The following is a 288,358-nucleotide window of genomic DNA, read 5'->3' on the forward strand; positions in this document are numbered from 1 at the left end:
AGGCAAGTGCTCTACCATTGAGCTAAATCCCCAACCCCTCTGCCTCATGTTCTTGATGCCTTGGTCCTCAGGCTCTGTAGTAGAGCCGGCTGCCTTGCACTGACACCTCTGCCACTGTGCACCCCGCCCATCTCAGCTCTCTTCTGAGCCTTCATTATGGCAACATTTCTTTCTAGGGATAAAAAAGAAAAAAAAAAAAAACAACGAAAACAATAAACACCTTTGGTACCTTTTCCTTGGCCAGTGGGGATTGTGTGGATGTCTGGTTCATTTAGTTGGTGAGGACTGATGCCTCCCTACATATAATACACCTAGTAACAAGTGGTTGACCTGATCTTTTCTGGGATGCATTAATTTTAGCCTTTGAGAAAAGCTATAAAGGAAGTCCTGGGTGTAAGTGCAAAGGTATACAGCAAGTGAAGGAAGCGCAGAGCTGCTGTGTAAATTCGGGGCAATTTCCTGGCCTAGGACTCCAGTATTCCGTTTGGGTGTTATTCATCAATACCACTGGCTTTCCTCTGTGCAGCTGGCGGGCCTGCAAGGCGGCCTGGACAAGGCAGAGAGCAAGTCTCACGATGCAGTTTACCCAAATCTTCGTCTCAAGGCTTAGGTATGGAGGAGGAAGTTCTGAGGGGTCGAGAGACGCCACTGTCCTTGTGTACGGAGTGGTCGCTCTTACTGGAGCTTCTGTGCAGCTTGACCAGGCTACTTCCCAAACATTAGCAAGCGCAATATCAGATAACAAGAAAACACGAGTTAAGGCGGAGGAAGAAAGGAGAGTGGAATAGTAAAACGGTGGGATTTGAAATACATGCCTTTTATTGCACAAAAAAATGTTGCTGTAGCTGTTGGACTTGTTCTGTAGTGTTGGAGGTTAGACTAGCATCTCACATAGGCTCGGAAGCACTCTGCGCTTGGCGAGCCACACCTGAGCTCTGGAGAGGGCAGGCAATGGGAAGTGTGTGACCTGAGGTACAGCCTGAGCTGCAGGGTAAGAGCCTGCCCAGGCTGCTCACTGCTCCAAACCTCTTCTGGGACCACTCAAGGGTTTCACTACTCCTGCCTTTGATCCAGCGCCTGTGATTAAGGGACTAACTCACCGGCCTTAGAAACTGACTTGTAGTCAGAAAACAGTCTTATGAACAGTGAGTTCATTTATAAAGTCAGTTCCCACTATTTTCACTTAGCTTGTATGTGTGTGTGTGTGTGTGTGTGTGTGTGTGTGTGTGTGTGTGTGTGTGTTAGTAAATGTGTTTGCTCACATGTGTATATACATGTGGGAAACCCTGCTAGTTAAGATTGCAGTCTACCATGGCTCAATAGTTCCTCTGAGCTCAGTGCAAAGTGGGAGACTCCCTTTGCCTGCTGGAGCTCCCTCTTCTCTGACCTTGTCTGGGGAAGCCAGAAACCCCACACCCGATACCTGGTGCTGGAAGGACTTCTCCATGCAAATGAGGCATTCCGGAACTTTAAACATCACCCTGGGGCTGGGGATTTAGCTCAGTGGTAGAGCGCTTACCTAGGAAGCGCAAGGCCCTGGGTTCGGTCCCCAGCTCCAAAAAAGAACCAAAAAAAAAAAAAAAAATCACCCTAAGAAGAACCTTTCCCCACTCTCCAAGATTCCTTACGTGTGTGTGTGTGTGTGTGTGTGTGTGTGTGTATCTCGCTGGCTTGCCCCAATAAAGTCTGAGCTAAACTAAAGATTGCGTTGGAGTTTCCCCGAATGTCAGGTTAACAGAATGCCTGGTTAACAAAAGCCATGCTTACAGCTGATTGGCTTTTCTTTAGCTTCAGGATCTAAGTGGGTATCGGTTCTATGGGCCTTACTGAATCTTTCTAGAAACACTCTAGAACTCTCATCCTTGCCTTGGGTAACCTGGCTTGCCTTGGGCGGCCTCTCGGAGGCCCCCCATTAGAATCTGGTGGTAGGCCCGGAGTCTCTCCCTACCTCCATCGGGGTTGGAATTCCAGTCAAGTTGAATCATGGGAAAGACCGCATCAATATCGACCTGAACCTGGGTGGGCAACCCATTCGCCCCCAGAACCGAGGCAACCACCTCCTCCCCTCTTCCCAGTTGCTGACAGTCATCCCAGGCGGGCGGGCTGTGAATCAGCATGACGAAGCCTAGAGGAGCTCTAACACCCGACGGCCTTTCATCTTCCAGTTATACTGGCAAAAGGCAAGTAGGTCATAAACTGTCTCCCCAGAAGATCTGGGCGTCCCGTGGCCCTGAGGGGTAGGGTTGTGGTCAAATCAGCCCAGTGAAAAGCTGAGTCGGCTCTCTCGGTGGCTTGAGCCGGACTCCAGGTTGAGTCGGGTGTTTCCTTTTTCTGCCTGCGCCCGCTGGGCAGGGGCTGCAGCAACAACATACAGAGGGGGCAAAGACCCTCCTCGGGAGCTGAAGAAGGAAATAAGGCCGGCCCCGGGGCTTGCCCTGGAAAGCAGAGGGTGGTGCAGCCAGTGACAAAAAGGGTTTCATCAAAACGGGGGCTTTCCACTAAACACTGCCACTTGGTTATATAAGGAACCTGGTCCGGGTGACTGTCGCTTTTACCCAGTAAATGATGGGGAGATGGATAGTCCCCTCCTTGGGCCAGCTAACCTTAAAGCTGGGCCACTCATTCCTGCGAAGTCGATAAGTTTACTGGAACACACGATTTGCCCTGGACCCTCTGCAGTCTGGAGGAAGTCCCTAAAATGACCCAGAACCAGACTCAGAGGGGTGCTCTGGTTTTTGGTTTTTGGTTTTTTTTTTTAAAGTCAAGATGATATTGCCTAAAAACTGGTACAGAATGATCAGGAACAGAGCACACAGAGACAAACACGGAAGGACAGGTCCGGGAGAAGCAAAGCAAACCAGGAACAGCCTTTCAGACGGTCTCGCCCTCCGTGCACAAGAGGAGACTTACGGCTGGTTCAGAAGCCAGGTAGGAACTCCAGATTCTCCAGATTCAACCGGAATCTCAGAATCCCCAGAAACCAGGTGTGAACTCCGGGTTCTCAAGATTCCAGGTGAGCACACTGGGGGCGGGGGCGGGGGGCGGGACTCTCCAGGTGGGATTTTGGGGGAGTCCCCCTTAGTCCCTGGCCACTGTGTGGAAATACACATCTGCTTTGGCCCTCTGGGCCTCCAGGTTGGCAATAAGCAGAAAACAAAAGCAAACACAGACTGAGCACTCCCAAACTTACTCGGTGGGGAGAGGAGAAGCTCCCCCTAAACGCTTAGCTATTTCATTTGATTGGGGGTCTTCAGTGCCTTCTGGGCAACACACCAAATGTTAGGGTCCACGAATTGCTTGAAGAATAATACCCCAGACTCAATAGTGTGCAAAAGAACATTTATTGTACAAATTCCTGCATGCACCAGCCTGATTCGGTTGGGATGGAAGGACCCCTACTGAATTTGCAGGTTCAGTTTTAAAGCCAAAAGGAGGAACATTAGGGAGGGGTGGGTGATCTATATCTTGACTGGTGGGCCCTGTCTCTAGGGGTCTAGGTGATGCTATGATTCGGACTCATTTTGCTTCCTGTCAAGCTCTCCTCAGCCTCTTGGCTACAAGTCTGGCTAACTGTCCTTTTATAAGCTGGGGTACTTTTTACATAAGCCTGCGGTTGTTACAGTAACTGGCTTGCCCAGTTCTGGGGAGTAGAAGCCCAGGCCTGGTCTCCTGATCTGATAGTTTGCAGTCTGTCATGGAGTCAGCCTGCCTCAGGCCAATTCACTTCTTTCACTACTTCTGGATTAAGATGTAGAACTCTTGGCTCTCCAGCACCAGGTCTGCCTGCATAATGCCATTCTTCCCACCACGGTGAAAATGGACTGGACTTCTGAAACTGTAAGCCAGTCCCAAGTAAATGCTGACCTTTATACAAGTTGCCTTGGCCAAGATGTCTCTTCACAGCAATGGAAACCCTAAGACAGAAGTTGGTACCAGAAACTGAGCTATTGCTGTGATAAACGTGACTGTGTTTTTGTTTGGAGGAATGTGGATTTTGGGACTTTGGGTTTGGAAATCAATGGAATGCTTTAACTGGGGCATAATGGAGCATCCTAGTAGGAAAATGGAAGACATGGGCAATAAGGATGATTTAAATTGTTGGGACCTGGCTCGAGAAGTTTCAGAGGAGAATAATTTCGGTATGCTGCCTGGTGATCCTTCTTACGATGTTTTGGTGAAGCATGTGACTACTTTTTGCCCTTGTCTACCTGAGGCTAAAGTGGAGAGATTCAGACTAATTGCATTGACAAAGGAAGTTTCCAAAAAAAAAAAAAAAAAAAAAAAAAAGCTTATACTTTTTCCTCTGATTTACTCCCATGGAGAACATTTTGACCTAGCATAGCAAACTTAGAAAGGAAAAAAATACAAAATGCATGGTTCAAGAGGCAATGGAGCTAAATCCTGTGTTCAAGGACATTAAATGGAATTAAGGGATTGGTAACCTCAGGGCAAGATCCCACCCAGCTAGGCTTATTGTTTGTGTCTTTGAAGTTGAAGAAGGGATAGTTATATAATCTTATGCATCATTACCTAGTTATAGTTTTCATTTGTAAATTTAGTCTGGAGTGAACTGCAATCCAGAAATGGAGGGCACTCTTGTGACCAAGATCTTGAGGCTGGAAGTCACAGGCTTTTGATCTGAATCTTGAGGTATAGTGACCACGAAAAGCTTAGGTTCAGGTATGATGGTCCATACACAGGAGGCAGAGGCAAGCAGGTCTCTGAGTTCAAGTCCAGTCTATTACAGAGCAAGTTCCAAGTAGAGAAAAGCTTAGGTCTGGGTATGGTGCCTAATCTGAGTTAATCCCAGAACTCGGGGGACAGAGGCCTGCAGACCTCTGAGTTCAAGGTCGGTTTACAGAGCAAGTTCCAGGACAGCTAAGCTTAGGCGATGAAGGATGTAAGAGAACAAGGGGGTCATGTTCTAGCCCCAGAAAGCAGCAGAACTTGACAGCTTCAGCCATGTGGCTCTGGCTTTAGAGTCAATACTAGAAGTAGTTACCATAAAATTAATACTGGTCAGCTGGAGCTGAGAAATTAGCAGTGATTAAGAAGACCAGCATCCCTGAGGTGAAATCTAGGAAGTGTTTTCTGAGAGCACAAAGAAGCTGGGTTCTGGAGACAGCCAAGATTGTACCTCATGCTGCAGCTGTGTTTGGTAATGTGCAAGGATCACCCAGGTGGTACTGGTTTTGAAGGCATGAAGGGGTCATAAGGAGCAGCTGAGGCTTGGCACTGTGAGAGGCCATGGAAGGCCATTGGTGAAGGTGCAGCCTCAGTTGCAGCTGACAGCCCAGGACTGAAGGGCCATGCACAGAAGTTGGTTGATAAACGAAAGGAATGAGCTGTGTGATAAACTTGCCTGGCTCCAAAATGAACAATCTAAAGGTTTCTAGATGTGCCCTTGAAGAGAACCTTCTCTCCAGCAGTCATAGAGCTCAAGTTGCAGAAAATCAAACCGAAGCCCTCGTTTTGTAAGTTTTGCAGAATTACAGCAAAAGTTCAAGTCTTAGACTCGGAGGGTGTCAGCAGTTAAAGCGAGCGCATTGATTGGCCAAGAATGGGATCCTAAAACCCGGGATGGGGGTGTGTGGGAGGACCCGGTTGAAGCTGAGAACTTTGAAGAAGTTTGAGTACCTGAGGAAAAAGCACTTTTAGCCCTCGCCCTTGAAATGCCCTTTTCAGATGAGGAAATTAATCATTCATCGTCTGATAAACCAGCAGTGACTTTCTGAAGAAAATGTCAGGCAAGACAATACGGATGTCCCTCAAGGGCCCCCCAGTAGTTTCTTCTGGACCTATAACCAGACTCAAGGCAAAGCTGGCCCTTTCGAGGGGATATATAGGATCCCAGACATTGAAACAAGAAGCTGTGTAGTTGAAGTTGCCTTGGAGACCCCAAGATGTTAGAGACGCCAGAGCTGAGGGATACCTGCTGAGGAAAGCTGCCAACAGGGAGTAGAGCCAGCCCGAGAGAAAGAACTGTTTCAGTCAACAACACTGAAAGGAGATGGACAGCAGACACAGAGATGCAGAATTTGGAGTTTTCCCAGTCAGTTTTTGATCTTGTTTCTATCCAGGATCTCTTCACAATGATGTTTGGAATGGTAACATATCCTGTGATGTTGGAAGTGTGTGATCCGCTTTTTGATTTTGATTCTGTAAGGGAATTACAGGAAAGAGATTGCATGAATATCAGAAGAGACTTTGAATTTTGGACTTTTTCTTTTCTTTTTTCCAGAGCTGGGGCCCGAACCCAGGGCCTTGCGCTTGCTAAGCTAGCGCTCTACCACTGAGCTAAATCCCCAACCCGAACTTTGGACTTTTAAACACTGTTGAGACTCTAGGTACTTTGGAAGGTGGACTGAATATATTTTGTATTTTGCTATGGCTTTGAATTAGGTATGGCCCCATAGCTTTAACAAGCCAGGGAGTAGAATGTGGTGGTTTGAATATGCTTGGCCCACGGGAAATGGCACTATTAGGAGGTGTGGCCTTTGGAGTGGGTGTGGCCTTGTTGGAGGAAGTGCATCAGTGTGGGGGGGGGTGGGCTTTCAGGTTCTATGCTCAGGTGCTGCCCAGTGTTGAAGAGAGTCTTCTCCTGGCTCCCTTTGGATTAAGATGTATTGCTCTTGGCTCTCTAGAAGCAAGTTTGTCTGTATGCTTTCTGTCACTAAACCTCTGAAACTGTAAGCCAGCCCCAGTTAGATGTTGTGTGTAATAAGAGTTGCCTTGGTCATGTGTCTCTTCACAGCAATGAAACCCAAATTAAGGTTGCGTGTAATTTAAAAAAAAAAAAAAAACCCACAGCTTATCCCTGCTACGCCCTGGACCAGCAGCTGTCCACCCACTAGCCAATGCCTCTCCTACAAATGCTGGCTTTGCCTCTCCAGAACTCCGAGATCACTCTCCTGCCAGCCTCCCTCCACTGTGGAGGGCGATCACCTCTCCCCTGGAGCTTGGTCCTTAGCCCAACCTTCCTGTTCCAAAGCCTGGCTGAATTTGGCCCAGGCTGTGTTCTTTCTCTCCCGCCCACCTGAGTCACTGCAGAAAACACCAGACAATGCTAACACTTTAAAACCTGCCAGATAGCACAACGGCTGGGCAAAGAATATCCTGCCCCAGTAAGCCCGTGCAAAGAGCACACGATCAGTTATAATATTATGAGCTGTGCACTACTGTGTAAGGCTGGGCAGATCCATCTAACTGCTCTATTCCCACCCAGGAGATCCATGCTGCTTGCAGCTCCTCCAGACCATGTGCTTCTGCTCCATCTTCTATCTCCTCTCCTCCATCTTCCCTCTCTCCGTCTCTCCACCCCACTGTCCCCTTCTGCCCTCCTCTCTTTCTTTCTCTAAAACTTCCAGCCCCACCTTCCCTTCCACTGCCCAGTCACGGGCTCTAGCCTGTTAACCATTTAACCAGTTAAGATGGGGAGCGAGTTCACATGGACTCGCCTGAGTGTGTGATCTGCTCTTGGTCAGGGGCAGGAGTGGCATCAAAATACAAACAGCAGCCAGGAGACCCACAGCACCAAGTCTGAAAGAGAGCAGGTTGTAGGGAGCAGGTGGGCTATGAGCTAAGATTGCTTACTTTTCTTTCTCACTTAACTTATAACGATATTATGTACCTAGGTTTGGGTGAGAATGTCCTGTTTGCAATACTTCAATATGAAAATATCAAACATTTAGAAAAAGTAAGTGTACCACCGTACCCATAATCTGTCGTTTATTTACACCACGGATGCAGAGACTGCTCAGGCTGGAGAGATGGCTCAGCAGGTAAGAGCGCTGGCTGCTGTTGCAAAGGACCCAGGTTTGATTCTCGGCGCCTACGTGGCCATTCACAACCCTCTGTGACTCCAGTTGCTACAGATCTGGCCTCTGAGTGTCCTGCATGCACACAGTGCATGGAATGCAAGTTAAACACCCTATGCCCAAAACAATAGAAGGATCAAAATCCCTTAAAAGGAAACTCATATCCAAGACAATGTGTGGCCTTTGTATATTGGAAGTAATTTACTTCCGTTTCTATTTTGTTGAGTAGTTTAATTATGTACCAAAGCTGGATATTGTCAAGGGTGTCTCTCAAGTCTTTAACAATAGTACTTATGGGATCTCAGCTGACTTTTAAAATAAACAACAGAGGTTGGGGATTTAGTTCAGTGGTAGAGTGCTTGCCTAGGAAGCGCAAGGCCCTGGGTTCGGTCCCCAGCTCCGAAAAAAAGAACCAATAAATAAATAAATAAATAAATAAATAAATAAATAAACAACAAAAGGTATACATGGCCATCTACAGGGCAGTAACCACTTAACAGTAACCCAAACCAAAATTCCACCAGCTCTGGCCAGCTCTCAAAGTCTAGGAAATTAGTAAGTAGAGCCACTTGTCCAGGATTGAACATAACTTTCCAGAAAACACTCAAAATGAGAAGCAAGAAAAACCATAATAGAACAATGACGTAATTACATTATCTTCTCCAAATGGACCCCAAGGGTCAGACTCACATAAGTGAATCCATGGCCACCAACTGTTGAAATCGCCCTCATGGAACAGATTAGGATGAGATTTATTTTTATTAAAAGCGTGTATTGTGTGTGTTCTGTGGAACGCCTGTGTGAGTGTACAGGAAAGTATGAGCAACTATGTTCACACGCATGGAAACACACATCTATTGCCGAGATTAGTACAGGCAGATTGATTGGTTAAAAAAAGGAAGAAAGAAAAAAGGATTTCTTTTTTAGCAAGGACCAAGGTTAATTTTCAAAAACACATGCTCTCAAGGGAGAAAGTAAACCTCTAACCTGAGAGAAAAGCATGAACACGACACAATGGTAGACATTAGGACAAGGAGTAACTCACAGGAGTGCATATACTGTGGTACGTTGGAATGCCTGAGTGAATGGTTAGGAAATAAGAACTGTGTTCCCGGCCTCAGACAAAAGACTTTGACAATATCCCTGTAGGTGCTAACTAGTGAGCTGGACAGAGGCGGGGGTTGAGAGCACAGGGTTGGAGTCCCAGCACCCGCACTGGAGGCTCACAACCATCCAGTTACAGTAGATCCTGTGTGTCCTCCATTGGCACAAGAAACAAATACATGGTACACAGACATACATGCGGGCAAAACAACCATACACATACAATTAAATAAGTCAAATGAAGAATTAATTAGATTTGTTTCTTCCAAAATTTAACAAATTATTGCCCAATGAGACATTGGCCCATCCTTCCGACTGTAAAACATGACGCCCTACGCTGGGTGGTACTATTTTAATTTTGTTTTATATCTGTGGTCCTTGCCCGTAGCTTCAAATGATGCTTACTAAGGGATACCAGCCCTTGACCTTCTTTCTATTCAGGGCTTCTGGATCGCCTGAAGTTCCTGCCTCTGGAAACTACATAAACCCCAGCGAGGGACACTTCTGACATACATGTCAGTTCATCTGGAAAGAGCTGTGCTGGTAATTGCCCCGGGACCCAACACATTGGATCTGAAAACCTTTGAATGTGAGTGATGTTATGATAGAAACGAATGTGAGTTTAACTGTTAGAATGCCAGGGTTAAGGCAGATCAAATACGCTTAAGGGGGATTGGGGGGTCTTGTAGCTGATACACGGCAGCCTGGCTAACCAGAGAGGAGAAGATGGAACAACAGCAAAGCCACCACAGAAAACTCACTTTTGGTTTAATTAACCCACCCTTTGTGTTTATACTAATTGTAGGTCTGGAGGTCTGGAGGGGTGGCTCAGCAGTCAGAGCCCTTGCTGCTCTTCCAGAGGAACCAGGGTCAGCTCCCAGCACTCCTATCACAAGGCCCTCAACCATCTCTGACCCCGGTTTCAGGGAATCTGGTGCCCTCTTCTGGCCTCTGTGAGTACTGCATGCATGTGATGCAGGCAAACACATACATAAATGCAAAACACACGCATAAAATTAAAAGGGGCTGGAGAGACTCACCGGGCAGTTAAGAGTATCTGTTGCTCTTACAGAAGAGCACAGAACGCTAGAGTTTAATTCTTCCCACCTATGGCTCATAGCCACCTTAACTCCAAATCCAGGGGACCCAACTCTTCTGGCCTCCACAGGGAAACCTGCACACGTGTGTGTGTGTGTGTGTGTGTGTGTGTGTGTGTGTGTTCATGTGCATTCAGGAGAGTGTGGACGTGCACCCAGGACGGCAGGGGCCTGGAGCAAAACTGAGACTGACACCTATCCAAACCCTAGAAATCCTCCCCTGAGCCCAGCAGGGGTTAGGACCCCTCTCTCCCTGCTCTGGGCCTGCGTGCTCCCCTCATGTGGGCCTACACAACCTCGACCTCCCCCACCTCTGAGGACAGTCGTGTGATCTATGGCCAGATTACAGATTCAACTCTGCCCCTCCCAGTAAGAACATGATTGGCAAGAACCTGGAATTCCTCTGTCCTAGTTGGGGTTTTATTGCTGTGAACAGACACCATGAACCAAGGCAGGTCTTATAAAGGACAACGTTTAACTGGGGATGACTTACAGGTTCAGTCCAGGCAGGCATGGCATGGGAGGAGTTGACAGTTCTATATCTTCATCCAAAGGAAGCCAAGGGCGGGCTGAATCTCTCTCTCCCCACTGGGGAGAGCTTAAATTTAGGAGCCTCAAAGCCCACTCTCACAGTGACAGGCATCCTCTAACAAGGCTGCGCCTCCTCCAATAAGACCACACCTCCTAATAGTGCCACCTCTCATGGGCAAAGCATATTCAAACCACCACAATCCCTTTTATATAAATGAAGCATTTCGAGCACCTCGGGCTCAGCCAGTGTTGTACACCCATCCTGAAAACCTTACCCACTCCCCAAGGACTATCTAGCCCAGTTCACCCCAAATGAAGCTGAGGTGTCTCACTGAAGGTAATCCTGGAAGTCAATTCATCATACTCACAGCTGTCTAGACCCTATACCCCTCCCCACACCTCTGCTCCCCTTACCCTTGTGGGCTGGGTGGCCGATCACCTTCAGGGAAGGTGAAACCCACAGAAGCAGCAATGGATTCCCTGGAACTGGAGTTATAGGTGAGTGGGAGCTGCCTGGCACAGGTGTGAGTTGCCTGGCACAGGTGGGATCTGCCTGGCACAGGTGGGAGCTGCCTGGCACAGGTGGGATCTGCCTGGCACAGGTGGGAGCTGCCTGGCACAGGTGGGAGCTGCCTGGCACAGGTGGGAGCTGCCTGGCACAGGTGGGAGCTGCCTGGCACAGGTGGGAGCTGCCTGGCACATCTTGATGGGTGCTGGAAACTGAATCCCGGTTCTCTGAAAAGAGCGGCTAGTGCTCTCAACAATGAGCATCTCTCCAGCCTTGTCTACGGTTACAGTTCTTGGTGCTCCTGCTGAACTGACTGTACCATCCTGCCTTGAATGAGTTTTGAAGCAGGCATATATAAGGTTAAGCTCTAGAAAGCCATCTTCAAGTGATCCTGACAGCCTCCTGAGCTTAACAGTCTGATGCCTTTGAATATAATGTAAAAACCAAAGTGGGTATCTTTCCGGTTCCCAGAATTAAAGTAACAATACATAGAAACTTACGGTATCTATCACCACATCACATTCAGTGAGGGCCCAGGGGACAGGCTTACCTGCACTCAGGATGTACCCTGTCTGTCTGTACTGTCAATCTTGGAAACAGGAGCAGCTCACAGAAGTACACCCCCTCCAGCGTTGCTGTCCGCCTCATATCACACTAATGCCTGAAGGTGGCTTGTTTCCTGTCACACTGAGGCATGGTGTCCACCCAGATGACAGAGTAGACTGGGTTTGCATATGTGTCTACTTGCACAGCCATTAGTAGATCAAAGCAAATCACCTCTGTCTTCTCAGAAGCAGCCTTGATGTATAGAACAGAATAGATTCCAGGTCTCACAGCCACAGGAGCAGGGAGTCTGGGAGAAGCTGTGTGCGCTCATCTAGGAGCCTCGGGCTGGAGGAGTCCTCCAGGAAGTGTCCTGACTCTGCCAGGAGTGGCGCCAGTGTCCTCAGCTTGTACACAAATTGACCTCCAGTCCCCCACTTCCACCCCACTCCACACTACAAACTATTCAGGGATGGAGAGCCTTTCTGGATGAGATGCTCTTGCTCCGGCCCAGCCAAAGACCCCTTCTGTGGTATGAAGATCTCTCTCTCCAAAATTCCCCTTTCATAGTCTGTCCCCAGAGCAGCAGGGTTGGGGCCTTTGGGTGCTGTTTGGCAGAGCCCTTGTGAACGAGGTCTGGAGGGGAGAGTGTGCTCGGCCATGAGGCTGTGGAGCGCACAGTGTGGAGCACTCCTTTCTTAGGGAGGACAGTGCAAGGCAACGGCTGAAGGGAGCCCAGACCTAGCCTAAAGGCTCCTTGATCTCAGGCTCTACCTTCCAGAGGTGTGAGGAATAAATTTCTGTCCAGTACAAAGTATCCATCTGCAGCCCTCTGAAGTACAAAGTATCCATCCGCGGTCCTCTGAAGTACAAAAGTATCCATCCGCGGTCCTCTGAAGTACAAAGTATCCATCCGCGGTCCTCTGAAGTACAAAGTATCCATCCGCGGTCCTCTGAAGTAACAGCACAGAGTGGACCAGCGCCCTGACCGGTTTCATCTTGGATGCTTTCCAGTTGGCAGAAGCTGCCTTGTTTTGTTTTGCCTTTGTTTTGAAGCAGGGTTTTGATAAGTGATGTTTTAAAGCATCCTCCTGCCTGAGTCCGCATCACTGTGCCACCACGCCTGGCATTGTTGCACGTTTTCTTAAGTTGCTTTCACCTAGGAAGACGCAGCTCTGCCCTTCCTGCTGTGGATTTACTCTCTTACCTGCTTAGGTCAGACCTGCGTTCACCTTCTGACTTATCGTCTTGTTTTATTCCTGCTTCCTTGGGCTGCGGCCTTCGCAGCATCCGGTTGGGAGTCTAGAAAGCCAGTGCAGTAGAACAGGAAAAGAGCATAGGCCGTTCCTCCTGGAGAGAAGTCCTTAAGAGACCCTGATCCAGGCGTTCCCGGTGGGTTTCAAAAGGGAGTGCACCAGTTAGTCAGGCCTGTGAGAAGAATGGTTGGTGAGACTCGAGTCAGGAGAAGAAAGCTACGATCTGGAAAATCCTTTTCTAAAAAAACCAGCCAAGACCATGCCACATGCCCTCCACCCCACACCGCGGAGAGCAGCTATAGTCCACAGCTCCCAGAGAGGTTGGTGGCCTTCCTGCCCTCAGGTCGTGGCCTGGAGCTCAACAGTTCCATGGTTCTGTGAGGTCACTGAGAGAGAAGAATCAGGACTTGGGTCTGTCTCCAGCTGTTCCAAGTCCTCACTCCTTTGGGTTTTGGCAATTTTGGGATGAGGGGAGGTCAGCTGAGTGAGCAGTGGGTCCAAGTTCAGTCTCCCCTCTGGCCCCCGCAGTCTCTTACCGCCTTTATGAAGAGAAATTAGGCAGCGTGAGTCACTTCCACCAAAGCAAGCCGAGACTCCTCCGTGAAGCCCCACAGAGTGGGAGAACAACACCGAAAACAGCCTTTTGCTCTTCTGTTTCTAGACCTAGAAGAACAAACTAGGCTGAACAAGAATGTTTGCACAAAGCAAGTCTGAGAAATCAGAGGACATTTTAACATTGAGCACTGTGGCCTTCGAGACCAAGGCGATCACGTTCTTCATCATCCTGCTCATCTGCTTCTTTTGTATCCTCCTCCTCCTGGTGATGTTCCTGTACAAATGGTACAAGCCCCCGCTGATGGTCAGAGTAGGCCACAAGCACATCTAGAAATAACGTGAAATAGTTTCAAATAGCTGGTGGCACACACTGGTGAACACCTATAATCCTAGAGTTCTGGAGGGAGAAGGCAGGAGGGTTAGGAATTCAAGGTCCTTCTTTATGCCACAGAGATGGCAAGGTCAACCTAGGCTATGGGAGACCCTGTCTCAAACCCCAATTGAAATAGAATTAGTAATGTAGTAAGTACCCACTTCGGGGGGTTAAAAGTGCCAGTTTCCTGTTCAAAGGCCAAAGTCCTGGACCATGCCATAGAGCCAGAGCCTTCCCTGTTGAAGCTTCTTTGTTATTTTAGTTACAGAAGTCAGAGCTTTGAAGAGGCAATGAGGCCCCTCTGTACAGGTGAAAACGACGGTGAAAATTGCTTAGCTGTTAACACACAGATGAGCAGACCTGAAGTTAATGACAAGTAAGTCCAGAGACTGGGGAGCGGGCTTGCCGCTGAGGTATGACACCCCAAGTTTGGCTCCCAGCACCCACGTAAAATGCAAGTATGATAGCAACATCTTTAACCCCAACTGGAGGCAAAGACAAACAGATCCCAGCCCAGGGGAGCTGTGCACTTCAGATTCACTGACTGATCTTACCCCCACCCCTGCACCCCAAAAAAGCAAGGTGACGAAATGACATCTAGATGGCCACAAACATACCCAGTCTCACACACACACACACACACACAGTCACATACATGTACACATACACAGTATACATACACACAGTCACACACAGATATACACATACACAGAATTACATAGTCATACACAATACACTCTTAGACATACACACACAGACACACAGTCTCACACAGTCATGCACACATATACGCACACACAGACATACATACAGAGTTACACACACAGTCACACACACAATTATACACACAGTCGTGTACCCAGAGTTACACACAAACACATACCAACATAAAGTGATGTGGAAGTCCTGGCCGTTTGTATGTGCGGTAATGTTGACTAAGACATATGATCTTTTGTTTTTTTAAAACTCTTGATGCCTTTCCAGGGTCCTACTGCACTTCGTAAACATGAACATGCCAGTGAGACCTGGCATTCTTGTACAAAGGCAGAATAAGAAAGAGATGGCCACATCCTTAGGAGACATCAAGACAGAAGATTACAGAAACAGACAGACATATGAGCCTGCGATTTCTAGAGAAACCAAGCATGAGGTGACACATTCTCTCTCAGGGGTTGCTTGGGTTTGGTCGTGAGGAGGAGAGTCACCATGTGGGTGGAGTTAGTCATGATTAGAAAAGGCATTGTCCAGCTACAGGCTTCCACAGTTAGCTTTCACTCGTCTTAATATTTCTCCTTTGTTTGTCTTATACTCCTGGGATCTTAGAGTTATAAAAGTCCCTGCACCTTACGTAGGATCTAAACTTCTGTCATGTGGAAACCTGAAGTGAGTTGCAACTTTCCTATGGCTGTAAACGTGCTGTGCTCCTACTGCAGTCCCAGGAGCCTTCCACATCCGCACACAAGCACTTGTAGACTTCATGAGCTCCCCCAATGCCTCCGTAGCCTAAGGCAGGATACTAGGCCATGTTGCTGTCAGCTTTGACTACATTCCTCAGATAACATTAGTCTGAATCAATGTACCCCTGTACGACAGGGGAATATCACTGCTGTCTGTACCATTGGGAAATTCTTGTTCTATTTCTCGTTCTCAATGTGCATATGAACAGTGCTTTAAAACATGGGGCTCCTCGCTGTTCCTGGGTTGGTCATTTGTCTGTCCCCTTCTCTCTTCAGGGTGAGTTTGCTGAGAAAATACCCATACATGTCCACAGAACTCCTACAGATAGAAGCCCAAAAAGACCTATCAAAGGAGTGACGTTTTCTAAGGAGGTGATCGTTGTGGATCTTGGCAACGAAGATGCTACACCTCGAAGCTATGCTCGAGAGCACAAGGAGAGGAAGTGAGGTGCAGGGAAAAGCTGTTCGACAAGCGCAACCTTTGACCAGCTGGACTCGGCTGAGGTACTGGGTCATGCCAAGACAGCAGGAGGATGAGTAGTGAGCAAACGCAGATGGTATCCTACCTTTGCGGGAGGAGAGAACTGTGCAAAACTCTGTACGTAAAATACTGAGCCCCAGTATAGTTTTAAACAAACAAATCTGAGTTTGGTAAGTTGACTATAATAAATCTCCTTAAATGTCCGTCTGACACGGTGGTGAGCTTCCGGTGCTAGACTTGGATGTTAAGATCCTTTGCATTCTTTGATCAGAGGCACTCTGTGAGCACGCTGCCACGTGATCATGGGAGTCCTGAAATCTATGTCTGGGGTCCTCTGTGTATTGCATACAGTCCAGAACCTTCCCTGTCCTGACTATTACTTTATAAGATTGGCAAATTACTGCCAGCAAAACCTACTGCTAAATTTGGCAAACTTTAGGATTAAACAATTCTTGGTTTCTGTCCTTTAAAATTACTGCCAGAGGCAGGAACAGCGATACACAGCTGCGGTATCAGCTGCTTGGGAGATGACTCGAGTTTATGTGAGACTAGGCTGGGCAATACACCAAAACTTCATCTCTAGTAAAATGTGCTGTTCAGACGCGGGATATTCAGCATAGAGCAGAATGGCCACCTTCAGAGGACTGCGGGAAACATGAGCAATGTGCTGGGGGGAAACATGTCTGTGTGGAAAGTCTGCTGGTTACAGCTGAGGAGGCTTGACCGACCGGTCACTTGGATAAACTGAGCAGCTGACAGGGTCCCACATGAGGTAGAAGCATGGTGGGAGAATGCATTAAATTGGTCTGGGCTGAGAGAGGTGGGCAGAGATACTGAGCCTCTGTGTTCTCAGAAAGCATTTTAATATTTTACCAGCATTACAATTTTTTTTTTTTTTTTGGTTCTTTTTTTCCGGAGCTGGGGACCGAACCCAGGGCCTTGCGCTTCCTAGGTAAGCGCTCTACCACTGAGCTAAATCCCCAGCCCCCAGCATTACAATTTTGACTTTACATTACAATGTAAGGTAAAACGCACACACACCTGATGCTCAGTGGTGGAAAATTCATTCCTGTTGGTATACGGCCACATTTCCAGCCATTTGCAGAAAACATCTCCTAGAACTGCAACACTGAGCCCCCAGTGTTAGCTCCCAGTCCCTCCTCCTGTCCCTGTTGCCAGGACTTTGTCCCCGTGAATCTGACTACACGTGTTTCCTTCCGAGGCTGGCTTGTGTCGTCTAGCAGTGTCCTCACACCCTTCATCCCTGTACAGAGGAGTGACACCATGCTGAGCTCAACCTCCAAGTGTTGGTGGACAGTTCTGTTGCCTGCCTTTGGACCACCGTAGTGAATATCATTTAAGGAAAAGATCACTTACCCACATCTCTCTATTGCTGTGTGTTCTGGCATAAGCTTGTGGTTTCAATGTCCAAGCCAACCTCCGCATTTATGAAACCAAGTTATCTCATCCCAAACTGATGAGTGCAGGCGAGATTAATACTTAAACATATGTCGGATCAGTATTTCCTGTACTCATCAAGGCTTGGTGAAGCTCTATCAGTAGCTGTCATGGTCCAGACACACAGGCTCCCAGAAGTCCACAGGCCTCAGGACCGGAACACAGCAGCAGTGCACTTAGGAATAGCCTGTTGTGTTTTATTGTTAATTTGAATTTTATTGGTTCTGTGGTGCTGTTTGCATTTACTTGGTTCTGTTTTTATCTTGGAGTCAATACCCAGGTTCTCATTTCTTTATACTGAGGTATGGACAATTGATGGCACTAATGGGTGGGGCAGGGACCCCTGAATGGTTAAGATATGGAGATGGCTCTGGTGCCAGTTCAGGTGAGAAGGGTACAGATGTGACATTGGGAGGTGATCGTGCAAGCAGACAGGGGTGTGGTGGCTCCTGAGTTTGGAGGTGTGAGAGACTCCCGAGTGGGATTCCTAGGGGAATGATTGGTGGTATCTTTAAAGTGGATTTTAGCTCTGTTGGTTTGTAATGTTGGTCAGAGGGTCAACTAGAGATGTCAGATGAGGGCTGGGTGTGGTGGTCTATGCTTGCAATCCAGGCTGGAGCAGAAGGGATGTGAATTTGAGGCCAGCCTGAACTACATAATGAGATCCTATCTCAAATAAAATAAAAATACAGATGGGTATTTAAACAAACGGCCCACTGAGGGGAACGAGCAGTAGATTTCTGAGTTTGAGGGTAGCCTGGTCTACATAAGATCGTGTTTCAGACTAGTTGGAGTTATATAATGAAACCCTGTTGACTTAGTTACTTTTCTGCTGCTGAGATAAAACACCATGACCAAGGCAACTTGTAGAAGAAACATTTGTGTGTGGCTTACGGTTTCAAAGGGCGAGCCCACGAGCCTCACGGTAGAGTATGGAAGCAGATAGGTGTGGTGCTGGAACAGTAGCCAAGAGCTTACCTCCTGAACCCTAACCAAGAGGCAGAGAGACTGGCTTTTGGTGTCTCAAAGCTCACCCCACAGCGACACACAACAAGGACGACACACATCCCAATCCTTCTCAGATGACTCTAGCCTGTGTCAAGTTGATACACAGCAGCCAGCACACCCACCATTACAAAGTAAACCCAAAATGTGTTAGTCGATGTTCTATTGCTGTAAGAGACTCCATGACCACAGTAACTCTTATAAAGGACAACGTTTAACTGGGCTGGCTTACCGCTCCAGAGGTTCAGTCCAGTATCAAGGCTGGAGCACGGCAGCATGCATGGCTGTGGAGCGGAAGCTAAGACCTGATCCACAGGTAGGGGGGGAGAGAGAGGGAGGGAGGGGGAGGAAGAGAGGGAGAGAGAGGGAGGGAGGGAGGAGGGAGGGAGGGAGGGAGGGAAGGATGGGGATTGACTGGGACTAGCTGGGGCTTTTGAAAACATCAGGGCCCACCTCCAGAGACTAGATTCCTCCAACCTAATCCTTCTCTAAAAGAGTTCCACTCCCCTAAAGACTAAGCATCCAATTATCTGAGCCTATGGGCTATTCTCACTCCTACCAACCCGCCAAACAGCCCTATAGAGACACTTGGTAGAGTGCAGCAGCCGCCTTGCCTGGTGAGATCCCATCTCCAAACAAAACATCCGAGCAAAGGGAGGGAGGGAGGAAGGCTTAAATGCTCGTTTTGGCATTTCTAAACCAATCCAAAACCAAGATATGATTTTTTTTTATCTGTGAAATCCTGGAAAATGGGTGGTATTGATAAAGGGATAAATGTGTAAGTCAAAGGCTCCTTCATGATTGAGCAGGACTGATTGGCAAAGTTTCTGGAGGATAACTAGGCAGTTTGGCTTTTCTTGAGACAGTGCCTCTCTGTGTAGTCCTGGCTGTCCTGGAATTCACTGTGTAGACCAGGCTAGCCTTGGACTCATAAAGATCAGTGGGCCTTGGTTTCCTGATTGTTGTACCATGTCTGGCTTAGTTTTTTAGAAAGTGTATGTTCTTCTCGAGCCAGGAATCCCTCTGTCTGGATTTTATCCTGTAAATATTAATAAAACAGTATTAATGTGTAAACTGTTTGCTTCTTCCATAGCCAGGGCTAGGGGAGGGAGGAGTGTGGGCAGGAAGATGGACAGCCCAGTCTTCACATGCAGCTCCTGAAGTCAGCCCATTGCTGTTGACCTGTTCTCGCATCGGAAGCAAGTCGTGGATCACCCCACACTCGGGAGGGTTTGCCCTCTGTTCCAAGAAGCAGAGAGGGGTAAGGCTGCCCACTATAGCCCCAGAGACTGAGAGGAGCCAGCATAAATCTCTGGGGACATTGGGGCTCGGGGAAGGTCAGCAGAGCGTATAAGACACTGTACTTTCAATATTTCCTCTGATTCTAGAGAGTGTGGAATGGGGTGGGGTATTGGCCCAGGGCCATTTCTCAGAGCTATTTCACCTCATCTCTTGAAACAGGGAACTGGGGCTAACTGACTAGGGCAAGCTGTGTGTAGAGCTCCCAAGAGATCTGCCTCTCTGCCCACAGCATAGAGGTTACAGGCATAGCCTTGTACATAGGTGCTAGGATCAGACTGAGGTCCTCATCTTTGGCAGAGCAAGCCATTTTCCCAATCCCAATTCCAGAGGTTTTAAAGTACCTTATGCTATTGCCTGCTTGATGCTGGCAGGGAGTGGGGGGCCTTTGAGAGATAAAAGGGAAACCTAGGATGTTTTCCAGGAAAAAAAAATGTTTTTAATGTTACTCCTTTTATGACGATGAGTGTTTTGCTTGAACGTATGTCTATAACATGTATGTGCCCGTTGTCTGTTGTGACCAGAAGACAACTGGACTTACAGATGGCTGTGAGTTGTCAAGTGATTGCTGGGAATCAAAACTCAGTCCTCTGGAAGAGCGCCTGGTCCTCTTAACTACAGAGCCATCTCTCCAGCCCCAAGGAGGAAGAAATATTTGAGTAAAGTGTGGCTGGCAGAAGCAAGGGTGAAAAGTGCCCACTAGGGAGAGGCTTCTGTAAGTGGAAGAAACTGGCACCAGAGTCCATGTAGGAAAACAACCACCATAGAAAGTGAAAAAAAAAAGAAGAAAAAGCTATGGTCGGTGAGGAACTCGCCATCATAAAGATAGAAGCTGGAGCAATACTTTTCTTTAAAAATATCTTGTTTTGTTGTATGTGGGTGTTTTGCATGTGGCCTGCTACCTCCTGGAGCTAGAAGGCCGTGTTGGAGCCCCTGGGAAGCACAGCCAGGGCTCTTAATCACTGATCCGGCTCTCCAGCCCAGAGCAAGCTCTTTTTTCTTTTGGGCAACGTGAGACAGTGTTTCTCTGTGTAGCCTAGAACTCTCTGTCCTGGAACTCACTCTGTAGACCAGACTGGCCTGGAATTCACATTGATCTGCCTGCCTCTGCCTCCGGAGTGCTGGGATTAAAGGCATGCATCACCACTGGTCTCCCTTTTAGTTTTAAAACTTAATTATTTTGAAGCAGAGTTTCAACTCTGTCGTTTGGGCTGACCAAGACCTTACAGTCACTGTGCCTAAGCCTCCCCAGCGCTGGGATTACACGCATGCACCTGTAATTTTAAAATTATTTACATTCTAAGGAGTAAACAAGTATTTGCTAATCACAGTTATTTACAAAAAAGGGAAACAATGTATAGTTGACTAACATTCTGATGCCACCGGCAATTTTTTTGGCTGCTTCTTTAGCCCAAGTACTGCAAAGTCTGGACAAGCAATGAAGCAGGGTGGCATGCAGGCTGATAATTTATATCATGACATTTGTAAGCTCAATTGTGTCAGCACGTGCTAACCTGCCAGCATCTCTAACCACGTGGTGTCAAGCGTCCCAGCCACCTTAGATGTTCCCAGATCATAACCTGCCAGGGTAGGAACTCCAGGTCTCTGTAGAGAGGAGTGCTGCATTTCAGTCTTGCATAGCTTATTAAACAAACCACACTTGGGCTGGAGAGATGGTTCAGTGGTTAAGAGCACTGGCTACTTTTCCAGAGTTCAACTCCCAGCACCCACATGGCAGCTCTGAGACTGGAGTTAGAGACAGTTGTGAGCTGCTATGTGGACGTAGGAATCTAGGTCCCCTAGAAGAGCATCTAGGGGGCTGGAGAGATGGCTCAGCGGTTAAGAGCACTGGCTGCTCTTGCTCTTCCAGAGGTCCTGAGTTCAAATCCCAGCAACCACATGGTGGCTCACAACCATCTATAATGAGATCTGATGCCTTCTTCTGGTGTGTCTGAAGACAGCGACTTATATATAATTAATAAATAAATAAATCTTTAAAAAAAAAAAGAAGAGCATCTAGTTAACCACGGAGCCATCTTTCAGCCCCAGTAAATCTCTTTGTGAAGGGGGAATGCAAGAGAAGGTGCCTGGTACTCTGCTCTGCTCGCTGCATTTGTACGTGCAGGCATTTCTTGGCCCTGCACGCCTAGCTGCACACACATAAACACACAGACACATGCAGATTGTCATTACTTTCAAAACAACTTATCTGTAGGCTTAGATTTCTTTGAAGCCTACTTTAATAAGGGTTCTCAAATGCCTCCACCCTCTTCTAGCCCACCGTCCAACGGCAGGGGAGAAAAGGTGGTAAATAGGACGAGGGGATGTGGACCTGTTTAGGACTTCTTTGGAGCGATGCCAATCTTTGTCAGGATGCCAGCAGTCCAGTCCAGTAGCGTCAGGATACCGAACACCACCCAGCAGAAACTGCCAGGCCTCCACTGAATTGTCAGAGTCAGCAGGGGCAGCTGGGGATGCCTGGAGAAGATGCCTGTCACGTCTCCTCTCACCGCTAGCTATGCAAGCACCCTGTCCACGGAGTCCTATTTCTACTCTCTCCAAACATCAAGTCCTCTCAGGCGTCTTCCCTCAGCAATAGGACACCTGAGTCTGCATCACATGACAACTTCCCCCTTACATATCAAACTTGCTTTTTCATTGGAATGTAGTTATTTTCCCCCACAAGATCCAGGGTGTACGTATAAGTCATTTTATTCAATCCCTGGGGTCCACATGGAGGCAGAGAGCTCACTCTGGGAAGTTACCCTCTGACCTCTGACCTCCGACCTGAGCTGTGGACTATGGATAAATGTGAGCAAACAAACTAACAAACAGAACAAAAGAGTCTAAAGGGACAAACAATTATCCAGTCCATGCTCTAGAGAACAGCACAAATTCAGTTTGTTTACACCAAACAACCTCCCACCAGCACCCAGTGGGCCTCATCTGACTCCACTTTTGACGTCCTGGAAATATGGCTTCCCAATGCAGTCGGTTGCCCAGGCCGTACCTCTGACCACTGTGGTTGCACCTCTTTGGTCCAGAGTCTTCAGCCTCACTGCCACACAAGGGTTTTCTTTTTGCACTCTTTTATCGTTTCTTGAAAATTAAAGAAAGCTTCAATCAACTCTGGACAATCTGAAATTTCTTAAATGTCTCAAGTCTTGTCACAGTCTATAAATGCCCCCCCAGGAGGGACGGGGACTCCCCCGTTTTGTTCACTAGCTATTGATCCAGTACTTTTCCTACTACAATTTCCTTAGGGTCTGCCTTTCCCACTGTTTTACTTTTTCTGTTGTGTTTCTTTCCCATTGTCCCGATCCCCCCCTCCCCCCAGCTGAGGACAGAGCCAAGGGCCTTGAGCTTGCTAGGTAAGCGCTCTACCACTGAGCTAAATCCCCAACCCCTCTTTCCCATTTTTCCCATGTCTTATCAGAGGCCTTTTTTTTTTTTTTTTTTTTTTTTTTAAATCGCAGATCTGAAGACTTGCCTCAGGGTCCATTGGTCTGTGTACCTCCAGCTAGAGTCACAATCGAGTTACATTCCAGCGAATGTCTTGTACAATTTTGGTATTTACACATTTTAGTGATCATACCTAAATCTTATCATGTAATGTTTTTATCAGGAACAAACAGAACTGGATAAAAAGCAGGCCAAGTGTCTGGCAGTCATCCTTGGAGTCTTGCCTTCTGTCAGCTGTGCTTTTGCTATGATAGATGAACTTCCGATGCCGTTTGATTTGAGGGGTCACAGCATTGCTTCAGCGGTTTGAATGTTGCTCCAGTAACACAATAGCCAATAAACACCATGGTCCTTTCAGCTCATTTTGCAAATAAGCAGACCGCTGGCTGGCGTGGGCACAGAGCAGCCAGGTCCTTCCCCACCTCCCGTTAAACTACGTATTTTATTTGCTAAATAAATCTCCATAGAAACACTTTCCAGACGGTTGTTTCCGGTTTTGTTTTTTTTTTTGTTTGTTTGGGTTTTTTTTGTTTTTTTTTTTTTTTGCTAGAAGGTGAAAAACGGTGAAAAGAATTAATAAACCCTTGTTGTAACTGTATCCACAATCCCGGGCTCTTGCAAGCACAATCTTTGACGGTTGCTAGAGGAGCACTGCCTGAATAAAGTGCTCCTTCAGTAACTCCTCGCCCAGCTCTGCTGAGGAACCTGCGCAGCTCACTAGCTCGCGGCCCAGGGACCTCAGAAAAGGGACAGCGGGCTCCCGTAGGAGCCCTGGGCGAAGTCTCGGTCGTTCGTAGGCCAGAAGGCCCGCCGGTCGACAGGAATCAGCAGCAGGGACCAGGCGGCTCAGGGGATACAAAGCCGAGGATGGAGCCAGGGCGGAGTCTTAAGGCCTGGGGACCGGGCGAAGTCGGGGGAGGAGCCTAGCAGAAGACGCCGCCGGGAGGTGCGGCATAGGGCGGGGTCTTAGGGCCGAGAGGCGGGGCGAAGTCCGGGTGGGGGAGGAGCCCGGCAGAGGGCGGTGCCCGGAGGTGTGGCATATTGGGGGCGTGACGGGGTCCGCAGCAGAGTGGATGTGGGGCGGAGCGGGCTGCGGGGAGCCGGCAGCGGGGCGGGGCAGGCTGCGGCCCGGCCGGCCCGGGGCGGGGACTTCTGGCACTTTCTGAGAGCTGCGGGCGTGAGGCTCACAGACCTTCTGGCCGGAAACCCGCGCGCTCCCGCTACTAGGGCCCTCGTCGTCAGCGCCGCCATGGCCAAGTGGGGCCAGGGGGACCCGCGCTGGATCGTGGAGGAGAGGGAGGACGGGACCAACGTGAACAACTGGCATTGGTGCGGTGGGCCCGGGGCGCGAGCAGGCGGGCGGGCTCCTGGGAGGGCCGCGCGGCGCCGCAGCACGGCTACCCGTGGCGGGAGACGGTTCCTAACTGCCCTGGTCCTCCGGCTTCAGGCTCCTCCGGAAAGTTGGGCCGAGCCCCGCGAGGGACCTTCTGCCTCACTCCGCCGACAGCTGTGCCTCGGTCGCCCCTCACCCGGCCCTCCTCGGCCTTGAGCTGCGTAGTGCGCGTGCGTGTGCCGACGGTGCTGTGTCCGTGTGCAATAGGAAGGGCAGGGACTTGGATCTCACTTTCTTTGCTTTGTCTCAGTTTGCACTGTTATCTGCCCCCTTTGTGTCTCAGGAATACTGGGAGATGTCTGCCTCTCTGGCGGGCGTTGGAGAAAGCTCAGGGAAGCAGTTCCCAGAGCAGAGCCCAGTCCACACCTTAAGATGACTTGGCTGCCCTGAAAGAATGATCTCGTGCTCCCGGCTGTGTTCCGTAGCTAGGACACTGACTTCTCAAGCTGCTCTTTGTCCCCTTAGATGGGAACAGTAGAGAGAGTGCTTAAGATAAATCAAATATGGAAATGCCTTATAACTGATATTGTGGTTAAGGCTATTTAAATGACTCCCACCATTACAGATGGCCTCATCTTAGCCCGCCCATGTCCTGGGGGGGGTGTTGGGGGGAGATTGCCGGACCCTTCTCCCCGGGACTATTGTTTTTAAGGTTACCCATTCTTATATGGTGAATAAGAGTGTCTTAAGAAACTCATCAATAGGCTTAGAAGATACCTAGTAGAGACCTCATCAGAGAAGCACATTTGCGAGTTGGAGGCTGCTTGAGTACCAGGGCTCACCTGGTCTGGGTTTGGATGGCATCTTGGCTGGGCAGATGGAGACCAGCTGGGCCATTCACCCGCGTCTTTCTGTTCTCTGGCAGGACAGAGCGGGATGCCACCGTTTGGTCCAAGGGGAAGCTCCGAGAGCTCCTGGTTGGCCTTGCTATGGAGAATGAGGCTGGCCGATGTGAGATCAGTGAGTTGAAGCAGGTGGAGGGTGAGGCTTCTTGTAACAGCCGAAAAGGGAAGCTTATTTTCTTCTATGAATGGAACATCAAGCTGGCCTGGAAAGGTAATGGGGTCCTGGCAGGAGGCAGGTTGGGGACACCCTGTGTACAGTCCGGTGTTCGGATGTGCTTGGTGTTGCTGGGTTCTGAAAGCTGCACTTCTCCACCACTCGACGCTTGAGGGGCAGTATTGGGGGGGGGGGGCTTTTTACCAGCATCTGTGACTAGGGCCTCCTTCCCTCAAAAATGTTTATTTCAAAACTTAAAAATTATTTACGTGTTTGTGCACACACTTGGGTGTCATAGCACGTGTAAAAGGCAAAGACAGCTTGCAGAAGTCAGTTCTACCATGTGGTCTCCCAGGATTGAACTGGGGTTAGCAGGGTTGGTTCATAGCAAGCACTTTTACACTCTGCTTTTACACCTTGCTAGCTTACTCTTGTTATCTTAAAAAATTATATGTATGCGTTTGGTATATGTGTGTGAGCATGTGTGCCATAGTGGGTATGTGAGGGCCAAGGACACAGGAATTTAATTCAAGTCGCTAGGCTCCAGCAGTAAGCGCCTTATCCATTGAGCCATCTTGCCAGCCCTCCCTTGGGGACTTTATCCTGTTTGGTTTCTGTGGCTTTGCCTCAGGACAGTCCACATAGATAGACTCCTGTCATATATAAAGCTCCCTGACTGCTTTCATTGCACACTTCCATTCCATGTTGTACCATGTTTTCGTACTTCATGCTTTTTTTGTGCACTGTATGGACAGACCTTATTTTGTCTACCTGTTTACCTGTTGATGGACATTTTTGTTTGTAATTTCCTTGTCTTTGCCAAGTTCTCCTGTGGTAACTTGACCCAGTACTTGTTGACATGACCAAGGACCAGATACAGGGACAGGGAGAGAACAGGAAGGAGCTGGGTGAGGAAGACTGGACTGTGTTAAGAACATGGGTCTCTGCCTTGAGTTGGCTGCTTTCCATGTAGTTTGTTAAGAAGAAGCTCGCTAAGCTGGCCTTAGTCTCTTGAGTCAGGGAGGTAGGTGTTCAAACATCAAGTAGTCCCACAAAATTCCCTACAAGTAAGGCTAGCCTGAGCCACAATAGAAAGATGCACTTCACAAAAAAGCCAAGAGCTTGGGTTGTAGCACAGCATCAGCGTGCTTGCCTGGTTCGCAGAAGACTCCAGACCAGTGCACATGCACTGAGGCAGTCTCACCTGGACTGTGAACAGACCCCTCTGCTTGGGCGCTGGCCTCACTGTCTTTGTGGTTGTTGCTGGCTGGATTGTAGCAGGACTCTGGATAACTTCATGGCCTATATCTTTTCCCTTGGCCTAAACAACCACTTTTTTTTTTGCATGACAAGAAGCATGCTTTTCCAGAAAATAGACCTCAGACCTAGGAGGAAAAAAAATACCTGCTCTCTGCTGCTGTCATGGAAACAGTCTCTGAGGCAGCATCAAGTATCTGCAAGGTCCCTCTGAAGCTCCCATCCATCATGGAGATGAATCTGTTGGCTGGCATTCCTGTTGTCTGCCTGTGGGACTAAACCTGGAAGCCCTTAGGAGATGGGGCTGGGGGTGGGGTCAGAGACCAAAGTGGGCATAAAGCCATGAACCCTGTGGCTGCTAAGGACAAGGGTAAGAAGTAGCGGCAACTAGGTTGTCCTGATGACCCCATCAGCTCATTTCGCTCTTTGACATCTCAGGTGGCAGAGGTGAAGGGGATCCAGAGCTGACTGATCTTTGCACTTTAGCACAAGTGTTTCCTACAACCCTCCCCTTCAGAGAATGTAGTCAGAGCAGCACTTCTGGAGCCTGGCTCTCTGTCCAAGCCACTGGAGGACTCTTCTGCTCTTAGGTTTTGCCACTGTCTACTTGCTGACACTGAAGAGGATTGCCAGAGTCTGTAGTACTCCAAGCTCTTCTGCACTCAGGCCCATGCCTTGGGGCTTTATGCTCAGTGGATGCTAAGTATAGTCTGTGTGGTGCTTTGAAAATAAACAGGTATTCCAGACCCTGGAAGATAAGGATTCTGGATTAAATTTCGTTTACCAACCAACAAAATAAACAAAATCTCAAGACATTTGAAGTTGTTCCATGTATGGTTTGGCCCTCAGAAAAATCAGTCATTCCCAGTGCCCCATGCAGCATAAACTTGACTAATGAGGCTGAGGTCATGAGTGGGTGGTGGAACCCTTTCTCACCTTGTCTTGTGGCAATGAGATAGATGCCCTTAGATCATGCCAAAGTATCTCACTGTGTGTGTTTCTGAATGTTGTTCCAGTTGCATGGCCTGCCTATGCACTCGGTACTCGTTTTAGTCAAAACTATGTTCAATACTCCCCCTGGCCCCAGATGAGTATACTGAGAGAGTGATATACGTGCTGTTTGTCATTATTAATATTGACCATGTTGGCTGGTCAAAGTCTTGGTTGGTCTCTGATGTGGTCACAACCCTGCAAGGGGAGTGGAGCCACATAAGGGCTATTCATTCAGGCAGTGGTCTTTTGAATAAACCAGCTATTAATTGGGTCCATTTTGCTTATTTTAGGTACAGTTAAAGAATCTGGTGCAAAACACAAGGGATTGATTGAAATACCCAGCCTTTCTGAAGAAAATGAAGTCAATGACACCGAGGTATCTGCGGTGCTCTTCTGTTCTCTGGCTAAGCTTCAGCTCTAGATGCTGGGCATTTGCAAACTGCTTATTAGACTGTTTGGTCATACTGTGGTAGTTGTGAATTGTGGGGTTGTCTACCACTGTATGAGATGTGGAGCAGAGGAGTGGGGAAAGGAGGAAGTCCTAGGAAGCTTCAGACTTCCAGGACCAAGTGTGGTACCTGGGCAGGAGACTGACAGCAGTCAGCCTAGCACTCTTATCAGTGCAGTTAGTTTAATCCTTAAGAAATGCTTTCAGGTTAAAAGTGACCAGTCATGTGCTGGGAAGTGCTTGCTTGGGCCATGTGCATCTTACTGAATGTGACTGTTTCCCTTTAATAGGGACAGTTCTCGGCCTTTAGCCATCTTCTTGGATTCATCTCATTGCTTCTTTTTTGATGAACCTGTTGCTTTAGACTGGCTGGCTTTCCTAGTTCCCCTAAGAGGAGCCTGCTTACTCCTGTGCCCGCCTTGCCTCTTTGCATTGCCTGTGGGGTTCAAGACCATTGTACAGCATCTGTAATTTCCAATCTAGACACTCTGGCAAAGTCTAACATAGATGGAGCCGTGTTTTCAGGTCTTGTCTTTACTGAAGGTCTCTGAGGCCATGTCTCCGACTTGCCTTCAGACTTAGCTTGCTGTACTCTGTGCTGGCTGCAGTTCCCTATAGACCTCATCAGCAGTGCAGCTTTCTGGCAGCATATTAAACAGATCTAAAGTATGCTGCAGCGGGATCCAGCAGAGCAGATGCCAGCCAGACTTAGGTGCAGCCCAGCCCTGAGTTACTGGGCCCTGCAGTAGTTTGAGACCAGCACCTTCTCCAGAACAGCAGACCGCTTGATCCGTCCTTGTCTCTCCCTCTCTGTTGCTCTCATCTGTGTTTCCTCTCCCTTAGCTGCTTCTCCTCTCTACCAAGAGTAGATGGCTCAAGTTCAGGTTAGATGGGAACTTCTTGGTTAGTGGCTTCAGGTTTGTAGACTGGCATTATTCAGTATAAATGCTACATAATGCAATTTAAATTTCTCTAGTATCCACATTAAAAGCCAGGTAAGATAATTTTAAAAATGTAATCCATGGGAGAGTAAGTATAAATTTAGCATGAAATTAATAAATTATTGATAGAGTACTTGACTTTTTTCTTTGATATTAAGTCGTTGGGAGTCTTACAGCATAGTTCAGATCACATACCTCATAAATACTTCACCAAAGTATTTATATGGATACTGGCTGCCCCACCAGACCGTCTCTAGATAAAGCCACAAGCAGTTTAACTCCTGTGCTTACACATACAACTTCAAAGGTAAATGAAATGGTTAATCTAAATGCCATTCATTCACAGTGTGGCTGCCAGCACTGGCCTCAAAACTGTTTAGATTCTGTCAACTGTGAAGAAGTCTACGTCTCTGGACCACTCCCTCCGTCTGTCATCCACAGTTCAATTATCATTAGGATCCAGCGTTCTAAGAATACATTCAACCAGTTTTTCTTAGGTTTTTATTTTTCTGGTTTGTAGGTGAACGTGAGTAAAAAGAAAGGAGATGGGGAAATACTGAAGGATCTCATGAGAACGACAGGCACCGCCAAGGTCAGGGAGGCCCTTGGAGAGTACCTGAAGGCACTCAAGACGGGTAAAGAAGGCATCCCTTGTGAACCACAGGGCCCCTTGCTATTTACCCAAGTTACGCTCTACACAAGGGCTGGATTCCCAAGTCAGACTCCTGAAACAGCTTTAATTGCAGAATAAGTTGTAGTCTGGGTGTTAAAAGCTAGTCGTGGGTAAGACAATATTAATTGATTACCAGTTTGCCAATTGTCAGTAGTTTCCTGGGCTGGGCATGGTCCCAGCACTTGGGAAGCTGAGTTAGGAAGACTGTTGCTAGCCTGGGTTATATAGTAAGATCTTGTTCAAAACAAAAAAGCCCCATACACCCCAACCCTTGGAATGGAATAGTTTTTGTGTAATTACTTGTTTAATGTCTGTCTTCCCTGCTAGACTGTATGCTCCATGAGGGCATGGAAGGTGTCTGTCTTGTTCACTGCTGTATCTCCAGCATCTAGCACAATGCCTGACACATAGTAGGTGCTTAATAAATCTTTGCCAAGTGAATGAATGTGTGGATGAGAGGTATTGATAATACTAGATAACCCAGTATGTATGGAAGTGACTATGAAAAGCTATCGTCACTTCCCTAAATTAGAGGTAATAGCTGGGTAGAGTGGCCAGCAGGGCTTTTTCTGCAACTCATCCTTAAAGCTTGCTAATTGAGTGTCCAGGTATTGGCATTCATAGGCTTGGGGCCACCACTCTTCCTGCAAGCTGTCTTTCTTGGCTGTGAAGACTGAGTGAGGTTAAGCTTTGTGAGAGGGAAGAGAGTTCTGACAGTTGGTGAGGACCGTAAGCTATTAGTAGTTAATCATGCACAACCTAGCTATTTAGAAATGAACTTGTGGAAAGTATGCATTTTAGAGGAGTGTGGTAAAGCAAGTCATCGATAGGAACAGAATCAAAGGCCTTTGTTAACAATCAGCAATGTATGTCAAGGCCTCAGAATGTTTTTATAGATGCCAGTTAGACAGAAGGAAATAGGTTAATAAAGTTTGTTTCCTTACAGAATTTACAACGGGAATGATCTTACCAACAAAAGCCGGAGCAACCCAGGCCCTGACTCTTGAGAGGACACTGACTGAAAACGCATTGCAGGTATGAACCTGTGGCTGCACGGGGGGTGGGACAAACACACACACACACACACACACACACACACACACACCCTTAGTGAGTTCCCCACAGCCTTTTCATGAACTTGGGTTGCAGATGAGGAACGGTGTTGATCCACACATTTCCTCTTAAGATGCTGGTGTCTTTTTGTGGAAATGACAAAGTGCAGCTTTTTTGGTATTGTGCCGGGTGGGTAGGTGTGGTGCCGAGTGTGCAGGCTGGTACGTGCTGGGCAGGATCTGATCACCTTTAGCCCACGGTTCCAGTTCTTGATGAGAGCACTAAACGGGCCTTGCAGAAATACCTGCATTTCATCCAAACTATTAATAGCCTAACCTTAGATTCATGATGATCCTCCTGCTTCAGTTAAGCTGGCGCCTCTGAAGGTCAGATATTGTGATGAAGGAATGTTCTGCCTGGCATTAGGAGAGTGTGTCCCTTTTTAGAATTGGGGGATGGGAATGTATACATGCAGTTAACACCCTGTTGTGTCTTACTTGGGTTTAGTAGTCTCTCTTCCCGTGGTCATGTTCTGGGCCCCTATGAACAGGGCAGAGTATTGAGCCATAGCCTAGGAATGGAGCAGAGGTAGAGTGCTCATGGGAACAAGTGTGGGTGAGCAGATGCCTTTCATGCTGTTCTCCTGCCATTCTCTTTGGATCTGCTCACCATCTTGAATGCCTTTCTAATCTGAGATGCAGGCTTCTCCAGTGGCACTGGGTGTGAGGATTCCCACAGTAGCTTTGCACTTGACAGAGCTGTTTGACACGACAGTGGAACAGCTGTACAGTATCTTCACTGTAAAAGAAGTAAGTAACATCTTAAACTGCTCTACAACATGAAGATACATCATAAAGCACACAGGCTGTTTTTGATGGAACAGGGACACTGGCGATAGAGAGCCAGGGATGCCTTCCGAGTAACTTACGGGGACAATGATGGGCACACGTGGTGTTATCGGCACTTGGTGGTTAATACGGCTTTCTCTCCTCTATAAAGAAGAAAGCTTTGCATTTTATTTGTTAGCAAAAGCTCTGTGTCCAACAGAAGTCAAACCAAGCTCAACTACATCACTGGTCAAGTGCTGCTCATCGGTCACGGAAGACCCTGATGTTCTCGCCATGTGCACAGGGTGACAGCATAGACTGCAATAATGTGTCTGTTTTGTTGCTAGTTGGTGCAAGGATTCTCCAAATCTCCGGCTGTATTAGAAGCTGAAAAGGGAGGGAAGTTCCAGATGTTTGACGGGAACATCACTGGAGAATACGTGGAACTGGTAAGCAACTACAAGGTCACACAGTGAGCTGGGGTAATGTTGTTCAACTCATGTTATTCTTAATGTGTTTTAGAGGTTTTGGTGAGCGCAGTCTCAAATGCTTTTAGTAAGGTTCCCTGTAGAACAAAAGAAAAATGTTACATGCTCTGCTCTATCCATGGTATTAACGCTGCCCCAGACACCGAGAGCCTTGGCCTGTGAGCTGGAAGACAGGGTTATGATGCTTTGTAGGATGCCTCGATCGTACTGCACACACTTCAGTGTTTTCAGCTCTGTCTGTTTTCTGTCTCCTCTGTTTTCAGGTAACAAATAGGAAAATCATCATGAAGTGGAGATGTAGGAACTGGCCAGAAGGTACGTTCTATGCAGTTCTATGGAAGCCAGCAACTGAAGCTGCCATAGACAGCTTCTTCCTGGTGTCATAATAAAGCTCCTGGTTTTTTCCCCAGAACACTATGCAACAGTCGAACTGAATTTTGTGCCTGCTCCAGGGCAAACGGAATTACAATTGGACTGTAAAGGAGTTCCTGTCTGTAAAGAGGAGCATATGAAATTCTGTTGGCAGAAGCAGCACTTTGAAGAAATAAAAGGTTTACTTCAGCTCACCACCCAGAATGCTTGAATTAGTTAGGTTTTTAAGGACATCCTTTTTAAAGCAGAAACCTGTCCTGTTTACTTACCTCTTCTTTCTCCCTTAAAAAGTCCCTCCCCTCAAGGCCCTTAATTTATTTTGTATTGGATGAAATTCATGAAACTATACAATCTAAAAGCATTGTTTGTCCATTTTTGACTCTGCATTGAGTGAAATCACCTTCCATGAGTGTTCCCATGGGAAAAGTAGGTGGGGAGGCTGGGCGCCCAGGCTAGGGATGGCAGGTGATCTGTACTGCAGGCGACTGAAGCTTCAGACAAGTGAATGGCGAGTTACACTATTCCTTTATTCTAAGCCGGTTTCCAAGGTGTAGTTCTTCCGAGTGTCGCTGTGAGGGCTGCAGTGTAGGCTGCACGCTGTTACACTTCTCTGGCTCTCCTTGCTGTCTTCCAAGCAGTCACACACTTGGGGACAGAGGGAGGAGACATCTGCATGGTAAATTAACTGTTCTGGGCTGAGGAGGACTTCTCAAATAGCAGAATGGCCACATGGTTCCTTTCAGTCTCCTTATTGCTGTCATTTGAAGAAATTGAAACAAGTTACGTAACAAAGGAAAAGTTATCACAGTCAGTTTATAAGTACACAGAACAGCAGTCATGTCAATAAAAATAAAACAATTATTTTACATCAAGTGTGCTTTATTTCCCCCACAGGTATTCTGTTAAATAAAGCACCATTTATATACTGCCAGGCCACAGCTAAAGAGGATTCTTTACAGAATCAAATTTCTTGTGGTTGTTCCGTATACAAGTAAACTTAATTTTGATAATAAGAACCACAGCGATCAGAGGCAATCTGCCTCTCTTATTTTAAGGTACAAAACTGGCACAGAGGACACCATATTATTATACACAGTAAAAATGCTGTAAGTTTAAATTACATCATACAGGGTCAGAGCCCTGTTTCTCCCAGAAAGCCATATTAAATGAAAGCCACTACAGTGAACTCTTAATTACATAAAACATCCATTATCTGATTGATTGCCCTTTAGAAAGTATACAGAAGATGCACATTTTTTCATCTGGAATTCTGCCTGACCAAGAATTGAAGCCTATAAATCTATCTTGCCATTCAAGCAGAGAGCACTGGACAAACTGAAGCACAAAACAAAGGAGCAAACTTGACACAGGGCAGAGGGGAGGGCACGTGAGCGCAGACATTGCCACATCTGACGTCAAGAAGCAGCCTGGTTTCCTTTGCCAGATATCCTTGTGACCACATGGATTGTTGATTCAATGGTCCTACACAGGGTATCTAAAATGTCGTGCTGCTGCATGTGACTAATGAGGCCTCTGGAATGGCCACAACTGAGTGATACAGCAGCTTCAGGGTCCTGGGAGGACAAAGCTTGACCATCACAGCTTCTCAGATCAGCTAAGTCAGACAGAACTGCAGAGATGGACGTGGAAGGGAACTCGGATTCATCGTCGGCTAGCGTAGCATCCTTGGAACTATGGTCTTTACAGCTGTCGAACCTGCCACTGTTAGACTGTTCCTCTGCATGCTGTGACCGGGTATGTGACCCGTCTTCCGAAAACGAAGATGGGCCTTCCATCCGAAACTCTTTGACAGAGCCATTTTCAGGGGATGGCAGATCTTGCTCTGTCCCTGGATCAATAATCGATGAGTCTCTCGTCTCATTGTCTGAGGTGCTAGTGGGGGTCAGGACGTCCCTGGCATCTGTCTTTATGTCTCCAATGCAGCTGTCTACAGTGTGCTCCTCATCACTGCTCACTCGCCGCCTCTTAACAGGGGTTGCCCCTTCATCATCTGTGGGGGCAAAAGGACATTAAAGCAACCGTCTTCAAAAGGGGGCATTTAAACCCTATGGGGGGGGGTGATTCTTGTTAGCCTTTTCTTTTTTGGCAGTGCTGGAGGTCAAAGCTAAGGACTTGCAGCACTAGGCAAGAGCAATCACTGAGCCACACCTCCAGCTTGTCTTCTCCGTCCCAGCCACAGCCCTCAGCCCCAACCCCAGGCAAGACTTAGTTGACACAGCTAACCTTTCGTTTTCCTTTCTTTGGCTTCTTGCTCTTGGAGTGAGTTTCTCTGCTGCAGACAAGTCCTGCACTTGTTTAAAAGCTCTTGCAGAGTCGGGATCAGAGCTGGGTTTAACTGTTTGGGAGTGTGTACTGACAGGAGCAAAGCAAGTGCCCTCAGGTCCTACAAAAACCCAGACAGGAAGAGTTCAAATCCTGAAGGCAACATGTGGACAAAACTTCACAGTTAAATGAAGATGTTTATTTCCCAGGAATCTGTTTGGTTTCTCTGGTAATGTGTAAACTGCTAAAACCAGCATTAAGACATAGTCAGCTGAGTGGGTCAGCTGGCTCACAGCATCTTGTTTGTTAGGGGACTGCTGCTGGTGACAGTGGGTGTTCCCAGCACTGGTGTGTGCTTACTGGTGTAGGCCACATTTACTCTTAAATCAGAAACCAGTAATTCCAAAAGTCAAATCTCACTTGGCACACCAGAAATGTGCGTTTTATTTCATAGAAGTCAGTTTCTCAAACTCAGTTATGATGGACGTCTCAGTAAGGAGCTCCCTGCTTAGCTTGGTTTGGCTGTCGTTAGCCAAGTTTGGCTGGTAAGAGTCTTGTTGGTAAGATGTTCCAATCTACGGCTGAATGTATGCAAACCAACAGTCTCTGGTGGTAACTGCCTTTAGAATCGTTAAGTGAGACTGTTGTGATTACTTAGCCATAGAAAACAATACACTGGCCAGTTTAAAACATGTATTCTGTGTTTGATAGACTCAGATATCTAGCCCTGCCAGGCTTGGAACTCGTGTACCAAGCTAGTCTCAAGTCGCCACCAACCTTCCTGCCTCTGCCTCTCAAGTGCTAGGGTTACAGGTGTGCCGCCATCTCAGGTCTTACTGGTCTCATTCCCCTATTATGGAATGTCCTTGGGTCTTATGTTCTCAATACTGGAAAGTGTGTGCTTTAAGTGTGAACACTTAATTAAAGCAATGCTTCTCATCATACATGACCCTTAAAACAATAATTTAAACTCATGACAGCAAAGTTATACAAAGGCCAAATAAGAGCTGAATTAAGGTGAGTTTTGAGCTTTTTGACACAGTTCTTACCCCATTTAAAGAAGCACTTGCTTTTGAAATTTCAACTCGGTTGGTGAAATCAGATTGTAGGTTTTGATACTGATTTATCAGGTTTGTAATAAGGGTACTGATCAAACTGGCACAGTTTGCTTCTGAAAATACTTGACTTTGAACCTGGAAAAGAACTCACGTCCATGAATGTGTACAAATACTAAAATCAAGACCAGCAATAACAGCCACACATAATTACACAGAAATGACATTTCAGAAGAACTACATACATACCTTTAGAAGGAAATGTGTCATGAACGTGTAGACAATATTGTTGTTTAGAAAAGTTCTTTCATCCATTAGGATACATTTAATGTACTCTGCAAAAACAGGATCCTCACACAGAAGCTTGACGCAGTTTCTCGACATAGCTGACTGCAGTGAGGAGAAGAAGCACTGCGGTTAGCAGCTGGGGACCTCAGTTTAGCAGGTAGAGCTAGAGGAAGGCAATGGCAAAGCCCAGCACATGTGTTCATCTGTGTACATATGTGTCTATCCCATGTCCACAGAGGTCAGAAGAGGGTGTTAGATACCCCACTGACTAGACTGCAGACTGTTAGCAGCCATGTGGGTGCTGGGAATCAAACCTGGGTCCTTTGGAAGAGCAGCCAGTGCCCTACAGCCCTGTCAACACATACTTTAAAAGAAGTGTACCCTTATTACCCAGCACTGAGTTAACAAGGATTGGAAGCAAGCCTTACAGCACAGGATATGATTGTTGTAAGGGGACAATCAATGGGTAAACTAATAGATAGCCGACCTCATACAGACCAAGAAAAGACAAATTCTAAGAAGAAATAAAATACGTCTGCTAGGAAGTTAACTTAAGTTTACTATTGGATCTCATTTTGTCATTTGTCTCACATAGATTTTTGGGATCTCAATGTTTGGAAGTTCTACTAAAATCTGACTTTTCTGTTTTGCTGTAAGTTAAACACAAGTAGTATGTCTTTCAACAGACATTCCATCTACATTACATATATGGATGTATGTATCACATGAGTAAACAAGGATTTAGACATATGCATTTATTAACATGTTTTGGTGAGTAAGTTCAAGGCCATTCTAGAATTTAGGAATAGAATAAGGCGGGCTCTTTTTAGACCCGTAATGCTGGAGGTTGGGGAAGATGGCTTGGCAGTTAAAAGCTGCTTTGCCAGAGGATTTTGGTTTAATTCTGGGCACCAGCATGGCAGCCTACAACCATCTGTAACTGTCCAGTCTCAGAGGATACAGTGCTCTCTTCTACTCTTGAGGGTGAGGGCACTGTATGCACACGGTATGGTATGTAGACAAGACGCCCAATTATATAATTTAAAAAATTCAGACCACTGGTGATACCTTTATCAATGAAAAGATCAATAGTAGTGACAGAAAGGGGAAAGCAGAAATCTGCTCCAATTTATTGAACAGATGACTCAGTTCCAAGTCAACCAGTGCACCCTTAATCCTAGCATTCCTGAGACAGAGGCTGGAGTCCTAGCATCTCCGAGTTCGAGGCCACCCTGGTCAATACAGTGAGTTCTAGACAGCGAGAAGTACAAAGAGACCGTGCCTCAAAAATAAAGTAAACCAGTAAGTTATTTGTTGTGTGCCCATCACATCAGCTGATTAGGATCAATGCCTTCTGAAGACTCATAGCATTCTTCCCTGTAACATTTGTTGTAGTAATAGTTCAGCCTTTTACTTAGTAGTTACAATAAACGCTACTGTAGAAACTAACACTCTTCAGGGTACAGGTGATGCCATAGTCTTAGAGTTTAGGGCATGTAATAACTACTACAGCGGCACAACATGCTCAACATGTAAGGAGATGTGCCCACCGCTGCCCTATAGGACAATGGGCACTGTATTGAGTTTTACCTAGGGAAGGGTCAGTCTTTCCTCTGGCAGAGGGAAGACACAACTAGGAGAAATCAAACAGTTGTGTTTGTGGAGATCCTTTGGTTCAAATCCAAAGAATGAGACACACCTTACATTAGACTAACCGGGCTTCTGGATCCTTCACAACTCTCCAGCACCTTACATACATTACTTATTTACTATGGGCCAGCTTTAAGAACTTGACTTTTTCTTTCCTGAGGCAGGGTCCTGTTATGTAGCCCAGGTTAATCTTGTATCTGTGACTATCTTCCTGCTCCAGCATGGGCTGGGATTGCAGTTATAAGGATGCATACCATACCTGGCTAGGAGCTGACTCTTTGAAGTGTAAAGTGAGTAAGGTAGCCTTTTCTGCTGTTTGGTTTTAGCTAGAGACAGGTAGAGCTAAAGGCCAAGCAACACTGTTTCTGTTGGAGGTTTCAGTGGTGAGAGGAAGAGACACTTGGGTGGGGGGAGCACTGGGAAGGCTCTGAGCTTGCTTTCTCCAGTACTTCTGCAGCTTAGACTTGCTGCTTCTGAGCTACACATGAGAAGTCACAGACTATCATCTAAAGAATCATTTACTTTACCTGAGTCTGGCATAGCTCAGTCCAAAGTTTGGGGAACAGTGCAAGATGAAGTGGCAAGCCTTCATAGGCAACCAGGACACCTGATATTTGAAAAGAACAAAACATCGTAATAGGTTATATGTCATACTGCTGACTTACTGAACGGCAGACATACTGTTAACTATCTCTGTATCTCTGGTTTGAATTGCATCCTGCTGGCATTGCATAGAAAATACACAACGATACTTACAGGAGAACTCATTTCAATGTTTTAAGCAGTGCAACAATTTAAAGTGTGGAGTTGTGGTTTTATTCATACAACCTTGAACCTCATTCCCAGAGGGGTCTAAGACAACTTCAACCAGCTGTTTGCATCTGAGTACTGGTCTGTATCAGGGAGATTAAAGTAACTGCAGTGGTTTTCAGAGCTTCTTGGAAAGGAGACGCTGCATATTAGAGACTCTGCAGAGTTGTTGGGCTTCAGAAGGGCCGGAGAGAAGGAAGGAGAACTACAGTCCAGGGCACTCCACTTCCTCCTCTTTGGTTCTCTGTGTACTTAAGTAAATACTGCTGTGAACCTACTACTGCCTCTTGCCTCGTCCTCAGGATGTCTGGAGAGATCAGACAGGACTGTCAGTGACTGCTGCCTAGGACCGTCCTCTGCTTGTGTGTGCTTCTGATTGTATGTATGTGTGTGTCTTCCTGGGGTTTGAAACCAGGGGCTCAGGCACATAAGCTACAATAAGTACTTTACCACTGAGCTACAGTCCAAGTTCTGGACCCCCAATTTTGTCTTCTAGATGTTACACAGATGTTCACTCTGTTCCTCTATCCCTCCACCTTCTTGCCTCTCTCACAAAAAGCTGCAATGTCGGCTCCCTTCATAAAAGTCCTATTGACCCTCTTTTACATCTCTTTACCTTCCAGTTAAAGAGTATGGGTTGGATTGGGAGTGGCGAGCAGACAGTAAGTCTGGGCCTTGTGGCCACAGGATGCCTACTGCAGAGCCTGAAGTCTTTGAAGGCAGCACCCAATGGCAAAGAGGGCAGCAAATGACCAGGGATGGCTGGCTCCAATCACAACTTCACACATACTAAAATCTGAATCACAATTTTCATGTGTCACAAAACAGTCTATTCTAACTTTAATGTACAAATAGGAACCCTACTCTTAGCAGGCTGCTGCTAGCTTTTTAAGAACTCCTAGTAGGTAGATTGTGGTGTGCCAGTTCTTGGCCAAGACCAAGGCTTTGAGATCTTTCAATAGCAGATCACACACTTAGTGATATCTTTTAGAATTAAGCTTATTAATTAGTCCTCTGTAAAGACATTTGTTATCATTTATTCCAACCTAGTCTGGATTACGCTGGACGCATTTATCCACAATAACACGTGTAAACGAACCATCAAACTAGTGACTACAGGAAATGGTTTCAATAGTCACATTTTCTTTAGTTGTAACTGACCATGAAATAAGGGTTGAGAAAATATGGCCGTGGGGTCAAGCCTATGCTACCTGTTTTATGACTAGGTGAGTTACGAATAGCCTTTACTTTGTATTTAACTATGACTCCATGGTTTCTTGATACAAAGCCCAAGCTGGTCTTGAAACCCACAATTCTTGTCTCTGCCTCAAAGGTGTGGGATTATAAGTGTTGAACTCCTAGACCTGGGAGTTGTTATATTTTCAAGGATCAATAAAGACAAAAACATTAAAATAAACAACGATGGCAACAAGCCAAAGAACAAGTGACCTGTTACTAGTAACCAGGTTTCCGTTCTGCCAGTCAGTCTCCGACTGCTGACTGGATATAAACTCTCGTGGAAAGTCTGCATCAGCACTGATGTTGTTAACTTTTTCTTTCCTCAACAATTCTCCCTCAAAGTAGAGCAGTCCCTTATGCTTAGCTTTCAACAGCTCCAGAGAATCAGCATCAAGTGCCACAGCAAACATCCTGTACGTGTCTTTATGATCTAAAGCCCGCCTTTTAAAACATCCTCTACGTGTCTTTGTGATCTAAAACCCGCCTTTTAAAACATGGAGAAAAAGAAACGTTTACTGGCACCTACTTTATTAGGCATGAAAAATAAATTCATTAAAATTTCACAGGTTTGGGGAGTATTATTCAGTCCTCATTTACTTCCTGAGACAGGTTCCAGTAAAACCACGCCTGGTCTGAGTTACATGAGTCCCAGCTATCTAACCTCAATGCCCGTGTCTTTCCAATAATCTACTTGCTCCCGTCCTCCGAGCCATTGTTTTCTTAGTGTCTTGCCCACCACACTTTGTACAGGGATCAGCCCGGGGCCTTGGGCAAGCTGAATGGAATGCTCTTCCGTGGAGCTCCTCAGGCATGACAGCTCAGTCATCAGTGAACTCTGGACATTATGCCAGCCAGTGTTGGGACATGAAGCCACCTTCCAGCCCTTCCAACTCCCTCTCAAGCTGCTTCCTCTGGAAAGAAGGTTGCTCCTTCAAAGCAACAGCGTTTCTGAAACTTCTCAAAGCCAACACTGTCTTAACTCTATCTCCGTCTCACTGACCGGGTACAACCCACATGGAGAAACAGTCACCACACACCTGAGACTGTAGAAGCCGCTATGTGGTCTGTCAGGAAAACCCTTCAAGTTGCTTTTGTAGGGAAAATGGTATGATTGTTGTGAGGTTAAAATATTTCATAGTCACAATTTCTTCTATAGCAGTGTCATTCCCACCCATGGTCATCTAGGGAAGCAGTGGCATCAATAGAAGCCACAATCAAGACACCTTAGGCAAAGAATACCAGTTCTCTGACAGAGCTCCTGTTCTCACTCCACACCCACTAAGTAACCTCCTGCAGCTCTCCTGCCGGCTACTGAGCTGGAGTCGCCAGCCAGCCACATGGGTCCTCTGGAGATGAGCAGGCTGGCACGCAGTTAGGCTGTCTCCTACGTCATCACTGTGTGCAGCTCATGTGGATTTCCTCCTACTTGGCTGGAAAAGCCGTGTCTGCATTAACTGTCAGGGTCTGCAGTGTCTGAAATACACTCACCCAATAACTCACTAAACCTTCAAGAGAAGCAGGCGTCGGAGTGTGCTTTCTGTATCTGCATGTCATGAAATCCTATGTTTATTAAGGAAAATTCATTTTAGGGGAGAGACGGCTTAGCAGTTCAGAGCACTTTGCTCGTACAGAGGACTAGGGTTTAACTCTCAGTACAAACAGAGGCTCACAAGCTCCTGTAACTCTAGTCCCAGGCTGTCCTCTGGCTCCTCCAGACAGCAGAAACACATGGTGTACAGAAACATATGCAGGCCAACACTCACGCACATCAATAAAATAAACCATCTTTAAACAGTGTATAGCAGCACGCCTGGCCTTTAAACCAACCAGTCTGAGCTGGGTGTGGTGGCACTCCTGGAACTGCAGCAAGTACGCCTCTGCGGAGAAGCCAGCCTGGTCTACTCTGAAGTCCTGGATAGCCAGAGCTGTACAGTGAGACCCTGTCTTAAAACTACTTTTGTTTTATGGGTATATGATACTTGTAAAAACATCTTTTCTTAACACATTCAGACAAATTTCATAAATAATGTTAAATGCTGAAGGCACAAGACTCTGGTTTCGTCATTAAAAATGAAAATGTTAATGATCTAAAAGAAATGCAGGAACAAAAATGAAGCAGAGACTGAAGGAAAGGCTGTCTAGTGACGGATCCACCCCATGGGCAGGCACCAAACCCTGACACTTATTACTGATGTCACTATTACTGATGTCATGAGGCTCTACCAGCAGCTGACTGAGATGGATGCAGACAGGTAAGGGACCCCTATGGGAGAGTTGGGGAAAAGACGGAAGGAACTGAAGGGGATGGCCACCCCACAGGAAGACCAACAGTGTCAACTAACCTGGACCCCAGGGAGTTCCCAGAGACTAAGCCACCAACCAATGAGCACACATGGGCTGGTCCACAGGCCTCAGTACAGATGTAGCCAAGGACCGACTGCCTTGTCTGGCCTCAGTGGAAGAGGATGTGCCTAATCCTGTAGACATGATGCCCCAGAGAAGGGACATGCTTGGGGGTTGGGGTTGGGGAGTACCCTCTCAGAGGTGAGGTGAAAGAAAGGGGGAATAGGGTACAGAACTCTGGGAGCAGGGTGTGTGTGCGAACATTTGGTATGTAAATAAATTAAATAATCAATTTTTAAAAGTAAAAAAATAAAATCCGAAAAAATAAAATGTAAATAAAGTTGAAATTTAAGGATTTAACCTGTACCTGACCATTCTACTATTCATTTTGGGGAGGGGAGGTGGGGAGAGTAATTATAACTTGCAATACCATTTTCTATATTCCTCTAAGAATTCTAATCACAAGCTGGACATGGCCAAGGATTACCCCTGTAGTAAGGAAGCAATGAAAAGCAGATCTCTTAGGTTAAGCCAGTCCAGTCTCCAGTGGTAAGGCGGGCAGGGCTACATAGAAATACCCTGTCTCAAAAAGCAAACGGCCGGGGTTGGGGATTTAGCTCAGTGGTAGAGCACTTGCCTAGGAAGCGCAAGGCCCTGGGTTCGGTCCCCAGCTCCGGAAAAAAAAGAACCAAAAAAAAAAAAAAAAAGCAAACGGCCAACCACAGGATTTCACTACAAATAATTTCCCCTGTACAGGTATGCATATAAAAGCACTCCGTGATCTTACCTCACATAATGACAGCATTATTCTCTTGGCTTTTTGTTTGTTCATCTTGATAGTGTCTCACTGTGTAGCCCTGGCTATCCTGGAACTCACTATGTGGACCAGGCTGCCTGTGGACTCAGAGGCCAGCTGGTCTGTTTCTCTAGTGCTGGTATTAAAGGTGTGCACAACCACAGGGGCCTTATACTGGTTACTGTGGTAGTACTTGCCCTCTGTGTGGCTGGGGTAGTAATCTTTGTGCTGCTCCCTCACCTGCTGGAGGACGGCGCTGCACACTGTCAACTCCATCTTCGGGGAGTTTTTCTTCCCCATGTAACTCATGAGATGTTACCATGTTTGTTTTGAGGGCTATATAATACCAATGAAATGTCTTACTGGGTGGATATTTTTTATTTCAATTCATATACACTATGAATAAAGTGAAAATGAACATCCTGTGTGTTGTCTTCCATTTTTATGAGAACAGAGCAAATCTCTGTATCCACTCTGCTCAGCACAAGGAAAGTACACACTAAGTTTTAACGGACAGTGCCAAACTGCCTCCCAAAATCGACAGTGTTCCATTCATTGGCTCTTTTCTCTTCATATCTGAAGAATGGGCACAGCCAAAGTGTGTTCTTCCCCTAATCCACTCTCTCAGGTTAAGCCATCGTTTGTTTTTCTATTAACGAGGCCACTCCTTACACGGTTAATGAACACTGTGTGTGGGGATGACAAAACTATTCTTGCAGGGACTTTGTTTAGTTTTCATTTAATCAGAGCCCAAAAACATCTTGTGTATTGGAAGCTACTTATCTGCTTAGTCTGCCAACAATTTCCCATTAGTGCTCTGTGATCTCTGGTTTTGATTTGGTTTTGGTTTTGACAGGGCTTTACCAGGCAGTGCCGGTTCACCTTCAACTCGTAGATCTGCTGTGCCGCCACAACGCCCCTCCACAACGACCCACCAGCACATGCTTTATGATGTCTTCACAATTTAATAATTTCAATTTTTGTGTAACCAAAGTTATCTTAAGCTAAATATGGCCAGGTTTGTATTTGCACACATGTGTGGTGAGGGTGCACGTGCTTGTGTGGAGGCTGCTAGGCACCCTTTTCTATTGATTGCTCTCTCTTGCTATCCCTGGAATAGGGGCAAAGTGTCAAGCAGCCCAGGCTAGCCTCAAACTCATTATATAGTCAACAACTATCTTGATTGACTTCTTGATCTTTTTTCATTACCCCTCAGTGTATGGCCCACCATGGTGATATAATACCACCTCTACTCTATTAATTGGATATTATCTTTAATTGTCACTAAATATGTGTGTTTGGTCTTTTTTCCCATGGTTTGAACCATTCTAGTTTACAAAATGAAAGAAAAAAAAAAAAAAGGACAAAGACATGAAATTATGGAGCTATTCAGGAGTGTGAGGGATAACTTTGTTTTTTGTTGAAACAATCCAAGCAGGCAGGGAACGCCTAATTCTCTTGCCTTAGCAAGAGTTCTAGCATGAGCACAGGCACAAGCAACCCCATGTTTTGTTCAGTTGCCCATATAAAAACAACAAAGACTTTTCTTCAACTCTGGCAACCCAAGGCACATTTTAAGACAACCTGCCCCATGGTAATCTATGGACTATCTAAATTCAAGACTCAAAGGAGTAAGATATCAGTTTAAACTTACTCCTCAAACCTTGGCATTACTAATGCTCCTCACCATGGCTGTCATCAGCCTAAGTTTTGTTTTCGTAAGCCCTTGCTCAGGTGCCTTTCTTTGGAAACAGTTGTGAAAACTGTCACACTCTGGGCTATCCTATTCCCACACACGGTAGGCTGCCCTTGTCCTAAAGTCTCTATCTAACTGCTAAGTGGATGTCCAGCTTTGCACATTAGCCAAGAATGGACAGAGGAACTTTCCGGTTTTTAATCTACGGTTTGGGTTTAGATCTAGTGGTCTCCTAGCAGCCAGTCAGTGGCTATGTAAATTTAGTCTCACTGGGATTTGGTCACATCTCAAAAGTTCAAGCTAGTGTGGCTGGTGACTGTCACCCTGTGGTAACACAGAGCAGAGCAGCCGACGAGATGTGCATCGCTGTAGACCCCTCCAGGATACAGTGCGGATGGATACAAAGAGCCAACCAATGCAGAATCAACAGTGCTGCATGGTCACTTAGAGGAGTGACGGTGGGTACAGAAAGGTCATGGACGGTGACTTGGTGCGTGACTGTCAAGTGCTAACCTTCTCTCTCACTTTTACTTAGTTATGCTCGTCTTCAGAGGCTGCTTCCCTATGTAGCCCAGACAGATCTTAAATCCATGGCCATCTTCCTGCCACAGCCTCCCGGGGACTGAGAATTCAGACATAAGGGACCACATCAAGTTACCCAGGTCCATTTCTAATTTCCATGCAAGTATATATTTGTGTTGACGGAAGAGACAGTCGAAAGTGGTAGGTCACTCCCTACTTGGTCAAAGCTGTCCCGAGTGTCCAGAGTTATAAATTACATAAGCACAGTTACCTGTGAGTTGCCCAAAGGTCAGCATCTTTGCAAACACCTCCGATCTGAGCATAAAGGCTCCTGAGGATTCTCTTACACCTGATCATTGCTATTGCTAAAGCTTCAGGCTTTTACCAAGTGCTACAACCCAGATGCGTACTTCTGAAACAGACAGTCTGCAGATATCCTTACCGCCCATATCTTGGCATGAGCCACAGATACGTAGGTATAATCATCTAATGGAATAGGAACAGCCTTCGAAATTGAGGATGCTCTCCTCGCTTACCAATAAGGTGACTTTTCTTAAGAGGAGCTATCCCTGACAGCTGTAACCATTTCCTTCTTCCTGGATAATGAAATCTATGACTGGATCCCATCTTTTGCCCTACCTAGAATGGCCAAAACCTTTTCCATAGCCTATTCTTGATCTAAGCGGGTAATTTCCTAGGTATCACTCCCCATGCTCTGAAATGAAATTATAGAGACCAGAGAGAATCCTGCCCCATCCTTGATAAAATTAGAAGGCAGGACATACAGAACTTGAAGAGAGACATCAGACGCTCTCTGAAGTTGTTTCCCCCTATGGGACTCACTGAAGGACTTGTTTTCTCGTGATTGCCTGGCTCCTTTGTTCTTTGTCTTCTCACTTTGAGACTTACCTCCTAGTCACTCCCATGTGCACCTCTGCTTCACTGCCAGGCCCGCTCGGCTTTGCTCGCACCAGCTGCACTGGCACTAACGAGCTCCACTCACCCTGAGATAAGGGCCAGGGAAGTCTGTCTCTAGGCTTTCCCCCAAGCAAGTCAGGCTATTTTGGAATTCTGCTGTGAAGATGGTGGACTTAGGCTCCTAAGTACAAAGTGCTGACCAGCCCTGCTCCACACTCCTTTATAGACCAGAGGAAACTTGGGGCAGAACTATTCAATGGAAACCAGTAAGTTGGTATTTTCTTAATAAAAGTTAAAATATTCCCAAGAATTCTAATTAATATTTTTAAACATTCACTTTAAAAAAGAAAAAATAATAAAGGGATTGTCATGTATTTCCCCTTCCTGAATGGCTAGGGGCTTAAGGAATCCAGCGGCGTTTACTGCTCATCTGTCATACTTACTCAGCTTAACTAACGTCTCAGTAAATTTTTCACAGTTGATTGCAACTCGGCATACTAGGTGGATGAGCTGATGGTAAGAAAAGAAGAAGTCTAGCAGCGTACGATCATAACCGTCATCTTTGCCCTGAAGGTTAAAGATGATAAAACGGTTGCACTTAAATTGTAGAATAAAGAGCATATTTTGTGCAAATGTAATAAGATTAAGTAAAAAGCTAATTAAATCTTTAACTTCTATAAGAATCTAGTTTTAAATTCCAATTTTCTCGGGTGTTAAGATCATAACTGCCCTAGGTTTGATTCCGTGAGCAGGTGCTACCTACCAGCTGTGATTACCCATCATTCCATGACTCCATAGAGGGACAGCACTGAGACGTTAGCATGGCTACGGACATGGCATCAAGGAGACTGACTTACATGTGATTTTGAATGATCTGAAGGTATTTCTATACGGGTAACTATAATATTAATTTTTAATATTTTATCATAGGAGAATTGCTCAAATATACTTAAGATCCAAAAATAGTAGGCAAAAGACAGTGTGAAGGAAGGTGTGGATAAAGAAAGCTAAAGGGGAAAAATATTTTTAAAAAAATGTTAAAGCTAGGGTAAATTATCCTATGTTAACATAGCTTACCGCTATAATTTAGAATTGGCACTATTTTAGAGTAAGTGTTAGAGAGCAGAAGCCAGATGATGACTCTGTCAGTGGCCTGGGCAGTTAAGAAGACTGTGACTACAGGGATGGTAACCGAGGTCTTAATTATGTGGCCAAATTAAAAACATCTCAAGTGCCTAGCTGAACGTTGTAGATTTAAATGCAGGACGTGGCTACGATTTAGCCTGGTGTCACACTAAGGCTTACTGTTAAGCTCTCTTCTTAGCAGAAGGAAGATCTTAAGGACCAGTGCTTGCTGTTGATTTTGCAAATGCCAATCAACACGTAAGAGCGCGTGAAGCGAGACGTCCAAAGGAATCTGATTATTGATCTGATTATTAGCCTTCATGAAACGTTCACATAAACCTAACGGATCCAACCGCCAGGGGGAGCTCAGATTACCTTGTTCTATAGAAATACGATTTTCCTGGCATCCCAACATACCTTACTGGTTTCCACCATTGTGGGCAAGAGGCACATATTGAGTTCAGGGCGCGGAGGCCGAATATTGCTTTTCCCTCCTATTAGCTTGATATTTTCTCGACAAGGGAAATAAGGTCCAAGAGACACTAAGACATTAAAAGTGTACAATAAGAATAAATGGAAAACATAAATCTCCAAGCTTCAGTGTGCAGAATGATACATGTCAACCACATTCAGGGATTATGTTAAATAAATACGTACTTGGTATATTACTGTGATGGTAAGTACAATGGTTGTGCTGTAGGAAGGGAACCAGAGTATGGAGAAAATCATGGGGGCTCAAAAGGACAAGTTCCTTGAGGACATCTGAAAAGTAAAACAGTTTGAGCATTAAACACTGGGGGGGGTTAGATGTACCCACTGCTTCTGAACTCCTAAGTCCTGACGAGGTTCTGGTGTGGTGAGCACCACAAACTGGCGGAGCTCCTAACACAGGGAGAGATGCTCTGATGCCCAACTCAGGATCAAGAGCTATGACAAGCACAGCGGAGGGCCCTTACTTAAGACAAAACATTTAAAACACTATCCTTAGTCCCCCGTTCCCCCTGCTTCCATGTAGACACAGTCCAGTCAAATAGCAATGTTCCATATCATTTATTGCTATAAAGTCCATCACAACAGCTTGGGTCCGAGAAACAGCTGGTAACCTGCAGTCTACTATTCAAAGCTTTGTGATATTGGCTGGACTGATTCTCATCCATTAACCACACAAGAGTCAGTCTCATGATGGGCAATTAGTTGCTTTTGCTATTTTGAGAAATTACGAACAGTTAATAGTCTAATGCTCGCTACTTCAAGCAGTTCCTAAGGTAGTAAAAAACTTCACTCTGTATTTAAAACGAAGATTCTTTTAATAGTTACACATTATCATTTTATAAATGAGTGTTCGCACACAAGTGGGTCTATAGTTACTGAGAAAAAGTTATGAACAGATGAAGTACTTAAAATTTTCAATTAGAAAAATTCAGCAAGACAAAAACAAGCAATCCCTGCTTCCCCCAGCCCCCACCCTGCTCTAGCTCCTGTCTATAGAGCAAGTCACCGTCTGACTTTTGTTTCTTCTTTCCTGGCATCCGCCTCTAAGCAGCACACTCTCATTCTTGTTTTCACGAACTGAGAAGTGTTTTTAAGGCCAACAACCCACAGTGAAAGAACTAACCTTACCCTTACAGGTGACCTCCACTTTGTGGGATCAGAAGATCAGAACTGCAAGAAGCCTACGGACAACTGAAAGAGACCCCAATACTCAACACACGAGTGTGTCAACACTAGCATATTAACAACACACGAGTGTGTCAACACTAGCATATTAACAAAGAAGTTGCCTTTCTTGGGTCCTGCTTGTTTGGGTGAGTTACACAAACAAGTTTCATTGTCTTCCAAACACTGTAAATCTAATATCACAACCTATATAAACAAGACAAAAAGCTAAACAAACCAAAAATTTCAGAAATATTGGTCTACAGTTTTTATTTTTCAAGTAACTTACCAATGCAAGCATTTCGTAATTCTGGAGGGCTGTAGGAGTTAAGAAGGGTTAGAAGTTTATGGGCGAATTCAATTCTCTCCTGCCACTGGATTAGTGCCTGCTTCACATCTGCAAATATAAAAGCAGATATAAATGGGCTTTTGAATAATCACAGGCCCTCATAGTTTTTCTTCTTTCTGTTGTGATACATCAAGAGTTTTGAATTAATTACATAAAACACGTTTTGGTGAAAGCTAAGTGATTAATTTCATGAGATTATCAGATTATTACATTAAACCTACTCTTCTTTTTGGCAGGAGCAGGGTAAGGGTGGAGAGAGACTGGCTCTGCTATATATAGCCCAGGCTGGCCTGGGACTTTATTGCTCTCCTGGGTGACCCTCCTGAGGGTGAGGATTGTGGGTGTATGCTAAACATGTTACATCTTTTCTATTGTAAAAAAAATTACTATTATTTATGCGTGTGTACACTGAGGGTGGAAGAGGACTGAAGACATGTGTCACAGTGCACGTGTAAAAGTAAAGGACCATCTGTGACCCTCCATCTCCCCTCCCACGTTTTGGTGGGTTTCAGAAATCAGACTTAACTCATCATGAATGGGTAGAAAGCACCTTTATCCATTAATCCATGTCAATGACGTGAAACACACTAGATTTCCTAAAGTACTTGGTTTTGTGACAATTATATTCCACTTTTTTGTTGAGATGAGGTCATGAGATCTGCTCTAGGTCTGTCTTAAATTCTAAAGCTCTAGGGCTCTTCCGTCTCAGCTTTTCAAGTCACCAACACTGCAGGTGTTATATAAGGCACTGATACATTTCATTTTCTAGATCATGATGTTCAGGGCTAGTAATAAATATTTTTACACTTACTTCTACTAACACTAAAAATGACCTAATTTGAGCCATGAATGTTAAAACAAACAAACAAACAAACCCAATTTACTATTGTGTGTGGAAGTTTTTCCAATCTCCTAAATCTTGACTCTCATACTATGCTTGCCTACTGGTTTTTTTTTTTTTTTTTTTTTTTTTTGGTTCTTTTTTTTTGAGCTGGGGACCAACCCAGGGCCTTGCACTTCCTAGGCAAGTGCTCACCACTGAGCCAAATCGCCAACCCCTTGCCTATTGTTTTTAAGTAGGTATGAATAAAATCTATAAGAACATTCCACTCCCTCTTTATATTGTGAGATCATGATAAACACTGTACAACACTAACTAGTTCAGGAACCACTTTTGTGAGGCCTTTCATTTGTAAAATAAGTCCCTTAAATGGCAGCAAAATGGTAAAAAGATAAAAACTACATATGACCAAACCTTTTCTCTGGAGATATGGGCGTGTAGACTTCAAAACCGAAAGGAATATTGACAGAAGCTCTGCTAAGTCTCCAGTCACGTGGCAGGCTGTCGCTTCGTGGTACATCATGTGCAGTGTGTTGAAGGACTACAAGGGATTGAGGAAGCAACATTTAAACCTTCAACTTCATGTCTACTTTAGACAAAAAGGAAACTCTTATCTTCTAAAAGGCATTTCCAGACTCAGATTACATGTGCATATACGTATACCAAACAAATGTTCTTGTTTTCTATGTTAGGTTTCCTGTTTAGCTACTTTGTATGTGTGGTGTATGGTAAGTGCATGTATGTGTGTGCATGCATCTGTGTGTGTGCATGTGTCTGTGTGCATTAAAGATGTTTGTCTTGAAAAGATGTGTGTGTGTGTGTGTGTGTGTGTGTGTGCGTGCGTGTGCGCGCGCGCGCGTGCTCACCGGTGTGCCTAGGAAGGGTAGAGGACAATTGGCAGAGCAGGGCTCTCTCCAACCCCTGTGCTGAGGCTTGTGGCTTATTTGTGTGGTCTTGGACAGAGTGGCTTACAGACCCTGGAGCTCGCTCACCTTCCCAGTGCTGTGGTGAGGGCCGGCCCACTGCCTGGCTTTATGTGGGTGCTAGGAGTCAGGTCCTCACGCTTGCAGAGCAGAACTTTATTGACTGGACCACTTCTTTAGACTCCAGTCTTTTTAAAATAAAACAACCTTTATTTTAAAGGTCCTTTACCTTCAGAGCTGTATTTTATGTAAACATTTTAGTGTAAAAAATAATTTAATAATATTTTTTAAAAAATTCCAATTATTGCACTATTTAACCTGTAAACTGGCAGACCAGGAATTACATGATTTGTTAACTGCCACATTCTTTTGCCCAGCACAGTACTTAGCAAAGAGTAGATATTTCAATCAGAGACAAACATTCCTTGTCTTTCAGCTCAGGAAGTAATCTATTTGAATGTTCCCCATGAACCACTGCAAAAGTTCGAAGTCTTCAAAATGTAGTTTCTTATTCTGTTCCTTCTCTATAATACCATTAATGAAACAAAACAAAACCAACAGTATATCTTAAATCATATAGCGCTCTCTGAGTGTTCAATTTTATCTTATCTCCAGCACACATCTAAAGAGTATGATGTATTTCTGGTAGCTTTAAGCCATCTTGCCCTTGTGAACTAGGAATCATGGGAAGAACTGACTGCAGGCATCAGTCTTGTACAACCTCCTCAATGCCTTCTCTTCTGTCTTTATTCCACCAAATAAGAAACTCTTGGGAAATAATGTGCACCCTTGACTACAAAACACATGTATTTCATTTTTATTTACTAAGTAAAATAAATAAAACTAGTTAAATAAACCTAAATATAAAGTGAGGACTAACCTATCTACAACCCTGCACAGACAGTTCAGCTTACACGCCCTATACACATGCAGTAGGAACTCTCGGAAATGAGATGCATTCACAGTAAAAGGCAATCAGGATTTACCTCAGTCATCAGGATTAACCCTCGATTAAATACTACAAGAAGTCTGTCTTCATCAGATTCTAAGAGTATTCTGAAGGCACTAGAAGAAGAAGAGAGTCCAGTCTGAATACAACAGAACAGTCTGGTGACGACAAAGACACAGAAGTCAAATTGGCTTAAGCTCCTGGCTTTCCACCACTATAAAATAAACTGGCTACATCTGTTGTTTCTTAATTTTCAAGAGATTTTATTATGTAGCCTGTATTTTGTGGCAATCCTCCTGGATTAACGTCATAACCTGGAATTACAGCCATGTACACTATTTTCGCGTCTCAAGTCTAGACCACTCTGAATCTCAGACTAACCCAGCAGGTGGCACTCAGGTATGGGACATCTTACTTTTCCACTAGTACCAGTTTGCAAATTTGCCAAAGTTTAAAAAAAAAAAAAATCCTCTGAAAACACAAACATTTCTACTTCTACGTACTCTGGGTTAAGTTCTGTGAAACAGTAAATTATACTATAGTCCAAAAGCACTTCTCAGTTTTGGGAAGAAAGGGTAACATGAAGTGGGGCATGGGAGCCTCACAGGAACAACCCTGAAAACCTTAAGACTAAGTCCTGGTCGCACTGTGACGCACTGCTGTGCTCAGGCTCATCCTGTGAGGTAACGAAGTGCTGCCTGAGAGAGCTGCACACAGACACTTTGACTTCCACTGGGTACTTCTTTCCTTTACTTAACAAGCAGCAAAACTTAAACGGAAAAGCTGCAAACAGTAAACCACGCTGAACTGAATGCCAAACATTTAAGGGAGTTCCTTTAAATGGAATTGGCAAAAAAAAAAAAAAAAAAAAAGCTCATTTCATTTTGTAGACCACTGAAGAGGAAACTCCAAAGCCTTCTGAAAGAGATCGCCTAATCTTTTCTTGGGCTCACTAGTTTAGTATTTAGTGAGTGCATAAAACTGTGCCCACTGTTTTTACGTCCTCTCAGCACTACACATGTTGTGCAAAATTTAATTTCCTTAGGTAAAGAAAGTAAAATAACTGGAAGCAGTTATTGTCTGAGTCCTCAGCCAGTTCTGCAGCTGAGAACAGTTTAGTGCACAGATGCTTCTATTACTTTTGCTAATTCCAAAAAGTCCAATAGCTCTGAGGAAAAATGGAAGAGATATTAATAACATCAGACTCATCTTAAGATGCAAAAGCTGTTTCCCAAGACCTCTAGACTGGAACTACCCAAACGTGGGTCTGAATGAACTGCCACAGACAGAGCCTTCAGACTTCATACATTAAGGTCCCTTTAAATACTGAGAGGACAATACACAAATATAAGCCAACCAAACCAAACCAAAAAATGCACAAACAAACAAGTAACTAGGTAAAGCTGTTCCTTGGTATAGAAGTGTCTGGTGATGACCTTGAGAACTCTGTAAACGAGGAGAGCCAAGCATGCAGCTCAGCTGGCACGGTGCCTGCTGACAGTCGGGAGCCCTGGCTTTGACCCCAACACTACACAAATAGGGCACAGTGGCGTGCAGCTGCAACCCCAGGACACACAATGTTGAGGCAGCACAAGGACCAGAAGGTCAAGGTCACCCTTAGGTCACAGTGCACAGTAAAAGGCCAACCAAAAGGCTACAAAAGACTGTATTTCAAATAATAGTAAAAAAACTTAAAAGAACAAAGTTTTAGTTGTAATAATTTAATAAATTTCTCCTTTAGTGTCAAAAGGAGAGGTCCCATGCTCTTACTTGGAAAACCCACCCAGAAGCCGGTCAGAGAGCCCCCCTCTCACCTTATTAAAGTGGTCCAACAAGAGCGGCCGTCTAAGCAACGCAAGTAACAGCTTATGGTTGTTTTCTTAAACTGTTTAATATCTTCTAACTCTTCTTCTCGCATGTCTGGTCTCTGCGCTATAAACAGCTGCATCAAATTAAACAGTTCTTCCACAGCCTAAGAGAGGCGGAGATAAAGCGGAGATCTTAGCCTCCCCACTCTCAGTGAATGTTCACTAGCCAACTACTCAAGTCATGAATCAATCTACTACTGCAGGAAGCAGGGGCATAGGTCAGTAATCAAATGAACTTACACTTAAATACATTATATACTACCACAAGTGTCTGACCTTTAGTATTACTGCATGACATTGTCACCAATAAAGCTCTTCTCAGAACAGCCACGTAATCAGATTAACCAAATAAAACACTGTATTTCAACTTGTTCATAACTTCGTGCTGGGCAGTACCAGACGATGCCGGAGTGAATGCGAGCTGCACGTGGCTCCTGAGCCCCATGCTGGACGTGCCTGTGTGATCATTACAACTGAAATTCACCAAAACTCTAAATAGACACAAGTCTTAATGCTGCTTACAACACTAGCATTTTAAATTTAAAGGTGCAACTAGTGACAGGCTATACTTACTCTGTTCCCATCCTTTAATAGGTGAGAAACCATTTGTTTGTTTTAAAAACATTTTTATTGAGGGAGAGGGAGCAAGGTACACGTGCATGGAAGTCAGAGGACAGCTTTCAAAAGTCGCTTCTTTCCTTCCACTCTGTGGGTCCCAGGGATAAAGATCAGGTCCTTCATCAATTTGGGCAAATGGCTTTACCCTTGAAAGCATCTCACTTCTCTTAAGGATTTTCAACACTTAAATGAAGCCTGAATGAATTAAAGCTGTTTCTGAGATACACCTTGTACCAACATTTAAAACATTATTCTAAATTAATGGTTAGTGATAAAATATGGGAAATAATATTTAATAAAATCCTTATTGTAGTTTTATAAATTAGTTTACTTACATAAATATGAAGCAACAGTTGAGTTTTAACATAGCTACTAATAAATTAAAATGTGCAACTATAAATTTTTACACCACAATTTTCATGAACGTTCCTAATAGTTAAGTTCTACCACAAAGAAAGAAAGAAAGAGAGAAAGAGAGAGGGGGGGGGCCGAGGGAGGGAGGGAGGGAGGGAGGGAGGGAGTGAGTGGAGAGGGGAGGGGAGGGGAGGTCAGAGAAGAGAAGAAGGAAAAGCCCCTCTCCATCTGACTGAAGAACCAGCTCACAGAGACAGGCAACTCACACCTGGTTTACATGACTCCAGGCACCATGGTGACTGAGCTAAATGTCACTCATGTGAGCTGTGATGAAAACTACTAGAAATGATGCTATCACGAACCCTTCAGCCTCTGACAGACACTCATAATCTCTCTTCTCCATTTTCCAGCCTTAGCTTTGAAATCTCTGGTACTGAATGATGTTTCCTTTTTCCATTACGAGTACTCTAATTTTCTGAATTGAAAATTATGCTATTCTGTCTGGGTAAGAAAATCTAAACGTACTATACAGCAAATAAGAACAGTTTAACCTAATGAAGGACAGTCCACTTTGAAATTATACTCCATAAAGCTGCCGTGATCTCTTCAGTAGGTACACACTGCAGATGCAATTTACAAAGCATGAATCCGGGTCGGCAGTATCTGCACGCATGGCCGAGCCCCTGGTCTGTTCCCCAACAGTGACAAACCAAAGTTAAAGCAGGAAAACTATGTGGTATGTGCCACAGGTAACAGAACTTTAATATTAGCATAAGAAAATATAATCACTTATTTTATAGATTATATGAGGGTATCTAAGAAAGCAAACCTTTTACATCCTTACACATGGCTGAGATGGGTCTGGAGAGATGGTACAGAGGTTAAGGCACTAGGTTTGATTCCCCAGCATCCACACGGCAGCTTGGGATCATCTACAACTCCAGGACCAGGAAATTCTACCCCTCAGAAATTGGCCTCAGTGGGCATCAGAACTACATGTGTAGCACAGACAAAACTCCCATACACATAAAATACAGTTTTAAAGAAAAATATTTAGAGAAAGAAACAAGGTTGGGAGGGAGTGCCTGTCGTGAACAGGGGCCTGGGTACAGACCCAGCGCTGAAAGCTAGGTAGGGAGTGGGTAACCAGACCACTCTACAGCTTGCCATTTCTTAAAAGAAAGGAAACGTACTGCTAACCATGTACAGGAAACAGATACTAAAAGTATGAACTGTACTTACTCCAGGGTACTGGCTGGCGTGCGGTGTGAGGTTCTTAAAGGCCCACTGGATGTTCTGATGAGAAGCTAGCTGTCTAGTAAATGCAGGTGACTGCTCACAGCAGAGCCTCAGAATGCCATAGTAGGCAGGCAGCATCCCACGGTTAAAAAGCACCACATCCTGATCGTCATGGTCAGCAAGGATGTAATTGAAGGCAATGTTCTTGGTTACCACTGGGTTCTGAACAATAAGGCGGATATTCTCTGGACAGTCAGCACACACATTGTACCAGAACGAAAGCAAAGCCTGCTTATTGTGATTTGTAGCTATTGCTGGCTCAGACAGTTTAGGCTGGAAAAGGTTCCACAAATCCATGAAATATGTGGAAAACATCAGCTTCTCAGTTTTGGAAATTAAACAGTAAGTCATAAAGCTAAGATAGGGCACTAGCTTTGTAGTGCCGTGAACAGCAGCATCAACATAAAGTTTGGCTCTTGAGAGCAAACCAAGGAGCACGTTGTAGACCTGATGTAGGACTACTGTTGTGTCAGGACTGAGTGGAAGGTCACGGGTTGGGATGTGCAAAGACCTTGTTGACCGGAACATCTGGCGGAATGAATTGCTTGGTATAAGGGACACCAGAAGATAAGCTGCAGCTATAAAATGTAAAACAGAACTGTCAGATCCTGGAGCGACTTCCGTAAACTGAAGAGCACTTATTACACACAAAACCACTCTTCCCTTGATTAATAGAAATGATTAAGAATTAAGGGACATGACATCTTTCGGATATCCTTCCGATTACCTGTTGTCCAGAAGAAGGGTTCCCAAAGGACCATAGGGAAACTCTCCACTCTCCACTGCCGTGTCTAAGTGGCAACAACAACCACCAGACTCTCCTGACACTCAAGCTCGCCTTCAACTCCTAACCTCTCCTCCCAAGCACTGGCATCAAAACTAGTTTTCAAGCCTATTATGTTCAGTTTTTCCACAATGTAGAATTTTCCCACCTCAGAATTTATTTTTTCTGAAGAAATAGTATGATTTAGCAAAGAGAAAAAAAATTAGAATAAAACGGCTTACAAAAAGCACTTGAAACCATTGAATCATTTAATATTTTTGCAATGATTTAAAGATAATGCCATATAACATACGTAAGTTATAAATATATAAGAATACATATATACCACCGACACAGTATGTAACTTTTGAGGGTCCCATCCCTTTTTGGAGGGAGATGTGTTACCATGTGTACCGGCCCAGGCTGTTTCCAATCTCCCCATGGTGTGTCAAGTGCTAGGAATAAAGATACTACTAGCTTGAAGCCTTTCAAAAGCCTAAGGCAACTCTCTCAGGAGGGAAACTGCTTCTCAATAAAGCTGTTTGCCCGTCTATCTTACAAAAAAAAAAAAAAAAATCTGCTAAAGGCTATTCTAAGGGTCAAAGAGATGGCCCAGAGGTTAAGAGCACTGACTGCTCTTCCAGAGGTTCTGAGTCCAATTCCCAGCAGCTACATGGTAGCTCACAACCATCTGTAATGGGGTCGATGCCCTTTTCTAGTGTGCCTGAAGACAGCTACAGTTTACTTATTTATGATAAATAAATAAATCTTAAAAAAAAGAAAGATATTCGAAGAGAATCCCGCCTTTTGCATGCCATTAAGCTTATGATTACTACCGCTCTGCTGCTGTGACTTATGAGATGAGTCCATTTGCATAAGCTAAAACCTGAGCTGGACACCAGGTCTTTTTTCATACTAGGAAACTTGGAATAAATTTACTTCAAATAAGTCTTTGATTTGGGGGGAGGGGGAAAGGTGGGGTGGCTGTGCATTTCAGGACTAGGTTTCTTCATGTATCCCTGGCTGTCCTGGAACTCACTGTATAGAGACCAGGCTGGCTTCAAACTCAGAGACTCGCCTGCCTCTGCCTGCCGAGTGGGGGGATGAGTGGTGGGGTTAAAGGCGTGCACTACCACACCTGGCTACAATAGATCTAAAAATGTCTTAAACTTTGTTTATTTATATATTTTATGTGTGAGTGCTCTGTGTGCACGTAGGCCTGCATGCCAGAAGAGGTGATCAGACACCCTTTTAGAGGGTAGTGAGCTGCATGTGGCTGCTGGGACCTGAACTCAGAACCTCTGGAAGAGCACGGCTGAGCCTTTTGCCAGTCTCTTTCGTGGTGTTTTGTTCTGAGACAGGATCTCACTATGAGGCTCTGGCTGGCCTGAAACCATGATGTAGATCAGGCTGGACGTGAATTTAGACCTGTGCCTGCCTCTGATTCCCAAGGGCTGATACTCCAAGCCCTAACCAAGGTTTACCTATTTTAGGGTTTTTATAAGTCCTTTAGCTTTTCATTTATGTTATTTGAATTATCTTAAAATATATTCAAACTTTTCAAGTATTTAGACCCTAATATTAAAAATACTTTCTTTTTCTAGTTTTTAGTGATTAAAAATTTTAAACTGGTAACTAACAATTTGTTTCCTAACTAAAGGATTTTTGCTATTGTTAAGAGCCCTGGTATTTGCTAAGCAACTCAACTGGTATTTTAAGAGTACGTCCTCTGCCCCCCTCACTGAGATTGCAGGAGTACAGGGCATCTACCCATGTCAGAATCCTCACCGAGCAGATTAAAAAGTGAGGTCACTGGACATTCTGGATGAAAGACTTCTATGCAAGTACTGAAATGGGGCATTATAAACGTTAGAGGAAGGGAATGTACTTTTTAAAGGATCGTGGGACAAACAGCTGTGGCCCATTGTAAGAGTGACATTACAGTGTCACTACAATGTCAAAGAATTTATTTCCACAGCACCATCATGAACATCAGTGTAACATCTGGCTAAAATCCTCCAACAGGATTGTGGGGGTAAATAAAATGTGTCTGGAGACTAAAGCCAGCGCACGGGGAACCTCCACTGAAAGGTCCTCCTTACATACGAACCTTTGACCTCAGACAGGTACAACACAACGCCCATAAACCCTCCAAGTTCCTACCACGGTTAACATCTACTATTATTATGAATAAGGAAAAAAGGCAAATTAAAAATTAGAGTTTGGGGGTTGGGGATTTAGCTCAGTGGTAGAGCGCTTGTCTAGCAAGCGCAAGGCCCTAGGTTCGGTCCCCAGCTCCGAAAAAAAGAAAAAGAAAAAAAAAAAAAAAACACAAAAAAGACAAAACAAAACAAAACAAAAATGAGAGTGTGCCCCACCCTTTTCACTGGTTGACCCGTGGTGCTTTTGCATGCTTCCAGGATCCGGCCTGGACACACGGTATTCCACTGTCACACGGCTCTTCTTGTGCCTTTTTCTCAGAACCCCTGTGATCAACCACTCTGGCAGTTGTGAGGAGTACTGTCAGGCAGTTCAAAGAATGTCTCAAACTGAGGTTATTTGAGGCTTTTGATGGTTTGGCTCAGAAATTAGGAGTTTAGAAGAACAGAGCCTGTAACTTGTCAGGGGTACACTCCTCACGTGGGCTTCCTGATGTGAGCCTTGACACTTGCCTGGTGGCCATGTTTCCTCACTGCCAAGTTACCTCTGACATTTCCTCACTCTCCTCTTCCACTGTCACTAAGCTCCTATCAAGGAGGAGTTGGGGTCCACCCCTTGGGGAGGATGCAAAAATAACTCAGTAGTCTCCTTCATGAACCTGTTTACCTCATTATTTAAACTGTGTGTTGTGGGCATTTATGTCTGTGTACCAACTGGTACCGCGTGCTAGCCTAGGCCACAAGAGTGCAGAGTGGAGTCACTCGGGTGTTTGTTGTGAGTACTGAGGGTCTGGGAATCAGTGTGAACTTGTTTTTGTTTTTGTTTTTGTTCTTTCCTTTTTTCGGAGCTGGGGACTGAACCCAGGACCTTGCGCTTGTTAGGCAAGCGCTCTGCCGCTGAGCTAAATCGCCAACCCCCAGTATGAACTTGTAAATAGCACTTTATACTCTGGATTAAAACAGAGTATCATATTACTTGTTACTGAAATTGCATAGGCTTTCACAACTGTGTGCCTCTGACACAGCCAAATCTTTTAGCAAACTGGGCATCTCTACACGGCACTACACTGACCCTTAAAGCACCAGTTCATTCTGACTACTGCCTGTCCTTAAAATCTGTCTTTTCTCACAGAACCGTGAATCTGTATTTTACTGGAAAATGGTGTTCAGAAAGCATATGGATATTAGCTGTGTTTCTCACTGAGGTAAAGTCCTCTCAGCTGAGAAACAGCATGTCATTGACTGGAGACATTCTAAAAATTAATTTTGATTTTCATTTGTTTGAACTATAAAAAAGAAAGTACATTATGTTTACTAACAAACAATTTCCTATCTCACCCATTGTCCTTTTTCTATATGTCCAATTATCGTCTAAGAATGTATCTGTTCATTCTCCGCTGGCTTACTTACAAAAAATATTATATAACTCTCAAAATTACAGCTATGATTTCTGCCGCAATTACTATTTTAGTCTTAACATCGTCAAGAGTTAATTTTATTGTTTGTTTTTCAAGACAAGGCCTTACTATGTAGCTCTGACTGTCCTGAAATCAAGAGTTACTTTTAAAAAAGAAGTTTCTCATCTTTTTCTTTCTTCAATAACACTTAAAAACAAAACACAAAATACCATAGCTGCTCATAGTGTCAAGAATTTCAAATATTAACACACACACACACACACACACACACACACACACACACACACACACCCTACCTGGTCTTTTATGACACCTCTCAGAGCATTGCATAATAATGGGCATTATCATTGGGTTACCCCCCCGACCCCCAAAACCCTAAAAGTTGAACTCTAAACAGTAAAAGAAACCTAAAATTTTGAACAATGAATAATTAGCTAAATTTTAAACATTTGACTTACAAGTCCTGACTCTAGGATAATTGTGAGCCAAAAGAAAGCGCTCGACCCAGTTTTCCATATTCTGGAGCACCCAGCTGTGTGCCAGCTTATTCCGGGGTGTCTGCACTGCCAACCAGTCCAGACACTGAGAAGGATTGTATTCAATAACCTATAAATGAAATGAAAAAATATGATATACAATAAACTGAATGAGAATTTGATTTTCACTTTCTTTTGGTATATGCCATTATGTATTTATTTACTTAACTCTTTCTTCATTGATTTTGTGTATTTTGCTACAAGCATAAATGTGCACCCCGTGTGTGCCTGCTCCTGAGAAACGTAGAAGAGAGTGTTGGCTCCCCTGAACTGGAGTTTTATGAGTGGCTGTAAGCTGCCATGTGGGTCTATGAGTGCTGGGATTTGAACCTGGGTCCTCTCCAAAAGCAACAAATGCTCTAAACTACTGGGCTATTTCTCCAGCCCATATTTTTTCTTTTCCTTTAGAGTTTTCACAAAAGTTTTACCCATGTTTTCCTACTATACTGAATAGATTTACTTATAAGTAGCAAGAAAAGCTCAGAAAATTTTGTTTCTAGTTTACAAATTTTAAGATAATGTAGGATGAACATGAGATTCCATGGGCTTGGTAAGTTGGTTCACTTACTTAAATTTAAATCTATCTTGGCTGGTGACATGGCTCAGTGATAGAACTAAATCCTCAATGTTATCCCCGGCACTTAGAAAAGTGAAACCCCTTTAATTTTCTAGAGTTTGTTATCTGTCATTTCCTTACTCAATGGTCAAACGAACACTGCATGAGACGGTGCAAGGATTGCTGTGAAGACTCTTCTCATGGGAGAAGAGTGGTTGGCAGTCCTGGGACTGTAGGCCAACCCGTCACTTGATTTGAACAAGCTTATTATTCATTGCTACGTGAATGGCCTTTAGGTTACAGCAGCACAGTTGAATTGCTTCAACAGGAATGTGTGATGGCATTTGGCCCTTTGGAAATTTACCCGGGCTTTGAGCTTTTCCAATCATCACAAGAAATCTGTTAGCATAGCAATGACCCCACAGCAAGGGGTCTTGGTCTTCCTTCCACTAACTCTGTCAACTGCTAACAACACCTGGTTTACATTTCTAAGGATTCTAGATGCTTTATGGAACTTTCCTTCTGAGGAAAATTGTTTTTTATGACAACCTGCCACTGTCTGAAGCCACTGATTAAGTAAGAAGAGAATGTACAAGGGTAAAAGCAGTGTAGAGAGTGAACTCCATGAGGGAGTAGGGCTGGTGAGAGGTAGCTGAACCTTCCACTCAACTTGGTTATATTTTGTTTTTCTGTAAGTAAAATTACCCTTAATTTAAAAAAAGAAAAAGAACAAATTGAAAGAGAAAAGAAACAAACAAACAAAGGTGAATCCGAGGAAGGCTGGAAACATGGACTTACTTCCCAAATCCTCTGCAGAATGTAAGATGCAAAGGGGGGCGTTCCTGGGGGCCCACCAGCAAACTCCATTAGCATGGTCAGCAGTTTAAAGAAAGGATTGGCTGCCTGTAAAACACACGTCTTTACTGAGACACACCTATGAACCTCATTTACATCTGCTCTGATTTCTATCTGAGCTGGCAGGGCTCAAATGGCTGGCACTCCTACCTATGGACTTGAATGACCATAAAATGTCGAGCAGTTAGAACATATGACCAATTACACAGAAGCAACATTGAACATTTATCTCTGGATGTCAAATGTACTTAGCAAAGAAGTCATTCAGGGCTGTTATTTGTTTATAAATTGACAAGTAAATGTTCATTATACTTCGAAACTGTCTCTGTGCATCATGGCTAAATAGAGCTAATTAACACGTGTTATATATTTATCTTGTTTTGTAATAAAAATACTTAAATCTATTGCCATAGCATTTTTCAAGTACACAAGTATGTTTTTTGTTACAGTTCAATGCTATAAAAGCAATCTCTGGAATTCATTTTTCCTGTCTAATAGAAAGAAATTTCAGTAAATTTCGGCAATGAAACAAGTATGCTTTATTGAAAACCTTGTATTATTTCTTTTGCAATTTCTGATCCTCAGGAAATCAATTACTTTGATGTTTTTTTAACATGTACTAAAAAACTTAAACGCTTCTCTTTTTGGGAAAATGACTTTTTCTTTCTTTGGGATGGAAGATGAAATAGTGTCTCTCTACGTAGCCCAAGCTGTCCTGAAACTCACTATGAAGACCAGACTGGCCTTGGTCTGCCTCCTGAGTCCTGGGATTGCTAGATGGTTTCTATCTAATACAGACGCTCAGGACACTGTTCTCCATCTTCCATTTACTCTCTACATACACCAAGTTCTGGATAGTTTGTGAAATTGGCTTCAACCAAACAACCTTGAAGTTTGGCATAGAAGCAGCACTCTGGTATATAGAATTTACATGTATATATTCACATCTAGTTGGAAAACTGTATTTGCAATAAAAGGGGAATTAACTGTTAGTTCAAATTTATACCCATTACCAAACCCTTACATACCTCAGGTGTCAACTTTGCTATTGAAGTGAAAAGCATAGATACAATCTGAAACAGGAAAAGTTGGATTTTAGAATATTATTTTTAAAATTATCAAAAAAGTTGACGATTCCTTTCAGTACTTACATGTTCTGCAAGTCGATTGTTGTACCGACACAGGCTAAAAATGAGATTACAAGTTTGTCTTATATTGATGCCGTCACGGATATGTTGAAATAAGAAGGGAAATCCCTGTTAAAAACACAAGTTGTTCGTTTAAAAACTACTATATTGTTTTTAAAATGGTTGAATTGTTTACTACTAGTAAAGGGGTTACCTTTCCTCCTGTTAGTGCAGCCATGTCAGTCTGTGACAATGTCAAATGCCTAAAAGAAAATATTAGTGGAAATAAATCTTTTCCATGTGTACTAGCTTTTAGCTATTAACAGCATGACATGCATGAAACCTGTCAAGTCTATTATACCCATATCAACTGCCACCATAAAATCTGGGGAGAGGGGATGGCTAGATTTGCTTGTTAAGCATCTCAGGCAATTTTGCAAGATCGGAACATGGAACATCCAAGACTACTGCCGTATTTCCATTTCATTAAATCAATAAAAATATTAAAATGTTAAAATGGGTCTAATTTTATTTTGACAGCTATTTTTCTGAAATATTAAGAAATATTGGTTTTACTGTATAATTTAAAGAAAATGTTTAACTTCTATAAAAGTTTAGGTTTTTAAAAAACAGGAGAGTGTCGAGAAGCCATCATTCAAGTTCAAATTTACCCGAAGCACAGCCAATCCTGCTCCACGTTTACCACCAGTCATTCAATATGCAATTCTGAGGCAAGTTCCACATGTCTGGGTTTTTTTTATCATTTAATCCATAAATCTCAGTACATTATCTCAGGAAAATGTCAAAATCAAAACCACAGTACCACTATTCACACCTAAAGTAAGGCAGCCGGCCTTTCTCTCTTATGTCACCAGTGAACTCATTTCCTAAAGTGTCTAAAAACTTTATACTTGTTTTGTTCCCATCTGGATCTGAATGAAAGTCTTTGGCTACAATGGCCTTCCTTCGATGTCTTTAAAATGTTTCATCTACGGTCTCCCCTGGAGCCTCCTGCAATCTACCCTGTGAAGAAAGCAGTGTGTTTGTCCTGTAGCAATCCCGTATTGTGTCTTGCTAAATGAGTCAGTCCTGATGGTGGTATCTAAGCACACTGCTCAGTTCCTGTAAAACAGTAGGCATATCTAAAGACTTGATGAGATCTAGGCTTCACTTTTTAATCAAGGATATTTGTAGGCTGTGATGTAGACTTTCCTCGGGGAGACACATAAAGAAGGGGTTCCACCAGAGATGACCTTGGAAGCATTATTTCACTTAGGGTCACAAAATAGTGGTTTTCTAATTCCAACACTCCTTGCTCATGTGTTAAGTTGAAACATCTGTATCGATGAACTTCCCCTCATTCGCCACTCAGTTGACATGGACGTTTATTTCTTGCAGTAAGATAAACATATACTTTACACCATTTCCAAACAAAGGTTTCATTTCTCAGTATATTTCAAACGTTGCCAACAAGTTTTTCAAGTTGTCTTTTCTGGTACCATTCTGAGATTATCAATGTAAGCATCTTGATGTGTTTACATTCCAGCACAGTTATTCTTACTTTTGATGTGTACCTTGTTCAACATAAAAGCAACAGAAACTCCTAAAGTATATTGTTGAGTCCTTTAAACATCAACCCCAGATAGTCTGTTTAGTCTCCGTGCTTCTCATAAATAAATAGATAAATAGATAGATAGATAAATAAATAAATAAATGCATTCCAAGAATCTCACTCACTTGTTGCCCACTGCCTGGACACAGAATACTTCCAGAATAATTCTAATTATATTAGTAACAACACGATTATCAAGACAGCTTAAAATAACTTTGCAATTCCTTCTTGTCCTCTACGTACATCCTGTTGGGAACTGACAGTGTCTGCAGGGGCTATATCACCCCGACTTTGACCTCCAAACACTGCTTCTGATGTGCTTACTTATAATTATACAAAACATTTACACGATTCAAAAACTAAAGCCACAAAACAAAAACATTTGGTTTTGTCAAGCTTCCATTTCTATGTCTTCGACCGTGTTTTCTCTCAAAACCATATTATTAACTGATGATTTGATTTATAGCTAATTCTTGATAATTGAGTAGTCATGTTCTATAAAATGGTACAATGAATTACCAAAAACCAAATCATCATGCTATGGAAACAAAACACAGACCTAGGTCCCTGTGGACATGTTCACACATATTTATCAGCTGAGTAATAATACATTACCATATTTTACAGGTGTTTCTGTTTAATGACACCTCAGTTAATATGTATGATTAATTAGGTGAAATTGAACTTACAGCCAAACAGCATTGGAGCTCATGCCTGAATGAAACGTGTCTACTACACTCATTCCCACCGAGGCACAGCACAGCCTTTGTTAAGCTCAGGACACTAAACAACACTTCAGCACTATTCTTAGGAACCATTTAAACAGTGACATAACCAAAGGAAAAGCACAAGTATTTTTTAAATGTGGCATACATCATAAAAGGTACATTTGTTTACAACATGAAAAGCAACACAAGACAGCAGGTCACTGCCTTGTTTGACCTTAGCCGTTAGCTGGGAAAGCGTGTGCCAGGAAACTTCAATTTTTCACACTCTGAATACATACGTGTCTGTGGATCACACTGAAAGCTCCTTGGTATTGAATTTTTAGCTTTACAGATAAACTGAGCAAGTCTGTGACTGTTAAACAGGAAATGCAGGAACAAGGACTGCTATATACACATACATTCTCTTTCTTAATTTTCCTTTTCCTAAAATTAGCAAATATATACAATCTTCTCTACTTGTCTTTTGAAAGGAAGAGAGGAAAAGAGAGGATGTGTGTGTATAATAAAGATTTCTGTATGTAACACAGATGAATTACACATTTCATTAAAAAAAACCCAAACAAACAAACAGGCAGACAGACAACTACTGGGGACTGAATGGATTCCTTAATTTGTCAATGACTAGGTCCCCTTCTGAAGAGCACTTGGCTGTCTCTGACTTTTGCATACTAGAAATGGTATTTTAATAATTACCTCTCCAAAAATATCTTTCTGTCTTGGGGCAGATCCCTGGAAGCATAATTGCTGGGGTAAATAATGAATGTCCATTTAATTTTGTCAGACACTTTACTTAGACTTCTTCAATAACCACTTCTAGCACAACTCAGACGGGTTAGATAGAAAGGACTGAAATTCGTGAGCCACAAGAGTTGAAGTGATATTATTATTTTAAAAGATTTATGTAATAAAAACTGAATAGTGATAGAACAATTATGTATAAAAAATAAAGCCAAGCACGCTGTAAGCATTTTGAATGTTGAAACATTTCACCTTTCTGAGCGAGACTGTTCAACCAAAAGAGCAACTAAAGCTATCATCTTTTCAAGGGCAGCGGGTCTGTACTTTTCTTCTGCCAGAGAGAGGATGTCTTCTTCTTCCTCCTCTTCTTCCCCTTCTTCCTCTGACAAGACTTCAACTTGAGGCTAAGCAGAACAAAATTGAATTTTAATATGTGATTAGTTTTAATAGCATATTGAAAACAGCTGACTTGTTTTAGTATAACTATTGGAAAAGCACAGCAGGAGCATGTACTAGGTAAAATCATTCAAAGGTCAGACCCTACCCTGATACAGCATGAATGACAACTGGACAGTTAAATTTAGGTAAGCTGAAGGAACTACACAAAGCAACAGTTCTCAAAAGTATTCATCTTAGACAGACGCTGGGATGGGCTATATATGCTTAGCCCAGGCAGTGGCACTATTTGGAGGTGTGGGCTTGCTGGAGTGGCTATGTTACTATGGGTGTGGGCGTTAAGACCTTTGTCCTAACTGCCTGGGACCAGTCTTCTCCTAGTATCCTAAAGATGAAGATATAGAACTCTCTGTTCATCCAGCACCATGCCTGCCTGGATGCTGCCATGTTCCTGCCTTGATAATGGACTGAACCTCTGAACCTGTAAGTCAGCCCCAATGAAATGTCCTTATCAGAGTTGTCTTGGTCATAGTGTCTGTTCGCAGCAGGAAAACCATAACTAAGACAGACCCTTTAATAACTTTTGTTTTATTGGAATCAAGCTCTATGGATAATTAATTGGGATAAAAAATTATGATAAAATAGTATTTCCTGGGAGTAAAAATGTCAGTCACATTACAAAACACATCTTAATTTGTAGTTTCTAGATAATCTAAGTAGTAGTTCTTTCAAGAGATACTCATATGGGTTCTTGTTAGGAATGGTGGCATTCAGTTGGTCAAAGCAGGAGGTTATTAAGTCTGAGTTTAGTCTAGGCTACATAACGAGATTCTGTCTCCATCAAAGAAAGAGAAAAGCAGCCACAGCTGCCCCTGCTGTCAACGCCACAGCCACAAAGGCTGGACTTAAGGCTAAACCAACTGCTGTCCTTTAGGAGACAGCATCGTGGTTCTGAAAGAGACTTTGCAATCAGCAATCTGACTTACCGTAATCTAAGACAAGAGAGCTTCTCTAAGTTTCAGCTGCCTCATTCTATGTCTGTGTTACAGACATAAAAACTGTGCTTCTCTAAGGATGTGAGCAGGCTTGAATGAGATGCTGCACACGGGTCATGAAATCCAATGTAGTTGTCACAGACAATACAAAATTCATCTATAAATTACTATATTATTAAATTTACCAGCTATATACACTTTCAGAAGACTCTAAAAAACCAAACAGTAAGAACTTAAAAATATGACAATCAAAACCACAAATCAAAACAACACATTTCTTCAAAGACTCTGTGGTTAAGCTGTGGCGACTAGGATGAAAGCAGTCTGCTTTGTTTCAGACGTACAATGAAAAAACTTAACAGTCAACTTGTTTACTACTCCGTACATGCACTATAAAAGGAGTAGCAAGGCCAATAAATCTAGGACCCTTACTGCTTCCAAATACAAAAAGACAAAGACTTTAAAGGTTCCCGGGATTGGTCAGGATCCGACATGATGTGAACTATAAAAAGCAAGGCTGCTGAATGATACGTAACAAAAGTGAACTTACATTTTCAGGTCCTTTGGTTCCCATATAGAAATGGACCATTGTAGATATGGCTTGCAATGAAAGTAGAAACTGGCTCTAAAAACAAGCAATTTAAAATTTTACATAAAAAACAAACTGAAAATGTTAAAAGAGTATATAATTCAAAACAAAAACCAATCAAACAAGAACTAGCTTTACCTCTTCTTCACCCATTTTGGCAAACTCATAAAGGAAAGCGAAATACTCGGTGAGATGTTTGCTGTGAGGTTTCACACCGTGCTCCATAATTAGCAACAGAGTTCTGACAAATCGAGTGACACATGAGCGACCTCCAATGTCTTCTACTGAGGCATCCATATCATCTGACCTGGAAATGAAAACAAACAGACCTCAGAGAACACAACACATCTGCAGACAGATACTGTCTAGGATGAAAACTACTTTTCTGGTCTTTGTTTGTTTTGTTTTGTTTTGTTTGTTGAGACAAGGTTGGCTGTGTGGGCCTGGACGGCCTGAGATCAAAGGTGTGTGCCAGCTACTAGGGGAACAATTGTTAAAACTCCAATCCTTTAATTTTTTGAAGCAAATACCAACTTAAATAATGCACATAGTTATTCTCTCATTACAGGAACTAAATCAATACAAACAAAAAGTTGTTTAGTTGGTTCAAAATCTTAAAGATGCATTTAGTTAAAATTTCAATACTAGTCTTCCTTTCTTGAGACAAATTTTTATATTCCAGTATCTCCTGAAGTCCCCTCAAAAGCCTTGGTTGTGCGGGCCTCTTACCCATCCTCCATCCCTGGCTGTAGATAGAGATGCGCATGCACGGGTCTCAGCCTCTGGATCACATGGATGCATAAGCGCTGGAACATCTTTAAAGGAGAAGCTCACATTAGGGAGCAGACATAGCTGGCCCACACCCACAGGACAGTGCACAGAAGGGGAGCATGAGCGCCACCTGCTTGAGGCACCTCTGTGATGTCTTCAAGTACAGGGAGACCCAACAGAAAAGTCAGTCAGGGACACAGCTTGATAGTGCCATGGACTTCAGAATGCACCAAAGTCCCAAGTATAATCCCCAGCCCAGAAAATTATTTTTAGGAATTCAGTTTTACGGATGCTAAGAGGGGACACTCAGACTACTGGACTCAGGAACATAGATTCAGACTCTTTCGGACCCTCCTCTGCTGGTGCATGTGTGTTGGAAAAGATGCAGTGAAACTGAAGCCCACACATATCCATTTGAGAAATGTGGTGCTGTAGACTCTTACAGGATGAAAAATGTTAATTAAATACAAGAATGACTATGTATAACCTGTTTGAAGTATATACCAAATTCCACTTTTAAATATATACCAAAACAAAATCAAAATAAACAGATCAAAATAAAATCTTACAGGCAGATGGCTTTATCTGCTTTCAAAGCAGCCAGAAAGTAGGAATACTGTTGTATGGAGGGCCACACCCTCCAACACTGATGTTCTGTATTCTGAGACAGGAGGACTGGTGCAAGTTCCAAACGAGGCTGGTTATCTACCTAGTGAGTTCCAGGACAGGTAGTTATACAGTCAGACTCTGCTTCAACAAAATAAGTGAAAAGCAGAAATCTCAAATGTTCAACTAATGAACAGATAAAATATTTTAACCCTTCAATGGGAAATGAGGCTGGGGGTGGGGGGGTGAAGTACGGATAGGGTTTTTTTTACTTTTTCCTGTTTGTTAAGAACAGGTCTCACTGTTTTAGCCCAAGCGGCTCTCAAACACATGGTGATCTTCCTAAACCCTCCTGAATGTTGGGATTATAGGCATAAGCCACCATACCCAATTCCAGAGACACATTTTAACATGGACAAATCTTAAAAGGATTAAGTCAAAGCAGCCACTCACGGAAGAGATCACCATGACCCTGTAAGAATGCAGAGCGCAGAGCAACCACAGAGATGAGGAGCAGAGGAGCAGCTGAGAGGCACTTAGAGAAGCTACTAGGGATTCCCTGGGAGGGAACGCATGTCCTAAGGTTACACAGTGGCTACTGATATTCTGAATGTACTATAAAAAAAGATATCAAAGTTTACACTTAGATTTGGGTAACTTTTAAATAAGACTTCTCTTAGGACTATGTGCTATAGGTCATTTAGAAAAGTGTATCTATGTAAATAATGATAATGTCCCCAACAAAAAATTGTCCATCAATAACAATTGGTAAGTGGCAAAATGCAGATAAAGGTTTTTTATAAAGATCTGTTTTATTTGTATGAGTACACTGTCACTGTACTCACACACACCAGAAGAGGGCATCAGATCCCTTTACAGATGGTTGTGAGCCACCATGTGGTTGCTAGGAATTGAAGTCAGGTCCTCTGGAAGAATAGTCAGTGCTCTTAACCACTGAGCCATCTCTCTACCTCAGATTAAGTTTTTGATATATGAAACACGACTTTAAAACAATGCTTGAACATTCACTGGTAACTCTTCTAATGATTTAAGAGAAACAAGTGGATCCATTTGGCACAAGAATGAATTTTCCCTATACATGTAGTGTTCTACCACAATACTCAGGGCAGACTCTGTAAGGACAGGAAAGGGACTGGCATTAAAGGCTGGACCTATCATACAAAGGGAAGAGCTCCTATCACTTCCTAGTGGCACTTGGTATTAAAGGAGCTGGGAAAAAAAAAAGCAAATGACTTTTATGATAGGAGACAGAGCTTTGCAAATTATTTTCAATGCCATGTATAGACCAATTTACAATGAACTGAAAGTTACTTCTCTTTTTAAAGATCCTTCCTTACCTGTCTCACAATTTGATTGGGACACTTAATTAGTATCTGCATTGGCCACCAGTCATCATCAGCCATGCGGTCTAAAAACCACTGTAAGAAAATAGAATGTGATTTAATACTCAAACAATACTTGTTAAGTTAAAGAAGACAAATCACAAATAAAGATATTTACTTGATGTTTCCATTAGTTTAGCTCCTTACTAAGATGACCTGTATAACTGTTATGAAGCGTTAAGCCTTTATCATAGGGCTCCAGAGACGTAACTCCATCACTGTATAGACACAGTGTGAGGTACTAGGCAGGACAGAGTGTCATGGGGACAGAAGGAGCTGTGACAATATAGAGAGACTTAAGAGAAATGCAAATGTAGACCTTGTCCAAACACTAATTCAACCCTAGTGAAAACCACTGCTGGCGGAGGACACCAGCCTCTGTGCTTGCTGAACGCACACAACTGCTTAACTTCACTTGTTACAGATTTGTAAAGTTCTCCTCTGTTCAACACACATACTGAGTATTTATTATTAAAAATATGAAGCTTACACCTTTAATCCCAGCACTTGAGATGCAGAGGCAGACAGATCTCTGAGCTCAAGACCACCCTGATCTACTGATAGATATAATTCAAAGATAGCCAGGATTACACAGAGAAACCTGTTTGGTCTGGAAAAACCAAAACCAAACCAAACCAAAATATATGCTATTTTTGAGAATGCTGTGTAAGCATATCCTCTGACAGAAGGTGTCAGAGAGAGCTTAGGTACTGAAATTACTCTCTGTGGAAGCTGTGTAGCAGGCAAAGCCAACATTTCACTTTGACTTTTCCCCATGTTACTTAAAAACTTAATGCAATTACTAAGGAACAGGTTTTTTAACAGTGCTACCTGCTAAAATTACAGGATATAAGGAAGAAAACTTTTCAACTTAATTTCATCTTTTAGCAGCTATGCCACCATTTTCCATGTGTGAAAGAGTCCACATTCCTGGGAAGAACTATGCTTCTGTCTGCGATCAGTGACTGCATTAGGACAGGACCAGAGTTGTCGCTATCTACAGTAAATTACCTAGGGACACACTTCCCCTCTAACGGGGAGGAGATAAAAGTGGGCAAGAATCCATCTACCAGGATATAGATGAGGCTTTTAAAAAATTTGGTGTGTATTACCATTCTGCATGTATATGTGTATGGCACATATGTGTGTGCATACATGTGGGAGTAGGATGGACTCAGGAGAAAACTCACTCCTCCCATCATTAAATGGTCTCCAGGGATTGAATTCAGGCCTTGAGGCTTGGGAACCAAGTGCTACTCGGCATCTTGCTAGGTTCTCGATGTATTACTTAATATGAAAGTAAAAATTAGTTAAGAGCTGGGTGTGGAGGTGCAGGCCTGTAACCCCATACTGAAGGACTGAGGGGCAGAGAAAGACACCTCTCTGTGAAAGGGGGGAGGAAGTCCGAGAATGATGTGGACTGTCACTGACCTTCATGCAAGGTCTTACTACATAACGCCGGCTAACCTTGAACTATAACTCTCACATTATCACTCTGTCTACACACACGCACGCACGCACGCACGCACGCACACCCCCCTCCATCCATGTCCATCCCACACTGGCCTTGGCTCATGATTATTCTGTTTCTCCCACCTGTGAGCAGGGATTACAGTTCTGCAGGATCACACTGAAACTGAATTTTTTTTTTTTTTTTTTTTTTTTGGAGCTGGGGGCCGAACCCAGGGCCTTGTGCTTGCTAGGCAAGCGCTCTACCACTAAGCTAAATCCCCAACCCCAAAACTGAAATTTTTATACTTGTATAACACTATGAAAGACTAAGAAAATGAACTGATTATAAACTTAATCTGTATAATAGATTTGAAGTATAACTGTCTAAGTGATCAAATATTAAGAACAACATACATGAGACTCTTAACAGATAAGAACAATTTTTTAAAAAGATTTTTTTTTTTAATGAGTACACTGTAGCTGTCTTCAGACACACCAGAAGAGGGCATCGGATCCCATTACAGATGGTTGTGAGCCACCATGTGGTTGCTGGAGATTGAACTCAGGACCTCTAGAAGAGCTCCTAACCACTGAGCCATCTCTCCAGCCCGAAAACAATTTTTTTTGCTTTATCTAATTAAAAACAAACAAACAACTTTCAAGTTAGAGAATTTTGAGCTGTGCAATGTTGGCTGTCATCTTACCTCACAGGCTGCTTGACTGTTGTTAAACTGTTTGGTCAGCAGCTCAATCCACTGAAGCATTGTTGGCTTAAAAAGGAAAAAAATAGTCAAGATACGGACTTTATGCCAATGATAACAAACACCAAAACATAATTAAAATGATGTTAATGATGGTGATGATGATGATGACGATGACAGGCACAAAAATCTGCTGGGGGGGTAGGGGGGAGGAGAACACATACCTTTTCTTTTGAATGAATGAATGTCTCTAAAACAAAGGAAGTGCTTAACTGTTAAGAAAAACAAATAAACAAACAGTTAAGCAATGAAAGACTCGATTATTGTATAGCAATAAATTTGACAAAGCTATCTGAGCTAATCATCACCTTCGCTGTCATCAGGGACACAGCTTTAGGATCTGGTAATGTGCTAGGAATACAACTACACAGCTGCCACATAAACCTGGAATTTAAAAAGAGTTAATTAAATTCTTACAGAAGTCTTTCTTTAGAGGAAAACAAAAAGAAGACTAAATTTACCCAAACTTACCCAAAATAAGTGTGTTCGAAAATGTTTTTGTCTTGTAAAAATTGCATGTTATCATGCCAAATCCACTGGAGAAAAAAATTGCATTTATCAGAATGCAGTTTAATATATTTTACCAATATTTTTATTTAACATGAAAAGGTGTATCCTAAAAACTTACAAATTTACCACACCAATAAATATGCATTAAAATTCAAGTTGACTTTTTCTTCCAAGTATAATTAATATAAAAGTAGTTCCTAGATTCTGAGACATGGCTCAACCATTAAGAGCACTTGTTATTTTTATGAGGAACTGGTTCAGTTCTCAACTCCCACGCAGTGGCTCATAACCATCCATAAACCCAGTTCCGGGAAGCCAATGCCACCTTCTGCCCTCCACAGGCACAAGACACATATATGGTACACACATACAAATGCAGGCAGAGTACACACATGAAATTTTTAAAAAATACATTAATCTTAGAAGAAAGGCGGTTACTGACTCTACCCTTTGTTTAAAGTTTTTATTTGATGTGTATGAGTATACCTGTGTACACATACGTTTAACAGTAGTGTACTTCCTGCTCTGGAGGAAAGAGGAAGGCTTGGAACTGTCAGAGCAAGAGTGACAGGGCTATGAGCTAACACAAGCTGGGAGCCAAACCTAGGTCCTCTGTAGGCACAGTAGTGCCTTAACCACTGAGCCACTGCTTCAGCCCCACAACGTGCCCTTCTACAATTTGTTATTTATCTGTCTATCTCAGTGGTCACAAGTATTTAACATTATTTATAAAGATTTTGAAGTATAAGCTCAGAAATCATGCCGAAAGAACAAATATGTAAGAAAATGTAAGGCATGCTATAATTTGATAAAGACAGAATTTAAAATTTGAAGATAAAAATTGTGTGGTAGATTTTAATTAGACGTTTAATTAGAACAAGGTTCTTGGATTAATAACTGTCCTGTCCTGCTGTCCTAGGAAACCCTCCATGCTTCCAGCCTTTGCCATACATTGTCTTTGGGTAGTGGGTGCCCTGAGTGTCCTAACCATGTGCCCAGGTTCATTACATTTTAACAGACTTCTGTCCGAAATATTGCCACTGCTATGTTCATTAGCTCTACATTTCCTTTTCTTTTTTATTTTTATTTTTGAAAGAGGACTGACATTGTAACTGGCTTTAAAATAACAGCAGTCCTCTACACAGACTTAGCCTTCCCAGCACACACCGCCATGGTTATTTCATTTAGTGAGCACCTTTATTCTCAACTGACAGTACCGCTTTAATTCTCCAGTAAAAGCATTCCACTACGTCTACTTGCTGTCCCAGCCTGTATCGGGGCTGTGCCTCAGGGTAGCTGGGAGATTACAGGCTCCGTCACTGAATGCCTAGTGCTGCACACTTTGAGTACTTCTAGACTGGATGTCTGCCATGCTAAGAAAGCTTACCTTATAAGAAAGCCCTTTCCCAAACATCTTACCTTCGGTCATGCTCTCATTTCTAGTTATGTAGTAAGAGCCAGGCTCTTAGCCTCTGCTTATGGACCTAAGCATAGTGTGTCTTGGAGAAGAGTCAATACTTGTAGTCTACTCCCTAAGTAGGCCAGCTTGGTTCTCTTCCAGTCCTTTTGGTAATGTATCAATATACTGTGTTTAAAGTTAACTGGATGTATGTTAAAGGGTTAAACTTCCATACTATACTTTTAAATCTTCTTGGTTTAACCTCTTGTTGTTCAGATTTTCCTCCTCTACTCACTCAACATTACAGCAATATATCTTCTTTTAATTACTAAATATACCAATAAGCAGAATTTGATGGGTGTGTGTGTGTGTGTGTGTGTGCACATGTACCTGCAAAAGTTAAATGTACATTTAAAAACAGGCATTTTGGGGTTGGGGATTTAGCGCAAGGGGAGAGGGCTTGCCCAGAAAGCGCAAGGCCCTGGGGTGGGTCCCCAGCTCCAAAAAAAAAAAAAAAAAAAAAAAACAGGCATTTTAGACTATAGAAGTGTCATTTTCTATGGCTCTGAGGCCACTGGTGGTTGTGAGCTCCCAGGTGAGGGTGGGTGCTGGGTGGGTGTAAGCCTCTGAAAGGGCAGCAAGCACTCTTCCCCCACTACCCTATACATACTCCACTCACCTACTGTGGCCCAGTATTGTTATACTGGTTTTTTTTTTTTTAACTTATTTATTCTTTTTTGTTATGAGTACACTGTAATTGTCTTCAGACACACCAGAAGAGGGCATCCGGATTCCATTACAGATGGTTGTGAGTCACTATGTGGTTGCTGGGATTTGAACTCAGGACCTCTGGAAGAACAGTCAGTGCTCTTAACCACTGAGCCATCTCTCCAGTCCCGTTATACTATTTTGTAATTATCCTAAACTCTAACTGGGGTTACAGATCTTAATGTTACACTGCTAGCTTTTATACTCAAGTATTTTTTGCACAAACACCTAATGTAATTAAAACTACTGCTAAAAATAAAAGCAATGTTTACCTCTAATAACTCTGATGAAACATCAAATTTGTATTCTCTGCCATTTTCTTCTTCTGGTTCCATGCGTTTGTAAAACAGCATGTATGCACTATGTGTCTTTATGAAGCAAAGAGAAAACATGATTTAATTTTTCACAAAGTATAAAATAAAATTAAAAACAATATAGGACATGTTAAATTATTAGATATGAAAAAAATGATCACCTTTTCAAAGGAGAAATCCATGAATTTATCTGTAACCGAATCATAGGTTTTTGTCTGCAGCAAAAAAAAAGTACAAACATAATTTCATAAACACCCATGTGAAACTTCAAAGTAACCTTGGAAACAACATCAAAATTGCAGTATGTTCATAGAAATCCTATATACATGTGCAGAGGGCTTACTTCAGTGGGAGGCCCATTTGAGACTCAGGAGCCCATGTGCGCACATGGACATTTTGAATAACCAGCACGTTTAATCATAATCATTCTACCTCTATAATTTGATTTCTATCTTACGATTTAATTTTTTCATCTGGCTTTCTTCATCTATCTATGTTTAAGGTAGAAATAACACTTTTAAACATTTCTTACTGCCTAGCATATACATCAAACACATAACAAATCTTGGATTGAATTAACAACAGATGTAAGTGAGTATGATGCTAAATCTTATAATTAACTACGAAGTCATAAACTACTTACATTTCTAAATCAAACTTACCGTCATCTCGCCACCAAAGCATTCAGAGGCAAGCTGAGCAGAATCAAAAGGCTTTACCTCAGCATCGTTAAAAAGGTACCTACAACAGAGCAGATGCACTGACAAATGTGTGTGTACTGGATAGCCATGTACATACGCAGACTGTATTATTTAAAAAGAAAGACTTAGGTTATCAGTCAAATTATTTGATGAGGTAGATTCCAATAGATTCTTGTTTTTATAACACTAACCTAGAAATTGGGAGTGTAATTTTTAAGAACCAAAATCACCTTAAAAATCTAACACGTCTCTGGATGGCCTTTCCTTCAGTCTCTGCTCCACACTTTGTCTCCAGATTTCCTTTAAACAGGAGCCATTCTGGGTTAAAAATTTGGAGATGAATGGGTGGCCCCCTCCCCCAACCAGGGCCTTGGCCTAACCCAGAGCTCCCAGGGACTAAATCACCAACCAAAGAGTACACAGGGATGAACCTATGGCTCCAGCCACGTAAGTAGCAGAGGATGGCATTTTCTGGCATCAATAGGAGGGAGAAGCCCTTGGTCCTGTGAAGGCTCGATTCCCCAGTGTAGAGATTCCCCAGGGTAGTGAAGTAGGAGTGGGTGGATGGGGGAGCTCCCTCATAGAAGCAAGTGGGGGGGGGGGTTCCAGAGTGAAAACCAGGAAAGGGGCTAACATTTGAAATATAAATACATAATATTCAATTTAAAAAAAAGAAAAAGAAAATCTAAGACGTCTGATTCGGAGACTTTTGCCTCACAGTGAGACAATGGAATCCATCCCTAGGGTACACACACTCATGCAATCTGACAGATTCAATAATCACTGGACATGACCAAAAATAAAGTGCTTAAATATCGAACATATAAAGTAACTAGGAAAGATTCAACAATGTGATCAGATATAGACATCATTTTAAAATATCTGAGCAGAGCAATTGAACCCTCTCACAAACATATCTAAGTAGATAAAAAGCATGGATGGGAGAGGCTGGAAGGAGAAGTGGGGAGGATGTGTTTCTGAAAAGGGACATTTTAGCAATGACTGAAAAAAAATCAGACCAAGAGCTGAATGCAATTATTCTGGAAATTTCGTGGAGATCACTGAGCAGCTGTGTGTTTTGTCCAAAGCAGCCTTTCCAACAATCAGACGAAGGCCTGATCACACACACAGATCTGTACACAGGGCACTTCCTAGAAACATCTAAAGACCAGAAAAGGTCAGTCATCAAGTGACTGATCCTTACTTGATTTAAAAAAAACAAAAACAAAAACAAAAAAGGGGTTGGGGATTTAGCTCAGTGGTAGAGCGCTTACCTAGCAGGCAAAAGGCCCTGGGTTCGGTCCCCAGCTCCGGAAAAAAACAAAAAACAACAACAAAAAAAACCAACAAAAAAAAAAAAATCCCAACAAAACAACATGTGGAAGGAGTAAGGTAAAGAGAACAAACAGAGGAGATGCAGGTAACTTTTACATAGCATACAGAACACTCTGTAACCACTAGATAGATGGCATTCAGTAAACAGTGTCTGAAAGAGTGAACAAGATTTGGAGGGTACAATTTTGCCTATGGATTTCCTAAGACTGTTAATAAAAGTTTAATAAAAGACTGTTATTTTTCAAAGGAAGACTTATATTACATTCTAAAAATTTTAGACCTATTTATCAACTTAAGAATTGATTTCTAAGGCTGGAGAGATGGCTCAGCGGTCAAGAGCACTGACTGCTCTTCCAGAGGTCCTGAGTTCAATTCCCAGCAACCACATGGTGGCTCACAACCGTCTGTAACGGGATCTGATGCCCTCTTCTGGTGTGTCTGAAGACAGCTACAGTGTACTTCTATATAATAAATAAATAAAGCTTTTTAAAAAAGATTTCTATTTGTTTGAGAGTTGCCTTGAACTGAAAAATATCTTTTCTAGACTACCAAGCCGGCTCAGCAAATATAGGTACTTACTGCCAAGCAGGACTACCTGACGTGGATCCCTGTGACCAGCACAAAGTCTGACTTCAATGCATCCACCAGTCTATCTGCCTACCCATATAGACAAAACAGACAGACAGACAGACACACACACACACACAGTATTTAATATTTTGCCTAATTTCATAGAAAGTTTCTATGAAACTAAAAATTCATCAGAAGGAAGAACTACCATAAACATATATCCTTAAAACTGGGATTTTATTAAAGAAGAACACTAAAAACTCACCATTTATTGTTCTTATAAGCATGAGGATTGACTATGTCTCTGATGAAGCTGTAATAGTGCCCACCATCTGCCGTTCCTGTGTGAACAGTCACTCCGATCAAGTCATACTCATAGCTCTCTGTGTCTTTTGAATGATCACCAACGTCTTTAAAACCTTTAAAATAATGTACATGACATAATAAATCATTTTGAAAACATGTAACAATGTCATTTTAAGATTATGTTTTATAAAGTATTTTAGGTACAGAAAAAGAAATAAAAGCTTTATATATAAAATATGTATAAGAACTATTTGTTAGGCCATAGCTTACTGATAGAAGGAACATACTATATAATTAACTGAGAAAAATTAACCATTTTTAGTTTATAATTATATACAGTCCCAACATGAACTGTGTTTAATCAGTAAACCCTTTAAAATAGTATCGCCTGCTTTTTCTTCCAAGTTTATTTTTCCCATCAGCAAGTACAAGACCTAAAAAGCCTTAGTCTTTTGTCTTATGCTAAGCGCTGTATTGATAGCATAATAGGAGTTTTATGTTTGTAAAAATAAAGGCATCATTCTAATTTGAAGCATTTTAAAACCAAAAAGTAACAGTGGACACTAAGCAAAGATATTAATTGATCTGACAAGTCTAAAAATGGCATAGGTTTGTGCAACACACACAAAGAGAAAACCTAAACGTAGGAGGAAGGCAGAGCAGACTGGCTCCAGTGTGCCGGCTACAAGACGGCACAAGGAAAAGTCGCAGCTTTAAAGCCGTGGGCAAGGAGCCTGAATATGCGCACGGAAGCCAATGCTAAGATCTGAACGTATAGCTAAAGGCCTAACAAACTCCTTAAGGCCTCCATGCGAGGAACAAAGCATCACATGAAAATACAATGGACGCCTAAGAGGGCGTCGCACCATGATACTCCAAATGGGCTGGAAAGGTCTAAGAGCAGGGTGTACAGAGTGGCCACTGCTCATCCCTACTTCCAAATTACTCATGGAGACCGCTTACTGCAATGCCATACAAATCCTAAGAAGACCTTTCTCCCTAACTTCATACTCCTTCACACTCTGACTGTATGCTTTCCTATCTTTGAAGATCAGTTAGTTCTCTTGAAGAAATCAGACTATAGCTCACTGATTACATTTCTCATTTCCCGTTCAGTGAGGCTACGTGCTTACTATATGTTAAAATGCTAGCACTGGAGTGAGGATTAAACTGGATGCTCTTTCCTACAGTTAGGATAGGATACTGGCTTCCTGATTCACTAAATTTTACACACAACATTGCCTTAGCCCTCACCATAGAACAAGGACTGTGGTGTTATGAAGAAATGCCCTTAAGGAGCCCTCTGCTGGGCTGGCTATGGTGGTGCAAGCCTTTAATCCCAGCAGCAGGGAGGCAGAGGCAGGAGAATGAATCTCCGGCTTAGGCCAACCTGGTATATATGGCAAGTACACCCAGGGCTACAGTGAGATCCTATCTTGAAAATTAAAAAAAGACTAAAAAAAACCCCAAAAGCAAATGAAGAACAAACCAAAACAAACCTCACAAAAGCACAACATACAAAAGCCCTGTGGTCCTTGAAATAGTTTGGTGGTCACTGTTACTTAGCTCTGTCACTTAAATCTGGCTTCCTGCTTTTTTTTTTTTTCTTTTTTGAAGCTGAGGACCGAACCCAGGGCCCTGTGCTTGCTAACCAAGCACTCTACCGCTGAGCTGAATCCCCAACTCTCCCACTTTTTTTTTAACTTTATTTCTTCCTTTTTCATTTTTCAAGACGGTTTTCTCTATGTCACCTGGCTATACCGGAACTCACTCCGTAGCCCTGGCCTCAAACTCAGAGCTCTACCTACTCTGCTTCTGCCTCCTGAGGGCTGAGATTAAAAGAGTGCACCCCATGCCTGGCTCCCACTTCTACTTTTAAATCAAACTGCTGTGATAAATACAACCAAGATCTTATGCCAATTACTTTAGATCTACTTTCCTGGGACTGTTCATTTTTGAAGACTTTAAAATACTGATTCAAACTCTCTTCACCATTGCGCTAATTAAAAATCAACCCTCATGGCTTCTCATCCTGTCTCTAGTAACTGAGTAAGCTCTGGTAAGCAAGCGAGCTGTGTGTGTGGGGAACCAAGAGCTGTGTGTGTGGGGAACCTAGAGCTGTGTGTGTGGGGAACCAAGAGGTGTGTGTGTGGGGAACCTAGAGCTGTGTGTGTGGGGAACCAAGAGCTGTGTGTGTGGGGAACCTAGAGCTGTGTGGTTCTGTCACTATTTTACTGCTGCTGCTTTAAGAACAGTCTACATTACAAAGGGACAATTCAATAGTTCATTTACTCATCCACTTAAGAATTCTAGGGTATGGGGATGTATTGGTACAATGCTAGCAGGCACAAAGGCCCATGTCCAAAACAGAAGAAAACTTATTAATTCTGCCTATTTAGTTGGTGCCTTCTCATCTAAAGCACCATCCTGTGGGTTGATGTCATTATGCAGGTGAAGGCAGGTACAGGACAGAATGAGGCCTGTGACGGAACGAGAAGGAAGGGGGTGGGAAAAGTTTTTAGAGAGGTAGAGGAGGCCGGAGCAAGAGGCTGCTGAGAGAACATGGCAACAGATGTTAAGATTTCTCTCTGCACATATTACAGGTTGTTGTTATGACTATTCTTAAGGAATGGATGAGTACAGGATTTTATGTTGTCTAGATGGGCAAACTATATCTTATCAACTGGTTGTAAGTTTATTGTGTGTATGTATTGTGGGTTGAGAATTTAACATATAATGATCGTTGGGCTACAGTTTGTTGAGTCTTGATTTACCGGGTAGCTGGGAGTTTATTCTTTAACTACCAGGGGGTGGTTGCTGGGAGTGTGGGCAGAGTTCATGGAGGCAGGGATCTGTGATAGGCCAGCCGCTGCTGGACTTCTAGAGCCCTGATTTTACTGGGAAGCTGGAACCAGAGAGTTCTTGGCTAGCAGAGAGCTACCAGGAGAGATACTGATCTGAGAAAAATTAGGGCTAGTTCCAACAGCCCGCTGGAGCCAGAACTAGCAACTGCCAGGGTACACACAGGAACCAGTTCTGCCGCCATTTTTATTTTTTATTTTTTGGAGCTGGGGACCGAACCCAGGGCCTTGCGCTTCCTAGGCAAGCACTCTACCACTGAGCTAAATCCCCAACCCCGCCATTTTTATTTTTACTGCAACACCATCCTCACTGTGGTTTGTAAGAATTGCACCCTTATACTCTTCACCTTTCTTCACCCCATCTGAAAGTAACCTTTCCTAACAGCCTGCTATTGTACAACTTCTCTGCTTAAAAATCTAATCTACACCTTTGATCCCAGCACTGAGGAGGCAGAGGCAGGCAGATCTCTGAGTTCAAAGACAGCCTACAGAGTGAGTTCCAGGACAGGCAGGGCTACACATAGAAACACGGCCTTAAAAAAACAAATGAAACAAACCAATCTAACGGTCATATAACAAATAATAAAAAAGGACAAAACTGTTAATATGGTCCAGGGCCATAACTACTGTGCTTTAGTTTGTCTCCATAGTCATTCTGCTACCCTTGTGCTCAAGAACGCATCCCTTCTCCTCAGGCTCTTAGTATTACTTTCTCACATCTCAGCTCTAGTATTACTTTCTCACAAATGCTGTGATTCCTCAAGACCCGTGACACTCACTGCATTTGGCAATAAATTACAATTTCAAGCTCAGTATAAGACTGACCATGACTTCAGTTTTCCGAGGGCACAAATAAACAGTCACTGGAAAAAAAAGATAGACCATGATCCTCGAAGAGTCTGAATATGAGCTCAGTGAGTAAATACACTACATGGTCTCTAAAGCAAGTGTTCTTTCTGGGATGGAGAGAAAGCTCAGTAGGTAACAACACTGCCGGCTTTTCCATAAGACCTGGGTGAATTCCCAACACCCAAAATCGTGGATCACAGCCATCTTTAACTCCAGCTGCAGGGAATCTGATGCCCTCTTCTGGCTTCTCTGGGCACTGTATGTATGTGCTACACATACATGCAGACAGCATGCACACAAAAATACTTTTAATAAGATTTTATTTAGTTTTTAGAACCATGTAGTTGAAAGGTAGCATAAGCCCTTTTCCGTTCAGAGTTTCCTTGTTAACAAAGACTTTCACTAACAGAGGCCTGAGAAGAAGAACTTACCTTCTTTCCTATCACTCTTCCCCATGAGGAAATCTTCTGTATAGGGTGTCATGTCCAAACGTAAGGGGAAGGAAAAGTGCGTATTCACTTTCTCTTTCATCATCGTGACCATATTAAATGTATATCTCATAGTATTGAAACTCAGAATACGAGGTAATTTCTTGAAACAAGCCCTGAGGGATGAGGAGGGAGACAAATTTATTAGATTTTCTATTTAAAAATACCTTAGTTCCATTTGTATTTGTGCTACATCTATTAATCTAATAATCAATGTAAAGCAGCAATACTACAAGTCATCTATTTTGACTGGGGTGCGGGGAGGAGTGTGCTCATCCACACAGCCATCTATGGGAGGCCAGGGGTTGACATTAGGAAACATCTATCATTCTCTGTTGTATTTCTTTAATAGCTAGAATATTTTATTCATTGGTTGGATTAGTGTGTCTGCACATATGTGCACACTCTTGTTGAAGTGTGTGGAGAGCATTTATCATACCATTGGTGTAGTATTCAGGGGATAATTTATAGAGCTGGACTTCAACGTCCACAATGTGCATCCCAACAATCAACCGTGGGTGTAGGTCTTAGGAACAGAGAGCCTTTACCTTTTTTGGTTTTGTTAACGAAAGGATCTCTTTTTACTGTTTACTGTTTGCATCTTTTTTTTTTTTTTTTTTTTGCATTTTTACTGTTGGCATCTTCCTACTTCAACTTTATAGCACTTGGGAAGCAGATGCATATTCCCATGCTGGTCTTTCACGGTGGGGGCTGGTGGTCTAAACTCAGGTGTACACTTGCTTACACAGCAAACAATTTGTGACCATTGAGCCATCTTCCCAGCTCAGTTTTTAAAATTTGTTTGTATGTGTGTGTATGTATACGTGTGTGAAAGTCAGACACAACTTTCAGGAGTCTTTCAGGAGTTTTCTCTTCTCTCCTTGTTGATGCAAGGCCTTGTTTCCGCTGCACTGTATGTTACAGACAGATGGACTGTAAGCTTCCAGGTGACTGGTCTGCATGTACTGTCTTGGGTTAGGAGTACTGAGAGGATGGATGCACATGCCACCACAGCCACTGTTCTACATGGGCAGGTTCTAGAGCTGAACTCAGGTCTTAAGGCTTGTACTGCAAATGATGCTTCTATCTGAGGCTCCATTTTACTGACTCCTCAAGCATTTAAGTAGTAAGGGAGAGACAAGAGGCTAGAAAGATGACACAGTTAGTAAGGCACAAAGCCCTGAGTTCATACCCCCAGGATTTATATAAAAGCCTGGTGCAGTAGCAGCACCAAAAAGAAAGAGAAAAGAAAAGCCTTGGGACTTTCTGACAGACTCCCTAAACAGCAGGCTCCGTGTTCGTTAAAACACTTTGTTTAAAAAAAAAAAAAAAAAAAAAAAAAAACCAAGATGGGGGCTGGAGAGATGGCTCAGAGGTTAAGAGCACTGACTGCTCTTCTAGAGGTCCTGAGTTCAATTCCCAGAAACCACATGGTGGCTCACAACCATCTGTAATGGGATCTGATGCCCTCTTCTGGTGTGTCTGAAGACAGCTACAGTGTACTTATATAATAAATAAATCTTAAAAAAAAAGAGAGAAAAGAAAGAAGGCTGGATGTGGTGGCACACAGCTTTACACACAGCACATGGGAGGCAGAAGCTGGCAGATCTCCATAAGTTAGAGGTCAAACTGGTCTACAAAGTTGAGTCCAGGACAGCCAGGGCTCAGTTACACAGAAAAAACCCTGAAGAGCCAAAAAAAAAAAAAAAAAAGCCACAAAACAACAACAAACCCCAACAGCAAGAATAGAAAAACCAAGACAGATATACAACATTGACCTGTGTTTTCTACACACACACACACACACACACACACACACACACACACACACACACACATGCCTATGTGTATCCCTGCACACATGTATGCTCACACACCATAAAATCCATATTCATGTCTTAATCGTGAAAGAATAGAAATATATGAAAGTGAAAGGGACTATAATCTGGTTCTATAACTTGGTGATGGCAATGCTTTCTCTTTCTACATGCTTTATCTATTTCTCATGGACACCAGTTACAAGCACAGTGACCCCACAAAGACTTAACCTGTTAATTCCATAATGTACTACTGCTGAGCCATCAAACGGCCCAACTGACTGAGAAACACCTGGCATCTCACGTAAAAAATTTTAAGAATGAATGTGTTATTATGGCACAGGATCAACCAATGTGCAGGAAATAATCATTTTTCCAATGAGACTACTTTATAAACACCTACCTGACTGAAGTAAAATGAGGGACTTTCTCTAGAAGTACTGTGTGGGCTGCTGCAGGTACTTGGTTTAGAGGGAGTGGGTGGACACACAGCTTTCCCAAAGGCAGACAATGCTTTTTTTTTTTTTTTTAAGGGTTTCACTCCCTCCTCCCCTCCTCCCCCTTTTGTCTCTCCCCAAGTTAGCCTGGGATGTCCTCGAACTCATTCTGTAGACCAGGCTAGCCTTGGATTTTTTTTTTCCCCCCGGAGCTGGGGACTGAACTCAGGATTATTATTTTTTTAAAGGTTCACTTTTACTTATATGTATTTCTGTGTGTCCGTATATATGCAAGCCATATGTGGGGGTTTCCATGGGACCAGAAGGGCCATGAATACCTGTAGCTGGAGTTAGGTTTCCAGTTGATGTTTGTTTGATTTTGGACACAGGACATGTAGTCCTGGCTGTCCTAAAACTTTCAAGAGCTCCATCTGCCTCTGCCTCTGCCTCTGCCTCCTGAGTGCTGGATTTAAAGACATGTGTCACCATACCAGCCCTCGAAGCTGGAGTTACAGGCAGTTATGAGCCACAGATGTAGGTGCTGAACTCAGACCCTCTGGATGATCAAAGTGTTCTTGTATACTGAGCGTCTCTTCAGCTCACACTTTTGCTACTCTTTTTTAATAGTTTGCTGGGGTGGGGGTGGGGTGTTTGCAGGGGTGCATGTATGAGTGTGTCCTTGAAGCTCCTTGGAGCTAGAGTTACAGACGGCTATGAGCAACCACGAAATGTCCTCAGCAGGAGCACTGTGAATGTTTACTAAGCTCGTTCCTGAGTCCCAGCTATGCTTCTTTTTTACATTTGAGGAATGTTAAACTATTATTTTCCAAAAATATCTATAAGAATTATAACCCAAGGAAGTGTTCATGATAAATGCATCCAAACACAAGTAATCCAAAAGAGAATCAGTATCTGTAGTGCAAGGACAAGAAGGACTTGGAAAGTCCTACAGGAACTTAGTACTTAGTAATGTATGAGGATCTGCACGTACACCTACAGGCCAGAAGAGGGCCCGAGACTTCACTATATTTCATGGCTGTGAGCCACCATGTGGTTGCTGGGAATTGAACTCAGGACCTCTGGAAGAGCAGTCAGTGCTCTTAACCACTGAGCCATCTCTCCAGCTTTAAACTTCTAAACTAAAATTTTAACCTCCAAATTTAGCTTCCGCTCAGATCTTTTTCAAAGATCCGGTCAGGAGGAGACTGCTTATAAGACAGTTCCGAGCAGAGAGAGCGCAGGTTCAGCAGACATAAACTGTTCCACTCATCTGAATCTGCTGCCCTAGAGACCAACATTCGAGAAGTAACCCTGATCTTTCTGTGAAACCACACCTTCAACTGTTAAATGAAAAACAATTTTGATATTAATAATAACGATGATAGTAATTTACCACAACATGATGTACTGACTAAATTTAATCATGTAAAAGTACTTCCAAACTAAAAAGTGCTTTATTATCTAGTAGAAACCAGTCACTAAAACTAGACACCTGAGTCAGTGCACACACACAAGTATGATCACTACCCTCATCTTTCATGTCTCTTCTAAGAAGACTCAGAGAGATGACAAGTTTAGAGATTCCCACTTCCCATCCTCCTGTATATGTTAAATTAAACTTCACTGAATGGTAACAGTTCCTTAGTGATACTGAGCTCAAACAGTAATATGCCTGCTTACACTGTACTGTCTGTCCATTACTGACATCACATTTACACGCAGTTGCTATCAAGGTCTACACGCTATCCTTAGTTTGTCTTTCTATTCCTGTGGGTAATTTATCAAAGTGAAATTACATTTCAGACAACATACCTTTTCTCCGCTCGGACTTTCTTCCCACAATGAGAACAAGTGTACATGTTGTCCCCTTCTAAGGTATCTTTAATAGTGACTTCATCAAGAGATTCCTATGTGTAAACCAACATTGGGAAGTTGACATGATTTGCAGCATGCAATTTGATGAGAATACACAAAAAAAAAAAAATCAATTTCCTTTTTGGTAAAAGGCAATTTCAAATTAAATTATTATTTTTTTTTTTGGCTCATATGAAATCTAACTTTTAAAAAATATTTACCCTTTTACTGGGAAATAAGCAATTAGATAGTCTAATACTTAAAGAGCAAAAAAAAGAAAAAATGCATGGAAACAGCAATTTCTTCTCATGACGAATCTGTTGTGTGAGTGTGAGTGTGTGTGTGAGTGTGAGTGTGTGTGTGAGTATGTGTGTGTGTGTGAGTGTGTGTGTGAGTATATGTGTGTGTGAGTGTGTGTGAGTGTGTGTGTGCAGAGTCACTCACGTAGATATTCTTCATGTCCGCCACCTGGCACCTCACGGTGTAGAACTCTTCAGCAGTTTGACTGACATGTTCACAGTCCTGGATGATCAACAAGCAAAAATTAGCAATTTATTACAAGTGTCCCTACCCAAAAAAACCTTAAAAAACAACAAACAGATATACTTACCAAAGAAACAACATTGTTTGTTATGACACCTCCAAACAGGCTTTTGACAGTATTTTTCTTTAATATAAAACAAATCAGAGTCAGTGATTGAAATTCAAATTTCAATAAATTTCAGACAAATTTTCAGTATTCTGGCACTAACCAGTTCTGGAGACATTTCTTCCACTTTGGTAATGAGGTCTGTGAAAAACTCTGTCATGTCCTTCTGCTCCCCGGTGTTCAGAGGCTGCTTATCCATCGTGTAAGTCTTACAGAAAGGCCTAGGGTTGTATGCTTTGCACTCACTCTCCTGCAGAGAAGGGGGGGAGAGACACAAGTGAGGAGCGAATGAGCACTAACAACAACAATCACACGGTGTGGGAAACGCCATGTCCTCAGCACTTAGAAGGTGTAAGGAGGAGGACCTGGAATCCAGGGCTAAAGAATCAGGACCTCCTGGATTTACGAGACTCTAGCTCAAAAATGTAAGAACAAAAGCCAAGCAATTAAGCACTGAAACAACAACAAAATCTCTGCCCCAACAGAAAATAAGACAAAATCCAAACTCAAAACAACAAAGCAAGTAAGAACATTTGTTCCCATCGCCACGCTCCCACCCCCCCTCACCCCCCCCACTCACGGTAGCCCGGGCAGACTTCAAAATATCCCGCTGCCTGTTTTAGACTCCTGCAAGCTAGGGCTGGAGGAATTCTCCACTACCGTCAGCTGAAGACAATTTTTCCAGATACGCCCTTCACTTCTCTTGTCTGAGTTGAATGGTATTTTTAGTTTAATGATCCAGATGTTGAGATTATAAATTTATCTTATGAAATTATTATTGGAACTCAAATTTTAATTATAAAGCATAAAATAAACTTTTGCAAGCCAAGCAAGTTTCCATACACTGAACTTTATGGAATTTTCTTTAAAGCAGCTCAGATCAGAGTTAGGAGTGAGGGCACAGTGTGGATCCCAGTGCTCAGAAAGCAGAGGCTGGGATACTGCTGAGTCTGAGGCCAGCCTGCTCTACGGCTGCTCCAGGACAGCCTGCTCTACGGCTGCTCCAGGACAGCCTGCTCTACAGCCTGCTCCAGGACAGCCTGCTCTACAGCCTGCTCCAGGACAGCCTGCTCTATGGCCTGCTCCAGGACAGCCTGCTCTATGGCCTGCTCCAGGACAGCCAGGCTAAACAGAGAAACCTTATTTGGCAGAGAGGGCTTGGTTTAAAGAGCAGTTTCTGATTCTGTCACTTCAAATGTGCTCAACCTCTCTTAAAAGAAAAGTTTAACAACCAGGGCACAGTGGTGCTGTGCCTGTGTTCCAAACATTCACATAGCTGGGACAGGATTTTAAGAAAAAGATCCACATACACAGCAATACCCTGCCCTAGAATGAGGCAACATCAAAAAGAATCAATACATTTTCTATTTTGCTTAGAAAAGCACATTTTTTTCAGTCTGAGATTACAGGACACTGATGACATAATCTGTACTGAAGATTCTAACAGGTAAAACTTAGTATCAGAAGGAGAAGAGAAACACGGAAACTAACAAATATTTTGTTGACTCTAAGACCTCTAGTTGATTAGACAACAGGAAGGAAATAGAGAAAAGTTCTGAAAAACCTTGTACAAATAACCATACAAATGGAAAAGCAGCTAGGTAATGGGCTTCAAGGGCTCAATGTGAAGCTGGTTAAGTAGCATGAATAAGACAATAAATACAATACATCCTGTAAAAAGAATGAAATGTTTTAAAAACTTCTCCTGTTATGAGATATGTGCTAAACTGTCAGCTCTGAAAACACAGATACAAGAAACAGTATATGTCCTGGATAGGCTATATTTAGGGATATATATGCATAGATACACACAGTAACAATTGGTGGGGGGAAAGACCAAGTGTTTGAAAGAGAGCAGGGAGGGATATAGGGAAAGTTTTAGCGGTAGAAAAGGGACAGGAGAATTGTAATTAAATTATAATTTCAAAAAAATAACTGAAAAGGCAGGCCGTAAAATTCGCTTTCTGTTTTAATCTATGTGTGCGTGCACGTACTGTCTGCATAACTAGGGAAGAAAGCTGGGTTTACAAGCAACTGTGACTGACTGATATTGTGGGAGGGCAAAACTCAACAAATACGGCGAGCTCTAAACAGCTTTAAGTGAGGTCCCAATACAGAAAAGATCTTGTTGTTTTCAAGTAACTTTTATTTACTTTTATTTTCTTTATATGGAGCTGTGTCTGCATGTCTGTCTGTGCACCAAGCACATGCAGTGCCTACTGTGGCCAGAAGAGACCATCAGATCCTGGGAACCTGGTTACAGAGGGTTGTGAGCTCCGGATGGATGCTGGGAACAGGACCAGATCCTCTAGGACACCGGCTAGATTCTTTTTCTCTTTTTAAAGATGTATTTATTATTTTGTGTATATGAATACACTATAGCTCATCTTTAGAATGTAGCTGTCTTCAGACACCCCAGAAGAGGGCATCGGATCCCATTACAGATGGTTGTGAGCCACCATGTGGTTGCTGGGAATTGAAATCAGGACCTCTGGAAGAGCAGTCAGTGCTCTTAACCACTGAGCCATCTCTCCAGCCCAATCTAGCTGCTTTTTTTTTTTTTTTAAATCCATTACTTTTGCTGATGTGAAGATAAGACTTAAAAGGGACAAAGAGACACCAGTTAGAAAGCTTGTATAAAAGAGTTAAATCAGTGCAGTCGCTGGTTTCACATCAACTTGACACAAGCTAGAAATCAGCAGAGAGGGAAAACCTTAACTAAGAAAACATCTCCATGAGATCTGGCTGTATGCAAGCCTGTAGGGCATTTTCTTAGTGATTGATGAGGGAAAACCCAGTCCATCATGAGTGGTGCAATTGCTAAACTTGTGGTCCTGGTTATATAAGAAGGCAGGCTGAGCAAGCCATGAGGAGCAAGCCAGTAAGCAGCACCCTCCATGGCCTCTGCATCAGCTCCTGCCTCCAGGATCTGCCCTGTTTTGGAGTTCTTGTCCTGACTTCCTTTGGTGACAAACAGTTTACTGTGCAAGTGTAACTTTCCTTCCCAAGTTGTTTTTGGTCATGGTGGTTTCCTTGAAAAGGCAACCAGTGACAGGAAAAATACAAGAAATAAAGGACAAATTAATAGAACATAAGTAACTCAGTTGTGATTACTAAGTCTTTATAACAAAGAAGAAAGATAACAAAAAACTTTGTTTGAAAACAGGAAGTCGGGGTTGGGGATTTAGCTCAGCGGTAGAGCGTTTGCCTAGCAAGCGCAAGGCCCTGGGTTCGGTCCCCAGCTCCAAAAAAAAAGGAAAAAGAAAACAGGAAGTCTAATCAACAAAGTCAGTATAATATTTATGGTCACTACCTTTACTTTTTGTTTAAAAAAAAATCTAAATAGTTAATTTTGCAAATTTTTCAAACATACCATTAAATATGTAAACATTTTCTGGAGTTCCAGAAGAGTAGTCTTGTGCTTCATATCTTCTGAATACTGAAAGTCAAGAGGAAACAGTGAGAACACGAAGGGTGGCAGCGGACATCCCAGAGACCTACAAGTGAACACTGCGCCTCTTCACCCTTTCAGCTGTGTGGAAGGAAACACCTCACGTTTCACTCTCTCTCTCTCTCAGAAAACTCAGGGTATCTCTCCACCACAGTAAATACAATGATGGCCACTATGATGGAAAATTGAATATACAGCAATCTTTTTAAAAACTGTTCTCTGGATCGCATACCTTATCGAATCACAAGAATAAAAAGCACTTCAAGAATGTAAATTCCTCTGTAGAGTTAACTCAATATTATAAATGACAACTCAGTATCAATTATTCATATCTGTTCTTTTTCCTGGAACAATAGACTTAAATCCTAAGACAGAATATTGTTCATGATTTTGTAAACAATCTAAACATTAAAATACTACAATCCAAGACTGGAGAATCTGCTATAATTAACACCCTGATTGCTTTTATCTGTATTTTCAGTTGGTTAATCTGTGTGTGCTGCACATATGCATGCACTGCAGAGGTCGACCTTCAGTGTGGACCACAGGAGCTGCCTTATTTCAGGATGCGTTGTCTCCCACTGGGACCTCCTGTTTTTTGGCTAAACTGATTGATCAGCAAACTTCGGGATTGCCTTATATCTGCCATCCCTACATCCGGATCACACAGTAGGCACCAAATACTTGGCTTTTTACATGGGTGCTAGGGGTCCAATTCAGAATCTTTTAGCTTCCACTGCAAGTGCTTTACCCAATCAGTCATCCTTCCCTTACAAAAAGAAAAAGAAAAAGGATACAGAAAAGACAAGTCCTCGGGTCCGGTGAGGTAGCCTGTGTAGTGCTTTGAGTAAGGATGCCCCATAGGTTTGGGTCTGAATGGGTAGGAGGTGGCACTACTGAGAAAGGACTGAGAGGTTGGGATTTGTTGGAGAAGTGTCATTAGGGTGGGCTTTAAGGTTTCACAAGCCAAAGGCAGGCCCAGTCAGTCTCTCCTCTATAATCCAGATGAACAACTCTCTCTCAGCTCTCAGGTCTGCCTGGGAGCCACCATGTCCCCTGCCTTAAGGATAGCAAACATAAAGCTCTGGGATTGTAAGCATGGCCCAATTAAATGCTTCCTTTTCTAAGAACTGACATGGCGTCTCTTTATAACAACACAACACTGATTACCACAGCCTGCAGCTTGCGGTCTTCCTACCATGACCTCTCACGTGCTATAGTCACAGTGTCCGCCACTGTGTCTGGTGGAGAGTTAGTTCTCTTTTAGGAGAGATCCCAATACAAGTCAAACACTGGATAGATAAGCCTAAGTTTCCATTCAAGTATTAAAATCACTGTGAAGGGTAGAGATGGCTGCCGCTGCCCGTCAGCCACTCCTTGTGAAGCTCCTGAGAGCGCCATGGCTCAGCGTCATACACCTGACCTGCTCTCTGTGCCAATCCGGGGAGAGAGGAGAGCAGCATGGCTTTGCCGTTTACCATTTTAAAGGATTAAGAAAAGAAAAACCTGTGCTGCGTGCGCGCGCGCACACACACACACACACACACATATATATCTATATATATATAAAATTGTAAAAGGTTTGAATAAAAGGGATTAACAAATTGGGAAAAATACTTAAGAGTATGTGTACTTTCAAAGATGGACCTAATATTTGAGCTTATGTTCTCATTTAAAATATAAATTTCCAAACTCAGTTTTCTTTTTTAAGACAGGCTCCCTCTTGGCAGCTTTGGCTGCCCTGTAACTCACCATGTAGTCTAGGCTAACCTCCCTGGTTTCTAAGCTAAAAATGCATACTTCCACACTCAACTAAATAAACAAATTTTAAAAATACGAAATGTTACATAGATTGAAATTCAATTTTAAAATGTATTTTATTTTTGATTCTGTTATATGTGAATGCATCTGGGAGCTCCAATCACAGATGGCTGTGAGAACCCTGACGAGGTTGATGGGAAGTGTCCCATTTGTCCTTTGAAGAGGGAGTGCTAACCGTCTCTAGTATTAGCTCGGGTTTAGGTCTAACTGAACACGTTACTTTTTGTTAATGCTAACTGCCGACAGTGCTGGAACTTTAAAGAGTTATTTAACATGAACAAAAACAAACACCAAAGCGATGACCACGCCATTATCTAGAGCGGAAGAAAAGCACTGAGAACATGACTCTTTGGTAGTGCTGGTTTTATAAAGCAGTCCACGCTGGGCAGTGGTGCTGCACAACTCTGATCCAATGCTCAGGAGGTGATGCAGGGGGATCTCTGAGTTCAAGGCCAGCCTGCTCTACAGAGTGAGTTCCAGGACTGCCAGGGCTATATGCAGAAAAAGCCTGTCTTTAAAAAAAAAAAAAAGTCAGGGGTTGGGGATTTAGCTCAGTGGTAGAGCGCTTGCCTAGCAAGCGCAAGGCCCTGGGTTCGGTCCCCAGCTCCAGAAAAAAAAAAAGGGAAAAAAAAAAAGTGAGAGAGCCCACCCCTGACTTTATTGATTACTCTGCTGTGCTTGCAGAGAGAAGCCTCAAATAACTGTCTCCTGAGAGGCTTCTCATCAGCAGGGGATGGGACAGCCGAACATCAGGCAGAGCTGGGGGAACCTGTGCAAGAGTAAGGGAAAGACTGAAGGAGACCTGCAAAGTCCACTAACCTGGGCCATGGGGGCTCACAGAGACGGAACCACCAACCACAGAGCATGCAGGGACTGAACCCAGGCCCCCACACATTTGCAGAAGATGTGAAGTTGGTCTTCAGTTGAAGCTGGGGCTGTCTCTGACTCTGCTGCCTGCCAATGGCCGCCCTTATCCTACCTGGGCTGTGGTGGGGAGGGGATGCAGTCTCACTGGACTCGACACCCAGGGTGGGGTGGGACCCAAAGGGGTCTTCCGTTCAGAGTACTGGGGCAGGGGACCTGTAAGGGTGCAACTAGGAGAAGGACGGGGAAGGAGGGTGGCAATGGGATGTAAAGTGAACTAACAAACTGACGAAGCTGAACAGAGATCTCACTCACATCACTGAAGCACTAACTACGCACGCTAAGCACACAAAGCCCACAGATCACTGTCCTTGGAGAATTCACACATGACAGTGGGAATAAAATCAAATACAGGAAAGAATCAGGACAACAAGAGTTTCCTTTCGCATATATTCTTGATATTAAGCAATATATTATTATATCGAATTAATTATGATTTATGCAAACTCTTTAAGCGTGGGTTTACAGTTCGGACCTCTACCTTAGCAGTGAAGACAGCCTGCCTTGCCTCTGGTATCATATAAAGCTGCTGAATGGTGGAAGCCAAGTAGCAAGTCGCCCCGAGGTTGGTCAGGCCGACAAAGCGGCACTCTGCACGCACGTCCTCGTGAGGCCAGTAGTCCCACTTGTAGGGCGCATGGGCTGCTGAGAGAAAGAGGGGGACGAGCCCCAGACAGACGTAAGCACACCTGGCTCTGATTGGCAGCTGCTGCCTCCACTGATTACCTAATTAACATATAGAGAACTGTAATTTAAAATATTAACTTTATAAAAAACATTTTAAATCTTAATTATGAAAATTCAGATAATAGAGCTTTATTTTACTTGGTATTATATTACTTTATACAAAAAAAGCACAAATATCTAGAATACATAAAGGTTTTCTACATTTTTCTAATAAAAACCAATGCTGACTATTTTATCAAATGTGTATAACAAAGTGTGTGGAAAGCTGATGCTTTAATCAATGTCCTTTCGCCTTTCCCTTCTGAGTTCAATGTACATTTGCAAGACAAAGAGGATGCTTACACTGCATATGCTGGGCCATGACCCAGTTGTGGACTAGCCTGTAGTTCTCCACAGACCCTTTGACCATCTCTACCAACAGGTCGTAGGCCGCAGCTCGAGAAGAATGGGACTTGCATTTTGGCTGCCGCCGGTCCTTTAGACTGGGCAGCAAAAACAGGAGATTGAAGACATCTCTTAAAAATTCCTAGGAGGTAAGAAAAAAGCAAGCACCAATTATATTCCAAACAAGCTGGACGACAGAACGCCTGACTCTGATTTACTAAGATGTCAGACATCATCATCTGACAGTCTGACCAGTGCTCTTTCTCTTGAAGATAACGAACTAGGACGGACCCATCCTTTAGTTACTCCCCAACGGAAAGTTCACATCTATCCCGACAGATTATTATTGCACAGTATTATTATTTAAAGCCTTGTTATTCCCTATTTGCCAAGTCCTACTAATGCTTCTCCATCTGGTAAACAGCAAGAACAGAAGCACCTCACGCACCCTGAGTGCCAGCCGTGCAGAAAAGCAGAAACATTATTAAGAACCTTGCTATCAGTCAAAACTGCAATGAGAACTCTGTCAGCCTCCCAAGTGTCACCAGTTAATTGCAGTCAGTTAATAGTAACCAGACGTTGAGCACATTCCAAGAGTTATAAACTGTTATAACTGTGGTAAAACAGTTAACTAAAGTCATAAACAGGGAATTAGCAACCTATAAGTGCTAGGACAGAAGATAAAATGTTCACTGGGTTTATCTATACAAAGTTTCACTAATCACTTAGTTATGGTTTTAAGCAGTCAGTGAAGCTGTGGGTTGTGCTGGCACATGATTCCAGTCCCTGAAAGTCTAGTACTCACACATTTAAAAGAAATGACCTGGGATATTAGTCATAAAACTGATCAGTGTTGTTTCTTAAATACTGTTATCAATCAATAAAAACTAGTACAAACATCAGTAACAAGTAAAAAAGGGGTTGTGGAGTTTGTTACAGAGAAGATGAAATAATACAAGTTTCACAGAACCAGTACTTTTGTGTATGTATGATGTGTATGTATGAGCACACACTTCACACATACACATATATACGTTACATACACATCATATGTATATATTACACTCATACATACACAACACACACATATACATCACACACACACGTCATGGTACCCTTTTGCTTACAGTGTATAATATAACATGATAAGTAACCTCGAGAAAACAGCTCTCAAAATGAGAAGTAATTTCTTCATTGCAGGAGATGAGAAAAGTACCAGTAACAGTCATAGGAGTGGTAAATATTCAAGACACATTTCAAGTAGGCCTTAAAAATATGAAAGCATGAGCAGGAGAGATGGCTGAGAGGTTAAGAGCATTGAGTGCTCTTCCAGAGGTCCTGAGTTCTACAGCAACCGCATGGGATCTGATGCCCTCTTCTGGTGTGTCTGAGGACAGCGACAGTGTACTCACATACATAAAATAAATAAATAAATCTTTAAAAAAAGCATAGGAAAGCAGGTGAAACCATTACATACAGAATGATTATTACCAATTGATTCTAATATGTGAGGACTCGAGAGCAAGAGAAAACATAGGTAAAAACGTTTTCACACAGGAAACGTGAAAGTAGATATTTCCCTAAGTAACAAATTAAAATTTGTTTTTACATTCTAAACATATATTCTAAGCATCTTATTTTCACTGTTAATTTATTCAGAGCCCATCACCAAGTTCTAGCAAACATGGCTTTGTAAAGCAAAAGAGAACACACATCCAATGTAAAAAAAGCTTCAATTATGATTCATAAATATATTTTAAAACATACCTGTCCCTCTCTTGAAAATTTGAAGGGTGGTTTGTGCTTAATAACACTGGTTGCAAGCCTCAGAAGCCCTGAAAGCCCATCGTCTTCGAGATTACCATCCAGGTGATCAAGGATCTCTCTACTATGAAAAGAATATGAGCAAAAGATAAAATAAACACATTCCTTTATCTTTGTTCAATAGCGTAATTGTTAACTCTGCATTAGATTTTTACCTTCGAATACAGTCAGCCAAATGTCTTGCCAAAGCATCTAAATCGAGGAGTGTTGTCTTAAGGCAAAAAGAAAATACAAAATTCAAATATAGATTTATATTTGATGTGTCACAAATTAGAAAAATACAACTTATTTCATTATATATAATAAAAGTCACATTAACTAGGTCATAAACTCGATGTACCTATTCATAGTATCAAAACCAAACAAACAAACAAGAAAAGCCCAAAAACCTAGGCTTTCAAGTGTATCGCTAACGGTCCACTAAAAAGAGCAGTGGTGTGTGACCTAACTCTTGGCATACAGGAGGCAAAAGAAAAAAGAGAGAAAAAACTCATGACAGATATCACAGCCACAGTAGTAATTATAGTAGAACAGTAAACTCCTGAGAAGACACTGGAAGTTTCCTCCTGACTTCGTTTAATAAGACACAATTTACACAATTTACTTGTAATGTGTACACAGTACACTATCCTCACTTCCTTTTTCCTATTGTCATTACCTCTGATTCACGCTTTAATGATAAACTAAATATTACAGTTAATTTCTACCAGTTTTAGTTTTAGATCTGAAAAAAATAAAATTAAACCAGACTTCATAGACTGAACATAATCCAAGTCAATGCTCAAAGAAACCAGAACTATAAGAGGGAAAATTATTTTGACAAAAATTCTACCTTCTTCATTAGCATAAGTAAATGGGTAATGTCAGATTTATAAGAAAATGTTTATCAGGTATAACTGGTTTAAAAAGTAGTAATTACATAAGTTAAAACTTGTTCAATGTTAAATTTGTAATTACTTCCCAAACAAAAAGGCTTTACCAAGTTACTTGTAAAACTGAAACCCAGACACTATAAATACCTCAGGCTATTTTTATGATGGCTATAGACTATTCTTCCATTTGTATTTTTATGTGTATGCAAAAGCTAAGATAAAATGGTTCCCAAGTATCAGAATCAATCCTCCTTAAGCTATCCTCACTTCTTTAGAATTAACACAGATGCATTTCTAGTTTAAGTAAATTTATATTAAGGAGGAAAATGTAAAGTCTATGTGGCAAGTTTATCTTGAAATTTTATTTTAAAAATTTATTTGTAGCTGGACGTGATAGGGCACACCTTTGATCCAAGCACTTATATGTTCAAAATAAAATGTTGTTTTAGATTAACTTAAAATAATTTCAATTAAAACTTTATTTTTTACTTATTTATTTTTACATACTTTAATGAACATTAACATTTATTTTATACATCCAGGGCTATATAAATCTACCTGCTATTATAAAAAAAATATATAACTTAAAAATCCAAATTTCAGGGGTGGAGAAATGGCTCAGGGGCGAATGCACTTGACGTTCTTCCAGAGGCCTGGCGTCTGGTGCACAGGCCAAGTGAGATGGGCATCACCACCGCCTGCAAGAAAGCCCCAGGCCCTGAGTGTGCTCAACCTTCCTGATGCTCTCACCCTTTACTACAACGCCTCATGTTCTCCTCACACCCAACCATAAAATTATCTCATTGCTACTTCATAACTGAAATTCAGATGTGGTTATGAATCAAAATCTAAATATCTGATATGAAAGACATTTGATATGTGACCCCCAAATGGGTCATGACCCACAGGCTGAGAACCACTGATGCAGGGAATGATACGTCCTCTCCTGGGCTTGGTGGGCCACGCCCGCATTTATGCCGCATGCATAATACATATGTCGCTTCTAAGGAAGGCCTTGTGGGTCTCAGACTGGTCAGAAGTCATATAAATGAAGACGGAAAGTCAAAATAGAAGTAAGAAAGGAACGAGAGCAGAACAGAAAGGAACAATGTAACAGGAAAGTTAGGGCAGCACTGGCTACTTAAGAGACTAATAAACGTACCGTCAGCTAAAAGGACAATTAAAACCATGTACAACCATGTGCATAACTTGGATATTTGTTGCATATTAACATTTACTAGGTACTTTTTTGAACATACCTGACTAGCGTCCTTTATATGTATGTTGTCCACTAATTTGCATAACAACCAAAAATATTCTTTACATCCAGGTTTTAACATTGGTTCTTCTTCATAATCATCTATCTATTAAAACAAATTTTATCTTGTAAAATCACTTTTAAAAATATTAATATATTTAAGCAGGTAAAGACTTTACAAAATTACATGTGCTTAAACAACTAAATTAAACACAAGCAAGAAGAGTGAACTCTCCTGGTGAACTCTAAAGATCATGAAAGCAAGAGATAAAGAAAACCAGAATATCAAGGTGCCCACAAGAGAAGACAAGTTTAGTTCAAATTCAATCTGGAGACAGAATAAAACAAAAAACCAACCAAACAAAACAAAACAAAAATAAGGAAAAAAACTCCAATTATTTGGAAAAGATATAATCATAGAAAAATACACAAACTCTACAGTGTATATTTTTGTAAATTATTATAAAATACTACTGAACATTTTATTATATAATAAAGATTATTATATTTATTATGTAATAAAAGCGTTTTATGTTTTATAAAGTGTCACACTAGGTAAAACGAGAGGAATTAAAATCTGAAAATTTCATGAGGAATTAAAAGAAACAAATGAACAAAGAAGGTACTCCATAATTTTTCAACTTTGTGGGAACAAACAGTATTTCCAAAATAGCATGCTCATGACAGATGATTCAAAGCTGAAACCCAATCATGCGGATGCCGTCAGGGGCTGGAAGGCTGATGCTGAGAATGGTGTGAGGCATCTGCTGTGTGCTCACAATCCCAGTCCTCCAGGGTGGAGAGGGGAGAATCAGGAATTTATGAGATAAGGATACAGTACACAGGAACAAATTTGCAATGAGGTAAAATCTCACCCTTAGAGGTTTGAGTGCTTGAGCATCGGGAAGGAATTTCAACAATGTTGAGGCAGCCAAAAGAAGGAAAGATCGATGGATTGAGTCTCCTCCATCTAGGCCTGACAGAGATAGCTTATAGAGACCATTGCAAGACTCGTGGCGAACTGCAGTCTACAGGAAAAATCAGAGGCAGTCTTGAGCACTAAAAGGATGTTCACAGGCTAGGTAAACAGCTCAGTTGTAAGAGTTTCCTTTGAGTTTGCGACCCACTTTTAATCCCCAGCATTTTATCAATCAGGTAATAGTAAAGCACACTGAAATCCCAGCACTGGAATGCTATGCTCAACTACTCAGTTAGTTGGAGGCCAGACTGTCTCAAGAAATTCAGTTTATCCTAAACTGCATTATCAAACTGGGTTACATGAGACCTGAGAGAGAGAGAGAGAGAGAGAGAGAGAGGGGGGGGGGTAAAGGGTAAAGCCTGAAATAAACACACACATATAATCCAGCACTAGAGCAGCTGACAGCATGAACAAGGCCTTGGGTTTGCATCCCAGCACTGAGAAGGGAGAGAAAGATACCATCAGGAAAGGGAGGAGCACTTTTCTGTGTATGTGTGCACGTGTTGGGTGGGGGAGAAGATAAAGGAGAGGAAAGGGGAATAATGTTAGGAGAAATAGAGATAGCTTTACTAAGTTCTTTGTTTGTTTGAAATAAAACTTCTATGTTGCCCAAGGTAACCCAAATAAGAGCCTAGCGTTGCCTGTCCTCTTGCCCATGCTTCCACATGCTGACAACACAGGTGAGTATGGTCATCTGTAACCAAGTGTTTTGTTTTGCTGAGGACTGAACACAGAGCCCTAGCACACGTAACACAAGCAAGTGCTGACCCACATCACCAGCCTAGCAATTATTTTATAGCATAATATTCTGACTACACACATATGCATGTAAACAACATATAATCATATAAAGTATTCACTAGTGCATGGCAGTACATGCTAACTTTATTTTAAAAGAAATGCTGGGCTTGGGGATTTGGCTCAGTGGTAGAGCGCTTGCCTAGCAAGCGCAAGGCCCTGGGTTTGGTCCCCAGCCCCGAAAAAAAAGAAAAAAAAAAAATGCTTAACTATGGTTATAAAGCAGAAACTAATATAAAATATACAGGTATAAAAATAAATAGATTAAAGGTTTTTCATAATTATGTTATTTACGTCATAAATTACAAGACAAAACACTTTAGAACCACAAGCAACTTTTAAAACTAAAAACTTATTTTAGTCACTTCACAGATTCCAAGTGAACCATCCAGATATGGCCACCTGGACATCCGGAACACAGCACAACTTAAAAGTGACAAATAGGAGTGTATGATATTTACACTCTTTAGTTTATCAGACCCTGTATCTAAATGGTAAATAATGAAAATGACTAATGGAATCATGACCATTCCTTCACCATTATTTGATCTTGCTAATTAGCAATGCTAATAATACAAAGGCTTGTAGAAGCAGCAGCTCGGATCTCTCCTTGTTATCTTACCTCAGGAATGAGGAGGGTCAGTTTTCTTAGCCAGTCTTGTAAATGATCACTGTCTGCAAGGCTGGACTTCACTAAAGAGCAGCAATGCGCCCAGCTCACCAAGAGCCACATTGAATAATGGGACACTGAAAGAAAATAAAGGTATTACATGGTTTGTGTTAGAAAGACAAAATGCTCATTATTAAATACAGAGTATTTAACCATGGCTCTTACACACTTAGAGATTAAAAGTAAAACACCTATAATACACTTTGTTGAGCTCTTACCTTCATGCCTAGACCTGTGATCAGACTGAGCTTTCAAAACCCTATAAAACAAAAACACGACATCACTCCTAATTAAATTTGGCAATGAAGTAAAATAATTAATATATATTCTTAAAGTTTATAATTTCACTCCAAATAAATCTTAAATCTAAGAAATTTACATAGCTAGACTGTAATCATCACTTAATTTTAAAACTACTAGTAAGTAAAAAATTCCTGGGAAAGCAACAAGATGGTTTTCAGGAGATAGGATAAAATAGGGGGTTATTGTTAAAAAGTAAGAAACGTCAGAGAAAAGGAATAAGTTTTAAGGTCTATTACAGAGCAAAGTAATTATATGTTAATAAAAACACACTGATTGGGCCGGGCGGTGGGGGCAGTGCCTGTCTCTGATCCCAGTGCTTGAGAGGCGGAGGCAAAGATCTCTGTGAGTTTGAGTCCAACCTGACCTACAGAATGAGTTCCAGGACAGCCTGGACTGTTTCACAACACCCAAAACAACAAAAACAAACAAACAAACAACCCAATAGTAAACACTCTGATCTGAGGTATGGCTCATTGGTAAACAAAAGTCCAAAACCATAAAAAACCAGATTAAAGCGCCATGCTACTACAATTGTTTCCCTAGCACATAGTGGCAAACTCCTGTTTCTCAGATAAAAGGCCCTGGGTTTGGTTCTTGATACAAAAGCAAACAAACAACAGTGTATTTCACAATAAAATAAAAATGTCCAGTAATTCCAGCCAGTCAAGAAGCTAAGGCAGGATAGTTTTGGCCTAGCTCAGCTGACTGCTGGGCTTTGCATCGGTGTAGGTTCTGAATGGCCGAGTTCCTTTATCTAAGTGGCCTAGTACTAGTACCTTTATCCTCCCTCAGCAATTTTGTTGGCACCCAAAATTAATTTCTAAACTCACTTACACATTAAAAAAGAGATACATTAATATATCAACCAAGAACTTGATATAATCACTGTGTGTATGCGTGTCCCTTCAATTGCTGGTGGCAAGCACCTTTACTACTCACTGGATCGTCCTGCTGACCTTTGTTTGTTTTGTAACATAGGATCCTCAAATGCAGCTCAGGCCTATGCTGAACTACAGTGCTTCAGTTTCCACAGTAGCTGCATTAAGGAAGAGCACCCACAGAACTGACCCTCATGTTTAGTTTTTATAAACTGATACTAGCTCAAGACATTTAACTCAGGAGCAATCCATATGTGTCTGCGTTAGAAAAATTTTAGTAACTGGTGAAAGGTTCATTCTAGTTCCTTGGGTGACAGCTTTAGAAAACATTAAAGCATAGAACTCAGACAAAATGAGATCAAGAGAAGCAGTGCTGCAAAGATTATAATAAGCCTTTTTATGTTTCTTTTAAGAATGTGTACAATAAGTTCAATCCAATAAAACATAGTATGAAATATTTAAAATTATCACTCTCTAATATAATTTATGACTATATGAGATATAAAACTAGGTCCCATATATTAACCAACCCATTCTTTTTGGCTCTTTCCTTTTTTTGGTGGTGATGGTCTTTACAAACAGGATAGCCTATGGAGCCCAAGCTGTCCTGAAACTCACAGAGAGCCACCTGTCTCTGCCTCCCAAGTGTGGGGATAAAAGGCGTGTGCCACCACCATCATCACCACATCTCAAGTGGCTTCTGTAAGACAGCTTGAATAATTTGAGAAAAAGAAATAATGACAATAAAGAATTTTACATAATATTTCAAACCCATGAATCAAAATTAATACTAAATTAGATGAATAGCACTAAAAAGTGTATCTCCTTCTATGATGGGTTATCCAATGACACTGAAGAAATACTCATAATTAGGAACATCGACATTTAGCAGAGATAATGTTAACATTTACTCAAGAAAAACATTTCTGATAAAAGCTCAAGTTACTTGAGGTTTTATGGGAAGCAGGAGGCTGACAACTTCAGAATGTCTTCACACTTACGGCTTATTAGAAAGGAAGTTTGGAGCAGAGAAACTAGGAATGAGCCAGATTAACTCTTAAAATTAGTATCATCAATAGCAAATGTACTATCAAAAACATGTCACTTCTGAAATATAACTACTAAAAATGTAAGAACCAAACTGAAAAATGTTCTAGAACAACCCCTTTTGTTATCTGGCCCAAGCTGGGCATAACAAACACAGGCCTGGATTCTCAGCATTCTACAGGCCAAGGCAGGAGAGCAACACTGAAGGAAGGCAGACCTGGCAGGATCATGTTTCCAAATTAAAAAAAAAAATGGGCCTGTACTACTAAAATGTCAGTATTATGAAAAGATTGGGAAAATATCTATATTGACAAAACAGGGAAGACATATGACAACTAATGGCATCACATGATGCTGAACCAAGAACGAATTATCAAAAGTATTAAAGGACCACGAAGATGGCCTAATAGTCACAGCTCTGCAGCATAAATATCTGAGTTCAAATACCAAGCACCCACGTTCAAACCCAAGGCACGGCTGCATTTCTCTGTAGTTCCACCACTGGAGTACAGGAAGAGGCAGAGCTCCAGATATCCTGTCTCAGAGAGTATGGTGGAGAGCAGTAAAGTAAGACACACACATCTGGCTCTAGGATCAGCATAAACTTACCCAATTCACAGGGGCTTTTGAATCTAACTTACTGTAAAATGCTTGTCTGGAGCCTATCGCTAATTTAAAAAAAATAAAAAAATCAATTTAATGAGACCATCTGGTAGGGACTATTAATTGAATATATAAAAACTGAGGATTTATCTTTGAGAGAGAGAGAGAGAGAGAGAGAGAGAGAGAGAGAGTGAGTGTGTGTGTGTGTGTGTGTGTGTACGTACGTACGTACATATGTACCCATGGAGGCCCGAATAGTTTACTATATACCCTGGACCTAGAGTTATAGGTAACTGTTGGCTTCCAGGAATGAATGTTGAAATCAAATTCCAGTCTTCCTAGTAAATACATTACAACCACCTGTATGTAATTTCAACTTCAAGAGACTAGAAATCCTCTTCAAATCTCTGCTGATAACAACAGTCATCACTAATACACATCCACACACATCCACAATATTAAGAAAAAGTCTAGTACAAAAAAAAAAAGTCCTGGATTTTAAGAGACAAATATCAAAATAGTCCTACATAGCCATAATGTCTAGAACTTCGTTCATGAAACTCCATAGAATGTATAAACACACACAGGAAGATACTCATGAACATATGTTGGACAAATGTTTACAAGATATGTAAGTCTAGGTGAAAAGTAGGGTACTACGTTATAAAATCCTATAACTTCTTATTAAGTGTTTTCAAAATGAAGTGGCTATTTATTGTTTTAATGTATATGATATGCATGCCACCATGGTCGGGGTGGACGTCAAGTATCCTCTCTTATTCTCCACCTTCTCTTTAACAAGGGTCTCTTTCTTACTACAACTGGGGAATGCCGAGTTGGGTGGATGGCTAGGCCTGGAGATGGTCCTTCCCGGCTCACCTCACCTCTAGCACTATGGGTACATCAGAGCTCAGCATCCGGCACTCATGTGGATGCTGGGAGTTGAACTCAGGTTCTCACACTTACAAAAGTAAGCATTTTGACTCAGTCACCTCTCAAATCCAAAAGTAAAGAATCTACCTGCCTCTGCCACCACAGGACTAAGACTAAAGGTGAGTCCCACCAGACCCAGTCCAAACTGAAGCTTAAGAACTGAATGTACACATACACACACACACGTACATACATACACACATACACACACACATATACACACGTACATACACACATACACACATACATACACACATATACACACATACATACACATGCATATGTACATACACACACTACATACACACGTACACATACATAAACATACACACGCATATGTACATACACACACTACATACACACATACACACACACATACATACATACACACACATACATATACACAGACATACATACATACATACACACACGCACGCACACACACACACACACACACACACACACACACACATACATACATACATACATACATACATACATAACACAAAAGTGCATACCTAGGAGCCAGATGATCATACGTATAAGCAACAGACATAAGTCGCTGAATCAAACTGGTTCCTTGGACGAGCACAAGAAACACCTTTAAAAACAAAAACATCGAGGGAGAAAAAAGAAACTTTGAATACAGCAAAATACCAAATGTACTTTCATTTCTACCACCTTCCCTAAAATCATGCAACAGTAAGTTTTATTTCTTATGTGCATACTAAGCTATAATTTGGTAAAATATAAATATGCGAGATCTCTGACCAAGTGAGTACATATTCTAAATGGCAGGCATGTCTGACTAGACGAAGGGTTCATTTAGAGAGATGGCTCAGCATTAGGAACACTTGCTAATTTTGAAGAGGACCCAGGTTTGGTTTCCAGAACCCAATGGAAGCTCATCACTGTATGCATTTCCATTTTCAGGTGATCCAATGCCTTTTTCTGGCCTCCTTGGTCACCTGGCACTTACCAGGTGCACATATATACGCACTAGCAAAACACTCAATACACATAAAAGTAACCAATTTTTAAAGGAAATTATTTCAAGAGTTAGTAAAAAAGAATCACATCAATTTGGTTATTTATATTACAATGTGGAAGATTTCTTCTGGTAAAAACATAATAGAAACAAAGAAATTACCAAGTACTATTCCCATTAGTTAATACAATGGAAAGCATCTCAAATCCACAGAAATTCTTATATTTATGAGATGTAAATAATTTCCAATACTAGGAGAGATGAATTTTCAAATGCAATCTCTTAACATTGCAAAAGTGAAACATACTTTACTTATGTTATACCAATAGTTCCTAAATCTTATGTCCACCACCAAATTCCTCTATCTGTACTCATTACTCTCGTGTTTTGGGGGCAGGTATTAGATAAAGTGTGTCTCTCAAGGAGTGACAGAATGAGGAAGAGATTTCAATAAGAACTCATTTTTCTTCTTCCCCTATCCAAAAAGGAGATGGTGAGGGGGATCCATTTGATTATCTGATCAAAAAACACATTGTCAAAAAGATCGATCTTGGGGCTGGAGAGATGGCTTAGTGGTTAAGAGCAGTGACTGCTCTTCCAGAGGTCCCGAGTTCAAATCCCAGCAACCACATGGTGGCTCACAACCATCTGTAATGAGATCTGATGCCCTCTTCTGGTGTGTCTGAAAACAGCAACAGTGTACTAATACATAAATAAATAAATCATAAAAAAAAAAAAAAAAAGATCGATCTCTGTCTCTGTTTCTCACTCTCAAGACAGAATCTTCCTATTAACTCTGGCTTGGCTGAACATTCAGCGATCTGCCTATCTTTGTTTCTGGAGTGCTAGGACCCTAGATATGTGTCACCACACCTGGCCCCTGAGCTCTGTTCATGCTGAAAGATGTGACCCTCCACATCTGGGTTCCTAATATAAGCTGTTATACTAGATAGTGGACGTCCTTGTTTTTGAATATTGCTCCAGAGGCTTTTGACCAGAAGAGATAGGCTTTACCTATTAAATTTAATTTTATATGCGAGTATGTATGTATACATGTATGCAGATACTCAAAGAGGCCAGAATAGAACATTAGCTCTCCCTGGAGCCAAAGTTATGAGCTATGTGGTGGAGTTACGAACCAAATTAAAGTCTGCTGGAAACGGAGTAAGTGCTCTTAACCTCTGAGCATCTCTGTAGTCCCAGTCTTCTGCTTTTTAAAGGACTCATTTTTCTAAATCTAGTTCAACAGGTTCTCTCCGATAAGCTCCTAACTCCTTAAAAACTCCAACAATGATCTTCATCCAGCTCTAGGAATCAATAGTTCATTGCCTGGCCTCCTTTAAGACCCCATTTTAGAATTTTAGCACTTCAACACACATATATGAAATCTATTTTCTGCCACGTATCCTCTGTTGAAATATGTACTTCTGAATGAATTGTGACATACTCAGACTGTACATCATAAAGTTCTAATAGTACATGTAACTGTAAAGTTAGATAACATATTAAAATGGTACACTGTGCATTTATATTAAATGAAAAACTGAAAACTATTGCTGAAACATCATTACAATGTCAAATCATGATGTTGCTGTGTTTGACGGGCGGTACTATAGCAATCACTTATGTGTTAGTGTATTTCTTCACTTTGTAAAAAGCACACCACACCTTTTCTCAAGACTTGAGTAGACTTCATTAGAATAATTTGACGTGACTTTCCAAACCATACCTCTGTTAGGCGTGGTACATGGAGACTCTTGGCGTGGTCACCAGCAGCCTTTCTTGATTTGCCAGGCCAGGCTCTTTTCCTATGGCTTTCGGCTATGCCAGACCAGGCAAAAACATCATGATAAGCTAAATCCAAGTCTGATGGGTCTACTGCAAACTGGCAGATTAACTTCAGCAAGCAAGCAAGACAATCTAGCTGCCACTGCGAATGAGAAAACAATGTCAGCTCTCTATTTCATTTATGATAGGTATGACCACTATACAACTTTGAAATTAAGAGACAAAAACCATTATGGGTAGACTCTCATCAATGTGCTACATGACTTCTTTAAATTATGTAACTTTACTTTAGGAAAGTGATCCACTACAAAGTTAAACTCTCAGGAAACTCTTTACCATGAGTTCATAAATACAGATGTTAAACAAAGCTTCCCTTTAAAGTGGTAATTTTAATACATTAAAGATAATTGTTGGGGTTGGGGATTTAGCTCAGTGGTAGGCGCTTGCCTAGTGAGCACAAGGCCCTGGGTTGGGTCCCCAGCTCCGGAAAAAAAAAAAAAAAAAAAAAAAAAAATAATTGTTCATAAGAATTATTTCGACCACCAAGAGGTTCCCTTCAACTGTCCCCTGATAGCCACAGCATCACAGTTTGGAGTGTTGCTTCTCCATCTAGAATGTATAACTCAGTGCCTCTGTTTAATTGAAAGGGACAGACTGTATGTGGCCCACTAGGGGAGAGAACGAGGCATCTGTAATACAGACAACACAATATCAGCAAACGGCCACTGACCTCAGGACTCACTGCTTCCTAAGTAAACGGAGCTCTTAGCCGAGCACACCCCATGGGTACACTTTAATTTCAATCCCACAAGAATAAAGGGTGACGCCAGGCGGTACAGTGTACACCTTTAATCTTAGCCCTCAGTAGGCAAAGGCAGGCATATTTCTGTGTTCAAGACCAGCCTGGTCTACAGATAGTTCTAGGACAGCTAAGGCTACACAGAGAAACCCTGTCTTAAGCCTCTCCCTACCCCCTAAAGAATAAAGAGTAAAAAAGAAACATAAATTATTCCAACAGGCTTCTCTTCACAGGCAGCTAGGTCCTACACACAATTCACAAGGCTGGAGCTGCTAATTCATAAAACTAAGGCCTCCTTTTCATTCTCATCTGCGGCCACTTCCACTGCAGGCTCCAGACTCAAGTTCTGCATTCGAAAGCTATTGCTATTATTATTTTTATTTTCATTTTCATTTTTAAATATAAATTGTAAGAGAGAGAGAAAGAAAATAAAATTAGAAATAACATATTTACTTCCCATGGAATTATTATAAAATGTTCTTAGTAAAAGCTAACAGGGAAAATATGCTCTAAAGAATGTAGTTTTCAAATTTATTAAAAATACTACTAGGGGACCAGGCACGGTCATGAACAATTTTAATCCATACACCTGGAAGGCAGAGGCAGGTGGGTCTCTGAGTTCAGTCAGCTTGATTTAGACAGTGAGTTCCAAGCCAAGGAAAGTCATTTTAAAACAATAACAATAACAAAAAACTAAAAGTCCCTCACCAGTAAGATGAACTGCAAAATAAATTATTACATATCGCTGCTCCTCTATGCTAGTGACTTGCTTTTCAGAAGACCCCGTGTCTCACTATGTAGATCTGACTGGCTTGAAGTGGCCCTGTAGATCAGGCTTGGGATTTAGGGACATACTAATACTCAAAAGGATGTTTTATCTAAAAATCTTACAAATGTAGTTAAGATAAATATTCAGTAAAATAAATAGTATGAAAAAAATAAAATTTACAATGAATTTTAAGCTCTGATAACAACTCGAAAAACTTTCTTTAAACGAGTAAATTGGATTATCACTTACACACAAGAGAAGATTTTTAGAAATTTCTTTACTACAATCCTTGGCCTCCTATTCTCCTGATTCCAGTGCTAAGTGGTACTTAGATCAATCTACCAGAAGAAAAGCATCCTTCCCTCAGTAATAGCAGTACCACGTTACTAAACTTCAATGCTCACCAAGACTATTGATGAGAATACAGAACAACTCCACGTACCGCAGCACGGTGTAGTAAACCCAGCTGGAGCAGGGCTGTGGGGCTGCGGGGCCCAGAAGGATGACTTCCAACCACCAGATCAAAGAGCAAGCAAAGGTGCACGGGTCAAGGCTAAGATGAGCAGCGACAGCCACCTCAAGTTAGCTCTGGCCTCCACATCAGGTGCATGAGAGCCTACCAGCAGACACACATGCATGTGACCCATACACATACATACATACATACATACATACATACATACATACATACATACATACATACATGCCTCCACCACACATAAGAAAAATCATTCTGACCCTGCAATAAATACATTAAACGAAATACAATTTTCAGTGAAATTAAAAACACCTCCTAGAAGATACTGTTGGCTGCTGGAATAGGCCCAGTGTGGCAAAGGCACTTGCCACCAACCCTAATGACCTGAATTCAATCCCGAAGACCCACAGAGTAGAAGGAGAGAATCAGCTCTTAAGTTATCCTCAGATCTCCATGAGCACGCCAAGGCACAGGCATGACCACGTAATATACACGAACTAAATCACTGAGGAGTAACTAGACGAGGGAAAAGGCTGTTTAGGACCCAGAATGTAGCTTAGTGAGTAGAACGCCTGATCCCGGAGGTCAATTCTCAATACAGCGTAACACAGACATGGTGGGGCACAACCACAGTCCCAGCACTAGAGAAGGACATACGAGAGTTTAAGAACACCTTCAGCTATGTCCAGATTTACATCTCCTGCCTCTAAAAAGACACTGTCAAGCCAGGCATGGAGGGTCCCAAAACATAGGAAGCTGAATCGGCAAAATGAAACATCAAGGTCATCCTGAACTACAAAACAAGACCATGTATGAAAGAAACAAACAATAAAATCCTTCAATATACACAACAAAAACATTCACCATATATATTTGCATATATAAGTATATATGTATATAGTACACACACACACACACACACACACACAGAGAGAGAGAGAGAGAGAGAGAGAGAGAGAGAGAAAGAGAGAGAGAGAGAGAGACCTGAAAAGGAAAAACGAAGTCTTAAAAGCTCTTGCAGATGAGGAGATGAACCCTGGGACTCACGCAGGATAAGGAAACACTCTATGAAGCCGTGAACAGTGCATACTCAGGCCTGGAAAGTCTCAAACACTAACTCTTGATCAAAAGCAACCAGTAGAAAGGATGCAGAGTAAGAAAATTCCTTTATGTTCTACAAAAGATATTCACTGAAAAACAGTTTGACAGCTTCAAATAAATTTAAATTTTCACTTACATTATTATGCAGTGATTTTATTTCCTGGAATTTACGGAAAAATATATGTGCCACAAAAACTTATGTCTGAGTATCCATAGCTTCTTCAGAGGTCCATTAACAAGTAGATAAGCAAATTCTGGTATGTCATATAAAATACACTATCAACTATAAAAACCCACTGACTACTAACACAATGTCAAAACGTTTTGAAACACAGACAAATGTAAAAGATTACTTAAGTACTTCTCCAAAAGTACATAAATGTATATTAACTGAAGCTTTAATTTATGATTCAGGTTTCCTAGAGCAGCTCTGTTGGAAGAGAAAGTGTTTAGGAAACAGACAGACCCTCGGGTAATGAGGTGCTCTGTGTATTTAGCATGCCTGAGCACTGCACAAGCAGAGAGGCTTCCAAAACTGCAGCGTTCTGAAAAATAACGGCAGCATTTGTATGAATAAAATCTCACTAACGGTAATGGAAGCATCAAGGACAAATTAAAACTAGAAAACTTAGATGAAAACAATCATAAATCTTCACAATAAAAGCACAAACCTCAAAAAGACAAGCAACTTAACCAAAATTAGAATATGTTTCATGTTACAAAGGAAAAGTTAACCATTTACTAACACAAAAGTATTTGAAACCCTATGCTTGCTAAGAAATCAGTATCCAAAACACATATTGGGCATTAAAACTCAACAATAAAAGCATTCAACAGACCAGAAATGACATGTATGCAAAGGAGATACAAGATGGCTGTGGTGGTTTATGTATGCTTGGCCAGGGAGTAGCACTATTAGAAGCTGTGACCCTGTTGGAGTAAGTGTGTCACTGTGGGTTTGAGCTTTAAGACCCTACTCCTAGGGCTGGAGAGATGGCTCAGCCGTTAAGAGCACCAACTGCTCTTCCAGAGGTCCTGAGTTCAATTCCCAGCACCCACATGGTGGCTCATCTATAATGGGATCTGGTGCCCTCTTCTGGTATGTCTGAAGACAGCAACAGTGCACTCATACATGAAATAAATTCTTTAAAAAAGAAAAAGATCCTCATCCTAGCTGCCTGGGAGCCAGTCTTCTGCTAGCAGCCCTCAGATGAAGATGTAGAACTCTCAGCTCCTCCTGCACCATGCCTGCCTGGATGCTGCCATGCTCCTGCCTTGACGATAATGGACTGAACCTCTGAACCTGTAAGCCAGCCCCAGTTAAATCTTGTCCTTAGAAGAGTTCCCTTGGTCATGATATCTGTTCACAGAAGTAAAACCCTAACTAAGACAATGACCAATATGCACACAGAAAGTTCTTTATCTTTCTGTGTTATCGGGAAAATATAAAACAAAACCATGGGAACATCTAACTTCACCGGCCCTAGACTGTTAAAATTTCAAAGATAGTAAATGACCTTGGTGTGGAAACTAGGATAAACAAAACTGGTTGGAATATAAATGGTAGACCTGTGTGGATGATTCTTAAAATATTAAACACAATAATTACTGAACTCAGCAATTAAAATTCCTAGGTATGCACACAGGTTGGCGATATTCACAGGAACTTCTTGATAACACCCACAAGTAGAAACACTACAAACACTCATCAACTCATCCTGCCTAACTCAATAGGTATTTGAAAAATTATAAAAATATGTATATACAATCAGAAACACACCAAGGACCAAACCACAGAAAAAGATGCTCAGCCTTTCATAGGAACATGGAGAGACCCTACTAAAAGACAGACAACACAATCCTAAAGAAAGCAAAACATTAAAACCACAGAAGTAACTAGAAGGCAAACAGGGCGTCAGGTGAGGTGGCACAGTGGGTAAAGGCACTTGCCATCAAAACAACGCAACCTAAATTTCTGAGTAGTCACCAGAACCTAAAATGGTGGAGAGAAAGAATCATAAAGTTGTGAATATTGCACTAGCAATCTCCTTTACCTAATATAATAGCATTGTTGTTAAATTTCATAATAGTAATATAGTAGGGTTTTTTTTTGAGAGAGTACAATATTTATGTGAAATATTACAAAAGGAATAGACCCAAAAGGACATGCATGGTATGTCCTCACTAATAAGTGGATATTAGCAAATAAAAAAAGTATAGAATACCCAGGATACTGTCGACAGACCTCAAAAAGGTTAACAAGCCAAAGGGCCCAAGTAAGAAAGCCTTAATCCCACTTGTGAGGGAAAAGAAAGCAATCATGGAAGGGGGAGGGAGGGAAGAACCTGGGCGGAAAGCAGGGGAGGGGGGGACGGACCCCCATCCAGTATTGGGTTCGAAAAAAGGACTGAAGCCTGAGGGCCAGCAGAAAGAATGGAAACAGGCAACCTCAGGAGGTAGGAAGTAGAATGTATCAGAGACCAGGAAGGCAAAGGGAGGGCAAAGGAAATGCCCTATAGTAGGGAGAGGGAACTTGTAGAGCCCACCTCCAGCAGAAAGGCAGGGCATCAAAATCTCTGACCCATAATTGTTCTTGTCTGAAAGAACTGCAGGGACAAAAATGGAGAAGGGCATGAGGAAAAGGAGGTCCAGAGACAGGCCCAAAGTGGGTTCCAGCTCAAGGGGAGGCCCCAAGGCCTGACACTACTACTGAGGCTATGGGGCACTCACAAAAAGGGACCTATTATGTCTGCCTCTGAAAGACCCAACAAGCAGCTGAAAGAGTCAGATGCAGATATGAGCACCCAACCAATGGACAGAAGCTGCTGACCCCTCTGGTTGAATCAGGGAAAAGCTGGAAAAACAGAGGAGGATGACCCTGTAGGAGGACCAGCAGTCTCAATTAACCGGGACCCCCAAGATCTCTCAGACACTGGATCACCAACCAGGCAGCACGCACCAGCTGAGATGAGGACCCGACACATGTACAGCAGAGGACTGGTGGGTCTTCAGTCAGAGAAGATGCACCTGACCCTCAAGAGACTTAAGGTCCCAGAGAATCGGGAGGTCTGGTTGGGAGTGGGGAGGGATGGGACCCATCCTTGTAAAGATTGGGGAGGGGGACAAGGGGAGAAGGTATGCGATATGGAATAGTCAGAGACTGGGAGGGGGATAAAGTCTGGAGTGTAAAAAAAATAAAAATAAAAAAATAAAAAGAAAATAAAATAAAATTCTAATTATTATAAAAACAAAAAGGTTAATTATCCTCAGTTTCTCGATGCCATGGCAGAGAAATCAGTGTGGTCTAGAAACACTTTTTGTGTACTGTTGCTATAAAAGCAGAACTAGTCAGAACAAAAGATACTCATTTGCGAAGATAGAAGGCACTGGTAAATGACTTCTTGGGCACATAAGAGGGCCTACATCTAATCACTGGTACTACATCCATCCAGGTAGCACATACATGTAAAGAAACCATTTTTATTGACTTTTTCTTAAACTTAGAAACAGGGTTTCATCATGTAGCTTTGGCTGTCCTGGAACTTTTTGCTATAGCCCAAGCTGGCTTTGAACTAAAAAGTTGGCCTGCCTCTGCCTCCTGAGTACTGGGATTAAAGGTGTGGGCTTCTCCTCCTAGCCTGAACCACTTTTAAAAAGCAAGTAACGGTTGGCATGGTAGCACAAGTGTAATCTCAGGAGGCCAAGACAGCCTTGGGTAGAGTTAGTTACAGCCTGGAAGACACAGGGAGACCCTGACAAAAAGATAAACAAGTCTCCCTGACAAAAAGACAAACAACACAACTCAAGAGAAAGTGAAAAAATTCTGAAACCATATAAATACTAATAAATGATTTAAACAACTGAGAAGTAATTGTTCATGAACTTGTAATATTTCTGAATAATTAAATTTAGCACTTATTCATGTCAAGTATGTTAAAAACGCTCTAGCAAGGCGGAAGTGGTGGTGTCTGCCTTTAATCCCAGCACTCTGGAGCCAAAGCAGGCAACCTCTGTGAGTCTGAGGACAGCCAGGGGCAGTGAAAGAAACCCCATCTCAAAAACCAAAGTAAGCAAAAGAACAGCAACGACAAGACCGAAATAGCTTATATCAAACTATATTATCACGTGCGTGTGTGTGTGTGCGCGCGTGCGTGTGTGTGCATGTGTGTGCATGTGTGTGCATGTGTGTGTGTGCATGTGTGTGTGCACGTGTGTGGGCTCGCACACAGGTAACAGAGGTGGGAAATCCTATGTAAGGTCAGAAGATAACCTGACCTTTGAAGCCTGTTCTTTCCTCAGGCTGGTACATGAGCTCCAGGGACTCAACCGGTCACCAGGTTTTCATGGCAAGTGCTTCAGCCACGGAGCCATCTGCACGCACCAAACCTAACCTCCCCCTTTGCTTCATTAAGTTACATTTCAATCTACATCAACTTACCAAAACTCTTCCTTTCTATCGTCTCAGTCAACTGAACCAAGGATGACTGAGATACGGTAACAACCGTGATCAGCCGACATGACAGTCCACTTACCACAGTCCATGACTCATGCTCTTTAGGTTCCAGCATCGCAGAGTTGAAAATCTCTAGTAACTGCTGAAGGCCGCCAGCAGCAACAAACTGTAAGCAATTTTGAGAGCAAAGGTGAAAGAAAATTAGTTATATGGAACAGTGACAATCTGTTTCGATGACTTAGTTAGCAAGCGTTTATAAAAAAATTGTTTTATTTAAAAATCACTGTCTATAAATAAAAAATTAATTTAGCAGGGGCAGTGAAAGGATTTCTCTGTGCAGCTTTGGCTGTCCTGGAAATCACTCTGAAGACGGTTTGGCCTTGAACTCAAAGATCCGCCTGCCTCTGCCTCCTACGTGCTGAGATTAAAGTCGTGAACCACCACCACCTCACTAAAAGTAACTCCTATATAAAATATTTTCAGAAATTATTTAAAAAGTCTTTAGTTAGAGTTTATAAACATGACTTCAAACTTTGGCTATTGAGCCTCAGATACTAAGAGGTCCTAATTTCAATGTGTGTTGGAGAACAAAAAAACAATGATGACAGTGACGTGGGATAAACACGGGTACTAAAATCAGGCTAAAACTTAGGAGAAACAAAGCATTAAATAATCTCACTTACCATTACTATGAAAAATGTAGTTTTCACCTTCACTTTAAGAGTAAATTAGGCACAACTAAAGACAATCACAGCTCACTCAGTAAAAGCCTAACCCTGTAAACACAGGGCTAAACACAATGCCTGAAAACCACCTAAAAACATGATGGTGCTTATGACCACAGCACAGGGAAAACTGAGACTAAAGTATTCCTAGGGTTTGCTGACCAGTCAGGAAGCCTAAGTGACAAGTTCAAAGCCAACGAGGCCCTATCTCAAAGGGTGTATGACTGACACTAGAGGATAGCCATTGGCCTCTATACATAGCCTCACCACCCCCCAACTCCCCCGTTCCAGAAGGCCACGGTGGTAGGAAATTTGCAAGCAGGAAGTCAGAGAGAAACAAATACTCCCCCGGCTCCTCCCCGTATTACAGTTTTATTCAGTCCAGGACCCCTCTATGGGATTGTGCCACACTTTTGGGGTAGGTCTTTCATCCCCATTTCAGTCTCTTTGGAAACTCTCTATGCTAAGGGCTGTATTTCCTAGGTAATCCCAAATCCGACCAAGTTGACCATGGAAATGAACTGTCACCTGAAGCTTTACCAATAATGTACTTCTCATCTTGGGTCCCAGTAGCACAACTGGCATTTTTGCCACTGACACTTTTCCATACTTGGACGTCATCAATGGTTTATTCAACTAGTTCACAGGCACAAAGTGTTTTCTGGGCATTGGAGACCACTTATAACAAACAACCCTGTCCCCATAGCCTGGACACTGTCCCCTATTTTTGAGTCTCTGTCGCTGGATGGGGCTCAGAGGTCTTTAAGAGCATCAGGCTCTGGTGACAGGTGCTCATCACCTTGGGACTTGTAGGACACTTCCTTTAATATCTTATGGACAACTGGAGTCTTGAACAGCCCCCACTCTCTTCAAGCAGGAGACCAGGAGGCTGGCTCGTGTATGGCATCTGAGTGGGTGGCTGCCATCCCCCACCTCCCTTTCCCTGGAGCATCTGCGACTATTCAAGAGCCACTATCTACAAGTCCCCATGATCCCTCAAATGGCTTAAATAAGCTTCTTGTCTGCCTTACATTCTATACACACGCACACACACTACCACTCTCCACCCAGCATCTAACTCTCAGCCTCCCTTCAAGGCTGGAGAGATGGTTCAGTTACTAAGAGTGCACATCGCTATGGCAAAGGACTCAGGCTCCCACAGAAAGGGCTATATTCATCTCTAACTCCAGTTCAAAGGGATATGGAGAGCCTTCAATTAGCCTCCACAAGCACTACATATATGCAAGCAAACACTCAAAGATATAAAACTAAAATAAATCTTTAAAAAATCCTTAAGATAATGATTTACAGAACCCAAAAAGTAGTTTTCTCAATCTTTGAAAAAAAATTATGATCAAACCTTGCAAGTCCAGGAATTTTTACTATTTTCCACTTGATCTTCACTTGAATCATCAGAATCTGGATAAAGATCACTGTAACTTCCCTGTGAGAAAAGGGAAAATACAAATAAGGGAGGTTATCAGGAGAAAAGTTACTCTAGAATGAAAGGATAGTATGATTTGGAATTCTAGAAGAATAAAGTCTGTAGTGATAATACTGGATGTGTAATTACCGTTGACTCTCTTCTTATTCTTCTGTTAGGCTTTCCTAGTGCTTCAATAATTTCAAGAGCATATAACAACTTATGAGCACTCTTAATTTTGAGAAGTTCCTTCCAATTAACTCCATCATTACTCTTAAATTACAAAAAGAAAAACAAGTTGTTTAGCAAGACAACTTCCTAGATAATTCTCTAAAGTCTAAAACTCATAAAAATGAATACTGGAATGAAACAAATACTGCACACTTTAAAAACATCAAAATATAAGAAGACAATATCAGAAATGGTACTGGTGACATATTTAAAGCACAAACTATTCATTAAATATGGTTAAAATAAAAAATTTTATCAAAAAAGAACAGCAAAAGAATTAAATTAGAAAATTGCTGTTTGTGCTATCAATATATGAACTAATGTTTGCATAATATGTAGCTTTGAGATGTTATTACTAAAGTAATCTCTAATCACATTCCAGAGCCAATCCTTTTTCAATTCAAATAACTTAAGAAGTCAGAAGTTCTGAACTCATGTAATGGGTGCCAAATCAGACAGTCAGTGTGGTGTGTAAGGACAGGCCACTTGGTTTTGTATTCATTACTTGAGTCTTGCAATAGATCTTCCTGAAGAAAACCCTTGCTACGTAGCTTTTTAAAGCATTCTTGGGCCAGGTGTGGAGGCACCCACCTTTTATCTCAGTACTCGACAGAGGAAGGCAGATCTTTCTTATTTCAAAGACAACCTAGTATACATGATGATTTCCATGTCAACCAAGGCTACCTAGTCAGTCCCTGCCTCCAATGGAGGTAGGTAATGTTCCCATCCCTCAAAGAGGGGATGGAAAGATGACTAAGGCTAAGGTTACATACTGCTCTTTTGTAGTTCCCAGCACCAATGTAGGGTGGCTAAAAACCACTTGTAATTCCCACTCTTGGGGATCCAATACCCTCTTTCTGCCTCCATAGGGACCTTCACTCATGTGCATACATACACATACTCAAGAACATATCACTGAAAGAAAATAGCATAAAGTCTTTCATTGCAAAGGCATTCTACAAGGATATCCAACACTTTTTATATGTAATCTGATACTTAAGAAACATTAACTATGTATTAAATTTTGTTGCTTTGTTTTCTCAATTCTGTCATTGGATCTGTAGAACAATCTAAAACCAGGTCTGACCAATGTCACTCCATCAAATTATATTGATCTCAATTTTACTAGTTTTGTTGTCAAAAAGAAATATTCAAAACATACAAGTCTTTAAAAATCTCATCAATAAGAACACTACTGTGAGGCTGGAGAGACAGCTCAGTAATTAAAAGCACTTATTGCTCTTGCACAAGACTCAGATTCGATTCCGAGCACCCAAATGGCAGCTCACGGTCATCTACAACTCCAGTTCCAGGGGCTGACCCAACACCTTCTGGTCTCTGCACCGCCAGGCATGCACATGGTGCACAGACATACATGTAGGCAAAACACTCAAACACATAATAAATAAAATCTTTTAAAAAAAGCAAATTCTAATATTTCTAAAGACAATTTAATAAAAGATTACTTACAATTTACCTAGTATGTTATGTAACTTTAAAAACAAATGGATATTTAAACTGACACTTTTTTCCTAGTAAGTTAGCAAAAGGAGGTTGGTGAGATGACTCAATCAGCAATATATTTACCACAGAAGCATAAAGATATGAGTTTGGATCCCAAACACCTCTGGAAAAAGCTGGGCATAGCTGTCTGTATTACTGACACTGAGAGGGCAGATAGGAAAATACATACAACCCAAGGGCCAACTTAGCCTAATCCATTCATAGAAAAAACGGGGTGGGGAGGACACCGCACACACGACTGGACAGGAATGAAGATAACATCCAACAACGACCCCTAGCCTCCTTATGTCTGTGCACACAAACACTGCCCGAGAGGGCACACAGCCTGTGGCTCACCTGCTCATCCGAGATACTCTGGAACGCCGTCAGCATGTTTGGACAAGTAGGAAGAAGCATGAGCAACTCCCACACACGCCGTGAAAGATTCTCTGCATGAAGATGGAGTTCTTCACACTTTAAACTCTACATAAAATAAGAATACTGTTTCATCAAACTAGATCAGAAGAAATTAAAAAAAAAATTGAACGTCAATTTTCACAACTGTTTGCCAAAATTCCCTACCCTCACTTTTAACAGTCTGAAAATTTAATACTACCGAACAATTAGGTGGAATTGGCAATTTTTCCACTTTTCATCAACCTTTTCTTTGTTTGTTTGTTTTCATGGACGAGAGCTCTGCTGCATGTACACCTGCAGGCCGGAGGAGGGCATCAGATGCCTTCACAGGTCAGCACCATGTGCATGCTGGGAGCTCAGTCAGGGCCTCAGGAGCGGCGGCCAGCGCCCTTAACTGCTGCATCTCAGGAATCACTTGTTTGTTGGTTAATTATCCACATTAACGGCTTTCCTTATTCCAATCAGCAGTTTAAAAAATAAAAATAAAAAGTCTGTCAACACATGAAAATTTTTGTTCCTTCCTGTTTGCTTTCAATAAACATTATATAAAAAGAAAGCCAGGTGTGGTGACCCATGCCTTTAATGCCAGAACTTGCCCTCAGGAGGCAGATCTCTGTGAGGTCAAGGCAGGCATGATTTATGCATTGTACTCTAGGACATTAGGTCTAGACAGAGAATCCCTCTCTCCAAAAGGAACAAAGCAGACAGCAAACAACAAAAGCGGGAAAGAGTCCCACTGAAGCAGCAGACACATCAAAGCTTCAATCCAAATCTGTCCAGTCTCAAGGAATGCAGGGAGCGGGGCTGAAGCCGAGTCTGAGGGGATATCTAACCAGTTACCCGCCCACCTTGAAACCCATCCCATGTGCAAGCACCAATCCCTGTGTGAGGCTCCACACAGCAGATGCTGAAAAGAGACGCAGACCCAGCCAAGTAGTAGAAGCAGCCAGGGGACTCTTATGAAAGAGTTGAGGGAAGGACTGAAGGCCCCATAGGGGATAGGAACTATGCAGAAAGACCAACAGAGTCAACTAACCTGGACCCTGGGGGCTCTCAGAGCCTGAACCACTAACCAAGGAGCACTCATGGACTGGACGTAGGCACCTTGCACTAAGATATGCAGCTTACTGTTTATGTGGGTCCTGAACACCCGGAGTGGGGCTATCCCAAAGGCTGTCTGTCTGTGGGATATGATCTTCTACCTGGGCTGCCTTGTTTGGTCTCAGTGGGAAAGGACGCACCTAGCCCCACAGAAACGTGTTGTACCAAAGGGAAGCTTCCATCCTCTCAGAGGAAAAGCAGAGGAGGTAGCAGGTAAGGATTGGGGATTGGGGAGTGAGCGGTGGGGGTGGGAAGTGTGATCGAGATGTAATATGAATACAATTTAATTACTTAATTCTTAAAGAAGAATATTAATAATAAAGACCTTAAGATAGTCGTTATCAAAGCCACTGGATTAAAAACAAGCTCTACTGACAAGCACAGTGGAGAGTACTGTAGCCTCATTGTCAGGTGGAAAAGGTAGGGGGACTGAGCTGGGAGGCCAGCCTAAGGTACAAGACAAGAAGTGAGAGAGCAGAGAAGCATATGGATTTGAGTTGTTTCCTTGACATTCTCAACTGATAACCTTCAAGCATCCATCCTTCATTTTAAATGGAATCAAAGTAATTGGTCGAGTCAGAAACCATTCACCATTCCTACGTCTTCCTCCTTAAAGATTCACTCTGTCCTGTTTTAAGTCTGCCACAAGGTGATTGTGTTTCTCACTTCAATCACACTTTGTCCACCACTGCCACACTGTGCTAGGGCACTTCCAATTCTGACCTGGACAAATGTTCTAGGTCCTTACGACCTCTGAAACTTGCCAAACAAACATGCTTCATTTAAAACAAAAACTAGAGTCTGCTTCTGCCTCCACTGCGGTCACCACGGGAAGTGTTCATTCCAGAACCTTACGTCCTCCCCGCTGCCTCCCTTCCCATCTCAGCCCTTGCATTGGCTGTCACCTCGTCGTGCATGAGTGCTTCTAAGAAATGACTTCCAGGAAAGAGTGCTAAGCCTCAGCTGGGACTGCCACAAGGTTGAGGTGTGAAACTGTGCCTCACAACCAATCACCAAGCAAGGGAGCAGATACACAAGATTAAGACGACTGCTGGCCCCATAACACCGCGCTGGGCAAGCTCAGACAGGAGAGCTCCAAGGGCAAGGTCGGGTCGTATGACACAAGGGGCTCACAGCAATAATAGAACAGGAGACTGCTACATGCACATCATTTCTTGTCCTCATACCTAGCTCCTTCTTACTCCTCTAATTCAGATTTTGGGGCCTCACTGAAACCACACGTGTGGTTTTCTTTTACTAGGGTTCCCTAATTAATCCAACAGCAGTTTTTGGATTGAAAAACCTATTCTGTCTGAAAAATATTTACGTTAGCTTACTTGTAAGGCATGTCATTATAGGTCTTCCATAATTGATTCAATGAAGTATAAAATTATTTTATAAACAATACTTTTATTATAGTATGCCCAGGTCATATTGAACTTAAATATATTAACTTGTGGATAATTAACCAACAAACAAGTGATTCCTGAGCAAGCAAAACAAAACAAGCCCCACCCCACCCCACCCCACCCCACCCCAAAAAGACCCTATTTAGGCTGGGAGGTGGAGGCATATGCCCTTAATCTCAGCACTTGGAAGGCAGAGGCAAGAGGACCTCTCTGTGAATTCCAAGACTGCCAGGGCTACACAGAGAAACAAAAACCTAAACAAATAAAAAGGCTTTCACGAGAAAATTGTTTCTTAATATCTCAAGACAAAGATAAAATCTATGGAAGGAAATCTGAGCATTACCTCACTGTCATCAACTGCCACTTTTCCTGAGGGTGGTTTAAATGAAGCAAGCATTTCTAATAAATCAAAGAGAGTAGTTAAATGAGGTTCCTGTAACAGCAAAAGCATGGGAATGTTGTCCTTTTGAGGTGGTGGGAGGCAAGATGCAGGCAGTTGAACACCTTCTCCTTTTCTTTCTCTTCTTGGGGCACCCAAAGATACAAATACCATCTACAATGGGAGGGGGGAGGAATAAGAGAAATAGGAAAAAAATATATTAACTGTTTTATTTAAGAAAACAATAAAATTGAGGTATAACTCTATTTACAATTTTAGTGCACAGAATTAAAAACTATTTAACCAGACTTCAATCATTAACTTTCTGTGTAACATAAAACTCAAACTACAATTTATGTATGTACCTGCATATCTTTAAAACCAAGTTCATGAAGTGCTTTTTCATCGTAGTCTGTTGTCAACTCATGTCCAGACGAGATCATTCTGACAGGCCCCATGAGGCCACCTTAAAAACAACAGAAAAGGGAAGTACACTGCTGATACCATTTGTTAGCAATGACACAACAGAGCAAAACACTCACTGTTCATTACAGTTAAATCTCTAACTCCTGAGAAGCCCAGAGTAAGTGTGCCTCCTAAGTGTTTTCTATTGTCGTAAATTACCTAGGCACTAGTATAATGACAGCAATCCCTGTATTTTATAACAAGACAGCAAGAACCTTCTTGGAACTTACTGAATTTCCCTCAGTATGTGCAGAGGACTCAGATTCCTTAAATGCATTGGCTATGCGCATGCGCACACACACACACACACACACACACACACACACACACACACACACACACACACGCGCGCACATGCACGCACACACACGCACACACACACAAACAGGCACACACGCACGCGCACACAAAAGCAAAACCCCAGTTTTTCTCAAAAGAGCACCCCCTATTTTCAAACAAGAACAAAACAAAACACAGCAAATATTATAAAATAAAAACCAATCTGTTGTACAGACAAAAAAAATACCCTTCAAGATCTGTCAAACTATTCAATAACCTACTATTAAAAGACCAATGAGTTTGTTGAATAAATTCAGCACAGGTCATTTAAGAATGCCTAAGAGTCTGCTGCAGCTTATCTATCCCTTGACTTCAGTTCCCATCACCTCCCCCTGCTTCACAATCCATGCTTCAGCTACCAGACTCCATGCTTTTCTTGTCCTGACAACATTTCACAATGGAGGCAGGCGAGTTTAGACTGCAGCTCTCTGTGTAGACTAGGCTGACTTGGAAATCTTCCTCTTCCTCCTAAGTGATTGGATAAAAGTGTATGCTGCCCTGCTCAGCTCCTTGCCCTTTCTGCACCTCCACCTAAAGAAATAAGATGTCTACCCCAGGAATTCACAGGACACATAACTTGAATTTCCTCAAGGCATTCAAAATGAGAGCTTCTGTGTGAGCATGAATGTCTGAGCGCCCACCTCATTACTACCCCTTCGGTTTATCTTTACTTAAAGCAAGTCTTTCTTCACCAAAGTAAAAACAAAAGTTCAGTTTCAACAGGGACGGCACATTTCTTTTTCTTATACTTACTGATGGATTCCAGCCACTAAAACATAGTAGACACTGAAAAGAATTACTATATCGTCAATGACATAATAATAATAATAATAATAATAATAATAATAATAATCAATAGTAATGTTTAATTGGAAAATAAAACAGACTTATTAAATGTAACATAACTTATTCAAACACTGGTGTTGGTTTTGCTTTGTTTTTAAGTTAAATAAGTTAAGCTAAATAGGATCTCACTGAGAAGCCAAGGACCCTGGCACAGCTTCTGACACATGGATTATAACCATGTGCCACCCCACACAGCTGCCATCCTCCAACTTTATCTGGTGTGAGTGACTGCTGATCACAGGTCCAGAGATCAGACCATCAGCCATGTGAAACAGGACTTCTACCCTTAGGTAAACACTAATCTTGAATTTTATTAAGATAGAAACTATTTTCAAGAGTAATGAGTAAAACATACTATGTAACACTTCTTTACATAATGACACACATTTCTATTTTGATTATGGTAGCGAGGCTGGGGATTAAACGCAGGACCTTGTACAATCTAGCCAAGTGCAATACCAAATCAGCTACAGCCACCACCCAATAACAGTGCACAGAAGGTGTCAGTTTCTCTTCTACTTTATACAAAGAAGACTGATACAGGGAAGCATTCATTTCTAACACTGAGACTGAATCTGGCAATTTTCTTTTCTTTTTTTTTTTTTAATCTTTATTAACTTGAGTATTTCTTATTTACATTTCGATTGTTATTCCCCTTCCCGGTTTCCGGGCCAACATCCCCCTAACCCCTACCCCTCCCCTTCTAAATGGTTGTTCCCCTCCCCATCCTTCCCCCATTGCCGCCCTCCCCCAACAATCACGTTCACTGGGGGTTCAGTCTTAGCAGGACCCAGAGCTTCCCCTTCCACTGCTGCTCTTACTAGGATATTCATTGCTACCTAAGAGGTCAGAGTCCAGGGTCAGTCCATGTATAGTCTTTAGGTAGTGGCTTAGTCCCTGGAAGCTCTGGTTGCTTGGTGTTGTTGTACATATGGGGTCTCGAGCCCCTTCAAGCTCTTCCAGTCCTTTCTCTGATTCCTTCAACGGGGGTCCTATTCTCAGTTCAGTGGTTTGCTGCTGGCATTCGCCTCTGTATTTGCTGTATTCTGGCTGTGTCTCTCAGGAGAGATCTACGTCCGGCTCCTGTCGGCCTGCACTTCTTTGCTTCATCCATCTTGTCTAATTGGGCGGCTGTATATGTATGGGCCATTTCTAACAATGAGACTGAATCTGGCAATTTTCTTTGCTAGAGCATAAACCATGTAGTTAACCTATCAGGCAGCCTTTGTTAGGTTTCCCAGAAGGTTTCTTGTGAAAGAAGCAGACATCCTGGGTACTGCACTAGGCTCTTGGGTGTTCCTTCCCTGAGCATGCAAGCCATGTTACCACTGAGCTAAAGCCCTGGTCTCTACAGGACACCTTTTAGCCTAAGCATCGCTTAACAACTGTGACAAGATTTCTTGCCTTAAAAGGAAATTATCATACCAAACATGGTGGCTCATACCTATAGCCACTTACGAGACTAAGACAGAAACTGCTCCAAGTTTTGAGTTTGACAGTAATACACAGACTATTAAGCAGGAAGAAAAATATAAGATCCCTTTAAAATAATATTTTGATGCAGGAAGAAGTAAATCCTTAATAAAACTGTTTGTAGGATCAGTATATAAAATGTGCTTGCTAATAACCATCACGTTCTATGCTCAACACCTGAACCAAACATGGTTAAAAGTGAGAACAGATTTTCACACGTGGTCCTGACCACCATAAGCATGCTCTGGTATGTGCCTCCCCCCAGAAGATATACTCTGAGGCCAGGTAATATGGAGAACACCTTTAACCCCATCTCTCAGAAAGGAGAGGTAGGTGCATTTCTTGGAGTCTGAGGCCAGCCTGGTCTACACAGTGAATATGATAATGAAATTCTGTCTTAAACAAACAAACCATAATACAAAAAAACAACTAATTAACCAATGCATATGCTGTATGCAGACCCTTAAGAAATATCCAGAGTAAGCGTCCAAAATGTAAGACATCGTTCAAGGCACTGGAAAGCCCTGTACTAGACAAAAGACAAACAGGGAGCTTCCAGAAATGACCTCATTCTTAATCTAGGCAACATGAGTTTCCATTTATGCTAGTTTCACACAGTATTCTTTATATACAACCATTTAAGTCTGTAAGTGGTCCAAGAATGTTTCCAGGAGTCTATGTGGACAGGGGTTCCTACTCGTTTGCACACTTGCTTGTGTGCTTGCCTTTGTGTATGCCTGCTCAGGACACAGCTCCGCTTTATGTAGCTGTCTTCTATCACTCTCCAATTAGGAATCCCTTGGCTAAATTTAAATATTATAGTACTCCATAGATAAACATACACAGAACAACACTTCTATCCAAAAGTGTTTCAAATTTCAGGATTTTCTAGTTTTTGAAGCACATGCATCCCTAATCCAAAGCCTCCAGCTCAAACACCTTATGGGATGAAACTGGATAACTAGCCAAATAGACGAGAAAGGTCATCAACAACTACAAGTGTTTACCACATCAATGCCCAAACTGCTTTTATGGTCACAACAAAAAGCCTACAGAGAGAGCACAGAGAAAGCAGGAAAGTAAATACATTATGGCCAGCCTGAGGAGCTGTTTGATTCCTAGAGCACACATGGTAAAACTGGTTCCTACAACTTGTTCCTGACCTCCACATGTACCCTGTGGCACACACATACTCACTACACGTTAGGTGGTTGGATGGATGGGTAGTTGGATGGATGAAAGACAGACAGACAGACAAACAGACAGAGGAAAGTTATTTCTAGAAAGCCTGAAAAGAATCCTATAAAAAAAAAAAAAAAAGATGTCTCCAAACAACACCTAAAACCACTGTTACACCAACACCTACCTAACACCAATAAAACCAAGGGTCAGCAAAAGTAGCCCCAGAGGCCAGTAAAGGTCTAAAATTGTACAATGGCCTAAATGTTTATGTTTCCAAACAAAACTGTTACTGAAATTTATTTCTTCATGCAATGGTGTTTGGAGGTATAATTATGGGGACAGTTTAGGACATCAGGGCAGCATCCTTACACTTGCAGTAGTGTATAGGGGGACAGTTTAGGACATCAGGGCAGCATCCCTACACTTGCAGTAGTGTATAGGGGGACAGTTTAGGACATCAGGGCAGCATCCTTACACTTGCAGTAGTATCTAGACAAAGCTTCCTTTCCTTTAGACCTACTTCCTGCAATGTTAAAGACTAACACTCATGTATTGTACTGAAAGCAGAAAGCAGGCCTCGTCAGACTCTGATCTTACACATTATACCCAGACCTAAGTCTACAGCCCCGTGAGAAACAGACTCAGGCTGCTTATGCTCTGTCTGGCTAGGTGTAGTGGCTCACATGTGTAACCCCAAAGCTTTGGCTTTAGAAGTACTAGCAGAAGAATTCCTGAGACTCTGAGTCCAATCTGGGGGACACACAGTGTAGTCTAGGACTCCACAGTAAAGATCCCATTTTCAAAATTAAAAACAAACAAAAAAAATCACCACCATCAACAAAACTCCCTACCATTTAAGCAAAGGTTAGAGCAACACAAGCTGGACTGGGACAGTCATTACACAATGAAGCCTATGATGGTGTGAACCATGTTCGGTGTTAGACTTACCAGGAAACTCTCCCTTTCTGCTGCTTTGACCAAACTCCTGCAGCTGAGCTTGTTGATTTATCTGTTCTTTCTGTAAGTTTTCATACCAATGAGTTACTTCAGCCCTGAGATCTGCTACCTGGTCACTGGGGTACATCTCAATAGTCATCTGAAATATAAGATGTACCTAATTAAAATCACCAACAACCACGACCAAATGAACAATCAAAGATCTGAAAGAAGAAATGCTACCAAATTCAGAAATTAAACCTTGTAAATACCTTGTCAGGAAGTCCAGCAGGCTGACATACAACCCTCAGAGGCAAAGACTGTTTGTCACTCAGTGCTTTCAAGTGACTACTAATACCAGTGCCCTCAATTTGCCACTGTCTCAGATGATATGCAAACCTACAACAACACACAGAAAACCATTTTGAACATTTTAATGTTACAGAAGATTTTTTTAATATTTTACAAAATGGAAAAGACCATAAGTTATACAAATTTTAGATTCATCATGGTGACTTGAACTTAAAGACAGCTAAAAATTTATAATTAAAACACATTCCCAAAAAATTACTGAAAGAAAAAAATCCCATTATAAAAACAATTATTTGAAAGGTGAGGAGAAAAGCAAGAGGGAAGTAAATCAGAACTCAACACAAATCGATAATGAAATACCAAGTTATGGTTTTTACATTCAGAAAAAGAAAAAAGATTTTAAGAAATACTCTCAGAAAAAGACATCCATAACATACATAGACAGACAGACAGACACACACACACACACTCATTCTACAAAAGTATTTTTTAAATATGATAATATACTCATATTATATAAATCAGTTTCACAGAATATGAGATTGAATTAACCCAAGAATGCAAAAATAACCTGGACTGAAAGACTAATTTTAGTGGAAGAGAGTGATGTTGCTTTTCCAGACAGACCAGGGCTCGGTTCCCAGCACCCACAGGGAGGCTGATAACCATCCATTACTTCAGTTCCAGTGGATCTGACACCCCCTCGTGATTTTCCTGGACCTTGGTATATACCTGGTACATATATATACACATAATTAATATGCTCACACATATAAAATATTCTTAAAAGGAATCTCCTGCACCCCCCAAAAGGCATGACACATACTAAATACGTGAAACTTCTCTGATTCTTTTTCAGTTATGGAAGACAAGGTTCCTAGATTTTAAATAAATAAGTAAATAAGAAAGAAAGAAAGAAAGAAAGAAAGAAAGAAAGAAAGAAAGAAAGAAAGAAAGAAACAAACAAACAAACAAACAAAGCCAGCCAGTCAGCCACCAGCCAGCCAGCCAACCAGGGGTTCTGAACAAAAAAAGATGAAAATTATATCCTACAAGTGAAAAAATATCTAGGTCTATGACTGAGCAAGAGAAAATAAAGAATGCCTTCTAATGAATATTTTCAAGATTTAGTCTTCCACCTTGGTTCCACTGACATTTTGAGCTCAATTATTTATATTGTCCTTGAAGGCAATCCACAGGCTATCTTACACACCCTAAAGTGTTTACCAGTACCCAAGGTGTCTAGCCACTCAAAGCCAATACACCATTTTCCCCTTTTGTTTGTAAGATAACAAAACAAAAGATAACAAAGAAGAGGGGAGGAGGAGGAGGAGGAGGAGGAGGAGGAGGAGGAGGAGGAGGAGTTGTTTCCAGATATTGACTACTGCTCCTAAGAAAATAAGCAACTTTTGAATGGAAGTCAGTGCTGAGGTTAAACCATTTTCTTTACGATATTACTGTTACTCACTATTATATAAACATTTTTATCTACATATGTTGCATAATTTCACATCTGTAACACTAAGCACATTTAACACTTGATACACAAAGATACAAGATCTGATCTACTGGGCAATACACAACTTTTAGGCTATTGCTACAGATGTTTTTCTTCAATATTATACAATTCATAGTCTACTAGCTTCTCACAGATCACTACATAACTTAACAGCAATATTAATTTTAGCATAAAATAAACCAAGATCCGTATGAAAGACACAGCACATATCTCCATAACAGGACAAAGCTAGTGTGTGTAAGACGGGACGCTGGGTGTAAATACCAGACACTCAGGAAGAATGTTATGAAACCTTTGCAAACACAAACTAAACACTGGTAAAACTACACTGTACAAGACCTAAGATATGTGCTAACAGGACAGTTTGCTGCTCTTCACAACACAAAATCCTTTTACAAATAATTTCGTGTATCATTAAAGGCAAACATGTTTGTTTCCCATGACAGCTTAGCGTACTGTTTGAGTTATAAAAGTTTGTTTGACTTTTTAATTAATTTAAATGAAGCCACCATATTTGCTTATTTTTATTTTTCTAAAGTAGTAAAGGTTCTGAGGCTCTGATGTGTCAATGCAAAAACTCAAGGGTTCTCTTATACATTCTTTAAAAACACAAGAATTCAGAAAATTTCTACAACCTACAATCATACAGCAATCTTGCACTACACAAGCTTCAAACCATGTACACGTCAGGAAGAGCTGTAGGGCTAACTTGCTTACTTGGTATTTCCTTACAGTGCAATAAAATGTCAAAAATATAAACTGTACGTGATTTTATAAATATCAAACTAAGATCTGAAGTTGAAAGAAGTTATAATTTTAACAAATTTTCAACACAGTTCTTAGTACTTTTACAATTACTCATCGTTAAATGACTTTTAACAAACAGAATTTTGTAATTAAAACTATCTACTCACCTTTCATTTCAGTTGATATATTCATAAATGTTAATTTGCTTTATTTCTGTATTACACAGGGTATGTCTAAATTAATTATACAGATATTCATTAACACAGAAATTTTTGGTCATGTTTCCATGGTAAATGGAAATTCAAAATTAAAATACTCTCTCCTAGTCCAGGAAGAAAAAAAAAACAGCAAATGAAACAAATGATTCAACTTGATAAAATATGAAAGATTACTTGATGCTGCTGGGGAGAGTTGTGGTGTAACCTGTCTCAGTGTTGGTGTTCCTGCCTTTTCAGTCATAATTAACACCTCAGCAGAGATGAAATTCTGTCGAGTTTCTTACTCATGCATAACTACTGAGACCCTAAAGACTTTAAAATCTGATTATTTATGAGGAAAGGATAGTGCCTATTCAACGGCAAAATGGCACTTAGTTTCCACAGCAACTATTTCCACTACTACCCACTTAGTTTGGGTAAAACAGGTTTCCAACATTCCCTAATAAGAACTCTCAGAATACGTTTAGACATGTTAACAATATGAATACTGAAATCCATTCATATAGTACAGTGTAACAACATTACCTTCTCCTAAATGCTTCCAGATGTGTCTTCAGCATAAGCAATCCTCTTTCTATAACTGTGAGGCTTGAGTGTGACTCTTGTTCAAGACTGCTAGAAGCTATCATAAGACTTTCCATGCACTTACTAATAAATTCTTGTTCCTTTTCCAAACCCGTTTTACCTGAAACCCAGATATATATTCATTACACTTTTACATTTTTATTTATCTGTGTTAAAGAAAATGAACCAAATTGAAGCTTAATCAAATCTCATCACATAAAAAAGTACTTATTAGAACTGCCATCAGTAGGACATGCCTGTTAGTCCAGCACTCAGGAAACCTAAGCAGGATGGAGAATTCTAGGCCAATTTGGGATACAAAGCAAGAATGAGTCTCAGAAAAAGAAACACAGGCTGGCAATGGTCCGGAGGACCCAAGTTCAATTCCCAGCACCCACATGAACCATCTGTAAAAGCAGTTCCAGGAAATCTTATGCCCTCTTATGGCCTCTACAGCACTGTACACATATGGCACACATACATACATTTACACACTTATAAACATAAAATAAGAAGTATCAAAAAGTTTTAAAGAAACAAATACAAAGAGAAATCTTAAAATGTTACTAAATTTTAATTTTAATTTTTAAACAATATTTCAAACTACTCACCATTAATATAGTAGGAGTTAATATACTGAATAGCTGCTCGACTAACATCACCGGATTGTGCTCTTAAGGCGATGCCCCAAAATTGGTCCATACCACACAGCTAAGAAATAAAAATCAAACATGTTTTAAATTTTATTTGTTAAATGATGATACTGTCAGTAGATTAAAATATCACACATAGAATTACACACTAAAAAAAAAAACAACAAAAAACTACTAAGTTTAATATTTTATAAAGTATTAAGAGGGCAATTTATAGTATATGGATATTAATAAATAATCAACAAAAGCTTGTAAATTTTCTCAGTTAATGAAGAACTTTTACAACCAATTGTATTTATTTATGAAGGAGGAAAACAATATGATGCTTAATAAATTATATAGTACAAAAACAATTATATAAGACGTGTCACGAAAAAATAATAATCTAGCGTACGGCTTCAATGCTTTGCTTTGAAGGTAAACTGATTAGGCTGCCACTTTTAAAAAATCACAAATAATTCACTGGATACAGTAAACAAATTACTGTTCATATTAGCAACTTAACTATGAGATAACGAAAGCCATGTTTCTGCTAAAGGCTGTGTAGTAATAGCTGAAGTGAAAGTTCTCGAAACACAGTGAGAGATGCAGTCTTCCAACGATGGCCTAATAACCTGTGAGCGTCAGCTACCGCAACAGTCTTAATTAGGCAAATAAAAACTGTGATTAACTGAAATTAGTAAATGTAAACTTACTAACACTGATGTAAAGAAAAGACCCTAACAAAACAAGCCTCACCATCACAATGCAGACAAAAGCAACAGTAGAAAGATAGGAAAGCACATGTTACATCCAAGCAAAATTATCACCCTGTGAAACAACATCTCATGTTGTTCTAGAATGGCCTAAAACTCACTATGTAGCCAAGGATTAACCAAAATTCCTGCCCGTCCAGTTTCCACCTTCCAATAATGAACTAAGGTGTGCGGCACTCTGCCTGCATGGTTAATGTGGTTCTGAAAGCCAGGGTTCTGTGCGCGCTGGGAGAGCATTCTACCAACTGCATCGCCAGCTCTAAAACTAGTTATACCATAGAGATTATTAACTACTTTCTCCTGAAATAACACAAACTACAAAAATAAAGTTATTAATTAACTAACAAGAAGAATGTGCAACAAAAAATACCCTTGAATAACAGTTTATATCAGACGAATATAATGACAATCATTCAAATACACTGCAGTCATTCAATTTGGAGAGGAAGCACATTTTAAGGCCAAAGCTAAGACTACAAATTTATAGGAGTGTGCAGTCAGTTAATTATAATGAATCATCTCTATGGATTATATGAGGATAAAAATCAATATATATCATTTATTAGTATATCCTGCTATAAAGAGAAGTGAAAAGCTTAGCTACAGCAACTAGCATTCACATTGGATTTCGGAGCCACTCAATGGCTCAGTGCCAAAAAGAGCCGGCTGCTAAATCTGGTGGACGATTGAGATTCCCCATGATGTGATGGAAAAAGCAGGACGACTCCGGTAAGCTGTTCTCTGACTTCCGCATGTACAAATATGTGTACACATGCAAAGTAAGTGAAAATGTCACACAAATTAAGACTTTCATAAAATGAAGTCCAAGATCTGCAAGGAGAATAACAGAATAGGCATCTCTCCTTGTAAACAAACCACAGAGCGTAAAACAAGGCTTTCTTGAAGCAAAACCACAGTTCTCGTTGGAAATTTAAAAAAAGAAAAGGAAAGAAGACAAAATCACACCAAAATTGCTTTCAAAGTAAAAATACAAAGTTTTAGAACTTGAAATGAGGTGGACCTTCGTAGCAAGTCAAAGCAAGATAATGTGCAACCCGATTCCAGACAGGAAGCTGGTCTCATAAGCCTTACCTCAGAGTTTGAGCCACCATCATAGGCACTGGTAGCCAACCGAGCCAAGTTACAGAGATGCTGAAACAGGTTTAAGCCAGTCATGCTAATTGTTTCAGGTTTCAGCTGGGGCATCTTAAGGAAAAAAAATGTTAACAAATTTTATTTTACTAAAGATTATTAATTTTACTAAAATCAACATGGAATTATAATTTGGATAGCCTGTAAACACTTGAATAATTAAACAGGCAAAACCTAAACAGATGCTTCAAATAAATGTACCTGCCCAATGTGTGCTTCTATTTTCAATATATGTTATATGTGAAATTTTCATATACATAAATGACTAATTTTTATATATGAAAATTTCAATATACACATACATATGAATTCTGAAAATTGAAAATATTTACATATATAACTGAACTAGGGAAAAGTAAATACAATTTGTTATCTATTAAATACCTTGACTGTAAATATTTATGAGATAACCAAGCTAAATATAGTTTGCATTAAAAGGAATAATGCATGATAAATGGTATTTATTTGCGCCTTACCCTAAAACTCATTTGTATATACACTGAGAGACACTGAGTTTGCAGAGAATCTTCCTAATCAGCCACAACAACAACATTAAAACATGGAAAGAGCCAGGTGGGGGTGTCAAATGCCTTTAATCCCAGCAGCACTTGGGAAGCAAAGACAGGGAGATCTCTGAGAGTTCCAGATTGGCCTGGTCTACAGAGTGAGTTCCAGGCCAGCCAAAGCTGTTACACAGAAACCCTGTCTTGAAACAAACAAACAAACCACTTAAAAATGGGAGGGGGAAAAAATCCCTTATTTTTGAGACACAGGCCCTGGTAGCCCAGGCTGACTTGCTATCCACCTTGCTACCCTGGACACCTGAATGCCTCACTCTCTTTCCAACACCTCTCAAATGCTGAGATCACAGACATGTACTGCACACCCAACACACCCCGTACTATCACTCATGTTTGCTATGGTTTATCAAACAAGTGACTACCTACTGCCAGCGAGAGAAACAAAGGTCCTTCCTGTCACCACTACACTTACTGAAAGGGCCTCCCAAACAGCTAACAGTGCATGCTAGCTAATAATCTGGCCAGAAGACGCCAGCAAACAGACTCAAATTATGGCCATTTAACTCAAGAAAACTCACATACATGGGTCTTATATTTGGGACCATGGGCACACATTTCACAATAAGACGACCATTTTTTAAATTAATATTTATGATTACTACCATACTTAAATATTATTCTAATTACTCCAAATTCTTGACTAAGTAATAGACTCATAAATAAAACTAAATTTACATTTAGTTAAAAATAAAATATAACAAGACAGAAAAATCTGAACTGACAAACTTGTATGAGGATTATCAAAAACTGATGTTTTTGTCCAATTTAAAAACTATGTAGGTGAGAGAAGGACAAGACAACGTTAAAGAAGTCATATTGGGTGAGATTAAAATCCATATAAGAGAATATGCAAATCAAACTTCTAAGAGGAAATTACCTTCTCCAGGAAAAGATGTTTGTAGGTCTCCATTCCCATTGCATGTTGATCTTTACTTCGAACTTGATTTAAAAACCAATGAAGTGCATCATCATAGCACTCAGAATCTTCCACTAAACAATGCCATAAAATGTCGACTTGCTCTAAACTTAACCCTAAAAAGAGATAACATATTTTGTACTTAATTCGGGAGGTGGGAGTGTGAAACAGGGCTGTACTACACCGCTCACTCTAGTCTTGTACCTCAGCTGACTGCCCCTTCCGAGTAATGCAATGCTGGAGAGTTGCCACACCTGTGTTTTATACACAATGTTAAACAGTTCAATACTCCTTTTGGATACATATGTATACGTGTTTGTTTTCATAAATATGCAGATGATAATTACTAGCTCAGTAGGAATTCCTATGGTTTTTTGTCTGGAAATTTTTAATCAGGATATACAAAACACGTAGGTGCCTAATTCACTGGGCCAAAGCAGCCAGCGCGAGGTATGTAAGGGAGCTAACTGAGCAAGCTTTATATAAAGCATTTTAAAAGAAATTCCATAAATGAACACTGTCCAAGTAGAAACATCAGAGTAGAGACAAGACTCAGCAGTAGAAGGGGACCCAGTGCCTATATTGGGTAGCCTATAAGCACCTCTAACTCCAGCTCCAGAAGAGCATCTCTGGCCTCTGTGAGTACCAACATACCTACATACAGACACATACAACACATAGGTAATTAAAAAGGAACTATCACCTATGCATAATCCTAATTAAAACCAAACAAGTTAAAAGCCATTATATGGCTGGGGCAGAGCACATTAACCTAGCAGGATGAGGCCCCTGGGCTCAAGCCTCAGCAAAACCAAACAGAAGATAAGTATTCCAGAAGAGTCGTACAGTTAATAGGTCTAAAAATTATATAAGGTTCATAAAAGGTGAATACATCACTGAATTATGATAATAATTGGAGAAAGGTAATCACAAATATTTTTGTCGATTCAATTTAAAGTTGAGAATTGTAAGAGTAGAAGTCATACCCAAAGGCTGTCTAAGGAAATTAAGGAGCACAATCAATATTTTTTTTTCACGATCAATATTTTTACAAACTACAGTAAAGATCCTTCTGAAGAACAAGGCAAAAGTGCAAGAAATGATGTTATGCAAGGATTCACTTGTTCTCACTCCATAGTGCTCTGACCTAAGGATCAAAGGGCCCCTATGTATAACAAGGAAAACCAGATACAGACGCAGAAGAGGAAACACAGAGCATTACAGGCAACCACAAGTCCAAATAAAGGGTTAAGAAAAGACAACGCAAAGGATGTTTAACTTCAGGAGTCCATTCAAAGCCTACTCTAGTTTTCTACAGTGTGGAAAGACCAAGTATGGGAATGACCAAAATCCCTCTAATTACTAAGACTCAAACAGCATTGCACACTATCCAATCATTCACCTAAGTATCAATACTGTCTGCAAAGCGTGTGTTCAGTACGAGTACCCTCAGCAGCCGGGCCACAGGCAGAGGAATCTTCAGTTTCAAGTCAACCACTAAGACCCAGGGCCATACAGGGAGCCCCTGTACCCAAAGAAACATACAGAGCTGTAAATCGTTCTCTAGGAAGGATGTGAAGAGTCAACATGAAGGGTTGGAAAGGTGTCCAGCAGTTACGAGGACCTGTTACTCTGGTAGAAGAGTTCCATTTCAAGCATCAACATCCAGCAGTTCAAAACTGCCTCTAATTCTGGCTTCAAAACATCTAATGTCCTCTTCTATCCTTGGTGGGTACCAGCACATATATACGTACAGGTGTGTGTGTGTGTGTGTGTGTGTGTGTGTGTGTGTGTGTGTGTGTGCGCGCGCGCACGCACGTGCGCACGCGCATGCACGCATGTGTAAGACACACAAACAAACAAATCTTAAAAGACAAGAGGCAACATAAACAATCAGTAATGTTTCATATGGAATTAAACAACACCGATTATTTAAAAGAGCAGGATAAATAAAAGATGCCTCAAAATAAAAAGGATGTGGTTAATTATAATAAAGTTCATAGTAAGACCTGGAAAGAGGCACTGAACCACTAAAACAGCCAATAAATAGGTAATAAGTAAGCTTTTGTAATTTTTATAAATTTTTCAAAATTGTTCTTACTGGGATATAAAAGTCTGCATTAATGTACCCAATATAACTTAATCATAACTAGACTATATTTATCTTTTGGGTGGAGTGATTTTGTTCTGACTTTTGCTTTTGGTGGTTGTATAAAGCATAAAAGCACATAAAAGCAGTTATCAAAAATTATTTATACTAATCATATTTAATTTCCTATCTTCATATAGTCATACTGGGGTACAAATATCTAATAAAAACAAAACATAAATATGCTATAAAAAAAAAAGATGTTTAACTTTCGAAATGTGCTGGTACCCAGTATTAGGTATGTTTCTTACAGTCTGAATCTGAAGGAATCCCAGAGATAAACCAGCAAGAGCAACACGTGGCACACCGCAAGCTCAGCGAAGGAGTTAAGAGTGATGGCGGCACACCCCAGGCCAGCTGCTAACCATCAACTACAGCGTATGAGTGGTGGGAGTTAGGAAATGAGGCTGCTCTGACGCGGAGACACAGAAAGCACATGACAGTCAGTGCAATCACAGTGAGAGCACCAAAGAGAGCAGTCAGTGTTCTTAACTGCTGAGCCATCTCTCCACTCCCAATGTTTTTTAAGATGCATACTTTAACCTAAAAAAACTAACATTTGAAAGCAATGAGGCTACAAAGAAAATATATCATGGTCATTCTTATATTTTAATAATGTCCTCAAAAAACATTAATAGTTCATGTTCATTCAATGATTGATGTAAAAATACTTAAAATTGTTATAAAAACCCATGGGGATTTTATTTGAAATATCTATCAAAATGTTTTAATTAAATGTCTAATGCCAGCATGTAGATAGGCCACTACGCCTGACAACTGGACTGATCTCATGTATTTTAAAGTGCACATACAAACATAGAAACAAACATGAGAGAAACTGCAGGCTTACTGAAGTGGTCAGGCGATCCCAGGGTGGAGAACACACAAGTCAGGAACTGAAGTCGGACCTGAACTTCCGCACTATGGCTGTACCTACAAAACCATCAAAGAGTTAACACAGGGCCTCACTATGGCTGTACCTGCAAGACCATCAAGGAGTTAACACAGGCCTCAGGCTTTCTCCTCTTGTGTTGTCTTAAAACCAGGATCTCGGTCCCTTAAATGAAGAATGACCTTGAACTCACAGCAATCGTCCTGTTTCACCCTGCCAAGCACTGCGGTTACAGGGCTAGGTTACCACCCGAAACAAGATGCAGTATCTTAGAATATATTTAATTTTCCTAATCATGACGTGCACTAAAAATGGAGATTTCCCTACAGCTCATAAGGTCTCATTGTCTTTAATTATACAACTGGACACATTGAGAAGTTCATGGAAATCTCCAGACTAGAATAAAACATACTTTCAAGTTAGTATTTTTAAACCCTAAAAACATTTTTTTTAAGATTTATTTTATGTACATGAATGTTTTGCCTGTGACAACAAAATTAGAAAAGGCCACCAGATCCCCCAAACCTGGACATATAGATATTTATAAACCACCACAAACCCAGGTCTCAACCACTGAGCTATCTCTCCAGCCCTCAAGTTAGTTTTTTAAGTATGTAATAAAAAAACTAAAAAAGAATTAAACAAAAAAATTCCATTTTAAAATTATAGTTATCAAATAAACTAAAAGTTAACAAAGACTACATGTTCTTCTGTAACTCACATGTTATCCCCACTATCCACGTGGATACTCTGTAACTCACATGTTATCCCCACTATCCACATGGATATTCTGTAACTCACATGTTATCCCCACTATCCACGTGGATACTCTGTAACTCACATGTTATCCCCACTATCCACGTGGATATTCTGTAACTCACATGTTATCCCCACTATCCTCATGGGTATTCTGTAACTCACATGTTATCCTCATTATCCACATGGATATTAGGCATATCCTATAAAAAGCTAGTGCTATGAATGTTATCTCAAACCTGAATAATTAAATGAACAAAGCTTAATAGTAACATAAGAGTTGTTGTGAGCCTGATTCATTAAGAGCTTTCTAGAATTGAGTTTGTATGCATCTGCCAAGCACCACATTCTAAGGGAAAAGTTTCAAAAGGTAGGCGATTACCAGAAAGTAACCAATCTGAATACCAGAAAAAAAGAGTTTTGTATGTTACAGACAGAAAAGGAATCCCTGAAAGGTCAGGGGCAGGGGAGGAAGTGAGAACAACAGTTGGATTTGTATTTAAATATCCTTCAGCAACTCAGTGGTCTGTGCTCCTTAGGATCAGTATCTGTGGAATGAAATTAAGCCATGAGTACTTATTTGTGAGAAAAGACACACTGCCCTGCAAACTGCTCGAATTGCTGGGCCAACTACAGCAGCAGCCGATACTCGCAATTCTACATCCAAGTTAACAGGTAATTTTGACAACCCCATAAGAGAAATGCTTTTAATTTTCTACTAAGTGTAAAATTACCAGTATCATAAAAGCTATACTATATTTACTATTAAAATTCAAGGGTTAAGGGGTTGGGGATTTAGCTCAGTGGTAGAGCGCTTGGCTAGCAAGTGCAAGGCCCTGGGTTCGGTCCTCAGCTGGGGGGTTGGGGGGGATTCAAGGGTTAAATTTTTATTCTAAAGCAGTGGTTTTCCAGTTCCTCATGTTAATGGTGATCCTGAACAATAAAACTATTTTTCATTGCTACTTCATAACTATAATTTTGCTACTGTTATGAATCATGATACAAATAGCTATGTTTTCTCATGTTCTTAGGTGACCCCTATGAAAGACTTGTTCAATCCTCAAAGGGGTCTCAGTCCCAAGGTTCAAAGCCACCGTTATAATCAGTATCTTTTGGGCTCTTTAGTGGCTATTTAATGTATATCGGTGCCTTTTTGAAAATAAAAATAGCGAAAGTTAAAAAGAAAAGCAAAGTAGTAAATAAATCACAGCCTAATACCCTACCTATCTAGATAAAACTGAATGCTTTTAACACCTTCTAGTTTGTGACTAAATGGAAAGGAATTTGTACCAGCAACACTATCAGTTCAAGTGAATCCTAATCAGTTGAGTTAATGATTCTCTCTCAGTGTGAGTTGAAGAAAATCAATGCCAGGCATAAAAAATGAGTGGTTAATTTTTACAAAATGCCTTATAGCTTGGAAACTTATATATATCTCCCAGAAAGAGTTTTGTAGCTCTACGAGGGACATAGGTTCAGTTACTTTGTCCTCACTGTTTCAGAGTCCACACGTCAACCTTTGGCTCCATGATTCAAAGGGCCCTGCCTATTACCTAAGAAGGACTGATTAGCCATTGAAGTACTAGCCAGAAAATTTTCTTAGACATCAAAATCATTATTGACACAAATTTTAATTGGCTTGTCCCTAGCGTCAAGCAGTAAAGAAATATGGGGAAATATTCTGCACACAGACATGAAACATTAAGGGATACTTAAACAAAACAATAAATAGAAAGCTGGGGAAAGGGGTTGGGGATTTAGCTCAGTGGTAGAGCGCTTGCCTAGGAAGCGCAAGGCCCTGGGTTTGGTCCCCAGCTCCGAAAAAACGAACCAAAAAAAAAAAAATGTCTTTCCTATCCCCTAAGACCATTCACCCAGGGGACCCAATGGGCTAGGCCCTCCACCATCAATCACTACTCAAGAAAACGTTCTCACGCATGGCCAAAGGCCAATCAGATGAAAATCATTTCTCAGGTGAGGTTGCATCTTCCCCAGTGAGTTTTGTTTGAGTCAAATTGATATCATGCAAGGGTAAAGACCAGACTTTGACAGCCCATCCCTACCCAAGAGCACGTAAAACGCCAGGTGATCAACGTCTGTGCACTTATAATCCCAAAGCAGAAGAGGTGGCGACTAGAGAGTCACTGGGGCTCACTACTGGGCAATCCTAACCCACTTGGAAAGTACCAGGTCTTAGGAAGCCTGTGTCAAAAGCTACAGTACACAGCTCCTAAAGAACAATACTTGAAACTGATCCGTCTCCCACGGGAACATTCACACAGAAAAATAAAAAGTTAAGTAACTTAAATCACTCTCTTTGGAGTTTTAATACCAAAATAGCTAAGTCTTTTCTCTAAGGAGCCCTACATCTAAGATACTCTTGTAGAAATGAATTGTGTTTCCTACCCAACAGTATTTTTCCCCAAACTCTCAGCACTTCTCCATTATAGTCCCCACTGGGAGTGAAAACTGCCACAAATTCCTATGATCAGTGTAAGAAATCTACATTATTACAAATCCTGGAAGAGCAGAGGAAGTACTCTAAGGCAGTCCAGATACTTCTTCTCTACTCTGAATATCCGTGAGTACACTGATGGCAATAAGCAGCACTTACTAGCACAGAAAGTTCTAGCTTGGTGTGGGAATGTACGCCGGAAATCACACCACTACTGGATGACTCTAAGTTAAGGTCAAGTTAGGTTTTTCAGTTCTAGACCAACAAAATCCTGCTCAAAACGTAAGTAGAAATTGTGAATGCTAGAAACACACTGCTAGGACATAAACCCTAGGTCCATTCTTACTCAATGTGGGGCCTTGGGTAAGTTATCTATTGTTTCCTATCTTTAAGGACTGTCTTCCTCAAAAGGGCTGCTGTGTATCTTTAAGTTACCACGTAATGCTTTGCTGATGGCTGTGTCCCTGTGTGAGGAGAGGAGGCTGAGGTGCACCATACTGGCAAGTGTAAGAGGACAGTGACAATAAAGGGCAGCCGATCAAGCGCCACCATAGCTTTTCAGACAGGGTCTCTTGGGATAGACAGAAGGCTCAACGGATTCCATTCACAGTAAGCACGCAGTGGCTCACATCTGTCTGTAACTCCAGGTTCAGAGGATCCTGTACACACTCTTCTGGCCTTCTGCAGCCAAAAGGCATGAGAGTGATAGAGCAAATCGCACTGATGGACATGAGAACAAAACACACATACATATAAAATAAATAATTTAAAAATGTACTAATAATCTTAAAATGCAAGTCCTACTACATTAAAAAAATATTAAAGATTTCTAGATTTTTTGGTGGGGAGAGGAGGAGTTAGACCAGATATCGCTATGTAGCCCTGGCAGTCAAGTCACTCTAGACCAGGTGGTTCTCAACTCAGGGATCCACCTACCTCTGCCTCCTGAGTGCTGAAATTAAAGCCATGTGCCACCACCATCAATTGGTGAAAATGTTTACTTCTAACTCTTAACAACAATGACTACCAAATAATTTCAGTCAACCAAGCCCCAAGTTAAACTTAACTTTTTAAGAATTAGGAAGTAACTTCATAAAAATATTGCAACATACTATCTTTGATTTCTCTTATAATTTTTTAATAAAAGGGTTATATTTTACATATTGATGAAATAAAGGCAAGAGATTATCTGTCAGAGGACGAGAAACCACATAACTTACTCAAAAGGTTACTTACAGTGTGTGCTTTTGTCTGCCTTCCCTTATGCCCTGAATGTAATACACCAGATTGTCAAAGAAAAGCTTCATCATGTTCAGTTCTTTCTCTGCCCACCTGCCCAATTAAAAGGAAATAATAATCTTAAAAGGGAAAGAGACAGAGAATAAAAATATGCCTAAAAGAAAAAGTTTAAGAAATCTTGAAATGTAGAATTTTTTATTTTGGTTTGTTCTGGCTGTTTTTTTGAGATAAGGTCTCTCTGCAGTCCTGGAACTTTCTCTGTAGATCAGACTGCCTTCAAACTGCTGGGATCGCAGACATGTATCACCATGCCTGGATGACAGTACGCACACAGGAGGCAGCTGGGGCTCTATGAACTCAAGGCCAGCCTGGCCTACTCTGCAAGTCCCAAACTTGCCAAGCTATATTATAAGACTATATCTCAAAAAAATGTTAATTTATTGGGCTGCAGTGATGACTTAGTGGTTAACAGCACTGGCTGCTCTCCCAGACACCCTGGGCTCAATTTTTAGCACCACATGGCAGCTCACCACTACTTCAGTCCCCGAGGATTAAGACACTTTCATTGGTCTCCACAGGCACTGGACCCAGTAGATGCTCAAACACACAGCCAAAGCATATCCAAACACGTAAAATTTAATTAAACAAATGAAATAATTTTAAGGTAAAGCAAACACTATCGTTTTATTTCCAAGTGTATGGGTATTTTGCTTAAGTGTTCATCTGTACACCATTTGTATTCAGTGCCAAAAGGAAGCCAGAAGAGGCTGTCAGCTCCCCCGGAGACTGGTGTTTAAGTTGCCATGTGGACGGTGAGAATCAAATCCTAGTAATGGAGTGCTCTTAACAGTTGTCATCTCTCCAGCGCCTGTAATTATAAAACTTCAACACCGAAGAAGGGACAAAAATACTGATTTTTTCTTTCTTTTGCAGACTAACTCATGAACTCACTACAATCTAAACAGAAAGCACAAGGTGAAACAGGACAAAGTGAGATTGTCTCAACATGTAACAAATAATATACAAACAAGTAAAAAGCTTAAGAGATAGATATGCCACAATGCTGTGCAGTCCTACATGACATGCCAAATGCTGAGTAACGAGAAACAGCACAAGAGCGCAGAGCTTTTTCCCACCAAAGCACTGTCCTTCCAAGAATTATTCAGCACTAACTGATCCTAACTGCCTAAGTGTAAAGAGTAACACAGCAGTATTGAAGCTATCACTATTATTCTCAAACTACAAAGAAAACAAAGACCTACTATAGATGATCCTGATGCATGGTTAAAGGTCAGAAAGGGGGTGCACAATGTTTACATTATGAAGCCCCCTTTACTCCTCAGACACAGAAGAAGCCACTGTGAAGCCTGGCAATGCAGCTTTCAGAGGACTGTGCACACGCACTTTCTATACTCAGTCACTTACATTGTGATCCAATGCGTGTCATAACTGCTACCAAACTGCTGGAAAGTACCAAACAGCTTCGGGAGGAGACGAAGTGAAATCACTACTGATCTGAAAAGGAAAGCACAGATTCATAGGTAAAACACAGTGACTCTAGATTTTCACAGAAACCTGGTCCTTAAGAATCTCAAGTGTAAAAACGATTTTGTTTCTAATGTCTAATTTATGTATATAGACAGATAATTCCAGGTTTAAAACTTTCAAACCAAAATTTAGGATTCAGAGGGCATGTATGTTGGCATCCTTAATTCCCACATTTTAGAGGCTGTGAACTCAAGGCTAGACAAGGCTACACAGTGAGAACCTGTCTCAAAACAAACAAAAACCCCAACTAAAAAAAAATAAATAAAATATCTGGGTTTAAATCCAAAATGAAAAGGCCTTTTAAAGTATATTTTTCTTCCTGAAAATATTTATCATAGTTATTATCACCTTTCTGATATTATTATTTATATTAAAACTGATCATTACTGCCTTGTATAGACTGTGTTTCTAATAAAACTGCACTTCTTATTCCAAAGAAAACATTTTAAAAAGGACTCACTCAGGGTTGGGGATTTAGCTCAGTGGTAGAGCGCTTGCCTAGAAGCGCAAGGCCCTGGTTCAGTCCCCAGCTCGAAAAAAAAAAAAAAAAAAAAAAAAAAAAAAAAGGACTCATTCTAAATTCTAAGGAAAGGTGCTGAAAAGACAGCCCGGTTGGTAAAGTACTCACCTTCAGGTTAGGATAGGAAACAACAGTGCACTATTTGCCTAATATCTGTGAAATCCTGGGTACGATGTGTGGGAAGAGCGAGTAGGAGGTTGCAGGGCAGCATCCTTTGTTTTATACATTAAAATCCATACACAAAAGTTTATACTAAATACATAGTTGTTCTTAAAATGAGCCAAAGAACTTAGAAGATAGAAACACACTTCAGTGGTATAAACTAATAAGAAAAAACAGTAAAACAGTAATGGAGATAATGACATCTAAGAACTAAGTCAATATTTTAAATAAATATTTAAAATTTCTGTGTTTTGAAATAGTCAAACATGTTTGCTAATAAGATGGCTCAGTAAGGAAAAGCTCTTATCAAGCAAGCCTGATAGCCTGAATGCTGCCTGGGAGCCCCTGGCCCTGGCTCAGGTGCCGGATATCAACCCTAGGTTTGTTTGTACAAACTAAGCAAGCACTCTATCACCTAAGCTGTATCTACAGTCTAAAATCCAGAATCATCATTAAACAGTCCTCTCTCAAGCTTCCTGAAGAATAGCTGTGTGTGTGTGTGCATGTGTGTATGTGGGTATGTATGTGTGCATGTGTGTGTGTGTGTATGCGTGGGTGTGGGTGTTTGTGTGTGCGTGTGTGTGCGTGTGTGTGTATGTGTGTGTGCGTGGGTGTGTGTGTGCCTGTGTGTACATGTGTGTAAGTAAAAACTATATAGACAGCTGCTTGCATGTGCGCACTCACACCTGAGTCAAAGCATGTATGTGAAGATCAATCGATAAGCTGTAGGCAGAGGAAGCATGGTTTGGGTCCTAGAGATAAAACTCAGGCTTCAGGCCTGGCATCGTGTGCTTTTACCTACTGGTTCATCTCACTGGCGCAGAATAACTGGTTTTATATACTGTATATAATGTATGTGTCAATGGGAATAAAAGAGACCGTGCACATGCTGATTTTATTTTTCATTTAAAAAAAAAAAAAGCTGGCATAAGACTAAAAACACACCAATTTCACTTGTCTTTACAAAAATAAAATCAATGAAAAAACAAAAAATATTTTGAGAAAAATATCATCATAAATCACAAAAGCAAATTTCAGAATTGTATATTGAATACAATTTCCATGACAGTTTTTTAAGAAGAGAAAGACTGTCCTGAGAGACAGCTCAGTGGTTAAAGCCCTGGATGCTCTTCCATCCCTCACACTCATAGGGTGGCTCAGAGCCACAGGACTGCAGGTCCAGGGGATCCTATACCCACTTCTGACCTGTACAGACCCCAGACACTGCCATGGTGCAGACATACAGACAGGCAAACCACTAACACGCCTAATAGTAATAGACACTTTCTCAAAAACACTAGCTACACTTAGCTCGTGTGTTTGTGCGTAGGATCCGCTTGCCACAACGAACCCGCACACTCCGAGGTCAGAGGTAACCTCTCTAAAGCCTGACCTCCTCCGCCACTGCTGGTCACAGGGAAGATGGCTGTCAGCCTCGGCAGCAGCCTCTTCACACTCTGCCCTCGCTCCTACTTCCAAACGCACGTCACAGCACTGCACCAAGAAAGCTGCTGTGCACTGGAAACCACGGTCCAGATGCAGCTCGTCCAGTGCGGGTTAATGGCAGAGGCTGGAGAAGTGGGTAGTGCACGTCAGAGAGGACCTCTCTTACCAACCTCGCTCGCCACACCTCAGTCATGGTTTCAGTGTGTTCCAGACCAGACTCAAATCCACAATCCTTCTGTCCCAGCCTCTAAAGATGTGGGCTAACAGGCGTGGGTGACAATATATAGCATGCTGTACTTTGTAGAAATCTACTTTATTGGAGTATGAATGACACATAAAAACTTTACATTATGTACTGACCTCCATGAGTCCCTAACCTAATTCTTTCATACTCTACAGACGTGAGACCAAAGGGGAAAATAAACAAAAGCAAACAATAAGCCCCAACTTCATCTCCTTAGAACAAAGGTTTCTGAATGTGTACACGTCAGATGCTAATCTCACTGACATAACTTCTTTACATACAGGTAAGGAAGCTCAAGGACAACACGGTTTGAAGACAAAGGAAGCGCAGCTGCTGCCAGGAGCAGAGACTTTAGGCCGTGTGTGAAAGTACCACAACTCTCATTATCTTGAAAATAAGTACATGCAGACCATTTTTTTTAAAATAAAAAAAAATGTTACATCCCTTTCCTTTATATTAGAGATAAGCTAACCTGGATGCTGAATTTAAAAAGAGAACTACCACTGAGTGTTAAGTATTGACCTTGTGCGAAAAAACATCCCTCAACAGAACATGGACAGTACACCTATTCTCTACAAAGGCACAAAAAACACTGCTGTTCAACAAGAAAAAAATTGGAATCCGTCTTTACCTGTTGTTCCCTAAATTTTCAAGGCAGCCTTCAATGAATCTCATTCGAATCTGTCGATCCGTAAACCAACAAACCAAAGAACAGAGAAGTTTCTCTGCCTCATTTATTAATCCTTCAGAAAGATTAATCTACAAAAAAACACATGTAGTTACTACTTATCCTGATTGGATTTTGCTGTAAATTTTATGTCCTTTGGATTTGTGTACAACTTACCGCATCATCATCTTGCACTATATCCCACAATAAAGTATTTCCTTTCTTGCAAACATTATCCAAATTAATATCTGTCACAGCATTGCTACTAAATTGATGTTTATGAACTGCAGGGCCTAAAAGGAAGCAAGACAGCTGAATGTAACCAGAAATTACAGAATTTACAAATTAGCAAATCCTAACAAAACTTTAACGATAAATTCTGACATTATAAAATATATCCAACACAGTTCTCTCACTAATGAATGAACATCAATAGGTGTGTTTACAGTGAAGGCTAAGGTAAAATAGTAGTTTTCATTTCTATTTTCTCTATTTTTAATAAATAAGATATATATTATATATAAATATGAATCATATCAAAAGAACTCTATGAATACCTAGAACTCATGAAGCATATACATGACATATAAAATGAGACTTTATTAACTGAACACTCCAGCAGATGTCCTTTGGTATAACACTTCAAAGCCTTATCCTTAGTTTGCCAAAAGAGTTTGCACTGCCTTCAGTCCCAGCACGCAGGAGGCAGAGGCAGGGTTACAGGACAGACAGGGCTACACAGAGACACCCGATTTTGACAAACAAAACAACCAATCAACAAAAATAAAACCTGTGTTGTGGGAAGGGGTAGGGGAGGGAGAAAAGGAGGAAGGTGTAGGGAAGGGAAAGGGGCGGGGCGGGGCGGGGCGGGGCAGAGCACAGCACACACCTTTCCCTCCCCCACTCAGATGAAGAGACATGTAGATTTCTGCAAGTTCCAAGCCAGCAAGGTTATGGGGAGACCCTGCTACTACCAACCCCCAGTACACCTCAGGCAAAAAAAGGAGAAAGAGGGAAAAGCACTAACTGCTATTCTAGGGGAGCCAGGTCTGATTGCCAGCACACACGTATGTGGTAGTGGTTCACAACTATTTTGTTAACTCCAATCCCTAGGGATCTGACACCCTCTTATAACCTCCACCAGCAATGAATGCACATTGCATACAGACATACATGCAGGCCAAACTCCCACACTCCAAAGGAAAAAAAATTAAAATAAATCTTTTTAAAAATACAAATTGGATGATTTACTTCAAATTTAATCTAAAGATTCCAATTTCCAAATAAAACTTTCTAATAAAATGTTTCTCCAAATCAGGTGTGGTCTTATTACTTTCAAGTTCAATTTAAGGTGATCTGACTAATCATTTCATTACCAGGTGAAAAAAACCCTTGTTTTTAGCAGTGATGTTTTCTTATCTTCCCAGCCCTCACTAACTCCAAGCAATCTGTACGTTTCTCTATAGATCTGATCACTCTAGACATATCATATAAATGGAACCATACACTTTTGTGAAGATCTCTCATGTTGTATTTATCTATGGGTTCTAAATTACTAAAAAGAAGCTCTATTGGGGTTGGGGATTTGGCTCAGTGGTAGAGCGCTTGCCTAGGAAGCACAAGGCCCTGGGTTCGGTCCCCAGCTCCGAAAAAAAGAACCAAAAAAAAAAAAAAAAAGTTAAAAGAAGCTCTATTATAATCACATTTCCAAAATATATTTTACTTATCATTAATACGCACTGCCTTTCACAGTTGAACATACTTGATAAAAATATAGATCCAATGGCAGAATAATTGCTAACAATATAAAGAACCCTTTTCTATACGACTCCAGCACCTCAAAATAAAAGGTCTCATCTATATCCAGGATGAAGCAATCAGAATGATTTTAGTCTCTTGAGAAAAAGCTATTGTTCAAATTATTTTAGCAAAACCACTTAAACATAACAGTAACAGTTCATTATTTTTAGCCATGTGGTTAAATGAGTCCTGCTTTGAACGCAGTCATATTTACTTACCTTGACTAAGATGCTCATGGTAAATTGATGCTAAATTGGGAAGATGTTGTTGGAGATGAGATGTTAGTTCTGCATGTGAATTTATCTGAACTAGTTCCTCTTCACATCCAGATTCTTCACCATCAAAATCAGCCATGTTTTTTTCTGATTTTGCACTGACCTGCGAGCTACTGCAGCTGACATCATCTGCACTTAGCATATCGTCAACCATATGTCTACAAGACACGGAAAAACATAAACAGTAACTACAAACCTTGTTTTAGGAGGGGGGGATGCGAGGGATTAAATTCAGGTCCTACTGCAGGCTATGCAAGCACTCTTACCCCTGAGCTGTGTGAGAGCCCTTGAAACTGTAATTTCACCACACATCACAAGCATGGTTTTGGTTTTTCAAGGCAGTCTCCCTGTGTGGCTCTGGGTTTCCTGGAACTCGCCCTGTAGAGCAGCCCAGCCTCAAACTCAGAGACCCACCTGCCTCAGCCTCCCAACTACTGAAATGGAGGTTGTACAGCACTATGCCTTGCTATAAACTTCTCTAACTCTTTTCTGTAACATTTAGCACAAATTATTATTATAATCAGAAGGTATTTTAAATAATATTATTTTTTAAATATATTTATTTATTTATTTATTTATTATATATAAATACACTGTAGCTGTCTTCAGACACACCAGAAGAGGGCATCAGATCTCTTTACAGATGGTTGTGAGCCACCATGTGGTTGCTGGGAATTGAACTCATGACCTCTGGAAGAGCAGTTGGGTGCTCTTAACCGCTGAGCCATCTCTCCAGCCCTTAAATAATATTATTAATACTTATATATACTATCATATAAATTTAAATTCATAGTGAAACCAAATAGGTTGTTTGTATTTGTTCATGAAAGTGCATTCTCAAATGAGAGAGCAGAGACAAATAGAGCAGTGTGAGGGAGGCAGAATCTAGGTAGACTCGACATTACCTGAGGAAGACTGAAAAGCATGGATCAACAGCACACCACAAACTTAACACGGACAATGCCCTGCACTTAACCCTCAGCACCACCAAAAAACTTCCAGTCTCCAACTAACTTCGACAAAGCTCCATTGGAGCGGCACATATTTCTAAGCAATACCACATGTGTTCTTTTCAAGATATCAAAGACAAAATGAAAACAAAGCAAGGTTCAGGGTTGATTCAGGGTTGATACTATAGATTATGGAAAAGGCCTCAGGAGAAATGCAATTATTAAAACTTGAGAGGTGGACATTTAAAATATTATTACTATGGACAACATCTAATCTTTGAAAGGCAATGTCCTCCCTGCGCCTTAGCTTTACCATGCACTACCTGTTGGGTCATCATCAGCACTGCTAGGGACAGTTGGTAACGTACACATCTGTGTGAGGCAGTAAGAAAATGTTTTCATCAGTGCTGATTTAGCTCCCACAGGGATAATTACACAATGCCTATCTACATGTTTATCCTGTTCTTGTTACAAATGAGAGATACTGGCGTCTTCAGACAGGAATTGAGGATGCTACAAAAGCAAAAACAACATCCGAGAGGCACTCAGGCCGACATAAGCTCAAAACAGAAGAGTCCTCTGGTTCGAAATATGCATAGTGACAAAAATAAGAGACACTGTCTTGATCTGATAGCTCAGCAGTTAAGAGCGCTGTCTACTCTTCCAAAGGACTCAGGTTCAATTCTCAACACCTATATGGTAGCTCACAACTGCCTGTAACTCCAGTTCCAGGGGACATACCACTTGCAGGGGAAGCACCACTGCACATAAACTAAAAATAAATACATTATTAAAAAACTAAAGAAACAGTGTCTGAAAAACTTGAATACCTTTACAACAAAAAAAGGAAAGTTACATATATACAGTTCACTTAACTGAATTTTGGGAAATTTGGAAAAATAGTAATTCTCTCTTAGAAATATATTCTGAGTCCGACAAACCAAACATTTACCTCTCACCATCAACCCAAATATATCTACTTACACTGACAATAGACCACAGGTGAAAAGTTAATTACATATTTGTGGCAAGCATAATAGTTCATGGAATTCTCAGGGTTGGGGATTTAGCTCAGTGGTAGAGCGCTTGCCTAGCAAATGCAAGGCCCTGGGTTCGGTCCCCAGCACCAAAAAAAAAAAAAAAAAAGAAAGAAAGAAAGAAAAGAAAAAGAATAACTCATGGAATTCTCACAAGCAAACCCATAGGAGCTCCTGTTGTTGCTGTTTGCTTTGTTTTTCTAACAAAGGTTTCCAGGCACAAGACTGTAAAACCCCAAGCAGAGGCAGCCGGACTAGATACTGTCTCAAAGAAGAATAAAAGGAGGAGGAGGAAGAAGAGGAAGAAAAGGAGGAGAAAGAGGAGAAAGAGAAGGAGGAGGAGAGGAAGAGAAGGAGAAAGAAGGAAGAAGACAAGGAGGGAGGAAACTAAAAAATTTAAGAACTTCATCCTACTTAATTCCGCAAATAAGAGAACTTACTATTAAATACCATAGATATGGGGTTGGGGATTTAGCTCAGTGGTAGAGCGCTTGCCTAGGAAGCACAAGGCCCTGGGTTCGGTCCCCAGCTCCGGGAAAAAAAAAAAAAAAAAAAAAAAGGAAATACCATAGATATACTTCACAAATACAAAACCTATTACTGCAACCATCCTTACTAATAACCTAAAATTAGAAGATTGATGTTTTTCATCAACATTTAATCTGAATTTCCACACGTGGTCTTACATGTGCTTTCAGAAAATTGCTACAAAGAGTTGGGGAGATCCAAATTTATGCTGTCTGGTACAGTATCTGCTGTGCACCTGTGGCCATTACACAGATGTACTGTGATGCTAGCATATACACTGAGGGGAGCCAAGAACACAGCGAAGGAGATGCTTACACAGCACAAGCAAAGTACTGGACTTAATTCCCAGCTTTGCGAAAGCAGACAGACATGCACTATGCACTGCTTAAACAGAAAGCACCAAGTGCTCCAGTTTTGTACTGGTTCTGTATTTACCATCTTTTAAGTATTGCTTAAATAAAATATGCAACTAAAATGAGCCTTCCTTTTTTCAATGTTGTGGAGTGAACCAAGGGCCTTGGGGTACACTAGCAACAATCATATTCTTAGCCTTTGTTTTGCATTTTTTTAAGCTGACAATAAAATTTAATATTACCTATTTGAAAGTTGCATTTATATTTTGCATTATATCACTCCTAAATAGTATTTAACTAAAATAAATAGCAATTGAATAAATACTAGCAATAGTTCACTAAAAGAAATACAAACTAGGTATTTATTTTTAAGCCTGCTTACCCATCGTGGTGGTGGTGGTGGTGGTGGTGGTGGTGGTGGTGATGGTGGTGGTGGTGGTGGTGGTGGTGGTGGTGATGCTGTGGACCAATGAACTGCCGACAATTAAACAACTCATTCCCAATAGTCTCCCCAAGGAAGTCCCCACTTCGGGTGATGCAAGACTCCTGAGAACCTTGTGCTATGTGAGCAGAACTCATTTCCCCTGAAATATCATGTTCTGGGTCTTCAGAGTGAGCACAGGCATCTAGCATTCGTATTCGGTTATCCACGGACGGCAAGGGCTCAGTGTTAAACACCAGGTCCTTTCCTGCTCCTCCATGTGTCCCATTCCTTTCAGATGTGGCTTGGGATTCCCCCAAGCAGATGGCTGCCTGGTTTTCTAACTTTCTGTTCCGTAGTTCTGTTCCACAAGCATTTTTGGGAGGATTGTGAGCATGATCGTCATCGTCATCATCTTCTTCTTCTTCTTCTTCATCTTCTTCTTCTTCTTCATCTTCTTCTTCCTCTTCCTCTTCTTCCTCCTCCTCCTCCTCCTCTTCCTCTTCTTTAAGGGCCTCAATGTCTGCGATGTCTTCGGATTGCAGCTCACTTCCAGGGCTCCCCGCAGACTGGCTTGCATGGCTTGAGTTGACTTCATGGCTCGACCCGTCACTCTGCCCACTACTGCTGCCAGGGCCACTGCTTCCATCCTCGCCACTGTTGGCGGTTTCATCAGAGCTCCCTTGCATGGATTCCTGTATTTACAGACAAATACAATTAAAATTTCACACCAGCTAACAAGAAAGAGACTGGCTAATCTGATCTTATTGATTCTGAGTGTCTGTATGCACGTGTGTTGGGGCATGCATGTGGCAGACAGACAGTTTGCAGGAGTTGGTTCTCTTCCACTGTGGCTCCGTCTTGGTGGGAAGGGCCTTTACTTCTGCACTACCTTTTGAGCCCCACAACATACTTTTTAAAAATGCTGACAACAGCCCCGCCATGCTTCTTTAAACACTACAAAATAAATATAAACCTCCAAAACCATCAAAAGTCCTATGCCAGGATGGTATTTACACTGTCAGTTCAAAGAACAAACGGCACCTATCTTTACGTCTCTCAGAGACGTCCTCACCTCTGTGTCCGACAGGCGCTGCTGCACGTGCTTGTTTCTATTGATGAGCTGCTCATCCATTTCAATGTCACTGGCTCCACTCTGATGAGTGTCACTGTTATCACTACTTTGAGGACTTGCTGCAGGGGACCCTAAAAATAAATTCTACATTTTAGTTTCTGATTTGAATTAGCATACATCTGATAGGATACCATGCTTTGATTCCTTGAATTATTTATCGAAGCTTATGCTAAGCGGCCAAAAATAAAACCTCTAAATACTAATGATTTTAAATAAAACTGGTAAGAGGAAGTGTGGGGCTATAGCTCACTGGTATAGCTGTTTGCGGTCTAGAAGGCTTAGGACTACTGCAAGAGAGATTTTTTTTTTTAAAAGAATAGTTTATAGTTTAAAAATATGTCTTTTTCTCAAAATATTGTGACTGTAGCATAAACTGAAAAATTCATACTACATAAGATCAACAAGCTCAAAGATCACCAGAACTCCAAAGTCACACTGCCATGCATTTCTAAGGCTCGACTTACAAGGTGAAGGAGCTGCTCTTCTAAGCTCTTCTTCCTCTGAAGGAAAAGGAAAAAACAGGAGGGAAACATTCTAAGTGACTGAGCTTCTCTGAGATAGCACAGACGTTTATGTAAGTAAGACACAGTTAAGGAAGCCCATTATTGTGGGTGCCTGCACAGAAAATTCTAGAACAGAAGTATATGTCAAAAGAAAACTTAGAGTATATAAACTTTTAGAAACTCCTTCAAAGTCACCCATACATGCAACCAAGAAGTTAGAAAAACTCCAAAGGTGGAACTGCTGTGTTCTAGTCTTAAAATTACTTAACAAAACATTTTGTTCCTTTTCCAAAGGAAAGAAAAATTAACCATGAAAAAATTTACTATCGTCTGAAAATATACATTGTTTACAGGTTCAGCAAAGAACAGTACCCAGACATGCTTTCTTAGTTGTCTGATACACAGCCTGATACACAGGGATAGGTTCCTATCCCAAACACAGCACTGAGTGAAGATGAACTAGTGAGTACATGTTGACAATCTTTTATCTGAAATACATGTGATTTTAATGTGTCTCAGATTGTGTTTATTCTAGAATTTTAGAAGTCTGAACAAAAAATTCGTTTTTGATTCACATACTTCTTACACAAACGTCCGTTTCATGGCTTACAAACACAGCCTACAGGTTCTTTACATACTACTTGTAGTGCACTTCTGACTAGACAGTCAGCAGCCACATCAGTAAGGATGTAGACTTCTGATGTGTGAGAACAGTCTTTACCACAGAGTTGTGAGGTTTGGAGCCTCCTGAGCACTCAGATGAGGAGTGAACACTGAGCACTCAGATGAGGACTGTACACTGAGCACTCAGATGAGGACTGTACACTGAGCACTCAGATGAGGAGTAAACACTGAGCACTCAGATGAGGACTGTACACTGAGCACTCAGATGAGGACTGTACACTGAGCACTCAGATGAGGACTGTACACTGAGCACTCAGATGAGGAGTAAACACTGAGCACTCAGATGAGGACTGTACACTGAGCACTCAGATGAGGACTGTACACTAAGCACTCAGATGAGGACTGTACACTGAGCACTCAGATGAGTGAGCACTCAGATGAGTGAACACTGAGCACTCAGATGAGGACTGTACACTGAGCACTCAGATGAGGAGTGAACACTGAGCACTCAGATGAGGACTGTACACTGAGCACTCAGATGAGGAGTGAACACTGAGCACTCAGATGAGGAGTGAACACTGAGCACTCAGATGAGGACTGTACACTGAGCACTCAGATGAGGAGTGAACACTGAGCACTCAGATGAGGAGTGAACACTGAGCACTCAGATGAGGAGTGAACACTGAGCACTCAGATGAGGAGTGAACACTGAGCACTCAGATGAGGAGTGAACACTGAGCACTCAGATGAGGACTGTACACTGAGCACTCAGATGAGGACTGTACACTGAGCACTCAGATGAGGAGTGAACACTGAGCACTCAGATGAGGAGTGAACACTGAGCACTCAGATGAGGAGTGAACACTGAGCACTCAGATGAGGAGTGAACAAATGTACTAGCAGAAAATACCTGACACCTTAGTAATAACTCAAAATGGGAACAACTTACTTCAAACTACAACATGCTTGACTCACCTTTCTTATTTCCAATGGGCATATTAGTGTTTAACAAAGATGCAAAAGAACTCTGCTTAGATAGCTGAGCCTTAGCTGCAAGTGCATTATTCCACAAAGCTTTAATTAACATGGATGCCAAGTACAGTGTCTAAAAGAGAGAGATTAGGGTTAGCGGCTCTGGGTCAGAAATCTAAGAAATTTAACATTTTTTTTAAAAACCGAAATGGCATTAAAACAGTACATGAACTCAAGTGAAGCGACCACAGAAGACAAAGCACAGTGTCCTCATGTATCTATTACCTGCTCAGTATGAACGCTCGGCTCAAGAGCTGAGACCAGATTGAGTAAATGTCTAAGTGGCACAGGATCCAGGTTCTTGATGAGTGAAGGGAATAAGTCATGAATATACCGACTACAGTGTTTCAGCTGAAACAAAGAGACAAACATTTAACAAAGTGCCCCAAGTAAACTAACCAACTGACATAAAAAAACCAGGTTGAAAAATCAACAAACATTTCATACACTGGAAAAAGAAATCCTAGTATCAATGCCAATAACATAAAAAACAGAAGGGACTGGGGAAACATACGCATAGAGTGTGAAACCCTGGGCTTGATCCCCAATAATAAGAATGATGGCTATAATATTGGCAATTAAAGCAAAGACGGGGACTGGAGAGACGGCTCAGCCCTTGCTCAGCACCTGGCTGCTCGTGCAGAGGCCCAGGGCTCAGTTCTCAGCGCCCACACGGCCATCAATGTATCTCCAGTCCCAGGGAATCCGAAGCCTCCTCTGGCCTCTGTTGGGCACTGCACACATGGAGTGACATGTAGTGTGCAGACATACATGCAGGCAAAATATCCACATACATAAAAATAATGAAATGTTTAAAAAGTGATTTGAAAAAACAAAACCAACAAAACAAATAACAAGCAAAATGTTTCCAGGTAGATTATATTCTGATTACTAAAGTTTTACAAATATTTAACAATTTCTAAAGAACTACTAGAGGGGTTGGGGATTTAGCTCAGTGGTAGAGCGCTTGCCTAGGAAGCGCAAGGCCCTGGGTTCGGTCCCAGCTCTGAAAAAAAAAGAACCAAAAAAAAAAAAAAAAAAAAAAAGAACTACTAGAAATTCTTATAAAAATGATTCAAGACTAAACAAAATGATAAGAAAAAATCTGTTTAATAAAAAGTACAAATCTAATATACACAAGAAAAATGTAATATTAATCATGAATGTCATAGTTAGTATTTTATATAATTTACATATCGAATTTAATTTTGGTAATAAAATATCTTTTTTTTTTTTTTTTTCTGGGGTGGGGGCCCAACCCCGGACCTTGCGCTTCCCAGGCAAGCTTCTACCACTGAGCCAAATCCCCAACCCTGGTAATAAAATATCTTATCTTCAGATGAAAATATCCAAAGGAAAAAATTATAAAATTTCATAAGAGGCAAAAAAGCATTCATTATAGGCCCCAGTTTAGGTCTGTATTTTATGAAATCCAATTGTAAAAAGTACAGAAAGTCGGGTTGGGGATTTGCTCAGTGGTAGAGCGCTTGCCTAGCTTGCGCAAGGCCCTGGGTTCGGGTCCCCCAGCTCCAAAAAAAAAAAAAAAAAGTACAGAAAGTCAGACATTCTATCAATGAATGACAACAAAGTCACAGGTTACACAAAGAAACAGTAAGGTCACCAGGTTAATGTATACAGTTAGGCTAGGGCACAGGCCTATCTTAAGAAAGAGTAAAATCGGTTGTGGCTACTGCATAGTCTGAGACAAGCTTGGGCTCATGAAATACTTACTGCCTCACCAAGAAAAGGGGAAGAGAAAAAGAAGACGGAAAGAGAGAAGAGGGGAGGGGAAGGGAGGGGACGGAAGAGGAGAGAAGAGGACAGGACAATTCTATTCCAGAAGGCTTACCATCGTTACAGCAACTGGACAAAGACTATTTTCAACACCTACATTATAAAACCTTTCTAAAGCACAAGAGTGGCACATATCCTTAATCCCAATACTTGAAAAGCAAAAGGAGGTGGATCTCTGTGATTTCCAAACCAGCCTGGTTTACAGATCAAGTTCCAGGCCAGCCAGGGCACGTCATAAATCTGTTCATCCCACACACACACACACACACACACACACACACACACACACACACACACACACACACACACACACACACACACACACAGGGGAGTTTGGGGGATAAGAGCTACGCCTATCTCTCTTAGTGTACACAAACACACACTCGCGCACACACACTTTTAAGGGTAAATGAAGCATGCAAAACATGTAAGACCAGCAAGATGGGGCTGGAGAGATGGCTCAGTGGTTAAGAGCACTGACTGCTCTTCCAGAGGTCCTGAGTTCAAATCCCAGCAACCACATGGTGGCTCACAACCATCTGTAATGGGATCTGATGCCCTCTTCTGGTGTGTCTGAAGACAGCGACAGTGTACTTACATATACATAAATAGATCTTTAAAAAAAAAAAAAAAAGACCAGCAAGATGATCGATGACAGCTACATGTGCTTGAGCCAAGCCTGAGAACCTCATCAATCCTCAATACCTAATGGTGTACAGAGAGAACTCATTTCTGCAATTTGTTCTCCATACATATGCCCTTCCCAACAGTCAAATAAAAGGGATTAAAAAAAAAAACTTCAACAATACAGTGTTTGAACAAAGATCATCACTAGGGAATTACAAAACAAAAAGTTAAAGAGAACACCTAGAGATCAAAATTACAATAGCTGGAATGAAAAAAATACACTATTTGGGTATTTCTCAAAACATACTATGGGGGTTCAGAGATAGGTATGAGCTACAAGAAAGAAATCAGGGCTGGAGAGACAGCTCGTGGGTTAACAACACTTACTACCCTTGCAAAGGATTCAGTCAATAAAGAATACATATGCATCCCAGGCATGACAACAAGAGTTCAGATCCCAAGCCTCCACATAAAAACCAGGCACAGCAGACACCTGTAATCCTAAAACCAGCCAAGAGACAAGAAAGTCCCCAGGGATTGCGGGCCAAGCTAGTCTGCCTGACTGAGTGAGCGCCAGAGTAAATGCAAGACCATGAATCAGAAAGAAGGGAGGGACAGACAGATGGATGGATGGACAGACAGACCAATCACAGGTAGAGAGTTAGTGAAAAATACACCTCATACAGCCCTCAGGCCTTCATGTGCATATACCTGTGCATAGCTACAGGTAAACAAACAAAAATACACTTGAATACACCACATGTTCGGAATTAAAAGAAAACCAAAAATCCAAAATAACTTCTCTACAAAGCAATTACATGGAAAACCAAGGCAAAATGAGCCCCCCTTCCCAAAACTAGTAAGGACACATTAATGACCACCAAATGGGAATGGACTGGTTGAAAGTCTATACAAAATAAGTCAAAAGAATTAAAAGTGTGAGCTGGAGAAATGACTCAGTGGTTCAGACCACTAGCTGCTCTTCCAGAGAGTGACTCTCACCGAACTCACCACCTCCTGTCATTCTAGTTCCAGGGACTCCTACAGTCCCTTCCTAGCCTCTGGGAGGACCGGGCATGCAAACAGTACATAGACAGGAAAACATCCACACACATAAAACAAACCAAAAAAGAGAAAAGAAACTTAATGGTTAAAAGGAGGCAACCCGCCTTTGCGAATGCTACACCCATATCCTCAAGTCCATCTTACTTTCTACCGAGCACTTCTCTTTCTCTTAGCCCTAGGCTTAAAATCTGTATTAACTGGAATAATAAACTCTAAATATATTTTAAACAAAGAAACAAACAAAAACATATTGTGTCAAAGAAGACAAGCATCACAACACTTCTCCAAAATCCCCAATGGCCTAAAATTAGGGCTGCTTGGACAAAATCCTAAAGAATTAAAAGAACAGTTTTTGTTTTGTTTCTTTTTTTTCCAAAGAAACGAAAAAGAACATAAATTCCTGTATGGCTTTCAAAATAACACACACTGAAATACAATAAAGAAGCCAATACAGGATATAAAAATGAAATTCAATAAAGAGATATTGAGAAAGAGACTAAATGATGCTAAAAACAAAATTCAGTAACATAAGCAGAAGTCATTAGAAAGTCTCACAGGCAGAATGGACCAAACAGAGGACAGAACATCAGAGCTTAAAAAGAAGCTGGAGTAAGAGCTGTGTTCAGGTAAGAAAAAAGCATTTAAACTGTGAACAGTAAACCTGTCAAATACCATGAGAAAACCCAATCTATGAATATACAACGCAGAAGGAAAAGGGAAGGATCAGTACTGTAATATCTGGCAAACAGGAATTTAAACTAAAAAACTAACATAAAGGATAGAAAATATTTTCAGTAAAAGCAAAAGAAAAATCTGCGAACAGTCCGCATGAGCAAAGGCCCACTGGTGTACAGAGACATACAGAAGAGCAACGATACACAGGCCAGAAACAAGCGAACGACACAGTAACCCACAGCATGTAACTAAATTAAATACAGGAGTTGGGGATTTAGCTCAGTGGTAAGCGCTTGCCTAGGAAGCGCAAGGCCCTGGGTTCGGTCCCCAGCTACAAAAGAAAAAAAAATATTAAATACAAGAATTCTTTTTAAAATGTGGAAAGCTGTAAGGCTCTTATAAATGTAGCCCTGTCACAGGAACAGGAATCTGAAAACTCAGAACGGCAGAGAAATGCTCATTTCAGGTTCTAATGACCACAATTATCAACTCAGGCTACCATACCCAGGAAAACTGTCATAATGATGGGAAAAGAAAAATATTACAGGATAAAAGCAGTCTTTTCAAAAGATAGCTATGACCATAAGACAGCTGTAAAGAGGACATCCCAGAGAACTAATTAAAGAGAATAATAAACATACTCAAAGTTATAAGGGAAATTTAAAAATTAAAAAGTTGCAACTATAGTTAAATGAAGATTAGTAAAACACTGAAAACTATAAAAATCAACAGAAAATGAAGTGTTACTGAAGACCTTCCACAATTAACAATACATATTAATGGTTTTAATTCTCCAAATAAAAAAAGAACGAAGTTAGAGCTTGAGAGATGGCTTAGTGGTTAAGAGCACTAGATGGTCTTCCAAAGGACCTGGGGTTGATTCTTAGAACTCTCATGGTGGCTCACAACTGCCTAGAACTCCAATCTTAGGGATCAATAATCAATTCTAGATTCCCATGGGTACTGGATGCATTTGGTGCACAGCTATACAAACTGGTAAAAAATTAATACATATAACCTATTTTAATTTAAAAAAAAAAACAACTAGCAGATTAGATGACAAGCCAGGCTGCAAGTATTTGTGTCCCCAAGAAAAATGCCTCACCATCAAAGCCAGACATTGTTTTAGGATGAACAGAGACATTCCAAGCAAATGCAACTGGGAAAAGACGTGGATCAGTATTCTAAGAGTTGACACAGCAGACTTCATAGCAAACAGATGAAGTAAAATAGAGAAGGTTATGTCAGATGGCCTTAATCCCAGAACTGGGAGGTTCAAGTCGGCAAATCTCTAAGGTCTGAGGGACACCTGGTCTACATGGTCAGTTCCTGAGCAACCAGGCCTACACAGAGAGAAGATGGTGTTAAATATACAAGATCCTAGAGCGGTGTTTCTCAATCTGTGGGGGAGACCCCTTTGGAGGTCAAATGCCCTTTTACCAGGGAAGCATAAGACCATCAGAAAACACGTTTATATTACAATTCATAACAGAAGCAAAAGTACAGTCATGTAGTAGAAACAAACATAACTTTATGGTTGTGGGTCACCATGACACGAGGAACTGTATCATTAGGAAGGTTAAGAACCACTGCACTAAGGAGAGATGTGGGTTAGGTAAAAAGTAAAGATGAGAGAAAGAAGAGCCCATAAAGTCAGCAATCCCTGGTATACACCACGACTATGCAAATAGCCTCAGTTAAATAGGTGCCTCAGGTCACTGAGAAAAGGATGAGTTTCTGAACAAATGAGTCTGGGAAAAATACATAAAATGACAAAAAAAAGGATTATGTACGTTTCCTTAAACCAAGATAAATTTCAGTTATATCCAAGATAAAAAGTATAAAATACTAACAAAAAATACATAGGAAAAATCGACATTTAATTCTAAAGGGTAATTTAATTGTTTTATAATCTTAGAGGAATAAAAGCAGTTTATCCTTTCTTATTTTGTTTTATTTTCTTGTTTTTTTTTTTTTTTTTTTAGACTGGGTTTCTCTGTAGCCACTCTGTACATTCAGCTGGCCTTGAACTCACAGACCTGCCAGCCTCTGGCTCTGGTTGCTGGGATTAAAGGTGTGTGCAGACACTGCCCAGCTAGTAAAAGGATTTTATGACACAAATGTCACAGGCCAAAAAAACATTCAATCACAATTCTGAAATCACAAACTTTAGTGTAGACATAAGCGCTGGAGAGATGGCTCAAGGGTTAAGAGGACTTATTCTTTCAGAGAACTGAAGGAACTAAAGATCTGTTCCCAGCACCCACTTCAGACAGCTCTTATCTCCCTATCACTCAGTTTTAAGCAATCCAAAGCCTCTGGGCACCTGGAACCCCATCAATCATGTGGCGTTCACCCCAGACAGGACACACACACACATACTAACATGATAAACTTTAGAGAACACTAGATACAGGAGACATTGGGTTGGAATATGGAACACACACACACACACACACACACACACACACACACACACACACACAAAATCAAAGGCTGGGCCACTAAGATGAACTCCCATAAGCTTTTCTTTGACCTCGTGTGTATGCCATGGCATATGTGCCCCCTCCCTCAAATAAATGTTTAAAAAGAATATTCAAACAAGGCAACTAATAAACATCAAAGAATATAAAGAGATATTTCCAGAAAATAAAAGCTATCAACTCCTTTCATAATACAATAAGTGCAACACAGAGAAACTGTCAGAAAAAAACTACAAAAAAAAAAAAAAATACAATAAGTGCAAAATAAGATACTAATATCTTCTCATCCATGAAATTTGCAAAAGAAATAAAAACCAAGCTTAATGGCAATGCATAGTGAGCTAAGGACGGAGCGGCACTGCCCTGCCCTGTTAGGAAGAAGAAAGCGCGACCTGCTTCCCTGTCAGTCCTGCTGCAGTAGGAGCTGCTACTACACAACAGCTTTGGACACAGAAGGAGCAACTACCACACACTACCTCACTCTCCTTTAAAAAGAGGACTTATTTATTCATCATATATAAGTACACCTTTCTGAAGTGATGGAAATGTTTTTAAGGTTTATTTATTCTATATGAGTACACTGTAGCTGTCTACAGACACAGCAGAAGAGGGCATCAGATACCATTACAGATGGTTGTGAGCCACCGTGTGGTTACTAGGATTTGAACTCGGGACCTCTTGAAGAGCAGCCAGTGCTCTTAACCTCTGAGCCATCTGTCCGAGAATGGGACTGATTATTTTCCACCTAAATTATGGCATATCAGAGACTTAAAAAGACTATTAAGTGGCTAGAGAGATGGCTCCCTAATTAACAGCACATACTCCCCTTGCAGAGTCCCTAGATTCAGCTCCCAGCACCAACGGAGAAGCTCACAACTGCCTGTAACTCTGATTCCCGGAGATCTGACACCATTATTCCTTTTTTTGTTTTTGCCTCTACAGGCTTCTGAACACACATGGTATATATATATACATACATACATACATATACATATATGTATGTATGTATGTATGTATATGTGTGTATATATATATATGAGTGTGTGTGTATATATGTATATATATTTATATTTATATTTTCATCCAGGCTCACACACATATAAACTCAAAATAAATCTCTTGAAAAATATACAATGATAAATGAGATAGACAGAGACAGACAGACAAGCTGACTAAACTGATTTAACTGATTTTAAGCTGTTCTTATATCTATAATCCCCGCATTCGGGAAGTTAAGGAAAGTTTAGTTCCAGGGTACCTTAAACTACACAGCAACGTTGCCAGAAAAAAATAAAGCAAAATGACACAAGAAATGAACACTTGTCTGTTGGCATGCATTACCTGTAAAATCAAGAGAAAGAAAAAATATAAATAGTGAGCTGTGTATGTCTATCTGTCAGCACTAAGGATAAGAAAGCTGCTTCAGAGACGAAGGTGCATGGAAAGTGCCAAATACTCTGGTAATCACGGGGATGTAGGGCAGACATCATATAGAAACTAAGGGAATGCCTACTGGGTTTTTGGTTTTTGTTCTGCTTTTGTTTTTTATGGGGTGTGTGTGTGTGTGTGTGTGTGTGTGTGTGTGTGTGTGTGTGTGTGTGTGTGTACTTTCAGACGCTATAATAGGGTGTCAGATCCTCTGAGACGGCTATAAGCGTTGGTGAGCCACTTGGCATGGGTCTGGGAACCAGCACAGCAGTCCTCTAGTAGCGAGTGTTGTAGCCTCTGAGCCACCTCTCCAGCCACACTAACCACACTGTTACATTACACATTCCTGAAGCACAGAGATGGATACAGAGTAACTCAAAAGGTAAAGAAAAGAAGACAACAGCACACATCCAGGCATGCTGGTGAAAGTAATCCCAACAGCAGGCAGAGGAGAGCCACCCAGGGCTACACAGTAAGACCCTGGTGTGGAGGAAAGGGAAGAGCAGGGGAGGGAAGGCAGGTAAGCCATCACAGGAAAAAAATATAAAACAATCATGGTATCGTGATATAAGGGTTCACTGACCTTTTATAAATGGGAATAATAGGAAAATGACTCTTTATTAAAACTGATGTGAGTTCCTGTCACATCTTTCCCATTTCTTGGTCTCCTCTTATAAAACAGTAGCATTTGAAGCATTATAAGAAAACATTGAGTAAGTAAGGAACGTAAGCGTTACCTGTGCTGCGGCCCAAATGCAGTCGATATGCTGAGTACTGAGTCGTCCCTCTGCCGCCAAGAAATTCAAAATCACTTGGCACTGCTTGATAATCTACGAGAGGAAAACATGGTATAGTTAGCTTTGTAAGCCTCTCTGTATACAATTAAGAAAAAATCCAGTTGTCTACAAACCTCAATGTGTAGATTTGGTCCAAATATGTGCTCTATTACACTGTTGCTAATAAGCCAGTCTGCAAGTTCTTTTGCAATGGACCTAGAACCAAATGATTGAGAAAATGATATTTAAAGCCTTTTCCCATGGGTAAAAAAGGAAGACACCACAGAAAACTTCCATACAGTACAAAGAATTATAAAAACGTTTCATAGTACTACAAATCATAACTGAACGGAAACGTAACAATCATCACATTCCGTGAACTTATAAACAATTATCACTTGAAAAATTAAGGTAACGCCACCAACTCCTGAGATGAGAACTTTGTGTCTATGAATTAATTTCCACAGTAGGCACTGGGAAAAGAGTAGCATTTAGAAAAGATTTCCCCATACCCTTCTGTAAGGAGTTAAGCAAAGTAGGAAGGAGTTACCTAAGAGATGAGCATGACGGATTGTACCCAAGAACAAACTGCATGCTCCTTCCTAATACTAATGAAGAACTGATCCATGAAGAGGTAAGCCATTCACAGATAATGGTAAAGTAGAAAGAAAAAAATCAATACTGCCAATATATTTTAACTATTTCTGTGTAGATCTACTACAGATATGATCCATAAAACTAAGTTTTGATAATTAACATATGAAATTCATCAAAATAAACTCTCAACCCTAGCCCTCAGGAGAACAAGGAGATCACCTTACATTGGAGGCCCTCATGTTCTACAGCAAGCAGTTCTGGGTTACCCAGAGCAACACACTGACTATCGGCTCAATAAAAGCAAACAAAAGAAATTGTTGGGTTACTTTTGGGCCAAGGTGAATCATTTTTAGAATAAACATTTATCCTTCCTTTTAAGGACTAGTAGATAAAGATAGTACACCCTGGTAAGAAACAATATAAACAGTGAGAAAATTAGAACAAATAAAAATACAATGTATGACTACTGTTGAAGACCAAACTGGGTATTTTTTTAAAACTTTATTTAAGATAGACATATCACACATACTGATTTCACCTATTTTAAATGAAATGTTTTCAATGGATTTAAAAAACATTTCTGGGCTGGAGAGATGGCTCAGTGGTTAAGAGCACTGACTGCTCTTCCTAAGGTCCTGAGTTCAAATCCCAGCAACCACATGGTGGCTCGCAACCATCTGTAATGAGATCTGATGCCCTCTTCTGGTGTGTCTGAAGACAGCTACAGTGTACTTATATACAATAAATAAATAAATCTTTAAAAAAAAAAAATTTCTGGGCTGGAGAGATGGCTCAGCGGTTAAGATCACTGACTGCTCTTCCAGAGGTCCTGAGTTTAATTCCCAGCAACCACATGGTGGCTCACGACCTTCTGTAACGGGATCCGATGCCCTCTTCTGGTGTGTGCTACACTTGTATTATGTCTGTGTTGTGTGGATCTATGTATGCACATATATGGGCAAACCCATGTGTGGAGCCTACAGGTTTATGCCAGGTTATCTTAGCTAACTGCCCTCTATCTAGTGTACTGAAACAAGCGCTCACCATTCAATTACTCCAATCATCCAGTTTGCCTTCCTAGCACGGGGCTCCAACAGGGCCCATTTGGTGTTCTAACTAGACTGGAGATCCAAACTCCAGTCCTTAGGTTTATGAGCCCAGACCTGAACAAACAGAGCCCTCTCCAGCCCTACAATCCTGTTGGCTTGTGTTTAGTTTTATTTATGACATAATACATACCATACTTTGCCTATTTCCCAGGCTTCTATTTTAACTTATATTCATAATCCTTTCCTATTTGCTTTTTGGTGGTGCGATTTAAACACAGGACCTTGCCATGTAGGACAAGACCTCTATCACTGAGTTTCATTCTCTTTTAATCTGAATGGTGTTGTTTCATGATGTAAATTAAGCAAACGTTTTTTAAGTATAGATGTGTGGGTGTGTCTGTGTAGACAAATGAGTGTGCCTGCCTAGTGCCTGTGGAGACCAAAGAGGGCAACTGACTCTTTCCAGCTCGAGTTACAGTGGGTTCGAGCCACCCCATGTGGGTTTGTGAACCAAACTTAGGTCTTCTAGAAAAACCTACGTGCTCTTAACTGTTGAACCATCTCTCCAGAATGAATAATTCAAATTTTCTATACATTTACCAGGCTCATTAAATGGTAGTATGTATTTCTCATTCCCTAATAGTATTACATCATGCCAGTATACTACACTGTTTATCCATTTATTAAGTTTATATTGTAGTATGCAGCATGCATTCTTTTATAGCTAAATATCATTACATTGTTTATGGTTTTCTTTCTCTACTCAACTGTGATTGGTATCTGGATATTTTCTACTTTTAAACTACTAGTTTCATTCATGTGCCAGCCTTTGGAATATATGACGGCACTTTTCGTGACGGGTGGTGATTAAGATTGAGTGTCATGACAGTCGGTTTGTGTTTAGCTTGAGGGGCGTCTCCTTGGTACGGCATTGTTTATTAGCACTGAGTAGTGCCCAGGTAACATTCACTGTGGCTTTAGTGTGTCCACACATGCTCCTTGACTCTCACATTTGTTGGGAAACCCAGGATCCTCCCTTGTCTACCTACCAATGTCAGAATCACAGCGTGTACTGCCACACCCATCCCTGCTTCACGTGTCTGAGCTGCTCGCCAGCTCAGTCTATGTGTGTGAGCATGTCTGTGGAAGTCCAGAGTGCTGACTCCCTGGAGATGAAGTTACCCAAAAATGGTACCAAGAAGTGAACAAGAACACGGGAAGCAAGTGCTCTCAACTCCTAGTCCATCTCTCTAGCTCCAGTGTTTGTTTGTTTTTCTTAAAGATTTTTTAACTAACATATACTCCTCTGGTGGGATGTGCATGTGTGCACACTGGCTCATGGAGGCCAGAGGAGTGCATGGGGTCCCTTGAGTTGCAGTTTGTTGCAACGTCAGTCAACTGACATGGATCTCTGGGAGACAAGCAACTGCTCCTCACCATTAACCCGTCTAGCAGTTAAGTACATGCATCCTGAAACACAAGTTTGAACATATTGTTCCATAAAAATTAAATTTCCAATAAACACTTAAAAGTCAAATAAAGTTGAGAACTCTATCTGTATATAAACAATAACAAATCGGTATACTTCAGCCAAGGCATGGTGGCACACACCTTTGATCCCAGTATTTAGAAGACAGAAGTAGACAGATCTGAGGCCAACCTGGTCTACACAGTGAGTTCCAGGACAACCAAGGGTTTAGACTTTTTTTTTCAAATGTATAACTCTGTATTAACTAATGTTCCTACTTACGTTTCTGTGTCTGATACCAATGATTCGTTATTGCACACATCATTGAAAGTGTGAAGCTGATTCTAAGATTAAAGAAAAGAAATTAAGGTTTGTCCTTTTAACAACAAAACTGTTAGCAAGTGGCAAGAAACAAACCCATTACATATATAAAACACAAGTGACATGACTGCATTCATAAAATAGAAGACATAAAACTATGAGTATACTAATTAACATGTTAAATACTAAAATTATTTGCAATAGAAATATTTATGCTTCATCTCATTAAACACATTCAAGAAAATAAAGCTGAGTATGGAAAAAAAGAGGTCAGTCCGATCGAGTCAGAACACTATCTGTCAGGACAGACAAGTCTCAGCAAAGGCTTTGGAGGCCATGCTGGCTCGAGATTTACCTGAGAAAAACGGCAGAAACACTTTCTGTATTTACAAACCCAACACCTAAGTAAGCCAGATCACTTTACATTTTCATGCTCCAAAAAGAGTAAAGCCAGCAAGGAGCAGAGGAAACTGAGGGTACACCCGTTCTAAAGGAGTCAACTTCCTGTCCCCAGCAAACTGCTTATGCGACACTCGGTCCTCACCTATCCCCACCTCTACAGATTCAAACACACAGGTTTAAGAGTCACCCACTTTAAGTAGTACTTGACAGCAGAGTTAAATGTGCCTGCTACTCAGTGAACTGCGGCCTCTGCCTGAAAATTAGCTCACTGCCAACTACTGCTCTCTTAAGTCACTGTCTTATGCAGGTGAGATGACATGAGAACCACTAAACAGGTCACTGTGTGCACACCTGTGATTCAAATACTCAAGAGGCAGAAGCAGGAAATTCTATGTTTAAAGCCATCCTGGGCTATATAGCCAAAACTTGGATCAAATTCAAGATTTTTTTCTTAACAAACAATAATAATATAATAATTTAAGAACAGCCAGCTGTGGCTGCAATCTCAGCAGCCAGGATGTCCAAGCAGAAGGATCAGGCATTCCAAACCAGCCTCAGTACATGGTGAGTTCAGATTGGTCTGGGACCACCACACAGCACGGTCGTATGAGCCCAGGCAACCGCTCAGTAGTGCTTGCTGTGCAGGCCTAAGAGCCTCAATGTGGATCCAACAGCAACAAAGCTGGATACAACAGCACATAACTGTCGTCACCATGCTGCAGGCGTGGCCAAGAGGAGTGCCCAGGATTTAGTGGCCACCCACCCCAGTTAAACACATGCACTTCAGATTCATTAAGAGAATCTACATCAAAATGAGAAAGCAACTGAGGAAGTCACAGGTATCAACCTCTGCCCTTCACTCACATGAATACGCACGCGCGCGCGCACACACACACACACACACACACACACACACACACACACACACACACACACACACACAGAACTGGAAATAGGTGTGCTGGTACACTTATAATCCAAGGCAAAGCAGGTAGCTGGCGCCTGAGTGCAGGAGGAATTCAAGGCCAGCTTTGACAATATAGTAAGACACTGGCTGAGTGAACAATGCAAAGTCAACTGTAACAATGGTGAGACCCTGATCTTATTTTTTAGATCAAACAAATCAAAGCATAAATCAAAGTTTCACTCTTAGTTTTGAAATTTTATTTTTATTTTATAAACCATAAAAAAGGCCTAAGATGTCATGGATAATGAGACTCAAACCAGGTCCACTCAAGGGCAGCAAATGCTCTTAGCCACTGGGCCGTTTCTTTAGTCCTCACTGATGTCATTTTTAAAATAAGGAAAAAACAGAAATTATCTGTGAAGGCAATACAAAATAATCCATGCATTACGCCTAGCAAAATAAAAGTCCTTCTCTGGTATCATCGTTATGTTTATCTAGCAAGCAAACAAAAGAGTTACCAGAAAACAAAGGAAACATTGCTTACTGTTATCTGACTCAATCCAGCCAACCTCATGGTCAGAGTTGGTGACATAAAGTACTTAAATGCAAGGTCTAGACTTTCCTTATCAAAGCACAGTGTTGTATCCAATGGCTCTTTCACTGTACTCCACATTAGGTCAGCCATATTGCGAGCCGCACTCTGTCGTAACTCCTGATCAGAGAGCTTGCATAAATACCTAAGGGTTCAAAACAGAAAGCACACGGGCTCACCAACAGGTATCCATCAACAAGCCTCTGCTGCAAATCTCCACTTAAATATCAGATCCCTGGAATCTTTGCATTTACTTTCCCCGGAGCTGGGGACTGAACCCAGGGCCTTGTGCTTCCTAGGCAAGCGCTCTACCACTGAGCTAAATCCCCAACCCCGCATTTACTTTTAACTTAAAGGTTTACATTATTTACTGTGTGCGTGGTCTGTGGGGGTGTACCCCAACATGGGTGTGGAGGGCAAAGACAACTTATGGAGTTGGCTCTTACTGCCACTTACATGGGTCACAGTGGACGGAACTCAGGGCATCAGACTTCAACTACTTCCGTCCACTAAGCCATCTACCTAGCTGCAATTTAAACTATTTTACTTAAAACTTTAAAAACCTCTTAATTGTGAAAACATGACATTGCTTAGATTCACAATCGCAAAGAACCAAGTCATTTATCATTTGGTGCTCCATAGTGCCTTGTCACTCTCTAAAACCTGTCATACTACAGTTCCGGTTTTAGTAATTACCAGCTGACTTCATAAGAAACAGCACATTTCCTTCCTAAGCACTGGCAAACACTGTTAAGATATGCATTCAAAGCACTGGAGTTTTTTGTTTTTCTTCTAAAAACCAATAAACATATGATTCTGTAAAAAGAAGTCTGTCAGGACCTCGCTCACATCGGTAGGTGTTAACTTCTGTTATCCAACCTTTCAACATCTTGAGATCTGTAAACATGTCACACATGCCTCTCAATGTCATATGTACAAGTGTTTACAATGTGATGCCAAGGAGGCATCAACAAGCAATCGGATATAGGAAAGCTTGGAGCTATGGAGCTTGTCCTCTACTGCTACAGTCTGTCCTGCCATCGAAAGAAGAGCACAGATCAGACGGCGTCATGAAGAATAGTCTCTGACTGACCAGCTCCCATCAAGTAACTACCAAACATGACTGAGCGGCCTGTTTGCTAACACCCATTAGGCTGCTAGTCACAGAACAAGGCTATCCTCAATCATGCAGCTTCAGCCAACCAGGCCAAATAGTTGACTTACCGCTCCTGCCAAGTATGAGAAATAATAAACACCCCTTACTTTAAAACACTAAGGATGGGGGGAGAGGGGCGCAGCTGTTTGCTTACATAGCAAAAGCAACTCACACAGGGCTTAACCCTAGACTCGCCTATATTTTCTTTCTTTTCTCTTTAAGTGACCTCATTTGCTCTACTGGTTTCTGAATACTGCTATCATGCTGACAGTGGGGTGGGGCGAGGTTTTCATGTGTGTATGAGTGTGGTGTATGTATTATGTGCCTGTGTATACACAACCATTCGTACGTATGGAGGGCAGAGGTCAATATGGGATATCCTCCTTAGCTGCTCTATGCATATCCTCTACTTATCTACCCACTTACTTACTTATCTTATGGATCTGTTTTGCCTGTTTGTATGTCTGAGAACCATGTGTATACTTGGTGTCTCAAAATGCCAGAAGAGGGTGTCGTCAGTTACCCTAGAACTGTGTCACAGTTATGGGAATTAAATCCAGCTCCCTGAATGGCTGGCTGGTCAATGAAACCTAGAAATTCGTTTCTAACAACAACTAAGTGACTTTCTTCTGAACTTGAAGCTCATGCTTTCAATTTGCCAACATCATATTAATGACTCAAAAGGAGTGTAGAGTCTTACCTAAGCTTTCACAGTCTTTGGGTCACTGTTAATGATATCCAGAGCGAAAGAAAAATCTGAGAAGGGGTGGGTATTTGTGTCATCTGTAATGTTACTTTTTCTTTTTTCTTTAAGTTTTTTTTAAATTAGACTTATTCGTTTTATGTGTGTTTTGCCTGCATGTATGTATAGGTAACATGCCCATGCTTGGTGCCCATGGAGGTCAGAAGAATGCATGAAATTGAAACTGAAATTACTGATGGCTATGAACCACCATGGGGGTGCTAGAAATTGACCCCAAGTCCTTTGCAAGAGCAGCCGGTGCTCTAATCCCTGAGATATCTCTCCAGCCCTGCACTTTCCTTGTTCTGTACAGCCCCACCATCGCTAACCTTAGTGACTTTATTTTCACTTAATGTATCTATTTTCAATATAGCCATCAATAATCTGGGTATAATTAATGTAATTTCTATCTACAAGACACTGGACTTTTAAACTAGTCCCTTAGTTTCTAGTTTAAAATGTGAACTTTATTAAAAGCCAAATTGGTCTTTTGAAAACCATTATGACTCATCTGCCTCACTGGTAATCCCGAATGCTGCAGGATCTGAATAACCTACAGGGATCTGAATAACCTGCCCTTGCTAAACACTATACCTTATATCCTAAACACACCCTCCCTTCCTTACACAGCAGGCTCACACCATACACTTCCAGATCCCCTATGTCAGACATTTCTGAGTCTTTGTCCCTGCAGTTTGTTTTCCTAGAACATGATCCTGACACCACATGATTAGCTGGTTCCCATCCTTTGTGAAGTTTTCCTATTTCCTATCATATATATTGCTTTATTTACATGGAACTTAGCACATCCAAGACATCCTGACACTCTGACACTCTGAAACACCTCTAACAGTACCAGGAAAAGTAGTAAACATTCAACACTTTAAAAGTGAATGAATGAGGGAAAATTGCAACGAACTGATTTTTAATTTAAAAAAATTAATTCTTAGAGCTCTCACAGTTCATATCAACACATCTTCTTAGGTTTCTTTCTTAGGTTAACAATAAAACTCAAATTCACTTCCACCTCAAAAAGACCTTTCTCATTCCCAAAATTTAACTTATGTGTGTTCATACATACAAAAGTGTGGTTACAGAGGTTGACAATATCATTCTTAAAGAGACCAACACTTTTTCAGTTTTTGTTTGAAACAAGGTCTCTCGTTGCCTGGAACTTCATCAAGTAAGCTGGGGTCGGGGTGAGGGAGTTAGGGTGGTGTGATCTCCCTCATACCAGTTTCCAATTTCCATCTCACCTACAAACATCCCCTCTCATGAGTTGATGGGTCTCCCTGTGGACTCAGTCCTCACACCTGTACAAGTGCTTTTCAGCCTGAGTCATCTCTGCAGGCCTTCCTCCACCCAGTACTTCAAGTTATAGTCCCCTATTCTTACTGTTCCTACTTCTGTCCTGGTATTTATCCTATGTGCTTCTGATTTTTATAGACCATAACAACTTACTTTCTAAATATGTTGTTCCATAACATAATATTTAAAACTACTTACTGAATGAACTCAGTAAAACCATAATAAATCAGTTTAGTTCTTCCTAAGCTCACATGTAAAAACCAAGACTAAATAAACTTTCCAAAATTTAAGTATCAAATATAAACTCATACACATGCATAAAATTTACTACATCATCATTTATAAACTGAGGTCCTCCCCAGAGGATACATCTGCAAGAGTCTTTCAAAAGTAACAAAACTACTACAAGTTACTCAAGTGTACTACTATAAATTAATTTAATTAAAGAAATTGAGACCACTCACCTGATAACATACGTTCTAAAAGGAATAATATGCTGCATGACAGCAGGGATATGTAGCCATATCCTAATCTGTAAGGAAATGTAAAGAAAACAGTGTATAATCAAATTTAAGACATTCCAGAGTCTTCCAATTAACTTAAAACAAAAGTAATTAATATTTGGCTGCCTCTAAAACCCCACATATTTTATTTATAAATTGTGAATAGGAAAAGCTATAAAAAATAACTCCATCAATTAATCTAATTTACATACAATAGTATAAAATCAACTTGGATAATGCTAAAGCCATGTTTTCCCATATCTCTCTGTATGACAACTGTAACTCTGAGTACTGAACTATCTCTATATAAAACCATCTCAGCCTTTATTTCATATTAAGTTATATGATCTGTAGTCATTTCAAAATCCACGCGAGACAAACGTCCTTCACAGCTGCATGAACAGTACAGTACCAGTAACCTAGAAGACAGGGATCTGGCTGCAGCCGCACCACTTCACTGACCGCCAGGCTTATCTGCCAGACCTGGGGTGTGCCCTTCCTTCACCATCCACACAGAGCTGAATATATACATACATTCCCAATTCACCATACACTGCCAAAGCTGCAGCACTCCACTCCCAAGTGAACGTCCTTCAATACGAGTCCAGAGTTCTCCCATGTTTGCCTTTCCAGAAAACAATATTTCCTACAAAGCTCCAGAAATTAGAGGATAGAAAAACCTAAAGGACGATATTAGATATGAATATGCTTCTCAGGTTTACCTCTGCTAACTCTCTGTGCTAATAATATTCTAGCAAAGCTCTAACTACACGTTAAATATCTCCCTAGTAGATAGAGGGAAATGTTCTCTGTTCCCCCAAAGCTTATGACAGAGCTATTTTTGATAAAGTAGCAAAATAAAATTCTTACCAAAAAACTGTCAACCTACTGTCTGATCTGGCATGCAGATATGTGAAATTACATAATCCTAATCTGTTCCTCCACTTGTAGAAGCAGTCCATTTTTAAGGGGGGGTGGGAAAGGCAGGATCTTATTCTTGTCTCTAGTTGGCTTAGAACTCACTATGTAGATCCGGCTGCCCTCCACCTCAGAAACTCACCTACTCTACCTCTCAGTGCTGGAATTAAAGCATGACCCACCGACCTGGCCAGAGTGGCATTACAGAGTCCAGCTTACTCTGCCTACCAAGACAAGCTTACACTTGATCATATTTCTACTCAGGAACATAAGCTACACTGCTTCTGAAAGTACACTTGTACAGTTATTTGTAAAGTTTATTTATTTATTTATTATTCCTAGTTGGAGACAGGAAATTTTCAGAAAAGAGTTAAGAACTAAGAAAAACTACTCTACCTAGAACCAAATTTAACATAACAGAGAGAAGATAAACCACCACCACTGCAAACCTCTTTTAATTTATGTTCTACTACTCCAATCTGAGATAAATGATAGGAAGCTTCCTTTCCTAAAGACTTAATAACAGCAGAAAATAACAATTTTTTTTAACAATGTCTTCTTTCTGTGGCTAGATCTATTACTTCTAAGAAAGGATCTGTACAAGTGGGCTAATTGTACAGAAAATAGAAATGCACTAGCCTGGGGTTGGGGATTTAGCTCAGAGGTAGAGCGCTTGCCTAGCAAGCACAAGGCCCTGGGTTCGGTCCCCAGCTCCGAAAAAAAAAGAAAAAAAAAGAAAAAAAAAAAAATGCACTAACCATCAGACTAAGAACTGCTGAAGCCGGCCAGGAATGGTGGTGTAATCTTTAATTCCAGAACTTGGGAAAGAAAGACAGGTGGATCTCTGAGATGGAAGGCAGCCTAGATAGTGAATTCGAGGACAGCCAGGACTACATAGAGAAACACTCGTCTTTGAATAATAATGATGACGATAATAATAATTATTAGTTTTCTTTCTGTGTTAATAAGTAAAACTCCAGACGCTAGCTTTACTGTGATACAAACTTAGCATTACAAGTTTAAATTCTAAAAGATTACAGTCACCACTCATAAAACTACTTTTCCTCAAAAAGTCAAGTACTCCATCAGGCCTACTGGGGCACGCCTTTAATGCGAGCATGCAGATCCCTGAATTCCAGGTCATAGCTGCACAGCAAGACAATGCATCAAACACCCCCAGACCCTCTAAAAAGTGAACTACTCTAAAACAGGCACAATTCCCAGGAATAGAACTCTTCCTCTGTGGGGCATATGATTTACACTGTAAAAGAAATAAGGACTCATTAAGGCCAGTATATCTACATTAGAACATGTGTTAGGATTTCGAAGTTACTGTTTTTCTTTACCCATTATTGTATTCTGGGTTGAAAGCTCATGTGAATTTTTAAATTCCAAAATAGGGACAAGACTCGAGAAAAGAAATGCACGTTAACAGTGATAAGGATAGACAGGAATGGTTCACATAAGCTGGGGCATAGCAAGTTTAAGGTTGGACTAGACTAAACAATTTCAAACAAAAAAACCAAAGTGAGCAACAAATTACAGTTTATATAATGACCCAACAGAAGAAACCACTGTGTTCCAGCTGGACATGACAATACCCACACAAATCCTGAAACTTACAATGTCCATTCAAATGTACTGAAGACACTGTTTAGGAAGGAGTGCACTGTGAAACACTGTTTAGGAAGGAGTCACTATGCAGACTACACTGTCCTTGAACTCACGCTCTGTCCCTCTGCAGTGCCAGGATTAACGGTGTGTGTCCTATGTCCAGCTTCACTGCCTGTTTGTTTATAAACTTCAGAAAGAGTAGGATCAAAGTACCAAAAGCGGAGTTTTTAAAAAGCCAAAATTCCTAATGTTTATCTGTTTTTAATTTGGACAAACTGTTTCTCAATTATCTTAGTTTCTCAGAAAGGCTCGTGTGGCCCAAGCTAAACTCAAACCTGCTTTGTAGCCAAGGCTGGGCTTCAACTCCATCCTCTTCATTAACTTTTAGAGGGAAAAGGGGGCAAGAGGAAGCCAAAGTGAACAGAACGTCTATTGGCAAAGTTAGGCTGACGGTCAGTTAAATACTTCACAGCAGGGGAGTAACACAGTAGTTACTAAGTGCACACCAAGTGCTGCTATCCCAACTTCACGCTGAGTCTCCTTTTAAACCTTCACGTTGTGAGAGTGGACACCAGCATGCCTGCCACCCACCGCATGTGCGAGGAAGTCAAAGGATGTGTAACTCTCAGGACCATGTTTCCTCCTGCAACATTATGAAATCTGAGGACAGTAACTAAAGCCATCATGCCTACCACAAGTACCTCACATCTTGCCAGACCAAGATTGCTTTTACTGTTAAATCCCATTTAATTTAATGTATAGAATCAACTAAGGAAGACACCATCATTTTCATTTTAAGAATAAAAGGTAACATTTTGGACTGGAGAGATGGCTCAGTGGTTAAGAGCACCGACTGCTCTTCCAGAGGTCCTGAGTTCAATTCCCAGCAACCACATGGTGGCTCACAACCATCTGTAATGGGCCCTCTTCTGGTGTGTCTGAAGACAGCTACAGTGTACTTATATATAATAAATAAATAAATCTTAAAAAAAAAAAAAGTTAACATTTTAAACTAAACTTTAGAAAGGGAACATTTAAATTCACAAGTAAAATCCAACTATAAACCCCAAGGAGGCTAAGCTTGATGGTACACACCCTAAGTTCTAGCAAGTACCAGGCAAACACACACAAAAAGTCAAAATGGTACATACAAGAAATGTGCTACAAAAAAAAAAAAGAAAGAAATGTGGTACACCCACTTTTTCTATATTAAAACTTTTTGAACATATAAAAAGCCATGGAATTATGGGTATAAAAAGATGTTGGTAAAAATCACTTATTGCAATTACAGATACAGGCAGGCACACATGTGCGATGCATCTGAGTGAAGCCAGCCTCCTCCCTTCCAGAGCACCAGAACACCAGAGCACCGTAGAGGTTACCACTGGAGACAATGAAATACAACACTGGCCAAGGACTTTCCACATACTGTTTTTATCTTACATAAATTTTATTTAAATAATACAAAAGTTTAGGTTTTGGTTTAGTTACATTTAACTTCATCTATACTCTTTCTACAATAACCACAGTAAGTTATTAAAGGCTGAATATATATACAGATAATAAAATTATTTCTGATAAAATTTCACTGTGCCCCACAGCTCTACAGTATAAGAGAAAAAGCAACATTACATCATCATATGTAATGCAGAGGGAAGTCAGACACACTTCAACAGTGAAGCAGCAAACATCATTAAATAACACAAAAAACCAGGAAGCAGAAAGCCTTCCCAGGACAAAAATCCTAGCTAAGGGTTAATTTTAACATAAGCCTTTAAAATAGGGCAACCTTACCTATTTTAAATTTAAAACTGACTAATTTTATTACCTTACATGTAATAGACTTACATATCTAGTTTTTAAATTATGTACAAATTAATTACACATGCAAATTAATAAAAACCTGTGATTTCTGGACAAAAAATTTCATGACATTGAAATGCAAAATGTTATACTAAAAAAAGTTCAAGAATAATTCCAAACAATACTTACATTAGAAACAACTGTAATAAATGCATGTGCTATAAGAAATGGTAAAGTTTCAGGAGTCCCATATTCAAAGCAATCCTTCATGAGAGAAAGGCCATTTTTCCCACAAAACAGACAGACATAACGAAGCAAATGCAAGGGTACTTCTACATCCTATAAAAACAAAAGTGTATCATGTTTAAAGTTATTATTAATACTGTTCAGTTTATGAGCAACACTGAATCACTATCAGATGTAAAAACTCAAAAGAGAAAACCAAACATATTCCATAAACCTTAGACTATAAAAGATACTTACATTCATATCACAGAATGCCCCTAATATGTTACTTTCTTGTGTCGATATATCCTAATTTAAAAAAAAAAAAAGTAAATATTAGATCATTATTAAATGATGACCTAAAACACATACAATTTCCTAAAGGGGACCTAGAGGTCAGGTGTGTGTTCCCAGCCATCCACGCCCTCCTGAGGAGCCTTCCTGAAGCACGCACTGCACGGTCCCCTCCCTGCCAGGCTTCCCTCACAGCACCTGCCAAGTGTCAGCCGGTGTCTACAGCTGAGCCACACCCTAACTTTCTTTCCTTTTTTCTTTTCTTTTCCTCGGAGAGAGGGTCCCACTGTGGAAGCGCAGAATGGCCTTGAATTTGTAATTTCCTATCTCCCTTTTCATTGCGGTTGTGCATAACCACACTGGACTTATTATTCCTTCTCAAATGCAAACAATTTAAAAATGCAAGCTTTCCTTTAGAATCAAGATGAACCGTGCTGGGTAAAAGATACTGTTTGGCGGTGGAGCACCTGCTTAGCATGCATAAGGTCCTGGACTGCATCATTACCACTTGGGGGTGGGGAGGCACACGGCAAGAGTCAGGGCAATTCTTATTAACACAAATTAGGTGATTTTCAACCTACACTCAGGAATTCTCTAGAGATGTACTCCAGAGAGTGTGTGTTCCATATATCAGATTTGACTACCTAACGCACACTCGTTGATGACCATATAAGCAAATATGATGTTTATGGAAGGGTACACAGTATTTATCAATATTTAAAATATGAACTGCAGATCATCTTTTGAATATTTTAACCTTAAGAAGTACCAAGGTAAATGGTGGAAATTTTATATATAATTACATTCACTGAAACTAGTAGCAAAACTAAATTCAACTAATACTCATCGATCAGGTAAGTAAACAGTAGCATAAACACCCAATTTTAGAGAAGTTATCAGAAAGAAAGCACTTAAAAACTGAGATGTGGTAAAAGGTTGACAAAACTGTAAGCATATGACATATAGGTTAGACCTTTAAGAAACTGCTCAAAGCTGGGAGGTGGTAGCGCACACCTTCAATCCCAGAACTCCAGAGGCAGAGGCAAGTGGATCTCTGAGTGTGAGGCCAGCCTGTTCTACAAAGCGAGTTCCAGGACACCCAAGGCTACACTGAAAAACCCTATCTCAGAATAACAAAAAGACCTGTTGAAAATTTTTAGAAAAAAATTAAATAGATCTGTATTTTCAAGAAAAGAAAGCAGTCCGGCCATGATGGCACACACCTTTAATCCCAGAACTCTGATGCCACAGGCAGACAGATCTTTGAGTTGGAGATCAGCCTGGTCTACAGAGTGACTTCTAGGACACCCAAGGCTATACCAAGAAACCCTGCCTAGGGAAAAAAGTAAGTAATAATACTCTCTATAATGTTCATTTAAGAACACAACTTATGGGGTTGGGGATTTAACTCAGTGGTAGAGCGCTTGCCAAGGAAACGCAAAGGCCCTGGGTTCGGTCCCCACCCCGGAAAAAAAAAAAAAAAAAAAAAACCAAAAAAAAAAAAAAGAACACAACAACTTAGGATCAGGACCCGATTATCAAAATTGTTTAAAAACAGGATCATACAGTGCTTGAGAGATGGCTCAGTGATTAAGGGCACTGGCTGCACTTCAAATCCTAGCTCCCACAAGACAGCTCATTTAACTCCAAGATCTGACACTCTAACAGGGACATATGTGCAAGCAAAACACCAGTGCACATAAAATAAAGAGGTAACAAAAACAAAAACAAAAACAGGACCATGCTATTGGACAGCACAGGCAAGCTAGAGTTTCAGTCCTCCTGGCTTTGGTTTACTGAAGCCAGGATTTCAGGTACAAAGCCTGCTGATCGGTTTAGGGAGATCACAGTGGGATGCGAGACAGGGTCCCACACAGCCCAGGCTGGCTTTGACTTCCCAAAGCATTCAAGGATGACCTTGAACTTCTAATCCTACTCTCATCTGTCAAGAGCTGAGATCTGAGATAATAGGTGTGGGACCAATATATCTTTTCGGAAAGTCTGTAACAATATAAAGGAATTAGGTAAAAAGCTGTGTTTGTCACTGTGGAAGCACTGAAAAAACATATCTAAGGTTCAAGTCTTTAAAGTTTTTATTTTGTATATTTTTTAACTTGTCATACTATATATAAACTCATCTGAAAAAAACTCATTCACCCATTCTTTTTCATTACCTGTTTCACATAAAGATGAATTGTTAAAATGAATCTGAAAATGACTAGCAAATCAGCACTCTCAGAACACTGCAACAGTTAGAATTATCTAAGGAGTAAAAACACTTTGCAAAATAGGTATACTAAACCTAATTGTTTTTAACTTTCTTAATGTCGAGTTTCAAATCACGCTCGACACGGTTGTCACAGTCAAGGACATAGTTCAGTGGCAGAGCGCTTGCCCAGCATGTTTAAAGCTTTGTGTGAGTTCCAGTCTCAGCACGAGCAGGAAAGCTTCCCAAGTTTAAGAATTCCTGTGCCACCATTAAAGTACCACGGCACTGACTCAGAACCATGCTGGAATACTAGTGTGGAACAAAACACAGGAGCTCTGAGAGGGTTCCTATCCTGCGTTCAACAGGTTCCCCACAGAGACCAGAGCAACTGTCTTCCTAGTGCTAGTTACCATTCTGCCTGGTCCTTCCCAGTGCACACATACACACATACAGCCAGGTCACAATTACTCCGTAAGCAATCAGAAAAATTATACCACATTTTAGAAGCAAACAAAACTTTTTTTAAGTGTGTAACTAAATTAGAGACTGAATTAATTCTCTAAGCAAACGTTACTCAGTAACTGAGACATAGGGAACGAGAGGCTACCCAGAATTAAAGCTGTGCTTAAAAAGTCATAGCAGTTACGCAATTCTAGGACAACACTAAAAACAAGGGGGAAAACCTTGTGAGATCTCTCAGAAGGTGCTTGCTGCCAAGATTGACAACTTGAGTTCAATCTTCAGGCTCCTCATGGTACAAAGAAGGAACTGAGTCCTAAAAGTCTACTCTAACCTCAAGGGGATTTTTGAAAACACATACACAGGCACATACATACACTAGACGAAATAATAACATGCAATAAAAATACTTTTAAAAATTTCTTTTATGACAAGATCTTGCCCTTGCAGCCTTACGCAGCCTCAGACTGTGCCATCATATCCAGTTCTAAAGAGGGCATGTGTTTTGTCAGAAACAGTCTCATGTACAGCCCATGAAGGCCTCAAGCTCACACTATATAATCAAGGGTAACCTTAAAATTCCTGATCCTCCATCTTCCCAAAACTAGGATTATATGCATGAACCTTCCCAAAACTAGGAACATGAAACACAATACCCAGATTACGAAGTAGAAGGAATCAAAATCAGGACTTTGTGCATGCTAGACAAGCACTATACCAGCTGAGGGGCTCATGGCCAAGTATGTCAGTAATCTTCAGGGGTAGAAGAGTTGCCATAAACTGAAGCCTGCTGAACTACTCTAAGTCCTAAATACCAAAGGTTATACAATAATAACCTCTCTCCAAAACAAAACAAGGGCACACCTCCCCCAAAAAATAGCAGTTAGTAAAGATGCCAAAGACTTGAGTTCAAGGCTATCTTTGCCACACGGTGAACTCAAAGACAGCCTGAACTACAGAAAACTCTCCTTAAAAGTGGTAGAGGATGCGGCAAAACTTCAAATGGATGCACACCATGTGCCTCAGCATATCGTGTATGCACAACACTAAACAAAAGGCAACCTGCTTCCCAAGGGCTGAGATTAAAGGTATGGAGCACTACAGCCAGTCCCCAAGGATTAGAGGGGCTGAAGAGACAGCTGAGCTCTTAAGAGTGCTTGCTGTTTTAAAAAAAAAAAAAAAAAAAACCTTTAAAAAAATGGGTTTGGGGATTTAGCTCAGTGGTAAAGCGCTTGCCTAGCAAGCGCAAGGCCCTGGGTTCAGTCCCCAGCTCCGGGGAGGGGCGGGGGGGGGGGGGGAGGAGTACTTGCTGTTGGAACTGGAGAGATGGCTCAACAGTTAGGACCACTAAATGTTCTTCAAGAGGACCAGGGTTTAATTCCCACATGGCAGCTCACTACCATCTGTAACTCCAAGATCTGATATCCTCACACAGACATACATGCAGGCAAAACACCAATGCACTTAAAATAACTTAAAAAGAAGAAAAAAAAAAAAAAAGTACTTGCTGTTGCCAGGTGGTGAGGTGTACACCAGCACTGAGACAAAGGCAGGATGATCTCTGCAGGAGCATCTTTAAGTTCAAGGCCAGTCTGAACTACACACCAAGCCCCAGATCAACCAGAGCTACAGAGAAAACTGTCCTGAAACCGTGAAAAGGAGGGCCTGCTGCAACGGCCCAGGTCTGGCTCCCAGCACCTGGGTGCTGCCTAACACCAGCAATCACTCCAGCTCCAGGGACTCCCTCCAGACACCAAGCATGCACACAGTACAAACATAGTATGCTGTAATATATGTAAACTACCCAAATATAATATATACTAGATATTAGATGTACATGCAAATGAAATATCATACATACAAATACTTTATAGGGGAGAAATCGAGTCATTATGTTGTCCCTTCCATCTGAGTAGACTAAGCAACTGTAACAATAGTCACATGTCACTGCACTTTGCGCTACAATTTTTATTAGAACACTAGGGCAGTAAACCATTTCCCAGAATTACTATAAAAATAACCTGCTCCCAACAATATAACCTATTTCTAATCACTAAATATTTTTAAAGATTTTTAACTTGTATGATGACATACAAGGCAGGCCATCTGAGCCCCACTAGTTCAAGACCAGCTAAGAATAACACATCAAGACACAAAAACAATAGGTAACAACTCAGGCCTGGGCGCTGTGTCTCAGTAGGAGCACTGGCCTACCACACAGGAAGCCTTAGAGTCAAACCCTACTACACCTTACCCTGGGCTTCAACTGCATAGGTAGCAATGAATATCCTAGTAAGAGCACCAGTGGAAGGGGAAGCCCTTGGTCCTGCTAAGACTGAACCCCCAGTGAACGTGATTGTTGGGGGAGGGTGGTAATGGGGGGATGGAGGGGAAGCCCATATAGAAGGGAGGGAGAGGGTTAGGGGGATGTTGGCCCGGAAATCGGGAAGGGGAATAATAATCAAAATGTAAATAAGAAAGATAAAAAAAAAAAAAAAACAAAAAACCCTACTACTGCCCCTCCCGCCATCCATACCCACACTGGCTACTGTGTATGTACATAGATAAACATGCATATACTGCTCAACTTTAAGAGGGGTGCTAGAAAGGAAGGAGGGGAGGTGCAGCGTCTCTAAAGTTTCCAACCTATTAAATATTTGCTGTGATAATTAGTTCAAATTATCAAGAAATTGTGAAGTGTATTATAAGCCTGACTTTAAGACTTCACAGCAGTATACAGCAGAAATCTGTAAATATTTTCTCTATTTAATAAGAGCACTGACCAGGCTTCTAGTCAGTGTCAAAATATGAACATGAGTTTTGAACCTTTGCCTTATAAAAGATTTCAACGGGGCTGGAGAGATAGAGCTCAGGGGTTAAGAGCACTGACTGCTCTTCCAGAGGTCCTGAGTTCAAATCCCAGCAACCACATGGTGGCTCACAACCATCTGTAATGGGATCCGATGCCCTCTTCTGGTGTGTCTGAAGACAGCTATAGTGTACTAGTATATGATAAATAAATAAGTCTTAAAAATAAATAAATAAAAGATTTCAACAAGTTGGGTCTCTTAAAAATAAAAATTCAAGTAAAAGGCTTAATCAGGAAAAAAAAACTGCACAAGAATATAGTTAAAGCTGGATGGTTTATGACTTCAGAGAAAAGAAGGTTGGTCCGGGCAGCACCCCTGCAACCCCAGAGCTTAAAAAGTGGAGGAAATAAAATCTGTGTGGTGCTGAAGGCCAACGTAGGCCACATAGCAAGACGAGACCCTGCCTCAATAAACAGCAAAAGAACTAGAAATGAATCGGGACCGAGTGCCACTGCACTGCTCACTAAGCACTGGCCTTACACACTCGTCAGCACAGAAACACGGCAGATATAAATACACAGAGCACAGCAAGTGAACGAAGATTCTGCACTTCGGAAACAGCCATGATCGACAGGCATTACACGATCGACAGGCATTACACGATCACCAGGCTAGAAATCACACATTTCAGGATATTCTTAACAATGAATAAGAATAGAACATTTAAAAGCATATGCCTATATAAAATTCAATACAAAAACTCCTTTACAGAACTTTTTCAGAAAAATAATTTTATTAAAGTTTTTATAAAATTTCAAATAAAAATTTTTATAAAATTTCAATAAGGTAATTTTACCTCAAACATTTTATGAAACCATTACTTTCAAACAAGTAACCACAAAGAATTACCTTGAAAAGTAGCAATAACAAGATGCTTTACTACAAACAAAAATAGAACATTTACAGAGTATTATTTCTAAAAAAGATTCAGTATTCCGTATAGTGCTCATGAAGAACTTCTCTGTGGTTCATGTCTTGAGCCAAGGTCCTACCCGGAAGCTCAAGCTGCTCTAGACTGACATAGTCAGCCCACCCTGGCCTCAAACTGTGATTCTCCTGCCTCGGTCTCCTGAGACCTGGGATAAAAGCATGAGCTGCCACTTCTAGTTGCACTAAAAAACAGTGTCAACCAGCAGGGTATGGAGGCAAAGGTAGGCGGACTGTGACTTCCAGGACAACAGGTCAGCAATGCAAGCTCCATGTTAGCCCAGTAGCTACAAAATAAGGTTCTGCCCAAAAAAACTAATTAACTGAATAAAAGAATAAAATTAATTTCTGAATGAACTTCATATAACTACATTTCTTTTTTTCTTATTTTTCTTTTTTTTTTTTTCTTTTTTTCGGAGTTGAGGACCGAACCCAGGGCCCTGCGCCTAGCAAGCGTTCTACCACTGAGCTAAATCCCCAACCCCATAACTACATTTCTAATGAAAGTATTTCTAATATCTTTCAATATGAGGCTAAAAACAAAACTTACATTGTATTGTAAAGATTAAATTTTTAAAAATTTTAGATTGATTTTCATTTCATGTCTGTGGGTGTTTTGCCTACATGTGATTCTGTGCACCATGTGCAAACAGAGCCTTTATACGCCAGAAGAGGGCAAGGGGTTCCTGGAACAGCTGGGAATCCAACCTGAGTCCTCTAGAAGAGCAGCCAGCGCTCCTAACTACTAAACGACTGATCTCTCCAGTCCCCAAAGACCAAAGGTACAGCAATTTACTTGATAAAAAAACTCCGACATTTTTTGATATGTTAATGTATCTTATTATATATTCTTTACAAAGTTTCTACACACAAACAACACACTAAATTCTAGAAGAAAACATAATCTACTTCAAAATGTTCTTATCAATATTTCTAATAGGGCTAGTAACCATTTAATGGGCTATGTTTTCTTAATACAGTTTGAAAATACTCCAATAAAGGACTTATTTTTCAGGTGAAGAAAAGTATGAAGGTAACAGAACATGTAAGCATGAAAACAAAAGCAAAAATAAAAAACCGAAGCTGGATGGTGCTGGTGAACAACTTTAACCCCAGCCCTCAAGGCTAGGGAGACAGAGACGGGCATATCTCTGTTCAAGGAGCGCAGACAAAGTGCCAGGACAGCCTGCTAGGTTATACCAAGGAACCCTGTCCCAAAATACCAAGGAGAGCGGTGGAGGAAAGTTGGAGAAAACGGGAGGAGGGAGGGAGGGAGGGAGGGAGGGAGGAGGAGGGAAGGAGGGGAGGCAGGGAGGCAGGCAGGCAGGCAGGCAGGCAGGCAGGCAGGCAGGCAGGCAGGCAGGCAGCAGTAAGTTTCAGTACCCAGGAGGCCAAAGCAGGCAGTTCTGACTCTGATGCCAGCTTGGCCTACACAGCACACTGCAGACCAGCCCACACTACATAGTGGAAGTCTGTCAATGGGTGGGTGGGTGGGTGATGTGAGCATGTGGCAAATTCACATCTCAGTCTTATAAAATGACTATCCAAGATATAAACGAGGACTAAGGATATAGCTTAGTTGACAGGGTATTTGCCTAGCAAGCACAAAACCATATTTGATCTCCAGCATCCCATAAGCAGATATGGTAGTTTATGCTTATAATTCCAGCACCCAGGACAAGGTCTGCACGTACTACGCAAGTCTGGGGCCAAGTTTATAATGATAGTAGAAACTACAACACTTTGCCTTTCCTCCCCAACTAGAGGTAGAATTTTTAATTTTCTTCACCATTCCTTTGAACCTAAATGCCCTTATGAATTCTATCAGTCCCCAAAATGTAACAAAACTCATTCAATGCCACTTCAGTGGCACCCAAGACGCCTTAGAGCACCTACTTTCATATCTCAAGCTCTCCTACAACCACAGAGGGAGGAAGATGCCCACCTGAGTAGGAGCAGTAGCTACGGAAGAAACTACAAAGAACAACTCACAGAGCAGCCAGGCTGCTGAGAGTCTGACCTTAACCCATCCAAACACGAGATAAACACAGCACACAGATGAGCCACACAAACCTGGTAGGCGCTTCCAGTCTCAGGAAACGGCAGGTAAACAGCAAACCGACACAAATACATCACCATATAGTCTCAGTTCCTGCTTTCTATAAATATAATTATCTTCACAGATCTTAAGTTATTAAATTTCTGAAATGCTCATAAAAATAACACAAGTGGAATTAAGCAGTTGACTTACAAAAAAAAAAAAAAAAAAAAAAATACCACTTAAGGGCTGGAGAGATGGCTCGGTGGTTAAGAGCACTGACTGCTCTTCCAGAGGTCCTGAGTTCAATTCCCAGCTACCACATGGTGGCTCACAACCATCTGGAATGGAAACCATTGCCCTCTTCTGGTGTGTCTGAAGACAGCTACAGTGTACTTATATAAATCTTTAAAAAAAAGAATACTATTTAAAATGTATATATAATTTGTTAAGCTCTGCTTATTAATGAAAAATTCTAGTCTAACATGTTTCTAAGGATGAAATTAAAAACTCTGTGGTTCTTTACACAGCTATTTTTTTTTAATTTTATGAATACATGTGTGCTTAAGTATGTTTTTCCACCACAAGCATATAGGTGCCCAAAGATATGAGAAGCAGGGTCAGATCCCCTGGAATTCAAGCTAGAGTTGTACATTACCTCATGGATCCTCTGCAACTAATACTTTTGCTTTTGACAATGTTGGCCCTGAACGTAAGACCTCATGCAAATGCTAAGCAAGCACTCCATCACTGAACTGTATGAGCCCAGCCATTGTTGTTGTTAAAGTCATAATGAACAGAGAAAAAACATTTAAATCACTTAAAATTTAAGTTCTTCTGAGTTCAATTATAAATAGTTGTTGGCAAAACCAGTAATTTTTTTCCATCAAGCTGGAACATGATTACACAGCTGTAACTCAAACACTCAGGCCAAGGCAAGTGAATTAAACTTCAAGGCCAGCCCTGAAACACACAGAAAGTTCAAGGCCATACTGCAGAAACATACAGTGAGACCCTGTCTCAAAGAGAAAAAGGAAGGAAGAAGAAAGGAGAGAAAGAGTAGGCAGAAAGAAAACTTCCCATCAAAAAAATAGCCAGTTTCAGTCATTCACAGATAAGGAGGCAGTAGCAAGCTTAGTAGGACTTGATAATACAAGAATCATCAGACCTATTTTACATACCTCGATAGTAGGATGAGTATTATGCTTGTAAGCAGTATATAAGGGAAACTGAATTTGAAAAATTTTTGCTACACATAGTAATAGTTTTTCCTTCTCATCTGTATTCCATAAACTAAAAGGATCAGAACTCTTTGAAGATTCCTCCTCAGTCAGATTACAAATTCTTGTAGAGTTTGATTTTTTTTCTATTGATTTTTGTCTTTCTGTATTTCCTTCATTACATTCTCTATCTATACTCAGTGGTTCTTCCGCTTGATTACTCTCATCTTGCCACGTGGAATCTATGTTAATGGTAGTACAATGTTTACAAAGCTGGTCCCGGAGCACTTGAACTTGGGCAATCACTAAGTTAATAAGTGCACATACTACTTGGTTAAAAATCTCCAAATGCTTATATTCCTTGAAGCAGCATAGACATTGCCTATAAGAGAAAAAAAAATGCAATAAATAAATGCTTCCTAAAGAAGGAACAAAATACATCTTAGTAAGTAACAAAAGAAGCAAATACTAAAATACTTTTCGTAAACATCAATTTTCCCCTTTCTGCTAGGGCAGCACGGTATTCATTTTTAAGAACAGAATCACAGGCTGGGTATTATGGTGCATGCCTTTCGTCCCAGCATTTAGAAGATGTAAGGTTCAAGGACAGCCACAGGGTTATACAGAGACTCTCTCAGAAAACCAAAAAATATAATCGTAATAATAACAATGACTTCATTAGTAAAACTGCTGGTTACTTAATACAAGGTTATTTTATCACCTAACAAGATGTATTATCTACCTACATTTTTAAATGAATTTTTGAACCCTATTTAGGATGGGTATTCTGACCCTATCTGGAAAAGCAAACACATTCAGAAACATAAAACCCTCTTCAATGTCAGTAAAAAACAACAGGAAATGTCAATCAGGTGGGTATTACACACAAATCTAGTTCTCTTAGGCATACTGCAGGTAATTAAAAAACTTGTGTGAATCAGTAAATAAATGATACACACACAAGTACCTAGTTCTAATTACATTAGTATCCAAACATTGATGACAGATAATCAGTCATTACTTATAACTTAGTCCTTGAAGTATGAGCAAAATGTTTCTACATTGTCGAAATAGATCACCAACATGCTGGATGACCACAAATGAAAATAATCTCATTTTTATAGGCAGGATAAACTTAGACGTATGACCACAAAATCCTTGGCACACATTCATTTAAAAGGCAAATCCTAACTTTCTTTCCCTAGAGAGCAGAAGGGATTTCCATTGAGCAAACCGTGGTAGTAACTAAAGGATGAGAGATCTAGGATTAGGTCATAACACACTGCACCCGCTGCCTGAGTTAGTAACACTCACGCTGCCTACAACTAAGGCTTCCACAAACACTTGACAACAGATCCTCTGGCCCCTAAAGCTTCCACATAATTATATCATGAATACCTTAGTTAAAGCCTTATAAGCCCATCTCAGAATTCCAAAAGTCCGATTCCACTGTAATACTGTTTCTACTTAATTGATTAAATATTATTTTTGGAAAAATTTGTTACACTGATTAAACATAGGGGCTTTTATTTCAAAAGTCCCTTCCAGCTAGAAAATACCATATTACCTTTTTTTCCCGAGTTAGGGTCTTACTATGTGGCTCTGGACAGCCTACAACTCACTATGCAGACCAGGATAACCTCAAACTCCTATGTCCACCTGCCTCTGACAAAATATAAAGGCATGTGTCGCAAAGACCAGGCCTCTCTTCGTGTGTGCGTGTGCGTGTGTGAGTGTGCATGTGTGTGTGTGAGTGTGCGCATGTGAGTTGAGTGTGTGTGTGTGAGTGTGAGAGTGTGTGTATATGCTTGTGTGTGAGTGTGAGAGTGTGTGAGAGTGTGTGAGAGTGTGCGTGCATGTGTGTCTGAGTGTGTGTGAGTGTGTGTGTGTGTGTGAGTGTGTGCGTGCATGTGTGTGTGAGTGTGTGTGTATGTTTGTGTGTGAGTGTGTGTGTATGTTTGTGTGTGAGTGTGTGCGTGCATGTGTGCGTGTTTGAGTGTGTGTGTGCATTCCTATGAAGGCCACAAGAGTGCATCAAATTCCCTGGACCTGCAGCTCCAAGCAGTTGTGGGCCACCAGACACAGCTATTAGAAGGTGAAGAGGAGTCCTCAGAAGCCCCCATCCACAACCAATACTGCATGTGAGGAGAACGAACAGAATGACTGTAACATCAAAAGGCAGGCAAATCTCTCCAAGCTGAGGCTAGAGTGATTCCAAGTGAGCCTGGACTAAAGTGAGACACCACGCCCCAATCTTAAACAAACAAACAAAAGTTACTCATAGTGTTTTCTTATGAGCAGCCTGCCTACCTCTTATCTCCTACCTCTTTTTTTCTCTTTTCCAATACTTGGGACAAATCCAGGACTTCACATATACTGGGAAAACCCCCTTAACTGCTGAGCCACATCCCTGTCCATTTTTACATTGACAGGGTTTCCCTCAAGTTGAGGCTGGCCAGGATCCTCTTGCCTTTGACTCCAAAATTTGAGGATTATAGGCATGTAGCACCACTCCAACTCAGCTTCTTCCTATAATGCTAATGCAAGATTATCTTTAAAGTAAGAAGTTGTAGACTTAGGCAGTTTTCTTAGTAAAGCTACAGTCTGAGTTCTTAAAAGATCTTGGCTAAGGCTTAGAATAGGAAAGACAAATTTACTTCTAAAAATTTACAACTAAAATTAGTTGTCAGAAAATGGGAATTAGGGCTGGAAAGATGGCTTAGTGGTTAAAAATACTGGATGCTCTTCCAGAGGACCTGGGTTCAGCTCCCATCATCCATATGGTGGGTCACAATTATCTCTAACTCCAGTTCCAGAGGGATCCAACACTCTCCTCCTCTGGCATCTGCAGACACTGCAAGCGTGTGGAGCACAGACACATGTGGAGCACAGACACATGTAGAGCACAGACACATGTGGAGCACAGACACATGTGGAGCACAGACACATGTGGAGCACAGACACATGTGGAGCACAGACACATGTGGAGCACAGAGACACATGTGGGGCACAGAGACACATGTGGAGCACAGAGACACATGTGGGGCACAGAGACACATGTGGAGCACAGACACATGTGGAGCACAGACACACATGTGGAGCACAGACACATGTAGAGCACAGACACATGTGGAGCACAGAGACACATGTGGGGCACAGAGACACATGTGGGGCACAGAGACACATGTGGAGCACAGACACATGTGGAGCACAGACACATGTGGAGCACAGAGACACATGTGGGGCACAGAGACACATGTGGAGCACAGACACATGTGGAGCACAGACACATGTGGAGCACAGAGACACATGTGGGGCACAGAGACACATGTGGGGCACAGAGACACATGTGGAGCACAGACACACATGTGGAGCACAGACACATGTAGAGCACAGACACATGTGGAGCACAGAGACACATGTGGGGCACAGAGACACATGTGGAGCACAGACACATGTGGAGCACAGACACATGTGGAGCACAGACACATGTGGAGCACAGACACATGTGGAGCACAGAGACACATGTGGAGCACAGACACATGTGGAGCACAGAGACACATGTGGAGCACAGACACATGTGGAGCACAGAGACACATGTGGAGCACAGACACATGTGGAGCACAGACACATGTGGAGCACAGAGACACATGTGGGGCACAGACACACATGTGGGGCACAGACACACATGTGGAGCACAGAGACACATGTGGAGCACAGACACACATGTGGAGCACAGACACACATGTGGAGCACAGACACACATGTGGGGCACAGACACACATGTGGGGCACAGACACATGTGGGGCACAGACACACATGTGGAGCACAGACACACATGTGGAGCACAGACACACATGTGGGGCACAGACACACATGTGGGTAAACGCCCACACACAGAAAACAGAAAAGAAAAGAAAAACAGGAATTAAGATGTGTGGTAGTGTATGCCTTTAATCTTAGAACCAGGAAGGCAGAAGCAGCTGCATCAGTGGCTTTCCAGACCCACCAGAGACCCTGTCTCAAAAACAAACAAAAACAACAAAGAAAACCATTTAAAGGGCTGGAGAGATGGCTCAGTGGTTAAGAGCACTGACTGCTCTTCCAGAGGTCCTGAGTTCAAATCCCAGCAACCACATGGTGGCTCACAGCCATATATATGTGTGTGTGTGTGTGTGTGTGTGTGTGTGTGTGTGTGTGTGTGTGTCCAAAGGACATGTCGCTGTTAAGAAAGACTATTTTAAGGCCAGACTGGTATACTAAGCCAAGTTACACGATCAAACCCTTGTCAAAAAAACAAAGAGAGAGAAAAGGTCTGTTCATTTATTTACACCTATCATATAGTACGGATCATGACTTTAAAAAGCTGTACCACCCACAGAGAATATCCAACTCACTTTGTTTTGCCCTTGTCTTAACCATGAGGGACAGCCAAGAATAAGTCTTTGTAAAAGGACAGATGGCTCAAAATAAACTATAAATAAACTTATGTCACTAAAGATGACAAAAACAGAAAGGAAGGAAGGAAGGAAGGAAGGAAGGAAGGAAGGCAGGCAGGCAGGCAGGCAGGCAGGCAGGCAGGCAGGCAGGCAGGCAGGCAGGCAGGCAGGCAGGCAGGCAGGCAGGCAGGCAGACTCTGCCTAGCTCGGTGGTGCACACCTTTAATCCCTAAATTCAAGGCAGGCCTGATCTACAGAGCCAAGACTCTCTAAAAAAAAACGGAGGGGGGGGTCACAATAAATGTATTTATTTCCCTCAGAAAGAAATACAATACAGAAATGTTCTAGTTTCCTTTCTATTGGATACTATTGATAAAAAGTATCCAAAACCAACTCAAGGAAGGACAGGTTTTGTCTCATCGTGTTACTTCAGGGGCTGAAATCCCTTACTTGAGCAAAGACAAGAACATCACAACAGAAACCTGGAAGCAGGACCTAAGCAGAGGCCATGCGAAGGTGCTGCTTATTGGCATACTCCATGGCTCACTCTCTGCTGGCTTTACCATAAAACTCAAGGCTACCTGGCACAGTGGCCTGGGACCAGTGACACAGCACTGTAATCCTTACACCAAGAATCTCCAGTCACTTATTCTCTGCCTTGTCAATAAATGCTTATTACCCAATGGTTGGGCAGAATAGAGAATAGGGTGGCACATTCTCCAACCAGAGGAAGCAGAGAGGGAGAGGGGAGACTTAGAGGAGTTGGCAGGATGGAGGAACTGCAGCCATTATGAAGGAGACTGAGATCAATAGTGAGAAGCAAGTGTCATGGGGTGGGCTGAGAAGTAGGCAGATCAGCACTCGAGTTAAAGGACATCTTTTACTGCTCAGTTACTGAGTGCAGTTCTAGATAAAACTTGGGTTTCTCTGTACAGTTATTGGGGACTAGCATAAAGTAAAGAAACAGAGCCACTGGGTTCTTTATATACATTTGCATTAAAAATAATTCATTTACAACTTAGACATTATCAAGTTCAACTCCCCATTTGAGATACAGCCTTGGCTCCTCTAAACCATAGTTTCTGTGAGCTGACCCTGAGGAAATAAATCCTCCCCCAAGATTTCACCTCGATACTAGTGTCTTCTTCTTACCCACAGCTGCTTTTTCAGCACCAGCAAACAACAGCAATAGTCTCAGATAAAGGTTTCATTTCAACGGTTACACTACCCATCCAGTCAGAGCAAAGGCTTGACTGCAGCTGACCAGAACCACAAATCATTAATGCAAATGAATCACCACGAGGCCCTAACAGTTTCTGCTCCCCATGAACTCTCACAAGGCAGGCCTTCATTACCTGCCCTATCTGCCCTATTCTCAACACCATCTTCCAAGTTCCCACAAACAGTTCTGTGCACTAACGACTTTTCCAGCCCAAAGTTTCTATTACTTCCACAATACTCCCAAACAACATGGTCATGTCTGTCACTACTAGTTTTCTAGTACCCACTTTTTGTCTTACTGTATTATATGTTGTTGCTATGGTAAAAAAAAAAAAAAAAAAAATAGGGGTTGGGGATTTAGCTCAGCAGTAGAGCACTTGCCTAGCAAGCGCAAGGCCCTGGGTTCGGTCCCCAGCTCCGGGGGAAAAAAAAAAAAAAAATTGGCCAAGAGTGACTAGTGAAGGAGAAAAAGGATTTTATTTAGCTTATACTCCTTGATCTACAGCACATCACTGATAGAAATCAAGGCATTAAACTCAACTATGACAGGAATCTGGAGGCAGGAGATAAACAGTACCATGGAGGAGTGCAGCTTACTAACTTACCCCTTAGGGCTTGCTCCTCCCACTTCACAGTCCCTACACAAATGCAAGCACCACCTACCAAGGGCTGGGCCTCCCACATAGTCATTAATCAAGAAATGCTTCATGATCTGCTGATCTGATGAAAGCAATTTCTGAATCAGTTAAAATTACCTTTTCCCAGATGACCACAGACTGTTTCAAGTGGGGGAAAAATAGAGCTCTTGCTCCTCTCTTGCTCTCTGCTCTTCCCCTCTCCCCCTTGTCCCTTCTCTCCCCATTCCCCTCCCCCTTCCCTCCACGTGCTTATGGCCAGCCTCTTCTCACTCTGTCTCTCTGTCTCTCTGTCTGTCTCTGTCTGTCTCCCTCTCTGCCCCTACTACCTCTTAACTTCCCCTCCCCATGCCCCGAATAAACTCTATTCTATACTATAAAAAATTCTATACAAGAATTATCTATACTTTATAATAACTAAAGAACTTAACAGATATGATGTTATTGAAAGAATAAATGTTATAAAAACCAAGTGAGATTATAAAACTGAGCCTTTGAAGGTGGACATGGGGCTCAGTGTTAGTTCAGTTGCCTTTGTGTTTGTGTAGCCCTGGTTTCCACCCTAAGCACCACTGGAATAAAAAGCTCTTTAATTGTACATAGACTACTAATATGCCTTCTAAATAAATAATTTATCATTTTAAACCCAAATAAAATTTTAGCAACTTATAATACATAACAGAAGTTCCAAACAAGCGACTAAAGCAATCTCTCAAAAAGGAAGACAAGACTGTCAGTGCAAGAAGAAGAGACCAGAGCTTGACCAATCAACACTGACAGGCCTGAAAGACAAATGACATGAAGAGATGATAAAATAAAAACTATCAAGAAGTCTTATATTTTTATTTCAACTTATTGGAAGATTTAAATTTACATTAAAAAAAACTAATGAACGATGAAAGGTGGCAACATAAAAATTAAGGGTTGAGTTTTAAGAAAAACTCAAGGAAAATACTTCAATACATAAAATGTGAAAAAATAAAATTACTAATCAAAAGAGCGACTACATCTGAAGCATACTTAAACACTAGTTCTAACAGAGCATAATCAGAAATTTAAGATTATTCATGAGTGGTCATATGCTAATCCAATCAAGCACAGCTTTTAGGGGTTCCTAAATATAGCTTAGCTATCACTTACTGAGACATAATTTTCTGCTGGAAGAAATATTTTTCCTTCTCATAAGCCCCTTTCTAGTTTTCTGGCATTTGCCCTCCCTCCCTGCCACCTGGTATGAATATATGCAAAGTTGTAAGATTTACATAAGAGAAGATATATTGTGTGCCTTTATGAATCTGGGTCACCCAATTAATAAAATATTTCCAAGTTCAATATACTTCCTAAAAGTAGCATAATTCTATTTTTCCTTACAGATGAATAAAACCCCCTTGTCTATGTCCCACATCTCCAGTCTCCGTTCTTCTCGGATGGGCTTCTGCATTTATTGTGTCCCCATGCTGTGATAAAACAATGGCAGTAAACACAGAGAAGGAGCGGTGAGAGGATTTGTCTCTCAGGTACAAGTCCAGGAGTGATATAAGTGGATCTAGGGCTGGAGAGATAGCTCAGCAGTTAAGAGTACTGACTACTCTTTCAGAGGTCCTGAGTTCAACTCCCAGCAACCACATGGTGGCTCACAACCATCTGTAATGGGATCCAGTGCCCTCTTCTGGTGTGTCTGAAGACAGCTACAGTGTACTCACATGCATAAAATAAACAAGTCTTTTTTTTTTTTTTCTTTTTTTTTTCAGAGCTGGGGACCGAACCCAGGGCCTTGCGCTTGCTAGGCAAGTGCTCTACCACTGAGCTAAATCCCCAACCCAAATAAACAAGTCTTAAAAAAAAAAGTTCTAGCTTGTGAGGTCTGCTGGTGCATACCTTTAATCCCAGCACTCGGGAGGCAGAGGCAGGTGGATCTCTGAGTGTGAGGCCAGCCTGGTCTACAGAGCTAGCTCCATGACAGCCAGGACTTCACAGAGAAAAGGAAACCACCACACTTGTTTTCATAATGGCTGTTAAGTGTACATTCCCACTTAGACCACCTCCAGCTTTTGTCCTCAGTTGTTTTATGATATTGATTTTCAGAATGAAAAGGCTTATCCAAACATACGACACTTGCAATTCTTGAAATACAAGGAAAGTATCCTAAAGCTTCCAAGGAAGGTATGAAGAGAAAGCTAAGGGGAAAAAAACTGCTAAAATTGCTGGGTATCCTGACACACATCTATAGTTCTGCACTCAGAAACCTGAGGTAGAAGAATTCCAAGTTTTACAACAATTCTGGGCCAAATAGAACTACGCAGGCAATATTTCTAAAAGGAAAAAAAGCTAATACTTCAGAAAAGCAACACTGGATCCCTGAAATTCAATGAAGCACAACTTGGACAATTCTGAGAGAAATGACTTTCCACCCAGAATCCTGTATTCAAAAACAGCATATATGACAAAAGCACACATAAAGGATACAAGCTTTAGACATGCCACCTGTAAAGACCATGTTTTCCATACAGCTTTTCTAAGAAAAGGTCATAAAATAATAATAAAGCAACAGGCACCAAAAACACACTTCTGGACAGCGTGAGTGAGAAAACAGTAAAAGTCCAAGGATGTAGTCTGAAGGGAAGCTAGGTCATGAGCAACAATACAAACTAAAGCTCAGAGGACACGGGGCAGCAGTAAGAAATAACCCATCAGTGATAAAACGGTGTTAAAGAGTTTAGAAAAACTGTGTGATTCACATACAGAAAATTATTTAAATAAGAACAGGTCAGGAGAGACGTCAGAAGACAAATAAAGCGGCCATTTAATATTCTAGCAAATCTTTGACTAGCATTTCACTTTTACAAATATACTAAGAATTGATGGCAACTATATGGAAAAGATGTGACAAAGCAAAATCCATGTCATAAAAGGAAGGTCAAGATAAAAATTGACAGATGAAGCAACAGATAGATGTACAATGATACAATTTCAGAAGACAGAATATTAAACCATTAAGTTGAAAATAGAAATAGGATTGAGAAGGAGGACTTAAAAAATACTATATGCTTTTTCTTTCAATCCCATTTTGAGGTAGGGAGAGACAGTCTCACTGTGTAAATCTGGTTGGCCTAGAACACACTTCTTTGACCAGGTTGGTTTCACACTCAAAAGACCTACCTCCTTTGGCTCATGTAAAAGTGCCCCATGCCTGCATCAACTACTTAACACTTGTTTGGCTTCTTGTATTCACTGTTCTGTATCACAATGCCAATCCTACCGTTTTCTCCATTCTACACCTTCTATTTCTAGCCTAATTATGAATTTATCACTCAAGTAAATAATATGCTTCATGTCTGAATTCAATTTATATTGAAACCCATGTGACCAGGGCTAGTGAGATGACTTGGTGGGTTTAAGAAAGTACTTTCTATACAAGACTAACAGCCTGAATTAAATCCCTAAAGTAGAATGGAAAATAAACAAACCCTGTGCATGCGCATATGCACATCTTACACATACCCATGCTGATAAGCTTTTCAAATGCAATGACAGCTCAAAACATGTAGCTTTAATAAATGTCAGCAGTAAATGCTCATGAAGAACTGTTAAGACGAATACATTTCTTAGGACAGAGTCTAGATTTCATATGACAACACGTATTTTCCCTATCCTGCTACTGCTGAAAGCATTAAAGAACTACTAAACGAGGCTGGGAATAGATGGCCCAGTGGTTAACGGTCCAGCTCCCAGAACCCACACAGGAGCTCATCAGTAACTTCAGTTCCAGGTGATCCAAAGCTCTCTTCTCACTTCCTAGGGCACCAGGCATACTTGTGTTACACATACATGCATACAGACAAAACATTAACATAAAATTAAAAAAAAAAACTTTACAACACAGGGAACTATTCAACATCAGGGAAAAATGTCTCCAGAGTATCTGCAACAGCACCAGCAGACACCAAGGTCCAGTTGGGTCAGCCCACAGCAGATGCTCAGATTTCAGACTCCCGCAGTACTAAAACAACTAGGTTACTTGGTTAAACCTTGGCTGAGGGCTTCCAGTTCTCAGCACCTTTTTTTAATCAATGATGTCCATTTGAAATGTAATTAATAACTTTCACAGATATTCTACTGAGAAATAATTAAAAGTGTTTTGGAGTTCTAATCATATGAAGGTTATCAGAGACAACAATACTGGCTGGGTGTGGTGGGAAGTCTTTAATCCCAGCATTCAGGAAGCAGTGGCAGGCAGATCTCTGTGAGCTAAAGGCCAGCCTGCTCTGGATTCTAGTGAGTCCCAGGACAGCGTGGGCTATCTATCTATATAAGAGAACCATCTTAAAACAGAAAAGAGAGACGGACAGAAAAGGAAAAAAGAAAAAGAAAACAATAAGACCTTGCCAAATCTGTAAATTAGCCTTATCAACTTTGTGTTACGAGTTTTCCTTGCACACATTTTGTGTTTGTTAGACAAGATCTAACTATGTCGTCAAGAATGGCCAGGGACGTGGGAACCTCCTGTCCCTGCCCTCTAAGTGCTGGAGTTCAAGCTGAGCCAAGGTGAGGCCAACTGAAGCTTTCATCTTGAACCTCAAAAACTGTTCCATATGAGCTAAATTCTGGAGAAAAATAATAGTATAAAATCTTTCTTCTTTTGTTTTTCTGAGACACGGTTTCTTTGTGCCACCTTTGCTGGCCTAGAACTCACTCTGTAGACCAGGCTGGTCTGGAAATCAGACTTCTGCCTTCCTCCGTCTCCAATTACAGGTGGGATTAAAGGGATCACCAACAGCAACCTTTCTCTGTTCTTCCTTCTCTCTTCTTAAAGGAGGGTCTCCTTACCATGTAGCTCTGGCCGGCCTGGAACTCATACACACCAGCTCGGTTTGGAACTCACGAAGACCTGCCTTTCTATGTCTCCTACAACTAGGCTTAAATGAATGTTCCACCATGCACAAGTCAAAAATTTAATTGGGGTGTGTGTGTGTGTGTGTGTGTGTGTGTGTGTGTGTGTGTGTGTGTGTGTGTGTGTGTGTGTACACACTCGAGCAGGAGCTTTCACAATCAAGAGGCATTGGATCCCCAGGAAGTGGAGTTACAGAGAACTATGAACTACCTTGTAAATGCAGAGAAGCAGACTGGAGTCCTCTCCAAAAGCATTAAGTACTTTTAACCACTGAACCATCTCTCCCAATAAATGTATTTATTTCTATTGTTTTATTAAGGGTTTTTTTTTAATTATTTATTTATTTTGATTTTGAAGACAGGGTTTCACTGTGTATCCCTGGCTGTCCTGGCTGTCCTCACTCTGTAGAACAAGCTGACCTAGAACTCAGAGGTCCTCCTGCCTGAACCTCTCAAGTACTGGGATTAAAGGCTTGTGCTACCACTCCTGGCTAAGATTTATTCCTTTTTCTTTTTAAGTATTATTTATTTAATGTACATGAGTACGCTGTAGCTGTCTTCAGATGCACCAGAAGAGGGCCATCAGATCCCATTACAGATGGTTGTGAGCCACCTTGTGGTTGCTGGGAATTGAACTCAGGACCTCTGGAAGAGCAGTCAGTGCTCTAAACCACTGAGCCATCTCTCCAGCCCCCACTGTCCCTGTCTGTCCACTCTTCCTTTCTTTTTAGAGTCTTTCTACATAATTCTTGCTGTCTTGGAATTTACTATGTAGATCAGTAAGATCCCACTGCCTCTGACCCTCTGAGTGCTGGGATTAAAGGGGCATACCAACACACCACGCCTCCCACACACTATTTCTCAATATTATCTCTCACCTGTCCTGTTCAGTACATTACAGTGGCAAACCCTGACAACTGACCCTACACTGACTTGACAATCTCTGTATTTGTTTGTGGTGCTAGGAATGAAGCCCAGAGTCCTCACAATGCTGAGCACACTCAACCACATTATGTCCATGCAGTCTACTGATAATACAGGAAGGCTGTAACACTCTTCTCCATAAAAGGCCATGAATTTATTAGTTACCGGGTGTGGTGGCACACACCTTTAATCCCAGCACTGGGGAGTGAAATGCAGGGGGAATCTCTTCCAGTTCAAGGCCAGCCTATTCAACAAAATGAGCCCAGAACAACCAGGGCTCAGTTAAACAAAGAAAGCCTGTCTCAAAAAAAAAAAAAAAAAAAGAATGAATAAACAAGAAGCGTATAAAAACACTTAACTTCATTACTAAAGAATGTTCTCATTTAATTCACAAAGAAGCAAATATAAATAATATAAATTACAAATAAAGCTTTAAGTTTTCTAGTTTGGCCATTTAGGTTAAATTTAGCTTACAGAACCACACTTCCGTTTATATTTTATTTCCACAAGAAAGTTTAGCAGTTTTGATTAAAACGAATGTTCCTTAAGCTATGTGTATGAGAAGTGGAAATGTAGCTCATATCAAGCAAGAGAGGCCTGGCACACACACAAGCACACACACAAGCACACACACATGCACGCGCACACATGCACACACACACACACACACACACAACCACAGACACACACACACACACACACACACACACAAGCATGCACGCACACGCACAAAACCATTTCTTTTCAAATACAGGTAGCTGGGCAGGTGTCTCTCCACAGTCACAAGGGAACTCCTAGCGCCAACACGGCTGGTAGCTAACAACTTCAGTGCCAGGGAATCCACTACCTCTTCTGTTCTCCACGGACACAGCATCAACATGGTGGTCACACATACACATAAAATGGTAATTTTTTTGTTTTGGATTTTTTGGTTTTATGAGACAGTCTCACTATGTAGCTTCTGCTGTCCTAGAACTCATTAATTAGACCCAACTGGCCTCGAAATCAGAGATCTGCCTTCTTCTGTCTCCAAGTGCTAGGATTAAAGGCCCAGCTAAACAAACACATTTTTAAAGACAGCACTAAACTGGGGTTTGGTGTTTTGTTTTTCTCACCAAGCAACAGCATGATAACTGCATAAATGTGTGTTCTCTCACAGAGGTGAGATGCCTCACCAGCATCACAGAGTGCACAGGAGATGAAGCACAACTTTAACACACGTCTATGTGGCTCCAACGTCACCTTCCAACTCTGTTAGGAAGTAACTGATCAAGCAGAGGTTCTCACTAAGAGCAAATTCTGGTATTCTGCTAAAGTCTACTAATTACTGCCTACAACTGTACATATCAAGATTTCCTTTGGAGGCTGGAGAGATGGCTCAGGGGTTGAAAGCACTGACTGCTCTTCCTGAGGTCCTGAGTTCAATTCCCAGCAACCACATGGCGGCTCACAACCATCTGTAATGGGATCCAATGCCCTGTTCTCGTGTGTGTGAGGACAGATGCAGTGTACTCACTCACATACATGAAATAAATTTAGGAAAAAAATATTTCTTTTATAATTTCACTGCCTTTGTTATTATTTCTTTGTAATTTCATTCACAGACTCTAATTATAGGTAAGATATTAGGAAAATTATATTATTTTTATGAATTTCACTTTATCCAGGTGCACTTAATACATTCTGAAATTAAGTTTCTCCTAGTATATTATATTGCCATCTAGCTAGGGCTACAATAAATTCAAAATTATGACTCAGATATAACTTTTCTCAACAAATCACTTAAGTTATTAAAGTTAATTTAAAATTAACATTTTAATATTGTAAAATATATATTCATCTAGTCTATTTACAATAAAACCAATAATAACTCAGTCCAAAGCAATGCATCTGGTTAATACTCAAAAGACATGCCCATATCAACCCTGTATGTAAGTTTTAAATACTTAAAAGCTACTAACTTTTACTAAAACTTGCTTATTTTACTAAGAAAAATATAGTGTTTAAAAAAAAAATCACTAGGGCTGAAGAGATGGCTCAGCAGTTAAGAGCATGTGGGAAGCAAGCACACGGGGGCTCACAGCCATCCGTATTGGGATCCCTTGTCCGCTTCCAGTGTGTCTGAAGACAGCAATAGTGAACTACCATTAAATATTAAATAAATCTTTAAAAAAAAATCACTATAGCAGGGCAGTGATAGCACATGCCTTTAATCCCAGCACTTGGGAGGCAGAGGCAGGAGGATCTCTGAATTCAACGACAGCCTGGTGGGGCTGGAGAGATGGCTCAGAGCACCGACTGCTCTTCCAGAGGTCCTGAGTTCAATTCCCAGCAACCACATGGTGGCTCAACCATCTGTAATGGGATCTGATGCCCTCTTCTGGTGTGCATCTGAAGATGGATATAGTGTACTCATACACATAAAATAAATAAATAAATCTTAAAAAAAAAGAAAAAGACAGCCTGGTGTACAGTGTGATTTCCAAGACAGCCAGAGTTAAACAGAAACGCCCTGTCTCAAAAACCCCAAAACAGGCAGGCAGGCAGGGAGGCAGGATGCTCATTGATCACTAACTAAAATACTTCAAGTATTTTATTATATTTTGCATTCACTGCCAAATTTGGTGGTGCACATCTTTAATGCTAGCCATAAGGAGGCAGAGGTAGGCAAATTTCTTCAAGTTTGAGGTCAACTGGGTCTATAGAGTGATTTCCAGAATAGCCAAGGTTACATAAGAGGCTGTCTCAGGAAAAAAAATTTATATAGATATACTCTGGTGCCCTCACACACATGTATGTCTCACATACATGTCTGCATGCATATACTGAAGCCATGACACATGTGGAAGGCAGTTCTCTCCTTCCGTGACACATGTCCCTGGGTTGAACTCAGGTTGTCAGGCTTGGTAGTAGGAGTCTTTGCCCACTGAACCGTCTCTCTATCCCACTTTAAACCTTTTCCAAACTTACTCAGTGGTACAGACCAGAAGCTGCTGGGTTTGAACATCAGTACTGTAAAAAAAACATTGTTTGCCACTACCAAATAAAATCACACAGAGACATAAGTTTACCGTCTTTTTCATAGTGATTGTATTAACGACTATGATCTTTGAGTTTTAGTCTGTATATTCTCAACTTAAATATTATATAAAAGCTGATCTAATATGCATAAGAGATAGAAAATTATTTACACAACAAATTTTTTAAATAAACTAAGTTTGCTAAAAGCTTGTAGCTATTCCACAAAAATTTTCTTATCTTGTTGAGCAATGCTGGTTCTCACCTTTGACCCCAGCCTGCTCTACAGAGAGAGTTCCACAACATCCAGAGCTACACAGAGAGACTCTGCCTCAAAAGCATTTTCTTATCTCTCAAAATAATTCCTTCTCAAAATTTTAGTGACTCATTCCTTAAGAATGAAGGAAAGGTAAAAGAAATCAATTTTTATGCTGTTTTAAAAACAATGTCAAGGGCTGGAGAGATGGCTCAGCGGTTAAGAGCACCTGACTGCTCTTCCAGAGGTCGTGAGTTCAATTCCCAGCAACCACATGGTGGTTCACAACCATCTGTAAAGAGATCAATGCCCTCTTCTGGTGTATCTGAAGACAGCTACAGTATACTTATATATAATAAATGAATAAATCTTAAAAAAAAAAAAAAAAGTCAAAATTAAAGCCATGATTAAGTATAAAAATTAAATCTTGATAAACTTATCATTAATACAAAAAATGTAATAAAACATCCTAAAAAAAAATCTAATGACAATTAATAGCAGTTTATACAATCCATCCAGTTAGTCTTTGAAATACCTACGACTGCATACCTCTGAGTCCAGGAATTGATATAAGCAAATATTTTGAGAGTATGTTCCTTTCTGAGCTGCAGTCCATCACCACCTTCTAGGTCTGATACTGAAATAGAAGGATAAAAGTATGAATAAATGTCAAATGAATATTAAAGTCAATACTACTTAAAAATAAAACTTAGATACACAAATGCAAACAAACATCAAATAATTCACTGAAATAAAATCTTTGATTACTGGCTGTATTAGTTATTTTCTATTTCAATGATAAAGATCATGACCAAAAGTAACTTGGTGAGGAAAGGATTTATTCTGCTTAAAGCTTTCAGTCTATCATCAGAGAAAATGGCCAGAATGAAACAGGCCATAGACAGACGCAGCTTGCTGGCTGCTCCTGGCTGCTCCTGGCTGCTCCTCACGGCTCCTCACGGCTCCTCACGGCTCCTCACGGCCTGCTCAACCTCATTTCTCAGTTTTTGTTTGGTTTAGATTATTTGTTTTGGTCTGTTTTCATTTTTGAGGTTTTGGTTTTTTTTTTTTTTTTTTGGGGGGTGGGGTGGAGGGAGTGGGTGCAGGGACACCGAAGATAGTCTCGTCTCTGTTCTAGGCCAGCCAAGGCTACATAGTGAGATCTATCAAAGAGGGAAAGAGGTGTATGGGTAACAAAAGCATTTTTATAATTTACGGGATCTTATATTGATGTATATGTGTGTGGCCCTATATGGGTATGTGCTTATCATGTGCGAGCAGGATCCCTGACCATCTGTGGGTGTCAGAAGCTGAGTCCAGTTCCTCTGCAAGAGTACTAGGTTCTCAGGGGTTGGGTAAGATTTAGCTCAGTGGTAGAGCGCTTGCCTAGCATGCGCAAGGCCCTGGGTTCGGTCCCCAGCTCCGAAAAAAAGAAAAGAAAAAAAGAGTACTAGGTTCTCCATTCCACTGGTCCATCTCTCCACCCAAATGAACTACTTTAACAGCTAAATTCTAGTCCACTCCTAATGCCTATGAAATGCCTATCTAGGCCAAATTATTCCTAAGCACTCCTGTGACGGATGTGTCCTTACGGTGTTTAAAATGTTCTATATTATAGATAGCCTGAGATCATTGTTTTCACTTTACCATTCCATACTTCTGATCTGAATCTTTTCCCAGACTATAGATCAGGTCTAAAAACTCTGGTAATGCTAGGCAGGAAACCACAGCTCCTAAAAAGCCATATACTCATGAGGGTCAATATTGTGTAATACAATTTCAATACAAATTTCTCTTTAAGTTCCCCAAATGGGAGAGTGAACAGCAATCTAAAACTCTATCTGCCAATTTATACTATTCCTGAAACATCACCAAATAAAGCTTCAAAATCAAAGGAGCTAAAGTCCTCAATCTTCTTAGTTTTTTAACTGTAAATGTGCTACTGCGGTGAATCGTAATATAAATATCTGCTATGTAGGATATATGAAATGTGACCCCGAGGTCCTGAGTTCAAATCCCAGCAACCACATGGTGGCTCACAACCATCTGTAATGGGATCTGATGGGTGCCCTCTACTGGGGTGTCTGAAGACAGCTACAGTGTATTCGTATACATAAAATAAATAATTCTTAAAAATAAATTGATGTTTCATATATTTTAAAAAGAATGTGACTCCCCAAGAGGTTGAATCACACAGGTTGAGAACTACTGAGCTAGAGAGATGGCTCAGCCGTTGAGAGCCTTGGCTGCTTCTCCCAAAAACCAGGGTTCAATCCCCAGTAGCCACATGACAGCTCACAAATGTCTCTAATTCCAGTTCCAGGTGATCCAATGCACTATTTCAACCCCAGCAGACAGTGCATGTAAGCTGTGCTCATACATGCAGGCAAAAATACCCATTCGCATAAAATAATAAAATAAAAATTTTCAAAAATTTCACAACCTCTTAATTACCAACTCAGTAGTCTTTGTTATTGCCAAGATTCAAAGAATTAAGTTTGAATAACATTACCACTCTTTCAGACCAATAACAAACTGCATCCAACATGAGAACTTCAGATTTAAAATAAGGGTAGATTTTTACCCTCTAAACAAGCCATATTAAAAAAAAAAAGTTAAAAGCTGGGAGTGGGAGGTGAGTGCTGGAGAAAGAGCTCCGTGGTTAAGAACACTTGCTGCTCTTCCAGAGGAATAGAATTAATTTGGCTTTCAACATACAGATCAGGCAGTTCATAACCACCTTTACCCCCAACTTCAGCAGGAGATCAGATTCCTACTCTCTCTAGCTTCCAGGGCATCAGAGCACAAATTTGTACACACAACATACACAAAAATATGCAAGCAGAATTTTTTAATGGAGCAGGTGATATGCTCATCAAGTAGTAATTTTTGCCACCAACCCCGGAAACCCAATTTTAATCTTCAGAACCCGCATGGTAGGAGAGAATGACACTGTGAGCAAATTGTCTGTGCTCCACACGCCTCACACACACAGACCCCACACACACACATACACACCATACACACACACACAAATTGTCTGTGCTCCACACGCCTCACACACACAGACCCCACACACACACATACACACCATACACACACACACAAATTGTCTGTGCTCCACACACCACACACACACACACCCCACACACACACACACACACACACCCCACACACCCAAACACACAACCCACACCCATCCACCCCACACACACACAAATACACACACACATCTCACACACACACACACACACACACACACACACACACACACACACACACTACACATTTAATTTTTAAAATGGTTTAATATTTTTAAACATTTTTAAAACTCAATTTAAGTTTTGGGTTTAGTGATATCAATTTCTATTTCTTCACCAAACTAGAAGTTGGTATTTCACTTAATGTATGATTTATCTTGCTATTGCAGGAACTCACCATGGAAGGGAAAATAGTAACAAAACACCGTTAGAATAAAATAACCTTCTGTTGGCCACAATAACGTATTGCTCTACGAAGCAGAGATGCAGTGTCCCATTACCTTCTCAGTTTGAATACAAGTCCAAAGGCCCCACTGCCATCACAGCACAGTGTAGTGGATTAGTAGACCACTAATCCCAACACTTGCATGGCTGAGGCAAGAGGATCTTGAGTTCAAGACCTTTTAAAGGGGTTGGGGGATTGGAGGTTGGCTGTGAGCATGGAGATGGCCCAGTGACTAAGGGTTGCTCTTCCAGAAGATCCAGGTTCAATTCTAATTGGGTTTAATTCGAAGCACACATATAGTGGCCCACAACCACTTCTAACTCCATTCACAGGCGATCCAATATCCTCTTCTGATATCAGTGGACAACAAACTAAGCTTGTACATGGTGCACATGTGCCTGCAGGTAAAATGCCCATACATATAAAATGAAATAATAATAAAATGAATGTAAAGGAAAGGCAGGCTGGAGAGTCAGCTCAGTAGTTAAAGAGAAAGTGTTGCTCTTGAGAGGACTTGGTTTGATTCCCGCACTCTCAGGTGGCCCATGATTATTGGTAGCTCAAGTTCCAGGGCATCAGACTCATCTTCTAACCTCACAGGCACCAGGCATGCATGCAGTGCATACACATGACTCAGGAAAAACATTCATATACATAAATTTTATTAAAAGAAAAGAAAGACCACATGACTATGTTATAGTATGACCAAATAATGGAAAATTATAGTGAGACTATAAAAGGTATGATTTAATTGACTACTGATCAGGAAAAGGTGCTGATCTTTTTCCTCTTTATTTTGTCAGCAGTCTTATTATGTAGGTCAGGATAGCCTTGAACTCACAATCTCTCAGAATCCCTAGTTTTCTATTGCTGGAATGACAGGCATATGCCACAACATCCAGCCATAATCTGTATCTTATAAACATAATTACCAGTCATACAATACAGTCATTTTAGGCTCATTTGGGTTACAAAAGATCCTGTCCAGGGGGTTGGGGACTTAGGAAGCGCAAGGCCCTGGGTTGGTCCCCAGCTCCAAAAAAAAAAAAAAAAAAAGATCCTGTCCAGATGGATGGATGGATGGATGGATGGATGGATGGATGGATCATGGATGGATGGATGATGGGTGTATACATGGGTGGATGGATGGGCGGATGGATGGATGGATAAATACAGGTAAGATAGCTGTGGAGATAATTCAGTGGATAAAAACAACTAATGCATAAGCATGAGGATCTAAAATGAAATACCCAGGCATGGCCACACAAGCTTCTAACCTCAGCATGGTAGAGCTGAGAGCAAATATTGGGAGCTCACTGGTCAGCCAAAACCTCAAGCTTCGGGTTCAGTGACAGACTCTGTCTCGAGAGAACAGAATAAAAAGAAGACATCTGACTTCTTCCTTTGCCTTTACATACACACTAACACACTTAATCCCTCCACACACACGAGTGGGACAGCATGCGCACACTTATAGATAAACGTTTTTAAAGCAGAGCTGTCACTCTGAAACAGAACATTTACCTAACGTGTAAACAGCCTGAACTCAATCTACAACCTGGAAAAAAGGAGGGAAAAGTAGCCATGTCAGAGGGCTAGAAGTGTGTTTATCGACAGATTGATTCCGTAGTATGCACAAGGCCCTGTAATTAATTACCAGCACCACGAAATAAATATTAGAGGGATAGATATAGCTAAGTGGCGGAGTGGAAACCTTGAGTTCACCTCTATCAAAATAAATAAATAAATAAATAAATAAATAGCCTAGAGCAGCATGTAGGACTTAAGTTTAATTAAGAAGCCTGAGGTAAAACAGAGAATGGATTAAGAATTAAGAATGGGGGGTAGGGATGGGGGAGGTGTGTGGAAGGAGAGATGGCTCAGTGGTTAGAGCACTGACTGCTCTTCCAGAGGCCCTGAGTTCAATTCCCAGTAACCACACCGTGGCTCACAACCATCTGTAATGGGATCCGATGCCCTCCTCTGGTGTGTGTGAAGAGTAACAGTGTATTCACATGCATAAAATAAATAAATAAATCTTGAAAGAAAGAAGGAAGGAAGGAAAGAAGGAAGGAAGGAAGGAAGGAAGGAAGGAAGGAAGGAAGGACCGACCGACCGACCGACCGACCGACCAGCCAGGCTACAGGCTACGGTGGCACAAGCCCTTAGTCATACATAGCACTCAGGAGGCAGAGGCAGGCAGAGCTCTTTAGTTTATGGCCAGTCTGGTCTACAAAGTGAGTTCAAGGACAGCCACACGGAGAAACACAGCTTTGAAATCCTCCCCTCCCCCCAAAGAAGTAAGAATTAAGAACTAAGTGCTTGCTGTCAACTCTAATTACCAGAGTGCAACAACCTCTAGAACCAGAATGGTCATAGGAGAGAACCAAGCACTGGACGTTGTCCTTTTACTTCCTCACATGCACACATGCACACACACCGATACAAGCACTCACACACTCACACACACACCAGAATAAGCAAATAAATACAAAAAATTAATCTTTTTTTTTCCTTTTCTTTTTTTCGGAGCTGGGGACCGAACCCAGGGCCTCACTGAGCTAAATCCCCAACCCCCAAAAAATTATTTCTTAATGTATTTACTTGTTAGGTTTTTTTTTTTTTCAAGGCAGGGTTTCTCTGTGTAGCCCTGGCTGTCCTGGAACCTGATATATAGACCAGGCTGGCCTCAAATCTATAGATCCACCTGCCTCTGCCTCCTGAGAGCTAGGATTAAAGGTATGCATCCATCCCACTCCCCTCTCCAGGGTCTCCGTTGATGTTCCCGCGGGCCAGGACATGTAAGTATCCACTATTTAAAAGTGGTTAAAAGTATAAATTAGCTTTTTTCCCCCAAAATAACGTTTTGATAATACTGAGTACAGGAGAAGATGTCTAAGTACCACAGTAAAGGAAAACAACAGTCAGTATCCTCTCAGAAAGCATACACATCACCAGCAGAGTTCTTGGCTGACAGACACATGGCCAAGCTTTATTCTGTACTACAAAAGAAAAAAAAAAAAAGACTAAAAAATATAATGTTTAAAGACGTGTGTGTGTGTGTGTGTGTGTGTATTCTCACACGTATCTACATACCCCAAGAGACAATTGGATGCCATTATGCATGGTTTTAAACTATCATGTAGGTATTGGGATTTGAACTCAGGACCCCTGAGAAAGGAAACCAATGCTCATAACATCTGAACCATCTTTCCAATCCTCAAATATAATTTTTCAACACAGTAATCATAAATCTAGGTAACAACACATCTTGAAATGCTTAATGAACTTAAGATACAATCAAGAGGTTGTACCACACTTTTTATTCCAGCACCTGGGAGGCGGAGGCAGAAGCAGGCAGATCTCTGAGTTTGAGGGTACAGAGTTAAGTTCCAAGACAGCCAGGCTACACAGAGAAAACCTTCACCACCTACGTCACCTACGCCACCTACACCACCTACACCACCTACACCACCTACACCACCACTCCTAGGTTTCTCTTTCTGACCAAATGCTAATAAGACAGACCCAGCAATTAATGCCTGTAAGTCCCAGCACAGAGAGCTGAGGAGGCTGCCATGGGAATGTGGAGCTGCCTGAGGTGTCTAATGCCAGTCTCTAAACAAAAGTAATACAGACATGCAGGAGTAGTTACTCTGTACTTTAAAAACCTAAAAACATACACATATAACATCTTTGAAAGATGAATAAACTTTTGTTTACTTCCAAAGAGAAAAACTCAGTATTTAGCTAAAACCACTATTCCCACAGTGTAGGCAATTAATTTCCTATAAACCTTTAACTAGCTTCGAGGAAGTTCAAGGTCCTCTTCAGGTACAAAGCAAGTCTGAGACCAGCCTGGGTACAGAAGACCTTGTTTCAAATAAATACAGGCTTCAAACACTAAAATAAAAATTTAAACCTCTCCAAGTAACATACAGAAATACATAAAACTGGGCTGGAGAGATGGCTCAGTGGTTAAGAGCACTGACTGCTCTTCCAGAGGTCCTGAGTTCAATTCCCAGTAACCACATGGTGGCTCACAACCATCTGTGATCTGATGCCCTCTTCTACAGTGTACTCACATACATAAAATAAATAAATTAAAAAAGAACTAGAGGGCTGGAGAGATGGCTCAGTGGTTAAGAGCACTGACTGCTCTTCCAGAGGTCATGAGTTCAATTCCCAGCAACCACATGGTGGCTCACAACCATCTGTAAGGAGATCCGATGCCCTCTTCTGGTGTATCTGAAGACAGCTATAGTGTACTTATATATATAATAAATAAAAAAATAAATCTTTAAAAAAAAAAAAAAAGAACTAGAACTGTAGTGTAGACCAGCAGCCTCGCCAAGCACAGTAACACACAGCTCTAGCCCAGCACTCAGGAGGTGGAGGGAAGCAAAGCTGAGTTTGGGGACAGCCTGGTCTGCAACTGGCCAAGGCCACACACGGGCCCATCTGCAGCCAGCAAGATGGCGCAACAAGTAAGCTGGTTACCACCAAGTCTGACAACTGGGATTCAATGCCTGGTACCTAGAGGAAAACAGACTCAAGACTGGATGTACCCTGACCTCCACACGCAGACTGTGCCATGTACACACAGAAACGCCCATCTTCTAGGAGCCCTAACTATATTTACTAGAAATAATCAGTATACTTTATATATCAAGTTTTCATAGAAAACTGTAAACTATTGTCTGTATAACTGTAAAAATACTGTCTGGGAGCTGAAGAGAGGACTCTGCAGGTAAGATCACGTGCCACTCTTGAGGAGGATCCAAGACATTTTCAACATCCACAGTGGATCTGAAACCCTACCCTACACACACACGCACACGCACACACACACGCACGCACGCACGCACGCACGCACGCACACACACACACACACACACAATAAAAGAAAACATCTGTAGCTATTTTAAACCATATAAAATTGTATTAACAAAGCATGCTATCATCCTAGCAGGTGAAAACCGAAGCAGGAGGATAGCTGTGAGTAAGATCAGTCAGGGCTAATGAATTGTGGTCAAATATAGATAAAAGTTAATCTCTGGGGGCTGGAGAGATGGCTCAGGGGTTAAGAGCACTGACTGCTCCTCCAGAGGTCCTGAGTTCAATTCCCAGCAACCACCTGGTGGCTCACAACCATCTGTAATGGGATCCGATGCCCTCTTCTGGTGTGTGTGAAGAGGGTGACAATGTACTCACATACATAAAATAAATCAATTTTAAAAAAACATGAAACAAGCAAGACCCTCCTCTTCCTAGTTCTGCCCTCCACCTCTTCTCCCAGAACCAAGGCTATAAATCATACACTATGACGCCGTCCTTTATCTGCCACCTTGAAAGCATTTCCTCCACACAGTAAAGCAGCAGTCCTGTCTGTAGCGCCATAGCCCATGGTTGTCTTCCTTTTTCTTATTTGGTAGAGACAAGGTCCCATGTAGCCCTGGCTCACCTCAAATTCCCTGTGTAGCTGAGGATGACCCTGCACTCTATTGATCCTACTGCATCCACCTTCCAGGTTGATAGGAATACAGGTGTGAACCACTAAGACTGGTTTTATGGGATACTGGGATCAAACACAGAGTTGAGCATGCTACCATGGCATCTTCTTTCTTATTCTGTTGTTGTTGTTCAAGACAGGGTTTCCCTGTATAACCTTGGCTGGCTGTCCTAGAACTTGCTCTATAGGCCAGGTTGGCCTCAAACTCAAGAGATCTTCCTTCTTCTGCCTCCTAAGTGTAGCTAGGGTTAAGGGTGTATGCCACCACTGCTCACCAAGAGAGCAGTTTTCGAAGACACTGCCTTACTCACGGCCTCCCACGGCCCAAAAGACAACCTAGCAGTCATGCCGGCAATGGCAACTCTACCCACAGTTTCCAGCCTACTTGCACTAGGACCTCACTCACATCATGAGGGGACACTGCCACAAGTCCCACTGCTCAACAGATAAGCAAGCATGCTGCTGCAGCAAGCTCGACAGATAAGAAAGCTGCTGCTGCAGCAGATTTGTTTGAGAATCTAACACTCTAGGCCCATGTACGTGGCACCCACAAATACACCCAGAGAAAGCTGAATATACTACTTTCACAGAACTTCCTTGAAGGCCATGAGCTTTTTTTTTTTTTTTTTTTTTTTTTTTTCGGCGCTGGGGGCCGAACCCAGGGCCTTGCGCTTCCTAGGCAAGCGCTCTCCCCCTGGGCTAAATCCCCAACCCCAGGCCATGAGCTTTTATAACTGAAGAAAGTGGGCTGGAGAGATGGCTCAGACGTTAAGAGCACTGACTGCTCTTCCAGAGGTCCTGAGTTCAATTCCCAGCAACCAAATGGTGGCTCACAACCATGTGAAATGAGATCCAATGCCCTCCTCTGGTGTGCATGAGAATGGCATACTCATATACATTAAATAAATAAATCTTAAAAAATATATATCAAGAAAGTAAACGAAGGCTGGACCTCTTGAAGCAAATACAGAAATCAAGAAACTGTCTGTGACCTAGTGACAGACCATGGTCCAGAGAGACATCACTGCTGCACAGTGAAAGGGTAAAGAGACAAAGGAGTTCTGACGGAGGATCCTCTAAGACTCCAAACAAGATCTAGCTTCCCAGTGAAGGACTAACAGCCACTGTTTCAACCAGAACAGGAGAGCTGGATGTCAAGAATCCAGGAAGTTTTCCTGAGTGATTAGGCTCATAGTCTAACCTTAGTATCAGACTTGTAGTCCTCGCCTAGCATCCCCTGCCAGGTCATCAAATGCAGATGTTCTTCTTAAAATTCCTGTGAACGAATGAACATTGTTCTACATCTCTATCACAGCGTCCTCAATGACAGGGAATAGTTCATCCACTTCTTCCTTGCTAACTGTGGTTTCACTATGTAAAAAAGGACACCACATCCCTCACAGTGTTCCCATTTCCCCTCTCCTTGCTTCCCAGGAGAGGATGCTCTTTCTGTTCCTTTGCTAAATGAAATGCAACATAAAAGTTCTGTTAGGGGCTGGAGAGATGGCTCAGCGGTTAAGAGCACTGACTGCTCCTCCAGAGGTCCTGAGTTCAAATCCCAGCAACCCCATGGTGGTTCACAACCATCTGTAATGGGATCTGATGCCCTCTTCTGGTGTGTCTGAGGACAGCTACAGTGTACTTATATATAATAAATAAATATATCTTTAAAAAAGATTTATTATTTTTAAAAAAGTTCTAATTGTTTCTTTTTAAGTAAAGAAATAGGGATTCTGAAAGAGCTCAGAGTGCTCATGGTTCCTGAGTAGCAAGCCCCCGCCTACAACACTTCTATGGCTGTGACTTTCCAGCTGCCAGGGGCTGAGGCTGGTTCAATACAAAGTTCAGAGACAAGTTACCTGGATAAGTGAGAAAACCTTTACCAAACACTTGTTTGAGATCTGCTGATGTGCAAGGTGGCTTCCAATCAATTCTACAAGTGCTTTTCTAAACTGGGGATATCCGCTCTTACCTCTGCAAAGCTGAGTCAGCTGATATTGTCATTATTACAGGATCTCATGGAGCCAAGGCTGCTCTCAACTCACTACGTAGCCTTGAATTTCCTGCTTCCACCTACCAAGTGTTGGGATTGCAGAAGTTCATTTTAAAAGTCCAATTTATGTGGTACTAGGGACCAAACTCAGGGCTTCACATGTATCAGGCTTGCATCCTACCAACTGTGCTACATTTGCAGTCTCAACACTACCTTTTCCTAAAACTATATACATTTCTACTTGTGTGTGTGTGTGTGCGCGTTCGCGCTGCCACACATTAAATTCCCTAGAACTACAATTATAAACGTTTGTGAGCTGCACAATGTAGACGCTGGGAAGTAAACGTCATTCTTAACCACTGAGCCTCTTCCATTTTGCTGTTGTGTACATTTATTTGCTGTGCGTGGCAACTGTGTCAAAGTCAGAAGACAGTCTGCAGGAGCTTGTGTTCTCTGTCCACCAAGCAGGTTTCACACAGCAGACTCAGATAAGCAGGCCTGGCAGCAAATGCTTTTCTGGCTCAGCCATCTTGCTGGGCCCCAATAATATTACTTAAAAAAAAAAAAAGGTGAAGGCAAAAACCTTTAACCCCAGCATTTGGGAGACAGAGACAGCCAGATCTCTGAGGTTAGCTTGGTCTACAGAGCCAATTCCAGAATAGCCAAGGCTACCCTAAGAACCAGGTCTCAAAATAAATAGGTAGGGGGGTTGGGGATTTAGCTCAGTGGTAGAGCGCTTGCCTAGCAAGCGCAAGGCCCTGGATTCAGTCCCCAGCTCCGAAAAAAATAAATAAATAAATAGATAGATAGATAGATAGATAGATAGATAGATAGATAGATAGGCAGGCAGGCAGGCAGGCAGGCAGGCAGCAGGTAGGTCATCTTTGCAAACATGAGATGGCTCAGCTATTATGAGCACTGTCTGTTCTCCTGGAGATCCAGAGTTCAATTCCTAGCACCCACATAATACAGATGGCTCACAACTGTCTATAACTGTAGCCCTGTCTGAAACAATGCCCTCTTCAGACAGACAGACAGACAGACTGGGCATGGATTCTTTTAAAGTGTTTTTTTTTAATGTATGAACATTTGGCCTGCATGTAGGTATATATGCTACATGTGTGCCTGGTGCCTCCAGAAGTCCAAAGATCCCCTGTAACTAGAGCTAAAGATGTTTGTGAGCCTCCATGTAGGTACTAGAAATCGAACCCAGGTCCTGTGCAATGGCAGCAAACACTGCTGACCACTGAGCCATCCCTCTAGTCCATCCGGTACCATCCTTTTTAACACACACACGCAGACGTCAGGGTGTGAGGTGTGGTGCACACACCTTCAATCTCAGCACTGGGAGGTGGAGGCAGGCAGATCTCTGTGAGGTAGCCTGTCTGGTCTACAAAGCGAGTTCCACGACAGACAGGACTATATAATGAGAATCTGTTTCCAAAAACCGACAGAAAAGGCAGTGATCAGTGTTCATCAACAGAGACAATGTCGACTCCTTCCTATATCAACACACAATATATTTTATAGTGCTCCATCATTTGCTATTCTGATTATAGCAGATCATGGTAGCTCACAACTGTACCTATTCCTTGGGAGGCTGAAGCAGAACTGTTTGAAGATAGCCTGGGATAGCTAAAGAGACCTAAGGTCAAAATACAAATAAGCAATATCTGGCTGAAAATTGTGAATAATTTTCTCTGTTAGGCAGTGTTGCAATATTAGTTGGTTAAGGAAATATTAACTTAAAATTTGCCAAGTTAAAAAAAATCCATCATCAGGGTCTGGAGAAATGGCTCAGTGGTTAAGAGCACTGACTGCTCTTTCAGAGGTTCTGAGTTCAAATCCCAGGAATCACATGGAGGCTCACAACCATCTGTAATGAGATCTGATGCCCTCTTCTGGTATGTCAGAAGATAGTCACAGTGTACTCATATATATAAAACAAATAAAAATCTTTTTTTAAAAAACATCATAATCAAAACTGAGAGCCATGTATAATACAAGCACTTGGTAGTAGAAGAAAAGAAAGAATGTTACAAGTTCCAGGTTAACCTAGACTAAAGATCAAGATACTGTCATTCCTCACCCTAGCCTCCTCCTATATAAAGGCCACAGTAGTTCATGAATGTAAGGCCAACTCTTGAGAGGCTGAGGAAAGAGGACCAGGAAGGCGTGCCCTTAAACTGTCACCAGATTGGGGTAGATACCAATAGTTTAGCCCTTATTTTAGGATCCTCAGCCTGAGTCCAGACTTTAATCGGCCTTTCAACTGTAGGTAAATTCACTGCATAGTTACATAATATATGTTTCCATGGTGAGAATTTACAGTTTGAGAACCTCGACAGAACTACAGGACTACTGATATATTAACACTGTACCTAAATACTGACGACAATGTAAACCGTTTAGAAACTATTAATGATCGCTTTTTTCTTGATATTTTGCATTCTGACAGATTTGTTTGTCTAGTTTCAAGACAAGGTTTCGCTGTGAGCTGTTTGACCTCAAACTCAGGATCTTGCCTCAGCCTTCCAAACACAGTCCTGTATGCCCCACAATGTTCTGCTCTCTGCCAATTTTGTTGTTTTTACTACTGTGAATTGTATATGTCTGGTGTAGTATATTCACATACCCATAAGGACAGGAGAGAGTTGTCTGACCCTCTGATTCCCTCAAGCTGTGAGCTACCCTACCTCTTCCAATGTCGAGTTCTTTTTCCTTAATAAATTTGCATTTGAGCCCCTTAATAATAAATAAATTGCCACTACACATCTTTAACAGCCACATTCAAAAGGCAGAGGCAGGTATATAATCTATGAATTGAGCCAGCCTGGTCTACATAGTGAGTCCTAGGAGTCAGAGCCAGAGAGAAAGACCCTGTCTCAAAAAACAGACAGAGGGGGATGGAGAGATGGCTCAATGGTTAAGAGCACTCACTGCTCTTCTAGAGGTCCTGAGTTCAAATCCCAGCAACCACATGGTGGCTCACAACCATCTGTAGTGAGATCTGATGCCCTCTTCCGGTGTGTCTGAAGACAGATACAGCATACTTAAATTTTTTTAAAAGCACATGGTTTGAAGAATTTAATTCTGAAATTTGAATCAAGGTTGAATACTCATCTTTGCACAACCAATGGGGAAGAAAAAGACAACCAATACATAATTACCAAGTGAAATTACAAGAAGACATATAACCCACTTCAATTTAAAAAGCTCATTTTCTAGAACCCTAACTCCAAGGAATCTGATGCTCCTTCTGACCTCTGAGGGCACAAGACATGTATCTGGTACACTCATGCATATAAAATAAAATTTAAAAATCTAAAAATGAAAAAAAAGCAACTGATTTTCTGTGTTGCTTTTGTTCCGGGTGGGAGGTGCCATTTCTGGGGTCTGAAACCAGCAATTCACCCACACTAGGCCACACTACCAGGGAGCTGTACGCCTACAACTCTTACTTTTTTTTTTTTTTCTTTTCTTTTCTTTTTTTCGGAGCTGGGGACCGAACCCAGGGCCTTGCACTTGCTAGGCAAGCGCTCTACCACTGAGCTAAATCCCCAACCCCTACAACTCTTACTTTTTACTTTAAGAAGGTGTCTCACTAGCTCAGGCTAGCCTTGAACTCATCTTGTAGCCCAGAAAGATCCTTGACCTTGTGATCCCCCTGCCTCAGCTTCCTGAGTAGCTGGGATTACCAACAAACCTGTACCACCAGGCCAGTCTAATTCAACAAGTTTTAGTCAAAGTTGGGCCACCATGTTCCTCATGAAGCTCCACCCATCTTGTATACCACTGAAGAATAAGCTGCCTTGTTCTCAGAGCAGTGTTATACTTGGGGTACAAGAACAGCTCAGTGACAATATTGTTTTGAAACAAGGTCTCGCTACATATGAAAACATTAAGACAACTACAGTGGTTTTTTAAAAAAAAGAAAGTTTCTCCTGAGATGACTGAAGGCTTATTTTTTACAATGAGCCTTAAAACACAAAAAGGGATTTTGGAAACCTCTGATTTACACAGTTTCAAGATAATCGTAAATTCCAGATAATCTTAAACAGTACCTTTTTTTATTACCAACTTACATGCATGTGTGTAAGAAACTGTGGCCCCTGGAATAGATTCACTCAAGTCTACAGGCTTACAGAGTAAAGCACCTTTCCCTGAGCAATCTCACCAACCGGTAAAAATAGTATCTTTCTTTATCATGCAAATGTCATCTCTTCTCAAATTTTCTTTAGATACTACAGTTACAACATTCCTAGTTAGGCTTAAAATAATGTTTTAAATCACACACTAAAGGGGCGGGAGAGATGGCTCAGTGTGGTTAAGAGCACTTGCCCCTCTTCCAGAGGACCTGGGTTCAGTTCTCAGCACCTACATAGGGCAGCTCACAATTGTAACTCCAGATCCAGGGGATCTGATGCCTACCTGGACAGCTGCACTCACAAGACTATCTCCACGAACAAACACACATATACCTACATAATCTTAGAATCACTTCTCCCAGATTATTTCTCCTAATGCATACTAAACAATAAAGCTACCTTCAAGTTGGAGAACAAAGTCAGAATCATCAATGTATTTCTAAAACACAAAAGGTTTTGCTGAAATAAGTAAAAGAACTGTGTTTATCGTATCACTTGTACCAAGAATGAAATTTATGTCAAAATAGGAATAACCTTAAAATACTAGCAAAATTTAGGATGACACAAACATAGGAAAATGTAGTTTGAATATATACAAACACCTACTTTAATCTGTCAGGAAGTAAATACATATCTGAAAATAAATTACAAACATTTTAGCCATTAAAGTGAAATTCAAGACCATAACAGAGTAAAAATTAAAAAACCAAAAGGGAATTCCAGTAAAAACCGACTGTTTAAAGGAATGAATTAAAAGGAATAGCTAGTTCTGAAATCTGTCAAAATATCACACTGACTATGAATTCCAATACCTCAAATGAACATTTCTCACAAATCAAGTATGTGTAATTATCTTTTCATCTAAACCATCTCTTCCAGCCTGGGCCTCTAGGCCCATAAGTAGCTGACGTGCAATATATCCCTTGTTCTTTAAGCAGAAATGCAACCTTGCAAGGCCAAAAATAAAATATGTAATATAATAATAAAGAGTAAAGAGTAAGGCCTTTCATTTTCGGAGACAGGCCATGACTACTCGGGGTGGTTGTCGTTGGTACAGAGATCTCCTTACAATAGATTTTACTACTTAAGCGACGAATGGTACTAAAGAAATACTATCGCCTTTATTTTTAATTAAGGTAAGACAGCTCCAATCATCACTATTGCAGTTCATTTTCTGCTATTTAAGGGCTGGCAGATGGATTGAATACACCCACACACCCTCAAGGGAAGGAAAAAATCACCACCCTTCTCCCAGGGACTTTAATGAAAATTAGCAGGTAAGCGAGGCCTCCCCGGCACGCTGGAAATCAAAGAGGGCGGCCCTGAGGCTCGGACTGCGGAGCAAAGCCTAGCCCTGCGACCCCACCTCCCTACACCTTCTTCGCAGGGGGAAAGGGGCGGAAGGGCTCATTAGTGCCTTCATTAATTGACACCTGTAATGAGGAAACTTTCCGAGACCGCCCAGGCCTGACCCGGCCCCGGCTGCGCCGCGGCCTCTCGGGCGCCCAGGTAACCCGGAGGCCTGGGCCCGAGGCGCCGCGACGGCCCCGACACCACGCACCTTCCCAGGCACACAGGCCCGGACGCCGGGCCGGCTGGGTCGCCGCAGCCCGCAGGCCGCGGAGGGCAGGCCGGGCGGGAGAGCAGCCCGGGGACCCCAAGCCTTGCACCCAGACAGGTCCCCTACCCGGCTACTTACTTTCATTTAACACCTCCACCAGGTCTGCGCAGTTCTCGCACATCGTTCGGCCGCCGCCCCCCCCTCCCCCGCTTAGGATCGCACTGACTGATCCGGACCGGCGGGGGGGAGGGGACAGAGGCAGGGGAGGGGGCCGGCCTGCCGGCGGGGCGGGGAAGCGGCGAGGGCGGGCGGCGGCGAGGACGGGGCGGGGAGCCGCGGGTGGGGGAGGGGGCCGGCGGGCCCGGGAGCGGGAGCGGGCGGGGGCGAGGAGGAGGGTGAGGGAGGTGCAGGCCTCAGGGGCGCCGAGGCCCAGGCGGCGGGGGAAGGGGGAAGGACGGGGGAGGGAAGAGGGAGGGGTGGGTGGGGAGAGAAGCAGCAGAGTCACTTCACCACCGACCAGACGCCGCGGCCACCGCCGCCGCCGCCGCCGCCATTTTAATGGAGCGCTCGGGCTGCGCTCGGCTCTTTCCGCCCAGGCGAAGGAGCCGAAGAGAGGCGCCTCGCGCTCTCATTCCTCCGCCCTCCCTGCTCTCCCCGCCCTCCGCCTCTCTCCGCACACACGCCGCACACCCTGCCGGAGCCGCTGGCCGCCCTCCCTTTCCTCTTCCGTCCAGCCTCCCCGCCCTCGGTCCACCCACTGTGCGCGCTCGCCCACCCCGCCCAGCCCGGATCTCTGTCAGCGGCCGGAAGGGAAGCGCGCCGCCCGCTGCCGCGGGGGGAGTCGGGTGAGTGGAAGATGGCGGAGGCTGCGGGCGGGTCGCGGTTACGCGGCCTCTCCCGCCCCGGTGGGCTTCGAGCTCCGGGGAGGCTCGGCCAGTGCTGAGATGGGTGACCCGCCCAGTCCCCTGCCGCAGCGCGTCGCCCCCCTTGTCTCCCGCTGCCCCGAGGGGAAGCGGTGGACTTTGCCGTCATTCGGGTACTTTGAAGGTGGAGACAGCCGCGGGTCAGCGGATCCCGGCACGCGGCTCGCTCCCCACCTGGCTTCGTGAGAATGGAACAGCCCAGGGCGCGTCTTAACCTGAATCCCTGTTTATCGCTGTCGTGCGGTTCTGAGAGACACCTTGACAGGACTAGAAATGGCGCGGTTGAGAGAAACCATGACATCTCGTTTTTACGCACGAGGTCTCATAACGTGCGTCTACCCATTCATTCTTCATCGGAAATGGTCTATTAGACATTTTCATCGGAGAAAGACAGTGAGAGCCACTACCCGTGAGGAACGAAGCCCGGCATGATGGTTTACGACAGTACTTCCTAAACGCAGGCAGGAGGGTTGCTCCGAGTTCGAGGGCAGCCTGAGCGACTTTAAGAAACCCCCCAAACCCTTTCGCCAGGGTCAAAAGAAATGGGAGCCAGAAAGGAACAAGAGAAAGGGACACTCAGATTAAGTTGGTATTGCATTAAGAACTAGAAGCTCAGAGAGATGGCTCAGCAGTTAAGAGCAGCAGAGGACCCGGATTCAATTCCCAACACCCACATGATGGCTCACGGCACATCTATATCCTGTTCCAGGGCATTCGAGACCCTCTTCAGACTTCTGTGGTCATCACAGTCACCACGCACACTAGTGGCACACATACGTTCATTGCAGACAAAACATAAAATGAATGTTTAATTTTTTTAAAAAAATTTTTAAAGAACAAGTTAGTTTTTGGTCGTTTTTCCCTTATACCTTCACTGCTTTCTGTTTCTAAGATATTTACACAAGGATATGACAACAAAGTCTGAAAGGTTATGTGCATGACCCCATACTGAATCCTGAACGAAGGCCCTCTTTGAAGATGTAGAGATTGAAATACATTTAAAAAAATAAAAACATTTTGTAGTATTGAAATAGTACATTTTCAAGGTGGATTTTTGCTGTGTTAGCCCATGCTGACATTGAATTCAAATTCCTCATGCTTCTGCCTTCTGAAAACCAGAATTACAGGTGGGTGTCACTATGTATGTCTATACTTTACCCACACACCCATGAACATTGGAGTTACACATAGGATAAAACCTAACCTTAAAATTGATAGACAGGGTAATAAAATCTGGGTCACCACCAGGTAGAGGTGATGCAGGCTTTTAATCCTAGCACTCGAGAGCCAGAGGTAGACAGATTTCCCAGTTCTAGGACAGCCTGGTCTATAGAGTGAGTTCCAGAACAACCAGGGCTGCATGGAGAAACCCTGTCGTGGAAACAAATGAAATAAATAATCAATCAATCAATCTGCTTGACCAAGTGTCTATCCTTAGGCTGCTTATGTGAAGAAAATGAAAGTTTCTGACAAGTCCGGTAGCACATGCTTATGTGACAAAAATAAAAGCATACACACTATAGTAGTCAGTCTATCCTTGCAGTTCTTGGGAAGCAGAAGCAGGACTGTCACACATCTGACCCTCCTGGTTTACATGCTGAGTTCCAGGTCACTCAAGGCTTATGACACAACCCTGTCTCAAAAAGAAATGAGTTGGGAAATAGTTGAGTGTTAGATAGCCTGCTTAGCGTGTGTACACCTCAGTTCAGTTCCCAAGGACGCATATAAACACACAAGTGATCTGAGAATCTGGAGAATTCTCGGTAGGGATAATGGTTCTTCCATTATCTCCATCAGGGCTCACCAAGTGTGTCTAGTAAGTGCCAATGGTGAATGTTTAGACTACAGAGCATAGGGGCCCCAGTCATTACAAGCCTGTAAAGGAGCAGTGGGGAGGCTGAGTATAATGAAACTGCCTGAGAGTAGGACTGGGGAGAGGGCTCGCTGAGCAAAGTGTTTGTTGCACAGCATGGTAAGCTTTGAGTGGAACCCCAGTACCCACATAATGTTAAGTGTGACAGTGGGTGCCTGTAAGTAACCCAGGGAGGCGAGGAAAGGGAACTAGGCAGGAAAATCCCTCAAGTGCAATGGTTGAGGAGACAACTATCCAGTACGGCAAGCTGTAGAGTTAGAGGCCCTGTCTCCAAAAGGAAAGAAAAGAATGGGTGAGCTGGAGACTCAGCTCCGTGGTTAAAAGCACTTAGTGCTCTTGCAGCACCATCAATAGACAATATACTTGAAAGTCATACAGTTTCAACATGTTAGAAAATACTACTCTTGGGGTTGGGGATTTAAGCTCAGTGGTAGAGCGCTTGCCTAGCAAACGCAAGGCCCTGGGTTCGGTCCCCAGCTCCGAAAAAGAAAAGAAAAAGAAAATACTACTCTTGTCTATCTTATCTCATTTCTGGATGTGAGCTTTTAATATTCAAGTATATCTGTTCCATTGGATATATCCATATAAATCAGGGATTTCATAAGGAGCCACAGGAAAGAGACTTTGAACGAGGAAGAGAGAGCACAGTGGTATAAGGGTTAACAGGAATAATAATAGGCAAAAATGTTAAGTTGGAGTGAGGGCAGGAGAGAGGAAAAAGCATGAGGTGGGTGGGATAGCTTTTAAAAGGCCACATGGAAACCTAGTACTATAGAAGCTCCCTAAATTAAACACATATATGGGGCTGGAGAGATGGCTCAGGGGTTAAGAGCACCCGACTGCTCTTCCAGAGGTCCTGAGTTCAATTCCCAGCAACCACATGGTGGCTCACAACCATCTGTAAAGAGATCTGATGCCCTCTTCTGGTGTGTCTGAAGACAGCTACAGTGTACTTATATATAATAAATGAATAAATAAATCTAAAAAAAAAAACATATGAAAAGAGATCTAAGTTAGAGAACGGCTCAGTCCTTAAGACCCAAGTTCTATTCCCATCACCCATTACTGGTATCCACAACCACCTGTAGCTTCAGCTCTAGACAAGTATACCTCTGCGCGCATGCGCGCGCATGCGCACACAGTGACCCTATAATGAGGGAGGGACACCAGACACTTCATGCTTGCAAATGGCAACTGGTGAGTTGTCAGCTAATGGAGTCACCTAAATCCGCAAAAGCACTCTAGGCTGTTGCCAGTACTCTTGGCCACCTCTAGAACTTGCTGTTAGAACTCTTATTTGTGAAGCTACCGCAAACTGGAATCATCGAAAAATGAGCATCCCAGCACCTGAGGAAAGAGCAGGTAGATTTCTGTGAGTTCAAGGCCAGCCTGGTCAACCCAACACAGAGAAACCCTGTCTTAAGAAAAAAAGAAAAGAAAAGAAGATGGAAAAGAAGCTGTACTTACTTGGAAGCTTCATCTCTACTGGCTTCTCATGGTCCTGGAAAGTGTCACGAACACTGAAAGAAGAAAGAGGTCACCTTCAGATTTCACCCAGCTGTGAACCCTGCAAGCTGCAACTGGCCTGACAAAGTATGTCATGTGATGTAAACCGCCTCTGATGTAAAGCCTGTTTCATGGTAGGAACCCATACCTACCACTGTTAAAGGGCCAAGACGGTGTGGTAAAAACCCAGTACTATTACTCTACTAAGTAGCCGTAATATTAAGCCAGTCCCTTAATGACTTACAGCTATTCCCATAGACCAGAGCTTTTACCGCTGAGCTAAATCCCACCCCTACTATTTTTATTGATTATTTGAGAATCTCACATCATGAACCCACTCATCTCTCCGTGCTCCCATGTCTGCCACCACTCCACATGACCTCCCCGCAAACCCAAAAACAGAAGGAAAAGGGGGAAAAGACCATTTTGTGTTGTCCATACATTTGCTTGCTCCAGCACCGTCAGACTTTTAGTGGCCAGACCCGGCTCCCCACGCACCCCACCAGACCCCGATCCCCACCTGCACCCCGCCACACCCCGATCCCCACCTGCACCCCTCCCCACACAAACCACCAACTGTGGAAAGCTACGCCCCAGCACCGCATCACAACTTTCTACTTAAGCTCTCCTTGATGGTTTCCTAGTGTTTGAGAGAGTGGGCTGGGGTGGCTGAAGGGCTGGTTGCAGAAACCTTTATGTTCCTCTTTCTCTGCTGTGGGTCTGCAGTCACCAATAACACTGCAAAAATGGCTTCCGAGCCCTTCACAGTCGTCGGGAGCACAAGCACAGATCCTAGGCTTTCCTGCAGTTTCTGGCAACAGCATGAACCCCGATCATCCACTTGGTCTCCAGCATCAGCATGTCCAAGGACCTCTGCCTGGTCTCTGGTGACAGTACAGCTCTCGGACTAACTTGATCCTCTGTCAAAACTCTGGCCACTGACCAGGGCATGGCCTCCGGGAGAAGCATGAACCATGGAGGTCTTTCAAGGAGGCCCATTCTTCATCTCAAACTTCCTGTTGCTGTTCAGAGCCAGGTCGATCATGCGGATGTGCAGCTTGTTCCAGGGTTGAGTCCCAGCAAGCTCCAAGCTGTAGCACGGCATCCTACAGACCCTACTGGCTAACGACCTGCTCCTCTATCAACTGCAGCCCTTTCTCACCCCATCGTGGATGACCTGGCTCCACTTCGGCTCCTCTGCCTTTTCTGCCTCCCCATCATATAGCCATTCGTTGTGCTGACACTGGAAGCTTCACACGGGTCACACAGTATAGCCTTTTGGCACACCAGGTTTCCTTGCAAATGTTCATTGCAATGAATCATCGGTCTGGTTTGGGGCCTCTGACTTCCACTACACTATCAGTATTGGACTCTGCCGAGACTCCTCTCTAATATCCTGCTGTTTGTTGCCCAGAGTCATGGAGATCCTTCGGCTGTGGTTCCACAGTACCAGCTCCTTCACAAGCTCCAAAAGCTCAAAGGTGGGGTGGAGCTGTGCACACACTAGGCAAATACTAGTGACCAACGTCATCCCACGTTGTTCAGTGGAGAGTACCAACTCAAAGCAGTCATCCTTCCTGGGCCTCCAAGTGTTAGGATGACAGTTGTAAGCCACGACGCTCAGCCTGAGTCAGGAACTTCAGACCATTGGCTGGCAAGCACCATATTTACTTTCTTTTTCTTTCTTTCTTTCTTTTTTTAAAGATTTATTCATTTATTATATATAAGTACACTGTGGCTGTCTTCAGATACACCAGTAGAGGGCATCAGATCTCTTTACAGATGGTTGTGAGCCACCACGTGGTTGCTGGAAATTGAACTCAGGATCTCTGGAAGAGCAGTCGGTGCTCTTAACCACTGAGCCATCGCTCCATCCAAAGTATAACATTGATATTGGAGACCAGTGCCAAAAAAGATGGCTCTGGGTAAAGGTGCTTGTCAAGCCTAAAAGCCTGAGTGTGGCTGCCTGCATGTGATTCACATGCCAAGTAGAGAAACAACTCTCAAGGCTTGTCCAGGGCCCTCCACACCAGCCACATGGCATTCATGTGCTCAATTGCTTATACTCTGCCTCCCCAGAAAACAATTACATGCAAAAATAAAGAATGGCTTTGAGATGGCTCCATGTGACAAGGCACTTGCCCCACAATCCTGGCCACTGAAATGTGAGACCTGAAACCAGCATAAATGTTGAGTGAGAAAACCAACTTTACAAGAATTGTCCTCTGACTTTTACACAAGAGTCACAGTACATGTACCCAAACAAGTAGTACACACTCATATTAGACAGAAATGTAAGCTGGAGAGATCACGATTAAGCTCAGCGATTAAGAGCATTGATTGGGGGGTTGGGGATTTAGCTTAGTGGTAGAGTGCTTGCCTAGCAAGCGCAAGGCCCTGGGTTGGTCCCCAGCTCGAAAAAAAAAAAAAAAAAAAAAAAAAAGCACTGACTGCTCTTCCAGAGATCCTGAGTTCAATTCCCAGCAACCACATGGTGGCTCACAACATCTGTAATGGGATCCGATGCCCTCTTCTGGTGTGTCTGAAGACAGCAACAGTCTACCCACATACATGAAATAAATAAATCTTTAAAAAATAAAGACAGAAATGTACAGTAAAAATTAAGTCAATTTAACATATAAAAGAATAGCCTCCTAGGGGTGTAGCTTGCTGATTGGTAGAATGCTGACTTAGCATGCATTGACGCCCTAGGTTCAATCCTAAGTACCAAGCATCCTTAGTAGTGAGTTCAAAGCCAGCCACTGTCTCAAAAGAAAAGGCTTCCTGCTAGGCAATTCCATCAGGTAGAAAGCAGAGACAGGACTATATAATAAACCCTGCTTTTTGTTTGTTTTGAGACAGGGTCTCTCTAAATAGCACTGGTTGTCTGCAACTCACTGTATAGACCAGGCTAGCCTCAAAATCACAGAGATCCTCTTGCTTCTGCTTCATTTGCTACCATGCCCAGAAGGCTTGCTCTTAGACAGGACCAGGGCTGGATCCACGGCGCCCAGGCAGTGGTAACAAGCATCTGTAGCTCAAGGCCTAGGGGATTTGGTCTCCCCCTCTGAACCTACTGAGAACTGGTATGCATGGTGTGCATACACAGGCAAACATCCACACATATAAATTCAAAACAGGGACCTCCTTGGTTCCTCCTTCAACAGTAATTTTAAGGAGGTGGGGTGCTAGAAAGATGACCTAGAAGTTAAAGGTACTTATTGCTCTGGTAGAGGACTTAGGTTCAGTTTACACACATGTGCGTGCACACACAGACACACACTCTCACACGCACTCGTGGCAGCTCACAAAAATCCAGAATCCTCTTCTGGTCTCTGAAGGGAGTAAGCACAAGAAGTGAACACACGGGTTGGGGATTTAGCTCAGTGGTAGAGCACTTGCCTAGCAAGCGCAAGGCCCTGGGTTTGGTCCCCAGCTCCAAAAAAAAGAACCAAAAAAAAAAAAAAAAAAAAAAAAAAGAAGTGAACACACATACGGACATGTGTGCTGGCAAACCACCAACACACATGAAAATAATTTAAAGAGAAGAGGGAGGAGAGAGAAAGAGACGGAGGGAAGAGGCACGTCACTTTATGCCAGGTATCATGATGTACACCTGTAAACCCAGACTCAGGAGGTAGAGAAAGACTTTTTGGAGAATTCCAGGCCTATCTGATAGCTAGAGCCTGTCTCTAAAAAACAAATTTGATTGCATTATAAGCCATTCCCAATGCACAGGAGACAGGCAAGCCTGGGCTACACAGGAAAGACCTGTCGCAGCACACACTCAGGAATGGCTTATAAGCTTGCCTAGCACTGGGTAAAAGCTTAAATTTATAGGCTGAGAATATAGGTCATTGGTACAATTAGAAAGACTTTGGTTCCTCCCTAGCACCACAGAGGCTAAAACAGATGGAGTTTATTTTTCTCAAGTAAAAGCCATGGACTCCAACACTGGCCATCACACTAGCTAAAAGAGAAAAAAGGCCTAAGCTCTTTCAGTTTTACCCTACTTAAAACAAGTTTCTTCCTCCTACTCCCAGGACAGCCATTGTAACAAAAATTTGCTCCCTCCCCTCCCCCCAGACTCAGGCAGGCTTGGTCCTCCCCTTAGGAACCCATCACAGCAGGAGTCACAAGCGGAGATCTCCTTCTGCTTCTTGCCAGCACCAACCTTGGCCTTCGGCACCCTGACCTTGTCCATTCGACCCTTTCCCCATTTTTCTAGCAATCTTTCTTATCATAAAGACCGTATCTTTCAAGTCTGTGTTTAGGTGCATTCTTTGCATGATCTCAAGTAGGATCTGAATGTAAATACAAACATCATCGCCAGCATCTCCCAGATTTCTCTTTGATGCCGTGCCAGGATGAAGGACATCAATGACCACTTGCTTCCACTGAAGCACATGGTTCGTCATGAACTTCTTAGTCTCTTTTGGTGTTGTGTCCTTCATGATCGAGGCAGCCTCAAGCTACCAGGAAGGAAAAAGAAAGGAAAGTGAATGGGAGTTAAGATGAGAGCCTCCAGGGGGCTTTGGACCCCTTCCCCCAAAGCAAAGGTAGTTTCGTCTTTGTGTAATTCAATGTATAGTACTTCTCTTCCCACCTTAAGACAATGCAATAACAGGGAAGAGAACAGTGACTGCTGAACTCTGTGGAATCTGCCAAAATGGGTAATCACAGGTCTATCCTCCAAGCATGTAGCAGGGTGGTGGTGGTGCGTGCCTTTGATGCCAGCACTCAGGGGAGTCCTTGTTAAGTTGGAGGCCAGCTTGGTCTACAGAGCAAGTTCCAGGGCAGCCAGGGCAAAGAAACCCTGTCTCAACCAAAACTAAAAACAAAAACAACAAAAAAATAAACAAAAACAAAAGGAAGAGCAGACGGAGGAAGAGGATGAGAAAGAGAAGGAAGGGGAGAAGAGGCAGGCACACTATCACTGAATACAAACCCAGCTACTGTTTTGTGTGAAACTCTTCCGATGGTGCACACACCCTGTGCACGCCAGAACAGCGGATACAATTTCCCTTGGTAACTTTCCATCTTCCTTTTTTTGAATTGGTTTTGTTTTCAAGGCAGGGTCTCTGTGTAGTCCAGGCTGTCCTGGAACTAAGCAGTCCACCTGCCTCTACCTTCTGAGTGCTGGCTATAGATGAGCGACCACTGCCCAACTTCCGCCTTCCTTTTTGAGACACACCCTCGTTAAACCTGGAGCTTCCGACTTGTGTATTCCAAGAGTCCAACTCAGTTCATCAGTCTTGGTAGCAAACACCAAAACCCACTGAGCCATTTCTTGAATTCAGCTGACCATGCCCACCCCAGCCTTACTTGGTATGAAAATCAAACTTTAAAATGAGGTCTACCAAGTATTTCCTTCAAATATTTATGTATATATCTTGACAGCACCCATGTAAGTGTACCACATTTTGTGCCAGGTGCCCAGGGAAGCTAGAAGGCATCAGATCTCCTAGAATTGGAGTCATAGAAGGTTGTGAGGTACTGAAAACTGAACATCCTCTAGAAGAGCAAACCAGTGTTAACCCATGAGCCATCTCTCCAACTTCCCACAAAGGACTAAACTTAATACTAAAAGGTCACGGAGGAATTGACTGCCAGAGCCTTATGGCAATGAGATGCACAGTAATAAACATAAAACGTGGGAATTTTGACCTGGTAGCTGGGGGTGTGGCTTCAGTCAGAATGCCTGCTCAGTGTGTAGAGAGCGCACTGGGGTCCGTCACGAGCACCAAGTAAGGCCATAATTACAGCACCACGAAGTCTTGCAAAGTCACTCTCCCCACACTGTGGGTGTTGAGGGAAGACTGAGCTAGAGACACTGCCTCAAAAATAAAGCTTGGAATGGGTGTAAAGAACAGGGAACACTTGCCTCCTTCACACTGCCAAGTCCTGGGTTTGAACATCAGCACCAGTGAAAATTAAACTGTTTTAGGGATTTGCCTGTATTTCAGGTGATACTGAATTCCTGAGGTCAAACTCCTCCACTTGCCAAGTAGCTGGGACTAGGATCCTCCTGGGTGCTCTGGGGGTTTGCTATTTAAGACAGGATTTTGCTAGGCAACCCAGTAACTTGCTATGTATGTAGTCCATCACTTTCAAAAGTATACTTTGATATTCTGGTCAGATTAATATTGAATGGTCATCAGTCTCCTGTGCAAAGATGAGACACAGGACTGGAGAGAGCTGAGGGATCGAGAGTGTGTGCTGGATTTTGAAGAGGACCAACCCAGGTTCGATTCTCAGCATCAACACTGCAACTCAAAAAGACCTACCTGAAAAACTTCTATGGGGACTCAAGTGACCAGGGTACAGCCTCAGATGCCAGGGTGCCAAGATTAAACTTGCCAGCCACCATGCTCATACCTCCATCAAAAGCTAACCTACTGTATGCAGCCACTAACCAGGACCACAGCGATGATCCCTAAGCCCCAAAGGGATTTAAAATAGTATCCATCAGGTTTATGTGCTATCTTTTTTGCTTAGTCTTTTGAGACAAGGTCTCCACACACAGCACAGGCTGTCCTAGAGTTTACCATGTGTGGCCCAGTCCCTGCCTCTGACAGGACTAAGACTTTGGCACAAAGCGCCCACTGCTAAAACTTGCCCACGACCTTAGAAGCTGAGTTTTGGGGAAAAGTCTCTATTATGTAGCCCTAGCTGTACTGGAAGTCTCTATGTAGATTAGGGTAACCTCAAACCCAGAGATCCAGTCTCCGCCTCCCTGGTGCTTGGGCTAAAAGCATGAGCCGACACTCCCAGCTAGCAATCCTATTTCTAAGACAAGAACCAAACCAGATAAAAATATTACAATTCTTAAAATCACCTTCATTAATTTAGGAATAATTTAAAGCCAGTGAAGGGAAAATAAATGTAAACCAAGTTTATTTTGCCTTTTAAGTAGTGTTCTTAAAGCACTACAGCTTGGTAAACAATGTGAATTAGTATAAGTCATCTCAAAAGCCAGAGTTTTGTTTTCGTTGTTGTTGGTTTTTAATGAGTTGTTAAAAAGATGCAGCCTATTCTAACAGGATAAATATTTTTAACCATTTCACTTTGAGTTAATGAAGGCTCACAAATGAGCAACACTCCTCATTGAGGAAAACAAAAAGCTGTTGTCGACAAGCGACAGCGCACACACACAAACAAAAGAACTGTGTAAAAATAACTAACTGTTCCCATACTTTCGGAGTTACTTTACAATGGGATGATATGCACATGATCTTGCTGCAACTCGACACACAGACCGTAATACATGTAGTCCAGAGACAACGATTCAGCTCAGGAGGCGCCAACTCCAGACAGCGCAGTGCTATAATCGGTTAGCGCAACTGCTTTTACTCAGTATTTCCTTCTAGACTGAGATACAGACTAGAAAAAATGCTCCCTAATTAAAATTTGTATTGTTTACAAGAAAAATTTTATAATTAATTTGTATTAGAATTTACAAGTATATTCTCAAATCATACTTGCTGCCTTCCCCCAGCATTGCCTCAAAATGGGCATGAAGTAAAAGTTGTTTAAAAATGCCTTAATTTTCAACTTCATGCAAACTAAATAAAGATGACCAAAACAGAAGCTTAAACAATGAAAGGATATGTCACAGAAAAGTTCTTATACAAAAAACACATAAGAAAAAGGGCCACTAGGTGACATTTTAATTTACAAATTGGCATCATTTTGGTCGACAGAGAACCCATCTGCTGCTCTCCCAGGACAAACGCTGCAGAGGGAAAAGAGCCTAACGGGGCTTCGTGACTTCAGATTTTAGTCACACATTTCTTCTGGGATTTCATGTGGGTTAAGGATTCCAGGTACAGACATTTGAAGTTTATGTTTCTCCTCCTGAGCCTGTCGAAGAGCTGTTTCTCTCTCTTCCAAAAATAGATCCGATGTATCTTCACCTGCAAACTCCTGTGAATATAGATAATTGAAACGTCAAATACAGTAAAACGTCAAGTTGCCTGAGGCTACAGTGTTTATGTTTATATATATATATATATAAAATGTACGTATACGCACACATACACAAATAGCAAATAAATCTTAAAAACATGGAACACGATCATGGAAATTGTAGCTCAAATAATCACATAGTGCCATGGTCTTCAAAGCATTTCGTACATGATCTGGCATCAATTCTCAGCAAGCGGTCTTGAAAAAGTTAAGTGAGGGATAGTGTTTGTGTACAAAGCACAAAGCTCTGGGTTTGTTCACCGGGAACATAGCATTTCCAGAATTATCTGAGTTAGATAAGGACTCAAGTGGTGGTGGCACAGAGCACATCACTGCACTCAGGAAACTGCTGTTGGGAATTGTTTAAACTCACAGGTTTGCATGAAGCACAGACAACACTAAGAACCTGTCTCAGAAACAACAAAGGACTGGAAAAATGGCTAACAACCAAAAGCAGGAATAGTGAAGCCTTTCCCCAAAATTTGAATGGACATTGCCTTAAGAGGAATAGAAGTAAAAGGCCATCAATGTGCTTATTAAATAACAGGGTTAAGTGTAGTGGCATGTCTATAATCCTAGAACTTGAGAGGACACTGCTGAGTTCAAGACCAGTCTAGTCAACATGATGAGCTTCAGGACAGTCAGGGCAACAGACAAACGAGAGACAAGAAAATAGAAGTGCTCTCCACCCCTTTTTTTCTATCTCAGACCCCTTTCTCTCTCGCTCCAAGTGTTCCCTCTTCCCTTCTCTCTCTGTCCTTCTCTGTCCCCCTCCTTTGTCTGCCTCTACTCCCTTCCCTTCTCAACTACCCTTCCTTTGATCCAAAATAAACTCTATTCTATATTAAAAAAAAAGGGGGGGGGAGATAAGGTGGTGAAGGGGAGATAAGGGTTGGATGTAGCTCAGTAGAATGTTTGCCTGCTATATGCACGAGAATATAATCTAAATTATGTGCACACTTATAAAAACGTAGGGGATGGACTATAGAGCAGGTAAGAGCACTGACCGCTCTTCCAGAAATTCTCAGTTCAATCCCCAGAACCCACATGGTGGCTCACAACCATCTGTAATGAAATCTGATGCCTTCTGGTGTGTCTGAAGGACTCATACATATAAAATAAATAAAAAAAACTTAAAATGAGTGAGCTTTAGAGTCCTGCTCTCAAAAGGACACAGGCCGCATTCCTGAAGACCTCCACCATATCCAAGTGCAGATGTATGGACACAACATTTAAGTCAGCCAGGAACCTTGTCTCAAAAAAGTCAAAACAAAGAAATAGAAAACTTAAATATGTACCTTTATTTGAACTAAGAAATCCCTTAGATGTTCTTTGAAAGCAGGAATATCCTGATTTAAGCTGAAAAGTCCTGTCACAAAGAGCTTTACTTGAGCACTGCAAATCAAAACAAAAATTAATCTTTAAAACCTAAACATTTAAAGTGCCATTTAAGAACCATTTCCTTATCCCCAGCACATTTACCAAATTAAAAAACTTCAATAACAGAGAACTAGATATTCAGCCTGCAAAGGTGCTTCCAATAATAAAGCCTGGTGGTCTAGGATCCATTACTGGAAACCAGAGTAGAAGAAATGAGCTACCCGCCATCTTGCCCTCTGACCTGTCCACATGTACAGGCGTGCACACACCTGTAAACATCCATGTCTAAACTAAATATTTAAAAATGTACTGCAGTGATGTCTTATTAGGCAGAAGCTCTTACTTTCTTCCCAAGAATCCCAATCCCAGCCCCAGCACCCCTATCAGTTGGCTAGAACTGCCTCAATCTCCAACAGAATGGCTGCCTTGGTCCTCCACCTACACTCACATGTGCGAACCCACCCATGCGGTAATAGTAATGTAATCACTTACTCTTGTAGGTGAGGGAACGCAGACTTAAGGAGATTAGCCACATAGTCCTGAATAAACATCTGGTTGCTAACTGGACTTCCAGGATTTAGCGGTGTGCTTATTTTTCCTTCTTCAACCAAATTAAACATATATGCGAGAATTGATGCATGCATTGTTAGACCTGTTGAACAGAGCAAACGGATTAATTCCAAGATGGAACCCAACAACCAGAGCAATTAGAGCTATCACGTTCGGCTCTTACCCGCAGTATGGGAGGTGTCTGTCACAACAGAAAAGATATGCTGAAGAATGTCACAAAAGTACGTTTGGTAAAAACTCTGCGCTGCAGCTTCTTCTTGTGCAACATTTTGTAAAAGTGTAAAAAGTATCTGTAAGCCTAAAACCAACAACAACAATAACAACAAAATCATTATAAACTATGAATTATGTAAAAAAAAAAGACAGGCTCATGAGGTGGTCTTGGTACTGGGTTTTTCTTTGTGAGCTCCTGAGATAGGAACTCTATCGTAATGATTTACTTCTAACTTCTGAGCACCTCTCAAGCTACACACAGTTATATTGTAATTTACAGTAACAGAACGCTGGTTAAAGCCTGTTCTTTGTAGAGGATAATATAAAACTTCTATACATACTTAAATATGGAGCGCCTCATGATAGTTAATGCTAATGTACACTTGTGGAAACTTCCTTTTAAAAAAAATACTTATTTATTATGTATACGTCACACAGCTTTCTACCTGCATGTATGCCTGCAGGCCAGAAGAGGGCATCAGACCTGATTATAGATGGTTATGAGCCACTATGGGGTTGCTGGGAATTGAACTCAGGACCTCTGGAAGAGCAGACAGTGCTCTTAACCTCTGAGCCATCTCTCCAGCCCCCTGTGGCAACTTCTTAACCCACGACAGGTTCCAAATTTAATCTGGATTTTCTTTCTTCCTTCGTTTTTTTTTTTTTTTTGGAGTATAACCCTGACAGTCCCGAAACTTCGGTATTATGTAAGACCAGGATGGCCTCAAACTCAAGCTGTGCCCCCCAGTGCTGATATTAAAGGTATGTGGTGCCACCTTGTCCAGCTTAGCTCACCCCCTCCCCCCCCCCTTTTTTTTGCTTCTGTGTATTCATTTTAAATTAGCAGCAGAGCTCACAGACTCCAAGTATGCCACAGGCATCATAGCACATAGTCAGATACGAGAACTAAGCAAAGACAGGCCGTTTATTTACTCAGACAGGGTGGTGCCCTGTAAATGAGGCTGGCCTTACGCTAGAAGCCTATCATTATGCCACTTCAACCTCTCCAGGATTAGGATTAAAGGCATAAATGACCAAACCTGATATTTGGGTTATTTTAACCAAACATTTTAAACCACTTCTTAGGTGAGAGAGTTGTATGCCCCAACAAGAAGCCAGATTATCACTAGAGTTGTATCAGTGGTCAGGAGCTCTTGCTGTTCTTCCAAAGAAGGTGTCCATAGACATCTATTACTGCCAAACCCTTTTCTGGCCTCTGTGGGTACCAGGGAAAGGGTGGAGGTGCACAGACCCACATGCAGACAATACTCAGATAGTAACTCAGATAGTGCACGGCCAGCACGCCCAGAACTGAGGAAGTAGAGATGTGGTTGGTAAGCTGGTAGACGGGCCTGGAGTACCTGAGACCTTGTGTCCAAAGAGAAATGGGAGCTGGAGGGAGGGATGGCTCCGCAGTTTACAGCGCTTGTTGCTCCTGTAAAGAACTGATGCCTGGCACCAACTATGCACGGGCTCCAGGTAGGAGCGTGGAGTAAAGACAACAATAGACAATGGTTCTCTGTGACAGCAAAGCTGTGGAATAACCCGTTCATACGGGCAGCCTACGACACTGGATGTTTACATTACAGTTCATAAAAGTAAGCAAGATCACAGTTATGAAGCAGCACTGAAAATATCTATGGCTGAGTGTTTACAATGAGGAACTGCATTAAAGAGTCACAGTGCTAGGAAAGTAACAAACCATTGCTCACACACAGAGTAAGCAGGATTAAGATGAATTAGCTATAAAACTGCTTTGTTCAGTGACATTCTCCTACCCTCCAATTTAGGTCGTTTTTAACATAGAACTGTTTCACATAACTTCCTCTTGAAGATTCATTCAAACAGCTTATAACAAAAACCAACCTTACCACTATGCAATTCCTCGCGTGTGTTCACACAGTCGATTCCCTAAGAGAGGTACACAGGCTCCCAGAGAAGCCAGCCAAAATGCCCAGGAAACAGTTGCAGTTAGTAGAGTTAAGAGATCCTGCCTTTCAGCTCATGTGTATGATTGTTTATACGGTCTGTCTGTCTACTACCCATACCCACATCCACCACCGTGTCTTGTGTCTGTGGAGGCCAGAAGAGACCACAGATACGCTGGAACAGTTACCAGGAGCTGGGTCATTATGCAGATGCATGTTAGAAATCAGACCGAAGTTCCCAGAAACAGCAGTAGGCACACTTGAGACTTGTGCATGCACGCCACAGCACACACCTGCACTCACAGGCAGAGATGAAGTGGGGGTGGGCTGGGGTGTTGAGAATTAATAAACAAACTACCACACACAAACACCGGGCACAGTGACACACTTCTAATCCCAGTACTTGGAAGGCCTGGGCTACGCAGGGAAACAAAAAAAAGAGAAGAAAATCAACAGTCCTAAGACCAAGCTAGTTTTTATGAAATGGCTACTAAGGGCTAGTGGATGAAGAACATGCACAGAATGAGCTCCATGGAGGATGATTAACACGTCCCCACCACATGTTCATAATGCTGCTTGAATAACACAATTTAAAAGTAATGCACTTTCATTATTGAATTGATTCAGTATTCTAGAAACCTGGTTTACCTCTGTCAACTGAACATCCCCCAGAAATCAAACAGTGAAACTCAGTGTATAGTTCTGTTTATCAGCCAAATGACTTAAAGGTATTTACCTGTATCTGCGACATTCCTCATAGTATGTTTAAAAGCCCAAATAATAGAATCCAAAACAAGCTTGAACTGGGCAGGTGGAATAGCAAGGAATGCTGGGAAACAGTGAGAATTGACAGCTTGAAGTAACAAGAAAAAGTTTGTTCTGTGTTCTGGATACTCTTCAAAATCCTAAAGTAAGAAAGAAAGAGCACCTGAATGCCGTATTTATTAAAAGACGGAAAGACCCAGTTCTACTCACGTCCACCTTCAAGCTGCCCCCAAAGGAAACTCCAAATTATAGGATTTATTTATATTTCCTTAAAACAAAACAAAAACCTTATTTATTCATTACACACACACACACACACACACACACACACACACACACACACACACACACACACACACACACACACACACACACACATACATGAGTACAGTGTAGCTGTCTTCAGACACACCAGAAGAGGGCATCAGATCCCATTAGATGGTTGTGAGCCACCATGTGGTTGCTGGGATTTGAACTCAGGACCTCTGGAAGAGCAGTCAGTGCTCTTAACCGCTGAGACATCTCTCCAGCCCTGGAAGACCTTTTAAAAACCTTATTACTACCCAGTTTTATCCTGCTACATCTTGAAACCAGTAAAACCAATAGAGCATCTGGTGTCCCCCAAGTTTTAAAAACTGTACCATAGCTTCAGCCCAGACTTAATAATCCCCACCCCTCCCTTTCTTTTGTAGACCAAGCTGGCCAAGGTATATAGCAAGCTGTTATATGTGTGTGTTTTATGTCGGTCAAAATCCTAGCTGTGTTTTTTAGTTTTTGATTATTTGATTACTTAACTCTTTACTAGTCTGGAGTTCGTAGGGCTCACCCTTAATCCTAGAGGTAGGCAGATCTGAGTTCTAATCCAGCTGTGTCTACAGAGTGAGTTCCAGGACAGCCATGGCTATTCAAAGATTGGCGATCACAGATCTATCCACCCACGCTTCAAGTACTCTTAGGTGTGCCCATGACCAGTCTTTAGTATTTCTTTTTGTCATGAGTTTGTTATTAGGATGACAACTACTACTTGTACTTCAAATACAATACTTAAGTCTAGGACTTTTAAACTCTAAAAAGAAAATGCCATTTATATGCGTGGAGAACATGCTATAAAATCTTCCATTATATACTAAGATCACAAATCACCTACCTTATTTATCATATTCAATGTGCACTCAAAAACTGCATCAAAAATCTGAGGTATTTCAGCTGTTATATGTCCACCGAGTTTGTTGACAATAATGGCCATAGTACTGAGCACTTCTGGCTCTCTAGCAGCTGGAACATTTCTCTGGTAATCAATAAGAACCGCATCCAACAGAGGAGGAACAAAGTTTTCAGCTACCTGTTGGGGGGAGAAAAAGTCCTTTGTAATGTAAGCAATGCAGGCCAGCCCATCTCTAAGGTCATTCAGATTATCTGATGAGATAGACAGCATGCTAAAAATATTTAACAACAGGAATCAGTAAACATTAACAATGGGCACAAATACAGGATAATTTAAATATTTCAATGCTTCTCATTATGTAGCCAGGCTATACCCAAACCCATGGCATTCATCCTGCTAGTTCCATGGGGCTATGATGACAGATGTGTGCCAAACACCACCTTCATACACATTCAGTAGTCAGGAGCTCTAAATTGGCTACATCCAAAACACTACTACAAAGACCACATTTCTTAGTATGCTCTATAGAGTGGGGCGAATAAAATCGAAGAATATTCTGCGGCCAGCGCTATGAAGAGGTCGATGCAGGAGGACTGGCTCGTGTAACAGGCCAAAGCCAGGTACAGTGAATGGTTCTCTGTACCCATACAACCTATAACTCTACATCTAGGGTATGTGACCTCTTCTGCACATACACAGATAATCCTTAAAAAGAAACAAACAAACAACAGGTAGCTGGACTGCCATAGCAAATCCCAAACCATATGAGACACTGTCACAAGGGCAAGGTTTCAAGTGATTTCTTGACTAATCACTATTTGTACGTTAAAGTCATTCCGTACGAATGTTATCAGAGTTAGGGCTGACCCACGAATCCTCAGAACCATCCAACATCAAAAGGAGAAGCACACACAGGCTATTTTATTTGTTCACATCACACACAGCAGCGATGGACAAGAGCGCTTTTTGATAACTTCCCCAAGCACAAGGCCAAGAACTTCTTGCAGAGGAACAGCCTTCCAACCCGGGAGCACAGCATAGCTCTCCTTCTGTGCTCGCCCCCTCTCACTCACTGCCCCTCACCTATGCTAGTGCAGTGAGTGACCACCCGCTCACCTACTTCACACTGCCTTTACTTGAAAAGCTGTTTCAGGCAGACTTTGCCATTCTCAGCATAAAATCTTGAATGGATTAAAAAATAAAACAAAACAAAAAACCCAAAAGACAAAGCAAAAACCCCACACCTCCCCCACTCTTGTGTAGCCTGAGCTGTCACAGAACTCACTCTATAGATCAACCTGACCCTGCATCCCAAATAAAAGTGTGTTGTTCCACCACCATCTGAAATGTGTAACTCAGGCTGGCCTCTGATTGCTGACTCTCCTGCCTCTGCCTCCTTTGGTAAATCCTCCCCGTGCTATGACAAGTGGCAAAATAACACTCTTAAACTTAAAGGCGAGGGGGATGAGGTGGCGCTCATTGTGACAAGGACACAGGGAAGGACTCACGCCTGAGTAGATGCTGCTTTACTTATCTATAACAGAGAACTTAGACAACAAATGTTAGTCATCCAAGATACAAATGCTCAAATAAATGTCGGGCTTTTCTTATGTGCACACAAATGCACAAATCCATGTATGACAGACAGTGTGCACATGAAAGCTGGAGAGATTAATCTGTGGGAGTTGATTTTCCTCCTCCGTGTGGGCCCAGTGGGATGTGGCAGACAAACTCCTTCACCCACTGCCTGGGCTCAGAGCTATACCACACACCAATAATGAAGAGGGCAGGATCCTCCCAATTTTGGTGCTGCTTTGAGGCTTAGATGTAACAATCTGTTATAGTGTTTTGTTTTGTTTTTTTTTAATGTAGTTTTAAGTCAATAAAGCTCAAGATAAATGATGAGGGTTAAGATGATTCAAAGCCTTAATCTGCAACCTTTTCTCTTCTGACCTTATGAACCATATGGCCTGGATTTCCTTGTGACCTAATACAAAACACGATTTCTATTGACCTTTTACCATCTAAGTTTTTATTTTACCAACCCTGCAATCTACCTTTGAGCATATCTCTATAACCCCAAATAACCCATTCTTATCTATTATCATCTTCTGTAGCAAAAAGAAATTTCTTCAAAAAGCTAAATTGCTTCTGTTAACCATAAAAGGACCCCAAAAATACCAGTACCAAATAACCTTAAACACAGATATCTATCTTTTACTTAAAATACATGTAGATATGGCATATTGGTAAAAAGAAAAACAAAACAAAAATCTTACCATCTGAGGATCATTGGAACGGCTCACCCAACCAGATATTAATTTTAAAGTTTCCCTTTTTACTGTCCGCATACTTCTAATCAGTGGTTGCTTTGTAACCATTTCACCTAAAGAAATCAAATAAGTTGATAGTATGCAAAGTCAGGTCAACTTCAAATGTTATCATTCCACTGACGATTCAAAGAGCTAAACCTCCAAAAAAACCTCCAAAAGAAAGGCTGGAATATTAATGGAACGTAGAATTCTCAAGTGTGGGCCACCAAACAGCCAAGATCAAACACACACAGCTTTGGCATTTTGCAAAGTAGTCATTCTGTCAATTCTACAATACTTGTAGGCAAGACTAATCTTTTTTTTTTTTTTTTTCCATTTTTTTTCTTTTTTCTATTTTTCGGAGCTGGGGACCGAACCCAGGGCCTTGCGTTTGCTAGGCAAGCACTCTACCACTGAGCTAAATCCCCAGCCCCCCAAGACTAATCTTAATTGGGGTAAGCAAACAACTGTGGAGAAAGGGTCTTAAGGCCTTCTGACACCCCAGACAGCAGGTTTACATGAGTATGAAAAGTGCAGAAGTCAGTGAAGAAAAAGAAAAAAGAAAAAAAGGGAAAAAAAAAAAAACAAAACAACACCAGATAATCGTTACCCAGCAATCTACCTTTCCCAAGAGGACGGAATCACTCACCGTTAGCTTGAATGGCTGCAGAAATGTTTTCGCTGAGGCACTTGTACACATTGAGCATGTCTAAGTAAATCCTCCCCAGCTGAATCACAAAGGGGTGGCCAACAGCCTTACAGGCTCTCACGTTAGTTTTTAGTATGCTCCCCAGCTGCTTGACTGTCTCGGGGTCTTTCAGGATATCCACATTCTGAAACCACCACAATGAAACACAGTCTCATTTACTGGAAACATATTTGTAATCTCAAAAGACAAAGGCCAAGGGTTGCAGTTCAGTGCTAGAAGTTTTTATAAACACCATGCCCTAAGCTTAATCCCTATCACTTTAAGCTCAACTATCTAAAACCTACACTAAAAATGGAAATAGTCTCACCTAAGATTAAAACAGAATATTCTCAAATCAGCCATGTTGGCACATCTCTCCAGGGCACCTAGAGCCCCGCAGTAAACCCTCTCAAATACCATAAACTACACAAAACAAAATTTTTTCTTCTGTCTTTCTCTTATTTTGACAGAGTCTTTCTAGGTCTCAGGTGGCCTCCAACCTGTTATGTTGTCCAGGATGACTTTGAACTTCTACTCCTGCTCTATTTCTAAGTGCTAAGATCATATGCATGCACTGCCACACCCGACGTTTGTACTGTTTCAATGGTTAGACTCACATGACAGCACGCAAACATTAGGGAAATGGCTTGGATTAAGGGCCTGTCACATAAGCCTCAGATGCCCAAGAGCAATGGTAAAGATGGGCTCAGAATAATGCTCTCCCAGCACCTTCTGGAAGTCACAGGCTAAACACTGAGATAGGTAGCAGGGATGAGACCGTCCCAAAACTGTTCGATGTAAGGCCCAACACACAAAACTATCCTCTAGTTTCCATGTGTGCAGTGGACACTCTCATATACATGAACACATTATAATTTTATTAATAAAATATTTGAAGTGTACATTTCAAAGTGTTGAGACTAAAGTTTAAACATTAGACCTCAAAAGAAAACCCCCAAAAAACTAAAGAAAATTAACACATACAGAGAAAGAAACAAAACCAACCAAAACATAAAAAATAAAAACCGAAAACTTACTTTGGTTGCCTGTTGAATTATACTGTCCCATACTTGATTAGGGAGTAGCATGTATTTTTCTATCAAATGCTCTTGAACTGTCTGGTCTGTCTGTGCACCAATCATGTACCCCACTGCTTCATAAAAGGTATGAACCTGTTTTTAAATGCAAACACTTTTATTTCCATATTCTCATGCACCCAAATAACGGAATACATGTAACCGAATGACAGACTTGCTGTATTAATACTTATTTTCCCGATTTTGAACCTGTTTCTGTAGCTTTGATCGTGTGGATGCATGTGGGAATGGGAAGCTATGTGTGCATACGTGTAGATGCCTGAAGAGACCGAAGATGACAATGGAGAACTTCAAACCCTGAATTACAGGAGTAATTAAATCTGGATGGTGGGAACCCAAGTCCTCTCTCTACAAGAGCAGTACCCACTGTGAAGTGCTGGGCTGCCCTCCACCCATGAGCACATCACTTCTATAAACCACAAAGGACTGTGGAAGGGACTTGGCAGTTATGAGGACTGGCTGCACTGCCAGGAACACAGGTTTAAGCCCAATCACCCACACCGTGGTCAATGTTGTAACTCCAGCTCCATGGTCTCTGATGCCCTCTTCCCAGCTTCTTCATGCACCAGGGAAACAGGAGGCGTACATGTATGCACACACACAAGCAAAAGCTCATACTCGTTTAATAATAAATAAGCACTATGATATGACATATATACCTGCTGAGGCTGAAGATCACAAATTATAGTATTTATGTTGTTTAAAATCTCATCAATAAACGGCATTACTTCTCCAACTTGAACCTGAACAAAATGTCTACGGCATTTTTGAGCTATTTTAATAAATGTGTCACAAGCCATGTCCTGGACTCCATCATGGGTTTCTGGCAAAGTAAAAACATTCATTCATTCACTTTTGGTTCAACATAACAAATAAAAAGTAAAATTAGACACCATGAGTTTATTGGGTGAGACTTACCATGCATGAATTCGAATAGCTTGTTTACTACTGTCTTCAAAAACTTCCAGTGTGCTCTCAGAAACCGTGGGTACTGGCCTACTATGTACATGATATTCGATGCAATGATGGCTTTATTATCCTTGCCTCTCTTCTGCTCACATAATCCTAAGAGGTCCTTGATAACAGTGACAAGGAACCGCTTCTCATCCTCCTCGTGCATCGCCCCACTGATGGAGCCTATTGCCCAGCACAGTGTATTCAAATTTTTCCATGACCATTCTGTACCATTCACTTGATTTTGAAGTTTCTTAGTCATTATTATTTCCGTATCTACATAATCCAGATGGGTAAGATAAACTACAAAAACCAAGAGAAAAATGCAGATGTTTCACATGAAAACAAAATTTTTTCTGCTAAGGTTTAAGAGCATACTGGTAAGCATATGGTTTCTAAAGGAGTCAGGTAAGTTTGACCAAACATTTACTTTTCACAAATATGGCAAAAAAGTATAAAAATTGTCATTTATTTACTTACCTAATGTTTCTCTCATATTCTTATACAAATTTATGGAATCAGTATCCTTCATGAACTCTCTTACAACTTCTCCCTGATCATTTTCTACAACCAGTACCTCCTCTGGTTTAGCCATGCGACTAACCATCAATAAACGAACCTATTGATCAATAAACCAGTAAAGGAACTGTGTTAAGACATTTAGAAGCCACATCAAATATAGGTCAACAGGACTGTACTTAAAACTGAGTGGATCCCTCCCTATTTAGAGGCTAGGACTGGCTGCCAAGCTGGAAACAAAACTTTCAAATAAGGCATAGCCAGCCATACACGCTGGTGAGAACCTGGGAGGCAGATCCACGAAGACCAAGAGGTCAAGGTCAGCCTCAACTAATTAAGACCTACACTTTCAATTGTAAAATGCTTGGCTCTGGGATACAAGTCTGTAATCTCAGCAGCGGGAAGGCTTTCTAATCTCAAAATTTACTCTTTTGGTTTTTCTGGATAGCCTTGGTTGTTCTCAAACTCGAGATCCACATCCTCTGCCTCCTGAGTGCTAGTATTAAAGGTCATCGCCCCGTTTGATCTGTGTTTTTGATCCTATCAATAAACAGTCAACTTCTAATCTATAGACTTCATGTTTTATTGAATGACTAGATCGGGGATAGCCAATGAACAACATACACTTTAGTAAATCCAGATGACGCAAGGCTGTTAGCTTAAAAACATCCTTCTAAAACATTCTTGACAACTGGAAAACCTCTCAAGTTCTCTTCCCAACACTTTAGGCATCAAAGCTATAGTAAGGCTAGAGAGCGCTCACCACCAGTTAGTTCATCATTACCTTGGATAACACGGTCAAGTACAGTTGTCTCCTAGGAGGAATATCAAAGTGCTGACTTCCAGATAACAATGGAGAAGCAGATGTAGAAAATGGACTCTCTCTGTAGAGCTCAGCTGCCAAATGATTCCAGTACTCAAGACAGATTTTAAAAATTTCAGTTTCTTCCACTTCAGACACCAACAACATGTAATGAAGAGCCTACACATTAAGACCAAAGGAATTAGTATTATCACAAATTGCTTCCCCAAACTTAGTAAGAATTAGAAACTAATATTCTGAGTCTAGGCACATACATGCCTTTAATCCCTTCCCAGCACTTGGAAGGTAGAGAGCCAGGTGGAGGTCAGTCTTGTCTACAGTGTGAGCTCTAGGACAGCCAGCCAGGGCTACAGAGGAAGCCTTGTCTCAAAAAGCAAAACCAAAAAACTCTTATTTGAAATACATAAGGAGGGTGCTGGAGAGATGGCTCAGTGGTTAAGAGCACTAACTGCTCTTCCAGAGGTCCCGAGTTCAAATCCCAGCAACCACATGGTGGCTCACAACCATCTGTAATGGTATCTGATGCCCTCTTCTGGTGTGTTAGAAGACAGCTACAGTGTACTCATATAAGAAATAAAAAAAATAATAAATCTTTGAAATACATAAGGAATTTCATTCCTCGAACAGACTGAAAACTGGCAGCAAATCTTTTTCTAACATGCCCTCCAATGTTTCCAGAGTACGTAACAATACAGACTCTTCACGCAGCTTTTAAGCTAGACAGTATGCCCTACAGCTCTGGTGCCAGCTCATAGGAAGGCACAAACTACACGCCATGCTCAGGAAACCACAAGTTTGAAGTCAGCTACAAGGCCATATGGTGGCAGATGATGGTAAAGCAGAGACTAGAGCCACAGAACTTTGAGAGTGGCCGGTTATATATAACCCAATTTCACTCACACCACTACTTTGAGGACTTTGTCTCAACAAAATAAAATAAGGGCTATAAGGGCTCAGTAAACACAAAACATGAACAAGTTCAAAATGGAATATCATATAACCATGAAGAACACAGTAATGTCAGGGGTTGGGGATTTGACTCAGTGGTAGAGCGCCATGCCCTATGAAGTGGAAGGCCCTGGAATTTGGTCCCCAGAAAAAAAAAAGAAAAAAAAGAAAAAGGTTGGGGATTTAGCTCAGTGGTAGAGGCGCTTGCCTAGGAAGCGCAAGGCCCTGGGTTCGGTCCCCAGCTCCGAAAAAAAAGAACCAAAAAAAAAAAAAGAAAAAGAAAAAAAGGAAAAGAACATAGTAATGTCACAACATACTAAAATATACGTTGAAAAGGTCATGTATCATATCATATATATAAAAGTAACAGACAAATCCAGAGACATAAAGCAATGGATTTGGACCTACGAGACCTGATATAACAACAGTAATGATCTCATGGGCACACAATATGCTGTGGAGATAGTGAAAATATTTGAAAACTATATTACTGTTAGCTGAACTGGATTTGGAACATGCTAAACTATATGCTACTTTGTTCTTTGAGACAGGGTTTCCCCGTGTGCCCCAGATGCTCTATCTAGAATTCAAAGGGCTGGGATTAGGTTTACACTACCACACTTGGCAATTTTTATACTTTTAAATTAGAAAACTTTAGATCACAAGACAGAAATCCAGACATGGTGGTGATGCTTAGCATAGAAACACACCCAACAATAAATATCAGGCCAGTATTTAGAAATCTAGTTTTGAAACAAGACCTGCTTTATACCAGTGATATAAGTACTTGGAAGCTAAGAAATGAGTTCCCAGTAGTTCAACACTAAAATGCTCTACTGAGCTCCAAACACCCAGAAAAGAGTATGAGAACCTGTCTCCAAAAAAAGAGCCCAGTACATACATATAGTGCCAGCATGTGGGAGGCAGAGGCAAGTACACCTCTGAGTTTAAGGTCAACATGCTCTACACAGTTGAGTTCAAGGACAGCCAGGCAGGAGGACATACAGGGACCCTGTCTCCAAAATTCATGATGTAACGGGCTCATAGTCAAAATCATCTCTTGTAGAAATAAATATCAAGAACCAGACCTACCTCCATGAGTGCTTCCCTGAGATTCAGCCTTTTCTCTAGAAGTTGACCATGCTCCTTTAGAAAGGTGCAGAGAAATAGACTGAGATTTTGAATAAAGTTCTGTTCATCATCTTTCCCATTTGAGTATGCAAGTCGGATATTAGTGTTTAAAGGAAGCATCTGCAAGTTGAAAACCATCATCAATCTACATATCATAAAACCATCAAATAAAGTGTAAGCTCTAACACGACAAGAGCCGTCTGCCAACACTAACATAGAAAGTACTATCTTAGATGTGTTGCTGGTCAGTCCAGATTGATTTTATAGTTTAATTTTTCTATCAGACTTTTTCTCAAGACAACAAACCTGTAACCGTGCATCCGGATGAAACAGACTGGGGTTTAAAAAGTTCTTTTACACTCGGAACAACAAATCTGAACCATATCACGGTATCAGTAAAACAGTACTTTTAAAAGAAAACATAAAAATTTCCACCTAGAATTGCATATAACACACACACCACATCATGGCTGATCTATAGTGACTGATAGTTTAACCTAAACCTCGCCTTTTAATCTGCTTATTTGGCATTGCTGTTGGTTATGAATCTAACAATTTCTAACTCATTAAAATGATTCAAACAATTTCAAGACAGAGGTATGTACCTGTTTCAGCTGCATCATGGTAAGTGTAAACAGAGTTTCAAACTGTTCCTCATATTGGCTCACACTCACTCCAGCAATCTCCGTGAGGCACTTTAGAGACACGTTTCGGAACATTGGAACATTCAGGAACTATTTTATTAAAAGAAAAAACATCAAAGTTAAACACAAGAAACGTTTTATTTAAAAATGACAAAGGGGAATGGATTGGAGAGTTGATAGTGGATAAAAGCATTTGGGGCTTTTGCTGAGGACCCAGATTCTTCTCCCAACACCCAACTGGAGCTCACAAGTAGCAATTCCCAGTGACACTCAGGTGACACATGTACATGCATGCAGTCAAATACCATTCCCACAAAAAAATAAATGTAAACAAAACAAAGGAACTTTATGCAAATAAATATAAATGCAAGAATACAGCCAGCCTATTATGTATGAAACACAATATATTCAAAATACTGAAATGATTAAGGGGCACATATGTTTTTTGGGTTTTTTTGGTTCTTTTTTCGGAGCTGGGGACCGAACCCAGGGCCTTGCGCTTCCTAGGTAAGCGCTCTACCACTGAGCTAAATCCCCAGCCCCACATATGTTTTTTTATATCAGAGATCCAGGTGGAACTCAAAATTGCTCTGCACCTGAAGAAGACCTTAAACTTCTGACCTCCCCGTGTTGCATCACGGATGTTCACTACAGGGACAAACCTGTGCACACTAAGCAAAAAGTAAGCCACAGCTCAGTAAACGGGGTATGGGAGGCACCTGTGGTAACTTTCTCAAGATTATCACTATGTCCGATGGACTTGAGACCCTGATTAGGGCTCATTATAAAATAAAATAACCAAAAGTATAAAATGTTCAAAGGTACGACTGAAGAACTTGAAAACATACATTAGCTAGAGACCACTGTGCAGTATATCCTTTGCAGGAGCAAGACTAGACAACGGTCAAAGTGAAAAACATTTTCTCTTTGACTGTTGTCTAGTCTTGCTCCTGCAAATGTTTTTCACTTACATATCAGCTATGATATCAGCTATACTGAATGAGGCTGACTTGAACCATGATGCCCATACCATTTCTACACCCCCCAGTGTCTTTTTTTTTTTTTTTTTTTTTTCTTTTTCGGAGCTGGGGCCCAAACCCAGGGCCTTTCGCTTGCTAGGCAGGCTCTCTCCCACTGAGCTAAATCCCCACCCCACCCCCCAGTGTCTTAAGGAGATAATTAACATAACTAAGATTAGGAACACTATAAAGAAATTCAGGGGGTTGGGGATTTAGCTCAGTGGTAGAGCACTTGCCTAGCAAGCGCAAGGCCCTGGGTTCGGTCCCCAGCTCCGGGGGTGGGGGAAAAAGAAAAAAGGAAAAAGAAATTCAGTTATAGATCCTGCGTATCCTTGGTGGTTAGTTTGTGAACGGCCAGCTCACAATGCTCACCTGTTAATCTTTTTTGTTTTGAGAACAACAATTGGGGGTTCATGTTATTCTACTCATCAGATAAAATACTTTTATGACCACAGTGTTGGAGCATTTGCAGCTAAGATTGACGACCTGAGTCTAATCCTGGGGACAAGCATTCACACAACAATGTAAACAACCCCCCCATTTACATAGTAAACATCTGATTTTCTTCACTGTGACTGAAACAAAAGAAAGCAATTTACTAATTGTACCAGTAATAGCATCCTCCAGTTTTCACCCTCACCACCCCTACACCCACCCCCACCACCCCCCACCACTATTATTCTCCTTTTCTGAGACATGTAACCATGTAGTCCTGGGTTAACCCAGCCGCACAGATTAAATGCTGGGATTTCAACTCTGGTGTGGCCCATAGAAGTCTTTGCTTTGTCTTGCTTGACCCTTGAACAAGCACGAACCTCCACACCCTGCCATGTTCAGGCAGGCCTCTGTAACATGTCACACAGGTGAAGGCAGGTACAAGATAGAACAAAACCTGTCATTGGAAGAGAAGGATGGGCAGAAGTTTGAGGGAAAAAGAGGAGACTGGAATGGAAGGACAAAGGAGAGGAAGCCGTGGAGAGAACATGGAGGTTGATGTAAAGATTCCACTCTGTGTATTTACAGGTTGTTATGAATGTTCTTAAGGGATGGGTGTGTACAGGGCTTTGCATGTTTAGGTGTTCAATTATATTTTATCAACTGGATCATAGGTGGTGTTGTGTGTTCGTCCTTGTGGAGATTTGAGTTTGGGAGAGTATGTGTCAGCAGAGACCGGGGCACCACGGATGGGATGTGTGTTTCTGGCATGGTGAAGCCTGCCTTGGGAACTAGATGGACAGAGAGATTGTTGCCAGGGTCAGAGAGAGACCACTGGTTGTGTGACATAGACAGCTTTGCTGTCTATGGTGCTGGATCTAATGAGGGTAAAAGACAGCTTTTTATTTTTACAATTTTACAAGAAGCCTCAAACTTGAAATCCTTAGACATGGAACCTCTGAGAGTGCTTAGAAGGTTTAAAAAAAAAAGCACCTGATGTTCATTCCCACACCTCCATGTGGAGCATTGCAGGCAACCACCCACAATACACACAATATTTAAAAAATGCACTAAAAGATGGTCTGCTTCTGACTCTATAGTATTAGAATTAACACTTACGGGTTGGAGAGATGACTCAGTGGTTAAGAGCACTGACTGCTCTTCCAGAGGTCCTGAGTTCAATTCCCAGTGGCTCACAACCATCTGCAATGGGAGCTGATGCCCTTTTCTGGTGCGTCTGAATCAACGCTTACCACTAATCCTTAACTGAAGAAAACAAACAAATCCCACATAGGCTGAAGGATTCCTAGTAAACAATGACTAGCAGCAACCTTGGAAGCAGTCCCTTCATTTCAGAAAGAGACACGGTGGGTAGAGTGGCAATGAAGGAAAACTATTTGTGACTTTCCAGAGACAAAACTGAGGTGTACTGGCTTTACCTTGTAAATCAAGGTGCTGATTAACTTAGTCTCGAAGATGTATCCCAGGGGAATCCAGTTCAGAAATCTCAGCAGCGTTTCTAATGTAGCATGTACAAGGGGAGCATTCTGGGAGTTTTCCTGGAAACACAAACATCATACCATAAATATACTTTCCTCTAACTCTTATTTTAAAAAAGAAGAAAATTAAAACCACTTACCATCACAAACTGGCAAAGCTGGAATATTTGTGAAAACTCATTGCACATGCTAAGAAACAAACAAACAATGTGATTTAGAAAGGAGGGACAGACAACATAATAAATCCCAATTTTAGGGGAGACCTCCCTGATGGAGGGCAGGGAGGACATCTTATGCACACTCACACTCCCCCTCCCTCCAGTAATGCAGACACTGCTGATCTGATTCCATTGAAAACTAACTTTTACACTTAGAGCTCCATAGAACATGTGATGATGTAAAACAAATACTTGCCTGTCTTTTAAATGCTTGGCTTTAACTTGGGTTATCTGTCCACTAGAGAAATCAAACACTTCTTCACTCAAGAGTTTAAGAATCACCATATTATTTTGACATAGGCTTTCACTGGTCCTACTTGCTCCAACAATGTCACTGATAAAAGTTGGCCAATGTTTGGGCCACTCTTGCTTAAGTATCTAAAATTAAAAATGAAATGTTATTTGACAAGGACAAAATGCCGTCAAAGTGAGTGTTACTCACTCCCCCTTTTAATATACCACACACAAGTATACAACAGTGCTTTCAATACTCAAAGACCCCAGTTATCCTGACATTTATATATGGTCCTAATGTGTATAAATATTAACATTTCCTTGATAGATACGTATAACCTGCCACAAACTATGAGACCTAACTAAATGATGAAGTGTGACAGGTTAACAAGGTAGATTTTGGGGCTAGACAAAATGTCCATCTAGTACATCAGCCACTGGGAGCAATCCCTGCTATTCCAAAACAGACATTTCCTGCTGGATGTAATCTAGTCATAACACTATTTAGTGCATTGCTAAAGCTGAATTCAGGCTCTTTCTTACATGATTCAATGCCTCCAGGCCCTGGTTTGACAACATTATAAGCTTTGAAGTAGATAGCACAAGCCTGGGCTGATTCATCTATTAAATTGCCAATGAAATGTCTTAGATTTCCCACATTTGGACAGTGACATAGCCAAGCTGTCTTCCAAACAATCTACAAAAGAATGGTCTGTCGAGATTGGCAGAGGAGACAGGCCAATGTGAATTTTCCAAACTTAAAAGTCTATACGGGTGGTTAGGAAAGAATGGATGGAGATTAAGAGGACACATTCCATGCAAGGATATATAAACTGGAATTAGAAGAGCCCCATGTGAGGGCTGGAGACATGGATCAGCGGTCAAGAGCACTGACTGCTCTTCCTGAGGTCCTGAGTTCAATTCTTAGCAACCACATGGTGGCTCACAACCATCTGTAATGGGATCTGATGCCTCTTCTGGTGTGTCTGAAGACAGCTACACTGTACTCACATATATAAAATAAATCTTAGAACAACAACAAAAAGAAGAGCCCCATGTGAAAGAGAAATAAATGCACAGTAGGAGGCAAAGTCTAAGAATCCAGTTACCTCAAAAATTTGAAACGCCAATACATAATCCACTTTGCATTGAAGCCTTCTGAGTCTTTTAAAATAATTGTTGATCCTTATCAGCACAAATGTTAACCAAAGACCCAACTTTAATTCCCATGTCAATAACTCCCATGTTTAATTCTGGGTCCGTAAGTGTCACAAGCCTCTGGCCTTTGCTGGACCCTCTACTGCATGCATATACCCACTGGTACACACACACAACTACGTAATTAAAAACAAAAGTAAGAATTGTAAAAATATATTCATCTACGTAAGGAAAGATCCAGATGTTAAGTGTAACAATCCTTCAATATTTTTCTGAGGAAGATGGCTAATAGAAAGCTTACCTGAACAAGAATCATATTCAACTTCCCAATATACACCTTTTCTTTCTAGGGAGAGGTGGGAAAGGGGTTAGATCAAGTAAGTGCCTAAAGAATTCAGTATCGACATAAGCATAAGAAATGATTCCAGGTTTATCTGAAGTATGCACGCTCCTGGTGCTATTAAAAACAGACTTTTTTTTTTTTTTTTTTTTCAGAGCTGGGGACCCAACCCAGGCCTAGCAAGCACTCTACCACTGAGCTAAATCCCCAAACCCAAAAACAGACTAACATTTAAATTATTTTGCTTTCTTAAATACATTCTCTGGGAACCAAGGAGGTAGTTCAGCATGTAAATAAAGCAACCTGAGTTCAAGGCTCTGCATCTACCTGGTAAAAGAAAAAAACCAACTCCCAAAATTTGCCCTGTAACCTCAAATAGCACCCAAGATTTACAAACATGCACACAGGATGAATTTTACTAAAACAATAAATAAATTTAATTTTAAAAAACCATAAAATCGCTGATTTAGGCTTTCAGCGGTAGAGCGCTTACCTAGGAAGCGCATAAGGCCCTGGGTTCGGGTCCCCAGCTCGAAAAAAGAACAAAAAAAAAAAAAAAAACAGCAAAAAAAAAAACCATAAAATCTCTGGAGCATCTGTAATGGCTTACAGTGTAGACATAAATTCAATCTCCAGATCCATGACAGGAGAAGTGAGAAGTGATTCTCAAGTTGTCTTCTGACCTCTACACCCATGATATATGCACTCTCATGCACATGTACACACAAACACTAAAATAAATTAAAATAAAACTTAAAATTAACATTTTCTTACCTCTACACAAGTTGGGTCAGAGGATGTCTTGATGATGAGACCAACAACGTATTTTTTTATTCCTATAAAATATACATAATACATAAGAATTTAACTTTACAAGATAGGCAAGGAAGTTTATGCCTGAAACTTCAACTTTTTCACTTTGAGCAAGCATTCAGGACCTGGTAGAGAGCAGAGTCAGTTTCCAACCCCAATTCCTTCAACAGTGTTGGCAACTGCAAAGAATGCCAATTAGTACTATGGCAGTAGTTCAATACTCAATAGTAAAGAGCTGACCTAACACACAGAACTCCCTAGGTTTGAGAGTAAACACTTCAAAAACTGTTAAGGGATGTGTGTCCATGCTTTTGATCGAGTATTTTAAGCTGTGAGAAAACAGGATCTATGTAGCTCTAGGCTAGCCATGAACTAGCTAGCCATCCATCTTCCTCCTGGATCCCTTTCATTCCTGTCTGATAAGATTACAGGCATCTAATACATCCATTCTGTAGGAAAACTATACCAAGTACTATGTACTCTTTGATTAAATGGATATACCTGCCCTGGTTTAAATAGCTGAGACTAAAGCAGGACAATTGCCTGAAGCTCTGGCCAGTCTGGCTAAATATTGAAGCCAATTTCATTAATTAAAAAAAAAAAACAAAACAAAACAAAAAAACAAAAACAAAAACAAAAAACAAACAAACAAAACCCCTGAACCCAGCACACTTGAACTCTTGCTCCTGCCTCCCAAGGAGCATGAAAGCATACATTAATTTTTATCTTTTCTTTCTTTTTCAAGACAGGGTTTTCTGTGTAGCCTTGGATATCCTAGAACTTGCTCTTTAGACTAGGCTGTCCTCGAACTCTTGAGATCCTCCTGAGAGCTGAGATTGAAGATGTGCCCACCACCACACAGCTATATATACTTTTAAACGTTGTCATTTACTTGTCTGTGATTGTGTGTCACCTGTGTGTGAAAGCCCAGAGCAAAAGATGAATGGCTAAAGGTGTCAAGAGCTATGTAACGTGGGTGCTTCCAATAGAACCTAGAACTTCTGTAGGCCTGGAAGAATAGCAAAGGCTCGTAATTGCTAAGCGATCTCCAATCCAGAAAATTTCCTTTGCAACTGGCTTTTTTTTTTTTTTTTTTGCAAAAGAAAGTCCACACCAAACTAAGACTCTAGGTGCGTTTTCTTCAGAAGATCACTTACTGTTTTAGCATTTACTGATAGTTTCTTTTTTTAAGTAGTAACCATCCTGTCCTCTGCCTAATAATAGAATAACAGTATTTATTTCTTATAGCTGGACTGGTCTATGTAAAACTCTTTTGTAATTAAGGATGATCCTGAACTCCTCACCCTCCAAGCTATGTTTGAGAAAGTACCTAGCCTGAAACACTGTGTATATTAGACAGGTTTTGAATTTGATTTGATCTTCCCGTATCTGTTTCAAGTGCTGGAATAACACTCAAGCCTGCTTCTTTTCACTCACTGCCTCTTACCTTTGAAATAAGGTCTTAATTTAGGCTGGTCTCCACCGACTCTGTAGCTGAGGATGGCCCTCTGTTATACTGACTTTATTTTTTATTTTTATTTCTTAAATTTCAAGCTGGGGGGTTGGGGATTTAGCTCAGTGGTAGAGCGCTTGCCTAGCAAGCGCAAGGCCCTGGGTTCGGTCCCCAGCTCCAAAAAATAGAGAAAAAAAAAAAAAATCCAGACAAATACAAATAAAAAAGCATCGCAGACACAGAAGCCTGGTTTTCTGTTTGTTCTGTTGCCTGACCTTCGCTGTGTGCACACATGTGAGTGGTGTGTGTGCACAGCCCAGCACCTGCGTTAGAGTTGGGTGACTGGGTTCGGCAGTTTTGGAAAGAGGATCCTAACCAACCCTGGCCTAGAAATGGCCTCAGACTCCAGAGCTTTACCTGCTCTAGATCAGTAGGTTTTAAAGTGAAAAAACTAGGGACTAAAGTGGATTTATAAAAGACCATCACATTATACTTAATACTTAGGTTAATCCCTATTATAGATTGTTTCCTATGTGTCCTTGGTGTCAACTAAATCCATCTTTAAAATTCTGATGGTTAGTCCCTTATGCGTTCTACACAGATGAAGTTCTAGTAACAAGGGTAACAGCACCAGACCCAGCGACACAGACATCCTCAGTGGCCCAGGTAGATGAGCCTCTCAAAGCTAAGTGGGGCTGGGCTCACTCATCAGGTAAAGGCTCTTGCCACCAAGCAGGAGGGAGAGTTCAATCCCCCAAGAACCAGCTTGTCCTCTGATTTCCTCACGGGTTCTATGAGTTCTAAATTCTGCAGTATAGACCACACACATACCTGCCTCCCAAAAGGGACATAATTTTAATTTTTAAAAAAGTAAATAAAATCTAAAGGAGGGGCATATCCATATAGATGTAGATCTCCGAAAAAGTACTTGATTAGCATGTACAACGTACTGGTTTCAAATATTGGCACTATAAACATCTAAAACCCTTGTAAAAACACCACCAGTATTGATCTGGAAAAAAAAAATCGTAATATCACCACTCTAAAATCCTTTTTAAAAACCTTAAAAAAAAATATCATTGCAGGAAGGATTAGAAGGTGGCATATGGGGTTGGGGATTTAGTTCAGTGGTAGAGCGCTTGCCTAGCAAGCACAAGGCCCTGGGTTCAGTCCCCAGCTCCGAAAAAAAGAAAAAAAAAAAAAAAGAAGGTGGCATATGCCTTTTAATCCCAGCACTGGGAAAGCAGAGACAAGCAGATCTGTGAGTTTGAGGCCAGCCTAGTCTACAGAGCGAGGTCCAGTACAGCCAGGGCTACACACTGTATAAAACCCTGTCTTGAGAACAGCAGCAACAACAAAAGCACAGCAAAGCATCTCGACACAGGCTTGGTACGGTGGTGCATGACGTCAGCTAGGGTTATATGTTGAACCCTGTCGAAAAAAACCCAAAGGCTGGATAATTTGGTTCTGAAACAGAATTGTTTCCCTTTAATGGTTTTTATGGGTACGCCTAGGTTGGAGGTTCTACCTCAGGACAACATGGGCTAACGGTAGAGGAACATGCTTGCAACTAATCTCGGCTCCTGGTAATGATAATCAATAAATGCTTAGTGTGCATTCATCACAGCAGTGGTGGTTGAAGTCTGTAATCACAACACTCAGGGGTAGTAAGGAGACCAGAAATTCAAAGCCATCCCCAAGGGCCAATGAGCTGGTTGGCTCAGCGAGTCACAAAACATGAAACTTGAGTTGAACTCAGGGCCCCACACACAGGGAAGGAGAGAACAGAATGCTCCAAGTTGTCCTGTGACATCCATTTGCTTGCATGCACACACAAACACACACACACACACACACACACACACACACACACGTGCGTGCGCACACACGTACAAGCAGACCCTCCGACGGTAATCAGAAGTGTGACTTACTGCTATATTTGCTTTACTCACATTACACTCACTGGTTTCTCTTTAAATTTCTGGTAATTTCATGAGATCCTCGCACTACAACAAAATTTGTACACATCAATTTTTTAAGGTGTCAAAGCAGCTGGGTAGCACAGGCCTTCACCCTGAGAGGCAGAGGTAGGTAGACAGAGTTCTTGGCCATCTTGATTCACATAGTGATTTCCAGAACAGCCAGGGATACACAGAGAAACCCTATCTCAAAAAACCTAAGAGTGTCATGCAGTAAATTTAACTTTTAAAAATACTAAGAAATATTTCTTTTAAAACTTAAAACTTCAAGAGACAGTAGCAACACATGCTTTTAATCTTAGCACTGGGAAGTAGAGGCCAGACTGGTTTACAGAGCAAATTCCAGGGAAAATAAATTCTATGCAGGAAAAAAAAAATTGCAGGTGTATGGGAGGTAAGATAACCTTAAACTGATGCAAACCTGCCACCGGGGCTACCCAGAGCAAACTCTTGGTCTCCTTGGCTACAGTGTCGAACAACAGCACCAGCATGGCCACCACCACTAAAACCCTAAACTACAACTAAAATGTAAACCCCTAAGGCACTTAAAGAAGTGAAGTAAGGGAACCCTACTAACTTGAAACATACTTGTTTAGTCAATACTAGTAAATTACTAATTCAATAATCATAAATACACAAAACTACAAAACATAGATGTTATTTTCTGGCCTAAGGTTAAATGGCCATTATAGCAATGCAGAACAAAATTTTAACAATTTTTTTATTACACATTACATTACCTCTTTTCTCACTTTTAGGGAGTTGGGAGAGGTGGGAGCAGCAGGTCTAAGTGCCTGGTGATCTTGCAGAGGACTCAAGCTTGGTTCACAGCACCCACTCACAAGGCCACTCAAGAGCCAGGCGATCCTGTCCCCTTTTAGGACTCTGGGGTACTTGGAGTACACATACACATTCAAGGACACACCCATGCATATATTATGTAAGTGTGTGTGTGTGTGTGTGTGTGTGTGTGTGTGTGTGCCCGCGCAAGCACGCACACACACACACACACACACACACACACACACACACACACACACACCTTTACATTTTTGCTGTCATTTAATGCCATTTCAGAACCAGTCTCACTTATTCAACCTTCTGAGGCTGCAACTACCCATGTGTACACTGAGCCAATGGATGCAGTTATAAAATGGTCTTTGAGTCTTTCTGGCAGAAAGGAAGGTAATCAAGGTTCACATCAAGTACAAGGATGACGCAGGTCAGTAAAAGAAATAACTGGTCCACAAGTCTCTCCTTGAAGGTGTCAGTCTGGCCTCATGGCACACCTTTGTTCAGCCCCAGCACTCGAGAGGCAGAGACAGGTGGTTTGCGTTTGAAGCCACCTGGTCTACAGAGCAAAGTTCTCAGTCAGACAGCTAGGATGGCACTAGAAAACACTGTCTACAGAAGAGGAAACCAGCAAAGAACGGATGTGCTTGTACTGGAAGGGTGGAGACACGAGTACTGGGGTAATGTCAGAAGCCTACAGGCAAGCTGCTCAGTGCTCCAGCAGAGATCTGAGCTTCCAGAGAGTGTCTGTCGGGCCTATGAGACCTGGTATTTGCTATATAGCAAAGATGGCAATCTTCTTCCTTTGCCTACATACTGGCTGGGATTCCAGGTTTGCATAACCACAACCAAACAGGTTGGCTTCTCTGAAGTTACTACCCTGATTATCATGAATGCCAAACCTGTAACGATTGGGTTGAAAGGTATCTGGCTAGCATTGACATCCATGAAGTATGAACACAACACTCTAAGGCTATGGCTAAGGCCACGTTCAGCTCGGCTGGAAGAAGGCTTGTTTCTGGGTCTAGGTCTGGGTCTTGTCAGAACTCCTCCCAGTGCTGTGGGGCCTCAGATTCTTCTTCCCAGTCCTCAGGTGTAGGAGGCACCAAAGTCATCCTCACCTACAAACAACCTGACTACAGTAGGCACCATCCCAACCAAAAACAAAGAAATAAACAGGCAATTGTATTAAAAAGAAACAGGGCTGGAAATATGATTCAAGGGTAAGAGCACTTACTGCTCTTCCAGAGAGCCTGTGTGTGGTTCCTATCACCGACTTCAGAAGCTCCAGGACTTACTTGTTTGCTTCGGGTTTGTTTTTAAGATTTATTTATTTATTACTTATTATGCATAGAGTGATATACCTGCATACCAGAAGAGGGCAGCAGATTCTCACTGTGGATGACTATGAGTCACCAGGTGCTTGTTGGGAATTGAACTTATGACCTCTGAACGAGGTCCAGCGACTTGGTTTAGGGTTTTTGTTGTTTGTTTGATTTTGAGACACAGTAGCCCTGGCTGTCCTGAAACTCACTCTGTAGAACAGGCTGGCTTCAAACTCAGAGATCCGCCTGCTTCTGCCTCTGAAGGGCTGGGATTAAAGGCCTGTGCTAAGTTTCATTACTTGTAATTCCTGCACCAAAAGATCTGTAACCTCCTTCTGTCCCCACAGATGGAGAAGTATGGACAGGCTGACTGCCTGCTCTCCCTCAAATAAATCTGGGGGGTCGGGGAGAAAAAGCATTTACTGCTCCTTCAGAGGATCCAGGTTTGGATTCTAGCACCCACAGTCAGTTTGAAGCTATCTGGGGCTATAACTCTAGGTCTAGGGGATCCAACTGACATCTGGCCTCCAAAGGTACCTGCACACACATGGTACACTTTAGAGGTTGGCAAGATGGGCCACGGGTAAAAATACCTGCTGTACAAGCCCTGTGACCTGAGATCAATTCCAGAAAGCCCATGTAATGGCGGATGCAGAAACTCAAAACAAACTTGTCATTTGGCCTCCAAATCTGGAAACCAAATTCAAGTCATCCAGAAGCTTGTGCTTTGGCAACTGAACCATCTCTCTAACCTGTTACTGTTTTTTGTAAAGTATCATTTCAGCTGGGTATGGCGATACATACCCATAATGCAATTCAACAATCACATCACTCAGAAGTCTAAGTCAGGGGCTTGTTGTTAAACTACTAATGTATTTGTCCTGTGTGCATACAGATAACTTGCCAACAGCACAGCTTCATGTGCTGGTCAGCTTACAGATTTGGCTCCGCTATGTAGGTCCTGGGAACTGAAGTTGCATGGTCATCCTTGGCAGGAGTATACCTCCGTGTACCGAACCACTTTAACTGTTTCTCTTACTCTGTGTGTGGTGTGCTTATGGAGCAGTGCGTGTGGTCATCAGGCCTGAAGGCAGGTGTCTTACCAGCTAAACCATCATCCTGATTGACCCCCCCTTTTTAAAAAAAAAAAAAAAAAAAAGATTTATTTATTTATTATATATAAGTACACTGTAGCTGTCTTCAGATACACCAGAAGAGGGCATCAGATCTCTTTACAGATGATTGTGAGCCACCATGTGGTTGCTGCAATTTGAACCCATGACCTCTGGAAGAGCAGTCGGGTGCTCTTAACGGCTGAGCCATCTCTCCAGCCCCGACTGACCCTTTTTTAAAAAGTTGAGATGGATACTATGCAGCCCAGGACTTGCATTCCCAATCATCCTGTCTCCATCATACTCAACCAGGTACTATTTTCTTTTTTACAGAGTTTAAAGGGACAGCCATCCCTTTCCTCTAAAAGATAGCCTACTCCTTCCCAATACAAATAGATCCTGCCATATAACATTAATCAACTCAACTGTAATAAAAGTGTCGGGAGCCAAAGTCTGCACCGTTTGCCCTTAAGGTGTTTCCTACCTTCACACTGGTTCCTTGGAAGGATCTTCCACCTTGTTTTGATCACATTTTCCAAAATCTGTAGTCCATAGTACTGAAAATTGGAGAATAGAACTATGTGAATTTCTTGGCACAGGACTAGGACCTTTCAGGATTCACAAATGGACAGACACTCACACAATTATAGCTAACATTTCAAAAACATTATGCTATCAAATTTAATTACATATATTAAACAAGAATCTATTCACCCATAAGCTGAGATTTCATGCATTTTCCTCATTTACTGTTTACTACTCTACGAAACGTCCTGCTGTTTATACATGCTCACACCAGGAGGAAGAACCAAATAAAAAGCCCTTTAGCAGCCAAATGGGCTTATCTGTAGAAGGAAAGATAACAGCCAAACAGGGATTCACAGTGAAAGTGACTGCTCATGGGCTCTCACGTTAACACAACCAGGCTCCTAAAATTTAGTAGCTTGGATGCTATCAAGCTTCCTACCACCCTCTAGGAGTTACAAGCTTTAGCCAAACAGCAAGTATGGTCACAGACACTTTCTGTATAGTGTTTAAGATCACTGGTGTGTTACTTAAAGGAGCAGCAAGACAAACCCATGGGTTTATTTTCGATTTTAACCCCGCCCTTATGCAGTTTCTATTTCTACTAATTTAAAGATAAACTTTTGTGCACAGTCAAAATACAAATGCATGTTGCAATCTGTATCTACCTTTCAGGTATTCCTTATTAGCATGGAAGCTGTAATTACATTTGCGAGAAAGTTAAATAACAGACAGCACTTTCAATCCATTCTATCCCTCCCACTGCTTATGCACTCTAACCGTCAGCAGCATTTAAGAATTTGTAATGCTCCAGGGTTCGCTACCTAAAGTCATCACTATGACCAATTAGTGTGGATAGGCAGGAGAAAGAAAAGGAACCAGAATGTAGTTTGGGGACTCTAACCACCAGCTGTAATACCTGAAAGGTAAACTCATTCACACAGACACAGCCTCAGATTGCAAGTGTTGGCTGAGAATAAGAGTTCATCTTTAAAGTTGTTAGTCATTTACACAATAAAATAGGAGCATTAGTATTTCAACCAAAGGGATCATATAAATGCTCATTTTAGCCACAGCACAATATAGACTGTCCCAAACTACATTGTGCTTAAATGTTTTTGCTGTTTTCTCTCATTTTAATATTCCATACTTTACAAAAATATTTTTTTTGCAATCTCTACTCAAACTCTACATTTGCAGAACATTCCTTAAAGTCATCTAAAATAAGAATGAGGCCAAAACAAATTCTGAAATTAGGAAATAAATGTCACTGCAGTATTTCATAATCAGCAGTAGTGAATGAAGCTTACTATCCTGGTCAGGCGCTCTGCAGATCTGGTGCTCAGAAGCACATAAAGACAGACGTTCCTCTAAGCATAAAACTTACTACTCTATACATTTTTTCAAGCACAAATCACACTATCTAAAGATTCAAAAGAAAAAAATAAAAAAAGCAGAGCCAACTATATTAGATTATGTCCACTTGCAATAATAACCAACTAAAGACCCATGAAGCACCAAAACAAACACCATAAATACAACAGACTAAAAAAAAAAAAACCAAAAAAAAGAACTCTTAAGGAAATTATTTTACTTGACCTAATTATTGTTTCTCACTGAAACACCCACTTCCATTACTGTCATATTTGTCCATTTACTTATTAGTAATGATTGGTACCTGTTATATATATAATATTAGTTTATTACCTACAACCCTTCCAACAATTACAAACATAGAACAGCTTACTGAACACAGGATTTCTAACTGGAGGACTGGAGCCCAGTAAAAGGAATCTATACACGCGGTCAAGGTAGGTGCAGCTATCAGCACAGTCTAAGGCCTAACTAATGCCTCGGCAAAAAGGACTCTGGATACGAAACTTGGGAGGAAGAGAACTCTTGTGCCTATGGGAAAATAATTTTCTTCATAAATATGATAGGACATAACCAAATCACCAAAAAAACAAAAGACAAAAACCAACCCTACTTCTCCCTTTAAATCTCAAAACTTGAGTAAGCCACTGCTGAGCTATGAAGATGAGGGACAGATAACAGCAAAGACTACATGAAAAAAACAAACGCATGAAATGATCCCTATGGCAGAAACCTGAGCCCTCGGAAACACTTATTTATGCATTGAGTTTCCCTTCCCCACCCACCACCCATGAAACAAAAACAATCGATGAACAGAATCCAGTTAAAGGGAATCAAAAGGGTAGACCTTGTGGAGGCCTGCCGTCAAAGCCTAGCTGTGTCAGTTGCACAGGAAGACACCCTTTTCTTCCTATTACAAGCAATCAACATAATGGAACATTATGATTAATATCAGGTAGTGTTAACATCTTTAAAGAAAAAAAAATGATTGCATAAAAGCCAAATGTCATAGTGCATAAATTTAGCACCAAATCATTTGTAATTTATGTAAATTGAAGAATTCTTTACCTGTTGCTTTCTTTCTGTTCCTCTAATCATCTCATTTTTCACAAGACAAATTTGAGTTTTTAAAAATACTGTTGATAAATCAACTTAAACATTAGTAATGTCTGTCAGTATAAAAAGCAAAATTTACCAGGCAAGCAAACAGGCAAACACTGCTATGCTACTTAAGGTCAGCACTTTGAGGAAGTTCTGGGCTGCATTTTTGCCTTAAAATTTACAAGATGTCAAAACTAATTAATATTTTAAAACTGTTAACTAACACACTCTGATCTCATAAACGTGCACATGGCAATTTTTCTGTTTTAACACAATGTGTATCAAGTAGAAACCCTTTGTGCATTAAACAGAGTGCCATGGCATCTTATTACTTTAAGGCGTTTAAAGAGAAGCGTGAATCACCAAACATTAAAACAGTCAAAACACATTTGATCAACCCTTCTGTTCAAACTTAAGGGAAAAAAGCCCTGAGTTATAACATTTTCAATTGCAAATAAGAACTGCTGTCTCATTGAAAACACTGATACTGTGGAATAGGGTTTTAAACTGTCCATACTACTGGATGTTGGTGGTGCCTAACCTGTATTGTATTAATTGTCCGAAATAATGTTATGTCTCATCTCTGAATAATGTTTACAACTTATGCTAAGACCTACTATACACATGTTCTAAAAGGAAAAAACACCCAGCCACCCCCAAAAAGAACACCTTGCACACTAGTCCCAATTATAAAAGCTTCATAATTCTTAGGACTATTTGCAAGAATTCTAAGCTTTAGAGTAATTTGAAATAACTTAGCAATATAAAATGATTTGATAATAATTGCTAATACTAAAAATGAGATACCTTCCTCAAAGTTTACAACTGGAAGGAAAGAACAATGGACTTCTAAAACCACCATTGCTTACTTTCGTGTTCATGTTCTGCGAAAACTCCAATATGGTGTCGACGCGCGTCCAGGCATCAGGATGTTCCTTTAGATGTGTCAGTACTTCTTGAGCCATTCTCTGCTGTAATGTTATACCAAAGGAGTTTAAGTTAGTGTTCCTTAGAACTCATTAAGATGTAAAGTACATACAGCGAGCAGCACCGTGAGAACTCCACTTTCTGGGAACACAGAAATGAACTCTTCCAGGACCCAGGTTCAGTTACCAGCATTCATATTAGGTAGCTCACACCTGCCTGTAACTGCAGCTCCAGGGGATCAATTAACATCCTCTTCTAGCCTAAGGGCACCTACAAACGCACCACCCTATTAGAAATACACTCAACATATATTATGGTTGTAAAAGCTACTGTGGAATTTGAAAGAACTACAAGCCTCTGGCTTCTACACTTTAAGATTACAGATGACCACCACCACATCCAAAGTTGTGTCTTAATGTTCTCCGTGATAATACCTACAGTATGAACTTGTAATAAACAGTAGAAATCATGTCTCTTCACCCAGTCAATCTTACTTGGCCCAACTGCTACTCTCATTCATTCTTTCGTCTGTCACGACTGTTCTGAACCAGGACTAACTCGCCTGCGGGCCTGAGTCACACCACTCAGACGGGTCAGAGCATTTGATAGGCTAAGCATCATATGTGCAAACACTTTCCACACCGTAGCCTTTATCTCAACCTCCACATGGTGTCCTTTGCTGCTGGTCTAGCATTGCACCCTAGTGCCTTCCTTGCTCTGGTCTATTTCCCGCTCTCCTCACCTTATAACCTCAAAGGGGGCTAAAACACAAAATAGGAACAAAGAGTAAAGGAGAAAAAAAAGTCTAACATCATCCATGCTATTTAATAAATATAAAAGCATTTCTGTTCCTTAGCTCAGCAGTTAAAAGTATCAGTTGCTACTGTAGAAAACCCGCTTACCATTCCTAGCACCCATGTGGTGGCTAACTACCATTTATAACCTCAGTTTTAGGGGATCCAACAGGCACGAATATGGTGCACGTATATGCTTACAGGCAAAAGCTTTACATAACGTAAAATAAATAGTTAAAAGGGGGAAAAAGCCCTTCTCTGCTCACTTGTTTTTATTTAATCCTTAAAGGTTTTTAAGGTGTGAGTTTTACATGTTAGTGTTTTGCCTGCACATATACAGGCGCCAAACTCAGTGGGTAGGAGGCTTCAGATCCCCTGAAACTAGAGTTCGAGCAACCCTCGGAGCCTTCATGTGGGGACCAGGCACCAAATCTAGGTCCCCCGCGAAAGCCAACAAGTGCTCTTAACTGGGGCCCTCTCTCCAGCCTCCCAGCTCTCTTTACAGTCAGACCAGCATCACACAATTCCCCACGTGAATCAGAGTACCTGTGCATAGTTTATCTCCCTTCATTTTTTAACACTTTATAAACAATACCCACCTTTCTGGTTTCTAAAATGTATAACACAAGGTCAAACAAGAATGCTGAATGCCTTGGGAGGCAGGGTGCACAGATCTGAGTTCAAGGCCACCCTGGTCTACATAGTGAGTTCCTGGACAGACAGGTTACACAGAGAAACTCCACCTTAACATATCCCCATCTCACCCTTCTCCTCAAAATCCCACAAAAAGCAAAATTAAGTTCCAGCAGACAACTGTTCAAGGAATCTAAGCTTCTGGCAACAATGGTTGCACTGTTAGATGCTGTCATGTTATAAGACTTTAGGGTCAAAGAGAGAGTACTTGAGATTGGCTTTGAACCTGGCCTGTAGAAGTTAATCCTGTGTCCCTAGTGCTGGGATAATGAAAAGCATGCTTCACCACGGCCAACTTTCCATACATAATTTGTGTGTGAGAATGTGTACACTTTAGTCAGAAGACAACTAACTCTCTGTAGTGGGCTCTCCTCCCACCTGGTGGGTCCACTAAATCCAGGTTGTTTACATATCACCAGGACAACTGCACACAATTTTACTCAAAGCCACTACAAAGTTTCAGAATTTTGCATTTATTACATGGCTTTAACAATCTACATATACTCCTGTCTCATAACCTTTTCTTTCCAGTTTCCTTTGAGAGCTAAGGCTGACATGAAACTTGCCTGTGTCACAAGTGCTAGCTAGAACCATAAGCAAACAGCCTATTTTAGTAAGTGTCAAATCAAAATATAGCTTATTTTTAAGGTAATTATCCACATTAAGATCTTTTCAATAACACAAAATCCAAATAAAAAACAAAAACTCATTTTTTTAAAGTTCTTACCTAGCCTGGCACGCACTATGTAGACTGAACTCATCTCTTCTTCCTACCTCCGCCTCTTAGAGTGCCAAAAATGAAGGAGCACATCACACCTGGCTCATACTGAGTTTTAGATAAACACCCAAAAGACTTCTGCAACTTCAGTATTTAAAAATTTGGGTACAGGTCAGTAAGATGGCTTAGTAGCCATAACTATCCAATTTGAGTCTCATCACTAGAATTCACAGACAACCAAGTAATTCTCTGACTGCCACATAAGCAACCAGGTGGCACAATGATATCCTACATTAAAAATAGGATATGGGGCTGGAGAGATGGCTCAGTGGTTAAGAACACTGACTGCTCTCCCAGAGGTCCTGAATTCAAATCCCAGCAACCACATGGTGGCTCACAACCATCTTTAATGGGATCTGATGCCCTCTTCTGGTGTGTCTGAAGGCAGCTACAGTGTACTTATATGTAGTTAAGTAAATCTTTAAAAAAAAGAAAAAAAAATAATTAAAAGCCAGGTAGTGGGGGCTGAAAAGATGGCTCAGGGGTTATAAACATTGGCTGCTCTTTCAGAGAACCCAGGTTCAATTTTCAGCAACCACATGGTCCCTCACAACTGTCTATAACTGCATTTCCAGGCGATACCATCTCACACAAGCATATGTGCAGGAAACACACAAATGTATATAAAATAAAAATAATGAATATAATAATATTTTATAAGTCAGACAATGGTTTATAAATGGTGGTGGCACACCTTTAGTCCCAGTATCCAGGATGCAGAGGCAAGAGGATCTGAGTTCAAGGCCAGCCTGGTCTACAGAGTGAGTTCCAGGACAGCCAGGGCTGTTACGCAGAGAGATCCATCTCAGAAGGACAGGAGAGCTAACTCGCCTGTTAAAGAGTACTGGCTACTCTTCCAGAGGTTCTGGGTTTGATCCCCATGCTAGATCCCTGCCTGCAACACTAGTCTATGGGATCTGACACTGGCCTCTATGAGCTGGGCACAAAATGATACAGACATACAGGCAAACACCCATATTCATTAAAAAATAAAAATAAATGGAACAAAAGACTATTCACTCCAAATATATATAAAAGAACAAATGACCTCTTTTGTACTGATATCCATCACTATATCCATCACTATAAAGGGGAACAAGTACACTTTAGTAAGCTGCAAAGAATGGACACATGAAGGCTGGAGAGACTGTCTCTGCAGTCTCAATGTTCAGTTCCTAGCATCCACAATCAGGTGGCTTACAACTCTAGGATACCTGGCCTCTAAGGTACCAAAAAAAGGGAGCCAGAATTGGTGATGCATGCCATCAGCCTGGTCAACAGTTGACTGTCTCAAAAGGAAAAATAAAAAATAGAAAAGCCAGACAAGCATAATCCTAATTTTCCCTCTTAACCACATCCAGTATTAATACTTTACCCAGACTAATTCTCATTAGCAAATAATTCCAAATTTATATGAATTATAAAATATATTCTACTGTGTCACACTTTAATGACTGGTAAGTGTTCAGTCCTCTCCTTTACCTGGGCTCCTTCCCCGTGGTACAAGCAGTTCACCACATTGTCTAAAAGGTTGATATCCAGCTTCTGGCTGAAGTCAAGCAGCTGACGGGCTGCATGGTCTGCTAACATTGTCATAATTGCTGGCATAGATTACTGAAAGGGAAAAAGACAGAATCACTTAACAAGTTTGGACAGCAGTTAACACTCAAACTCTCTAGAGGTAATTTAATTATTCACACAAATACTTGGATTACAGAAATTTTACCTAATTATTATGAAACGAGTAGCAAAATTGCATTACCAAACTGTTCAATAACTTACTTATTAGGTTCATTCAACTTTACCAGTGATCTACTGCTCCACTTACTACACCAATCTATCAATCAAGTTGGGTCAATTATGATTCCATAGCCCTCAAAGTTGTTTTATTTTGGGGGTAAGGGTGTGATGGTGGAGGCAGAAAGACAGGTTTCACTATATAAGCCACCAGTTTCCAAGTGTAGGGACTACACAAGTGTGTGACCATGACAAGGTTACCTACAGACTATTGCTGGAGTGATTTTCCCCCTCTCAGTTTGTCACTGTCTTCAGCCCTGGCTTCACTGAATCTCTGTGTAGTCAAGAGTGACCCTGAACTTCTGGCCCTCCCTCTTGTCTTTACTTCTCCAGTTCTCGTTCCATACCTTGTTTATGAGGTGCTAGGGATGGCATGCGAGGCAAGCTCTACCACTCGCATGCCCAGCCCTTTGTAAGTTCTTGTTTTAAAACTTTAAATGTGATCTCAAAGATTTGTTTTCTAAAATATTCCTAAGTGAATCTTTTGAATAGCTTAGTCTAAACGTTTCAGACCAGACAATCTTAAAACACTAATTTTTGCATCATCATACACAGTAGTTGTAAGAACAGAATTTTTTTTGTATATCCAAGCTGCTCAGCTACATTACTTTCCATTCTTAACTGTGTTTAAACATTAAAATACCATCCATACCAAGGACATATTACATGCATGTAACCCAGAACTTGAAAAGTTGAGGCAAGGAGTCTAATCTGGAGTCACCCTGGGCTCTAAGTACTGACAAGTGCCACGCCAGACTGAGACGCACAGCTCTTATTCCAAGGACATCAGAATCTGCAAGCACACACTTCCTGAATCAAAGGAAAGAATCAAGTCATGAATCCAAAGTTTGCCTGGACTAAACGGTTAAGACCCAGTCTTAAAAGACTAGAGGAGGGAAGACTATAAAGGCTGCCCTGAACTATCCTGATCCTAAGGAAGTCTCACCCCACCCACAGAATGTGTAGCTCTATTGACTCAACCGTCAATCCTGAGCACTAGCTTTGAGAAACCAAACAGAAGAACATGTGGGGCGCATGCCTCCAATCCCAGCACTGAGGAGATAAGAGGATCACACTTCCTGCATTGGAGACCAGCCTGAGTCGCAGTAAGAACTTGTCTGAATCAATCAAACAAACAAACAAACAAACAAACTCCAAAACATGAGTCTGGGCTTGGCGACACTAGGGGTGGGGTCCAAGGCAGGTGAAGCTCTGAGAGAGACCAGCCTGAGCTACACTGCAACTCTAGGACAGCTAGGGCTACATAATAATGCTACTGCGCCCAAAACTAAGTCAGTAAGTAAGGCAAAAGGAGAAAGTGTCTATTATATTCTGGGCAACAGAGCCTGGCAAAGTGGCTCAATGGTTACTGCAGTTAAATAGCCAGTTTAATCCAAGGACCTACAGGCATGCACGTGCGCACATGATGGAGTGACCTGGCCCCTACAAGTTGACCCCTTACCTCCAAAGTGCACACAAACGTAAATATTCTGCCAACTTCCCTTACTCCTGTGGTACTGAGGTGCTAACTTTATAAACACTAGGCACAGCACACTATCACTGGACTATTTCTCCACCCCTCAGATTTATGTTCAGATAGGACTGAGTTGCTAGCTGGCAATGAAGTCACTCTAGCCAGGCAACCCTTGAACTTGCCATCCTTCTGTCTCAGACTCAATACAGCTTGGAGTTTACAGGCTGGGCTTGTTCTAGTACCTCAACAATAGAATCCTCTCCTGACTACAGAGCTGCATATGAATATTCTGCCTCAACCATCCGGGCACCGGGACTACAGGTGTAGTGTGAACCACTACATCTGGCTTGCAGCTCAATCAAACAACTTTGCACACCATTTAAAGAGGATGCGTTACACATATCCATGATACCTTTTACAGCAGTGCTTGTAAGGATGTGGAAAATGAATAGCATGAGTGATTGCAGTTTCTGAATAATTAGGTTGGTAAGAAAAGTTGTTTTTAAGACTTATTTTTTACTCTGTGTTTGTGTGTGGGTCTGTGTGGCTGAGTGCAGGTGCCTGTACAGGCCAAAGCAGGAAGGTGGGATCCCACCTGAGCCAAAGTTAGTGATTATAAGCCACCCAGAATGGGTGCTAGGTCCTCACCAAGAGCAGGTAGAAAGAACTCTTAACTGCTGAGATATTCAATCCCATCCTTTTTGAAACCTGTACAAAAAGGGCTTGGTGGTTTAGTCCTATATTCCACCACCAAGGTGGTGAAGGCAGAAGTGTGAATTCCAGCACATCTTGGACTGCAGAGGTCACCTAACCCTTCACCCCAGCCAAGGCTGCATAGTGAATGAAACCTGCTCAAATCCAGTTGAAGGCCAGCAGTTTCTCCATGGTACTTTTGTGGTGCTGCTGATACAAGCTCAACACTTGTATTGAGGTTTTATTAATCATGTCTAAGATATAACTTAGCTACAATAAATCAAAGATTAGGTTTGTCTCAGCCAGTAAAGTCTTCTACTATGCATGAAACCCTGGGTTACAAACCAGAGGAGGTTACGTGCATCTGGAATCCCAGCACTTGACATTCAAATAAGAAGACCAAGCCAGATCAAGCCTCATCTACACACAGAGCTAGGGCTAGCCTGAGCTATGAAGCCCTATCTCAAGGAATTAATAATCAGGCCATGGCTAAACCAAAGCCCAGAACATGAACCCAGCACACTACTGTTAGTAGACAAAGGCAACAAGACCCACCTGTGCTCTCTACTCAACCCCCCCTTCTCAAGAGTCCGTTCTGTCAAGGGTAGAGATGTGCTTACATTCATGTAAAGATGAACTGGGCTGGAGAGATGGCTCAGTGGTTAGTAGACTGTGCTTCCAGAGAACCCTGGGTTCAATTCTCAGCACCCACATGGCAACTCACACTCATCTGTAACTCGGGTTCCAGGTTTTCTGACACCTCCACACAGACATACACATAGGCTATAACACCAGCAAACATAAAGTAAAAATAAATTATACATTAAAAATTAAAGAAAGCACTTGGGGGAAGACTAACTCCAAGGCCAGCAGCCTCATTTATATAAAGTTCAAAACCCCAACAAGCCTAACTGTCCTTGGGAGATGAATGGTCTAAGACATCTGCAACCCCAGAAGAGAGAAGGAGTCACAGACTGGGACAACGAGACCCTGTCTTAGAAAGGGGAAACGATCAAACACTAATGTACAGGACAAAGTAAACCCCACAGGCACATGGCTATACTTTCCAATGCCTTCAAGTGTCAGAACTTCTACAGATTAAAACAGAATTTTCCACTTTACAGTTAGAAACTGCACCCAGCTTGTCTCAGACACTATCACAATTTATAGGGATTTTTAAAAGTAATAAATGATTAAATGTTTAGTCAAGTGCCCCTACACCTAAGTTTCATTTTTCAGGTTGGCCTTCTCTAAGAATTCAGATACTAGACCATGTGGGGGAAGGGGTGCAATCTAAATACAGTTGCTGGCCTTTCTCAGAACTACTGGTTATCTTCCAAAATGACCTACCTATTCTTCAACTATAGGTAATCCAGAAATGGCGGCTCTGGTCAATGCCGAGCACATTTAGCAGCCCCAATCAAAGAGCTTCCAAATATTCTTTCCACTATCAGCAGTGACCCCCCCCCGCCCCGCTTAATATACAGAATCATGCACTAAGTAATAATGCAGCTATGGAGGGAGTGTTCACTTTCTCAATGGTTCACCTTTCTCATTGGTGTCCTCCACTCCCAAAAATGCACTCACAGTAGGGAACCACTGAGACTCTACAAGTGAGTATCCATATACCTTCAATGGCACAGCAAGCAGCAACACACTAACTACCAGTTGCCATCTAAAAGGTAAGTTCACATGAAGTCAAAAAACAAGACGCTACAAAAGACTGTTACTCGGTGTGTGGGCAATCGCCTGCTTCATTCAGTAAGAAACACACGCCTCACTAGGAAGGGCCCGCCCTCCCCTGGCTTCCCACCCGAACGACTCTCAGCACTTCTAACTATAGCTCACAGGAGCACGCATTCACCCCGCCCATACTCGGAGGAGGCATTTAGACCCGGCGCCTTAAGTTCACCGCCCTATTCTCTCTGCAGCATGTCCTCTGAGTGATCCGAGGTCCCGCCTCGGCGAGTATTCAGTGCATCCTCTACAACCACCACTTCCTCTCCTCCACCCCAAACTCAAGAAACCAGAAGGAGAATCAGGGAGGGCATCATTCACTATGTTCGCGGTTCCACCACCAAGACATGTAAGCCCCGGGCGAAAAAAAACCCTATAACACGGAACCTCACTTGCAGATCCCCGAAAAGAGAAATTAACTCGGTTTTTTTCTACTTCTTGTTACACACACAGACACACTCACAAAACCAACAACAACAAAAAAATCACCCACAAGGCTTTCGAGTTTCTTCACAGAAGAAGGGACTCGGTAGCCCCTCCCTCCCCCATCCCAAGCTCTCCACCGAGGGGGCCACGTGATGCAGGCGGACGTTTCAATGCTGCTGCACTAAATATTTCTGGAAACTTCCACTCCTAATAATTTACAGAGACGTTCCTGAAATCACCCCAACTCTCCCCAGCCCTTTGGACTGGGGAAGCCCTTCCACCCACGCGCAGGGGCTCAGACTCACTACCACGCTCCTCGCCTTCCTCCACCGCCACCCGCACACGCCGATGACCCAGCAAGCACTCCCCTCCCGCGGCCGCCTCCCCGCCTCCATCACCGAGCGACAGAAGCGCTTCCATTCAATCGCAGGCTCTGCCGAGGGCCCCGCGCCCGCCGCGCCTCATGCCCGCCGCGCCGCCGCCCGACCCTCGGCCCCGAGCACACGACCGACTTACCCAGAAATTCAACCAACTGCTTCTTCCTTCCTTGTCCGGGCTTGGGGCGAGGGAAGGTGGGGAGGAGGGAGAGGGGAGGAAATCAAGGTGGGTTTCACAGTTTTCCCACCTTAAAAAAAAAAGAAATTAAAAAGCAGAGAAGGGCAAAAAAAAAAAAAAAGCTCAATATTTACTATTCCAGGGACAACTCCACCCAACACACACGCACACACACACGCGCGCACGCACACACACGCGCCCCACCAAAAAGGGGAATTAATCCGAGGAATAAATGCTCCCGCCCGGCTGGGGAGGGAAGAACGGGGGAGGGGAGCGGGCCGGTCCGTGAGACGGAGCTCAGGACCCTCCAGCCACAGGCGGCGGCGGGAGCAGCAGCGCGAGTCCCTACGGCCAGGGCCGCTCTGCCGCCAGTTGCAGTCCGGCTCCCCCGACCACACAGGGTTCCCTCGCTCACGCCGCTCCGGCGCCGGCCCCCCCAACCCGGGCTAGCCTAAACTTTCCCCCCTTCGCGTGCTCCTCAGCGACTGGTGGCTCCCCCCTCCCCCTCGGGATGGTTGCACGACTGCTGCAGCAAAGGCTGGAACAGGTACGGCCGCCGGGGCTGTAGCTACTGTTGCTCTTGCTGATGCTGAAGCTCCCGCTGCTCCTGCCGCGGCCGCTGCAGCCGCTTCTCCCCCTCCTCCTAGTGCCTCAAACTCGGAACCGGTTGAAACCGGTTCAGACTGGGAGATTCCATCTCGGTTGAGTTTTCAGCCCATGGCGCCGCGGAGCGTTTGGAACCTGGGCCTCCGCCCCCAGGCCGCGCGCCCATTGGTCGGCCCCGGCCACAGCCGTGTCATCAGCCTACCTCCTATTGGTCCGAGCGCCCGTCAGTTCTACCTCAAGGCTCCACACGAGCCTGCCGCTTAGGCCCCCGCCTCTTTCCAGCAGTGATTTGCCCGCAGAGTGGGGGAGGGGAGGCGGGGCGGGACGCAAAGAAGTGAGGGGGGGGTGGAGGAAGAGAAGGTGGGACGTAGAACAGAGCCCAGCAAAGAGGAGAGCGGAGAAGCCTCACGGGGGATTGGCTGGAGTTAGCTGTCAGTCAAGTGCAGCCCGCCTTCGACATCCCTTCCCCCTCGCGTGGCTCCCCCTCTCCGTCCCTCGCTTGTAAGCCCGGCCTTTTCGGCTCGCCCATTGGCTGGGCGCCTTTGGTGACGAAGAGGGTGGGGTTCGCCCGTGAGCTGAAGGTGGCGCGAGTTTGAGCGCCGCGCGCGCCGCTCTCCTCTCTGCTTTTCCCCGTTCCCTGGCGGCCCGCCCCCTCGGGCTCCCGCCAACCTCAGGGGCCTGGGCCTAGGGCCCCAGCACCCGCCCCTCGGATGGGGTCTGTGCTCGCAAAAGGGAGGGCACGCCCTGTTTCTACATGGAGATAGGCGGAGGCGAAGGACCGCAACGAACACATAGGTGGCAGATGGTAGGCCCTGGGCCTTGGATCCATTGTAGAGGCCTGGGTTTGGGCACTGCAGTTGGGGACGGGAATAACACGGGCAGAGGCTGGCATAAACTGTGGGGAGTGCAGTTTTGGCGCCTCATGGTCTCAGTCCTAGAAACGGTTAGTTACTGGGCAAACCTCCTTAGAAATTTAACTCTCTCCCCAGACTTGCTTCAACAAGAAGTTAATTTCAGTCCTAAAAACACTGAAAGCCCTTTTACCAACTTAACAGTGCATATAGACTGATCTTGTGTCAACTTATTTCAACTTGGTGCCCTTAATCTCCGTCGCCCAGAGGTTAACAAATGGCTCCCAAGTGCCAGGTCAGTTTTACTGATTAGGCTTGCTTAAGACAACCAGCAGTTGGGTGGTGGTGACACACCCTGGGAGGCAGAGGCAGGCAGATCTCTTGAGTTGAAACACAGCCTGGACTACAGGGAGAGCTCCAGGACAGACCAGTTGACCTGGCATAATGGCACAGGCCTGTACTCCCAGCACTTGGGAGGAGGTGACAGGAAGATTAGGGATGCAAAGCCATCCTCAGCTACAGAATAAATTCAGTGTCAGCTGGAGTCAGAAGATGCTATCCCTATACACAGAAACAAATGTTCGGAACACAAATCTGACTCGTTAAAACCCGTTCTACCCCCATGAATAGGGATATGGAGATGTAAAAAAACGGAGTCTGAGACCTGAATTCAATAGGTATGGGAGACGTTATGTGCAATGCTCCATTGAATACAACATATAGCCCCACGAAGAAGTTATTTTTACACAACATTTCTGCCCCGGAATATACATACAACCTCATACTACCCAATATTGTTTTCGTTTGTTTGGGTCAGGGGCCGCTCGGCACAGCTCAAGTGTGGAAATCAGAGCACCTTATTGAGTTAATTCGTCAGTTCCTTTTTCTCTTTTGAGACAGGGACTTGATGGATAGCCCTTGCTGGCCTAGAACTGGCAGTGATCATCCTGCCTTTACCTCCCGAGTGGCCCTGTACCCTGTGACTACATAGATTTCAGGCTGACCTTGAGCTCAAAATTTTCCTGTGTTTGTCTCTAGTGCTTGCTGGAATTACAGGTATATGTATGCCCTTCTGAAAAATAGTCTTTGTTGCTGGACACACCCTTAGTAGCAGCACTGGGGAGGCAGAGGCAGGCAGAGCTCTGTGAGTTGAAGGCCAGCATGGTCTACATAGAGAGTTCCAGGCCAGCCCCCTGTATTAAAAGCAAGCAAACAGGGTTGGGGATTTAGCTCAGTGGTAGAGCGCTTGCCTAGGAAGGCAAGGCCCTGGGTTCGGTCCCCAGCTCCGGGGAAGCAAGCAAACAAACAAATAGTATTTTCCAAGTGTGGTGGTACATACCTGTAACCCCAAGGCTCAGGAGGCTGAGGCAAGAAGCCTGGACTGCATAGTGAATCCAAACAAACAAAATCATAGCAAACAAACAAAAGAACAAACCAAAACCCCCAAATTAAATAAAACTACATTCAGGGGCAGAAGAGATGGTTCAGTGGTTAGGAGCACTGACTGCTCTTCCACAGGTCCTGAGTTCAATTCCCAGCAACCCCGTGGTGGCTCACAACCATCTGTAATGGGATCCGATGTCCTCTTCCAGTGTGTCTGAAGAGACTGACAGTGTACTCACATATATGAAAAGTAAAATCTTAAAAAAATAAACATATATTCTATCTTTGTTAATGGTTCTAGCAGTGACAAAAGAAACAAAGTAAAGCTCCCTCCCTCTGCCCTTTTCCTTACCCAGAAGCAATTGTGTCTAATCCACTTCATCCTTGGCAATAGAGCTGGTGTGTGTGTGTAATCTTTAAGATAGTCTTAGACTAAGGCACTGAAGCTAGTGTTGATCTTTTATCTTCCTCTTTTTACCTCCTAGGCTGGGATTTGGGGTATGGACCAGTGTGCCGGATCTCTCCCACCTTTTCAGTGCCTTAAAGATTGAACAGTTTCTCTCCAGTAGATAATTAAGCTATTTCCTGTTTTGCCTGTGTTAGTAATTTCGCACACTTAACCTCTGGTACAAACATGGACATATTTCTAGGTTAAAGTCCTACACTTGAGATTATGGTGTCAAAGGCCATGCATATTTGTTTTGATAGATCCTGCCCAAGTGTCCCCTAAAAGATTATATCAATTTGACACAGTCTCCCATTGCCTGGAGACGACCTTGTTCTTTGTTTTGTTTTTTTTTTTGGAAATAAGAGTCTCACTGTGTAGCCTTGGCTATACTGGAACTCACTCCGTAGACCAGGTTGGCCTCAAAATCACAGAGATCCTCCTGCCTCTGCCTCTGGAGTGCTGGGATTTGTCGGCCATCACACTGGGGTAGAGTGAGCATTTTTTGTTTGGTTGATTCTTTTGAGACAATGGCTCTGTATAGCCCTGAATGGCCTTAAATGCATGATCCTCCTCTGTCACCCCAGTGCTGGAATCACAGGCAGCCACCACACCAGCTACTCAGAGCTCTCTGTGTGTGGTTGCTGGAAATCAGACCAAGGGCAAGCATTCTACCGTTATTGCTACCTAAGCATTCTAACTTGAGCTTCTGAGCTGTTTGAAGAATACACAACTTACAAGATTAGAGCTATAGTATGCTTCAATTTTTTTTTTAAAGATTTATTCATTTATTATATGTAAGTACACTGTAGCTGTCTTCAGACACACCAGAAGAGGGCATCAGATCTCTTTACAGATGGTTGTGAGCCACCATGTGGTTGCTGGGAATTGAACTCAGGACCTCTGGAAGAGCAGTCGGGTGCTCTTAACTGCTGAGCCATCTCTCCAGCCCCATATGCTTCAATTTTAATTGAAGGATTAATCTTTTCACGTACACACACACACACACACACACACACACACACACACACACACACACACACACACTTTTTGAAAACAGTCTAGCTCCATAGCCCAAGCTGGGTTTTTTTTTTTTTTTTTTTTTTTTTTTTTTTTGAGCTGGGGACCAACCCAGGGCCTTGCGCTTCCTAGGCAAGCGCTCTACCACTGAGCTAAATCCCCAACCCCAAGCTGGTTTTGAATACACTATGTATTCTTAGTGTAGACCAGGATGGACTTGAATTCTCTAATCTCAACTTCCAGAATGCTAATGTTACAGAGGTGTACCTGGTAAGCTCATTTCTTGTGTGCGTTCATGTGGGCATGCTCATGTGTGGGACTGGGAACATGGGCATCTGTGTTTCATTTTTAGATTTTTTTAAAATATTATTTTAAGTGTACAGATCCTGTATTTGCACACATGTGTGTGCTTTGTTCATGTTCAGTACCTACAGAGGTCAAAAGAGGACATTGGATCCCCTGGGTTTGGAATTTTCCTAGGTGGTTCTGAGGTACCGAGTCAGTGGTTGTAAGGAACGGGAGTCGTCTGTCTGCCAAGCTATGGGCCTTAACTGCTGAGCCACCTCTTCGGCTCCCATTTCGTTTAGCTCTGGTTTGTTGACACAAAGTCTCACTATCCCAGATAGACCTCCAATTCTATATGTATCCAGGAATGACCTTGAACTTCCGCTCTTCCTGATTCTGCCTCCCAAGTGCAGGCGTTATATGTGTCTGCTCTCCTACCAAGGCTGTGTGTCCTTGGGGGAGGGACTCGGGACTTCCTGTAGACTAAGCAAGCACTCTGTTGACTAAGACACGGCTCCAACCTGCTCCTGGCTCATCACCTGCAGTGCAGGAGACTGGATAAGAAAAAGTTTTGGGTTGTTTTCTCGTTTTTCTTTTTCAAGACAGAATTTCACTATGTGGCTCTAGAACTACGTAGACCGGGCTAGTCTCGAAATGACAGAAATCTACCTGCCTCTGCCACTCCAGTGCGGGTCTTACGGGCACACACCACCACATCCAGTAACTTTCTTAATGTTTATTCTCACCGTTGTTTATGTATGTGTGTTTCGGTGTGTATGCCACATGTCTGTAACACTGAAGGTGTTTCTGGTGTCTCCTGAAGCTACCCTCAGATCCTAATTATAGGCAGTTGTGAGCCACCTAACTTGTGCTGGGAATCAAATTGTCATCCTCTAAAGAAGTAACATGCCCTCTCCACCACTGAGCCATCTCCCCAGACTTTGAACCAGGATCTCGAACATGCTATGTAAGTGCACACTTGGTTTTGCTGTTCTTGCTTTGAAATAGGTCTTGCTGTATAAAACCTTAGCCTAGAACCCATTATATAGATTAAACTGACCTCAGATTTATAAGCCTCTTCCTCGGCCTCCCCAGTACTGAGATCCCAGATATGTGTCACCATGATTGGCGAGTAGGCTTTTCGCTCAGGGAATGAAAAGTCAGGAGCTTGAACAAGGGACCCTGGCTTGCTGCAGTGTTTTGAATAGGTATGGCCCCTATATAATCACGTGTTTGGACGTCTGCCCCACAGGAACAGATAAAGGTGCGGCCTTGTGGAGTAGGTGTGGCCATGGAGGAATTGCAACACCGTAGAAGCAGCCTTTGAGGTCTCCCAACTCCAGTGTGGCTCACAGTCTCCTCCTGCTGCCTGGGGATCCAGATGTAGAACTCTCATCTCCTCCTCCAGCACCCTGTCTGCCTGCACACTGTCATGCTTCCTGCCATGATGATAATGGACTGAACCTCTGAAACTGTAAGCCAACCCCAATTCAGTGTTTGCCTTTATAAGGGATGCCTTGGTCACGGTGTCTCTTCACGCCAATAAAATCCAAACTAAGACACCAGACCTTCCAGTGGTTGTTGTTGTTGTTGAGACAAGGTCTCTCTACATAGATCTGGATGTCACAGAACTGGCTGTGTGACCTGTACCTGCAGAGCTGTGCCTGCCTCTGCCTCCTGAATGCTGGGATTTAAGGTATCTGCCACCATAACTCTTGCTGCCTAGAACTGGCTGCCTAGACCTCACTGGCCCACTACCTCCCTCTGCCTTGAGTGCTGATTGCAGGTTTAAGCAACTACTCTTCATTTCTTCAGTCTTTCGAGATACAAGACCATCTTTTTTTTAAGTATTATTTATTTATTTTTATGTATGTGAGTACACTGTAGCTATCTTCAGATGCACACCAGAAGAGGACATCAGATCCCATTACAGATGGTTGTGAGCCACCATGTGGTTGCTGGGATTTGAACTCAGGACCTCTGGAAGAGCAGCCAGTGCTCTTAACCACTGAGCCATCTCTCCAGCCCCCATATAAGACCATCTTACCCCAATGGTGCACAATCAGTAGTTGTACAACCCTGAGACTCTGCCTCAAAACAAATCAAAGGAGCATTTCCAGCCAGACAGCATTGGGTACATCTGTGATCCCACCTGTGAAGGAAAGTCCTGAGAAGAAGCCGTATGTGCAGAGACTGATGAGACCTTCAGTACTGTGGGATACTTGAAATGCTACAGATCCAGAGGGTGATCACCTTAGTCTAGGCAACCGTTAGCCTCCAGAACAGCTATGCCTTGTCTACCTCTGCACAGAAACCAACATCCTGTAGCTAACAGATAAAAACTCTTTGGAATTTATTAAATGTAGTGGACTACTAGTTTAGACCAATCAAAATGCTAGAAATGTTCTCATGCAGCATCTTGGGCCTTTAGAAAAGCTTCCCCCAGCTTGCTGTAACTATCTCCTGATGTGCTTAGTGACATATTTCAATCTTGCCTTGATTTATGACTTTCTTTGTTCTTTTTCTTTTTTCTTTTCTTTTTTTTTTTCGGAGCTGGGGACCGAACCCAGGGCCTTGCGCTTGCTAGGCAAGCGCTCTACCACTGAGCTAAATCCCCAACCCCGACTTTCTTTGTTCTTAACAACAATAAAACATCATGAAACTGCTTCCACGTTGGACATGAAGTTTGGGGTAACCTAAATCTGTATCCTGGGCATGGCCCTTCAAAATGGCTCCAGAATAAACTATCTCTTGTTTCCTTTAAGATGAAACCTATAGGTTTTTACGTTGACACGACTCAGTAATGCAGGAGGTGAAAGTTATCACAGGTTTAAGATCAACTGGGAAAACTTTGGAGACCATGCTTCAAGAATGAAAGATTAAGGCCTGGCAAAGAGACTTGACCAGTAAAGCAATCTTCCACCAAGCCTGAGAGCCTGAGCTTGATGCCTGAAACCAATGGTAGAAGGAAGGAACCCAGTTCCACAAGTTGTCCTGACTTTCACACACATGGCTCTGTGGGTAAAGGTGCTTGTTACAACACTTGATGACCTGAGACAAGAGTCACAGGACCCACATGATGAAGAAGAAGATCAACTCTAGCCAGGCGTGGCCCCTCCCCTAATAGATGAAGGGACGGACAGAAAGATGAATGGGCGTTAGAGGTAATGCAAAATACAAAATTTTAATTTAAAAAAGAAGCCAGTATGGTGTCCACACTATAATCCTAGCACTTGGGAGACTGAGGCAGGAAGGTCAGGAGTTCAAAACCAGCTGTTGCGGTCAGCCGGGCCCAGTGGTGAAACTCTGAAATAGGGAGTCAGAGGCAGGTGGACATCTATGAGTTCAAGGGTTCAAGGCTAGCCTAATCTACATAAAAGGGTTTCAGACCAGCCAAGGCAAAAAGTAAGAGCCTGTCTAGAGAAAAAGAAAGAGAAAAGGAAGAGGAGGCAGTCCCTCCAAGTCACCAGTTACCATGAAGTTTGCCGGGCCTGACAGGTTTTTAGTCTGAGCCAAAACGCAACTGTTTTTAACTTTTTTCTTTCCTTTTTGTCTCTCTTTTAGACGATGGCCAGAATTAAGGATGCTTTTCCTGCTACCCTGGGCTTTTTGCTTTTTTTTTTTTTTCCTAAAGCCCCCTCCCCAGTACTTGGTTGCTTGCCCTCTGAGTGTTTGCTCTCCAAGCTAGCTTAATTAGCATGGCTTCTCACCTTCTTCTTCTCTTCCTGAGATGGGAGGAGGGAGGCAGCTGGGGAGATCTACAGGTGTCTTGGTCAGGGCTCTCTGAGTCACAGAACTCGTGGGTGGTCTCTGTACAGTCAGGGAATTTGTTGACAAGTCAGTCTGTAGCCCAGCTCCCCAACAATGGTCAGCAGCAGCCGTCGTGAATGGAAGTCCAAGGATCTAGCAGTGGCTCAGTCCCACAGGCAGGCAGACAGGCGAAGAGTTTTCCTTCTTCCAGGGTCCTAATGTAGGTCTCCAGCAGGTGTGTCCCAGATTAAAGGTGTGTACCACCATGCCTGGATCTGGGACTTGCTTTGTCCCAAATGACCTTGAACTCAGAGATCTCCTTGCCTTACTCTCTTGGGATTCACAGCCACTAAGCCTCAAGATCTCCATGCCAAGACCCAGGTCAGAAACTTGTATCTCCCAGCCTCAAGATCAGGATTACAGGTGAGCCTTCCAATTCTGGATTGTAGCTCATTCCAGATACAGTCAAGTTGACAACCAGGAACAGCCACTATAACAGGTTCCGGACTATAGGAGCTTTTCCTTCTAATAAAATTGTCTTTGAGCGGATAAAAAGAAAAGACCAGGGGCTGGAGAGATGGCTCAGTGGTTAAGAGCACTGACTGCTCTTCTGAAGGTCCTGAGTTCAAACCCCAGCAACCACATGGTGGCTCACAACCATCTGTAATAAGATCTGATGCCCTCTGGTGTATCTGAAGACAGCTACAGTGTACTTTATGTAATAAATAAATTAATCTTTAAAAAAAAAAAAAAGAATAAAGAAAAGACCAACAGAATTTCAAATCCAAATAAATCAATAAATATATTAGTTATTGATTAATTGTAAAAAGGACTGAAGCTGTGCTGACAAGGAGAGCACCTGCCTAGCATGCACGATGCCCTATGCTCAATCCCTTAGTACCAAACACCAAACAGTAAATAGTATACAATATTGCCTGCCAATGTCAGAATCAGCACATTACAGGTTAGAATGGAAATAGCAATAAAGTGTAATAGTTCCAGGACAGCCAGTGCTGCATAGAGAGACCCTATCTCAAAAACAAACAGACCGAAGAAAGAATGGAAGGAAGGAAGGAAGGGTGGAAGGAAGGAAGGAAGGTGGAAAGAAGAAAGAAAGAAGCACAATAGTAAGGGTGAGATGATGCTCAGTGGTTAAGAACATTTGTTCCTCTTGCAGAAGACCTGGGTTTGCTCCCAGAGCCCATAGAATGGTTCACAATCTTCTATAAATAGATCCAGTCCCAGGGGAATCCAATGCCCTCTTCTGACCTCCACAGATACCAAGCATACATGTGGTCCATGGATATACATACTGAAAGAACACACATAAAATCAATTGAATAAATATCAAAAATTTAAACTAAAGACTGTAGAAACCGAGTAGTGGTGGCACATGCCTTTAATCTTAGCACTGGGGAGGCAGAGGCAGGAGGATCTCTGAATTCAAGGCCAGCCTGGTCTTGGTTCCTGGGGCAGCTGCCCAACTGTTCTCTTGCCGAGGATTCTGCTCGAATTCCCAGCCATCGGCACCCTGTGGTTAGCTGTCGCAAACCCCATAACCTGGCTAAATCAAAACTCTAGAGGCTTATAATTTCTCCGTCAGATTTATATCAGTAAATTCTCAACCCACAAAACGCCCATGCAAAGCACTGAAAACTCAGTTGACAGAGCACAAGCTGCCACCTCGATGGGGCACACACACTCTACTTATTTCATCATCTGAGAATCCCCAATACGTATGGCTCCCAGGACTGCGTGGTTCTGGTTCCTCTTCCTCCCCTAGAAGTTCCAGCCTGTCTCCTCATTTCCACCTCCCTCTCTCTCTCTGTACTCAGCTCTACCAAACCCACTTTCCTTTTCCACTGCCCAATCATGGCCCTCACCTTAGCTTGTGCTGCCCTCACCTGCATACAGAAAGCCGTCCCCATACAATAACGAACGTGTCGCCATTTTTGAGGGTTGCAAATGGTCAGGAAGAAGATGCCACCGACATCTGTTGATAGAGGCCAAGGACACTGCAAACATCATATCTGAGTCAGCCCTTTCCGCAGCAACTCACAGCCTCCCCCAAAATGTTAACAGCAGCAGGGGATTAAAATACAGGATGTTTGGAGCTATTCCAGCCCACTAGGGGAGGAAGAAGAGGGGAGAAAGCTGCAGCCCAGCTGGATTAACTTCAGATTTTACCATGAACAAGAACCACCCTGCAGGCCTATGGAGTGCGTGCTTTGATCTGCGTCTGGCACAGACCTGAAATTGTTCTCTAGAAAACGTTCAATCAATGTTGATGACAATCTACCAACTATCGTCTCAATAAAGAGACCCAGATTATGCCATCGAAGTACCTTGTGGTAGGATGAAGACAGAGACTATTCAAATATGAACTGATCTGGGTATGGTGGAGCAAACCTTTAAACCCAGCACTGGAAAGGCAAAGCAGGTAGATTTCTCTGAGTTTGAGGCCAGCCAAGTCTGCATCGTGAGACTTGTCTCAAAAACAAAACCAACCAACAAACAAAAAACAGAATAGAACAAAGAAAAAACTTGAGTTGAGCAGCATGGGTGACACCCCGCACTCCAAACATCATTCATGCAGAAGAGCCAGGGGTCTCAAGGTCATCCCTGGCTACACAGAGAATTTCAGGTCTGAAGAGACAGAGCAAGACTGTGTCAGATGATGGTGGTGGTGGTGGTGGGGGATCATGGTAGTGGTGATTGTTATGTCTTATAAAAAGGTAAGGAAAGAAGGAATATGGTGGACGTGCAGTCAGGTGTGGGGGAAGGGGTGCCTCTTCCAGCCCATGCTGAGGCATCCCTCCCTGCCCACCCCCAGGGACCAGCCACGCTGCAGTATAGTATAGAATAGAGTTTATTTGGGCATGGGATGGGGAGTTGAGAGGGTAGAGGGTAGTAGAGACAGAGAAAGGCACAGAGACAGAGACAGAGACACACAGAGAGAGAGAGAGAGACAGCAGAGACAGAGACAGAGAGAGAAAGAGAGAGGAGTAGAGGCCAGCCATGAGCACGTGAAGAGAGAGGGGGAAGGCGGAGAGGACAGAGGGAAAGCAAGAAGACGAGAGAGAGGAGGGGCCAAGCAGCCCCTTTTATAGTGAGTCAGGCACACCTAACTGTTGCCAGGTAAATGTGGGGTGAAACTTAGACAAAATACTAACAGTGATGATGATGACTGACTGGAAGTCACATATTAGTCCTGAATGATTTTAAGACTATTGCTTGGGCTGGAGAGATGGCTCAGTGGTTAAGAGCACTGACTGCTCTTCCAGAGGTCCTGAGTTCAAATCCCAGCAACCACATGGTGGCTCACAACCATCTGTAAAGAGATCCGATGCCCTCTTCTGGTGTGTCCGAAGACAGCCGCAGTGTACTCACATAAAATAAATAAATCTTAAAAAAAAAAAAAGAATATTGCTCATAGGGGTGGGAAATCCAGACTCTGAAAACAGTATAGGTTATTGAAATGGCCTTTGGTATCTCCCAGAACTTAGACGGTAAGAGCCTATTTTGAAGACACTACACACTTCTGCCACATGGCTTGGAGGAATCAAGCTAGTGCTGATCTGGAGACCTGAGGACCAGCTCTCATAGGACTGTGAGATGCTGTGCAAGGAGTTAACAACCCTGCCTGGTTGTTAAGCCTCAGAACGTGACCAACCTGGCAAGACCTCTCCAGAGGTTCAAAAGTGGCACTTTTCTCTTGGGGCTAACCAACAGCTCTCTAATTGGATTTAAGGTCTGCTCGGTAAGACAGAATTTGTGCTTGGTCCAGCCAGTCTGGCTTGAGAAGTCGTGGACCCTGGAAGAAAAGCTACTGCTGTGATTTTCCTGTCAGGACTATTGTAATCGGCTGTCCTTACACTCCAGGTAGGTACAGCTCTCACCTCTGTTCAGAGAAGCTTCTCTCTATAGCAATGAGAAGCATCTGCTCAGCCCCACTGAGCACATCTACAGCACAATCCCTGAGCTCTTGGAACATTGCAGAAGAGGGGGAACGAAGGCTGTTGGAGCCAGAAAACAAGGCCACCCGCTGCTAGACAGTGACTTCCAGACGTGACAGAGAAGCTGCACCCATGAAATCTCAACAACGTGGTTGCCTCAGTGACACCTGCATAATGGTAATACCAGTCGCCATTGCCAATATTGATAATAAGAACACAGGTTGGCGGGCCAGTGTATATAGGAGAAACCAAACAACGCCCCACCCCTAGATGAAGAGATACAGGAAATCAATGGCTACTGAGAAAGAGAGAGACAAAGTTTACTCCAGGGATGAGCCCCTTGATAAGTTATGCAATCCCAAGTGGGTCAGTCTGAAACACATGTACAATGGTCTCAGTAAGGTGTTTATACATAATTGGAGGAGGGATGAAAATTATGTAAATGCTCATTGAAATTCTGACCTCCAAAGGCAATGCATACATGCAGTAAACAGACACACGTGCAGGCAAAACACCCAAACACATAAAGTAAAAATAAAGGTTAAAAATCAACAGTGCTAGGTAGAGGTGGCACATGCCTTTAATCTCAGTGCTTGGGAGGCAGAAGCAGGTAGAGCTCAGAGTTCAAGGCCAGCCTGGTCTACAGAGTGAGTTCCAGGACAACCAGGGCTACACAGAGAAACCCTGTCTTGAAAAACCAAAAAACCAACCAACCAAACAAACATTTATTTTAAAGATTTATTTTATTTATTATATATAAGTACACTGTAGCTGTCTTCAGACACCCCAGAAGAGGGCATCAGATCCCACAGATGGTAGTGAGCTGTCATGTGGTTGCTGAGATTTGAACTCAGAACCTCTAGAAGAGCAGTCAGTGCTCTTAACCACTGAGCCATCTCTCCAGTCCACAAAAAAGATCTTTAAAGGCCATTTTATGTGTACACATTTTATACATATACACACACACACACACACACACATATATATATATATTACACACACACACACACACACACACACACGAATGATATAGTAGGTAGCACTTGCCTGTGATCCTAGTAATAGCAAGTTAGAGATAAGAGGATCAGGAATTCAGGATTCCCCTCAGCTGCATAGGAAGCTGCAGCCTGCCTGAGATACATGAGCCCTTGTCTTAATAACTAAATAAGTAACACGACAGCTGAGCAAGAGCCATATGCTACACCCGACCCTACGACAGGACAAGCCTGCAGACCTCTGCACTGCAGAGTGAGAGAGCAGTGCTGGCCTCCCGCAGAGGCCCAGGCAGGGAATTCCAGATCCTTTTACCTTAGCCTCACAAAAGCTGGTGTTGCAGACCACCAGCATGCCTAGCTTTGTAAAGGGCTTCTTAGTGAGAGGCAGCAGAGTGTAACTATGATAAAAACACATTGTACGTATGGAGTTCTCAATAAAAACCATTATAGTAGGGGTTGGGGATTTACCTCAGTGGTAGAGCGCTTGCCCAGCAAGCGAAAGGCCCTGGGTTCGGTCCCCAGCTCAGGAAAAAAAAAAAAAAAAACAACCAAACCCATTATAGTTAGATAAAACTGCAGAAACTTTTAAAATGACGCTTATGAATTTCACCCATGTAAACAGTTCCAACCTTTCCCCGCTGTACCAGGATACAGATGACAAAGCTCCTTATCGTGTACACAGGTCTCACTTCCATGGCTGTGAAGAAAGTGATTCTAAAGGCCAGGAAATCCATACTATGCTGATTAGTCCAGGGGCTCCGAAAGCTTCAGGGTCCTGCACCCGTTTTTTTAAGGTTTATTTAACATGTCTGTCTGTGTGTACGTTGTGCACATGTGTGTGCAGATGCTCTCAGAGGTCAGAAGGGTGTTAGATCCCCTGCATCTGGAGCTGTAGGCTATTGTGAGCTTCCTGCTGTGGGTGTTAGGAGCCGACTCAGGTCCTCTGGAAAAGCGGCAAGTGCTGTTAACCTTCGCCATCTCTCCAGCCCCTCATCCAGTACGGCTTTTGCAACACCTAAATTCCCAATGGCCGGTGTTGCCTGAAGAATTCTTGGGTCTGTTGCCACAATTAGGAAGCTCGGAAGCAAGTCAGTGGAAGCCTCAGTTTAGCTGTGTCAGAGTTCACCAGGTTTACCTCACAGTGGGCGGGGCTCTAGTGTTATAGGGAGAT

General features: G+C 42.0%; 4 protein-coding genes across 4 annotated transcripts; 2 read left to right on the forward strand and 2 right to left on the reverse strand.

Annotated features, from left to right (window-relative positions):
- Positions 1-12,872: 12,872 nt before the first annotated feature.
- Positions 12,873-15,879, forward strand: C11H2orf74 (chromosome 11 C2orf74 homolog). The gene is made up of 6 exons (XM_032916922.1): positions 12,873-12,992; positions 13,385-13,419; positions 13,518-13,696; positions 14,047-14,160; positions 14,769-14,934; positions 15,518-15,879. Exons 3-6 carry the CDS (start codon positions 13,548-13,550, stop codon positions 15,686-15,688), a joined length of 600 nt encoding a protein of 199 aa, XP_032772813.1. The 5' UTR covers positions 12,873-12,992; positions 13,385-13,419; positions 13,518-13,547; the 3' UTR covers positions 15,689-15,879.
- An 8,206-nt stretch (positions 15,880-24,085) lies between these two features.
- LOC116911953 (activator of 90 kDa heat shock protein ATPase homolog 2) lies at positions 24,086-33,256 on the forward strand. Its single transcript, XM_032915875.1, has 9 exons — positions 24,086-24,275; positions 25,205-25,395; positions 27,879-27,964; positions 29,498-29,612; positions 30,597-30,685; positions 31,405-31,512; positions 31,878-31,979; positions 32,282-32,333; positions 32,429-33,256. The coding sequence occupies exons 1-9, from the start codon at positions 24,196-24,198 to the stop codon at positions 32,599-32,601; spliced, it is 996 nt and encodes a 331-aa protein (XP_032771766.1). The 5' UTR covers positions 24,086-24,195; the 3' UTR covers positions 32,602-33,256.
- On the reverse strand, positions 33,252-221,540 carry Usp34 (ubiquitin specific peptidase 34). Its single transcript, XM_032915874.1, has 80 exons — positions 221,377-221,540; positions 205,088-205,175; positions 189,117-189,537; positions 179,397-179,447; positions 179,103-179,252; positions 174,540-174,607; positions 170,822-171,014; positions 168,930-168,991; positions 165,668-165,749; positions 165,495-165,587; positions 156,911-157,036; positions 156,629-156,758; positions 154,991-155,026; positions 154,467-154,597; positions 153,353-154,086; positions 150,046-150,260; positions 148,205-148,320; positions 147,992-148,119; positions 144,866-144,955; positions 143,438-143,533; positions 138,949-139,031; positions 135,911-136,065; positions 134,393-134,506; positions 132,504-132,603; positions 131,854-132,013; positions 128,805-128,931; positions 128,545-128,692; positions 123,657-123,757; positions 123,256-123,465; positions 120,343-120,468; positions 118,402-118,524; positions 118,189-118,272; positions 116,183-116,269; positions 108,445-108,645; positions 106,246-106,328; positions 102,182-102,222; positions 101,916-102,040; positions 100,392-100,544; positions 99,518-99,622; positions 97,542-97,597; positions 97,330-97,450; positions 95,521-95,704; positions 94,973-95,136; positions 91,669-91,734; positions 88,399-88,545; positions 88,257-88,313; positions 88,091-88,168; positions 87,605-87,699; positions 83,482-83,654; positions 79,300-79,453; positions 77,091-77,169; positions 76,590-76,643; positions 76,387-76,482; positions 73,909-73,973; positions 73,746-73,821; positions 73,602-73,649; positions 73,381-73,446; positions 71,180-71,260; positions 69,174-69,259; positions 68,583-68,751; positions 68,406-68,480; positions 66,717-66,868; positions 63,601-63,649; positions 63,411-63,515; positions 63,288-63,332; positions 62,203-62,307; positions 60,771-60,918; positions 55,916-56,550; positions 53,648-53,805; positions 51,871-51,949; positions 50,376-50,502; positions 49,061-49,168; positions 47,773-47,877; positions 47,533-47,657; positions 46,434-46,557; positions 38,194-38,273; positions 35,978-36,118; positions 35,723-35,866; positions 34,635-34,794; positions 33,252-34,401 (listed from the first exon to the last, which is right to left on the reverse strand). Exons 1-80 carry the CDS (start codon positions 221,417-221,419, stop codon positions 33,806-33,808), a joined length of 10,755 nt encoding a protein of 3,584 aa, XP_032771765.1. The 5' UTR covers positions 221,420-221,540; the 3' UTR covers positions 33,252-33,805.
- A 10,869-nt stretch (positions 221,541-232,409) lies between these two features.
- Xpo1 (exportin 1) lies at positions 232,410-274,627 on the reverse strand. Its single transcript, XM_032915880.1, has 24 exons — positions 273,858-274,627; positions 268,697-268,828; positions 264,892-264,993; positions 261,507-261,579; positions 254,323-254,384; positions 253,510-253,554; positions 252,013-252,194; positions 251,739-251,787; positions 251,539-251,658; positions 248,607-248,735; positions 247,963-248,121; positions 245,884-246,081; positions 245,061-245,199; positions 244,545-244,883; positions 244,286-244,449; positions 243,567-243,701; positions 242,491-242,674; positions 241,809-241,915; positions 239,512-239,706; positions 238,336-238,504; positions 235,622-235,756; positions 235,381-235,540; positions 234,807-234,903; positions 232,410-233,466 (listed from the first exon to the last, which is right to left on the reverse strand). Exons 2-24 carry the CDS (start codon positions 268,820-268,822, stop codon positions 233,320-233,322), a joined length of 3,216 nt encoding a protein of 1,071 aa, XP_032771771.1. The 5' UTR covers positions 268,823-268,828; positions 273,858-274,627; the 3' UTR covers positions 232,410-233,319.
- Between the last annotated feature and the right edge of the window lie 13,731 nt (positions 274,628-288,358).

This window comes from Rattus rattus, chromosome 11, assembly GCF_011064425.1.
Source record: "Rattus rattus isolate New Zealand chromosome 11, Rrattus_CSIRO_v1, whole genome shotgun sequence".
Taxonomy (NCBI): Eukaryota; Metazoa; Chordata; class Mammalia; order Rodentia; family Muridae; genus Rattus; species Rattus rattus.

What these genes read in the sequence shown, in the direction of transcription:
- Usp34 (XM_032915874.1), bottom strand. Translation starts at nt 221,419, where the DNA reads ATGTGCGAGAACTGCGCAGACCTGGTGGAGGTGTTAAATGAAA. An exon ending in GCCCATTGGAAATAAGAAAG is followed by an intron (nt 155,027 to 156,628) that starts GTGAGTCAAGCA and finishes CTTTTCCTTCAG; the next exon opens with AGGAAGAAGAGCTTAGAAGA. An exon ending in GAACAGTCTCGCTCAGAAAG is followed by an intron (nt 63,650 to 66,716) that starts GTGAAATGTTTC and finishes ATTTTCTTTTAG; the next exon opens with GCATTTGACATTGTCACAGA.
- C11H2orf74 (XM_032916922.1), top strand. Translation starts at nt 13,548, where the DNA reads ATGTTTGCACAAAGCAAGTCTGAGAAATCAGAGGACATTTTAACATTG. An exon ending in GTGATGTTCCTGTACAAATG is followed by an intron (nt 13,697 to 14,046) that starts GTACAAGCCCCC and finishes TTGTTATTTTAG; the next exon opens with TTACAGAAGTCAGAGCTTTG. An exon ending in CTAGAGAAACCAAGCATGAG is followed by an intron (nt 14,935 to 15,517) that starts GTGACACATTCT and finishes TTCTCTCTTCAG; the next exon opens with GGTGAGTTTGCTGAGAAAAT.
- LOC116911953 (XM_032915875.1), top strand. Translation starts at nt 24,196, where the DNA reads ATGGCCAAGTGGGGCCAGGGGGACCCGCGCTGGATCGTGGAGGAGAGG. An exon ending in AACGTGAACAACTGGCATTG is followed by an intron (nt 24,276 to 25,204) that starts GTGCGGTGGGCC and finishes GTTCTCTGGCAG; the next exon opens with GACAGAGCGGGATGCCACCG. An exon ending in CCTGAAGGCACTCAAGACGG is followed by an intron (nt 29,613 to 30,596) that starts GTAAAGAAGGCA and finishes GTTTCCTTACAG; the next exon opens with AATTTACAACGGGAATGATC.
- Xpo1 (XM_032915880.1), bottom strand. Translation starts at nt 268,822, where the DNA reads ATGCCAGCAATTATGACAATGTTAGCAGACCATGCAGCCCGTCAGCTG. An exon ending in TCAGCACCTTGATTTACAAG is followed by an intron (nt 248,736 to 251,538) that starts GTAAAGCCAGTA and finishes TTAATAAAATAG; the next exon opens with TTCCTGAATGTTCCAATGTT. An exon ending in CCATGATGCAGCTGAAACAG is followed by an intron (nt 248,122 to 248,606) that starts GTACATACCTCT and finishes TTCAACTTGCAG; the next exon opens with ATGCTTCCTTTAAACACTAA.